Here is a 288358-nt window from a genome sequence, read left to right as displayed (position 1 = left end):
CGACAGACACTTTGTCATGGTCCTCCCTGGAGAAGCAGCGTGTTGGCTTGTTTGCTAGAAACCAGAGAGGGACTGGTTTATAATGAATGCTGCTACTGAAAATACCAGCCCTTTAGAAGAAAAAAAATAATAAAGTTGATTTGGGGTCGAATTAACTTCTTCCATTGAGTTAAAGAAATAAAAATAACTAGCTTTCCTCCTTCAGTGTCACTGCTGTTCCATATCAAAGCACCAACGGTAGAGGACTTTGGTGAATTTCTGATTTTCTGTATTGTGACTTCCATTTAAACTTCTCGTATCAATATAATGACCCAAATGCAGATCAATTTAAGTTGTGATGATCTGAAAATAGTGTATGTGGCTGCTTGGTAGATTGAAAGCTCCTCTCAAGTCTGACTTTGGCTGTGTAACTGTAAATTATCACTGCTTTTAGGGGCTGGTATGTATAAGGGTTGGTAATTACTCCAGCATACACTTCTGTGTGTAATGCTATGGTGCTCTGCTGCTATATGCTACCTGAATTTTTGGCCCTGTTGATACCGATCCAAACCTGATCTGAGCTACAATGCTGCTATTCTGTGATCTTCACAAAGTTGCATACTATACCTCATAGAGTTTTATTATAGTTTTATTTTGTGCAATTGCTTTGCTAAGTACCAGCAGGGCATAGATCACGGCACAGGCTCCAATTTGCTGGAAGAACTTGAATCCAAGGAGGGAAAGTGAGCTAAATGGGGAGCTTGCAAATGTTACCCAGACATCAAAGTTGGGAATAAGTCAAAGCATCAAAAAATCTGGACAGCTCATATAAGAGAAATTCCTGGAGGCCTGAACAGTGCTGCTTTCTGCAACAATTCAAATTACTTTTGCTGGCGTGTTTGCTGCTTAATGCCACTTGCACTCAATTAATAGTGCCTATGTGCATAATATAAGCAAAACTGCAGTAGGCAAGAACATAATAATGAGTCTGCTTGCTTTCTCCACTCCCAGCAAAGGAATAGCGCAAGCCATTTCTCCTTGATGATTTGAAAGCCCAAATAGCACATTTTTACACTGTGTGCATGTTTGTGTGCACTAAATTATAAAATTTGCATTAGGTGGATGTTTATGAAATTATATTTTAAAGATTCCTGACTAACTGCCTTTATTTTATTTTGTTTTTATATTTTCCAAAATCTCTGTAGCCTTGATTATTTTCTTTTTGAATATAGGAAGACTTGTTTAGGGATTAGATTCAGCATCACAGCCTGGGGAATTTTTCTTAATGTGCTTGCTGGCTCATATTTCAGAGCTCTGATATTTTTTTTTTGGGGGGGGGGGGGGGGTTTAAGGGATGGAGGAGGGAAGGCGGGGGAGAGATTTAAAGCAAATGCAACTGCCACCAGACTTCTGAGTGTCAATAAATGAGTTCAATGCAGTTGTTTTCTGTCATTAATTTCAATCAGGAATATTTTTACCAAGACATCTCTTCTCTGCTCTCTAAATTGCAATTATTCTCCTGACTGAGAATACATGTTGCCTACCGATATTCTTCTGTATGGTTTTATGTAGACTTAACGTATTGATCTCATCTCGCTCCAGGCTAGAAGCAGAGCTTCTCACATGTTCTCACATTTGAAAATTAGTTCTGCCAGATTCCTGTGATTAATTTTTCAAGAGAATTTAACTTTCAGAAATAGGGGAACTATCAGAGGGTTAGTTTTAATGAAGCTGTTTCCATTTTGCTCCTCGATGACTGATAGGTTTTATCTTAAACAGTTAAACTAAAACCCTGTGATGAAAAGGAACTCTAGAGAGAAATAATCTCTGAAGTTATGCTGAGTACCAGAATTAGCTCTCTTCTCTAGAAGGCTGACTATGTGAATATGCACATATACTATTTTTTCAGAGGTTATTTTTTTGGTCTTATCACAATGTTTTGCACAGAACATTTTAACTGTCATTTAATCGGATTGATATACTTGCTGAGGAAGATTAATAGATTCACAAAGTTCCTAAGAGGATTACTAATCACAAAGCTGGGAGAGTGGCACTAGTTAGTTTTTAAAACCCCAATTTAACAATCTAATGAGACTGCAAGCATAGCTCTGAAGAGTTTTCTCTTCTGTGTGTGCGTGGGAGGAGAGAAAGAAAATATTTTCTGCCAAAATCTCTGTGATAATGCTGCTCACTCTGTACAGGGTACATGGGTTGCATCTAGGATGCTAAGTACAATGTCTGACCCTACAGTCTTTTTAATGGATGCGTGCAGTGAACTCGACACCAGTGATGGGCAGTTCACAGCGAGAGCTGGTAGCGTGTTACAGAATGTTTTCTAATCTTTTTGATCAACTCCGGAAGAAAAGAAAAAAAAAATAGAATCCATTAGCATTATGAAATAAAAGAGCTGTACAACTAAATTACAAAAAATGCCACTCACTTCTGCTGGTTCTTTGATTGCTCTGACGCATCCAGCAAGGTTGGAGCCCAGCATCAGTGGGCTCTTCTGCCAGCACCCACCTCAAAGGCAGGCAGGCTCACAGGGAAGGAAAGAGAAGAGAGGGAATTTTTAGGATTACAGCTGGAGGCAGTCTAAAGCCAATGACTTAAAAAGACATGGAATCTGCTACAGAAAGTGAAATATTTATCAAACTCCAAAAAGCTTTTGCATTCACATACTCTGATCTTCCAGCTAGTATCAGCCCTGGGGCTTCCTTAATTCCAATTTGAAGTCAAGCACGTTTTTTAGGAGGAAATAATTATTTATTACTATTATTATTATTATTATTTAAGAATTGAGGGGTAGAGAAGCCACCAGAAAACCTGACAGCTTATTCTATTATCTCACAGCATATACAATTAAAGATTTGCACCTTTCTATTTTTATTTTGTATTTGTCTACCTGTAGGTTCCTGCCTCCTGTTATACAGAATGGCTCTATATCTCTAGTCTTGTTCCATATGGCTGGTACTTATAGATAAATATACATTATATAGATATGTAGCAAGCTGGGATTTGATCAAGGTACAGAACTCCTGATATTGGTGTTCAAAGTTTATTTTCTATTCCTTCAGTAGTTCTTAGGGCTCTCCTCACATATTGTCTTGTCTGTTAACCTCTGTTAACCTCTTTCCACAACTGTGGCCGCTAGAACGATTTGGGGTTCTCTAATAGCACTCACATCCCATAAAAAACACAGAGGCAAAATAGCATCTCTTTTGCTGCCCTCTTCTCCTCTATTGCTCAGCATAAGATCTCTTTCAGATGGTTGCATAGGAGACCTGGCTCAGCCCATGGTCCATGGTGGTGCCCAGTTTCTCACCAGAGATGCTCTTTACTGGAAGAGGGGCTCTTGGCCTCTGAGTCTGGCCCACAGCCTTTGTTTCTAGATGTCTGATTGCACTTTGTTTGCTCCTTTATGTTCAGTTTTGTCAGTATCTCTAGTGTTGAGCCCTGAGAGCCTCTCCTCCCAACTGTTCCCATTCTCTGCTCTTCACATTAATTGCATGCTTAGACCCATATCAGTTTTTACACCTCCATTTCACTCATCAAAATATTGCAGAATGAATACCTGTGAGAACCTGTTAGAAACCCACCTGTTCAGTTATGATGTCTTGCTTACACAACCTGTGATTTTAATTTTGAATCTGGTGTTGATTCTTCTTTCCCCTGTTTTTTTACCACGTTGAATGCCCCATATGTATACCTAAATTTATTATATCAGTACTGTTACTTTAACAACCAAACCTGCAATGTCACAAAAAGATCATTACATTCATTGGGCAAAATTGATTTTCTGTAAATCCATGTTAACTAGCATCAGTTATTCCATCTACTTTTTAATTGTATTAATTGTCTCTCCTCTTAGCTATTCAATTATATTGACTAGGATTGTTGCCCAGCTAATGGTCTGATATTTATTTATTTTAACTTCTTTTAAAAAGGCTTGGCACGATATTAGATCTCTTCCCAACCTTTGGATTTTCTCTAATAGTCAATAACTTTTTGATAAATGACATAGTCTGATCTGTAGAACTCCTTGACTAACACTTTTTGGTGCAACTTTTAATGATTAGATTTTTTAAAAAACGTTTTTATGTTGTTTGGATTTAACTACTCATCATCCTTCTCAATTACAGGTCAAATAAAAAGCTTCTTAGCAGCCTCTGATTTAACTATACCATCTGGCTTTTTTTTTGCAAATTGAAACTTAGCAGGGAACTTTTGAACAATAACTTCCAATAAAAATATGAAGATATATTCTAAAGCCAAGTTCAAAAACAGAGCTGTAATCAAATAAAGTTTTTTAATTAGAAGACATAAACAGAATATTTGGATAACCCCACAGAGGGACAATGAATCTCCAGAAGTCCTGTACTGCCAAACTCATCTGGTTGAAATCTGCTCATATGTCCTTGAAGAAACTTAAATGCGGCCTGAAGTATATTTCAGAGATCTCTTCAGTGGGTTAGTGGTAATATTAAACACACAACTTGCTTAATGAGTGATGTGGTTCAAAGTGGAAAGACCCCTTGCCTGGGAGAGCATTTCCAACGTGAGAGGGAGAGACGTACCAGCAGAAGGGAAGGGGCAAGGGGCTGCGCTTTGATTTTAAAAGCTGCGCAATGGACGGGCATGGGAGGTGTTCAGGACATGCTCCAACCCCATGGCTGACTGCCCACCGAGAATCGGGTGACGTGAACAACCAAGGCTTGCAAGAAAAGGGGACTGACAGTATGGTGAGCACAGAGAAGCCCTCAGGGTGCTTTGAAGCCTGCAACTCTTGGGATCAGCAGGGTGGGAACTGCCGCTATTGCCACACAGCCCTGATTGTAAATGAGCATATCTAGAGATTAAATCACCTGGCAAATGGGGGCAGATGTCTCCACAGATAGGGAACCCACTGGCATAGTTTTAGTGAGTCATTCTCCACCTCCATCCTTGGTATGGAGAATAGCCCTGTGGATACTCTTCTCCAGGGCAGGGGTTTCTTTTCTGAGCTCTCCACCTCTACATGCCCAGGGTGGATTTATGCACTTTGGTACCTGCAGGAGCAGAGGTGCCTGCCTGGGACCGCTCTGCCCACCTGGCACCCTGTTTTGGCAGCCCCACAGTGGTGCTGGGAGGTGGATTGCTGAAATGGTCTGACGCTGAAGAAGTCCTTGGGCTTTTTCACTTACGCCTTTCAAGTGTGGGGAGGCTTCTTAAGAGGAAATGTGAGGCCCTCATAAGCAAATGTCTCCCCTCTGAAGAAATCTTAACAGGTTATAAACTTTCCTCCTTTACTGCTGGGATTCACTTTACCAGTAATGCTGCATTTCTGTAAGCTGAGCAGCTGTACAGCTACTTACAGTAAACAAAATCAGCTGGTTAGCTGCAGGTGATGCCTGTGGAGGGCAGGACGCCCCGGGAAGGAGCACTCCCACCACCACGGCCAGGCTTCCTGCTGCCACCACCAGCCACCACGGCCCCAGAGGGGTCATGGCACGGGGCTGCTCCCTTCCAGGCATGTGCTCGGAGGGGATGTATGTCACACTGCATGTCTCCTTCCCAAGCCCTCTGATGAGCTTCTCTCCTCCAAATGACCTGCAGGTCGGGAGTATAGCATAGAGGGATAAATTAGCGGTGAGGCAGGGAGACAGAGCATCTTCTATGTCTCTCTCTCGTCTGTATGGCATTTCCTCTGCTTCCTCACCTAGATCAGGCAATAAAGGAGAAAACTTACTAACAGCTTTGTTTTCCAGCATGGTTTTGTGTTTTCTGCCTAGTAACACCACACTAGTGGAACAGAACCTCCGTGGCCTAAGGTAAATTTGCTTTTGTAATAAAAATGATTTTATGAAGACATTCAGAAATCAGGAAAGTAGACTCCTATCAATCATCCCTTTCCTCCTCTTACCCTTGATAACGTTTGAACATATTGACCAATTCTACCCATGCTTGACAGAAAGATATTGGATGTTAAGCTCTTACTGACTTTGTCAAAAGAGATGCTGTGAAGCAGTGAGGATCCATGCCAGGTTTGATGGAGAGTTTGATGGAGACCGCAGCATGTACTCAACCCTTGTTAGCCATCAGAGAGTCCACATTGATGCTTACCTTCAGAACACGAACCTCAAGTCATCAAGTTTCCACGAACTGCTGTCTCTCACTTTGTTTATTCCCCACCACTGTAATTCTTAATAAAAACATTCACAATGGAACAATTTCCTGTTCATAGCACTGACTATAGTATCACCTGGACCCGAAAACAAACCTGCATTGATCCCTTTTCAGTAAAGCAGAACTTATTCTCGACTTCCTGGAATTGTGTAGCTCAGTTTGTCTGTAAATGTTCCGGCTCTTGTTGATGTTTATACTATAGGACTCTGCCCTGAAATGCTCTTGGTGAAAAGGGGGCTTCAGTCCTGATCATATTGATGGCAGCACCTTTGCTCTTCTGCTCCATCAAGGACCCTTTTCGGGGAAGAAGCTGGGGGTTGGTTTCACTGGTCAAAAGCTAATCTACAGTCTGCAAGAGCTCAGAAGAAATGTTGTTCTGCAGTATTACAAATCTGGAACAGTGTCTTTTTAGGACCATTTGCATCCCCAAAAAAAAGACAAAAAGAAGGTCTTCAAATCATGTGCGTTGTAGTCCCAAACACCCTCATGAGGACAAGCTGAATCTTTTTTTTTTTTTTTTTTTTCAGGAAAAGGGTATTTATCTATGTTTATTTTTACAATTAGAATGAAACCCTGATTTGTAAGACATCTCAATGGCGCAGTTATAAAATCCCTGTGAGCAAATACAAGCCACCCTTTGTCCAGGCACACTGTTAAAATGACAGCAGGGTAGCGTGAACACCTTTTTAAAGGCAGCAAGTTGGTGTGAATTTCCTATATTGTGTGAAGACCTTCTCTCTCCAGCTGTGGCAATGAAAGGAGAAAAGCAGGGCAGAGGGGGCCCCATTAAAAAAATAAGCAAGAGTCCCATTAAAAGTATTTTCTCACTGTCTGTATAACTTATTTAAATGAAAGTGACATTTCTTTTTATTTTGATGTAACAGATTCACTCAAACCCTCAGGTACATTGCTCCCAATTTACTAAAACTTGTGTGTATGCCTAATGTAGTCTTTCAAGGATAACTTTTTCAAAGTGTGGAAGACAGCTTAGTTGCCATCAAAGCAGTAAAATCCAGCTTTTCAATTTTCCTGTTAAGTTTTTATTAAGCCATTAAGTGTGCCGGTGCCAGCAGGGCATCCTTGCAAACTTAAAGAACAAAGGCAGTTATTTTGTAATACGCACATTCCAGGACATTTAAATTATTGACCAAGTATGTAAATAATTGATAGCTCACAAACGTATCAGTGTAAGAGCCCTGGAAAGCGTCACATACATTTGCCAGGGAGATGGTGAGGTCAGGCCTTCTGTAGAGAATAACGATTCATTCTTTCCTTCCTGACTTGAATGCCATTATCCTGCTCAGCTGCATGAACACATTTAGGCTCAGACCAGGTAACAAACCCTTGACACACAGGCTAGGTACGAGGAACATTGTATAAAGGTGCCTTTTAGCAAGAAACACGTGAGTCTGTTGTCATTTCTGCCCCGACTCTCAGCTCAAACGGCCTTGGAATTGGCACTTTTTAATTCACTTCAAATCATCAAGCTTCGAGGCTGATGCTTTGCCTCACCTGGCTCTTGCCACAGGCTGGCTGACCATTTTTTGATATACCATGTCTAGCCCAATGCCCAAGTCTTCAAAAGGGGGCATGGAAACATGAGAGGCAAGCATGGTGAGAGGTGACTTGAGCTCACTCTGGGCACTGGGGTGCCCCAGTAAAGAGGGTGAGAGGAGCGAGGAAAGGCCATTGGGAAGTCCAGAAGAAGAAACATCAAATGCGGCTAGAAAACCTTCGTTAGGAGGAAGATACTGTGTGTCCTTTCTCACCAAATGAGAAAAAAAGAACATTTTAAAGGTCAGGAATGGTATGGGAATGTGAAGTGTAAAGAAAGTGTAAAGAAAGAGCCTGAGACCCATCATGCTACTTACATGCATACATCAGTAAGTTGGGGCCCATTTTAACATCCTCCAATCCTCCTACCCCATGGACTTTTTACCAGTCAGATGGTCCTCATTTTGTACTTGATTTTTTTCTTTTGCAGTGTAGCATTGGCATTTGCCTTTATTGAATTTCTTCATAATGATTTCATACCTTCAAGCTAACATAGATCACTTTTAATTTTAACCCTGTCCTCCAAAACATTTACAGCTTAGAGTTTGGTGTCATCCAGTCTGTGTACTTTTCCCCCATCGTTTAGTTGTTAATGGAAATATCGAGCGAAGAAGAGCAGATACCACCAGGACTCCTCTTGAGAGTCTCTCTCCCCATCTGACGGTGACTCATCAATAAACCACTGTGCTAAAAGCAGTTTTTCAACTCCTTGTGCTGATACCTAAGGCTGGTTACAGATAGACTGTATTTCTAAAGCTTGTTTATGAGAATGTAATGTGAAATGATTGTAAGCTATGTATATATCTTCCCCCTTAGTCCACAAGGCTAATTACTGTGCCAGAAAAGGATATTACATAAATTATTATTAATAAATCACATAAATTATTGACAAAATCAAACCATTTTGGCTCTTTGTTGTATCCCTTTGTTATCTTTTAGGTACATTCAAATTGGCTGTTCACATTTTTCTGGGACATCAGTTAATCTGTTCTGTAATTCCCACATCTTTCTTCATAATGAATTTGTCTTCTACAAACCTCTCCCACCTTCCACGCAATATTGAAAATAATTGGTAGCAGTTTGAAGGTTACATTGGCGTGGCATTACTATAATGACATACACCCATGCACACCCGCCTGACCTGGAGAACATCATGTGCCATGTCTCAGTCAGAATATCGTGAGAGACTCAACGACTGCCAAATCTTCCCCAACTCTGGAGAGGTCAGTGATTGCTCAGAGCAAGTAACCCAGTTATAAGTGAGGAATCACATCAGGCACATAGATGTGAGAAATGGGGAGGAGAGAATTAGGCTTCTTAATGACAGCACTTTTTAATTAGCTGATTATAGCATGGTATATAAGTAAACAGTTGAACTGTTTTTGTGAGATTTTTTTTTCCTAAGAGCTATTTGCAGGCACAAAAAGAGATGTATGATTTTAACCTTCCTTTCCAGAGGTTCTTAGTTCTGGAGGCTGCTGTTCTCCAGAGGGTTGCTCTTCAGTGGGTCATTTTTTTTCTCAGTCCTGGTTGTAGATGATGTCCAGAAATTCCTCAAAGTCAGGGAAAGTGATGACTTTTGTGTTCCCCCTGGGGCTCTGATTCAGCTGGGTGCAGACATCACTACAAGTGTACCAGGAGGGAAGATAATAATTTACTTAACATATTTAAAGAGACAGAATAATAAACAAATTTGAAGCCAGCTAGCTGTCTTATGCCTCTGAAGACCTTTTCTTAACCTGAAGTGCTGTAATATGTATACAATACATATTTTCAGAAAAAAAAGAGGCAAACAGTTGTCACCAAATATGTGTCTGAACTTTAGCACACTAAGTCTAAGCTAGTCACCTTAAGCTTTATTTACATCACTGGAGAGAAACAGGCCCAGTTAGGATGAATTAGGAGGTAATTCATCAGGCCTACTCTAGTTACATCTCTTTATATTTATCTCTTTCATTCTGTCAAGGTACCTGTTGCTCTCTATTCAGTATAAGCGAAGCCCAGGAGGACTTGGATATCTTCAGGATGTCTGTGTTATATCAGACAACTGTTCATCAAGCATGTCTGAACTTGTTTTCAGAAAGAGAGTTTTGGGGCTACTTCAGTCCTTGCTTTTAAAGAAATACAGTACCAGCACTTATAGAGGAGCCATAGAAAGCGAGTTAATAGGCTTGAGCTGGAGGCCATTGAGCCCAGGAGGATTCAGGAATATTCAAATTTCATTCTTCTGAAAGGCAAACTAATTACCATCATCAATTTTAATGTTACAAAGCTTCAAGCAAATGCAAAAGCATTCAAAGACCAGTCATTTGTGCTTTGCGTTCAGTACAGAAGTAGCTGAACATTTGTTTTCCTAATCTTTTATGCCTACTTTATTGTCATATGTTGTTTGACATTCAGGAAATAACACACTCTTTTAATCAACAGTGGAGGATTGCATTAAAACTTGATGGCCCATGGCTTAATGGCAAAACTGACTAATTAAAGCTGTGACGTAATATTTGGAGTCAAGTTCTGGTAAGATCACATCTGCAAAGAAGGGAACTTCCAGGACTTACCTACCCAGGTCCAGCAACACAGAGGTGGAGGACCCACTTGTGTTGTTTTATTCTGTGCGTGGCTGTGTGGAGAGCCCACCAGTAACTAGGCCTCCTCATGAGTCATGCAGTACAGTGCTCTTCTAGGGGTGGATGTTGTCATGGTTTGGACTGGGAGGGAGTTGATTTCTTCGTAAAGGCTCACACAGTGCTGTGCTTTGGATTTGTGATGAAAATAGGGGTGATACCAGAGGGATGTTCCAGTCACTGCAGAGCAGTGCTCGCACAGAGCCAAGGCCTCTCCTGCTCCTGGTGCTGCCCGGCCAGCGAGGAGGTGGGGGTGCCCCAGGAGCTGGGAGGGGACACGGCCAGGACAGCTGGCCCAGGCTGCCCAAAGGGATGTCCCACACCCTGTGGTGCCGTGCTCAGCGACAGCAGCTGGGGGAAAGGAGGAGGCAGGGGGGACGTTGGGGTGATGGCGTTTGTCTTCCCAAGGAGCCGTGCCGCGTGGTGAGCCCTGCTCTCCTGGAGGTGGCTGAACCCCTGCCTGCCGATGGGAAGCAGCGAATGGATTCCTTGTTCTGCTGCGCGTGTGTGTGGCTTTTTCTTTGCCTAGCGAGCTGTCTTGGTCTCAGCCCATAAGGTCTTGACTTTTACCTCTCCAATTCTCTCCCCCATCCCACCTGGGGGCAGTGAGTGAGTGACTGTGTGGGGCTGAGCTGCCTGATGGGGTTAAACCACAACAATCCTTTCTGACACCCAGCGTGGGACCAGGAGGGTTTGCAATGATGACAGATTTAATTGTGGCATGGAGTGTGCTACACCAAATTTATAGATGCTATAGCTGTTTAACTGCTAATTGGCAGGCTCCTGTGCTTGTCATGGGGCTTGCTTGCCTTACTGTATGTTAGAGTCCAGTGCTCGTTCATAGCTGCTTTTTCTTCTGTTGTTTTTTCTACTGCTTATCATCTTGCTTTGCTGTGCCTGGGAACATTTTGATAACAGCTATGGCCATCCACCTGGGCTGGCAGATGCCCAGCTGCTGTTCCTGTGCTGCTGTACTGGACAGTAACCACAACACCGAGGTACAGCCCATGGTGATGATAGCAGGGAGAGTGTTGACTAGCTTTCCAGGCACAATACCTCTTTGGCCAATAGTCCTGTAATTGGAATAAACAACACTGAGAATACCATTACCACTAAATATTGAAGCTGCTTCTGGTGCAAGCCAAAGAGGAAAGCTCTGCACTGACCAGACCCACAGCAGACTGATGGGTATCTTGTGTCTCTGACAATTTAATAGGAGGATTTTGATTACAGCTGAGAAGAAAACCCATGCTGAAACAGCATAGTGTGAGATAGGTTTCCTATTGTGTCCCAGAGCCCTCTTCCTTCTCTCTCACTGTCACAGGTCACCTAATCCATCAGGGATGAAAGAAGTCTTAAACTTTGGTTTTGCTGTCATATCTGATATAAAGAATGTTTTAAAACTTGTGCATAGGGTGTCTATTTTGTATCTTCCTTTATTCTGCCAACTTATAGAATAAAGTAAAAACAGTCCAGGTACCTCACCAGAAGATTACCTTCCTGGAAGTGTTTGCAATCCACACAGTACAGTATGTACGCTGCTCTTGGGTTTGCCTATTGGCACATAGTACTTAGGAAAGGGAGTCTCTTGGGAAGGAAAAGGGTCACACTATTTCAATTTTTCAATATTTCTATTTGCCAGCTCTGCTTTTTATAATTCTATCATCTAATAGGTTTGGAAATTAAAAGCTTGAACAAATGGCCATGTGGCAAACTCCTTTGAATGAATCAGGATGGAAAATGATGTACACATCACTCTCTGAGGAGAGCATGTCACAGAGCCATGAAACTTGCCTGGATCTTAAGAAGAACACATAGAAGTGAGACATAGACTGACATAGACTTCCTGACATAGACTGAATTGTTGTGTTTTTGTTTTGTTTTGTTTTGCTTGTTTGTTTGTTTTTTAAAGGAATAATGTGATTGCACTCACAGTATTATGGTAGGTAAAAGGATACATACAATCCATACCTCCTTTGTTGTTCAGCACAGAATGATTAGGTGCAGAGAGGCAAGCACTTACCACTGTACCCAAACCTCACCCTGCAGTACCTGTTTTGGGAATTAGAAAAAGTTCCTTCAAGTCTTCTCTAAAATATTATGCATGGTCTAGGGACAAATTAAGTAAATGTATGTCTTTCATGGTACTTCTCAGCTGTCTTGTAAAAATAGTATTTTTCTATGTTGGAGCATAATAACTATTCTAAGTAGTAATAATAATACGGGCCCCTTCTTTCCACTTCTTTTCTTTGTGGGATGTAGTTTTGTCCTCTGCCTATCTGGCTTTTTCTGCTGGTTAATAAATAGGGAAGGAAGAATCACATCTCTGATCTTTATGACCTTTCTCTGAGAGATTCAGCTCTTTTCAGAGGTCCTAGTATCCCTCAGAACAGGAAGCTTAATATGCACTAGAGATACTCTGTAATCTGTCTTCAATGTCTGTATTTCATGTCAGAGAGACAGGAGAGACCAGGTGGTGTGATAAAGTAATTATGCACTGGAATCTTAAGCACACTTCACCTCATCACTCTGTAGCAGCAGAGATGAAAAGAAGCCATGATAATGCCAACACTTACCTGAATGAAAAGATTGCTCTGGCTGTAATAGCATTCATTTGTTCATTCATATTGCTCCTTGCACAGAAAGTTCAGCCAGGAAAGAGAAAAACTGATTTAGAATACGAAAAATAAGTGCATTTACCTAGCAACTAACTGGATATATTCCAGTACTTGCTGAACCCCCTGTAGAGCAATTCTTATTGATTTATCATGGAACCTATCAAAAGACTTATTCCTACTGTAGATGTGCTGTCCGTGAGACTGAAACTGGTGAACCATATCGTGCTCTGTTCCTGGAAACCTTTCTGCCTCTGAGATCAAAAGAAAAATTAAAGTGTCTTATTCTTCTCCTGTCCTTTTTGTATGCTGGTATCTCTTAGCTCAAACAATTTAGATGCTTCTCAAATGAAGTTGGCAAAGGCTTCAGAGTGGGAGAAGTTTACTTGTGTGTGCAGGTTTGTTACCAGGCAGTATTCCAAAAAATAACCACGCTAACTATGTTTTGAGATAAGGTCTGCATAGTATGGCTTAAGTTAATCATAAACTGGCTTCTTCTGGGTTGATTTCTGCCTTTCACCATACCGTTTAATAAAAGCCAAATAGAAAATGCTTTTGTGGCTCAGACCAAAGTTTCAACAGGAAAGGATTACAGGTCCTTGTACTGAGAGTGGCCGCACAACCGACCACCTCTGTGAATGCAGAACTGTGGCCAGGCTTTGCCTAATGATCTCAGGAGCCTATCTTGTAATGGCCCGATAGCATCAGATTTTGCTCTGAGACCATTTAGACGCCCATGCTGATAAGTAAGCAGATTCCAGGAAAGGCAGCTTCCTCCCCTCCCCCATGGTAGTATTTGGAGAGTTATTCAACCAAGAATGGAAAAAACACACAGAGAGCACTGCTAGAAGAATATTGAATGATCTAATTGAGAGAGAGAGAGTGAGCGGTAAAGCTGATGTAACAGAAATGATGGGAATAGACATGTCTGAAAATACTTGAAATTTATGGTGTTATCACATCTTTTTTTATACTCTAGAGCATCACAATTTACATTCAAACAGTCTGGTAGGTTTAAATTTTAAATGAAGCTGGCTTAGAATTATGAATAAGGCCATTAAGTATTGCCTTAATAACCTTTTATTGCATAGAACAACTTTTATAATTGCAGAGGGGAAAAGAACTTCAAGCATTTGCATTTGAGTAATTGATGGGCAATTTACAATGTTTGTTTTCTATTTTCCAGGGAGAAATGAAAGGGTTCTAATTCTGTTGTTGACATTTGCTTTTCTCTAATGGGATTTTCAGAATCCAGTCCTATTGATCTGGAGCAGCGTGCAGAGCTTATAGAAGCAGCTAGCCAGTTTGAACCTTGAAAGGGGGAGATCACATAAATTCAGGGGATGAGAAGTGTGGGTCTAGTTTGGGCCAACTAGTCTGTGCATGCTTTCTGCAGCTCTTTAGGGATGCCAGCTTCACTGGTCTTACTATAATTGCACATTGACCTTCAGTCTAAGGCTGCAACAACATCCATAAACCCAGAATACAAGATATTCTCAGGGATTAGGAAATGAGAAGTAGGTCTGAGAGAGAGTTCTTTAGAAAAAAAGTGCTGCAATGTCTGTCTTTTACATGGGAAAATACATGGTCCCACTAATGTGAGTGACTGCTGAATCAGAGCAAGTACTTACACAGAATAGGAGGTTCAGATTGATTGGCATGATCTTGGCATTGCAAAGCGGGATTCAAATGCAGCAATGAAGATTAAAAGATTGCAGCGAAACAGAAACTGTTGGCTTGACTTATGTGAGAAGTTTGACTTGATCCTTACAGCGTTCCCTGCTGGCTTTAAAAATCTCTTGATGGATTTCACTTTACACTCCAGGTTCCTTCAGGTCAAGGCTAAATTGTGCTTTACCGGTGCTGCCCATGCAGTCTTTGTTTTTGCACAAATATTATGAGTGTTCTTAGCCTGGCAGTTTTCACTAGCACTAAATGGTTCTTAATGTTTTAATTGACTTTGGCCAACAAATAAGGAAAGCAGAAAAGGAACTAGAAGCATGTGGCAGAACAAGACAGAAATATCAGTGCTCAGGTACATCCAATGCAGATGGATTTCTTAGAAAAAATACTTGGGTTGAATAGGAGCTTGCAAGAGTCCAATGTGGAAGTGGCAGAAGGTGAAGAACACCTAATGAAAGTTATCTGCACTGATAGAAATGATATTTTGTAAGGCACAAAGCAAAAACTTCAAATTCCTCTGAAATGTCCAAGTGTCAGGGGCTTGGAAGCTTACTTTTATCAATAACTCATCATGTTTCCTAAAGAAATTAATGGCTTCTTGTTTATAACCTCATTGGTGTGTGAATAATGGAAGGGTATTATTATGACACCAGTTTTTGAATGTATTTGAGGAGACCTCGTAATCTATGGATAAATACATCTGCTGCGTCTGTACCAAACAAATCACTAGGAACTGCACTAAGGAAAAGTTGGTATCTGCATGGGTAAATATGATATACAGGAGAAGTGCAAACACTGCAAATGCTTGTTCCTTATTAATGCATCATAGTTTTGTTTTATTTTATTTTATTTTATTTTATTTTATTTTATTTTATTTTATTTTATTTTATTTTATTTTATTTTATTTTATTTTATTTTATTTTATTTTTTATTTATTCTGAAGAGGTCAGCAGGGACATTAATACAGGAGATCCAGCAGACAAAGCCTGCTTCAGCTACCAGAAGGCATGCAACAAGGATCTTAAAGAAACTAGGCTGCTATGGATATTCATCCTCACAAATATGTAACTAGCTGAATGACGAGCGAAAAGTATTTAAGAGTCATGGAGAGTTCTCCCAGTGGAAGAATATCAGCCTACAGAGCCTAATATTACTTCGTGCTGGGGAGGACTGGGGTTCAATGCCACCAAAGAGGTTGAACAGGCAGACAGTGAACAAACTGGTGGTAAGATATTCAGGATAACAAAGGTAGAGAACAAGATGTGAAGAATCTGCTAATACTGGGTTATAAACAGCAGGTGAAATTCCACGTAGATAAATGTAAAATGAGGGCAAAATACAATTCTAATTTTACCATATTGGATTGTAAGCTGCTCCCCTTTTCATGCAGAAATGAGACATTGGGGTTACGTAGACATTGCTAGGAAACTTGGCAAAGGAGAACTAAACAGATTTTTGTTGTTGGTGTTATTATGTTGTTGCATACTACTCTGTTGCTTCAGCATCATGAAACCTGTCCTAGCTCTCTGAAAAGGTATAACAGAACTGGAAAAGGCAGAGAAGAGGGAGTGAAAACCTGAAACCAAATGAGAAATGACTAAATAGATGTGGCCCTTTCAGCCTGGAAATTAGACATCTGAGGGAGGGTCTGAAAGCTGTCTATAATATTGGAGAGGGTATGAGGAGGAAGGTTAATGAAAAATTGCTTATTGTATCTTACAACACAAAAGGTAGGAGTCCTCCAAAGAAACCAGCAAGCAACATATTCCAAACAAACAAAACAAATCATTTTTAGGAAACACACAAATGAGGTGTGAAACTTCTGACACAGGATATAACGGAAGTCAGAAATTTGTTCAAAATGCAGCTGGATAAACTCTAGGAAAAAAAAAAAAAAAAAGACAGACTCCAGGGGCCCTTGAATGGGAGACCTGGGCATGCTGAAGATAAGAATATACAGCATGTAATGTAAATCCAGGTGATAAATAGCTTCCAGAAAAGTGTACAAGAAGGTAAGACGTGAAGTTGAATAAGGCAAGATTTTAAGATGGCAATTGTTTTTCCTCTTACAAGTCTGTGGTGAGTTGCCTTTTTGTATCTTCAGGTGTGGAAGAACAAAATATTCAGTAGTCTTCTAAAAAGTTAACCTCAGACCTGTGTTTTACATTGAACCAATTTGGAGATATAGCAAGCAATACTTAAGTCTATAAGCTAGACTAAAGTGCCATCATATGACATGTCTGAGTGCTTCCTGTGGAGCAGCCTGCTACAGCCAAGGTAAATTTTTTGAAGGTTCAGTCCTAAATATGAATTTTCTTTTCACCAGATTCTATCTGAATGCAACAACATGAAGTTCTGCCTTCACTGACTTTGGCTTGTGCTTGCCAGTGATTCACTATACACACATGCTACACCAAGCTGAACTCTACACCGAATTGTACACCTGGTTCAGTACCTAGAAGCACTAATTTAAAGCTTCCTTGGAAATATCTGTTTCTTGGAAGCCTTAAAGATGGGTGTAAACTCAACTGAAAAAAAAATGCCACTGGAAATGAAAGACATAACCTGGTGAAAAACCACTGTTTTTCTCCATTGGCGTCTCCATATACAGGCAAAGTTTTCTCTAGGAACGTCTGCACAACTTTCAGCGATCCAGAAAGATTGCAGAAAACAACTGATAATGGGGGTTTTGAAGCTTGATGCAGAGCTGTTATCTGCAAATAACAGTCAGAGCCTGTGCTGGAAAATCAGCTTGTGTTACAGATACCATTTGAGACATAATTTTGTCTATTTTCCTGTGCTTATTCAGTGGTTTATATTAGATCATTGCTGAAACTCTCTCCTGAGGTGCTTGCAAAGATCCTATGTAGATCTCTCATTTTATTTATTAAATCATATAAGAGGAGGTTTGTGGGTTGTTTGGTTGGGCAGGTGTTTGTTTCTTTATTTGTTTGTTCATTTTTCTGCAAAAAGAAGCTCTGGCACAAAGGTTGAAGGTCTTGCTCACAGTAAGAAATAGGAATGGGTCCAGATTTGCTTGTTTCCCTGTACCTTGGCATCTTATCTGCTGACTTGCATTCTCTCTTACATAATAAACAGCATAGCCAATGCCAAATTTAGCTCTCCACATCAGGGTTTACCATGAAGTGCTGTGCTCATCATAGCCACCAGTCACTTCATTCCGAGCTCTTACCCACCTGTCATTTCCTAGAGGTCAGTTCTTGTGTTTGCCACAGAAAGGCGGACATATTCCCTTTGATATTTAATATCACAGCTGCATATTTATGGCTTTGACAACTTATTCCAGTCACTTTCTGGATACCTGTTCAGGTGGCGTGAAGGAGTCTTCTTCATTGTCATTGCCATCATCAGGACCACCAAAGACATCAGGTGAGGACTGAGTGGGAGATACCGTAGGACAGTGCCTTTCTGTTTTTCCTTGATGATACAGAAACACTGATATTTTTTTCTCTGTGTTGAAAAATTTCTATCAACCCATCTCTTTGGAGTAAAAGTAAAAGCTCTCTCAGAGAGTATGACCCATGTTGAGGTTGGTCAGGAGGATAGCTTCATGTGCACACATGTACATGACTGTGAAAATCTCTTCTGCCACCTCCCCTGCTCTTACCCCCCTGGTAATCTTAGTATAAATAAGTCACAAACCGAGCAGAGAAATATTCTGCTGCCATTTAACTCCCCTCTGTTCAAAAAAATGCTACTCTATACGCCTTACTCTATGCTCTCCCATGACTGCGGAAGGCTTTTTTCAATAAAATATTCTCAAGCTAACAATAAAAGTCAATACATCACGTCTTAAAAAAATATTAGTAACATTAATGGAAGCAAATTGCTTCCACCACTTACCATCACTTCCTACATTCTAAATCACATCTTATGAACACGCCATTGATGCTGCTCATTTTTCAGTTCAGCATTGGCATACGCCGCTGGAATAAATGTCTTGACAGGCAGTTTTCATAACTTTTTTCCTACTTCTTTATATAGTAACTCAATACAGAATTGTCAGTTTTCCCACACACTGTGTTATATGTTTAAAATGCATTATGTATTAAATTACTTTGAAATAGTTGGTGCAAACTAGCTGGCATCTCTCTGATAACTCCTGAGAAAGCTAAACATAATATGATTGCACTTCTAAATTATCTATAAGCAGTTCTGTTCCGTCTTCAAGGGTGAATGCTCATCTGTATTTCACTTCCAGTGCATTTTTGTTTAAAGCTTGCACTTAAATGGGAATGCAGTAGTACATGGAAAAAAAAAAAAAAGAAAAAAAAAAAGAAACTAAGGTATGTTGTTAAAATTTCCACAAATTTGAATAGTTTTAGTTTTTATACTTCAAGAGAATACAGCATAGAGCATAATTAAAATAACAACAACAAAATCATAAGGAATTGTAAATTGGAATCTAAAGTTTAAAGGCTGTATTCTCTTGAAAGTGAATGTGATTTCCAATTTATAATGACATTTTGCCATTTTGCCTCTCAGCATTGCTTTTTCTCTATCAACACCCAAAAGTCTTTTGTAAGAAAGAAGAAATGGAGAAACTGTCTCTGCAGTCAGATGTCTGCTTTCTAATCATGAATTGCCCCTGGGTCCATGAATTGTATTAATAAAAGTTGATAAGACTTTCTTGGATTTGAAAATGACGCTACGTACCAAATTGTTTTCTTATTAAAATGAAACTTTAAAAAGAACTAGCTGAATAGCTATGATAAAACTAACAGTAAAGTTGGGGAAATAATTTCACATGAAATGAAGTTCATAACATGACTGCCAAGCCTGTTGAAAGCTGGTTGCATGGGGGTTTAGTGGAAGACATCTTTTTAGATGGCAGTATTAACTTGGAAATTTCTTTGCCAAGTGATGAGACAAAGAAACCCTGCTAAAATCTAGGGAAATCTGTAGTCAGGACTTGCCTTCAAAATTATAATCAATATGTTGTAAATAAACATTCGTGAAACTTTGTCTTGGAGAAAGAAATAACCTGCTATGTCAGGACTTGATCTGAATCAAATTGTTTGGTAATATGAATAGACCTGAATATCGCAATTCCATTTCCATCATACATACAATAAAATAGGAAAATGATTGCTAATGGGTCTTGGGCATATGTGGTAAAATCCTGGTGCCTTTGAATAACTAGTGTAACACCATAGTGTACTAAGTCCTAACTCTAAAGACAGCTCACAGTCTATATAACATGGTAGATAATCTGGAGAATGATCCACAGCAACTCTGTCTGAGGACTACTTTCCATTCATTGCTCAGGCTACATTTGTAGAAGGAAAACATGATTTTCCTCCACAGCCCAAACCTTTGACAACTGTTTGTATTCAGGCCTTTTTCCTCTCCTTGCTTCCACTTTGCCATTCACTGGCCCATAGAGGAAGTGCCCCAGCCTCCTTTCTCACCTATCACTGATTGCTGCCCAACAGCTCTAGGAGGGCTTGGTGTCCTTGAGAGTAACCCAAACTCTAGGAGGAAATATAAACACACACACACACCCTTTTTGTACTTGTTTATTTGCCCCTACAATGTGTGCACCTCTATTTTTAGTTTAAATTTTGTAGACAAGCACTTTTATTTGCTTTTAGTTTAATCTTGTTTACCTTGGAGTGATTTTAAAGTAATTACCTGAACTCTTATATTCCCTATGGCAATCTTAAAAAAAAAATGCTGGCTGGTTTTCAGGTTGACAAGCTCTGTACTATATTCTACACGTTGTCTGAAGTCAAAGAGGCTGTGTCTCCACCTGTCTACAGAGGATAGTTTGAGGTTAGATTATAGAGGAGTTGGAAAAAGAATGTCTCCTACTTATCATTATCAGCCAGGCAAAATCTCTTGCATGTAGCAAACAAGGAGAAGCACACCTCATCTCCAAGGGTACTTTAAACTTCTTATTAATAGATCGATTTTTCCTCTGCAGGGAACATCATGTGTGCTTTTAATATAGGACAACAGTTCCTCAATAAATATTGGCTGTGATTTAAAAGTGCATGGACAGTTCCCTTCTTTTAGTTCATCTTTTCTTCATTTAATCCATTTAAACCAGGAAAAAGAGATGAGAAGACTGTGATAGGAAGGCAGAAATTAGATAAATATAGCTTTAGGCTAGCTAATTGGGCCTAGCAGATAGTATAACTGTGGCTGCACAGTATTGAATTAAGAGCATTTGTTCCTGGTCTAAGGAGGGTTTGCAGCCTATGCTGTGCTCAGTACTACTTCAGGTACTTTGTATGTAGCACCTGAGCCAGCCAGCCTGATCACATCTAGTAAAGCTGCAATGTAACAACTCATACAGTCTTAGCACTCATTTAATGGGTAGTGTTTTGAAATATTCATATGGAGCTAATTCTGCTTCCTGGAAAATAAATGGAGTGTGACTCTCAGGTCCAACGATGGACAACTACTTCCCTCCCTTCCCCTCTTTCAATATTCAGTAAGCTAGCATGGCTTGGAGTATCATGTATGACAATTTTAATATCATAGTTGATATGTATGGATTTTTAACTGACAGTTAAGGAAGAAAAAAGCTATGGCAGTGCACCAAAAACTACGTGAAAATACAGTTGGTTCACTTAATTATCATTAAGAGAGAAACTAAATGTATTTGGTAATATGAATTGAAATATCGCTACTTTACATAAATATATCACTGTGAATCAACCTCCTTCTTCGCCCATAGCAGATGAATGGGCACCAAGTTTATACTTAGAAACCAATCACTCTTACAGCTGCCTATCCCTTAATCAGACACTGTGAAAGAAGGGGAGGTCAGTGCTCTGGCCATACACATTTTGAATCTCATTGTCTAACTAACCATGGCTGGGAAACAATGAGCATTAGAAAAATGTATCTCCCTTTCTAAGTATCAGCTAAGAAGCCCTGATCCTAGTGTTGCACATCATAGAATCACAGAATGGTTTGAGTTGGAAAGGGCCTTAAGACCATCTGTTTCCAACCCCTTTCCACAGTGAAGGACACCTCCCACCAGACCAGGTTGCCCAAAGCCCCATCCAGCCTGGCCTCAAACACTTCCAGGGGTGGGGCATCCACAGCTTCTCTAGGCAACCTGTGCCAGTGCCTCACCACCCTCTGAGTGAAGAATTTCTTCCTTATATCTAATCTAAATCTCCCCTCTTTTAGTTTAAAGCCATTACCCCTTGTCCTATCACTGCACTCCCTGACAAAGAGTCCCGCCCCAGCTTTCCTGCAGGCCTCCTTTAGGTACTGGACAGCCACAATGAGGTCTCCCCAGAGCCTTGTCTTCTTCAGGATGAACAACCCCAGCTGTCTTCATGTATTGAATACAAGATGGCTCTTTCCAGCATTAAGTGTAATATGTAAGAAGTATGTATTACATACAGCAGGTGACTAAACCCTAGTAAAATGTAGAGGAGCATTTTTACAATTCACAGAAGCTAGACTATTTGCTTTGAAGCATTCCCCACTGGTGACTTTATGAAATGTAGCCACTCCAGGTGGTGGAATCTTCAAGTAACCTTCCTCTGGTTCTTGTACGGTGGACGGAAAGGATCCCAGGCCAGATGCTCATATGTTCATATGCTACAAACTGTCACTGCTTTGCTGATTCTCAGCTTCTCTAAGCCAGTCTTTGCTACCTGATCAGCAGACCTAAACTGATTTTGTAATTATCACAACTATGTAATTAGAGTGGATTCTCCTGTATCATAGATGGATTTAATTCTGAAATGGAGATAATAAAAAACTGTTCCTTGCAATTGATAAAAGAAATCCTATGTTATGTCATGCCCTTGAAAGTCCTTTTTCATGAGGCTATAAATCATGATGCCATAAAAGCAGTATGTATGGAAATTTGCTGATTATTCAAGATCCCGATCTTGCAGGTTAGTAAGCAAGTTTAAAATATTTATCTACTAAATGTAGATGTCTACATCTGAGCTGCTCACCTTCAGCTGTCTTTATAGCTGACAGAGATAGAGTTGTAGATGAATAAAATTCATGATGTGTAAGATTCATGTTATCTTAGATTAGATTTCTAAATTTAACTTAAAGGAACTGTTCCTTCAAACCACCCATTTTCCTCCATCAGATGTAAAGGAATCCCAGAATGTCTAGACATCTGCAGTATAATTATCTACATCAGAACTAAAGTGAAATGTCTCCCATTATCAGTGACTTCACACTGCCTAAAAGTTACTACGACTGAAAGAACCTGTGATGCTGTCCTTATTTGCACTGCAAAACCAAGAGAAGCAAAACCAGTTTATGAAACCCTGCAACTCCCCTTTTCCCTCAAACACTAAGACTGCTCTAGTAGGGAGCTGTGTTGAGTTTTGTTTGCTTGGACATAACTTCTGCTCCCATACCACCCCCCCGAGAAATCTAAGTTATTTTTCAGATGCCTCATTTTGGATGTGTCTTTTGCGAGACATCTTTGGTTATATTAACACTAGTATTAAGTTTGAGGTTTTTAGATATGAAGTACCGAATGCTCAACTTTATTGCTTATCCAGCAAAAATCACTGACCTGTGGCTGGAGGTGATGCTGAGACAGACTCACAAATTTATTCTTAGTTTTGGTGCAGGTGAGAATCTGCTGGCTCACATAATCTAGATCATAGTGTCTTCATACTCCAAGGATGCCATCATCCTATAACTCTGAACATCTGAGACAGTATAGTCTGCTTCTACCACGAGACTCTGCAAGGCCTGCAAGTGAGGCACTTATGGCTGTTTCCAGGAGGCAACAAATATTAAAATACTCTTCTGAAGACTCTAGCAGTCACTGAACTTTATTTAGTACCAGGGCTGGAAATGAGAACAACATTCAGGTTTGGAAGATGAATGCTGAAGAGTTAATTTTATGACTGGGTCTTGCCAGATACTCATGTTTAGACATGAGGTATGGTGCCTGAAGAGACAGGTTAATAATGTAGAGTGCTCCGTGGAGTAAGGTTCACTTGGGATGTAGTTAAGGATACTCTTTGGCTTCATTTACTGTTCAAATCAGTCAGAGGAACAAATGCTAGATGTTTCCAGATGGCCAAACAGGCTTTTGGAGGGAGGCTAGTGTGGGGCTCCAATGACAGTTGCAGAGGTTATAGCTAAGTTTGGGAACAAAGTATGGCTTCACCTTAAGGCGATGGACAGCTGCAACAGTTAGGCATTTAGCTGTAGTAGAGATATCACTGTGGTCTGGGTTACAGGCTGGTTTCGTAAGGCAAGCAGATTTTCTGCCTTTCTGTGGCCTACAGCTAAGGTGGGGGCAACGATTAGCAGGGCCTGATGAGAAGTAGGTGTCTATACAGCAGTTTAGGGTTGGAACTGGTAGACATAAGGGAAAAGCTCATTCCTTCTAGTTGTGATAGTATCTCAGGACTCCTAACTGTGGCCAGACATCAGGTTAGTGTAACAGAAGGCAGGGCCAGAAGAGTGGCATTTAAACGTACCATACAGAAGGCACTGTGGACTAAGACACAGGCTTGTGCCAGAAGGCAAGAATACTCTGTGCTTCTCCACAGCCTGCAAAAGAGTTTCAAAGATACAATCAACTTAGGGTTTGGGAACAGCAGAGCCTGAAATACTGGTTTTACTATTTGAGTCCTTAAAGGTGCTATGGTCTAGAGGTCAGGCAGGTATAGATTTTGTAGATTCACAATCCAGTCTATAACTATACCAAGTGAAGTTTGGAGGTTTGAGTACCAGACCCCAATGAGCTTGGCTTATTACAAGTTCATGCAGACTCAAAGTCTAAGATGAAGGGCTGTGCAAGAAGTGGAGCATGGTCTTCATATTATTTCAGCCTCCTCCTGTGCATACACACATAAATTATGCACATGCATGTATACATGTGTACTTTATTTATTTTCTATATTTGGTTAAAGGAATAATAATCCTCTTCGTGCTAGGGCTGGTAGAGTTATTAACAGCAGGACCTGAAGAAATATATTAATTTCTACAGACTTCAAGGCTTGATCACTTATAATGAAGATCATTGCTAGAAGGGAAGAATAACTTACAGTTTGCTTTTTCTCCAGCTTGTTCTCTCTGTGTTAAGACTGGCTTCTAATTCATGGCTGGGAATAAAGTTGAAGTTTTAGTATGGAATTTTAGTAGGAATTTTAGTATGGAGTTTTAGTAGGAATATATAGATTTAGTATATAGGACTAGCCTAAGCCAAAGTCTTGTCAACTTATCTTCTAAAACACTCTAATCTAGAATGAACGGCAGAGGAATTGTTTCCCCACCCCTGTTGTCCAGTAGCCACATGCTGCCCACACCCCTAATGCCAATCATACCAAGAAACATCTCCCAGAAGCAGATGCATTCATAAGGAGTTTGCTTCCTTTTGGCACCAGACTTCATCCTAATCCATTAGACTTGCCAAGACCAAGTATAAACTGAGTCCTTCAGTCTCTATAACCCAACCCTAACTGTAACCATAACCTCAACCCTAGCCACAGGCTTAATAATAATAAACAGCTTATCCAAACAAGAAGAAAGGATATGCTTTCCTATTGGTAGCATTCCAGTCCACAGGCATTTCAGGATCTGTAAATCAAACTAACTCTTCAGTTGAATCTTGACTTAGTTATATAGCCCAGAACTGCCTCTTCCCTTTACTTCTCCCTCAAATTTAGATTAACAAAGAAACCATTCTCTCACATCTCATCCTCTGTCATTGAACCCTACACCACTGAGTTAGATCTTCAGTCCCTTTTCCATAACCCTCATTCCCTCTCCAGTCTTATTCTTAGGTGTAAAAATTGTCCAAGAAATGTAAAAATCAGTCTATCTTCCAGAATGGACTTGCCATTTTTAAACTTAAACCAGTTTCTTTTTTTCAACATAAATCTCTATCCCACCCCTCTGCAAATGACAGATCCATGAAAAAGCTGTTCCTGCTTTCAATAATTGTAACCCTAACCACTACACTAAACTTTCTTCACTAGCATTCCAGAAACTACGTCTGAGTAGGACCTAGCAAATATCCTAGGAATTTGTTCTTTCCAGTCCAGAGCCTCAGATCTGAGCCCATCCTGAAGCTAGGTTTACCTGCAGCTGGAGAGATCCCTATCACAGCAAGAACAATTTAATTTCAGCATTGACCCTTGTTCCAGTTCAGAGGGCCTTGCATTTTACTTTGACCTTCAGCTGCCTGCTCTTTGCAACCCTATCTCCAGCACCAGTTCTAACCATGGAACTAAATATATCCCAGAAATATCTACCTGCACAAGCAAAAAACATATACGTTTTTCCTTCCTTCTCCTGACCACATTTGCTTTCCACATCAGTGAACCATGCAGAAATGAGCCTCGCCTCCACTGCTGCAAATGTTCATGCCATACCTCTGTTCTGGCTCATTTTCTTCCTGCCCTACAAGTGACACCAAGGTTGCTGTTCCACCTTTGAGTCTGGTCTTTGGCCAAAGACATTGTGTGGGAGAGCGGTAGGCTTAATCCTATAAATACAGCATCTGATCCAGGAAAACACCCCTGATGAATGGTTTCCAGACTTTCTGGATATTGCTTTTGCTTCAGGAAGAAGACATGGATAGTGAGTTCCCAGGAGTCTTTGTGGCCATGGCTGCTTTTCTGCTGGCCAGATGGACAATCTGGGCCCAGCAGAGGAGCTTGGACTAGTGGAATCCCATTGTCCTAGAGACATAGTATGATCAGCAAGGGGTGCAAAACTTCTGCAAAGGCCACAGGCAAGGCTTCTTGCTGGTGTTACAATTGCACATTTGCTGGATAGAATCTTGGTAGCTGTGTCTATCCTGCAGAGTTGCTATTTCCCTGTGAAATCTCATAGCCACTGACTCTTACAGTGAGTGTCTGTTGAACCAGCAGGGGTAGGCAAATCCACTCTTGACAAAGTTGTGGTAAAAGTCTCTGAAGCTATACCCCAGATTCTCTACCTCTGGGTAGTGAGAGTGGGAAATGAATACAAACTCATCAAAGCATTTCTTTCCTTGAGTTGTCAGGAGGTACTGGTGCTTTTCACAAGATCCAGTCCCACCCACTGTCTGGCCTGGGGTAGGTGGAGCACCAGCCTGCACGAATGCTGCAGCCTCCACGGCTCACCATCTGGGCCAGCCATCCAAGGGAAGAGTTGCCAGGTATGTGGGGAAGTGACAAGCATCCCTGCAGTGGAGGAGTAACTGTCGTGGTCTACCATCACACGACAAAGTGCAAATGCAGTGCCACACAGTCACTGGTCAGCTAAGGTGTAACTTCTTTATCAACAACTATGCGATGTATTAGATTAACTTTGTGTCTACTACAAATAAGCAAAACTGTAGTTAAATGAGACTTTATAAGATTTTACACGTCACCATAGAGCATCCCATATTCTTGTGTGGTTTCTCAGGTCCTGGCAATGCTCCTTGATTTTTTTGGTCCTGATCTTCTCTCTTTAGTTTTCTTCTCCACTGAGCTCTCCCTATCAATCACTCTTTACGTGCTCCTATGTGCTATACTAAACTGCTTTTTTGCATCCTGTCACAGGTTTTATCACATCTACTCCAGATATTTGACTCTCGCTTGGCATTTCTTTTTACTTGTTACAGTCTCCAAACCGCCTGGATCCAGTTTAAGTTCTTGCAGAGCTAGGTTAAGCACAAGCAAGACTTTTTCTGTTACAAGGTCAGCTTTTTCTCAGGTCCTTGCATAACAGTTTATCTGGCCAGGTTGTTTTGAGACCCATAATACTATCTGAATAACAATGCCTCCCTTTGCAGCTTGCTATGGACTGCAAAATCTTCTTTAGGAACCTCGAGGTACAGACTGTCCTGCAGATTTTGGTGCATTGGCCAGACAGGGTAACAGACCCACATGTCCCCACGAAGTGTGGGAGGACACCTGATGTACACTGGCAGGGGATTTTTCACATTTGTTTTGTCTGAAAGGAGTCTATTTACATGCACCAAAGCTGTGTGCAGAGGATTAACTTTCAGAGCATGTAAGGGCTCTGATTGAAAAAGTAGACTCTCACAGTAATATCCTTAGACCTACTCCAATAACCCCCACCTGGACCAACACAAATGTAAGCCATTCTCCACCCTGATAATGCTGCTATATTAGGCCAGCAGGCAATACACCTAGCTCCTCCACCTTCCATGCTCTACATTTGAACCTTCCCTGATTTATTAGCACGAGGGGAGCAGCAGCATCCCGCCTGTGAACAATAAGTTTTCTCCTTGTCCTAGCTGTCCATGTCCCTGTTGTCCAGCCCCTCTTACCTCTTGCTACCCTGACAGGCAAATAAGCTCTACTCACACCTGAGCTAAGCTGTAGCCCTCACACACCGGTCTTACTTTAGTCTTTGAGTTTTCCAGGATTTGGCTGTAAACTTTGGACTCTACTGTTGGTAACTCTAATCCTTGTTCAGCCTAAAAGCTGAAGTTAAACCTCCCATCCATAGACTATTCAAATCACTTTCTCCTTAACATAAACCAAACTCTTCACTCCCTGCTTTCCTAAATGCTAACTCTAAACTTAGCCCTAATCCCAGTGCAATCAGTCATCCTATTACCCCAGCCTGATCTGGTGCTGGCTTTATGCCAAATGACAGTGAATGTTTTTGGAGCCTGGTGCCTAATTTATTTAAAAAAATTTTTTTTTTAAAAATACACTGTAGCTCATTGTATTCAGTGCCATTTCTTTTCTCATTTGTTGCCAGTTCTCTTGTTGATACTAATGAGAAAATAAGAATCACACATGATCTGGGCTAACAGTCAAGTTATGGTTGTGAAGGAACTAAGGTTTGGGGTGCGTTATACTTCAAAGCCGACGGAACCAGAATTTAGAGGCACAGTTAGGTGTCAAAGGTAGGGCTTCCACTACCTGGTGTCCAGAACCCATCCCATTTTGGAAGACAGTTAACCTGGTTGATGTCCTGGAAGATAGCCCTTCCTCCTTTCCCAACTCCTTATTTCCTTCTGGAGAGGCCCCAGCAGCTTGGTGATGCTACACCATTGCTGAAGGAATGGGATGTCTGCGTATTGAACCACTCACTGAGAAGTGCCAAGGTGTGACCAGAACTGTGGACCAGATGAGTGGATGTATCTTGTTCCTTGTCACAGCCACGGCATGGTCACCACTGCAGCCCACTACAAATCCCACTGTGCGGTATTTTTATTGCAGAATCTTGTCTAAGAGCATATGAGGTGAACACTCCCTCAAGAGACACAGTAGCCATAATTTTAATTTGCAGATTAATAATCTTTATTCCATGGTAGTGTCACAAGCGAAACATGGGCCTGAACAGTCTTCTTTCCACGAGGCTGCAGAAAGTTAAGGTACAAGGGTCTCCTTCATACTCCCTGTTAATTCAGCTGAGCACCTGAATCATGCATACCATGGGGCAGACATGAGCCAGCATAATGGGTGCTATTTAGCATTGCTGTGGCATATTGTTTAGCCTAAAAGAAAAACAGAACCTGAAATTTTCCTGATGTGGCAAGAGGCTTATTTTGCTGAGCCCAAAGGCAAATAGGTAGGGGTCCTGTGACAAAGAGAAACTGGCATCTGCAGTAACGGAAGTCCTTAAAAACAGTCCCTGTCTCTGCTGGGAACCGTGTACAAAAAATTTATACAAACATATTAACATGATACCTTTTAAAACTGAATGCAAGCCTGTTGAAACATGTCATGTTGGCAAGGCTAGAGAATGAATTCACAAGTTATGTACAGCTAGCAGTAATTTATTTACCACAGCTTACAATGCAAGCCTGTGTGAAGGCTGAATTCGTCGTGGTGGGCTTAAAGGGAGCCTGCACACACCTCAGGAGCAGTTTGGTTTTTCTGAGTGATGACGAAACCAAGGATTTAAAAGGCAACTTCCATTCACGTTTTTATTTTTTCATATTTGCATTTCAGAATCCCTCCACTGTTGATGGAGAGGGGGCAGAAGGCCGTGCTGTGAGGCTGGGTTTCAGCCGTGTGCGGGGTGTGTGGCTGTGTCTCAGCCTGAGACATTACATACAGTGTCTAATCCCGTAAACCATAAAAATCTCACGTGAATAGTGCCATTGATGAAGCTTGCAGGTAAGGGGCTGCTTGTGTGAATGGCTGCTTGAAGGGCAGAGTCCTCTAATTTCGCTCTATAGGAAACTTTCCTAGCTGTGTTTTGTGTAAAAACACCTAAAAATCAGATCCTAATAACATTCCTGGCAGACTTGCACTGTGGCATAGGAGGTCTTGCTGATATATAGCTTATCATGAAAAACGATGAAGTGATAAAGGTCCTGGCCAGGCTCCTGTCAGAGCCGATTGGTTGCTCCTGGAGCAGAAGCCGCTCCTAAATTTTGCTGGGGATGGACCCTGGGACTAGAAATAGGAGGTAGAGACCATGCCTGAAAACACTGTGAGACACAGCAAAGCACACCTTCCAGTCCTAGTATTGTGCCCAAGGGAAAAGAAGGTGGGAGGGGGGCGAAGGGGAAAGACTGTTGTTAATGAGGTTGTCTGTTAATGACGTGAGTCATTCCTCCGGTGTCTGCAAAGAAGCACTTAATTCATCTGCCAAGAATAAATTAACACTGTAACTGCTTTGCCACTCTAATTACCTTGCGAGCTGAAAGGAAATGAGGGTTTGTTGTTCCTTAATAACCTTTTCTTCAATGAACTGCTTCAAACATTTTGCACCAAAATTAGCAGGGCTGTGGAGGTGTGCGTGGAGCAAGATCCGTGTTTTGCTGTGAGTAGCAAGGTTCGTTCATTCTTACAGAAAGTGGAGGAAGGAAAGTTTAATTCTCTAAACTAAACAGGTACATTGGATCTACATTGCAAACAAGTGTCTCAGGATAAGATACTGGGAGAAAATAATTTTCCTTGGCAAGACTGCTTTGTTCCATACAAGGAAGATTTTGTTTTCTTAAATATTTTAAATGAATATGAAATACTGATCATTCAAGACCAAAGATATAGATGATCTTTTATTACTATTATTATTATTATTAGTAGTAGTAGTAATAGTAGCATTCATTAACTTCTTTTGTGCAAGGCACAAGTACAGAGGTAATTCATGTAATCATTTGGACTCATGTTCTAATATAGCACTAAAGTTTTTGTCATTGAAAACTTTCTAGTGGCCTAAAGAAGGGAATACAAAAAACAATATATTCTTAGGAAAGTGAATTTGAAGTTGAATTTCAATTGAAATTGAAAACTCAAATTCTGTGTCTATTTGCTCATCTCAGGAAGTTTCAAATGATGCCACAAGTGTGGTTGTGAACACTAACTATGGAATAAGTCCCATAGTCTTGTCTGTCTGGCCATAGCATATGCAACCGGTTTTGAGGAAAGTCGAGAGGCAGTTGTTATACAATAACCTTATTCCTATAGGCTTCTCAGGGCAGAATCAAGCTCTTTATTATGGTTATAAAGACCTACGAATGCTCTACAGGTGAGTATTTGTGGGATTTCTTTTTCTAGGCTGAAAATGTCACAGAACTAAAATGCTACAGCGTACATAAAGGAGAGATGAGCTTATCTGGAGACAATAGTTGAAGAAGAAAGAATCAAGAAATGCCCTTTGGGAATATTTGTACCTGCAACTCCCCACTCAAAACTAGTATTTACTGTGAACAGGCTTTCAGAGACTGCCTAATGTGACAGTTGGTTGGATTAAGTACCAATTATTCATTACTTAGTCACCAAAATGTCTGACAGTACATCAGTTTCTTAGCAATTGTACAGCTGGTTAGGAAAAAAAATCAATATAACACCTACTCAACAGAATTTATTGACTTTTGTCAAAATTAAAATGTTATGTGGAGATGCTTCTGATTCAGTGGAAGCTGCAAACAGATATTCTCTCCCAGGACCACTGTGCTTGATGAAAAGGGCTGTTGCAGCTCCTCTGCCATGTGCTGCCTCCCAGCTGAGCTCCTGGCCAAGTGCTCCCTGATACCCTTCCTGCAAAATCTGTCCTGGCAAATTAAAAGTGTGGATGGGGATAATGAGTTTGATTGCTTAAATATGCTTTAAATGAATGAGAAAGCACTTGGGGAAGAAAATGCTAGGAAACAGTGGCCTCTTCCACATCTATGGCTGGGTTTGGTGAGGACTCCCAGAGGCATGAACGTGCCCGTGGTGCTTGGGTCCCCACAAAACAGATTTCCTCTCAATCCTCTTCTGACTCCAGACAGCTTGTTCTCCTGGTTCATCTGGCAGGTACCCAGGGCTTGGAAGTTTCCAAACTGCACAGCTCTGGGGCACCTGACCAACAGAGGCTCTTTGGTGCTATTTGGTAGATATTAAATATTTTGTTACTAAAAGAGAGTTTTAAATTCTGCTGGGGATGAAACTGTTTTGAAAGGCTGAAGTTTTCTTCACAGAGGAGTTTCATATTTTAAGATGTCTTTGTTTCAAATGTTACTTTTGGACTGAAAGTATAGGAGAAGACAGGCTAAAAAGTGCTGAAGGCTGAGATATAAATTTGGTTCCCATGCAAAATGGGCAATTCCATTAGTTGACACAGGACTGCAGGAAACTGAAAGGATGGAGATTGGAAACTCTCTTCAGGGACATATCATCTCAGTGGGCTTTTGAAAAACCTATAGGCATTTAGAGTAGTCTCTATCACCAACCTTCTTTCCTTGTTATGTCTCCAGAGTAGGAATAGTAGGGTAGAAGAAGGTTCAGAATGCAGCAGTCTTCATAAACCCTAGATGAAGAATTTACGTGAGGTGAAGAGTTGGGTGGAAGCAACATAACCTAGCTGGTATCAGAATGGCTGGAAACATAGTTGTGTTACTTCTCTGAACAGCCCTTTTGCTGAAAAGCCTGTTTGAAATATGAGGCTTTCTTGTATTATGACAGTAAGGTAATGAGTCTTCTGCCCTGGGGTCATATAGAGTGGGGATGTTGCTCAGGAAAACTGCTCAGTGTCTTGTCTTTCCCTCTTGTGTGAGGTTTCTATACAAAGACAGCGGTATATCACATGTAAGGTGTTTTGTAGACCTTAGCGTTCTATCAGAAAAACAATAAGGCCAAGAAAATATCATTCTATCTTAAAACCTTTTATTCTTGACACTAATTTAGAAGGTTAGATACATAAATTTTGTAATTCAGATTAAACTGATTTGAAGTCCTGAATTGCAGGGTAAAATTACTGGAATCTTTTAAACAAAATATAAAGAAAGAGCTATGTAACTGAGTATTTATTTAAGACTGTGCTTTCAATATGTGTTTAAAAACATTAAATGTTGTCACCCAAGAAAACGTGTTAGTTTCATAATTGTATATTTTGAGTAAAATAGTGGTCTTGTTTAATATGTTTTGCTTTTGTTAATTCTCTTTCCAATTATTGATTCATGTTCCTATTTAATAGGTTTTTACATACTTTCTAAAAAATTGTTTCTTGATTTCAAGACAGCGGACTGGAAGAGAGTAAAGTATCACAGGAAAAGTAAGGTTTTTTTGATGGAGAAAAAATATTTTTGCTGTATTTTCTATAAGGGAGCCCCAAAAGTGAGGAAGGGATGAAAACTTTTCTTTGTAGTTAGAATTTCAATGACAATGTTCTTATGCATTGGTTTTATTTCCTGGCAAATTGTACATTGGTCAGATATGAACTAAATTATCTCCTGTTGATACTGAATATGCTGGAGATTTTTAGTCATCCTTTCATTTTGAGGTGGGGAGAAGAAGGTAAAGTGCAAGAGAATTAAATTATAGTTGAGTATGATTGATTATGTCTGTATTTTTTTCCTTATTTATAATGTATTTTTCTCTTAGAATAGTTTGTCTTACGTACTAAGATGTCAGGAAGATATTTGTATAGTAGTTATAAATCTTATTTTAAGCCTAGAGAAGGAGATGAATAAGTAATACCAAATCTGTCTTAACTTTTTATATATCCCCTCAGTTACTGAGGACTTCCATAAAAGATTAGATCTTCATATGCCTCAAGGATAAGTTGGTGTGTTATACTTTTAACCTTGTTACACATCTTTAGTTCGGGGGTAGATGCTCAGTAGTGCAACTCATGAAGAAGCATTTCGAAGATTGCTCTGCAAGTGTCAGACCATTCTACTCACCTGTGGAGCTGCTGTTTGTATATGTTCAGGACCTCATTTCTCAGAAGACAGGAACAGTCACCAGCTCTAGAGCATAAGGGAAGAACCACTGAACCGACTGCTTAGTGTCACTGAAATCCAGGGTTTCTTGGTCAAATGTTTTACTTTTGCAGAATAAGCAGGAATAAAGGTGTGTGTGTGTATTTATTTATTTTTTAATGACCGGCATGTGAAGAGCTCTGGATAGATATGCTGGATTTATAAGGTGATACATTTATGAGCGGAATAGTTAAATTTTGGATGCTGGAGCAAATTATTTCCTCAGCTGCAGATTCATATTAGCTAAAATGAATATATAGGCTTAAATGAGGGCAGAGACTGACATGTAGGTCTCTCATTAGCTATGATGTAGAATTAAAACAAACAAACAAACAAACAAACAGGGTGAGCTTCTGTGATTCCTTTGCAATGAGCCCTAAAAGGCCGTCACTGTTGCCCGCAGGCAGAGCTCTCTCACCAACATTTGCCACTAAACCAGGGCCAGGCAGCTCCAGAAAACCTCAGCTGCATTTCATGCTGGAAGACAACTCCTTGCCCTCTTGGAAGAGGAGGTTGTCTTCTAGTCCACAACAAGGGATGTCCACGGGTCCTCTGCAGCAGCTCCCTTTTGTCAGGAACCACCTTTGTATCCATTCTAACACAAGGGCAAAGATGTGCATCAACTGATCAGTGTTCCTGGGAGAACAGAGGGAGTGAAACAAGAATTGAATGAACCAGAAAGAAAACATCAGTGAAGTTAGTCAAAACTTGGTAATTCATTACTACTCTCTACAATATTGGTGGTATTGCACCTGGCACACTGGTTATAGCAAGTGTGTTGTCCAGAACACCTCATTACCTCATGGAGAGAAATTTTCTTATAATACAGAGTCCTTCAGCTTAGAAGGTGGTCGTAGGAAAGTCTAGTGCTGAAACTAGAAGAATTATACCAGAAATAAAATGTGTAGGGCTATTGAAAATGCTTACATAAGCATGAGTGGTTATTCAGTTATAAAAAGTCTTTAATTTAGTAAAATACCTGCTGTTTAGGAAGGGCTGGAATTCATATAAAGGTTGCTCTGGGACTTAAACTCTATTAAAAAGACTTGTGAATAATTACTTGCAGTAAATGTTACTGACCTCAACTCATAAGGCCTGAGGTACATTGGCTAAATGATCCTAATAACAGGTCTTATAAATCCAGATAGTTCTACTTTCAAATGTCCATAAAATCCTGAGAAATTAAGTTTTAGATTAAAACTTTGTTGGATTAAGATAATCCAATACAGGCTTTAGAATCTGCATGATTCTTATAATAAAAGGCCAAGTTCTTTTCTTTTTCTTTTCTTTCTTTTTCTTTTCTTTCTTTTTCTTTTCTTTCTCTTTCTTTTCTTTCTCTTTCTTTTCTTTCTCTTTCTTTTCTTTCTCTTTCTTTTCTTTCTCTTTCTTTTCTTTCTCTTTCTTTTCTTTCTCTTTCTTTTCTTTCTCTTTCTTTTCTTTCTCTTTCTTTTCTTTCTCTTTCTTTTCTTTCTCTTTCTTTTCTTTCTCTTTCTTTTCTTTCTCTTTCTTTTCTTTCTCTTTCTTTTCTTTCTCTTTCTTTTCTTTCTCTTTCTTTTCTTTCTCTTTCTTTTCTTTCTCTTTCTTTTCTTTCTCTTTCTTTCTTCTCTTTCTTTTCTTTCTTTTCTTTCTTTTCTTTCTTTTCTTTCTTTTCTTTCTTTTCTTTCTTTTCTTTCTTTTCTTTCTTTTCTTTCTTTTCTTTCTTTTCTTTCTTTTCTTTCTTTTCTTTCTTTTCTTTCTTTTCTTTCTTTTCTTTCTTTTCTTTCTTTTCTTTCTTTTCTTTCTTTCTTTCCAGAAATCACTCCAGAAAACTCATTAAAAATTTTGAAATTAACGCTGTGTTTTGGAAGACAGAAATAATCTGTTGTCTTGCTTTTCTATGACCTCTAAAAAATGGATTGGTTTGTCTTCTTTGGGCTTTTCCTTTCTTCTTGTAGCATCATCCCCTCTTTGTTCACAGATACGATATTGTTGTGCAGAGATGAGTGTGGGGTATTTGTTTTAATTCCTGTGTCTTTAGTGCAGTGTATAGACAGCAGTTGTTGCAGGGCATGGAGACAGCAGAGCAGGACAACCTGGCTGGAAGGGCTCAGACAGAGACAAGACTGCCACTGCCAGACACGTTTCATGAGTATGTGGTGCTTTCTCTGTCACAGAGAGAGAGAGCATGAAAGACAAACCTTGTAGAAAAAGATATTGTGCTAACTGCCAATGTGATTTTCCTGCACAAGGAACAGTGCAGTAAACAGAGGTCCTCAGCACAGTGAGCACCGGGCAGGCCCCCCACATGTAGATGACAGGTGAGAGATAGACAGGCAAGCTGTATTTACACCTCGTAGGCAAGTGGATTGATCAGCCCTCTTACATGCAGCTGAACAAAAGTCAGAGCTGAGTGGAGGGAGGGCTTGCAGAATCTGCTAGCTCTTATCTGTGCCAGTGCTTCCCCACTACATACTGGGAGTGCGTGACCAGCCCCTGCTTATTTTCAGGGGCATTCCTTCTCCATTTGTGTGTGATGTAAGTGGTAGTGGGCCAGTTCCAACCGTGAGACTCCAGGTAAAGCATGCTCTATTTACTGGTTAAGGATCTATCTTCAGTGTGAACTGTCTTCTCTGAAGACACTTGTCATCGGCATGAGGAGACAGTTTTTGGATAAAAACAAGAAAAATCTGTCTTCTACAGAAAAAGCTACTAAATCATGACTGAGGATGTCAGACTTTACCCGTTAAATATTATATTATGCTATGCATCAGGTGTTGTACCTGTGCTCCCAGTAAAGAAATCTACTAGGAGGAAAACTTCTGAAAAGTTATATTAATTACTATGTAAATGGCAAACATAATATGCTTTATTGCAAAAGTCAGTTCAGTATTTCATGAAGGGTGTTGCACTAGAGTGTGATAGCATGCCAGTTCTCTGGCATGACATGGAAACTTCTGTGCAGAAGTCATAACACGGCTCTCTGGAAATGTTCATTTCGCAGCCTATAAATAGCAGAGGCCTCCAGCCCATAAGGAGTTACTGTGTTGCTGGCACTTTCTGAGCTCCAAGGGAAGTTGTAAAATGAGAGTTTAACAATTTAGTCATGGAACTGGAAAGAGAAAAACATTACTCTCAGAGCTCAGGAGAAGAAAGGAGCAAGAGTTCAGAAAAGACGCGAGGGACAGGACACCTTCAGAAGACCTGGAGTAGAGGCTCCCTGGACGCTGTCCAAAGGCTTGTGTTTGAGCATGGAAGATCTGGATGGGCAAAGGTGAAAGTCTGGAAAAGATAGATAGGGTTTTACTGCTCTGGAAAAGTTTTCTTTCTGTCAGACAGTGCCAGAAGGCCAGGTACCCCTCCTTGTTGTGACACAAAGTTCCTTGAGACAGACCTTACTGTTCTCTACAACTACCTCAAAAGAGGTTGTCACTACAACTGGGTGGGGGGTCAGACTTTTCTCCCAAGCAACAAGCGATAGAACAAGAAGGAATGGCCTCAAGTTGCACCAGGGGAGGTTTAGATTGGATATTAGGAAAGATTTCTTAGCTAAAATTGTTGTGAGGCATTCAAACAGGCTGCCCAGGGAAATGGCTGAGTCACCATCCCTGAAGGTCTTCAAAAGACATGTAGATGTGGCGCTTAGGGACATGTTTTAGTGGTAGACTTGGCAGTGCTAGGTTAATGGCTGGACCTGATCTTAGAGGTCTTTTCCAACCTAAATGGTTCTTGATTCTACAATTCTATGAAAAGGATCTGAAACTTCATTGATCTCACACCAAAGTATGTTTTAAATTGAATAGCCTATGTAAAAGACTAGAACCTGTGATTATGTTTAAATGCTTGAACTTCCAGGATCTGTGGGTGACTTTAATCCTATCTCTCAAGATATATTGATCAAGTAGAGTACTTCCATAGAGTGCAGGCTGATTGTGAAATAACACCATTTTGAAAAATCAGTGATATGTCATTGGTTTCACTAGTCCCTGTGGGTCATGCCCACGACTACCACAGTAACATTTCCCAGAATATGTCCATTCATGTCTGTGTGGGAAGAGATGCTCTGCATTGCATGATACTATCCACTCTTCCTGAGCAGAGAAATTACTTTGCAGTTCATGTGCATGGACATAAGGCTTATCAGCACATATAGAAAACACTTCTTTGTGGCTGTTGGGGTCTTGTCAGATGTAAAAACACGGGAAAATGGAATAGATCAGAAAAAAAAAAATAATTTTAATAGCTCCTACAAGCAAAATTCAATAGGTTTTTAGAGAGAACAACAAAAAGAAGCACGGTAAAAGCAACAAACAATAGTACTCTGCAGCCATTCATATAAATCTCTTGATTGTGACAGCAAATTCAATAACATTTTCTACCCATTTCTGAAGCAGACTAGCTTTTCAGAGTGAGAGCTTCATTTACTGTGAATAAGATGATCTTCTTTCAATTTAGAAAACAATTAAATGTTTTGACTGCTGATGCCTCAAAACCCTGGAAATATTCAAATGTTTGAAATGTTTATTGTTGGGTAGGTAGAAAAGAATAATCTGCTCTGTAATTGAGTGTTTTCAAGACCTCAATGAAACAGCATTATGAATGTCTAAAAATTAAAAAATGTGATACAAACAAACTATATGGATTTTACTGATGTACTATTGCTTGCAGTTGCTACAGCTAATGTCTTATTTTGAAAACACCCTTTTCTCTATAAATTAGTGGTCAATAAGAAGCAATACTTTCTTCCAGCTAATTTTCTAGATCATAGGCAGCATAAATCATGGGGCAAACTTACTCCTGAAATTGATATAGCAAAACCATTTTGATTGCTTTTCTGGAGATCCTCAGAACAAAATTTCAGAATCATTCTGTCAGCCCTCAATGCATGGAAACATTGAGGTACACCCTACTAAGATGTTTATCTCTCTAACCTGTAATAAACAGGATCTTAAAATATTTTACAGAACCTGTAAGTTATTTCTGCACATTAAGTAAGGCTACAATAATTAAAGTTTGTTTATTAAGGATGATGAAGAGCCTCTTTCACTGATTGCATAATGCTTCTCTTTAACAGCACACCAAATGTTTTACGATAGCCTTAAAATTAAAATAATTGCATCTTGACTGTGATATGTTAGAACTTCTATAAATGCATTAGATCATTAAAGAACTGATGACAAATATTTTGAATATGTGTACCCATACAAAAACACATCATTGCCCAGTAAGATACAAACACATTTTATGTGATAGTCTACGCTACCTCTGAAATATCTGACTTACTTTCAATTTTAAGAAAGCGCTGTCTTAGTTTAATTCAACCACTTTCTCTGGAAAAACTGTGTAGAGTTCAGGCAATTCTGCTGGTCACTAATGCATACAAACTTGACAGAAGTTTGGGTACTGCGTTTGTGTGATGAGTACGACATGCTGAGAGACTGGGGAGTTTGTGTTTACATGCTGTGGGAGTATTGATGTAGGAAATACAATAATTTCTTATCTGTTAAGCCTCATTTTCTTGGTTACTTAATAAAGTCTATAAAGACTACATTTGTATCTACTCCTGACCTGGTAGTTAAAAGAATATTTCCCCTGGGTAAACTAATTTGGACATAACCTGATAAATAATGATCGTACTGAGGCTAACTTTGAACTAATTTCTATTGCATGTATATGGAATAGATTTTTAAAAAATCTAAAATGGATAACTGTTACTTTAAGTAATACATATTTGTATTTGAGAGCATAAAACACACACTTGCCAGAAAACTACCAGATCTGTTGAGACACATTTTCCTAAAATCCCTCTTAAATAGAACTTTGTCAATGAGAAAGACTTTTGCAAAGGGAAATGAATGTTTTATTCTGTCTGGGGGAGATATGACAAGAAATACTTCTCAGATTACTGCAAGGTTAGGCAATGGGAAAAGCTTTTCAATGGTAAAACTCGTGAAGTAGTGGAGCAGATTACCTGAGAGGTCTGTCAAAGTTTCTAGACTTCCAACTGTATAGAACAGATTAGACAAGTAGCAGGAATTAAATACATAAACTGGGTTTAACTCTGGAGGAGAACTGTAAATTATTTCCTGGGATCCTCTTAGCTTTCTTTTTTTCTTTTTTTTTTTTTTTTCCTTCTCACCCCTCATGTGGTTGGTCTTTACTCCTTTTCAGAAAAGACTGTCATCCTATACCACTTGCTTTTTACAGAAAACCCTGTGAAAACCCTGTGGCACTTTGGTTATAGCCTTGAGGTTTCCGCATCACTAGCAATGAGTCAACTATTTAACCATGAGCTAAAGCACCTCATAGAGCTGTACTTGTTGTGGCCCTTATTCACAGACATGCTTTCCTCGTGCTCGAAGACTGAGTGTGGAAATCCCCAAATGGGGGGTTTCCTCCACAGTCTTACTGCAGAGTCAAAACAGCTCTAAATGGGGCTTTTACCCTTTGGAGTAAGTAAACTGGGCAGCTACTAGTAGTTAATTCCCAGGTAGTGCAGGTTCATAAAAACAGCCTTTATGGGCTATCTGGACTACAGATGGGTCCGAATAACCAGGATGAATTTAGCTGCCTCTTAAATACCAATATGTAATATATGAAATATGTATGTCACAGAGCTATGTGGAGTCTCGTGTGCTCTTCTTAAAGCAACTTGTCTTCATGTGATTGTAATTTCAAGTGGAGAAGGGCTCATGGCTGAAAATGAATGTCTTGTGTTGAGAATTTCACTGTTTTTGGCAATATATCATTTTTAGAGTCATGGCCTCCTATCTCAGGATCAGATTTTAATCCGTTTGTTTCTCTCTTTCAAAGCCCACCCCATTTGGGGTAAATGGGGCAAGCACAGTAGTTTAAAAATATGTTCTAAATAATTTTTGTTATTCATCGTAAGAAGCCCTGTTCTTTGCTTCACCAGGTGGCATATAGCTTTAGTGATGTTAACTTCTAGTTAGTTTGTGATTTGCTTTGACACTTCAAATTTTGAAATTATGTGGAGTGACCTATAACTTTCTCAGGTCATACCTGTCAGCCTTCTTTAGCGATCAGGTAATTCACTTGCTTTCTGTGTGTTTTCTGAAGATTTTGAGACTGCTCTGTGCTTATCTAAACAGTGATATCTAGATGTTCCTCAGACTTTGTTTTAGTGCTTTGTGCTTGTTGCTGTTGCTGTTGTTGATGCTGTTGTTGCTGTTGTTGCTTTTTATGTGGCATTTAACTAGTAGTGAATGCAAGCTTGTCTTTGCTCCATTATACTGTAAGTTAAGTCCCCATTACACTAGTACATTTGCACAGACAGAAAAAGGACAATCTCTTTGAAAAGACCAGAATAAGTGAGAATGAATGGAAGTTTACCAATTGATTTATAAGTGGGGAATTTATAGTTATTTTGTAAGGGCTTACTTAATTTCTAACTGAATGTAGTCAGTAACTTTCTAATAACAGCAAATATGTGTGTTAATATAAAAGTTAAAAAATATAGTGCAGATGTTTAGGGATTTGTTGGTTAACCAGTATATTTTTTCATTTTAGGCTCAAAACAAATAACAAAATAAATGTTTTACAAAATGGCACTACTGTAGGACTATTGATGATGGCAGCAGAGTGCTTAAAGAGATCAAGGAAGAAGATGGTTTTGCCTTCAGACTGGCTGCAGTCTGTGGTGTGGGTAATGCAAGGACTTTGGCAACTACTGCCAATGCGGTCTTAATGGGAGACTATACTGGAGCAGAAATTCAATTCAGTTTGAATGTATATTGTATTTTCTCTCCCTCCTGAATATCCATACAGGAATCTGGCAATGTGTCTGAGAGGACAGACTCTGAAGGACTCGAGATACATATTAGGGATCAATCAGATAAAATATAGGATGCAGATATAATTCACTGAAAATTAGTTATTTGAACTGCAGCCATGTCAAGCCTTTCCCCTTCTTATAGGCAACCATAAATCTATAAAAATTAAACTATCCTTCCTTTCTCAAGTTTTGCCAAGAACTTTGCCAAGAAATTACACTAAACTTCCTGATCAGCATTTTTCTTGATGCTTTTCGCAAGTCTTGGTGTTATAAGTCATCTTTATGTAAGCCTGGAACAGTGCCAGAAGTGGGACTGAAGAATTGTACCTCGGCCATTTCGGGAGCCTGGCTGGCCTTCAGAAGCAGATGGCAAAGCCTGGCTTCTCCTGCTCCTCTCCTCTACTACCTCCTGCAGGTGTACCTGGATCCTTTGGTATCCTTAAAGTTAAAGGGAGCTTCTGAAGATTTTGCATAGGGCTTTCCACAGTCATCTTCAATGATTCTTGCAGGTCATCATAGTTAAGATTGATAACTGGGTTTTCCCTGGTTTCATCTATTTTGATCAATGTAATTGCATCAGAAACTTCTGGTGCAGGAGGTGTGTAGCTGGGGGCAGTACCATGCCAAGCTTATAACCCTGAGCTGTGTGAAAAAATACAGCAGCACTGTGTGTTTGGGGTACAAAAACCCATAGAAAAAAAGGCTAATAGTGTTGAAAAGGATCTAATTGTTGAGATGTGCAAGCCAAACAGCTCCACAGCTTTTTGGAGGTTATGTTTTCAAGCCCTTATATTTTATGAGTGATGCTTAGGCACGGTAGAAGTGGCCAGGATGTGAAAAGAACAAACAGTTCAATGTCAAAAGCAAATCATGTGGCTGCAAGTCAGCCTGCTCACTCGCTGCAGTAAAAGCGCAGCCAGCTTACAGCTGGAAATTCCCACTTGGGACATTAAATTGGAAACTGTTTTGTGCTGAAAACAGTGAGGCAGCAGGGGTACAGCCATCCATTACAGCAGGGGAACTCTCATGTTCTTGAGAGGGCTTTGAGAAGACAAAAAGCCGGGTTTGGGGATGAAGTTGAAGCAGCGCAGGCACCTTGAGGCTTCGCTGCAGTCCACTGAAAACCCTGAGCCTGAGCCAGCCATTGACTGCGTGGCTGCACCGTGCGGCCTGTGCCAGGCCATCCAGGCACCTCCAGGCAGCTGCTGGCACACCAGGGATGGTCACCACGGGCCCTGGTCGTGCAAATTTAGTCGGGACTGGCTGCAGAGGCCTGGCTTACATGGGCTCATGCAGGCAGAAGAAAGCCACAAAGGCCCTGAGGGGGTTGGGGCTGGGGTTGGTGTAGATGTGCCCTCACCCTTCTTGCTTGTTTTTGGCAGAGGTGTCCCCTACGCTCTCTTTAGCAAAGGATTGATGACGTGTAGCAATCCCCTAGCAATCCCCTTCTGACGTTACGCCGTTCTCAGGGCAGCGGGACTCGTTTCTGCTTTCTCTCCCTCTTTAACAGTTAATGATCTGGAAAGAGAAACGAGGGGTAAGGTGACATTGGCAGCACCACAGCTCCTGGGGCAGACAGGCTCTCTGCAGGAGCTCGCACCCGGTCTGGACATGGGGGGCTGCTCGGGAGCCCCATCAGGAGCATCTTGTGGCGAGGAAGGGGCCAGCACCCCAGGGCACAGGATGCCTAACAGGCTGGGAGCTCTGTGGGCCTTTATTAGGCACAGCAGATTAATGAAGGCCTGGGCTACAGATCAGATCTTGCTGTTATTGTAATGCCACATACAGCATGATTTAATGTCGATACTCCTTTGGCGAAATCCTTAATGTAAACACAGCTGTTCTAGCACAATGTTGTATATCAGTAGGGCTTGGCCTGATGTGCCAAGGCATCCACAGCAGCACTTTCCAGCAGAAGTAGTCTTCAGTGCAGCCCCACCAGAGGAAGCTTCAGCCCACAGAGGGCTCAGTCTCTGTGTTTTTGCCATCAGAAGAAATGATGGTAGCGGCAGTGTAGAGGCAAGGCAGCTGCTCCCATAGATGTGACCTCTTTTTGCTGTCCATGCAGTGGCAAATGTGGCAATGGGTAGAGGGGAGACTGGAAGCAAGCAGCAAAATGGCGACTGCTGAACTTGCTGTGGTAGCAAATAGCTATCAATGACATGCTGATTCTCATGAAATTAAGATACACTGGACACAGCTGCTTGATAAAGTTTCTATCCACTTTATGGAGACTCAGAGCTGCTTCAGCACTTGCAGGAAGAGCTGCCAAAAGCATGCTGTTTTTTGCAGTGAAAGACACCTCAGGATAGGTCTTGGGGTGTGAGAGGAAAGTCTCATGGTGAAGCACCAAATCTCAACACAGCATCTCTCTTGTCCAAAACAAATGCCAAAACTTTCAAACTCCAGAGGTCCAAATGTTCTGGCATGTAAAATGGAATTTGAATTTTAAGATCATGTTGGGTAGTCAATAACTCCTAATGAGTGTATTTAATTACTCCTGCCTCACTTTTATGCATCTATAGCTATCACTTTAAAGCAGCTGCTGGTGTTTCCAAAAAACCAGACAGTTCCCATTGCATTTTTTATCCCTGAGACTGGGATGGGAAAGCAATACTAGGAATTGTAGAGTATCCACTTTGAAAACTATTACTGGACCAGGCTTGATTTTTTTGGCCATCCTGGACTTTCAGACGATCCATTTTCAGAGAAAAAAACTACATATGTTTATGAGATATAAACAGCCAGCTGTTGTTTTAAAATTGTCAACACATCACAGCTGCTCAGGTATCAAGAATGTCAGCAATACAGCAGGATGATAGGAGCAAGGCACTCCATCTCTTGCCTTGGACAGAAACACCACATGGATAATCATACTTGTAATATTCTGATCCTTCAGTTTGTAGCTGAGAGCAGAATTGGAGGTGGCAAGGAAACATATTTCAGTTTTACGCTCTCAAATATATTTCCAGTGTATTTCTATTTTTGAGTTGGGTGAATTGCTGGAAGATTAAAGGCTTTCTTTCTTCCCTGAATCCAAGTAAATGTTCAGTGTTAAGTCAAGATTAATATGATTAATAAGGATTCATCCCTTTAGTCATTGTCACTTTAAAACTCACAGTGACAGTGCTGCTTGGAGAAGTGAACTAAGTATTTTACTGGCTTTTAAGTTGTGCAGCAGAGAAGATGAAGCTCCTCCTGCTCATATTCTTGATGGTGCATTGCAAAGTGATATGATAATTACATCACACCAAATGCACGTTCACAAAGTCAGCAGCTCAGTTTTGCTTAGCTTGCAGCCTGCTGTGGGCATTTAGGGATGCTTCTCTATTTGCAGGTGGGACAGGATGTTCTGCTTTGGGACTTTAGTCGGGAGATAACCAGAAGATAGCTGCATGGCATTTTCAGTTAGATCTCTCTCTACTCCTTCAGCCATATCATACATGTATGCTCTCAATGCTAATAATTTTGTTTTGGTGCCAGTCGTTTTTGTTCTCAGCTTGTTTCTCTGAAAAACAGTTCTACTGCATTTTTTCAGAGGGATGATCAAAAAATGCGGGTCCCCAGGTTCCAGAAGAGTAAAAATGTTGTTGGTTCAGGAGCTTCACTTCAGAAAGGTGAAACCATAGCAATTCAGGCTTCTCGTTTTTCCTGTGTCCCATCATGTGAGACACCTTGGGTCATGTTATTTGATCTGGAAGGGCAAAATGCTTGCACAACTGATCACGTGCAGGAGAACACAGTGAGGACTGCCTGGGCACAAGGACACATGGACGGGTATGCTGGCTCTCTGCAGCCCTGGGAAAGGGCCTGGGGCTCAGCAGCTCTTTCAAAACCATCAAAAGCTTCAGGAAATAAATCACCCTGTCTGTGGGCTGGCCATGGAAGAGGCAGGCAGTAACTTTTGATTAAAATGCAGCTCTGAAATGTAGGAACCTGCTGTAGTTTCACCTTTCGTGCTCCTTAGGACATGCCTACAATGTACAACTTATTCTGTTATGGCATGTCATGGCAGATAAAATGGTACAAGGTCAGTGTGGGTAAAATAACACTAAAGCAAGCTTTGCAAAGAAAAGTAACAATTCTTGTTATAGCAACTGGTGCACTGGAGAAAACAGACAAGATTTCAAGCACTTTGTTTGTTTGTTTGTTTTGTTTTGTTTTGTTTTTATGACAGACCAGTTTACACATGGCAAGTACACCTGGGTCCTTGGTGGCAAGCAGGATCTGAATGGTGCTTCAAGGCTTCTGGCTGCCGTGACACCAGGTTGGGGTGGGCTGGAAAGTCCAAGCAGTCTTGCTGAAAACTGATGAGTTTCTGCACAGTAGTAAAGAATTCATTCATACATTTGCTACCCTGATGGCTCTCCAAATGCTTCTTGTATATTTTGTGTTGTGTCTAGGTTTTGTGCTTTCAGAAATGTTCACGTTACCAGTTCATTCATGTGCCACAGAAGTTGTGAAGGATGAACCTGGAGGGTTTTGACCATTGACCAAAAAGCAACTGGCATGTAGAGAGTAATAAAATTATCTCAATGATTTTAGTGTCATGACCAGTGATGAGACAGATGGAAACCTCGTTATTCAAATGGTTGTCCACAGTTATGAGACCAAGCAGTCCATTGAAATGCGTGAGGCAGTTCATGCTTTCGGAACACCATCGATTCAGCCACTCTGCCAACTTTGGGAATTAGCACTGTAGCGATTTGCACTTGTTTCATGTTTCCATAGCCATAGATCTGGAGACTTAGATCCAAAAGCATAAAGAAGCCCTTAAGTATTGGAGGATTTGGGAATCCTGAGCTCCATGGAGTACTGATGAAAGAGTATAAAGACCTGGATCTCATTCAGACACGCTTGTTAGTGCAGCCTGTACCTTTGTTCTTGGTGGCTATTTTCTAGTACTTTTTGTTTTGCCTTTTTTTTCCCCCCCCTTTTTCTTTCTTCCAGCAGACTCGCAAGGAGATCTTTGAGACCTGCAATACCCTTGTGGCAGTATTGGCTTTGAATTAAATCAAATTTCTTGAGGCATTTGAAATAATAAGGAGGTCATTAAATGTGAGTTTGTATCGGGCTAAGCAAGCTGAGTAAGAAGTGGTTACAGAGAATGCAATAAACATCTCCTAAGTAAGAAAATGCTTCAGATGTGGAAGGAAAAAGAAGTTTCAGCTTTTAAAGTGACTGTATAGACAATGGTTGCTTTAGGACACTCATCTGAAAAGTTGCTTTTTTGATCTCCCAAGATGATGTAAGATCTCTCAACACAAAATGCTGAGCCATTAGAAGATTTGGATTAGGAAGGAATCATTTCTCCTCTGAGAGTAAGAGAATACTGCAGCTGAGATTTTTATTCTGCGAAGACATATAAAGGGCTAGAAGTAGAACATTGTGCTACTGTATTGGCAGGACGACAAGACTTCAAAGTGGCAAACATTAAATAAATAGGTGGAAGTGCAATTACTTCGAATAAATTGCTTTTTCTCTCTTTTTCTTTCACCATTTTTCTCACTTTCTTTTATTATTGCTGTTAAGTACTAATTACACTACGATTTGTATTACAGTCTGCAAGAATAATTGGTCCTGTTTTAAAGCATATCCTGTAAAAGAACCATTTTACAAGGCATTGACAGAAGATTGCAAAAGCTGTTCTCGTTCAATGTCCAATACATCTCAGACCAGATGAGGTACTGATTCCAAGAAGCATGGGCTTCTGCAGCTTTGACTAATTGTGCAGGACAACCATCCTGATAAAATTTTGTATAATACTAAAAATCAAGGGACAAAACCACACTCATTAAAGACTGAATTTATGCGCAATAAAACAATTTTATCCTTTAACTGGCCTCCAGTATTTCTAGTGACACTTTTCCTATAAAACAATGAAAACTAAGAGAAGCAGCCAGGATATGGAAACATACAAAGAATGATCTTTGCTTCAGAGGCTCATTCCTGTCTACTCTCCTCTGAGGTGCAAAACTACTCATGTGGCAGTGTGATTTATTTATTTATTTATTTATTATTTTTAAGAGGGGAGGAGGAGGCAAAGCATCACATTGTCAAGTATTAACCAGAGTAACAACAGAAACCACTTGTGCATGCCTAAGAAAGCCTGCAGGCACAAATTCATACCAGGCAGAAAGGAGCAGCTATAAAATGGCTTCAGAGAGAGAATTTTTCAAGCAGTACCAGCATGAACCCTGGGTGTAGTATTAGAGTTGTTTTTAATGTCTCCTGGCTTTGTTTGAGGAAGAGAACGGAGGCTGCTCTTCTCTTCTCTGAGGTTTCTGAATGAGCAGGCAGACCCTGAGTGGGCTGGGGGAGAATCTGCTCCTCATTCCTTCTTGGGGAAGGGACCCATGGCTGCCAGCGTGGGATCTCTGACAGCTCCAGCATTTGTAAAAAGTAAAAAGGGGAAACAAATGAGAACCCCCTTAGCCCCTAAACCGTGCTCTGGTGAATAACACCAACCCAAATGCCCAAGGACATGATGAGGAGAAATTATTTAGCTGTTAAACTAATGTGAGGAGCCTAGATAATAAACAGAGGAACTGGAATTGCTCATTTATGAGCATAAATTCAATAGAGATGGCATTGCTGAAACTTGATGGGAATTTTTTTGTGACTGAAATCTCTAAATCACCAGTTATAACCTCTTTAGAAAGGTTTAGTGGGCAGAAGGAGATGAGAAATGGCATCCTGTAACAGAAAAGAGAAGAAGCATGATTTATTTACTAGTGACAAATGACAAAGAAATGATCTCATGGATTGATTTCCCACCATGAAAAACACAAAATGGAGTATTAGTTGCTGTCTGTGAGAGAACAGCAGTTTTTATGGAGGAACAGACGACTGGCTCCTTGAACTACCATCTATAATGTATAGTAGGAAAAGGAAACATGCATCTTCGTGGGAGATGTTAATCCAAATGATATACGCTGGCAGTCTCATGTGGCCAGGACTGAAGCATCTTCAGAATCACTAAATAGCACTCTTAATTTTTCTTGTTAAAAAAGTATTGCACCAGAGACCAGTGAAACTCTAGGCTAGACTTTCGACTTAGCAGAGGGAATGAATCACAGTAAAAAATAATGGTATGAAAAGCAAAAATGTTCATAATTTGATTACATCTGTTGAAGGCAAACACAATGCAAATAAGTAGCTTCAGTTGATGTAATTTCACAACACTGAAAACAATTCTGGGCTAAGTCAGCTGGGAAGGAAGAAAAATGTAAATGGTACTTAGAAAATGTCAGAATATTTTACAGGTTGCCTAATAAGCTGTAATTGAGGGGAAAAACAGGGTATGCTAGTTTCAACAAAAACAACATCCTGGCTGAGAGGGAGCTGTTAAAACAATACTCCTCCTCTCTGTGAATGCATAATAAATACAAGAACAGGAAAGCTGATACTGAAAAATATAAAACAGAAACTTCTAACTGAAAAAGCTAATCCAGGTCTTTCCATAAGATAAGATACAAAACATCTGAGATAAGGTACAGCATTAAATACTTGAACCCTAAGCTTTCTTAAGAACAGAAATCAACCTTCCCTTCTCAGCCTAGCTGAGCTCCTGGTTGCTTACCGGTGCCGTTGGCAAAGTGGAAGTCAGTAACAGCAGGGGAAGGACTTAAACGTACTTACAAATACAAAACAAGGATGCTATAAACTTGTCACATGACTGTGCAGTATCTTCTCTTCCTGTAATAATTTGGGAGAACACTAAATAAGAGATAATCATTTAAAAATGTGCAGCTTCCAGAAAACAGAGAGGCTTTTGTGAGTGTTAGTGTGGTCACTGGGGAAGTTGCAAGGAAGGAAGGAAGGAAGGAAAGAAGGGAAGGAGGGAGGGAGCTAACATGTTATTTAGACACAGTCAGTCATAACCCTGTTGGGTCTTAGTCCCAGGAAAAATAGTAGAAAGTATGATGTGGGGACTGGATGGATATAATGCTTTAAAAATATTTAAAATTAGAAAAATACTTCCCATCAAAGTAATCTGAGACCTTTGTGATCTCATTATAAAAGGTGGGTAGTAAAAATAATGCTGCCATAATATATTTAGACATGTACAGGGATTTTTTTTTCTTGGATGGTATTTGACATGCACTAAAGTAAACATGGCTAGCTGGCCTGCTTCAGCAGGATGGTAAGAAAAATTATTTATCATGAAGTGATGCTGGTGTGGCTTCTGGGTGCTGCCCTTGTCTTCATAACATTTTCATCAGGCTCCTGGAAGGCAAGCTGAAGTCTGACAGCTGACCAAGCTTTCAGAAGGGTGCAGAGAGGAGGACAACTGCTGATAGAAAGCAATTTGGATGACTTGGGAAAGTTGCAAACAAGCAGATGCTTTTGTTTGCCGTTCGCTTTAATCTGAATAAACACGGGTAGAAATGCAGTGGGAGGAAACCTGGTTTCCATAGGCGGAGGAGGAGGCGGCACTGGCAAAGCATCTGCTGGATACGCTGTGCTGTGAGTGTTAGAGGCACCGTGTGTCCCCGGGCAGGTGAACAGGGCGAGATGGGGGTGGCCGTGCGAGGCTGTCACTGATTCCCTCTGTGGTGGCTTGGCACAAGAAGGGCTTGGATGTATGGAAGATCCTCCAGAGCCAAGCTATGAGAGTGGCTGCAAAAGAAGAACACACTTGCTGTGTTAAGGCAGATTTTGTAACAAGTCTACGAGGTGACTTGATCATTTTATGCAAGGAACAGGGCTAAAAGCTGTGGCTGAACAATGGATCCCACAGGTGTGGAGGTGAGGTTGCTTTAGGGTACAAGATCAGGTTTGTATCAGAACTGCTATAATAGGAAATCGGGGCTCAGGTAGGGTCTCAGTTGCCATCTGTAAACTCAGGAATGAACTACCATATCTCTTTGAGCAAAGCACTGAAATGGGAGCCCCGCTGAGAAATGTCACGGTCTCATAGGTGAGACGATGCTGGGCAGTCTTAGGACTTCTGGCCTTCTAAAACCCAGCCACCGAGAAAAACAGAAATAAGTACAAGATATTAATGTCCTTGCATGCCTGCAGTTGTTGCAGTTCAAAATGCATGTTTGTCAGTGAATGAACAATTGATTGGAAGGGGGCAGAACAGTCCTTTGCAGGGTAGGTTATTGGATATGACAGTAAATTGCTCTCTTCCCCTGAGAAAGGACTGAAAAAGTAATGAATAGAGACGATCTCCCAATTTGGGACACTAGATTCAGTGCTTGGCTCTGCCACAAGCTGTGCAATTAATTGGAGTAAATCACATACCCACTCTTAAAACTCCTGCCCTAAGTACAGAGCTAAGTCACTTCTGAAAAAGATCACTTTGAAAATGGTATCTTTAGTTTCTCTGTGCAGCTGCTCTTCCTCTATAAAGCTGAGAAAAATTAGTGCCTCCCACCTATCCATATATTGAATAGAGGTATCCAGGTGTTATAAAAGTGGTATATAGGTAGGGACCTGACAGCGTTAGCCTTATTGAAATAGGTGGATATCTCCAAAGGCTATTCATGAATAATTAAACTCATTTTCAGATTTCATTTTTATGTCCTGAGAGTTTATAATTTTTCAATATTATTTAATGCCAGTGCTCCTTAATGGTAATTATAGATAAAGGTTACAGCTTGCAGCGGGTTTTAGAAAAAAAATTAGAAATGGAATAGATCAAAAGAGTAATAAAGCAGTATTTAGTTTTCCTGTTCCCCACCCATTCACTGGGCTGAATCTTAATATACTTAAGATACTTAAGGCAGCAATTTCTGATTGTGAGAAACGGAGTCTGAGATGGGTTAAATTCTTATATCTTAAATAATATGGAAATACATTCTAAAATGGCTCCAAAGTGGTGTTAATTCATTAGCGCATTTACATTAGTAATACTAGGTAGTGTAGAAATATGATGTTCATTGACTGAGTTTGGTCATGAAAGCCAGAAGTGATGGTTTAGGGAATGTCTGTGCTTTCTGTGCTTTCAGGGAGAATGGCAGGAGGAGATTTTTGGACACCTGTGTTAGGCGAGCACATACATTACTATGGTTACTGACTGAGAGACGTTTTGTCTTGTCAACAGCACATCCAGTTTATTGACAGTAAGTAGAACAAGTTTTCTTCTCACTTCTTCTCCACCATCTTGTCCGTCAATGAAATCCATGTTTATTGGCCAAATTCATTAGGAAATCTTATTTTTAAAAGGAATACACTTATTGGCAGTGAAGTGTCAGAGTGGAAGAGCAGTACTGAGAGATGGTCTACTTGTAAAGTGCAGCTGTCACCCAGAGCAAAACAATAGTTCCATGAAGATCATTGATGCTGTAATTTGTCAGGGTTTCACTTTTAAAGAAGAGGAAATAATTTAATCTGTAATATTGACTTTATTTTCAGTTAGGGTGCTAGTTCAGCGCAGGTTCAGCTCAGCTTGCTGTAAGCAGTTCATCTTAGCAGCAAGACTTCATTTTGTCTATAGGAGGTTTGGTTTTAGTCTTTCAGCATTTCCATTGTTCACAGCTGAGAGTACATCATTCAGGCTCTTATGTTTCCAGTGCTGTGGATACAAAGCAAACAGGCAGCTCTTGTTCAGAATAGTTTATTATCCTGGGTGTTTTATTGCTGTTGTTGTTATGGGTGGAGTGGGAGAAGGAGGGGTTGGACAGATGCACAATAGATGGAAGATCTTTCAAAAGGCAGGTTCTCAATATTCTTGGACAATGTTTATCACAGAGGGGCTCTGTTTGCTTGTAGCCTTCAAAGCAAGTCATAATGAAGTGGAGAGGGGACCAAAACTCAAGTTTTTGTTAAGGATGATTGGAGGTCCTCAGCCTAAAGCTAGCTGTTACCAATAGGCAGTGCATTGTCCCAGTCCATCAGGGCACAGGTGACACTTACAGAGGAGAAATTGAATTCCATTCTCCTCTGAGTCCATCGGCAACAATGGTTTGGAAAGTTATTGCAATGAGGTTAAGTTTACGGTGATAAGTAAAAGTGATTTGATGGACACGTTCTTTGTTTCTGATGACATGAAGCTGGGAGTTACTGTCAAAACAGTGGAGAGTTGGACTCTACAGGAAAAACTGGACAATGCTGTTAATATGAGCAGCATTAAGGAGAAAGAGTGCGGGGTCGTGAACCTAGAGGTTTAATAATGAGCTTTCAGCTCATACCAGAAATGCTTATCCACTGAAAGTTGTGGAGACAAGAGAAAGCCCTGAGTGCGCTGGTTAATCATGAACTTGTTTTAGGCTACTGGTCTACAGTCTCCCCAGTTTTCTGGGGAGGAACTTTTCAAGAGAGATGAAGAAATATTAAGGCCGTTGTGCTTGTAAAACTGCACCTGGAATCGTCTTTACAGTACTAGTCACCCATGTCAGAAACAGATGAATTCAGCTGGAGCAGGTGCAGTGAGCGGCTATGGGGATTAGCAGGGGGCAGTCTAATACACAGGAGTAAACTGGAAGAGCTTGACTTATTTGTCCTAGCAGAATAAAGGCTAAGGAAGAATGCTACTGCGTTCTATAAATACAATAGTGAATTAAACACAAGGAGTGAGAAGGCATATTTAAACAAAAGAACAATATTGCCTTGAGCAAACAGGTGTGTGTGGCTTGGCTGCAATCAAAGTTTTTAACAGAAGGTTCTGGAAGGGAGAAATAAACCAGAATACTCATTAGATTAGACAAATTTTGATGAATTTATGGAGATGACTGCAGGAAATAGTTACCTATAAAGGGAAATTTGGTCCACAGGTCCTTTTGCAGTGTCTTCCTAGGCTTTCTACTGTTGGCAATGTTTTCATTTTGATTTCTGTTAAGCAGATATTATGTATACCTTTCTCAAGACAGTAGCACACCCTTTTGGACTAAACACTTGCAAAGCAAGTCCTAAATGCTCTGTTCTTGGAGTAAATCAAGCAGACTGTAGTTCAGAGAGGTACAATTCAAAAACGTACCCACCTTCAAAGGTTTCAACTTCAAAACATGAAGCCAGGGAACCTCCTTCACCAGAACACTTCTGCTTCCTCATCCACACGTTCTTCATCTCAATCTTCCTGTCCTAGGTCTCCAGCTTTGTCCCCTATTCAACGTGTTTTCTATTTCCCCGTGTTTCACAGTGTGCCTAGACAACTTTCTGTGTCTCTCGGTCTCCTCCTGAGCTGAAATGTCACATTTTGGGTGGCACAATGAAGTGCCTAACACTTTTTACTCAAGCTCATGTCCCTGTTGGGATTAGCATTGACCAGTAGCAGTCACAACCCATCAGCTGTTGCAGCCACAACACAGGACAGGAGATGCCAGCAGGTACTCGCCACCTTCCCGCCACTGCTCCTGCTCCTCACTGCTGCACCTTCTGCTGCGGAGCGGTGCGGCGAGGCAGGACACACCAATCCCACCACCAACCAACACGTTGAGGTACAAGGACAGCCCTCCTGGCTAAACAGCCTCTGTTCCCAGAGCTTTGAAGGCCATTTCATCACATACTATGCCACATTCGCTTGCAACTCTCGACAGTCATACTGTAGACAGAGCTGTAAAACCACACGCAGGATAAGTCAAAGCCCCCTGGCTGGGTTCCTGCTTGCTCCTCTGAGTGCCCTGCGTGGCTGAGCTGAAAAATCTTTTTACCACTGTTCAGCAGGAAGCATGGGAGGATGCCCATGCTGGGTGGGGAAAAAAAACACCTTGTTTCAAAAAAAAAAAAAAAAAGTTAGCTTGGAATCCCTTAATTGCATCTGGACATTAATCAGCTAAAGGTGTGGTAAGCTAATTAAGATGATTATGAGTGTTTTTCATTTCCTGCCTCTTTCTAACATTCATGTAATTGGATCCCTTCCTCTTTATTTGAGAGACTTAATGAAAAATAACAAATGTAGATTACCTTTTTTGCTCCTCTGACTTTTTCGCTTCTTTTTCCTACGCTCTCTGGTAGCATTCTGGTCACTAGTTTAAAAGGAAGTATGACTGTCATATAACCCTATCAGGGTCTCATATTTTTAGACATGCTGTGCACACCTCTTCATCCTTTTTCAGTGGCCCATATCCTGTACGAATCCAGTGTTATTGTTCTCAAAGGGAATAGTATTCTGGGGGGCCAGAGCTGAAGGGGGAGCCCCTGGGATGCCCCAGGCATTGGTGCCGGCAGGCTACAAAGCCCATTTCTCATTGTAGTTTTCCAGACCACGTGAGTTCTTAGGTGAACAGTAAAAGTGGAAAAATGATTAACAGTATGTAAGGGGAAGCAACAATGAAGTTGCAGTAACTATTAAGTGACCTACTTCTCAAAACTGAGAAATGTAGTAATAGGGAAACAGCTGCAATCATAAACTTGTTTTGAATTTGCCCTTACTGTGAGCCTATTAAGCAGAGTGAGGAGAAAAACAGGTATATGGAAATTGCATGAACTGCAACACCAGATTGCAGTTGTATTTAAAAACACCTTACAGGGAAAGGTCTTAATTTTCTTCTCAAAATAACTTCTCCACTATATAATGCCCTTATGTTTTCCCATTGCCTGGAGGAAAAAAAAATTAAAAAAATTCATACTCCAAACATTTGAGCAGACTGCTTGTTTGTTAAAGCTCTAGCTTTTGTTTCCTTCAGGAAGCACTGGAATTATCCTCTAACTACAAATCCTTCACAGTGCTCCCTGTGTGATAGGGTTACACCTAGCCACCTGCTGTGGCTGCGCTACAATGTCATAAAAGTTTCAACTCTATTATTTCAGCAAATTGTTTTTCAAGACAGCTGTACAAAATGTTCACATAGGCCTAGTTTTTCTCCCCAGACCTTCCTGTGTTCTAAAATTCCTCTATTTCTGTAACAAGGATTTTTGAGCTTTTAATAACCCATCATAGAAACTTCACTGTTTATAATTCTGAAGCCATGGCTTGGAACTGGTAGCAGCTGCAGGAAGATCTGCTTAGAGATACTGCTCACAACCATTGCGTCATCTAGAGGTAAGTCAGGGTGTTAAGCTACTTCAGGAAATGCTGAGGGGCACAGAATCAGCTCCTTAGAGATGGTTTTCTAACACAAAGACAGCAAAAGGCTCTTAGACACCATGCAAAACTTGAGGTACTCATGCTTACATCCTGAAGCTCCTCAACCATGCTGGTTCCTGAGCTCTCACCTTTGGCTTGGTGAAATCCCAGTATTCAAGAGGGGAGTGCAGAAAAAGCATCTGGTATGTGGTCCCCCAAACGACAAAACAGCAGGGAGTGGGAGGAGGACAGAAGCCTCGATGAGGCTGCCTTGAAATGAAAAGCCCAGAAATGTACCAATCTAACCAGGAGTTCTGTTTCCAAGTCTTTACAATGTCTAATTCAAAGAGATGGGTCTCAACCACTAACAAAGTTATACGTGCCATGCTATTCAGGGTTGTAGGATGGATGTCTGTCTGATTCGTACTCTGCTGCATACTTCTCTGTATAGTTTCTGTATAGAAGAGTTTCCCTTCACCTACCCCTCCTCTAGCTGCCTGGCACACATAGGGTGAGGATTTTTGCCTTGATCCAGTTTTTCCATCAGATTTAACTTCAGGAGGAGCTTAAAGAGAAAATTGTCTAGTATAAAAAAGCACTTTCCACTGCACCAGAAATCAGTCTGGAATTAGTTTCTCAGGGAGATCACAATTTCTTCTTTGCATGTTCTTTTCCATGACACTCCACGGCTCCTTGTGTCCCTCCAGGAATACCCTCCACAATCAGGATTTTATCTCAATCTCTCAGCAAAAGACACTGATCCTTGCTTTAGGAAACAGTAAGTAGGTGGGAGATCTGGGTTTGGGGCCTGACTGCAAATCAAAGAGCAGGGATTCCAACTTGGATAGTGGATAATCTCACTGAAAGATCCGGCTCTTAGGCTGCTAGAGGATAAGACATGTACAGTGACAGAACAATTAAAACACACCTAAATTATTAAATAAGACAGTGGTTAAAGTAGTCTTTCGGGACTACCATTTATCATCACCCACTGAGGAAAAGCAATTTCCCTGAAGACTGTTCTATGGCAAGAAGAAAGATAGCACCAGACTAAAACCAAAGCGTACCTTTTTTAATAATGTTTAGTATATACATATAAATTATTAATCATGTGGGAATTTTTTAATCGTGCAGTGCTTAATTGTGTGGGAAAGGTATTGGCATAGCTGATGTTGGGGCTTGGAAAATACACCATCATTTGTGATTTTTAGAAACGGAATAATGTTTTTTCTAGCTGTGACAGTATGGTATAAGGCCAGAGGTAATTCAGGAAGATTCTTTATGTTAGCATATTACAATTATTTTCCCCTCAATCTCCACTTTGTGAAAGCTGTAAACTATGACTGAAAACAAATCTGATGCAAAACCAAATCTACAAGTGTAACCCTCCATACTTTTTCCAACTTCGGAAAAATGGAAACTACAGCATTGACAACTTACTAGTTTAGTAGGTCTGCCAGTATACTAATATTATGGTTTGGAAATCTATTTCAGACTACTATTGTGTTGAATAAACATCCATGAAGGAATAGCTGGTATTACCCTTATGGAGAATTACACACCAGAAAATAAATATTAAGTAAAAAATTAAGTGCTGATTACAGAGAACAGTGGTGAAGAAGAAAATAGCTAGTCAAGGATTAGCTGGCATGTTTCCCCAAAAGAAATCTGGAATTCATCCCTCTTATGATGGAAGTAACCAGAGTCATCTGCAAGATCCCTATACCTGGAGGTGACTTCCTCTCCTGCTAAGAGTTTGCTAGAAGAAAGGTGGGGTTGTTTTATATTTTTATTTTTAAATGAATCATCTACATGTGATTCTCACAATTCTGTTGGCAAACGGACCCTTGATAACTTTGTTCCATTACAGCTTGTCTGGTTGTTTCCATTACAAAAGCCCACGTTCCAGAGGGAAGCCAAGCCCTTTGGCAACCATGCAATTTTCACACGAAAGTTCAGGTTAGTTCTTTAATGAGCCAGATACCTTACATGCCCTCTGGGGATGGAAAAAAGCAGCTCCACAGACATAAGACAAATAATTTCAATCTGATGTTTTTAATATCAGGTAGAAATGGCTTTTAGTAACACAGACGTGTACTTAATGATTCACTTTGCCTTAATTACACAGAAACAAGCTCTCATGATTCCATCCTGCATATGGTCTTCTCAAACTGAGTTGTTATTTCTGCAGAAGACAGTTACCTGCAGAAGTACATTTTTAGACCATCCCTACAGCTTTCTTGCTTTAGCTGACCAGCAAGCCTCACGTTATGAAAAAGAAGCAGATTTCTGATACTGAAAGACACCATGGTCATGCCCCTTTCACTTCTTCTAGCTGGATCATTGGGAATTTTACTTGTTTTTCAAACCACTTGGCTACAGTGAGAAGCTGCTTCTCCTGGAATGAACGCCCAATGAACTGGAGCCCAACTGGCAAGCCTCTCTCTGAAAGAGCTGTAGGAACATTTATGGCTGGCAATCCTGAAACAAAAGAAGTTATGCATACAAAGATTTACTATTAAAAAAATCCAGTTAGAGTCATTTTTGTAGCAATTATGAGAGAACAAGAACAAAAGTTATGCAGAAGAAAGACTAAAGATCATTTGAGTAAATTAACTATGGATACTGTCAGGTGGTCACAAAAATGAATTAGATCAACTGAAGGAGTCAGCATCCTCCCAAAGGAGAGCCAGCTTTCCACAACACAAGATTTTGGTCTCTGGTACCTGAATGAATTCACCTCGTCTGTGACCCCTTCTGGGCAGCATTTTATAATCTAGCCTTACGTTTTAAAGCACTTTATAAATAAACTATACCTACCTGGTTATCCTTGGAAGATAATAAAAGAAAGGGATGAGATATCTTAATTCTATAGAAGAGGTTAAAAGCTGAAGGGAATAGACATTAAAACTGACTAGGCAGGAGGAAACAGCTGAATTCCTGTCCCTACTCACCAGCCATATTTGCAGCCTGTGTTAGGATGTCGTCTTGCGTGCTGCGGGTTCTGTTGTCTTCTTTGATGAATTCCATATACGGGACTGCATCGTTCAGAGTGGTAGGAGTGAGTAAAATATCAACACCGCTTCCAAAAACCTTCACAAAGTCATTGGCAATGAGACGTCTGACTTTCTGTGCCTTGACAAAGTAATTCTCATAGTTCCTAGAAAAAAAAAAACAGATGTGAGAGCAGGATGATTTAATTCTGAAAATACTGAACATTTTCTCAGTTACCATAGAAAAGACAAGCTCACTATTCTGCCTGGTTAAAAGACTAACATTGATACTTGAGTTTTTGATATACCACTGTGCTAGTCATCAAATTAAGTTTAGTGTTTATGCTCTCATAGCCATGAAGCAGTCAGGGAAGGAAGAGACATGGAAATTCTATTGAAAAAAGGTGAAGGGAAAACAAAACTCTAGTTTTAAATGCTCAACTAAGAATCAGGATAATACTTGCATGGCCTTTCTGAAACCAAACCGCACATTGAATTTCACAGCAGAACAGCACAACAAAGCCTAGAAATAATACAGAAATAAAGCGGGCTTTCAAAATAGGCATTAGTCATTTACGATTCAATCCAGCTAGAGCATTTGAAAGAGTCCCATCATCTATGGAGGTCTCTGAATGGACTGAGAACCAGGTATGTATTCCTAGCATACTTCTTCACAGACCATTATAAAGACCTTATCTTTCCCTGATTTTTTTCCTCATGTAAATATGTGGTTTATGGCTTTCTAAACTGTCCTTATACAATTCTGAAACAGAAACAAACTAGTTAGCTTTTATGTTTTCTTGGCCTTTAAATTTCACATGCAAAACTGGTAAACGTGCAATGGAATCCTTAAATTCAGAGAAGTTTGGTTTCAAAAGCAATCACCATCTACACCAACAGATACTCTTAAAGAAAAAAGTGTGGGGGGAAGGGATATTAAAGACTGTAACCTAAGAAAGTAGAAAAGTCAATACATACCAAAATGTGTGTAGATAGAATAAATGAAAATGACCAAAAGCTTATTTCTCAGCGTAATCTAAAGATTTAACTTTCTGAAATACTGTAATGAAAATGGTTGCAATGAATAAGAGTCAGCAGATTCTAGTTAAGAAGTTAAGTATTGAAATTAGCCATCCTTCTAGAGTAATTTCTGAGGTCATCCTAGCTGTTAACTTTAGGAAACAGTAAAAGGAAGAAAAAGGGCCTCAAATAATACCTTAACAACATCGGAAATACTATTTCGGAAGTTTGAAATAAGTGAAAAAATACCAATAAATCAAACACAGTCTGTTAATTCTGATGCAATGTTTAGAAACAATGATTATTTCATGAACAGCCACCTAGTTATTTTATAGATTCCAAAAGCAAAACAAAAATAATCTGTAAAATGCAACATTTGCAGGAGACACAGATGTTTGTGCTTTACTATTTATACCAAGAATGCTTTCTGAACCCTGGATTACTTCAAAAGTAATTTACTGTCAACAGGAACAGGACTCTCTTGTTCAATCCTGATGGAAGCCAATCTTACGTTCCTTCACAAAGAAAAGTGAGCTGCCTTAGGAAAAGCTGCTTTAGGAAAAGCAGCCTTAGGAAAGTTGATCTGGACAGTTGTGACTAGAAGGAACACACTTGGCAAGAATATCAGCATTCCACAGAAGCTGGTTGTTACATACTGACTGACAACATTCCTGTCTCTGAGAGCAACCAGAAGTCAACTTTTGATGAATACTGTTGCTGACAGAGTTCTTTCTGTGGTGCATTTGTTTTGAGACCAATTACATGACCAGTTTTTCTGTTAGTACCTAAACAAATTAAGTATGACTCCTATTTTCTCTCGTAAATTAGGACTGTTAAATGAGGGGTGAAAACTGAGAAAAAAAAAATCAGAGTGATCAGATTCTCTACATGAGCTGGATAAAAACATTATCTATAAAAACAATAGTTCAGTACCTCTGCCAGTGCCTTTGCTTCCTTGCGTACTAATGCAGAAAGCTATAGTTAATTTAATTGCCATATCATCTGGCTTACTCTAGAAAATCTCAGTAGAATGTATCAGCAGTTTTTCTGTGCAGCTTTAACGAGATTAACACCTACAGAACTTTTAACTCTACAACAGGGATGGCTGCACTATGATTTCAATGTCATACTATGGGATAGGTTTTTCCTTAGTTTAACTAACAGGTCACAATCTGTTGGGGAATAAAATTGCAAAGCTGTTGTACTGAATTCAGAAGGGTCACACCAGTATAACTAAGGGAAAGCATTTTCAGTCACTATTAACAGTTCACTGGGTATTACATAGGTAAAGCAATAATTATATTAGAAGTAGCCACTACTGTGAGGACATTAATTTGTTAAGGAAATGGTGATGGATTGCTCATCAAGACATGAAAAAGTAACTTAATAGATTTGATTTTCAAGATGTATTCCACCTACTGTTTCAACAGGAAGTAGTTTCCTGATAGAATTCTTCCTCTTACAACATCATTAAAGCCTTCTCGTCGCGTTGCGGCATACATACTTTCTGTAGACTTGTTCACATCTGAACGATGTCCTGAAAAGAAAAAGCAATTTAGAAATTAAGATTTGTGATCCTTAATATTTAGCAACATAAAATAGTGATACACTTAATAATACAATAAGCCACTGTTTGCTGCAGTCTGATATGCTACTGTTCTGGAAAACCATCAAAGCATCTTCCTATTTTATTATGGAGATATTAAAAAGATTTTAACCCCAAATACTCACGTGTCTACAAATGAAATATAATAAAATATTTATGTATTTACTCCAGCTTTTATTTGCATTGGGTTTTTATTCTATTCCAACCCAAAGAAACATCACCAAACATTCAACCATGAAATGTGTATCTATCAAAGCTATACTTTTAAATGCCATTCAGCAAGGTTTTTATTGTCTGAGAACAACAACAAAAAATTCGAAGGCCTTACCATATTCCAGTCCATCAAACCTGGCCATATTTGATGCGACTTCTGCTGTGCACAGCACATGATAGCAGACAATTGAGTAACGAGTGTGTGGTAAACTCACTTCAATTACTTTAGCACCTGCATTCTTAAAGAGGTCAGCAGCTTTGGACCAAACAGACAGAATTTCACTAGAAAGCCCTGGTGCGTTGTACTCCTTAGAGAGAAACAAGAATTAAGGAGAGCGATTTTATATACCAGTTTACTTTTACTGACAACCAACACAAAATATTATTTTTGCTAAATATTTTTGCTAAAAATACTTTTAAACTATTCACTCAGCACTATATGCTTTTTAATACTTATTATAGACTTTTGTATAAACTATTCCATAATAAAATAGCAGGAGTTCTTTTCTGGAGGAGATTGCCCGGTTATCCACTTGTTCATCTATTAATAGAGACCATTCTGTACTGCCCTGCAGTTCATGGGTACAAACGCTTTGGGTTTAAACCCTAATACGAGGGCCATTGTAAGCAGGGAAGATAATATAACTAATTTTCCTATGTTGTGCCTGCAGCATATCAGTTACAATGAGCACACCTCAGTTAAAGAAAAAACGACCCACCAAAGAACTACAGTCACAAGATTGAGATAAGACTTTGATAACATACGCTCCTGTTTTAAGAGCTAAGTTAAAGACATGAAAATTCTCTATGTTTGAAGATACTTGCTTTAGTTCTAACTCTCAATATGTGGGTCAAAGTACTGTCTGATCTCTGAATAGCTACAACTCTTGTTAAAATATGCATGTACCTATTTAGGATAATCTGTAGCAACAGAAGACAACTGTCCATGAGATATGAATAATTTATCCATGCCACTATTTTAGATTTGCCAAAATCAAAACAGTATGCAGCTAACTAGTTTTCTAAAGATATGCTGTTTGCCTTTCAGAGATTCTGATTAATTAACTGGTCAGTGGGCATATTTTTACCATATTAAGTCTTTTGGTTTGATAAAAACATTAATGGCTACGATAAAGTTCTCCTTCAACACCTCTTAGAGCTCTGTGAATCATGGCTCTTTGTGCCATTTACATGCCTTTAAAATTATGTTTTAACACAGCGCCATGTAGACAAGGATTCAAAACACTACACAAACCAGTACTAACCTCATCATATAAGAAGTCACCAAGAGCAACTTGTGGGAGGCTATAGAAGTGACTGAAGAAACTGCCAGAGAGAGAAGCAAGAACTGAAGTTCCCTATTTCCCCTGGAACTTCCTGACAGTGTTTCCCACAACAATGACAAAACATTTTAGATGAAGCATTAGCATATGCTCACTCTGATTTACCTACACAGGCAACAGAGCACATACTGCTCTTTTCCTGGAATTTCTCATACTATCTTCACTATTTTAAATCGCGAGATGCTGTGAGGTGATGGTCAAGACACACAGATTTTGTTTTAGAAGTAGTGCTATTTGCTGTTCCAGTCCAAAATTGTTGACAGGATTTAAATGTTACCTTAGGAATCCCTATACAGAGCTTGCTGACATCAGGCAAACTGGGCAGCTCAAATGGCTGAAAGACATCCTGAATTGTGGTAGAGTCTTTAGGATCATGTCCAGCAAGTGAACCTGAAATATGACATGACATATGAAAAACAGGAAAACATACATTGTCTCAAAGCAAACTGTATTCTGACTACACAATCTTTTGAACAAAGACACGTAGTACACAAAGACATAGGTAGCAGTAATACCTAATACAACTGCAGCGTCATCCACACATCTGGTTAAGATTCCTGGCACATCCATGGAGTTCACTAGAGGAATGAGACCATGGCGAGATATCAGTCCATATGTTGGCTTTAAACCTACTACACCACAGTGAGCAGCAGGGTTTCTGGTAGATCCTCCTGTGTCTGACCCTAAAGCTCTATGGTTTCAAAAGGATTACCATTAGTAAAATGATTCAGAACATTTCCAAAAAAATAATATTAATGTCTTTAAGATGCATAGATATAAAAACGTGTGAGCTCTTCCCAGATTAAAAGTCATAACCAGACAAACCATATTTTAAGTCAGCTCCATTTGTCCACTATTTTCCATCAGTATTTTTCTTAGGTCCTCTGAATTAGCCATCAGGAAAACTCAGTCCTCTCCACAAACAGAGGTAAACATGGGGAAATTTAGGCACTCTGAATAAGGCCCTAAATACCTACTTCCTGCTTCTCTGTTGGTCTCTTCCAATTCTGTGGTCTCTGAAAGATGCATCTCATGACGTAGCGTACCATTTCCAGATATTCATGTTCACTTATTCAGTAATCTACACGCTATGAAGTAGCACATTCCAGCATACAAGGAAACAGTGACAGAGTAACCTTTTTACCCCTAATAACAAGACATGCTTTCCAAGGTCTAGGATGCTTTTCCTGTTTCCAAGCCTACAAAACATAGCATCAGAACTCCCAGTTTAGAGCAGCTCAAGTGCAGTTTTAGAACACAGCATTTTCTTTCTTTTGTTTTTCTTAAGTTGGCTTCTTTTATTGCTCTTTCACAGGTGAAACCTTGTCCTAAACTGAATTTTTTATTTCAAAAATTGCAATGGAATTGGAAAGTCACACTGAAATGAAAACTATTCTTTTGTTTTTAATGACTGTAAACTCAAACACCATTTTAAAAATAAACCTGCTTTTATCAAAGTCTTTGACGAATCATCAAAATCTTAGCCAAAATAAAAGTCAGGAAGGAGATATAATTTTTACTAAGGTTGGTATGAAACTTTTCCCACAGGCATCCATTTCTGAAATGGCTGAACCAATTCCATTGACTTTGATGAAGTGGATTTTTTTCAAAGCTTTTATACTGATACAAAAAAAAATATCCTTGTTTTTGTAGCATTTCTGTATATCCAAATCTAAAACTGAAAAGAGAAAGACTGGCAGCATTTCTGCTGCTTGAAAGAGATCAATAGAGTGGATATACAATAGGTTTTAGGCAATAAAATAGCTGGACAAAGAATTGCCTTGATCTGACAAAATGCTGAGCAGTGCAAAATGGAAGTTTTGTTGCATGCCCAGCAACATACGGGAAGATGCTAGGCCACCTCAGGACCAGGCCATTCTGGCTCACAACAAGGACCAGCAGTCCTCAGGGATGGCTGCCCTGAGTTCAGTTTAAACAACATTAAAACTTCAAGCAGACTGCATCCCAGTGAAGGGCAGTGAGATGTAAAGAGGTATCGTGGAGAAAAAAAAAAGGGGCAAAAAATCAGGTTTTGTATGTAAAAAATGCTGTAATCAACATGAGCAAAAATCTTTTCATAAGATGCATACATACCTGTGATATAATATACATCGGTAAATGAGGACATAGTAACTAAAGAGCATTTTAAATACCTTCCAGTTAAATTCACAGAAATGAAATCATCTTTTATAAAACACACCCTACTACGTAGCTCTCAAAACTGCATAAAATGAAACGTGTAAAGTTTTAAGAAACAGATTTCTTTTAACAGCAGGATGGGGAAGACGGCACAAACAACTGATTTGTTAAAGTGTTCTGCTCTTCCATGTAGATAATTGCTGTAAAAAAGTACAGCTTGTTTATATATTATTTTAAATAAACTAAAACTCCACTCACTTTCTTAAAAGCTGACAAGTTTCTTAGTATCCTTGTAGTTGGCTTCCTTTTGTTAAGTCAGAGATTTGAAAGCTTTTAGATGCCAAATCTCAGGTATCTGTATTATTACATACTCTGCTATAAAAACTAAGGTGGGGAGGGGAGGAAAGACTACTATACTGTTACAAGTTGAGGGATCTCATCATTTGCTCAATTAAGTTTTCAGTGTGTGTTTGTGTAATGCGCTTAATGAGGTACAGGATGTCTCAAGCCCCATGTTATTTTTAAGAAAGTACGTGGGAATAACAATGAAATCGTCATTCCTTTACTGCCATTATCATTTTACTTCATGAAGCGCAAAGTGGTCATATCAGCATGCTGAACAACACTTAAAATGAGTAAGCCTCAATTTGCCTACAGGGAATTATGCTGGCTTCGTGCTATGCCATGAATAAACTAGGGATGTTGAAATAAATTCCCGCCTGCCAGTACAAATAACACTTGCATTTCAAACAAGATCAACATCTTTTTGAAAACCTGATCTATACGCTACATTATTAGAAAATTATAAAATGAAGGCTTTGCAACATATTTCAAGACATTTAATTAAAAACAAATCTAAAAAACCTCTTACGCAAAACACGTGAAAGATGATACAGCAGCCGCACTGCCTCCCGAGCTCCCTCCTGTTATTACCCATTTAAACTCTTCACGCTCAGAATCAGATTTTGGTACAGATTTTTCCTTGTACTGTCTTGAATAACTCCATGGATTTCTGACTGGTCCAAATACCCCATCCGTACTCCCAGATCTGAAACAGTCAGATGGGACAAACAGACAGAAGTGACAGATGGCACATTGCATTCACCAAGCTTTTCTTTATACAGTTCTTCATCCTTCACCCTAATAAATCTGATCTCAACACAAAAAGACTGGTGTATGTACATCCTCGTGCAGTCAACTTCCACAATGTTATAAACTGTAAAAAGGGATCTTCATCCTCTTCTGCCACAGAACCTCAGTTGTTCTTCTTTCTAACCTCTGCTAATGCTGCTGGAAAGAATGTGATCACTAAAATATAAAACTGAATTACAGTACAAAACAGTAAATCTGCAGGTCTGCTACAAAACACAGGCCTTCTGGTTTCCCAGGCCTGCATCTGGAAAAGGCAAAAGATGACAACAGTGACGTGGGAAACCACCCCGTTAGAGGTGAGGGGAAAAGCTCCACAATGGCAGAAACAAGCACTCCTCTGTAAATAACATACTATTGCTTTATAGCCTTCTCCTGAGACCACAGTCCGTTGGTTGGGAGTGCTAGCCTGGCTCCTCAGAATCTGGTTTCAGCCAGCCCGCGGTGTGGGCTAAGTGCGGGCTGCCACCAGAAGGAGGGAGGGACTTTCCACCTTCCTCACAACTGCCACCTCATGTTCCCTGACTCCACAGCGTCAGTGTTATTAGCCAAATCACCAGAGCTGGCAGTTTACACAGTTGAAAATTAACCTAATTGAGACATTACTTCTAAGCTGGATCAGCTCCCTGATCAAGCTTCATGGCACAGCCACGTTGGTGCTAGCACAAAAGAACAAGCAAACACACAGTCCAGAGATGAGAGGCCTGGGGTGAGAAAATATTTAGCAGAATCCGGTGCTTTAATGAGCTTAGACTACTTGTAATACTGCATGATGAGTTTTCTTCCTGTGTTTTTTCCCCGCCCTTCCTCTGAGGCATGTCTCTGACTTTACCCAGAATGATCCAAGCAAAGTATTTTCACCCAATCAAATATATCTCTTTGGCTTTAGCATAGACAAATTAAAGTGTTGCTCTAAATTATCCTGTTCACGGCAAATCAGAGAGTACTCATACAATACTACTCCAGCAGATGACTGGTCCAGCCAGTAACTGCCATCATGGGCACACTGATGATTAGCTAAGGACAGAAACCACCAGTAAAGAATGAGAAAAAGGCAACAAATAGCTGGTGTAGTAACCAATTCTAACAACACACTAGTGGATCTGGAAGTCCACTTGTCTGTGGCCTTCTGCTAAGGCTGTGCCACTTCCTTCCTCTCAAACACAGCCACAACTGAACATTACATTCATAAAAATCGACATTTATATCATTTACACAACAGTATAAAAGTTCGTGAAACATTTGAGAAATCCATGGAACTCTAAACACTTTTTGCAGATAAGCATTCAGCATTTTCTAACCTGATATAAAGAAGAGTTTAAGGACTACAGATGGATCAGAAAAGATGATGTGAAACCACATGTTGAAAATAATAAACATCACTCACCCCATTGCAAATTCGTCTAGGTTTGTTTTTCCTAAAAGCACAGCTCCCTGATCCTGTAGTTTCTGAACGACTGTAGCATTGTAAGGAGGAATATAACCTGAAAACAATCAGAACAGTTAAGGGAGAGATTGGTGATATATGGTTGATTTTTAAAAATAGCTACTCCTCTGAATACTTCAACCTTGCCATTATTAGTGTATAAGAATTGTCAACAGTCCCAAATTTTGCTTCAAGACAATATCAGTAATTCTCAAAATTTAGCCAAAATAAACCATCTACTGTTTTGTCTCCAGTGTCTTTATTCTTCCACAATTTATCATCCAGTAATTCTGGATTATACATTTCTACATTGTTGAGCTTAGACTTCACACAAATGAGTTACCACAAGGTTAGCTGAATTACTGCATTCAGGCAATTTGCAGGAGCTGTCTAAAAGGAGGAGAAATGAGAAATAGCTCTTTACAGATGAGTGTTAATCTATCTTGAATTATTCCCATTATCATGAGATATAGATGCATATGGTTAACCACAAGCTGAAATACTGACTATCCTGTGAACAAATGTGTACCCTTAAGCACTTTGACCTTATATAAACTACTATGAGAATTGTGTCACTTACATGAAATCCTGGGTAGCAACCAATTCCTTTTGCGAATAGTGACAGGGATTTTTCCACCCCACACTCAAATGGAACAAGGACATCACCACTCCTGATACTCTCAGCCACGACACTACAATCAGCCACAAAGGGTCTGAGAATATGCTTAAGGAAAAGCATCTCAGGTAATATAACACTATTTAAATGGCAATGTCATATTTTGTTTCTTCTGCTTAAAAAAAAAAAAGTAACAGACTTTTGATTTACTTGAGCTAATCCTATCTTCCTCAAAACTTGCCAGTTTTACTATGTGCAGAATAAAGCTGATATAAGAAATGTTTTCTACTTTTCTTTTTACTATGGAAACATTAGAGTACCTTCAAAATTTTCATGGGTGCTAAACCTAACAACAAGCTTAGGAAATTTCAAAAAATTGAAGTCTTACAGAACACGTTTATAAGTCAGGAATGTAGAGAAAAAAATGTTACTATCTACTGTTCCTTCAGCAACATGAAAACACTATGTAAGTCAACAATTATAAATAGAACAAAAAAATTGTCTGCATTTCGCTAGACACAGTAGCAGCAAAAAGTACTGACTGCTCTTCTGTAAATCTAAAAGCAACACGAAGCAAAGTGTGAGCTATAGAATAATTCCATTTTAATATATGGCCTAGAATAAACATTGCATTGTTAATAGCAATGGAACGATATGAAAGGAGATAATACACAAGAAAAAAGATATGTCTAATACTAGATTATCTTGGCAGAAGAAATCAGATAAACACATTTTCTGAAATCAATTCTGCCTTTTTTTTTTTTTTTAAATATTTATATCTCTGGAAGACTCTATTAAACCTGTAAGGAGAAGAGCTAGAGCTCTGAAATGAGATCCAATTCTACTTTAAAAGCTCTACTGTACCTTTTAGCATGTTTGATGCACATGTTGTCTCAATGCCAGCGGTATTAAAGTTGTCCTTTACTGCAACAGGAATTCCATCTAAAACACCAAGTGGCTGACCTGCATTAGGAATTAATGCAAAGAAAACAGAGATTAAATCACTGTGCTACATGCATAGTTGTCTCATCACTTACAATTTATTTTACGTGTCACTCCTGGTGTTTTTTGGAAGAATGATATCCACTTAGCATTTGATGGTTGTCTATTACATTTTCAAGACCCATCATCTAAAACTACTATTAAGAATTATGCCTGCCCAGACTAGACCTGTCCCTGCAGAACACAGCTCTGCAAATGTTTCTATGCCTGCAGGCAGCTGCTTTTGGATAGGTTAGCTAACTCAAAGGAATGTTTAAATGTTTACTTCTTCAAAAGTGACCACACAATGCTTATTCCAGCCTTAGGTGCCCTCTAAATCTACTCCATCCCTAGGCAGGGAGCCAAAAGTTCTGCCTACCTGACATACACAGTAGATTTAACAAAAAATAAATAAATCCTGAAGCAGAGAAAGTTTTCCCTAAGTGATTAATTATCCACCATGCAGGAAAAAAAAAATACTAGGAAGCTAAACTTCCTGGCTGGCAATTTTCTTAAGCTGTCAGGGGATAACAAGTGTCAGTCAGGAAAAAAAAAAAAAAAGTACCCTATCAGGTGAAAAGTTCCCTTTTCTATCTTTCAGGAAAGGCAAAGGAAAATGAGGATGGTCAGCGTGGCACGTCTGCCTCTAAATGCTGTGGATAACAGGATTTAATGCTGTTCTGTTTACTGACAACAACTTATAACTTCTGTTTACTTACAACAACTGACATTAAAGCTGCTTTCCTTTCATTTGCTTTTTTAATTTAAAATCTGCCAGGCTTAGGTGGATGTTTGTCTACCTCGGTCCTACAAAAGGACTACACCAGGCCTACAGAAGACCACTGCACGTGCCTGCTCATAGTAATCACTGGCTACCAATCTAAACCAAACTTCTGAAAGGAAAGGCAACCAGTGGCAGTGCTGCCTGATAACTACAGAGCATATTTAACCTGCAACACCTGCCTTTGAGCTAACCTGCCTGCTTTGGAGCAGGTCTCACCTTTGGTTTTTGAACTGAACGTGCTACTGGGTGCCAAGCATACACCCCTACAAACACCCACAGAAACCTCAGCTGCAACCCGTCCCCTAACAGTCAAACAAGCTGCATAAACACCTGCGTTGGAAAGAAAAATCACTTTATCTACCACGGTGAGCTCCCCCACAAGACCTTTTTAAAGAGTTGTACCAGCTGTAAACAAGCCAACGTACCTCTTCGGTATCTTTTCTCCGACTCTTCAGCCTGCTTCAGGGCGGTTTCTTCTGCTACAGTTATGTAGGCATTAAGCAGCTTGGTGCTTTTGATGAGAGAGAGGCACCTCTGGCAAAGCTCCGTCGGAGTGACCTGTCCTTCCTTCAGCGCTGCCGAAACCTGAAAGGATATTCGCCCTTTTCAGCTGCGCGCTGCCCGACCCGGGCTCGGCGTGCCGGGTTGCTAAAACACCTCCCAACCACCATCGTCGTTATCGTTATTATTATCACCACGACCTCCCCGGGCCGCTCACCTGGCGGAGGGAAGCTCGCAGCATATCGGCCCCACTCCCCGCGACCACCCCTCCTCCAGCTCAGCGCCGCGGCCGCCGCCGCCTGGGCGCCGCCATCTTGTGGCAGCCCGCAGCGGCGCCATTGGCGGGGCCAGCGAGGCGCCGGCCGCGCATTGGGCGCGGGCGCTGCCGGGGCGAGGGAGGAGGGCGGCGGGGCCGGCTCCCGGGCGGGGACCGGGACGGGGTCGGGGGTAGGGAGCGGGACCGGGACCGGGACCGGGACCGAGACCCCGGGGAGGATGGGGCGGCTCCCGGCCATGCTGGCGCGGGGGGCACTGCGGGGAACGGGCGGGCGGGCGCCGGTGCGCGGCTTCGGCTGCTCTCCGCGGTCGCGGTCCGCCATGCCCTCCTGGGTCATCGACCGCTACGGCCGCAACGAGGTGCTGCGCTTCACCAGGGAGATGGCCTTCCCCGCCATCCAGTTCCCCAACGAAGTCGTTGTTCAGGTGCACGCCGCCAGCCTGAACCCCATAGACCTTAGCATGAGAAGTAAGTGACGGGGACGGGGCCCCGGGGGCCCTGCCCGCGCTGCTGCGGTGCAGCTTCGGCGGGGCCGTGAGGTAAAATGCCCTCGCGTGTCGCCGAAATGAAGCTCCCCAGGCAGCGCCCTCTGCTTCCCAGGGGCATCGTCACGGTGCGACTGGTTTCCTGGCCTTCTCCCCCGCCACCGGGGCGTTAGCAGGCGGTGGCCTCTCCGTGGAGGCACAGGGCCTCCTCTGGGAGGCTCCCAGTTTCCCCTCTCTTTGGGATCAGCGAGGCTGAAGGTCAAAAGCACCTCAGTGTGGGTGAGCTAACCCAAACCACGTTGCCTCTTCCCGTCATCCTCAGTTGGCATCTGAGTACCCACCGTGAACGTATCCAGGAAGCCCGTAGTTGTGGGTGAATTTGTACTTGACACGTTTCGTCAGATTTTTCCTTAGTTTCAGGCTTCAAATTACAGGAAGGTTGCAGTGCAGAAGACCTTGTGCTTCCTGCTGAGAAGGGATCCTGCGGATTAAATTAGACTCGGCAGCACGTGCAGAGATGCCTGCAGGAAGCCCCTTGATAGAGCTGTAATGTGTGTTTTGGGTCTTTAAGAAATGAATTTTAAGAAATCCTATATAATTGTAGTTTTCATTATGTGATGTTTGCTATCTGAGGATTCCAGTTGTGACCCACGTGAGCTACTGGGATGCAACTGGTATTTTGAGTTCAATTTAAATTATTTGGAAGAGACTACATTTTCATCCTGCTTCACAGGTGTCAGCTTTTGAACCCGTTTCTTTTCATTTCAGTATTAAAACACTTTCTAGCACAATAGGTCACGTAGGCAGACTTTTCCAAATAACTTGAAAGGACATACATGCCCAAATGCAGATTTTTTTCATTTTTATTTGTTTAAGGCTGAGAAGAGTTACTGGATGCGTAGTTTCTGGACACCACAGCATTTAGCTATTGCATACTCAGCAGAAGTGAAGATTACTCATCTTAGTATATGTTCCTTAAATTTTACAGTGGTGTTTATGTTGCTTTGTTTACAGTACTCTACTTGAAAAGGTGAATTGAAAGTTTGGAGTTCTTTTGGATTCCAAGCTACATGATGTTGTTGGAAAATGGAGCATGTCCAGCAGAATTTTTAGAATTTCTGACTGTTACTGCATATTAAATATTTTTATAACAGAAAGCCATTTTGTTTGCAGTGATTAAATCATGACAACAGTTTATTAAATTGTTATATGGTGATTTGTGTTCTAGCATGTACTGTGTGCTCTTCATGGGGGGAGAGCAAATAGGCCATAATTGAGGTTTGCTCTTTATTAGTAAAATCTGTAAAAATACTGAATATTTTGTACATGCTTAAATCATAAAAGAGTGTACTGAAAATGAGGCATATTATGTACAGGCAATGCCTTCTAAACTGAATTGTCCAGTTACTGAATTAATTTCATGTTTTTTAGGTGGTTATGGTGCAACTGCATTAAATATGAAGCGGGATCCCCTGAAAATCAAAAGCACAGAAACTGAATTTCCACTAACACTTGGTCGAGATGTCTCTGGTGTTGTCATGGAATGTGGACTAAGTGTGTCTTATTTCAAACCTGGAGATGAGGTGATGTTTACTACAAGCATATAGTTAAAATATACCATGAGCTGTTTAGCTTTCATTTCCCTCTTATGAAAATTATTTTCTTATGTTGTTGCACTCTGAATGAGGGTTGTCTTGCAATAAATTTTTAGAATGCTTTCTTCCTAAATTCCTTCTCTCAAAAACATCACTTTTCCCTGACTTGCTTCTGCAAGCTAATTTCCCTTCTGATTTTTAATTTTTGGTCGGTTTCAGTGGAAGAAAGAGAGGAATTTAAATATTTCTAGGTGCACTCAAGGTGTGGCTTCAATTTTTTTTTTTTTTTAACTGAAGTTGGAATTCTAAGAGGAAGGAGTCTTTTTTTTTTTTCTTTTTTTTTTCTTGATTAATTTAATTAGTAAAGATAGGAACTCTGAAGAACCACTTCCTTAGTTCCCACACAAATACTGGTATTACTTGCTTTCACCTCTACCAGTTGTTCACCTTTCACCAGTTTTATTATAGCAAATTCTGCATTCCACCCCCCCCCCCCCCCCCCCCCCACGCTTTTCTGCCATGGAAGTAGTTCATGTGTTTGTTTTTTTTTGAAAAAGTGTATTTTATACACAGTATAGTTTACTTACATAACTCAGCAATCCTTTCTTGACTTGCTCTTTTGATGTTTTTTGTTTAAAGAGTAAGCTAAACTGGCATCTGATAAGCAACAGTGAAGACATTCTGCAAATTGGAGAAAAAAAAAAGATTTCTTTAATGAATAAAACTTTTCGATATAGGTATAATCTTTTGCTAAGTCTCAAAAGTTGATTGTTCTTTTTCTGTTTGTTTTTAGGTATGGGCAGCAATTCCACCGTGGAAACAAGGCACTCTCTCAGAGTTTGTGGTAGCTAGTGCAAATGAGGTAAACCTCCAAAAATGTGGCTAACAGACAAAAAGCCCAAACTGTGAACACCGGTGTTCTTTTCTTTTTTTTCCTTTGCTGCATAAGTAACTGTTTCTTAATGCTTGGATTGATCTTGATTCCTGCTAGTTTTGAATCTTCAAGATAGTTGAAAACGTGGAATACATGATCTGCAATTCAGTAAAGCTTGTTTAAATATTTCAGTGTCACACAGGATCTACTGGGTGACTTAGATAAGGTTGATTTTATTTCAGGTGTCTTTTAAGCCAAAATGTCTCAGTCACACAGAAGCTGCCTCCTTACCATATGTAGGTCTTACAGCATGGTCGGCCATTAACAAAGTCGGAGGACTGAACCAAAGTAATTGTAGTGGGAAGAGGTAAGTAACTGGTTCCGGTGCTAAAACTTAATGTTTCGTTTTTATACTGATTAGCAGCTCGTAAGACGTGTCTGGCAGTGATGAACACTGTTATGCCGTGACATCCACAAAGATCAGATGGCCTGAAGATGCTAGGGTCAGTCTGCGCAAATGCTAGGGAAGGGGCTACTGTAGAGGGAGATTCGGATGTGGAGCCTAAGTGAATTTTATTAGTCATTTGGTGGTGCAGCCTCGCTTCCCCTGTGTAGTGACTTTGTACAAGTAGCCTAATGTACATGAACTGTTTATGACTATACAGAGAATTTAAGGATGGTATCTTTAGGAATGTACCAGGACTTTGCCTTTCTGCTTGCTAGGACAGCTATCCCAAAATAATGCAAAAGGCCTTCTCAGTCGCAGTGCGGTTCACTCAGTTGCTCAGTTCCTACACGCAAGAACCGTTTGGGGCAGACTTTTTTCAGATTTTTAGAAAAAAGCAGGTGACTGGGTCTCATTTGACCTGTGGGACAGAACTTTAAATGAGGTCAAGAAGGTAGAAGAGGGGGGGAAACAGGCAAGGCTAGCAGCCGAGTAGAAGAAATTGGCTTTGTTTATCAGCCTGTTAATCTGACAATGGCAGATGAAGGAGCAGAAGAAAAATGCGTTGAAAAATTGGAGCAGGTACCATTTTTCTCCTGATAAGGGAAGTTTGCTGCTATCTTGGCCTTCAGACGTTTGTGTAAATAGATAGCAAAATGTTCTGAACGGAAAGAAGGGCAAAAGTAAAAGTACTGAAACTGAAAAATAATCATTAAAACAGCCATGCTGCATCAAAAAATTAAGTCATAAAAGAGTAATTGGGCAGTAGGAGTCTAGTTACCTGACCTTTTATCTTGGGTGTTACTATTGTAATGCAACACAAGGATACTAGACTTACTGAAATTCTTCACCCACCTCTTTGGAAAGTAATGGAGGGAGGGGATGTTCATATATCACAGTAAATTTCATCGTGAAAATATAAAATGATCGTTTGGTCTACAGATAAGCAATGTTTTGAGAAAATAAATGGCAAAATTTGAAACAATTTCAGAGACATCACTGAAATTAACTTGAGCTAGTGATAAAATTCTGAATGTACCATCTCCCTTTTTATTTCTTAAGTATTTAGATTATTTTATCTTTCATATGTAAATAGAGTTAACGTTGGTAGGCTAACCTTGTTTAAAGTATCTTTCCAATCTTCAGATAAGCATTTTGATTGTTCAAAGTGAAATGCAAACTTCATTTACATCACGTCTTTACCCTTAACATTTACTTTTATGTTCCCGGTATTTAAACATTCTGTCAGCAAAAACATTTTTATGTACTTATAAAATTATGGTGTTTCTCATCTAGAATTTTTGAGTTGTGAAAGCAGCAGAGAATGACTTACATGACGTTTTTTTTTCCCTGAAAAGTTTCTTGTAGGAAAATACATATAATGCAGTAAAGCAGCTATGCAGAAATGTATTTCATGAACTTTATATTAATTAATCTTGCAAGAGAGTAATCTTAGAAGGCAAGAATTTACATCATGTTTCTTAATTTCTCAAAATAATTGAACATATTAGTAAGAAGTTACCTACATAAGTAATTTTATGTTGGTCTTTTTGTCTCCTGTAGGTGTATGTAAATAGCTATGTAGAAGGGTGTTTATGCACACAAGAGTGTGTCTTATATTGAAAGAGCAGCTGTATTCCTTGATGAAAGCTCCTTCACTGATACTTTATTGCAGTGTTAAGACATCTTAAAACCAGCAAGTTTTTCTATTGGTGTGTATTGTTTTCTTTGCCTCTTTAAGGTGGAAGGGTGGGCTAGCTAGAAATACTTGTTATCAGTTCAACACTGATTGTATTTTGGTCTGTCAGGATTACCTTCTGCATCTGCACATGCTTTCACAAACTCTTACAGGTTTTTACAAATTACCTGAAGTGTGCTCACGTTGTTCGTTATGTCTCCTGCTTCACTGCAGCTATAGTCATTTCTCTATAACTTTTATCTTAAATCGCTGTGATATATGTAAATATTCTTGCACAAGGTAAAAGTGCATGTGCTTGTTACCCAAAATGTTCAGAATGACTCTGTTGTTTTGAAGTTCTCTGTGGATAACAACCTGGAGAGCTTCTCATGTGTGTGAGAGCCCTGTTTCAGTAGAAAGGAGATACACTTGTCAGCAATAGCTGCTAAATCTTGTGTGCAGAAAGCATGATAAAAACAAACCTGACAATTTGAGAAGTCCTGGAAAACTTTGTTTTGATATGAAACACGAGTCTTTATCTAAAATACAGAGTCAACATTTCATACGTGTGAGTATGGTGGGAAGAGATACATTAGGATTCTGCTTCTCTAAACTATTAAAGTTACACTCCCAGTTTATATTTTTACAGTGAAAAAATGAATAATATAATACTCCAAGAAAATGTGGTTTTTTTTTTTCAAAGGCTTTTTGTTATTTCATCATTTTATCTGTTGAGAAGTACCAAGTGAGTGTAGGTTGTAATATTTCTTGATAGGGTAAATGCTTCTTAATACAAGATTAACTGTTAGGGAGATTTTGTTGGCCTAACCGAATGGAACTTGATTTTACATTGTAACAGCTCCTGCACCTTCAAACACTTCCACACGTCCTTAAGTTATGCCAAACAGAATGCCTTGTCCCCAGCACTGTAAAAACATTCAGCTGTTGAGCTGTGGCACACGAACTCCTGTTTTTACAAGGGCTTTTGAACTGAAAAAATCCCTGCATGCAGATGTGTGACAGCCACAGCAGCGCACGCGCAGCCCAGGGCAAGTGCTGTGGAGTGTGCTGACGGTCTCCTGCAGGTGACCTGTGAGCAGTGTGGGTGGCAGTCACTTGCCACTTGGCCTGGGGGGTGCTAGATTGCTCTGTGGGGTGTAGGCACAGTTGGTCTCAGAAGTAAAGAGCTTTCTTAAAGTCACTATGTTTGAGGGAGTTTTAATAATTAGAAATTTTGGTAGGAAATAGCCCATGTAACGTAGGAAAAAAACAAATCTGGACCAGATTTCTACCTCAGGAATCTCAAGCGTGTGTATTGAAGTTGTAGCCAAGCAGCTCCACACAACTGTAACTATTCTTGCTATGTAAATCCTTGAGCAGAGTGTATGTTTTGAAATTAGAGCTTTGGAAACACAGTTTAACAAGTTTTGTTTGTTTTGTTTGTAAGAAGTTAACTGTGACTGTCCTGTGTAGCATCCCTAGGTCTTTTCAAGGATAATCTGAACATAAATGTTGCTTCAGACATCTGTTGTTAGAAGCATGGTTCTGAGCATAAGTACATTCTGACAGATTTTAAAGTGGTAGGCATTGTGGTTTCAAATTCGTAATCTGAATTTTGCAGTTTGGATCAGTGAACTAGAGAACAGAATCTGATGAGTTACAAAAGAGTATCCCTTTTAGAGTGGGTATTGTTACCAAAGCCAAGTCTCTTAGGTTACTTCAAAGAATTTTTGTAAACTGAAACTCCAGATTGTATAGCGCAATTTTGACTGTAAAAGCAATTTCCCTCAACATCCAGCACAGTGAGATTTAAAACAGGAACATCACCAGCTTTTGAAGGTACTGAAATTTTTCTGGCAAACTGAAGTTCTGAGCAACATGATGCTTCGCAGTCCTATGCCAAGACTGCATCTTGGATGTTTCTTTTGTTCTGGAATTAGCAAATGGGTCCAAAGTTGAAGCACTGTAGCGTCATCCGCGAGGCTTCCTTACTAATTCTCTTTCTGAAGTTTAGTTTATAAATTAAAATGTTAATGAAATTTTTGAGCAGTGATTAGACTGCTAACAGTAAGTTTCTCACACCCCTAAAGTTACATTCTTATTTATGAAATTTTGGATAGTATGTTCGGTTAAAAGGAACTCTAGCTGGATAATACCTTGGTAATAAATGCTTTATTTTCTTGCTTGTGTACCTATTAAAACAAATAGGCATTTTACAGTGTCGTGTTGAGGTGTACTGAACTAGAAAAATTCTACTGCCTTTATCTGAAGAAAAAGACAGACAATTTAATAGAACTTGTTTATGGAGCTTCTTCACTATATTTTGTCTTTCTTCTAGATAAATATTCAGTGATACTGGAAAATTATTTTCCATATATTCTGAAGTCCCCAGTCCCTCTAAATAATAGGATACTAAACCAGTTTTTCTGTTAGATAACATCAATTTATGTAAAATGTTAGCAAATCTTTTTTTTTTTCTTATTTAGGAAATATGTCAGTGGAGTCTGGCAGATGGAAACATTCTTACTGACTTTGTTCTAAGCTAAGGAATTATTTTTGGGAAAGTGTGGATGGGGACAGGGTTTTATGGTGATAAATGTTACTGCTGACAGCTCCACTGCCTGAATTGAGTGGAAAGCATATATGAGGAGGTCTCTTTGGCTGGGCTGAGGTAATGCTGATGGCACAGGAAACAAGATCAGAGACGTTAAGTCACACTACTAGGTATCTGAAGAGTTCACTGTGAAATAATACTGAATGAAAAATACCATCTTTTTGAATGAAAAATATATTCTTTTCCTTAGAGTAATCTTGGAGGTGAATAGGAAGCATTAGAATATGTAGTTACTATGCCAAATATTTGAACTATGTAATAAATTTTAATTTTCTCTTACAGAGTGTTGATATTAGGAGCTTCAGGAGGAGTCGGTACATTTGCTGTACAGGTAATAGAGCACAGGATGCACAGGGTGCATCTTCAAACTATTCAATACAAACAAAATCTAACAGAAGGGAATTGAGGGAAGGAAAAATGAAATACCAAGCTACCGACTGATCTGTCAGATCTCCAAAAGTGAAATATCTTGAAATTTATTCCTTTCCCTTTGTTATATTGTATTAGTTTAAAATAGGAAGCAGGGAGTTTCAAAGAAAGGCGTTGTGAGTGTAGGCAGTGAAAGATTGCACTTCACAGTTCAGGAAAAGGAAATCTCTTGATTTGTGAAACTTGAACTATGTAGCCTGTTTTCATTATCTTTCAGTCAGCTCTGCTCCATAAATATGAAAGAAACTTGATGTATGAGGAGAAAAACGATGGAGAATGTAGATGATTGCAGTTGTGATTTTCCGTAATATCTTAGTATGTGTAGCTGTTGTGGGTGGTCAGACGATGTAAGGGGCATGAGGCTTTTATGTGCACTGTACATAATGGCTTAGATTAGTGTTCCCTTGCTCTTTGCCCTCCTGCCTTTTTGCGTTCCTTCATTCCAGTAGTCCTGAACTTTGGAGAGCCAACATAGTGTTGTATTGATCCATTAACTGTGGGACATCCTCTTTTCATGCTCATTTAACTGGGGGGTTTTGATTCTGAGTGGTGTCATCACGTGCAAACATCTTCCTCTTGAGAATATGGAAAAAGTGTGGGTTGTGTGATTGCATCACTGTGTTCTGTGTTACTGGACCATAAGCAAAATGGTTTGAAGAGGCTCATAAGAGAATTTTTAGCAGTATGCTATTTGCCTGATCCATGATGAAGCAAGTGGCAGTAGAAAAAGGCCAACCAACCACTGACTACTTGTGATTTGTACCTGATTAATGCTGGTTAAACTATGTAATTAATCCAGAGTAAATAAAAAAAAAATGATTACTGTGAACGAAAATGAGAATTACAGAAGAGATAAATGCCTAGCAAAAGTCCTTACTCTGCTTTAACTTCGTGAGTAGGAGATAACCTGACATCCTCCCTGTGGTAAATCAGAGATGACTATTTCTTACTATTAAAATTTTATTTATTTACAGTGAGATAGAGGTATGGAATACTTAATGAGCAGGTACAAAGATGAAATGTTTTAATCCCTACAGTGGTTGATCTGCTGACAGTGTTATAGATTGTTAGCTATATAACTGTATACTAAGAGTTATTGACTGAGTTATCAGATTCAAAATGCAAACTGAGTATTTTATTTGAAGTCTTACTTATTCTGAGACCTAGTATTTTCAAGTGAAATAAAAAACCCCACCCTCCTCGCCCACACCAGCTCCTCACTCCTTAAAAGTGCCTTAAATATCGATAAATTCTAACCACGTGAGAAGTCACCCCGTGTCGGAACAGTCCCCCCACTCCCTATTAAAACTACTCACTTACTATACAAATATAATGAGATTTTGTCTTTGTAAGTTGTTTCATTGTTTCACTAAATTCTATACTTTTCACTCTTTTTTTCCTTCTTGTTTTTAGCTAGTGAAGGCCTGGGGTGCTCACGTGACAGCGGTTTGTTCTCACGATGCTAGCACACTGATGAAAAAGCTTGGAGCAGATGATGTGATTGATTACAAATCTGGAAATTTGGAAGAGCAACTTAAAACATTGCCCTTGTACGTGTTTGCATTGCTTAATACTGAGATGAAGGAACTGGCGGTTAGTCTTTCTGCCTTTTGATTTCTTGGCTCCAGTCTATCAGGACTCCCTCTTTTCTATTTTTTTTTCTCTGTTTCTAAAGCCTTACTTTCTAAAGCAAATTTATCCCAGGCCTTTTCAAATGTAATTTGCCAAGTGGGTATTGCAGGCACAGATTTCATTGTAAGATTAAGCCAGTTAATTGGGATTGTGGAGGCAAGCTCACACTTTCGCATGCTTCTCTTCAAAGACTGTGATTTGAACAGTTCTGTCAGTTTCCATTCTAGGATCTTGGAGCACTTAAAACGCTTGAATAAATTAAAACAAGTCTCAGGAATCCTGTGTGATGTTAGTAAATAGCAAAATTGATCTTGTACAGGGAAGAACTGTGTCATAAAGCAGTTAAGTGACTTGCCTGAAGTCCTCTAGCCACTGCGCTACATAACTGGGAGTAAATTTCTCCCTTGTAACGTTGAGTACAGCTGCCTCTGATGAATAATCGCATTTATCTTGTCACAACAGTTAAGTTTAAAGTAGCTGGGGGGTTTCTCTAGAACTGAAGCTTTTTTTTTTGCTTTCGTAATCTTTACATCTGTTTAAACGTAGTCTGCTGTGGATTTTATTCGAACACGGTACTTGCGTTGCTGTTTTTAGCTAGATGGAATTAATTTGGGAGGAGAAATAGAAGTTGTTCAATCTATGAAAGAATCTCAGTAATAACTGTGCTGAGAAGGCCTGTGCCCTTTATCTACAGTGTGATTGTTGGCAGGCCTGAGATCAATCGTGGGGATATTGGCACTGTCTGTTCGGGCAGAACATGCAAAAATGAACTTAGCAGTTTGCAAGCAGTGCTAAATTGTGCTAGTCAACATCTTAAATGCTGAACACCCAATCTAGCAACCGCTTTTAGGAGCTATGAACAGCACTTTATCAGGGTGCAGTTTTACAGTACAGCCAAGGCCATCGGTCACGTGTACTGTCGGGGATGGGCCTACAACCTTTCAGTTGTACTGACTCTTCAGGCTCCATGGCAAGCTGCTTTTTTTCTGGGGCATTAGTTTTCCCTGGTTTAATTGCTCTTTTGTGGACAGCTGTCAGGTTGACTGAACAATAACATGAAATCACACCCCTGGAAGACAGGCAGGAATCTTTCCAGAGATAAGAACTTTTCCATTTATTTGCATAAAGGATTTTTCCTCATGTTTGTGGGTTAGTTAAACGAGATATATGTGTACACACGATGTGTTTCTAGTCCAACCTGGAGGTTGCTGGGCATTTACGGATGAGAATGAGCTGTGCACCTAACAGAATAGGTGCATAGTTCCCAGTCGCCGTATTCAGCCTTTACAGGTTCGCGTGCTGGGATAGATGAGAATGAATGTTAAAACTGTGGCTTGTTGCCAGAGGCTGCGTATACCTGTTCTGTTAAGAGAAGGTTTGTTAGGTTTGCATTGTTAGGTTCCACTTCAAACAGGTAGATGCAGAGAAGAGAGCTGTTAGTGGAGACAAAATGTCAGTTGATTAATTTTTTTATGTAACTTTGGCCACCGCAACTGACTTCCATGTGAAGGCAGCACGAACAGGAGATGTTCCCGGTCAGGGCAGGAGTCCAGACAAGTGTTTAGATGCACACAGCGTATCACTGAATGGTAGGACCAGACCTCAAGCCTGTTCCAGTGGTCTCAGCGGGAGGGATGAAGGGAGAAAAAGCTCTAGAGGGCTTTAGAAGGAGGGCATCTGTGCATCTAAAAGTCTGCTTTTTGGAGTTGAAGGGCAGTTTAATTATCTAAATAGCCTGTATCTGCTGTGCAGTGAATGGGCAATAACCTGCAATTTTAACTCCCTTTCTACAGTAAAACTGGCATTTAGTTGAAGTCTTGAGACTTTCTTGCTACTGTCTTGTGGGCAGATTGTTTTAATGTATTGCAATGACAAGTAGAAATGTAACATCCAATTTCTGATATGCCTTATTTTAATCATGATTATTTTCCCCATATCATGATTTTAAGCCTGTTCTTTACGTGTCTACAGATTCGATTTCATCCTAGATAATGTCGGTGGATCCACTGAGAAGTGGGCTCTCGATCTCCTGAAGAAATGGTCGGGAGCAACATATGTTACCTTAGTGACACCTTTCTTGATCAACATGGACAAACTTGGAGTAGCTGATGGCATGTTGCAAACAGGAGCCACGATTGGTTCCAAAACTGTAAAGGTATTTGACAAACTCCTACGTACTTGAATGTTTTGTTGTGTCCTCACGGCTTCCTTTGTGGCTTGGATTCTAGTGAGGTGGTTCATCTGGAGGCATCTACCTTATTTTCCTCATATATCTTTAAACTACAGGTGCATTTTTATTCTTTCCTTCTTTCTTGCACCAAAAAAAAATATTTGGGATGGTACTGATTGGTATATGTGGTAGTTTGGGGTGCTTTGAAGTTCTGACTCCTTGTTGTGCTTTTCATTGTAGCCTTTTCCATATGGCCTCCCAGTGAGTCCCGCTGACAGCCAGTGTTTTATAGTAAACAGAACAAATCCCTGCCTCATTGAAGTGAGGGAGGGATTTTGCTACTTGCTTTAGGCTGGTCAGGGTTTCTCTCAAACATTGTTCCATGACTGATTCTCTTCATCCTATTCCAGCACCAGCCAGTAATAAAAGTGGTTGAGGGTGGCTAAAAAGTCTTTCATCTCTTTCATGTTCATGTGTCTGGATGGTGATATTGATTTTTCTAGTTTAAAACATTCTCCCAGTGGCCAGTTCAGCGAGGCTTTTTAGAACTTTTCCCTTTCTTCTCTCAACATGTGTACTTGCTCTCCAAATGAATGCTTTTCAAGCTGTTGCCATGGTTTTCCTGTGATGGAACGGTTGAATGAGATTCTAGGTCCAGAACCAATATTTTCAAAGGAAAGCTCAAAAATAAAATGAAAAGCCTGGAAAGAAATCCTACAATATAATTTATCATTTTGCATGTTTCCATGACGGAGGAGCATTGTATGCCATTTATTAAAAATCAACTCTCTTTGGTAGCTGAAGACTCTTACACGTGTAACAACTTTCTCAGAGGAAGTGCTCTTGACTTGGGCTCGTGTGATCTTCCTAAAATGCTTTTCACGTGAGCTGCCATCTGTCGTCAGATGGTGGTGGCTTTGGCAGATGTGATGGAGGAACATTTAATCACTGGCACTGAGGTGGTATTGGAGGGTTTATTTCAACCACTTTCTGAATGTGCATGAACATAGAGCACCGTTTCTCTGTTACGTAAGAAATAATGCTATTTCTAGCTGTGGAGACAAGGTCGTTGTTTTTCTCAACTAGCTGACTTGTGCAATTGGAAACAAAATTCACCCTGATCCTATTGTGGTAATACAACATCTCTGTCTGTACATTTAATCCATATGCTTAGGTAACATGTTTTTTTTCAGACACTAGCAAATAATTTGTGTGTTTTTTCTTTTTTTTTCCTTAGGTTGTTTCTGTAGTGCTGCTGTCCTTACTTCTAGTTCCCACTTCTGTTTCTTCTCATGATTTTTAAAATGTCTTTGTGATTTTTCTTGCAGCACCTCCTTAAAGGAGTCCATTATCGGTGGGCATTTTTTATGCCAAGTGGCCCGAGTTTGGATGAAATAGCAGAACTAGTTGATTCAGGAAAGGTATGTCAGTTATTTGTGGTTTTGTGCTGAGAGAGGTACTGCTTTGACTCAAAAATGGTGTAATTCACAGTTGAGGAATAAAATGTTGTGAGTCACAGTGAAGAAAACTAGTTAACAATTGATTTGTTCCAGTTTCTAATTTCTGCCTTCAGCAATGAATTTAGATATTTATAATCCCTAAGGGTGTTCTGCCTTCTCCTCCATCTTATCCTTTTTAAAAACACAGGAAGTTACAAGGAAAGAATGTCCAATGATTGGGTTTAGTGCCAATGGGAGTCATTTAGCATGAACTGTTGAAAATTAAACTCTCTTAGAGGCCTCATTTGGTCCTTTTGGTCAGGATGAGCATGACTGTGCATATATCTGCATATGCAAAGTTCCCTAGGCTGGATGATCAGGAGCCTTGCGCTTGATGTGTGCAGAATGAGAATATTTAGGGTATTTCAGGTCATAGCTGTGTTGGCAAAGTGGTGTTGAAATATCCCAGTGATTCAGAGTATAATGTTTGTGGTGATTCAGCACCTGAAACCTTGGGAGTGTTGGTAAGGTTTGGGGGCATCTCAGAGTAGTGGACTTGGGGGAGAGGCATGAAGTGGCAGACAGATTAGTGCTTTTCTGATCTTTTCAGGTTTATGAGCTTTGTACAAACTGTGTGTGTGTGAGCACTTTATCACCTGTTCCTTGGAACGTGTGGTGGTGTCGGTCCTGGCAGCGTTCTCTTCTGGAGGATTTCATGTTGGCAAAATCTCTAGAGCAGAGAATATGGGCAATTGCTGGTAATCTTTTTATGTGGTGCCTAAGTAGAGGAGGAAGTGGAGTCTGCCCTGACAGCTAGGAATTCCAGTATGTGAACTGCCAGGCCAGCTTGTGCTCAAGGGCTGTGCGTATTTAGAAAAATCTAGCACTCTTGAAGACACTTTGAGTTTTGATTTCCCTTTTCTCTATGCATTATGTTCCCAAATTTCATACAACAGCAAATACATTTCTGTCATACTTTTATGACCTGTTTGCTTCTATTTCCCTCCCAGCACTGCTGGTCAGAGTGAAAATCCTGAATTCAGCCACTCCTATCCCTCTGTTGTGACTGGGGTGCTGCTGATACTGCCAGAGGAGAGTCTGTGTTTCATAAAAAGTTGCCTGCTCATAAACAGAGGCTATAGCAGCAAATAAGCTGTGGTGAAGTTGATTGTGGTTAGTTTTACACAATTCTCCATTGCGCTTTGAGCAGTGCCTAAGGCCTTATTCCATAGTCTAGAAAGAAGCCCTGAAAGATGCTTCTCATCCTATGATCTCACCCAAACACACACTAAATTATAATTGACTAAGAAACAGAAATGTCCTTGTCTTCGTTCTTACCACTTGTCCTGATTCTTAGCCAGTCACAACTTGTTTTGTGTTCAGCTCCTAGCTTGTATGCAAAACAGAAATGCAGAATATGCCCGTGAAAGCCTCTTGGAAAACACCTGTTTATGCAATAGAGATAGGGCTTAATCAGTGTTCGTCTGCCTAATAATCTGGACAGGTGAATTGTAATGCCTTTTAAAATGTACGTCATACATACATGAATGTCCTGATGTACTTTTTGTTGTAAGATGATCATGAGGATAAAGATGTTTGCTTGTGTTTTTTTTTTTTAATTATTATTCTGGGTCTGCTAGAACAGGTCATAATGTCAGGCTGTTTATCTGCATAGTCATTGCTCTGCCAGTATTTTCCTCAATTTTGTAAAATATTGTAAACACCCGTGTTGTCAACAGTCTCGTATCTCCCAGATGTGTTCCATTTACACACATGTTAGCAAGACCGAGTTTTATTGTCAAGACACAAGAGTTTTCTTAAATGGACAGATCATCCCTCCAGAAGAGCAGGTATTTGGAAAAAGGAGAGGTGAGAGATGTTGGAAGGAGCATACCATAATTTCCTGTAACTACGTGATGAATAAATCTTTGTGTTTGAATTGGAGTAAAATAAATGAGGATTTTAGGGGGAAAAAAAATAAATAAACTGTTAGAATGTAGCAAGAAGACTTGGGAAAGCCAACAAAGTGAGCTCATGTAGTGGGACCTAGTTTTGAGTGAGTACAGACTTGAGTATTGCAGATTTGGTTATGTTGAAATTTCAGTGAATTTTCCTTTCTTCTGTTACAAATATCTTAATTTTGGGATTGTGTGATGTCTGAATAGGAGAGCTTCTGAAAGAGAGGCATTTTTCAGGACAGCATAAATCATGAGGGAGGATTTAAATGAAGGAAATTGCAAAGAGCTGATGGTGTAGAGAGATGATGTTATAGTACGTGAGGCTTTGAAGAGCATACCCCTGAAGCAGCTGCAGTTATCTGTCACATTCTCTTTCTTTAGTCCTCTTGCACCAACGCAGATTTTTAGTTCTGATGTGTTCCATCATCTTCCTTTGTGAAAGCAAAAGGAATCCGTGTCCTTCAGAATAGGCACAAAGGCTGAAGAACAGGCACAAAGGGGGTATTCTGTTTGAAGGTACTTGGGTTTCACACAGGTGATTTTTGCAATAAGGAGCAAGAGATTTGCAAAATGCCAGCTATGAGGAAGAGTTCTTTGAGCAGCCTTTTTTAAATGGGGAGCAGAAGGAAAGAATTTGATGAGCTGGTAGGGCAAAGAAGAAGCATCATTTTCTTTTTTGTAATTTACCTGCACATCAGCTCAGTTCTGAGGATGGTAAAACCATTTTCAGCTTATGAGCTGTTTTCTCTGCCTTGCAGCATAACATCTTGCCAAGAGACTGTTGTGAGACTGATGGGCCAGGAAGCTGTTGCAATGGCAGCGGGCGCGCAGAAAATCAAATATTTTCTCGTCAATTTTAGAGATACTGGCTACTTTTATATCTGTTGAGATGTCTCTTCTGTGGGTTAAACTCAGCCAGTTAATTACAAGCCAGTAAGGATTCGCTTAACATGGGGTCCACCAAATCAATTGATGAAATGAATGTCAGGAGCTGGGGATCTCTTCCCATGGCAGAGCATTCCTTACAAATTGCGAGGTTCTCAGCTCAAGACAGCTGAAATCAATAGAGTCTTTGGTTCAGGACGTAGATTTGCTGGCATGCCATCCGCTGAAGCATTGTCACTGGTCTCTGCTGGCAGCGTTGTCACTGAAAGGCTTGTTAGGGATTAGTTTGATGCATTTGTGATTAGTGTTGTGGGTTTGACATTGACAGTCTCGATTTTTGCTGCTTAACTTCTTGCTCCTTTCTGAAGTTGTGCCATTTAGTCCCTGGTGAAGATATATCAACCTCATCTAACTACAGAAATTGGTAGAAAACCTGTAACTTTTAATTGAGCGCTTACTTTGCCTTTTGTAAAGCTTGGTGGAGGAAGGCAGGCTCAAGAGACTCATGAGTGTAGTAAGGGGAAAGTAGGTTGTTAAGTCCTTGCTGGACCATGGCAGAGTGTGGGTTAGTCTGATTTCAAAGAAGGAAGGCTAAAGGAAGAAGTCTCAGATCAAGAGAGGATCACCCTCTGTATTGTTGCCTTTCCAAATCAATGTTACAGCACAGGCACACATAAGGAAAGCAATTGCTTGTAACTTGTGTAACATGGGTGTGATACTGTGTATACTTTTTGCTACAGAGGCTAGATGTGTGACTTAGCGGCCTGCTTTTGTGGATTGAAGGACAGGACGCTTGCTGGTCTTTGGCCCTGCTGTGCCTCTTCCAGTGCAGTGCTGTACACGCTCATTCCACTGAGCATCCTTCTCCATGCTGAATTGCAAAGCTTGTAGCTTTTTCTTTAATTTTGTGTTTTCTTGTTGCAGTGCTTTTGCTTGCCAGGGTGGGTTGTTGGCTAGAGCCCAGAGTTGATAACCAAGGAGGGGTTGCCAAAGGCTCTGTTCAGTCCTGTCTCTTCAGAAAGCAGCCTCTATCTGCATTTAATTATGGCCAACAAAAAACAGTGATTTTTATTAAACCGCATCTGCTTCTCTGCCTACAAATGATGTGGCTTGCTCGTACTCTTTTTGAAGGTGGAGTGTGATTATGTCACAAAATGTCTGTGAGGAAGACTAATGGAAATCTTGCAAACTGGAGAAACAGCATTTGAGTATGTGAGCTCACATAAACCATGAGGAGGTCTGGAAAAAATTCAGCTGATACCTGGTATTTAATCAAATGTGCTGTCTGAGCCTGATGTAATTGTATATTTTGTAGAAAGTGAGTACCGGTGTTCTGGGCTCTCATCTCCTAGCACAGAAGGGAGCTGTGCCCAGCAAAACAGTGAAATACAGGGTCAAGAAGACAGCTCGTGTCTGTTGTGAGTTTAATTTGCTGAGGCTAATGAGATTCATAAGGGAATATTTTTATAAAATCTGTAAAATACATAAAATGGCTTTCTATATTTCATACAACTGCACTAAAATCTGTACTGTCTCATTCATATGGTGGTGTTGCCCCAGATCAGTTTAATTATCAGCATAATTAGCAGGACACCTACTATGAATGTGTGTGCTTGGGGTTTCCAGAAGAGAGTTAATTTTTCCTTTAGTTAATGGTTTTTCAGCACAGCTCAGTAGTAACTAGACCTAGAATTGTCTTCCTCGCTTCTGCTGATTTAAACTTGGACTAAGCCGGCAAGCACCGCCCTCCTGGGCTTGTTCCAGGTTCTTACTGCTCTTTATTGCATTCTGGAGAAGCTGTTGCCAGGGCCAGGTAAGGGACTAGAGGTTTTTAAACCTCTTCTACACTCTGAACCATAGCCTGCTTAACTAGGATTTATCTTCTGGTATTTTAATACTTGTAGTTGGTACTCAGAGTTACTCTGGGCTACTGTTAAATGTTTGATATTAAAGAACCTTGGCTTGAAAAACTAACAAAGTTTGGTAATACAGTTGTTGGTAAGATGGCTGTGGGAGTAGACCCCAGGGCACCAGCCTTCCACTTTTGTCTCTGCACCACCTCACCACCATTCTCTTTATGGGTGCCTGTGACAACTGTGTTGGCTCGTTTTTACTTCCGTTAAGCATTTGTGCAAATATGCCCAGTGTCCTTAATGTGCTCATGGGTGCAGGTGGGTGTTCTCTACAGTGCAGTGTAGTCAAACCCAGCACTGGCTCCATGTAAAACTGCTCCTAAAACTTGTGACCAGAGTCAGCTGGTCCGGAAGATAGGAACCTCCTTTGATCTTTGTCATCAGCGAGTGTTGACCCTAAAACCTAATGAAGGCAAGCGGTATGGAGCTCAGCATACGCGCTGTGTACCATTTTAGTGGGAGGGAAGGCTGAAGCAAGGGGTAGGGCTGACACCCAGAGAGCATGGACTGAAAGTACGCTAGGGAAGGACGTGCTCAGCTAAGGGAAGAAAGGCCAGGAACAGCAGTTTCTGTCAGAAGCAGAGCTCAGCATTTTTTTCCATGAGATGGCAATGAAGTATTGCACAGGTAACTAAATGTTTAGTTACAGGACAGGGGCTGCTCTTTGTGACGATTCAGGTCTCTCATTGACATTGAAGGGAGACTCCGTGAAGGCCAAAGCAGGTTATCAGCCTTTGCGTTCATGCCTTGGCTCATGTACCACGTTTGGGCAAGGTAATTTCTTTACCTTCCTGCTCAGTTAAGTCAAAACGTCAGGCTGGCCTTTTCCGTTAAGGGACGCCCTGGAGGATGTTGAGGTCCAGTGGAGCGCATCGCCCAGGCCGTGACCGGAGCCATGCCAAGGCACAGCTCGTGTGCTGGGGGACAGCAGCTGGAGGGAGGCACACTGCTGAGCAAGGCTGCCCTTCACAAACCTGGGGAAGAGCCAATGCTCCGTCATTGCCCTTGGAGTCAGAGGACTTCTGTCTTTTTGTTTCTGAGCTAACCTTGCTCTGTGGGTCTCTGGGGGTTGTTTTTTCTCTCCTCTAAGTTCAAGGCTCTAGGTCTCCCTCCAGCGGCAGGAAGCAGCTCCAAACTGACGAGCAACTTTGTTAATAACGAGGGTCAAAGCCTTGGTCATTCCCTTCATGCTTTGTTGCTTTTCCCCTCCTAATTAATTCCAACTGGGGCCTTGCTAGCACAGAAATGGAGACCTCCAAGGGTGGGCTTGACTTTGCCATTAGGTGCAGCGTTTCTGCTGACCAGTCGGCTCCTGCAAGGGCTGCTCGCAGCCTGCTGTGTTCACAGGGGGATTGGGTATGATACCACATTGGTTGTCTATGTAGGATAGCCTTAATCAGCATCAGCAATTACTCTGTTTTTCGAAGCACGTGAGTTTGTTTCAAGAGACCTAAGGTTTATTCCTATAGTATGTTCTACATCAGAGAGAATGAAGAGGAAGAAAACACCTTTCAGTCCCAATCTGTTTTCAGATAAACATTTCAATGCGCGTGTGTGTAATCCTTTCTCTCCCAGACTTTAGTTTAATCCCTTTTCCCTGACCAAATAGGTGTCCTCTGGCAAGGAACTGATGTGTGGCTGTAAATAGGCAGTGTTTTTATTATCCATTTAATCTCCATTTTTTATCGCACATTCAACAAACAGCAGACGCTTCCCTACTTGTTTGTCTGCTCACAGGAAGAAATTTTATCTTAGTCAGGGGATTATGGTAAAGGCTGAGTGAATCACTGTACTGCAACACGGTCAGCCCTTTCAGGGTTATTCAAACAATGGGACCGAGCAGCCAGCCAGATAAAATGTTTAATGCTCTAGATTGTCGGGATCATCAATTCAGTATTCATGTCTCTCTATAGCATTGCCTACAGCCAGCGGTTAAATGGCACTAGGGGTTACATCAACGTAGCAGATGGGCTGTCAGGGTTTGGTGGCTGCAGTGCACACGGTGTTTTGAACTGCTGGGCTGAATTCGGGGTGCCTCTGAATCCCTGTGTCACCACTTTTCAGATGTGGTGCTCTGACCTCTGCCTAGCACGCAGAGTGCTCTCTGGGTTATAAGCTGCAGCCCACAGTAAATGACTGCAGGTAGCAGAACACTGAAGTTGAATGGTCGTGTCTTTTTCCTCAGTTCCTGAACGTGTCTGAAACCAAGCCTCCCCCCCTGCAAGGGCCGTCTGCGTGCATGCCCCAGTAGGCTGAGGTCCTGGATTCTTTTTCTGAAGTGAAGCGCGGCTTTGTTAGCTGCCAGTGACAATAACTGCTTGTACAGGCACTGCACTCGTGCACGGCTCCACAAGGTTATGAAGGGAAGGGTCGGTCTTCTTCCGAACAGTCCCTGCCGAGCAGCACGTGCCTCCTGCTGATTGTCACGGCAGCGGCAGCTGCCGTTCACTCAGATGCTCAGCTTACCCAAAGACATTATCTCATCCAAGTGTTTTTGCTGCCAGGGGGCCCTGTCCCTGACTCTGCTGAGGCGTAGATGACATACTCTGTGCTGTACGCTGCCTGAACGGGATTTTGTCTTGAACTTAACCCCCCCCCCCCCATTTATTCTCCAGTTGAGCAACAGCAAGCGTTAAACAGCATCTTTCTGGCTCCTCTGCTGCTTGTTCCTGTGCACTTTGTTAACGGGCTGGCTGTGGAGAGTGGTGTGGCTGAACAAGGGGAAGAAACTTCCCAGCCTCGTGCCCTGCAGCATGGCAGATTTGAGGCACTAGGTGAATAGACTTGCACAGTTGCATCCTTCAGGAATCAGGTGCTAATTCTGACTTTTTCTTTGGAGGGCTTCACTCCTTCCTACTGTTCTGTCATGTGAAGTTGGACATTACTGCTATGCATGTGTTGATGGAATAAAAAGGAAAATCCTAGAAATCAAATTAGGAGGCATTGCAGTATCACAGGTTGATTGTTGTTGTGGAATACCGTTATATAACCAAAAATAGCAGCTGTTCTAGTGCAGTAAGTGGACTTCAAGGAAAATGACCAGACAGGAGGCACTATGAGCATAGATAACTACTAGATTGCATTTGTTGCACAGCCAGGGGAGTGCTGGGTGCTCAGAAGAGCTAGCTGCACACCCATCTAGCATTAATGTGTTCCTCTGGTAAGAGGATTAGGATCAGCGGATCGAAGCAAGAGCATGCGCTGGGCTGATCTTAGGGGGTCCGAGGTAAGAGACCCAGCTGTGGGTAGGGGCTGTGGGAGGATGTACGGGAGGCAGTTCTGTATACAGGGCTTACGTTGCCTCTGGAAGGATGACTCAGAACGTGATGACAGTCTCTTCTCTTGGACTGGCAGTGACAAATATTCTTCAGCAGCAGCTGGGATTTCTTCTCCCTCTGCGGGCGTACTGTGGTATCTAAAGAAAATGCTGGTAGGGTTTTCTGGCTCCTTAGTCAACGCTGGGCACAGCGAATATGGTAGTTTCACCTTCATTATTAGAGATTGTGCTAAAACAATCCAGAAAGCTACTCTACAAAATTAATGCCAAAATAGCAATTGATGCAAGCTGGGCTTAATGATCTATGCCCACTGGAGTACACAGTGGCTGAGTTTTCAAGTGTATCTGAATGATTCAGCAATAAACATTGGTGTACTTTTTTTTTGTACTTAATTTGTGGCCAGGTCTTTTGAAGATACCAAGGCACGTACTGATGCAGATGGGCACTAGCTTCACAGGTGTCTTTAAAACATCTGACCCTTTGAAAATTCTTGGGTTTAACAAGAAAACCATTACAGAAATACGAGTTTAAAGCCTTGCATGGTGACTTCAGAGTCCCAGGGTGGGGCTCTGATCTGTGCTACTAAAGATGTTTCAAAACTTTGGCAGAGAGGGGGGCATGGGAAATAAGTTAAAAGCTACTGACTACATCAAACAACTTCTGCCCTAGATACTATAGAGAAACCTTCCCCTTTCTTTATACAGTTTTGAAGTGTGAATGTGCTACAGGTATGTTATTTTATTCCTAATGGAGTGACACTTTATTCTGCAGATTCAACCAGTTATCGATCAAGTCTTCCCTTTTTCTGAAGTTCCCAAGGCCTTTCTGAAATTGGAGGAAGGACATGCACGTGGAAAAACGGTGATCAATGTTGTTAGTAAAAAATAAAATATCTCTAATCATTGCACTGCCTTCAGTCATACTTAACTGGTAAATGACACTTGAACATGAAGTGGTTTGTAGCAACTGTTTTTTCTTACAAAGCTCAAAGGATGCATCATTTTTAAAAAAAATCACCTCATTTTAGAAAAGCCTCTGCTTCCTTCATACTTTGTTACTAACTGTTAATACACAGACCAGAAATAACTGCCTCTTCAGGTGTTTCTACATGAAAAACATGTTGCAAATGTAGTTGTGACTGTTGCAGGACATTCCTCACTCTTGGGACATGAGGAGCACAGCAGCACTTTCAAGTTGTAGGTCGTTGGAGCTTTTGTTTTCTAGGTGTTTTCAGCTAAATACTGAAATGGTGAGACTTTCGTTTGATTGTCCGTATGAAACTTGTGTTGTCTTTTTTTCCCCCAATTTCCTCAGTTCCGTTCACCTTTATTAATATATATTACTATATATATGAACAATCTGTCCCATTCATCCATATAAGCTCCCGTATGAAGTAGCCTTGTTGCTGTCTCAGGACTGTACTTCAGGCTTGATGTACTTGGACCAAACCTCTCATGACTTAATTAATCTGAGTAGAAGCATGGAACAAAATCAGTCTGTAACCGATAACTATTCTCGTGGTCTGCCTCACGGTACAGATTCGGCTGACTAGAGTGTTCACAGGGGTATGGTAGACATGATTTTGTCAGTAGTCAGACCCCGTTCCTTCCGTGCCCCCTATCACTGCTGGTAGAGCTGAAGCGTTTGAGGGGTATGTGGTCACCGGTCTGTTTCTAAACTTACCTTCTTGTCAGAGATGGGAGTTACTTCCGTGCAGCTGTGCAGGCAGATCAAGGGGAAGCGGTAACCTCTTAGCTGGGACCTGCACATTTCATGTGGTGCAGCGATGACGGTGGAAAAACCACGTCACGCAGTGCTTCTACCGGGGGACAGAAGCAGCAGCCATGCGATCTGCAGCCCCATCTGCAAGTGCACTGAGCACCTGTTTGTGTAAGAGAGGCAGCCCTTCCTTCCTCAGAGCCCGCAGCTATTCCCCACCGTGTATTCATGCCTCGGTAGGCAGCTGCAGCAGAATGATTACAGCCAGAGAAAAGCAAGAGCCAGAAGCAAAACTGTTGAATATTAGTTTTTTAACTTAAAAATAATTTCAATGAAGTATTACCTAACTTTTATTTATTTATGAAATGCTATACTATATATATAGCCAGAGCACATCCGTATGACAAAGTGCCACTGCTTGGAACCAATAACACATTTTCTATGAAGAACTAAAAGCAACACACAAGAAGGAACAAAACTTCTGTACAAAAGAAAGAGAATTGGTGAAGCTCTTCCTCTGTGGTGGTAACAATGAAAGCACCAGTATCCTTTGAGGCAACACAACAGTCACGAAAGCGTTACTTTCAAACAGACTTATGCTAGACAAAGGCCTGATGCTCCTAGGAGCAGCATGTAGTAACTCTGGTCCAAGCCAGAACAAAACACAGCAGCGTGTACAAAAGTTTCTTCGTATTTTACTTTTCTGTCAACATTACTAAGGAAAACTAACAAACACAGGTTCAGCGCAGGGCAACAGAAGAACGTCCAGGAGCCACTGAGTATCTCTCACTTGCCACAAGTTCTTTACTACACCTGCAATGCTTAACTTTGAGCAGGCGCTGCCCCTGTACCCATGACAAGTATCCAAGCTCGGCGGTCTGAGGGTTCCTGCCCAGCAGAGACTGGGAGCCAGCAGCACACCGCAGGCACTCTCCAACACCACCCGGCACAGCAGGGAGTCTGGCATTCTCCACAGTAAGCCAGAGCACAGGCCAAAAGGTGGTGGCTAAGAAGCGTAATAACCACTGTGCTTAGATGCTTTTGCAGTCATGTTTAATGACAGTTTCCTTAAGAACTCTTTTTTTTTTTTTCCCTATACGGTAAATGATTCTAGAGTTCACGAAGACTGCATTTACTGGAGCTGTTTTAAAAGGTAAAAATTTGACTTGGCAAAGAAGTAAAATACTTGTAACAAAAAATCAGGCAGCCTAGAAAGCGGGCAGGCAAGTTCTTCACATTCTTATAAATTATTTTGTCAGCCCTGTATTTTTCTAAAAAACATCTACTCATTTATATCTTCTCTCTACATGAGAAAATTTTTTTTTCTTAATTTAGGACTTACTATTTTAGCATACTATTAGCAAAGATTTGAAGGCACATGTTAAAAATTCTTTGGATTTGCTGTGTGCTAGAAGTCTTTAAGCTTTCAGTAAACATAAGTTTGTTCCAGTGAAACAAATATATTAATTTTCAGTAGTGAATATTCCTCTATACTACAGCCCATAGGCCTAAGTTGCTATACCCACATACACATTGCACTCCTGTCCTTTATAAAATAAGCTTTAATTATTTTTTTTTTTAGCCCTTCTCAGTTAAAAAAAGAAACTTTAAAAATAATTTAAAATTACACTTATTGACTATTCTGGATTAACTGCTCCCTGACATGATTGTAATTGTGGGGTCTCTCCCACCTTTAGTTCTTCCACACTCGCCTGAGGCACGCCACCATTCTCCATCTCACTTTGCATTGTGATGATTAAAAAAAAGGTTGAGAGATACTCAAGCTTTCGTGGGGTTAATAATCTTAGCTAGAGAGGTGTGAAGTCATTCTGTTGCTTGTTCTTTTTAACTGCAAAGAAAAGACAGAGCTCTCGTTGTTGATCCTGCATCCTTCAAGGATGGCAGTGCCGATTCTAGTGTCCAGAATAGCGCCCGATCCGCACGTCATCGCTGCTCATTTGGAGTTACACAATGAGTGGTTCCCAGCACTGCGTTAACCTTTCTTCGTTGACTGTGTTGACAACAACATGATCGCGATCGTATTGTGTGCCCCCTGCAAAGGAAAATTCAAAGAGCGTAGTCTGTCTTTGGAATAAGAGGCAGATCGTACTCTTGGTTTCAGGGCTGTTCTAAGTGCTGATGCAGACAGTTTCTCCCTCTCCTCGAGGCACTATAAAAACAAACTAATTTTCATCACCGCCTGCTTTTGGCATTTCTTTTGAAACAGGGAGGCCTGCCTGCTCCTCTCCACCCCCCCTTTAGAAAGTCAGCACTTCAGCCTCTTCAGCCTGAACAAGAAGGGAAGAAACCACTAATACTGTCAGGTCTAACTCTGTTAAGACTGCCACTTCCCAAAAGTCAGAGTTCGGTTTCCCCACAACAGTTGTCGCTTTGCTCTAAAGATGATGTTTGCACCATGAAAGAAGTCCTGCTGTTAACAGGCAGTATGAGCAAAACCATACAAAAAAATAAATACAGAATAAGCCGAGGGATGAGGCCTGGTACTCATTTAAGGGTAACCACTGTAACCGTGCATTGTGACCAGCTGCATCACAAGTTGCTGTACACAGACCATCACCCAATGTCCAGCTGTTTCCACTGGTAGCTGAGCATACCTGAACTCAAAATACATACATTTCTTTGATGGTCTTAATTTACTCATTTTATGCAATGCCAAACATGTTCCCGTAGGAGAGCGCTGTTAGTATTCTGACTTCAACTCAGAAGCAAAGGAATGTTAAACTAGAACTGAAAGTCAGAGGTGACCTTTTTTGATCTAGTACGTACTGCATGAGGTGCATACATCTTGCACGTAGTGCGGCACACCTGCAGTAGCAGACACTGTTGTCACTGCAGCAGCCGTCTACACAGAACACCAGGACACTGCCACAGACACCCTCCTTCCTTCTGCACCTTCTCTCCCGTGCCTCCCTATAGCCTGACCTTCCCAGAATGAGCAAAGGATGTGCCCGGCAGCTGAAAGCCTGCTCTGAGCATCACAAATACAGATTACAGCAGATTCCAGAGACGTATCCTAAGTACTGAGAGTCCTACTTGGTCAAGCACATTTAATAGCAGCTCTTCTGTGTGAAGGAAATGCCACCTCGGGCACCTTAGCTGATCTCCCCTTTAGGGATCTGGGGGAGGATTCCAAAAACATCACCATCCCAAATCACGAAGGGTCTCTGAGAAGGTTAACACCAACATGATTTGCCTCCTTCCCATCACCAACAAATTATTAAACAGCAGTAGAGATACACGGCAGAAATATTTGAAAGCTCTTCAGGAACAGGAAAACACTTTAACCAGCAGCTATAAAAAATGTTAGTTATGTAGCTCAGTTATCACTGCGAGGGCAAACAGCCCGTTGTAAGCAGTATCTGGTAGACTATAAACAGGTAATAAAGGGAAAAGATAAGATTCCTTTCAGTGGAGCGCCAGGTTCCTTTGATGGAGCCGTGCTCTGGGCAAGCCACTGCACGATGCCGAGTATCCACAAGGTGGCATTGGTAACGCACGGTCGAACACATTCATTTGGTGAAGAATTCATCAAAGCTCAGTTTGCGGTCAAGAATGGATCAGCAAAATTGGCAGAAACAGATAAAGTTCCTACTACACTTTCACACATAAAAGCTAAATGGAATGATTAGCAAAATTATGATCCTACATAAAATTAGGTTCCTACGTAACTCTGCTGAATGCATCCGTACTTTCATCATCAGACCTACCCATTGCGAAGTCCTTCAATTAGTGCGGAATGTGTAACGTGCTTTTAACGTGATTAACCGAAGACAAGTCGGTGCAGCACTACTCCTGCTTTTTGGTGCAACTCAGAACTGACTTTAAAAAAAAATTCATGCAGAATCACTGTGAATCCAGACTCTCCTTTGAACTGGAGTCTTTCTGATAAATTTAAAATTAATCGTCACTAGCTTTATATGGCAGTAAAGAGAATTCATAAGTATTAGTGTCAGTGTTGTATCACAGTCAGACATCATACAGCCCTTGTCTCACAGTTCTGCCAGTCCTGTCCCTGTTAGTCCCAAAGTGCTGACTGTTGACTCTGGTAATTTTCTGTTGTGTTTTGTTCCTGTTGTTTGTTTGTTTCTTTTGTAATTGTTATAGCTAATGTCACAGCATCAATCCAAAATTAATATTAAAATTGCTAAAAAATTAACAGCTATAGGAAATGATTACTCTCCCCAAAAAGCAGAGTTAGGTAGGAACATCTCATCATAATTCTGCTAATCGTTCCATTGGCTGCTTTATCAGACCTATGAAATTATGAAAGCCAACGCAGTTCAGAAGCAATATCTACATGAAGCAAATTGCTGTGACAACAGCTACAGCAGAACACACATCAAGTGCACACAGACACTAGGCTGCTACGACAGAATCTGATGTTGACAATAAAGGTATAGCCATTAATGAACAAACAAAAAAACTTTTTGCATCTAATCACATCAGCGTACAAGCCTGCCTTTGCTTTCCTAATATCCCTTGGCTATTGCATCTGCAACTACTATATACGAAAATTTGCTCTACACAAATTAAAGTTAATGAAAAGCTGGGTAAGAGAAACCTAGCTTCAGCATTTTTCAATAATTTAATTATATTCACATCACCCAGTGCCAAGTAAAATTAACTGAGGATATCTACACTGAGTGGACACCAGGAATACAAGATAAGCAAGTACTGTGAGTTACTAAACTCTGTGTAGGAAAAATGAGAGGAAGTCCTAGGGCCTGTATAATTCAGGAGGTCAGACTAGCTAATCGAGTCTTTTCTGATCCTAGATTAAAGTAGCTCTAACACCATCCTTAATTTATAGGCACGTTTAGTGCCTATCCCACTGTAAATACCATGTAATTAAGACACAATGCAATGAGATAACACATTTGCTTACCTTTGATATCTAAAACCAGCTTAGGCTTCATCTTGCTGTAAATCCTGCCATCAGGACTAATATGCCAATATTGTTTGTCTTCATTCCGCTCAAATGACAGACCAAGTTTAGAGCCAGGAGTTATAAGATTTCCAACAATTGTCAAGCAGCAATCTTCTGCCATCTATATAATCAGAAAGGCAACAGCAATTACTCAAGAGCCCTTACTTCTAATATCCACTGGTTTTTAACCAGATAGGAGGGAGGGATGTAAGCAGGCGAGAACAGAATCTAAGAACTACTTTCCCCTAAAGGAATGTATTTTTCCCCTAAACTCCAGACTATTTATTTTTCCTTTTGTTCCTGTTTCTGCTGACACTCTCCACTACATAAGAATATTCAAATAACCATGTTGTATCAGATCAAAAGGTGCAATTAGCACCTGCCTCTAGCAGTGGCCAATAACAGATGCTATGGAAGATTACATTCACTCTGTTCTTGTATGTTATGTATTCCTGCTATACTCTCCCTGTCTGCAGCAATTTCTAGCCCAGAGACTTTTCCGTGCAGAGCCGGTATCTTTAATACCTGGACGTTTTCTGTCCCATGTACGAGTCATTCACTACTCACCGAGATCAATGTAACCCTTTTACACATACGCTCTTCTGTATCATAACTTTTCTGTAGCAAATAGTTCTACATCTTTGCTACTGCTATAAAAAAAAAAATCATTTCTTTGATACACAGCTACGGGCTTTATTTGATGGTCTCCTTGCTGCACCGCCCCTTATTTTAAGGGATGGCTTGTCCACACTCCTTGCAGTCATAGGTACTTAGTCTCTTCCTCGCATGGAGGCAATCCGTCTCCTTTGATCTTTTTGTTGTTGTTGTCGTTTTTCTTTAATCTTTTCTAGTTCTGCAATAACCTTTTGAGGTAGAGAAAGGACAAAACTGGGCACTGTGTAAACTGTCTCAATTTCAGAGAACATCACAGTGGTATTTCATTCTTTGTTCTGTGATTCTTTTCCGAGGCATCTGTGCTACTGGATGTCAGAACTCTGCAGATTTCTTTATTGGCTAAAAAAATACTGGCAAAAATCAAGCTTACTTGACAAGAATGTTAAGGCTGTATTAGTAGTAAATTGTAGTGAATTATTTTATGGGAACTGGGATCTTCAAGGCTTCTTTTAACTTCTGAATTGACTTTAGTGGCAGTTTTAAACATCCAAGTGCCATTGTCAGTATGGCCCTAAATTATTAAATACACAGTTTTGAGAGAGCAGAACTTCCTCCTGTCACAACCTAGAATTGAAATACAGCCATAAAGTAAGTCAATTTAGTTCTCATCTGTATCTAGAAATTTTCTCTACCTGGAGGACTCAAAGCTTGCACCTTACAAAGGTTCGTGAGCTGCCTACTTCATGCATCTCTAAGAAACTCATCATGAGTGAGGAGACCCGAATTCTTCCCCGCTATTCATATCTGATTCTAACAGATGAGATGAATGATTTTGATATCCTGCTTACTTGGTTATCCCACCTACCTAAAAACATCAGGCACACCTCAAGATACAGCGACCCCAAGTCAGTAAGATGATCTAACTTCCAGACACAAAGGCAGAAGTTCTTCCAATGATCTGTCTGCCTGTGTGCATGCACCTACCCTCCCATGAGCTTAATTTTTTCTGAAATGTGGTAAAAACCACCTGTTTGTGCAAAATATGAAGATTTTTCTGCCATTCAACAGAGAGATGGCGCAACTCTGTAAGAGTTCAGTGATTTAAGATCAACGTTGCCATCCTGCACTCCATGCTCAGCTAACAGGACTGCCATACAGCACAAGCCGCGTATTTTCTGTGCACAGCAAAACGACACTATGGACTACATCGACGGCGAAAAGAAACCAAAGAGCATTTACCCACAATCATATCATATCACACTGTTGCGATATGAATATACTATTTCCAACAAAATGTTTGAGAGAGACCATCACGACAGAAGTTTTTTTGTACGTGATATTAAAGCTTTTAGCTTACTGAGCACCATTTCACTGTCTGCATAAATCCCTTTCACCACTGCCTGTGTCCTGTAAACATGTCCAAACAATGCCTTAGCTTATTAACAGCAAGATTCTTCCCTCCAGCATAGATGACGTGGTTATAAACCTCTCCTTTGAAGTTATACAATCCTATAGAAAAAGTTCACATGATTCTTTGCAGTCAAGCTGTTTAACAGTATTAAAGTAACTTAATTTTCTTTGGCCTGCATCCCTACCTAAGACTGTTCACGCTTAAACATTATGAACTGCAAATACCTCTGCTCACCTCAATGACAATTCACACATGATTAGTTTTATGGACTGTGAGAAAAGTAGGACCTCATTTGGAAAGTTGCATGGAGGAATAGAAAAAGGGTATTATTTGGCAAATACGGAATTACGAGCAACGGAGGGGAAAAAGTAGGATTTGATCTTTAAGCTTACTGAATGCAGAAGAGGATATAACCTACAGCAGACTAATCTACCCACCACAAAGTACACCTACAGGTATGTGTAGTTCAAAAGATTATCAGGAAGGTTCTGCATTTTAAAATGTCTCCCTAGCTTTTATAACTTTTATAACTGGTATTTTCACCATGGAGAAAGTAGGAGCTTGTGAAAAGCACAACAATGATCTTCCAGTGTTGACTGTGTTTATAAAGCTACAGTTCTTTTCGGTAAAAGTAAATCAGAACTAAAGTCTCAAAATTTCTATTACATCAAACAAAGGTATCATACAACTAGTTTATGTCACCTGAAAAAGCCAGAGGTCAATGCAAATCAAAACAAAAAAAACATGCCAAACAAGAACAACCAAAAACTCCATTAAAAAAAAAAAAAAGAAAAAGTTCTACAGCTGTAATGGAATAAACCTAGAAAAATTAAGATAATACAATGATACAGTAACAACTGAATTCAATGAGTCCTTTTACTGAAGAGCAAAAGAGATAATTCACATTGAACTTGAACCCTACCCGGCATCTTATGAATCCATCCTGATAAACCCAGATTTGATCTTCTGAGTCTGTATCTTCTGCAACCTGTATTCTGAGAAGATTCAAGTTGTCTAAATTTCCATCCGTTGACACGAATTTCCCTGTTTCCTTGTTACGGAGCCTGAAGTACACACGTTTCTGCAGAGAAAATAAATAAATAAATAAACAAACAAAACCAGAACTCTAACCACAATCTCTTTATTGCAGAACACATCCTGCTCTGGTTAACTTCAGAGCAGTTGCTACTCAGTTCTAAGCCTGGTGATTTTCTTTCACACAGCTTAACTTTTCTGTTTGAAAATTTTATTATTACTTATTTTTTATTTATTTACTTTTATTACTTATTTATTTGAGAATTTTATCTATTATCCTTAACTGTCTAAGACAAGTCAAGCTTTGATAATCTCCCATTCTGCTCAGACACTTAGTTCTAAGCTTGCCTATACACTGGGATCAGCACACAGTGGAAAGCTAAGAAAGTTTTGAATTCAGAACAGCACTGACTTTACTGTGTTAAATTCCTGAGAAAGTCTGAGAGCATCTATCTATACAAAGGGTGCACTTGTGCAGTGCTGCTTATGTCACTGGCAGCAGGTATTACAGTGCACATTCATGCTGCGGCTTGTTTCATATTCACATTTCTGTTTAGACAAGCTCTCAGCCAGGGCAGTCAAAATACATTATTCCTAACTCTGCTTACGGCTATACAAAGACAACTCTGTGACAGTAAGCAAATGCCTTTGTTACCAGTGTAAATAATCTGTGAGTTATAAAAAGTTGTCTCCTCAACAAAATACAGCCCAGCAAGAACTTCAAATATTAAAGCTCAGAGGACTGCCACAGCATTTGGACCAAATCACTTGGTCTCTATTAGAGAGCAACACAAAAATAACAACACAAGAAGTTTTGCATTAGATTTGCAAATTGTTCTGCTACATAGTTAACACAGAAGGACTTTTCATCCCTTAAATCAACATTTTTTTGTCCCCTAAATCACTACTAATTGAAGTAATCCAGTATTATTGACCAATATTCTTGTTGCTCCAAAAATAACGTAGATAGTACAGAGAGTATGCCAGTGACCAGTTTGGGAGTTAATTATAAAACAACTTAAAATAATTTTTATGAAGTAGTTATATCCATTATTTGTTCGTTAGTTCAAATTATTTAGCCAATCCTTACATGCGGTCTTCAATATTTTGGTTTAAAGTATGCTTAATGAACAGTCTAAGCAGTAGAAATGCAAAACCATGTAGCATAATCAAGTAACTTTTACTAAAACAAAACTGTAGAGTGATTTCTTTATACAAGTGCCATTGCTGAAGCTTGTGACATGCATCGAGATTTTAATATTGCTTTCATCTGCATAATATCCCCTCCCCCCCATTACTAAATATAAATCAGTACTTCACAACTTCCCTTCAGAGCCTACTCACCTGCAGTAAAGGTCTCAGAGAACCTATCTGACGACAGCCACTCAGTTTATACCAATCTGGAATTTCATTTGGTGATAAAAACATCTGACGCCCCCTGTAATTACTATGCTCATAAATTATCCATCTATGAAGGGGGAAAAAACAGAAAAAGCAATGCTTTTGCTGCCAAATCCTGCTTTAGAATCAATAAATAGATGTAACAGAAACCTGTCCCAAAAGATAGTAGTTTTTAAGTATTTAAGCCAACGACCCATGGAATATTCCTTTTTAACAGGTCTTCAAAATAATAAAATCGCGTTCTGATTTAGATCAACAGCATTAAGATGGGTACACTGGATTTCACATTTTAAAGTCTTGTTATTTAAAAATTACAAGCTGAATGAAATAAAACATTTTCTTGTCTTAAAGGAAGAACACAGATTTGAAATTTCATCTGCTTTCAGGAACATGCTCACCTTAATTTTGGAGCTTTTTCATGGCCTACTACACATCTATCGCCATATATGAAATTAAGAGAATTACAAATGGATCTCTCTTCACTAAGAAGACCCTCTCAAAATGGGGAGAGACATTGGGAACAAGGGCACTCGAAAGCCAGATAAACTCCAGAGGTCCTTTCCAAACTAAACTAAACTATTCCGTGATTCTAACAGGAACTAGTCCAGCAGCTGACACTACTACAATGAAATCAAAATTTTCATATCATAATCTGTACCTTCACAGTGATCAAACAAAAAAGACTTATGTTGACTGGACAGGAAGCATGCCCAATCCACAACTCCATTACCTGGAACCATGGTAACCATGTTCTTGGCACAGAAACAACCTGATGTTTGACTTCATGTTATTTCCCCTTATGGAAAGTGAGAATCAACTACATTGTGGTTATGGTGAGAGATGCAAAAATCTCAAAAACATAAAATTAAAAAAAATATATAATCAAAAATATCGAGCATGCATCTTCTGCACAGCTTTTCTCAAGACCTTTACGTTTCAAACTTCAGTTCAGTGAGCTAAGGAAACCCTTGACCCATTTATCCAGATGGAGAAAATGGTTTGTGCTAAAGACCTGGTATGAACCACTTGAGGGCAGCATTACGCTATCCAACAGCATCTCTCTTGCACGTGTTTCAGAAATTTACCTCTTCAAAAGAACACATTTAAATGCGAAGCAACATGAACATAACATGAAAAAAAGAAGCATGATTCTTCAAGTTAGAAAAAACTTACAGTAAGTATCCTGGAGGTAAAGGTTTGCATCAGAAAAACACAAGAAAAGAAATTTAACAGACCTGCCGAGGTATTAAAAGAAGCTAGCAGAATAGTTTTCAAAATACTTCCAGACAGTTTTTAAACATCACAGATAGTTTTCTTAACTTGATTTTCTGCAGTAAATTTAGAGAACAAATCTGCTTTAACATTGCTTATGAGTTTAACTGATAAATATATAACCAAAAGTTTGACTCAATTCCATGAACTGAAAGGGATTATTACTAATGCCAAAAAGGGCAAGTCATGATCAGTGTCCATAACATCATAATGTAACATCTGTCAGTATCAGTGTCCATAACATCTAGGAAAAAGAATAAATACAAAGCTTATTAAAACATTTTGAACTTATGATGTAGGATACAGATCATGAACTGCATTATTTGGTGTGATAAAGACCTAAACCAAGAGCACAGAAGTTGTTTTTAAGGTTGCTACCTATACAAACTACCTTTTATAACATAGCAGGAGAGATAGGACCAGTTCCCTTGTGAGCTTTATTCTAATTCATTGCAGCTTCTTAGAAAAGCACAGGGCACTTTCTTGTGAGTACTAACATGTTGTAGAAACAGGAGGAGAGTAAGTTTCTGTAAGTATGATACGCATTAATGCACTGAGCACATTATCTTATTCCAATTTTATTTGTCTTAGTTTCTAACACCTGTTTTTTTCTATGGAGTAAGCACATAATTCTAAAGAATCAAGAAGAGTTTTTGAACTTACATGCCACCAAGGACTTGAACTGAAGCTATTCGAGGATTATATCCCAGGAACTGCAGATTTAAGATTTCTGTACTGAATTCGATTTTCTTTCCCTGGAAATGCACCTTTTCAAAAAGAGCTATGCATGGCTCAGACAGCTCCTGTAAAAAGAAGATGAGCATTTCTATACGATGTTAAAAGTCCAAATGGTGACTGTGAACATCATTTCTCCACGCAACCCTTTTATATTAGAGTTTTCTGCTCGATTGTTTCAGCTCAAAGACCCTAAAAAATACTTTTGCTCTTCAATAGATTACTTAAAGGAAACTAACAAAAATGTCACAAAAAGACCTTAAACAAAACACACAAGGAGTCTTCTTCCATTCAACATAAGACTTCGTTATGACGACACATACAAATGTCTCCATGATCAATTCTTGCATATCTTAATTATATTTTAAAACACATCTGAATTAATGCAGTATCCCTTTCCCACTGCACTAACTTCCATTCACTGTAGGAATTTTCAGCTTCAGCTCTGAAAACACAGTCAACTAATACTGATTTCTACACCTTCAAATGATGACAGCCTTGTCAACACTGCCTATTGCAGCTTTCATTTTTAACTTTTATAGTAGGCTATGCCATACAAATCTCTCGCTAGACAAAAGCTTTAAGATTCATACTTCTGAGGTGAAATTCATGACTCTGGCAAAAACTAACATCTGAATCTTCCCAATGGCTCAGGGGTGATGATTCTTCTCCCTCTCTGTCAACATGCTTCTGGTTTCAGAGGGGTCCTATCCACATGAAACTCCCCGTATCACTGAATGAATCCATTTTAAGTGCCTTCTGGATAACGAACCTGGGATTCTTTTCTGTGTGGCAAGTATCTGTAGTGGATTGGAAACAGACTCTCACAATTAAGGCCCTTACTTTGAAGTTGGGAGGTAAGGGTTTGAAATCCCTCAGGGGATTAATTAATTAATTAAGCTTGAGTGTCCTGGTGTCACAATTTACAGTCATAGATAGGGAGTGGCAGGGTCATTTCTTTCTCACAAGTCTTCCAGTCACAACTGAGTAAATCCAATGGCATAGCCAGAAGAGCTCCAAACTGCTGGCATGTTTTCGGCATGCTTGAAACACATCAACTGGATCAGGAACACCCAATGTGAAGCAAGGTCTCAGACTCACAACTGGCCTCAGGCATGGAAACAGGCCATGCAGAGGCAGGGATGGATCCATATGCACACAGCAGCGGATATGTCTTTACCAGGAAAAATCTCATGTCAACCAATTTCTAGACATTGCTTAAATTCCTCTTTAACCTTCCTTTAGACAGCTAAGGGCTCAGATGATAATGCTACATTAGCATCACCATTATCTCAGCAGCAGCCCAGGTTATCACATAGCAGCTGAGCTATGCTCCTGTTTGCGTGCATGTTATTAGCTTGTGGAAAATGCCAAAGAGGCCTTTTAGCTTACTCCAAAATCAGAGTAGACTAATCCCACCATCAAAGGTTAATGCAAGTTAGACTATTAAGCATCATCATGGGTAAAAAGCCCAACATGAACTATGATTATGTCCCACTGTCTCTGAACCCTCAGCACCTGCCTTCCGTGATAGAAAACTGGTCAGACAGCAACCCTTGAGCCATATTCAATAGTTCAGAAATAACCTACTTAAAAAGAAAGCACAGAGACAGAAAAGGAAATCCTCCAATTTTCAACCACACCTTCCACTCTGGGCATTTTTTAAGATTCAGCAGTAAGACTTATATAAAAGCATTCCCCACAGCAAGAAGTGCAAGGTCAGCTTAGAGTTTTCTAACATGCAGTTCTTCCCATGTTCTGTATTACACAGAGCTGGTTCTCATGTATATCTACATTTAGCTATTTCACAGAGCTGCTCATTAAAAAAGAGTATTTACAGCATGACTCCAAGTATAAGCCACACCCACAGTTGTTTTTGTAATATGTTCAGGGAAAAGAACACATAGCAAGTTCAAGAAGGAAAAACACTCTTCCATCTGCAACACAATTAGCTGGAGCATGCAAAGCAAGCATAATGAAGCAAAGATACTGAGCTTCTGAACAAAAAATGTGCATCTTGTATAGAAATGTCACAGAAAAGTCATGGGAAAAATTGTGGGACCAGCAAATGGTGTGGAGGAATTGAGAATGAGACTGCCAAAAAACAGCCACAAAATAAATATGACAGGTGACACTGGTATCTAGAATAATAAGTTCAAGCTTCTGTTAAATCATGAAAAACGGACAGTATAACATGACCATTTCCATCTAAATTCTTACTCTCTGTATTCTGGTTTGCTACTAAACCACTGAGCAAAGCAACCCATTTTCTTCTCCTCCTCAGGTTAAGAAGCCTCTGAAAAAGAAAGCACCAGCATATGACTTGCAGACAGACATCTCTGCACTACTATTGAAGTGTGATAAATTGTAGGGCTAGAACAAGTTTTAGAAACTTTAAGAACTTCAAGAAGCACAGAACTGACACATTTGGCTGTTTTACCACAACAGTCTCTGTCGCAAATAAATTTTCCTACAGAAAGCTGATCCTTCCAGCATGAAACAAGCATTTGAAACCCAAGAACTCGATAATGATATGTACAGAAGAGTCTGTTTTAATACATGGTGATCACCCACCAAGTTTGGCTAGAACCACTTCTATTATTTTTAATATGATCTGTCTACTGGACAGACAAAGAATTCAGAAGGCAGACATACTTGATGCAAATGTTTGTTTACAGTGTACATCAAAATGCTCCAGAGACTTGAAAGAGGATGACACATTTTAGTTCTCCTTCGTCAATTGCTACATCACTGACAGGTTACCAAAATTACAGTGGAGTGCAATACAGTTGCCAAATTCAAAGGAGAGAGTCAATAATGCAGTCCTCCATTTTTAAAATGAGTACCACCTCTTCACATAGTTGTACTAAGTTCCTGGATTCTTGACTACATTTTGCTAGTAATTACTTGCAGATTCCATAAGCGATCTATCATAATGATTGGTTAAAGGCTTGAACAGACCCGTTTCTGACCACTGACGAGTTACAAAATATGTAAATGTTGCTAGATTTGTATCCACGGCACATAACAACAGTGTGTCTGATTTTGCCAAATGGCATTTGGGCGTTGCTTTGCTTTATCTAGAAGGGTACATTATTTCATGAGGAACACAAATTGCATTTCCCTGATGATAGCAATAGCGTTTTATAATTACCTGCATTTCATGCAAAATTCCTAAGTTGAAGCCTGCTCTTTCTAACATGCACTTAAAAGCATGGACCATAGTATAGATATTACTTCACACTGTCCTACTGATATTTCTCAACCTATTCTAAGTGATCTCTCCTAATGGGAAATAAAACGTCTGACACATCCTTAATTTGTTTTACAGAAGTCCTTTTGTAAGGTGTTGTTAAGAGCAGCAATGGCAGGCAGCTGCTTCTATGAGGTCCTCTCCTTTGCAAAAAACAGTACAGGGGTCCAAAACCTGACTGCAGATAGGACATTTCACTGCTACTGCGTAGGAAAAAAAAAAGTACTGCTCTGTTGTCCACCCGTCCCTATCATTTTTATTGTCACAAAAAAAAAAAATAAAATGGGGAGGTCAGAGACATTGTACTGATCTGATTTACTTACAGTATTTATAATCCGTAAAGATTTTAGAACTGTTTGGGGTGAACAACCCATTGCCATCAGATCAGGATAGATTCCTTCTTCTAACACATACTGGTTACCAGAGAATTCCTCCTGGTCAAACACTATGCAGCTGCAGGAAGGAGAAGAAATTGTCTTTTAAGAAAACTATGCAAGTAAAATGATGTTTATGTTTCCCAGTCTTTGATAACAGATACTGACAGAAACATCATTTACAACGTTCTGTCCTGACAAGCTAAAGGTTGATGTATATACTGCAAAGCATTGTCCTTTGTAATTCCCCATAGATGAAACCATTTCAGATGTTAGAAAGCTGTTTGCTTTTTAAAATCTTTTCCCATTTTAGTGCTTTCACAATATTCATTTGATATAACTTACCTGCCACCTAAAACTTTTGAAGACTTCACTGCAAATGAATCAATACATCTTGTGTTTTTTCCAAATATTTGGCAGTTACCCTTGAATTCAGGCTCTGAAAATAACTGGACCTTTAAACAACCACAAACATTTAAAAACATTTTATTCTTTAACCTTCATTAGCATGTCTCTACCATTACTTCAATGACTAGGTTACAATATACTTAATACCCAGATTCTCTCAGCGACATATATTTTTTGTTACACCTTCAGTGTTGTTACCTTGGTATCTTGAACAAGGTTTGCAATACCAAAAGCTACCTCTGGATATTAAATCGTTTACTAAGATATAAAATAATTCCAAGAACAATAACAAAGGTATCTGCTTTGACTATCTTCTGGAGATTATTTTTAAATCCCCACAGAATGGCCAGAATAGGCACATCATTAGTAAAGGGTGATAAACTGTTCTGTTTTCGTTTCTTAATCCATTTAATCTCCAAAATGCATTCTCTTTTCACTAAATGAAAGATGTCTGTTTCTCAGAACATAAATGGTGCATAATCTTGGCAAAATACTCTGGAGCATGCCAACAGGTGTGGTATATATTCCCAGGACTGATGTGCCTGTTGTAACTACAGTTACAGTCATGTCAGTTCTTTCTTTCTGTATTCTGAGAATGAGAGGGTATGAAAGGATAAGTCACCCGGAGTCTTTTGTCCTTGTTGAAAAGAAGAAAAAAATTCTGAGCAGCAAACCTGCTAATTTGGTTAGAGGATAATTAACCCTGATCACACAGAAGTCATTCACATTATCACATGCCTACCAGCTTTATTCACTCTTAACAGAGATACAAGTGCAGGCATGCACAGCACTTTCCAAAGACGAACATGCTGACGAAGGATACAGTCTGTTGACTACAAGCCATTACTTCTTAGTTTCCTTAGGATAATGTCTTAATAGGAAACATAATATATAGATGTAAATATTTTTTCATGCATACAGCAGAAAATAAGCAGCCTTGAGATTTTTATTCCCCATAGTTTATACATCCCTATAAAGGACATTCCAGTGAGGCATGCTACTAATTAAGAATGCAAATTGAGACAGCCAAGACTTTTCTCCTTGGTTTTTAGTTCCATGACATTTTTCTCAATTTGACTGAAAATAAAAGTAACTTTGTACAGGGAAAAAGACAAAAAGGAAGGGAATTAAGAAAGAATGAAAAAAGCCCCCCATTACTCTCAGTCAAAAAAATGCATTAGTTCTTGCACATAGGAGAAAGTCTAACATAAAGATACATTAACTCACTGAAAAGACAAGTTCTCTGTCACTCCCTACACTTCGTTACGGACAAATACAACATCAACTTTTAAGCACACTCAGAAAGCAGTACTTGTGACTGAATGAGATTCACTTCAAGTATAACCACCACTAGCAGAACTGTTAACCAAAGAACTAGGTTCAAAACAAGTTCTCAGCTGTACCATGTACAACAATGTCCAACTTGCAGAGCCTTCACCTCTGTAACAGACTCCAGGTACCTTCAGCTGGACACTGAAGCGCTGCATAGATGGGTGCAGACTCCAGCTCCTCAGAACAACTGCTGATACCCCCTAACAGCTAACATGCAGACCCAAAACATTTCTTGTGCCCCTAAAAGATACTGGGGACAGCTAGCTATTAAATCCCAGCTTTCTTGGAATGTGCCTTAGTTATGAGGTTCAGAAAAGCAGCTTTCCTTCTTCACTTAGGAGTTCTCACTCTTTGTCTGACTAGTCAATTATCTGTGCAAAAACCTGGGTGATAAAGTATATAAAAAGCCTGGTGCAGTTTATTTATTTATACGTTACACAGTCACTACTACTTAGTACATTTCACGCACTTACAGAAGTATCTTACCTTGACTTTACCCCTTTCACTTCCAACAATATCCTACAAAAGTTTGGAGAACAAAAGAGAAAAAAATAAGAAAAACAATTAAGAAGCACTAAATTAACAAATATACAAAAGCTTGTTATTAATTACTGTTGAAAGAATATACATAAACTGGATTTGATAGAAAAGACTACCTAGAAATACTTCAGAGAAACTTGCAAAACAAGAATAAAATGAACTCCTTACCATAACAATGGGTTGAACTGAAGATATTTTGCAATTCTTCCCCCCCCATGCCTCAATGCTGGGATATAGCCCTTTATCCAGTATGTACTGCTCCCCTGTAAAGTCAGGATTCTCATATGCCACCCACCTAAGAGAAAGAGAAGAGAGCAATGAGTAAAAGTTATACTACTTTTTCCAAAAAAAACAAAGTATATATTCATTATTATCTTAATATAAGAACAAATAAATTTCTCCCCTCAAATGACAAACTGTGATGCTATTAAAACCCTAAATAAACAAACCCACACATCTGATACTCCAAAACTCCTGCAAATTTCACTTCGATTAGCCCCACCATGACAATATGAATCATAGTGAATATGAATCATAAGCTAAAGCAGACCACCAGTGCAATGCATCATCACCTAGATACCTTTAAAGCATACTCCAGGAAGAATATTCTGAGATGTTTCACAGTTCTATTATTTTATCTAGATTAAGTTCTTCTCTAGAAAAGCAGATAGATATCAGAATATAACTGTTTTGGATAAAATTAAATTTTGAAGTCATCTGTACAATAAGGATACGTACAGGCAACAGTAAAAAATGGTATTCCTAAACTTCAGTTGTTTTTAAGCAAATGCACAGAACAGAAAGTTAAGCTGCAGCAAAAGGTATATATGCTCATGAGGGCAGACTGTTCCCTGCTAGGGATCACAGACATCACCTGGAAGAACATCCTTGACAGTTAAACATTAAAGCCATCAAAAATTTAACCAGATTAACGTATATGAATTCAAAGCAATTATTATGACTGCTTAGACCTCATGCCTGACACAGGCCACAAACTCAAGATTTCTGCATCAAACCAATAACTTCCATCTCAGCCAGTATATGCTTTTCTCAAAGATATTCAGCTTTTGAGATAAACACTCTAGCTACTAGAAAATCAACCAAATCACTTAAATAAGTCTCTCCAACATTCAGTTGCCCCTGCAATGTTTTATTACTACTCTGAAGGACCCACTATCAGCTAGCCTTGCTACACATAGTCTGCTACATTTAAGAAACCTTCTCTTACAGCATGCTTCTAACCCAGGGTCCATACTATAAGTCCAGATAAAGTATTCCTGCATCAGTACTACCTTTGCTTTTGCCATAACCTACAGAAATTCTGTTGCCTTCCACTTCTAGACTTCCCAAATGTTCCAATAATTACGTTCTGTCTCTTTTGGAAACTTTTTTTTTTTTTTTTGAGGAGTGTACAGACATCAGAACTGGCCACAGTAACAGCTGAGCTTCATTCATTATATTTATGCAGGGATCAGGACATCTTCCTGGTTCTATGAGAACAGCTGGTTGACGACAAATAGAGTAATTTAGCTAATGCGTTACATAAGGAGTTATCCTAAGTTATGCCAAAACTCACTTTCAGCGGGATCTTTATACAGGATGTCAGAACTAACAAAAAAATTGACATCGTAAAGCAGTTGAACGATACTGAATTTAGAACGTGCAGTGTAGGCTACCTCTCACCATCTAAATTCACCACAAAAAGAATTACATGTGCTGAGCAACGAGATTCTATTAAGCTGCAGTTTTAGTCCAAGAACAAACGCTGGAGTCTCTGCAGATACAAAAAAATGGGATAACTTCAAACTGAAATAAAGCTGCATCACATGTACATACTGCAAGGATCAACTTCATATTTGTCCATGGCAAGCACTCATATAGTGATTCACATTTATCACTATCCACATCTCTTGGTTTGCCTCAGATATAATCAATTATTCCAAATTGTTATGCACTAATTACTTAAGGCATATTTCAAGGCACATTTCAAAATCTCCTCACAGTAATTCATTAAAGAGACACTGGTATGTACAATAAATTAAGCAGAAAGTTCAAATGTCTCAGGTGTGTTTAGACCTGTATGCCACACATACCAAAAACTGTGAGGTTTCCTTAATCAATTTCTTGAGCAGATGCTTATTAGATTTTTCAGTGCACAGACACCAAGGTATAACTACAAGGCATGGCAGTTTAACTTGATTAACGTCTATGAAAATAAGTGTTCCTGATTTTAAGCGAACGATAAAACATGCCAGATCCCTCCCCTAAGACTCTCTCAAAAGCAGGAATTTATTTTCCTCCTACCTAAAAAGAACCCTGAATACAGAAGTAATGAACGTATTTCACTTTAAGCACGTTTCTGCTGAAAACAATGGGATTTAAATTAATAAGCACTGCTCTCCCATGCAAGTCAGCCCATGTTGGAGGATTGCTAGAGCCATGGCTTACTGGTGAAATACTTGTGCTTCTCCACTTTGTTCAGAAGCCCATGCAAGCTGCCAAGAGTACTGGTAATGACGCCAGGGACAGGAAGCCGAATTCAGCAGCAGCTGAACCTGTCAGACCTCAAGACTATCCCCAGGATGAAGCGTTGCTTTAATCCAGCTTCTGGCTAACCGGGAGGCCTGGAGAGCAAGAGGCAGCCTCCGTATCTGAGAGAAAGAGTCGCACCCCAGCTGCCAAGTACCACAAGAGCTCAAGTTTTACGCTGCAGTGTGGCGGCAACCTCCCTACCCCACAGGGAGCGACTTCTCCCAACACAGTAATTTTGTAACCCCCAGCCCAACAAATTGCCATAGTCAGGCTTAGCAACAGCCTCAGCCCAAGTCAATGCCGGAACTGTGCGAAAGGCTTCACGCCTCTGCACCTCCCATGCCACTGGAACTTGAGATGTAGAGAAAACTGTCGGTTATATACTGTAAGTGACAGTACACAGAGTATCTTTACCCAAAGCCTCTGTACGTGATGTCTCCTAAGAGCGACTCCAAACAGTGCCTGAAAGAACAGCCAAGAAGAAAACCCTGAGACAGATACCTTGCTAAAAGACAGCTTTTCCCATGGTCAGCTCAGGATTTGTCTTACCTAACTCTGTCTTTTAAAACATTGGCTGTTTCTTAGCACATATGCTCTTCCTAACAGCTGAGAGGACTAATCCCACTTTTTCTGTTGCTCAGACTCGTCTTACAATAGGACAGACTACCTGCTGGAAGGACCTATCTCTCCCCCCCCGCTACAGAAGAAATGGCAACACCTTCATTAAACCAAATGGCATAGCTGTAAAAAGTTAAGCTTTCAAGCACAGAAGCACTCCTTTAGGTCAGAAATAGAATCCATAATATTTAAACCTTAAATACAACATGGAGACAACAGATTTAAATCAGCCTACGGTAATCATAGATCATGTGGGGCCAGGGAGAAAACTGGCACTTGCAGATTTTTAGCATGACTAACAGGGAGGAAGAGGTAATAAAATTCCGTTCGTAGGAAAGAAACAGGTTATTTACCGTACCCCTTTTTGCTTGTGATTTCTAGTACCCACGGACCTGTGAACTTCAATTTTGTGACTCCTTGAAAGGTTCTCTTCAGTGTTAGCTCAGCTCAGTTCAGATGTGGAGGGAAGAGGAAGCTTTGTTTGAGGTGTTCTCCTGCAGGGTACCTAAGGGCTCTCAACCTTTTCAAGCTTCTCAGTGGAGATTTGTTCTTGTACATAGCGTCTCTTTAGCTTCCCTCACATTACCCCCCCGTGTGTATCTAGATTCAATACATTACATTCTGGCTCCTGAATAAGAACTAACTCATCACCTAATGATTTCCTCAATATCACTACACATATATGCACTAGAAGCAGACAAATCTGCACTATGGACTAATTACTTGAAAATTGGAAGGAAACCAGTAAGAATTACAGGACCACAGCAAAACAAACACATATCTGAAAAGTTCTTCCACTAAGTTAAAAAAAACATTAAAAGACAGGGGCTTTTTCAGTATTTTTGGCAAAAGCTTTCTGTGTTTACAGATAAAGAAAAGGCACATTTCAAAGCACGCAATTCCTGTGATTTTGATCACTATTAAATATAAGCTATAAGCTTGAAGAATTATTAAGCAAAGAGAAAAGTCAAAATTGTACAACACAGTTGCTTTTTGTACTTGCTTAAACTTGTAAAGGGTGTTACCTGTTGCTACTAAATACTTTCATTTTCCACCAACAGTTTGCCAACCTTGGAGTAAAGATCAAATCCTACTTAAGAAAGGCCTCTCCTATTTTCAAGCAGTCTGAATTCCATTCTCCCGCCCCAAATGGTAGAAGAATAAAATACCCTGGGTTTTGTGCTCGTCCAGTTTCTGAAGAATGCTCAAGAGCAAATCATTTATCGATTTAAAAGGAGTCACTCACCATCTCTGGATACATTTTTCAATGTGTCTTCACAATAGATTAAGCAAAGGCATTAAAATATTGCTTGGAAACATTCCTCATAAACTATAGCTGAAAATTGTAACGCAGCTAGGTTTCCATTACCCCAAAATGGAATATTCATTCCCCAAATGCAGAGCTAGGCTGTCTTCAGCATACAGTTTAGAGATGCAGTTTACCTCAGAACTTGTTCAGTAATATCTGTGTTCTGCACTGTAAGCTTTTCTTTTCTTTGATATACCCTTTAAAATACAGAGCAATCAAATTAATTATGTGGGAAATACAGATCATGGGTTATCTGTTACTGCTGTAACTGCTTACTACAGATACCTGTAGTTAAAAAAAGTGTTATGGAAGGTTCAGTGCTTCTTGCAGTTTAACTTTTTTTTTTTTTATGAAGTATTTTCAATATGATACCAGGAAGGCTGCTTAGGACAACCTTTTATTGAACCTGTAACAGTTCGCTATGACATCATATATGTTCTAGTCTAAATAGCTCTGGGAATTGCTCAATGGATTATTCATCACTGTATGACTGATAGGAAGGGAAGATATAAAATTCTTCTACCTGAACAGTTACTTATCACTTAAAATAAAATATTTTATTACCAAGCATGACTTAACATGATTCACTTAACTACCTGACACACTAGCATTTACTAAGACCACCACCACAAAACTCTAAAACGCTCACAACCTCTTTGGAAACAAAAGGGTCGCACAAGACTGTAAAAGCTGAGTGGCGGTCACCGGTTATGAACAATACACCTAAATAAAAAATATGTTTAATGCTACAAATTATACCTTTAAGAGACTAGAAGGTGAGATTACGGGAGCAATTGCAGAGTCTGTGGGACAAAGATTTTGTTTGTAATAACTTCTAGCCACTTTTACCATCAAAGTATGGGAGTCACACTTAATTACTAGAATACTCATACTAAAGTACGATTCCTATCTCAGCTGCAACAGTCACATTTACTAGAACAACTACACTAAGGGTGTGATAGGTGACCCACAATTTGTTTCCCAACCTTCGGAGGTGACTCTTTCCCATGAATCTCCCTTGCATATTACAGAAGACAAAAGGGCACAGTGGCTTCAAAGGTCACCGTGCAGAAAAAACTGCTGTCACACCATATTGTACACAAATCAAATGCATTCCTTTGGAATGCACCGAGCTTGATTCTGCAGTCTCTACCCAGGCAAAATTTGCAGAGATATCACACAGATAACACATGGAAAGATTTAGGGTGTGGCTGGGTAAGGCAGATCTTTCAGCAAGTCACCTGCAGTCCAGACAAGGAAAGAGACTGTATATCGCATACTCTTTAAGAGTTTGTGTATTGGGAGACTTGATTGCTAATATTTGTTTATATTTCCAAAATACTTTGATGCAGTCTATAAGGCTGTGGAACTTAACCTGCAATTGATGTGCCCAACAAATCAAACATTAAGATTTACCAACTTATCAATTGCATGTGACAACGCAAGAGGCACCAGGAATAGGAGTAGTCTTAATAAAAAGATTTAGGAACCTCAATGTAAAAAAATATATGTGTGTGTATATATATATATATATATATATAAAAATAAAAGGTTGTAGTAAAAAACTATTAACCTATGGGATTCACTGCAAAAGCAATGTTACTTTTCAGAAGAACTCCATTTTACAAACAACTCTGAGAAAAAGCAAGGAATTTGCCTCAGGTCAAACACGCCAAGCCTAGAATTAGTTCCATAACAATTTTGCTGTTATGGAAATGCTTTTAGAAACACAGCCACAAGAACAAACTATTTTTACCTCTCTGATGAGATCTTATCTCATATACTATCTATACTTTGCAAGTCAGCAAGCCAACATTTCCATGTTGTAGCCAACATGCTGCAGTCAAGGGCAGAAAATTTAATCTAAAGTTTCCAGAGACATTAGATGTCTGAGTACAGAAAAACATCTTCAAACACAGAAATTCTAAAAAGTATACAAGAATATTTAAAATTAAACAACAGTTAAAAATATCACTTACACGCCACTTAGCACATTTATAGATTGCGTTCTCAGCCCATATCCAGTGTCTTTCAAATTGGAAATAATTCCTAACACATTAATATTGGAACCCTTTGATCCAAAGTCTTTTTCACTGTACATTATCATATGGGAGCTTGTGAAGTCCTGTTAAAAAAAAAAAGAGAGAAGCACCATAAGGAAAATGCAGTTTCAATGCACTCAGGAGATCTCTACTACATGTTCTTGGAACTTACGCCAACAACGGGTCGCAGTGACTGCAACTCTTCATCGTAGCCACCCCAGTCCGTCCAATCCCGATACGCTCCTTCTTCCAGCAAATACTGATGGCCTTCAAACCCAGGCTTCTCATAAGCAACCCAGCTAAACAACAACAACAACAGAGTCTGTGTGTGAAAATGGACAATTGCCACTATGTCTTTTCAGGGAACAGAAAGATCTGTGAAATTTGTTCTTTTCTTTTCCTCTCTTCCTTTACATATATAGGAGTCTCCTAAATACTTTTTCCATTGACATTAATATAATTACATAATCCTTTCAAACAGGAAAAAAAGTCCAATAAAAACACTTGCTAGACTTCCCAGAGGTAAAACAAAAAAGTGAAGAGTGACATTATGTTGACCACTCTGGTAGAGAGACAAAGCACAAAAAAAAAAAACCACACCACACCTTTCCTGGCTTGTTATGATAAAGAACTTCAAGTTAATTTGAGAAACCTTATATCCTTTGCCAACCAAAGCCAAATGAAATTCTGTAACTAATCCACACCTGAGGTTTAAAACAGTTAATCATGGAAACGGCACTACAACAGGAGTGAGGGAAGTTAGCTGACTTAGGCTGCTCTGTCAGCTTGGCAGCCTTTCTACCCCTTCTCTCACAACCGTGAAATCAGGGTGACAAAGTATAGTCCAGTATGCAGCCACTGTTGTGAATATTTGCAAATTTAACCCAGACCCCTCCCTAAAAAAATAATAGGAAGACAAAAAAGTAAACAGGTACTGAATTTATCCACTGCAAAATCCAATCTACGGAGTTACCACTTCAGCTGAAGGAGAAATATTGCTGGTGGTTTCCCACACTTACATTCCTCCCAGTACTTTCATGGATCCCACTGATGTAAGCGGAAGACTTGTCTTTTCTTCTGATTCCTTGTCATTGAGCATAAAGATCTCTGATTCTACTTCCACATGTCTTCCTTCAAAGAAAGGCTTCTCATAAATGACTACCTGTCACAGAAAGGAAGTAAAAGAAAAGCTGCAGAGCATGATAAATTCTGACAACAGTCAGTTTCTTTTAGTATGGGTGCCTAGAGGAAGAAGGCAAGATGATGAAACTAAGTAATGGGGTCTCTTTTTAAGACATCTTCCCTTAGACACGCAACATCGGGGATTAAATGTTCACTACTTGTCAGCATTATCCAGACAGCTGTTAATACTGTCATGTACATGTGATAGATGCAAAAATTTGACAGAAATTACAGTTTCATGGTGTGGTCACATGCAGCATGACCAGCCGCTAAGACCTCAGTAGTCAGTACACAATCAAGACAGATTTATCCACCCACATGTAGTTCATGTGTATGTGGATAATATACCTTTTCAACAATCAAATGAATACTGATTTTTACCTTTGGCTCTCCAGCACTTTCAACTTTGCGACCACCCTGTTGGCAAGGGAAGAAAAAAAGAGAGAAAAATAAGTAGTCACCTATACCAAGTTGTCATCAACTCTTCACAAGAAGCTGGAATTAGGATGAAATCTTTTTTGTAGGCCACAAATGGAGAACAAGAAGATTAAAAGCAGAAATAGATGCAATCAGATGTTAAAAGTTCAAGAATTTTAATAGGCTGAAGTGTTTGTTTTTTAAAGACTTACATTTCTGTGAGTCTTGAGAAATTTAGTCATCTTAACACAATATTTCTAACACACAAAAGGTGATGTAGCTTGCAAGTAATAACAACATTTTACCATTTTCAAGGGCCTCATGGACCTAATATAGGCTTCTTTCTTCTCCCAGAAAGCCAAATTAGCATATTCACCAGGCTCCAGCATTAAAGGGACTCCCTGGAAACCAGGTTCTTCATAAATTAGCCATCTAAAGTAGGGGAGGAGTGGAAAGGAAAAATTAAAATAAAATAAAAACATTTCTGAACAGTAAAGAACAAGATGAACTGTTTACTTCAGAAAAAATATCATTGTACCCCTAAAAAAAACTTTGTTTCTTAGTCTTTACCACCAAAATTCCCAACTACAAGCTGATCTACTGGCAAACTTCTGTTTGTGTCTGTGCAGGAACCACTGACAATGCATGTTTCGTTTGAACAGGCTAAAAAAAAAAAAATACAATGAACAGGCAGTTAAGAATTTGACTCTGTCTTATCTAGGAGCAACATCAGTTTTAGACTGAAGTTTCAAAATTTAAAAGTTACTGTGTATTATTTTTACAATAGCTTTAAAATACTCGGAATAAATTTTCTAGAAGTTGAAAGATCTCTGCTACCCTAGACTTGGATTTATTGCAAAATCTGCTCGATACATAACTCTAAACTTTTGTTACTAATTAATATGTAAAAAAAAAAAACACAAAACAAAACACCGACTTCTTAGAAATCTGCTTCCTTATGGTTTGTACCCACTTTTAAGTCTGCTTTGAAAGAAATTTCCAAATTACTGAATGGGACAGCAACAGAAGTTTTTCACAGGTTTTTTAACCAGTAATCACTTAAGGCATGTTCTAAGCTGATGTTAACTGGCATCAGTTAGCATAGTTTCATTGCAGACATATGGTTCCAAGCAACAAAGAACTTTAATTTTATTTGTATCTATAGCCAAATACTAGATGCATTATGTGCTTCACAGTTGCCCCCTGCTCAGTAAGCCCTCAGCTTCACTGCAAGAATTTAAACACATGGGAGACCAAGGAGAGAGTACAATCAGAAGATAATGGCACATTGCCTCATTTTTGTTGGCAGCTTTTAATAAACAATAATTAAGCACGCACACTGGGAAACCTTAAGATACAACCACACCCACATGGCAAAATGACTCAGAATCAAAGCCTGCCTCAACTGCCAGTGCAGTGAACTATGTCATGCTTGTAAAGTAAAGGAAAGAAAGCTTGCTGCTGCTTTTCTGTGTTTTGCAATTTACTGAATTTCTCATGCAAGCAATTGGCAGAAATGACATTTTGCTACACTGGACTAATGGGCTAGTACCTGAGAGATCATTTTCCAACTATTTCGTTTCCTGATTGAAATACTAGTCTTCTTTCCCTCAAGACAGCCAAATGCAACAGAGAGAAATTAAGACTTTAAGAGTTTACACAGATTCAGTGCAAAAAATACTCTCACACTGATATAAAAATCAGAAATAAACTTGAGAGATAGATGAAAGGCTGAGAGGTAGATGAAATCAGTTGATAACCAACCTCCAAATAACATATATGCCAAGAGCAATAAAATCAGATCGTAATTTGCTTGCAGTTCAACACAAACTTCTGCCAGAGAACCAATTATATGATCATCTTAAAGTTTCCCTACATACCTGAGTGCTTCTTTTTTTTCTCTTAAATCAAGATGTAAAAAATTAATTAGATAAATATATTTTATCTGATAACTAAAATGCCTCATCCATCATGGTGCGTATTTAAATACATCTCTGCAGCAATTTGTAATATTTGTCTTTAGTTAGACAATTTTCAATAGTTAAATAAAACATCTGCAGAAAGGCAAATGCTACCAGAGCCCAAACATGACACAGCCGACAAGTAGCAACCAATGTTTACACCTAGTAAATTACATTATAAATGCATTATGTATATATATATATTATTTATATATATATATATACACACACATACAAAATATATAAATTACATTATAAATTATAAATTACATTACATTACCAACGTAACACAACTAGTAAAATGCTCTGCAGGACCTAAGATTACTGAAAGTGGCTCCACTCTCTCACTTTTTCTGAAAGAAATCTACCTTTCCTGCATAGGTTTGCCCATGCCACTTTGATGGATATTTTCAGTACTGATTTACAGGTTTACTTACTAAGTTATCAAAATTGCCATTTCTGCTGTAGCTGGATTGTTTTTAGAGGTCTCTTTTTAACATAAAAGCTTGCTTAGTTCATGGTACACATTACACTCCTGATTTACATGGCTAGATGTTTTCAGGTGATATAACATGCATTCTTAATCATCACTATAAAAACACTAATTAAAATGCACCGTGAAATAAAAGGATGCTTTCTTGAGTCCACACTTGACACTATACCTTATAACATAACAGCTTAAATTCTTTTAGTACGAGTTCAAGTTTAGAGATGGAAGCAAGTAGAAAAGATGATTTTATCATTTCATTTCATCTCCCTCCTCTCATTTCTTATAAGTTTGCCTGAATGAGAAAGAGCAGCAGAGAAAAACTAATTCCTTTACTACAACTATTTTTTTTTACTCCATGCAAATAAAGGAAAAACTGTCTCTAACACAAAACATTTTCAGAGGTCAGCCTCTCCAAGAGCGAAGCATTACAATGATGTACTAACGTTACTGTCAACAAAAACTACCAAAATATATGACTGGAATAAATATAGCCTGCTTGAACATCTGATAGGTGTAACCTGTGGTTTAAAACCAATTCCTTTCATAGCAGTACACGTTCACACAGAACTATGCACTTACATGCCCCAGTGTACTTTGATAGAACAAGTCTTCTGCGTGGTGCCAAACACCCCTGTTTCTTCGGTGTCGTCAAAAAAGGAAGTCACAATTCCTAGCCCTTCAGGTTCTGTGTACAAATCAATTCGGCTGACCCTGTAATCCTGACAAAATGAAGAAGATCGCAATAATCACTTCATCTGTGCTGTGATTTCTGTAATTAATGTGGATAACTAAATCAGTTTTGTAACTCCTGTTTGTTTTAAATCGTTTCCCCTCTTGTCAATTACAGCTATTATCAGATACGTGTCATAAAAGGAAAACTAGGCCAGTTGCCTGTCTCTGTTTGGACAATGACAGCAGTCAGTCAACCTTTTAACCAACATGTACATTGTTTACCTTCTGCCATCTAGGCAGGAATGTACCTTCTTTCACCACTTAGTACCTCCTCTAGCAAATTGAAACCTAACATAACACCAAGCAAGGCATTCTTGAAAATAATTTAAACAAGAATTGTAATTACAAGCAATGCATATTCCTCCTTTTTTCTTTCCTAGTCAAATACCTTTATAGCTCATGCTTACTTTGGCGACCTGCAAACATACTTACTGGTAGGTTAAAAGTGCATGTAGGAAGGCTGCTCCACCATGTGTGAAACTCCCTGGTTAGTTTGTGCATATACGTGTATTTTTTGATATCAAAAAAGCTTTGTGGGTGTTTAACACTAAAGTTTTGTGTTGGGTGTAAGTTTGGTAAATACACTAAGAAAAACATGAGCAAAAATCCCTCACACATGCTTCTGAAATTAGAAGTCTGTGGAATTACTGATAGTTTTCTAAAAACCTTTTCCTACCAAGCTAAAAAGCATATACTGTATATTAAGTTTCTGTAGCATTTTGGAGACTGTTCTAATGAACAACACTGCTTTCTTCCCGATGTGTCCTTCTAGTTAGTTTTACCAGAATCTCTATTACTAAACAAACAAAACAACAACAACCACCACCCCCATCCACCCTCATTTATTTTGTGATTACACAAGAAATTCAACCTCGAAGACTGAATTTTTATATCAGTATAAAACTTCACCAAAAAAAACTTCTCTCTTTATATAAGATTTTCTTTAATTACATTACTTGCCTTAACAACATGTCTTATTGAACCAATCACCACAGGCTTTAGAGATTTGCATTCATTTTGCTCTTCAGAAGTACTCGCACCCCAGACATCTGAGAGTTCCAGCTCTCCTTCTTCCAGAGGAACAGAGGGGCCTTCAAAATTTGGTTTCTCATAGAGTATCCAGCTTAAAATAAAAAAAAAAAAAAATCTCATGTCATTTTACCAAGTGCGATTTCCAAAATCATGCTCCCATTTAAGAACTTTTTTTTTTCACAAGCAGTATTATTTCTAGACCCTCCATGCCACCCCAATACAGCTAAATGACCCAACACTGCTGATGCAAGTCACTTCTGGTCTCTGTGATATTTTTAAAAGCAATGATAAAAACAAAGATGCCTACTGCTGACTTTGTAATTTCATCAAAAACTCCTCCTCCACCCTCTTTAAACTGATGATCTGGGGCAGCAGGAGTGCTGTCTATGTATACTAGACTTTTGCATGAGATATTAATCAGAACCAATTTGTAGGTCAGAAAATGTTGACACTGCAGACTGCTGTGTCATGTATAAACAGACAAGATACTTGAATCCTGTGAACAGCAGCCTGGAGTTCTACACAGGCTGGTATAGATGTGCAGAAGGATGATAAGACTGTTCAGAAGACAAGTACAACTTCATTTTTAGCTGCAGGTTTCAATAGCTAATTAGATTTAAAAAAAAAACACTATATCCATCTGCAAATATAAAACACTCCCCTAGAGCTCTCAGTTGCAGGTGAGGAAAAAAGAAATAAAAACAGCTCCTTAGTGAAACTGAAAACCATGCTGGGCAAGAAGAGAGTCCTGGTTCACACAGACCAAAAGACTTTCGTTCAGAAATCAGCACGCTTCCTAGTAAGTATCTCCTACTGCAGCTGGCCCTTGTTTCTCCAGCTTTCTATTGGATCATTCCTTTTGAGAACCTGCTGTTTGACTGTATTATAGCCTGGTCACAACTTAACTTGCCATGCTATCATCCACGCCAGTAATGACTGTTCTTTAATGCTGCAGAGAAAGTAGGAGATGAACTTGTTTTGAATTACTCTCATACAAACTAGCTTTTAGAAAAAAATCCCTCTGGACTCACCAGAGAAATAGTCTGTTATCTTTACAGCATCATTTCGTACCTTTGCACAAGGAATTCATCTTCTGCATCCAGATTAACACAGCCCAATCCCATATCAAAACCTTTAAAATCCTTTGCTAGCCTTTTACACCAATTCAAATACTACCCAGGAACCCCTAAAGGAGAGAGGAGTCAAAGGGCAGCAAAGCTGAACAGGATCTGTCTTTTCATTCCACCAGGGTAAAATGTTGCACTCCTCCAGATGGTAACACTAGATCCAATTATCAGCACAGTTAGCTACCACAGAACTTCTTATTGCAGGAGGAAAAGTAAATACCACATTTACTTTTCAAATGTGTCTACGTTACGTTGCCGTCTGCAAAGTAGGCCTATTATTAATTACTACTTGAACTGTTCCAAATGATTTCTGGACAGATCAATGATAAAGAATTAAAATTTATCTCTTACCATCCTCTGACGACTTTAACTAAAATTGTTGGTGACAGAACCCAAGAACTGCAATCCACAACGTCATGGAAAACTTCAATACCATTCTCTTGATAGTCTGATTCACAGTATATCACCAACTGTGTTTGAAACAAAACAAAACCAATAACATAATTCTATCTTGGTATGCTTTTAAATAAAGAGAGGAACAGTGAAGATCATAAAATTGATCTTACCTTTCCAGGTCTGGGATTGATTTTAGTTTGTCCATTTCTTGAAAGTGCCTAACAGACAGCAAGGAGAGAAAAGTCACAAATACAAAACAAACCATAAACCTATTCAATAAAGATGCTCAGCTATTAAAATAACTTAGTGCAACAAAATAAAAATTATTCTGAACAGTAAAAACTTGATAACACTTCACCTACACCTACTTCCTGCTTCAATTCCTTCCTTCTGAAGAGCTATATATTACTATGAATTACACACTTCTTAATTTTTTTAAATAAACTCTGAATTATCATCTCACTGGAGACAAGTAATCTCAGATTTGAAATGTTTTAAAATCCTTTATATCAGTTTTCTATATATTCCGGAAGCTTCAGACAAGAGTTGCAAGGTAAGTATTCTTCAAGAAGTATGAGGCTCTATGCAATGTGATAGACTAAAAATGCTGAGAACAAATAAAACGCATTCAGGTATACAAAATCTAAAACAATAGTTGTTCATCGGTGGTGAACTATACGATACAGAATATAAGGAAAAAGTTGTGGTTGTATCATGTGATCTCAAAACAAATAAATAAAGGGTTCCAATTATGTGTCCAGTTTTCTAGCAAAGACTGGAATGCTCACTCTTGGACAGGGTCCTGCTCTGCTAGACAATATTCATACAAATGAAGAGAGAGGTCCTGCCCCCCAAAGAGCTTACAGCCTAAGATAACCAGCAACACGTGCAGGGAATTAACAAGAACATTTCAGCCACCATGCAGGGCAAGGCAGCGGTCCCAGGACAGAGCTCCTAACCGCCATCAGATTTTTGTAGGCATCATCAAGACAAGTTGAAGCACGACTGGTTTTTCAGCCTGTGCTTCAATTCCAGTTAGAACTCGCTCTGTGTTTTAAGGAACGCCAGAGTCATTGTTTTAGGCTGCCCTTACTTTTTTCCTTCACACTACCCTTTAGCCTCTTCATCACCATCATCTTAGTCAGTGGAAGATGTGCAGTAGGCACACATCATCCAAACATTTTCGACTCCTGTGTAAGTTGAGCAAGACACTTCAGAGTCAGCAACTGTGCTGCAGAAGTCCTGAAACCCTACAGAGCCTAATGGGTTTTTCCCAAGAGCAGTCCTATGTGTGGATACACACCCTTGCCACATCAGGCCTCCATATTCTAATGAAATATTGCAGCTCACTCTGGGACAACAATTTAAGTGACAAAATATCAGTATTAGTCATTTAGTTTCAAATTCAGGTTTTGAAATCCTAGCAGCACCATCCAGAGTAGGAACCCCTTTTTAACTGGCCACATAAGCCACTGCAAGTAACCCCCCTAACTTAAATCCCCACATTAACTAAAAACTTCTCGTGACAGAAAAACTACATCCTCAAAACTGTAAGGAAGTATGGCTGATTTCTATCTGCAAGGCAAAGAAGGAAGAATTTATTTCTACTTCCCCATGCATTTTAGTAGAACTGTAACAACAGATATTCATTTGCTTTAGGAAAGTATTTCTCAAGCTTATAATATGCTACTTCAATTCCACAAATCACATTAATATCACTATTAAACTTTGGAGAACATATTTCTTCCCATGGTTCCTCAATCTCCTCATCATACTTTTCCTCTTAGGCAACAGCAATGACCAACATCCGCAAAACCAGTGAATACTATAGCATGTTGATTCATAATTCTGAAGATAGAAACCAGTTATCCCACGTTAGGGTAAAGTTGCCTCTGAGGGAGAATGCAGGTCTGCCTCTACTCATGATGAACTGATGCTCAGAGTCAGACCAAGGGGCATCCCTCCATTGTAGCAGCACTTTCAACAAGCACTACTATTCAATTCTTAAATTACTCCTGTAGAATATATATCTTCTACCAAGTGTACGGGAATACTGGGAGCAGAAAGGATAGACTGAGAAAGTTTGCTCTATTACTCATTTAACGGTGCAATGACTGAACGTCTTACTGGAGGAACAGAGGAATTAGTGCCAAAAGAAGAAGTAGATAGACGTTTTCTGAAGTTTGCAGAAAGCATTCTAGCAATTTACGATAAAAAATAGACAATTTATACTTGTGAAGAGTCTCAGAATAAGGGCACCACAAAGAAACATAATTGTGTTAACAGATACTATCACATGCACCTCGTTCTCATGTGTAGCAAACATCAAATAAAACTGCTACTATACCCGTGCTCATTCTGTCTAGCTATAATCTATGCCTATCCCACTAAAAAGGGAAACAAAACAAAAACGACCTACAGACATTGTCTACAGAAAATATAAAAGGTGGTAACTTTACAGACAGACTTTAAATGACACGATACTTACATCCACATCTAATAAACCAGTGGGGACATTTGATTCATATCTGCTTGTCCCTAACCAGCTGGAAAAACTTTTCTCAGGGTTCCCATAGTTAGGCATTGGTAAGCTTAGTTCTTTTTTTGTGCTATCTGGTTGCATGTACTTCTCCACATAACTTGGAAACTTCATATCTGAAAGACACTGAATTGCAAAATCAAAATTAACAGCTATCCAGTGGCTAAACAGAATCTTACACGGGTGCATTTCATGAATGATCTTTATTACCTCCGATTTTTGAGGCATGCTGAAGGGCCCAGGAACATCCTGTTGTAAAGAAGGCACCCCTGAGGACTCAGCTGTAAAAGCTGTTGTGTTATTTACTGAAGTCACGGAAGGATTAAGGAACTTTTCTTTAGATGTAGATGACAGCAAGCTTGAGAAGAGTGAGCTTTTTTCAAGACGGGATCTCTTAACTTCACCATCTGTACCATCATTGATCTCTTTTCCATTTATTTCCTGAGTAAAGGCAGGTTCATCCCTATTACATGACTGCAGGGCTTTAAATATTATACTCTGCTCTGTCGATGCACGCTTGGGCCTCACTCTGGCTATCGTTTCCAAACTTTGCATTTTAATCTGTTGGGTTGGTAACAGATCCTGTGTTTTTTCCCTTCTCAGTCCCAACCCAAAGGTAAACACACTAGGATCAAATACTTTCTCTAAGTTGTCTTCATGAATTGGAGGCATTGCAAAGTGGGGTGCTGGGGACTTGGGAAGCTTCGACCTTTTCTTCTTCTGTGGTAAACAAACTGAGCTGTCTAAATTTTTTATTGTTTCAGCGAACTTCTTCATGTCAGTTGGGGAATCAAAAATACTATCATCTTCAGCAGAACCATTGTAAGTTTTGCCTGGACTCATTTGTGCATCGTTGTTGTGCTCTGACACCAATATATTACCTAGATTGCTGTCATCTTGCTGCAGTGCCTCAAAGCTCAAATCTCCGGGCTTTGCCTTTTTATCTCCATTTTCCATCTTCTGAGGTTCTGATTTAGAAACCTGAGGAGATTGTAGAGGACATTTATCATCACTGGTAGGTGATAAAACCTCTGTGTCTGACAGCACCTTTTCTTCATTTCTGGGGAATTCTGAGCTTGTGTTATTTCTCTGAGAGGAATTGTCTTGAGCGCTTTCACTTTTAACAGGTGAGAGCAAAGACAGTTTAAAAGGTGAACTTTCTTTTTTAGCTGTGGTTAATTCTGGATCAAGATGCTTCAGAGAGACACCGCTAGCATCAATTTTGCTACTTTGGTTAAAAAGGGATATTGCAGCCTTGACTTTAAGTTCTGTTGCCTTCCCAACATCCTCATGAGATGCAGAGACTTCTTCATTTTTGCCTTTTAATTCCACAGTGCTTTCTTTCTCTGATGTGCCATTCTCAAATATCTTCTGGCGACTGTTTTGCTTATTTAACGTTTTATCAGGCAATTCACTTTCCTTAGGTTGTTTTCCAAATTTCAGCTTTGCTCTGCCAACAAATGTGCTTGGTACGGTACTATTTTTTGAAGCAGAGATGTCAGGAGGCCTCTGGCTCTGGTTAGCGCATTTATTTTCAAACAAGGAGATTTTGTTGGCAATGCTGCTATTAGTTTTATTAACTGGTTTTTCAAGAGTATCCTGCTCACTTTCTAAACTGTCTTGATTTGTAGGCGCTTTAAAATTCAGTTCTACGTTCTTCGGCTTGGCTGGACTACAGGAAGCAAAGTGATATAGTTATATGTTTCAGTAATCTTGAAAAGACTTTTAACAGTTTTCAAAACAATAAAATGCAGCATTATAATGATTTTTTCCATAGTCACATTCAGTTTAAATTTCGGTATCTCAAAAGGAATTTAAAAAGGAGCAGCTACGTGAACAACAGCAAAAATAAATTAGACGCTAAATAAGCATACATTTCAAACATGCGCCTAATACTTTAATGCTCTGTAAAACAGAAACACAGCAGCCTACAGCATCTGCAAATGAGGCAGAGAACTACTTATGACTGACAGACATTAAAATTTAATAGTGAATAGGCAGAATAAATTATACACATGCAATTCCCTACAGAGCTTAGGAAACAAATCCCAATTCATTAAGGTGATAATGAGTTGGTTAACATTTGAATATACCTCTCCAACAAGTTTTGAAGACATCTGCTCAGATTCTTTGCAGTCCTTGTCCTGCAGAAGCAACCTTAAATCAAGTGAAAGACCTCTTCCGGATTCATTATTGCTGGCGGAAAAGATCATAGTCCCCGATCCACTGCAGGTGCTCAGCACTATTTGGCTAAGCCAACACCACATGTGAGGACTCTCCCATTTCCTTCAGGTAAAGTCAGCTAACAATTTAAATTGTGTAAACTAACCCTGCTGAATTTACAAGAATTGAATTGGGAAACACTTGTAGAGACTTCTCCACCAGAGTGGCTGGAAAATGAGGGCACAGCGCAAAGTACTTGCATGCTATGGCAGAAGGCTGCTGATGCACGGGTGACCGTTTTAAACCTCCTTCATCTGAATACCTAGATCCAGGAAAAAGCATTGCATTTGTCTGCGTCACCTGCTGCTGCAGGAACAATATGAGCAGCTGTGAAAAAGCAGGACATGTCTTCAAAATTTATCAGCCCGATACAAGGAGTGCCAAGCAGCCCACTGTCACCTCAAAGTCAGAGCTGCTCTCCAAAAAGGAAACTGGAGGCATTCAGCAGCAAGAGGATATGCAGAAACAAAACTAAAAACAGTCGGAGGTGATTAAAAATCAGCTTGCAGGGGCCTGATAAGCTCTATCAATGATTCTGGTATTCATGCGTTTTGTTCCTTTTTTCCAGGACAAACTGTTCATGGAGCTGCCAGACGGCTCTTTAGCCTAATGAAGTAGGGAGGTACGAGTGAATTAACACAAAAAATAAATAGTACCAGAAATACTCCTTTCTCCTCTTTTTTGAGAAACGCAGCCCAAGCAAGAAATAAACCCTACCATTGCTCAAGCTTCTTTTCTTGGGAAAAGCACAAGGAACAAACTTACCACCACACCAGGACAAACCCAAAACGAGCTGCCTAAGAAACTACACAGAAAGCAACTGTTACAATCTCCAGGTATTTTAGAAGACTTCCTGACAGTGCTCACTGTAGCTACCAGCCTGCTCCAGCTGGCAGGCTCCCATGAAGAACACGAGACCAATAAAACAGGAAAGAGCAAACTTACAAAGTGACTGACCTGCCATACCTCAAACAGAAGCTAATAAAAATCACTTGGAAAACTGAAGTCCTCCTTCTGAGAAGAGGAAGGTGGGGAAGAAGCTATCACACAAGATAAAATTTGAGATATTTAGACCCTAAGTTTCATTTCCAATACAACTGTTTTTCCCTAAACTTTTAAAAGTTAAAGTAATATATGGCGTTTTTTTCTTTTCTGAAAACGTGTACGAGAAAGGGACCTCTAGAGGTCATCTAGTCCAGCTTCCCGCTCCAAGCAGGGGCAGCTTCAAGGCTACCGATGGCTTTGTCTGACCAAGTTCTGAGTATCTCCCATGACGGGTACTTCCCAAACTCACTAGAGGAGCACTGCAGCAGGCCAGCCCCTCTGAACTATTTTTGCCTGGTATCCCACTGAAAGAGCATTGTTGCAACTTGCAACCACGGCCACTGTCCCTTCAGTGCATGCCAGAGAAGAAGCTGCTCTGCCTTCCTGATGCCTGTGGAGATAGGTAGAGATGACAGCAGAGTATGGTACCCATATCCTTCTCCCCACTGAACAAACCGAAATGCTCCAGCTTCTCCTCACATGGTATACCGCAGTGCCACCACCTTCCCAGCAGCCCGCCACCAGGATTGTTCCAGTTTGCCATCATCTCTCTTGTGCCTGGGGAACAGATTTGGAAGGGGAGAGAAGGCAGCGCTCCTCAACATGGCCCAGATTCAGCCGCACGAGCACCAAACCCCTTCTCCTTCGACCTCCTGGCTGTGCTCCTGCCAGACTACGCTTAAGCCTGCCAGTCCAGGCTTCACCTTCACCCGCCGAACAACACACTACACAACGGTGGTACTTCTCCTTTCCTTCTGCCTGTACTTCAAGGGGTGTCACTAACAGCCTGGGGATCTGAACAGCCTCATTCCCACACCATCCTTTTGTCAGCCCGTCACTTGCACCAATACACGTGTTTCAACGCAACAACACGCATCTTCCTAATGAAATCCTTCTTTCCTTGTACGCCTTGACACAAACAAGTGCAACGGTTAACACTGATAGTTATCAGCCGCACCTACAACTTCTGGAGACGAGCAGCTGACACCTCAAAGGTATACTTTCGAGCTTTGCAAATTTACACTAACAACCGCTTCGGCAGCCTGTACTTTACGCGTCAGTATTTCTGCACAGCAGCAGACAAACAGCTGAGCCCGAAGAGCAGTGGAAAGCTCAGCCTCGGAGCCCCATCCAGCAGGGCTGGCCTCGTGTGGCTAAGCCTTTCATTACACCTCTCCCCACGCTGAACAACGCTGATTTACAATACAGCTGAAGGATGCATCTCTCAACTTCCAAGCCTGTTTAGAAGGAGGGCAAGCTGACTGAGTAGCCTTTAAGTCACCCATCTAGTACGGGGGGAAAACACCGAGAGATGGATTCAAGTAATGGTACAAACACTTCTACACACTTCCTGGTGTGGCTGATCACTGCTACCCATTGCTGATCTGCAAACTGTTTGCTAGCCAGGAACAAGCAAGAACAAGAGAAATACCAATGTCCTTCTCTTAGGCTATATCTTGCAGTTTACCTGTGGAAGCAAGCAGTTAACCCTCTTCTAACACAGTCAGAAACGGAAGGTGACTCATATCTGAAGCTTTCTGTCCAAACGACCTTGTCAAGCATGTAACTGATGCCAGAACATCAGATTGAGGCAAGCAAAGAAAAATGGCATGTTAACAGAGCAGAATAATTCAGCAAGTGGGCATAGCCACAAAGGCAACTAAAAAAACATGTCTGAAAATCAAATATGACAACTAAAGCCAAGAATTTCGTGAAGCACATCAAAGTAACTACTCCCTGAGGTTTTATGTGCTGAATAACAGGTAACACAAACCTAAGTTTAATCTCAGGCCAGGTAAATTCTGCTTTCAAAAGCTAAAAGCAAAGCATCCTGTGACTTCCAAGTCCCACTTTACACAGACATAAAAGGAGAAAAGAGAAAATGCTATCACTGCTTGCAGAGAACCGGCAAAACCAACTTCTTTTGAGAATGTCCCTAAAGTATCTTGATGCCCAGAATTGGCACAATGTCATCAGTAACAGACATTATGTATTTTTATTTTAAGTGAAAACTACTTTGGTTATTCCATTTTATGGGAGTCAAATGAGTCTCTGAGTAAATCAGTGTTTTTCAAACTGAAAAGGTATGGAGGATCTCAGGGTAATTTTTAACCTTTAAAAATGGAAAGAGCAGCTGTTCTCTAGTTCAAAGCAGTGAGAACACAAACAAACCTTCTAGTAATGGCATCATTACACTTTTCCTTTCCCATTTTATAGCAGTTTAGTTCACATCCAGGTTTCTAGTTCACGTGTTCTCAGCAATGACCACAAATTACACCGGGTAATTGGGCCGTATCAATTCCTCTGGCTAAAGAAACTGCCAGGTACTGTGCAATAGTATCTATCAGGCGCATCAGGAACCTTGAAGCACCAGGGCAGTCCCCACCCTGGGCTAAAGTTCTTGTAGCAGCAGCTGAAGCAGGGCACCAAGCGCCACACAGCCCACAACACCAGGTGAAACACAACAGGCTGTTTGTTCATCAGAATGAAAGCTGTCAGAAGGGGTACTCGTCTAGTACCTTAAGAGCACAGCAGAAGATAATTCCCTGTACAGCAAGCCACGCAGATACCCAGAAAAACAAAATCCAGCTATGCGAGCACTGGTAACTTTATCAGCACTAATGACAGTGACACAAAGAGAAAAATATGCGGGCTACTTTCCTTCAAAGCTGTAAAGATACACAACTTCAGAGATTAAGATTTGTGGTCTCTGCTGCCAGATGGCAAAGCATCACCATGCACAAAAATACCACAATTAAACCATTAGAATGAGGTGGTTTTGATTCAGTTAAAAAAGAGCAAAATAGATGTAGGGTTTCATGAATTGTGCAAAGAACATGTTCCTATTTTTCCTAAAGTTTCTATACTTCGCAGATGCGAGAAGCACAACTGGAAGCCTGTGTGCTTCTTAAGCTCTAACATTGAACTCTCCTGACCCTCTAACACAAGAGGAAGACGATTCTGAACACTCAGTGTCCCTCAGGTGGACTCTGACAGGACCTACAAATCAATACAGCAGAGAGAGGACAGCAATCCTGCTATTACGTACCCATGAAAGTCAAACAACAGAAATAACAAATGCAGTAAGATGATTCACCGTAGAACCAAACTATAATGAACCCAGGAAATCAATAGCTGGAATCAGACTACTGATAACAGCACAAGCAACAAACACATCCGCCTTTCTGTAACACTAAGGAAAGCGCAGATCACATCTGCTTGACAGAGGACAACCTCTTTAAAACCAAGTTCTGCAAACTAACAGATGCATAATTCTGCAAATACCTGATGTTATGCCCATGCGTAAGAATTTACGTGCTTCAACCTGCACATCCATTTAGTCGCTGTCATAAGTATTCAAATTTCTGGAGTAGGATTTACCGTATCATTTGAAGTACCAAGTAAGTTCTACATTGCATCCTACGTTTCTTCTTAAAATAACAGCTGAGCAGACCTGCTGCTGCTTCAAAGCATAACCTGAACACATTCCTAATTCAGGGATTTTAATGTACAAAATCTTCAACCGGATCCTCAGTTGACTGGAAACAGCAAAACCACATTAAGGTCAATGAGAGCTGAGCTAATCCGAGCAACAAAAGGGGCAACAATGACGACAGAACAGCTTTTATGCTTATTACATTATTCCATATAACAAAACTGACATAAACTGCCTCTACATGAAAGAATTATTTTTCTAACACATGCATATTACAGTGTTTGTTAAGTGGTAACTGTAAATACAATCCAAAACAAACAAACAAACCCCAGTTTTTAATTAGTTGAAAATAACCTAGATAGCAAATACATAGCCAGTGCTCCTATGCAATCTTAAATACAAATATAGGCAAAATTACAGCTACAGTGAGAAGGTAAACTGTAGTTTATGTTACTTACAGGCTAATTTTTGTCGTGACTATTTTGGAAGCATCCAAACTCTTCAGCTTCAAGCTGTCTAAATCAGAACTTGTCTGTCTCTCAGCTGACATACATAGGTCTCCATTTTTAATCCCATCGGTACGCGAGAAAGCTCTTCCATCAGAATCATTACCATGCTTTCCTGTCTTGGTTTCATTTCTGCCTTCAGCAGATGCCAAGGCATTGTTTTCTGTCTTATCGGCCAAAGAAGCTTTAGGAGACTCCAAGCTGTCTTCCCCAAAAGCCCCAGGTGTAGTTCCCTTTTCCACTGAAGTTCTTTTTGTCATTGGGGTACTCTCCGTTGATGCTAAAGGTTGCCTTTTTGAGGAATAATCTTTTATCTGACTCTTCAAACCAGTAGGGGAAGTGGGAACAGCATCCAACTGGTTCTTTTTATATGATCTTCTTCTTGTGGGGGTCGTGGTTGAGATCTGCTGTTTACCTTTGTCAGTTTCGTTTTTGGATGTGCCTTTGTGAGAAGATACAACTTTTAGGTCCGGGTTATTACCTGGGGAAAAGGAATTCCTTTCAGGAGTCTGTTGAGGAGACTTCAGTTTTCTTTCCGAGTTTATAACCTTGTCTGAAAACACCTCAGAAGGGACATCATCCTCAAAAACAGAATCTTCTCTTGCAGTATTCTCGGTCTGGTTTCTCTCTCCATTTGGAATATCACTAGATGACTGAGATTTTCTTCTTTTTCCAGATCTTTTATTAGCAGATTTCTTATCCATTGTGTCTGAATCACCACAACTTTCTTCTGATATAACAGTCACAGGTTCATTAAGGAGTTCGTCTGTTTTTCTAAGATAGATATCAACTGTTAGCACTCTAGCAGAATGTGGGCGTTCACTTGCCACAGTTTCCAGCTTGTATGGCAAATCCTTTGGCGTTGCATGCCCAGGCTCCTCAGACACCCACGTGTTCACTAGCTGCTTGTGGCTTAAGATACTCTTTTCTAAATCTTCGCTAGACAAATTCCTCAAGCTTTTTATAAAATCTGGAGTTGTGGAATTATTTATATCTGTGACAGACTCCTTCTCTGGTTCCAACGCTTCCACATTCAGGCTACTCTCAAAGAAAGAGTTTTTAATGGTTTCACTGCTGCTGCTCCAATCTGGCGACCACTCGCTGTCAGAAGAGACTCCTCTACCACTCCATTCTGAAATCGTATCGTGATACGGAGATCCTACTTCCCCACCGAAATTATATTCCTGTGTCTCAGAGACGCCACTCCCGTTTCTCACTTGCTTCTGTACTGAAAGAGCTTCAGATCCTTCTTTTATATGTCTACAGTATATTGGCTGCACTTTGTGAGGCAAAACCAACCTCTCCCCTTTCCAATGTGATGTGTGATCTAACGAACTTTTGACATTTTTCCTTTTCCCTGTACCAAACAGATTTCCAAGTCTTTCCAAAACCGGTTTCTTTTTGTGCTCTTCTCTCGAACAATCTGGAAATTGTGAGGTGGACTATAAAAACAAACAAACAAAACATTTGGTTAATGCCAAACGCGTTTCTCTAATAAGTATGTTTGTGTTAATACCACCTTGAAATTAAAAGGATATGATAAATGGGAAAGCAAAACAAACAAGAAAAAATCCTAACTGCTTACTGAAAAATATGAGTTCTCAAAACAAACAAGACAACTCAAGGACAGTTAGAATCCCAAGATTCGGTAGGTTTTAGCCTGTGCTTGTTTACAGGTGTGCTCACCTTGCCTTACAACACCAGCGTTATATGTCCCAGATCTCAAACTAACGCACAATTTAATTAATAACATGCAAAGTAACAGAGGAAAGCATCTCTGAGTTTGCAGGATTTGGGACACAAAACGCTTGGTCAAAGTTCTACGTGTCAGAAAAAATGCGGGGAGCTTAACTTTTCTCTCCACGTTGGCTGTTAGATCTGAGGCTTCTGCTTACAGAGAGGAGTTTCAAAGGTGTAAGCCGTGTTACACTTTTTTCGTTTTTCCTTAATGAAGTCCTGTACGCATTTGGTTTGTGTTTTGGGTTAGAAAGCCGAAAACAATAAAAGTCACTGCATCACTCAACGCGCATTACTGGGTCAAACGCTGCCCTGCATTTCTCTCGGCGAAGTTTCCCCTTACAACTTCTAATTAACGCGGTAAACAGGAAACACGCAACAGCCGAGCCGAGCACACAGGGGCATTTGCATTTTAATACATTAGCACTTTTTAAACGCCGCCGCGACCAGCACCGCCTTTCGAGCCGCGCATCCCCAAGCAGGGATCTGGAGAACCCTTGCAGCAGGGGCCGGCCGTGCCTCCTGCCCCGTGCCCGGGCTGCCCCAGCACCTTCCAGCCGCCCCTCAGCGCCCTCCACACCCGGTGTTAGCAGGGAGGGCTCCCCCCCGGCTGCCGCCGCCCTTCCCCGCCCCGGCACGGAGCCTCGGGAGGCTTCACCCGCTCGCAGCTCTGCCCCGGCCGCCTCTCCCCTTCGTCGCCCGGCTCCGAGGCGGGCGCCTGGCCTCGTTGAGCCGAGCCCCGCCACTCACCGCCCGGCCCGGCGCTGCTGCCCCACGCCGCGCCGCTAGCCCGGCGCCGGCCGTCTGCCCGCTCCGCTCCGCCTCGCCTCGCCCCGGCCCGCCCCGGCCCGGCCCGCCCCTACGCCGCGGGCAGCGGCTCCACCTGGCCGAGCACGGCGCTCAGCCTTCGCGGCGGGGCGCTGCCGAGCGCCTGAGCCGAGCCGGGCCGGGGGAAGGGACACCTGAGGGCGGCCGAGCCCGGAGCGCCGGGGGCCGGGCTGCAGGGGGTGGTGGCGGGGGTGGCCCCGGCCCGGGCGGCGTGAGAGTGACTCCGCGGCCTCGTGGTGCCGGCGCTCTCCCCGGGCGCTCAATTAGTATTGAATGTTTAACGAGGGCTGAACTAGTCGTCTTCTAATTAAGGCTTAATGACTTCTGTGAAGTGGAACAGCCTCGACAGGAAGGACCACGTCGCTCTCACGCGGGCGCTTCTGAGGGCCCCGCGCGGGGGCGGCGGAGACAACAGGTCAACCGCCCACAGCGAGTCTGGGCCTCCGGCTACTGAAGAAACCGGGCGTTTTTTACGCTTCCTCCTCCGGGTGAAAAAGCAGCAGGTTATTTATTTTTGCATCATCAGCAGGCCAACGACTGGCCTCGAATAAAAACTCCTCCAAGCGGGAGTTATGAAACGTGGTCTCGGTTCCTGGGGAGCCCCGGTCTACTGGCGTAAGCGATGTGCAGCAACTAAGCTTGCCCAAGCACATGAAAAAATGCAGAAAACCTCAAACGAGGAAATTCATATGTATAGTTAGCATATCATACTGCAACCAAACAAAAATACCTGTGACCCTCTGTCTTTGCCCACCTTTCTTAAGCATTTTGCTCATACAACTGGTAAGCAAGTGTACCAGCAACAACGTCTTGAGTCTGCACGTCAAGGTCTTGTCGCCAGTGCCTGTCAAATAGCCAAGTCAATGACCATAACCCCGACTTCATGTTTGTTTCTCCTAATTTGTTTTTGTGTGTGTGTTTAGAGTTGATGAAATAATCTGCAAATGAGAAAATTTCGTGTCATTTGTCCCTTCATTAATTTCTTTAAACCAGTAGAACCAAAACACTCCAAGAGGAACGTCAAGGACTGCATAAACTTCATACAGCTCAGACAGTTAAAGTGCTTTTGTGATAACAAAAACAACTACAAATTTCCCTATATCTGATACAACTATCATGAGTAATGCAGCCCAATTACTATCTAATTTCTTGACTCTACGTATGTATTGCCAGTACTAGCTAATTATAGAGAAGGTATAAAGAGACAGTAATGAACATTGCTAGCTAAAAAACAGTAATAATGTGAAATTTGCACAAACACTTAACGCAAGCCAATAAGCAATGAGTAATACTGTCTGAAAATTCATAGTAATTGCAAGTGTGAGGAGGATGCACTACGTTAGTCATATTCAAAACTGCTAAAATACCAAAATAGGGGAAATTTAACTTTATTATGGTGTCAATCTGCATCTTAATATTTGACTGAATAATAGTTGCCAGTCCTCTAAATTAGTTGGGATTGCATTATCAACCTGACAGTCATTACACTTGCAGTCAACCTTTGGGTTTGCAAGATTACACTTGGAAAAAATTAGTTATTTGAACTGTGGATCTGGATTTCTTGCTTCCCAGCAGTTGATTTTCATAAAGTCCATGGGAACTTAATTATCTTTGAGACGTCTCCCCCTTTCAAACGTACTTTAAACTGTCCAACAAGTTCAAAAGGTGTTGGATGGAAGGGAGGAGGGACAGCCAGCCAGTCCAGTCACATAAGCCTTGTTTCCTCAGGGAACAAGGCTAGAAATTTTTGCTTGATCTTGAAATAGCTGCCCTATGTAAACTGTTTTGAAGTAATTTCTTCATACAAAGTACTTTAATTATATACAGCTCTTTCAAAACACATAAAAGGCCAGGCACTTGCCCTGAAGAGCTTGTATTTTAACTGAGATAAATGTAGATGAGCCAGTATTGCCAGTGCAAGAGGGCACAGAGACCAGAGTTCTCAAGATGCGAGAACATGGGGCCCAACCTGACAGCACAGAGCAAACAAATACTTGATTTTCAGAGGGCAAGAAGTATCCTTTCGCTGCTGAACAGGCTTCTTCAATGTGTTTCAGCTTAAGCATTCTTAACCTTGAGAAATTAGCCATTTCAGAAATCCCTGATCAAAGGCTTTGGCAGTGGCAACTTTTTAAAAAAGGAGAGAGAGAGAGAGAGAGAGAGAGAGAGAGAGAGAGGAGTTGCCTACTCTTTCCTTGGACAGAATGCAGGAAGGTGTTTCAAGCATACTGCATGAATCTTTAAAGCTCTGTTCTAATCTGAAAGCAAAATGCCTTCTTCTTAACCAAGAAATGTAAATCTTGTTTGTATTTATATTCATACCTGTTTATGTTAGCATCAAAATATTTCCTCTGTTTTGGGCTGGTTATTTTTTCTCATTAGCTAATGTAAGCTGCCACAACCAAACCCCTAATTTAACAAAGTAATTAAACATGTGCTTTGCTGGTCTCCAACGGATAGAAAGCATAAGCAACTTTGACTGATTTGTTGAATCAGAACTTCAGGCTGTGTCTTGAGGGATCAATTGGTTGTTAGTTTGTCAGATTAGTTCATCTGAGTCAATTGAATATGACTGAAAACACTTCTTAGAGCATGTGTTACTGAAAAAAAAAAGTATTTTTACTAGTCATTAGAAATTCTGTGGTAGCTAATAGGTGGAAATACGTAGTGTGAACAGTTCTGCAAATTAAACGTGCGTTTGCTAGCGTATGTTCACTTTCAATAGGAAAAAAAGCAACAAACAATATTTAGTGAAAAGTAGGTTTGACCTCTGTTGCTCACTAGAAGACCATACATAACTAGATTTCAATTAACGTGCAAACTTTAGATAGCCTTCTATATTGAACAATTCTAACAATGTACGAGCCTTCCAATTTCGTATTGGAATGCCAGGAATTTGGGATCTCTTCAAATCATAATGTCATAATTCTCACAATCATGAGAAACAGAAAGCCTGACTTCTAGCAGTCATGTGATACCCCAAGAAGTGCATTAGCCAAAAACATTTAAATAAATAAGCTATAACTCTTCAGGCTCTAGCATTCTGCACAGTGACTGAGACTCAAATATTCAATGCTTGCAGCGCCAGGCTTCGTTAGGCTGAAAATTCTGCTGGAGTATTGCTAGCACAATGTGCTATGAAAGTAGTAGGAGGAAAATTGGAAAGAAGTCTGTACAAATAAAAGCTAAGGGAGAAAAGTCTGAGCAGCACAAGATCCAGTCAATTCCCTGCTTCCAGTCCTACAGAGAGAAGATTTCATGCCACTCTCCCACTTCCCAGGTGAGTGCCCTAACTACTGAGAGAGGGAGCTGTAGACAGAAATAAAAGCTTGCTGTTTTTGCTTGTGTTCCTATATAAAACGCATGGGGAAAAAATAACAAAGCATTTGATCTGATTTTTTTTTTTAATTTACTGAGGGGAAAAAAAAGAAAGCAATTTATTTCAAGTTAACCTAAGTGATTTCTACTCTTAACCAGTTACCTTACCATCAGTAAACTAGATTTGAGTTACTTCAGTTCAGTAAAATATTTTTCCTGGTTTATGCTGACCCTTCACAACGCCACAGAAGAAAGCTTACTTTCTTTAAAAGTAAGACTATATTCCTCTAACCCACACATTGCCTTCCTCCAAGTAACAAAAGTTTGGCACACACACACTAAACATTTTTAGAATTTCTTTTAATGTATCAGATTTCAGGTTGACAGTTTCCTCCTCAGAGGCAGAGAAAGAAATGCACTGTAAATTTAACAAGTCCATCTGAGCATGGAATTTACTCCCTCCCTCTTCCAGCTCTTTGACTGGTATGCTTATATAGGATAGAAACAGCAATAGCTGGATTTTAAACAGTTTCACTTTTACCTGAGCTCTGTATAAAGGGAACGTAGTTAAATTGATTGGGGAACTTATCTGAAAAACCAAGGAGCGATAAATACAAGACTGTTGAGCAGAGTGAAGTGAAATGAACAGAATTTTTCCTAATAGTCATATTTTCCCACAAACTATTTATGTATCCTATTTTCCACTAAGGAAGTTTTAGCAAAGCAGTTCATGTAATCAAGAGAACAGGACCTATTTCCAATTTATTTTTTCAGTGTATAACTACATTTTTAGTTCAAACGTAAAAATTGACCATTTTGTAACAGCATACAGAATAATGAGAATACCGAGCCTATAGATTTAACTGATTTTTTGAAAGAAAATACTCAGCTCAGGAAGCATAAATATAAGTGTAAGTCCGGTATTATTTCTTAGGTGCCAAAAGGAGAGATTTAGAACAACAACAACAAACAGTAAGCCTGAAAGAAGCAAATCATGCAAAATCAAATAAATAGAAATACTTCTACAAAGCTCAGCAAAGGCAAAGAAACACAAATAAAAATTGAACAGATCCTTACATCAGTATTTAGGAAAGGAATTTGATAAAAAAAAAAAACAAAACAACAGACAGGCTTGTCAGAAAAGACATGCCTGTTCCCATCTCCTCTTCCCCAAAGCTAGTTATTTCCATACACAAAAATCCTTACCCCCTCCCCTTCTGTCAACAGCAGCATCTGTTATTTAAAGAGACACTCTATAAAAATATTGGAGATCAAATTGATTTCATGATTTTAAAAAATTAATCGTGTAGGAACCCAAAGATTTCTAGTGGGGTTTAAGGGAAAAAAGAAGAGTACCGTTCGCCTTACCATGATGGTGATAATTCTTTTTGCTGTTTACAGAAGAATAAACAAACTATGGTGTGTGAGATGCAGTCCTGTGTGTCATTAACCAAACCCTTTTTTTTTCTCAGCAATCCTCCCACGCTTTAACCCCTTCTTTCTTCTGGCAGCACTCAGTTAAAAACAAGCAAAAAAGGAAGTAGTGTCTGAAATGAGTCTTTCCAACTGATAAGTCATTTGGCAGACAAATTATAGCTATGAAAGGGACTCAATTAGAGGATAGTAAGAAGAGCTGCAGAGGGGTGGCAGCAAGTCCTTCAGCAAGCTCCTCAACAGACGCAGAGAACCTGTTGCGAAGAGCTCTGAAGTTAGTGTTGGGCAAAAGCCTCACATGCATTAATTAACATGCAATACTAGAACGTAGATATGCAACAGCAGGAAAAATATACCACACACGTTGGTTCTCACAAGCTTGATTCAAGTTTTCTCATCCACGTTTAAGATGGCTAAAGAAAAAGAAAATCACTTCTGCCTTTATACAGATTCAAGAGATTGATTTATACAGGCAACCCTGGTTCACCACCTTCCTGAGCTGGTATATTAATTTTGCATTTTTCTAGGGTATCAAGAAAAAATGAAACTAAGAAGGGATTTGAAAAAGCAGAAAACAAGCAGGACCAAAAGTACAAGCAGGAATCATTCAACATTAAAGAACTGAGAGAACATTTAAACTCTCCTGAACTTGGAAGGCATCCAGAAATAAAATTATATGCAAAAAAAATAGCATTAACATAAATTATAGTAGTAGTAATTCTCCGTGTTTGAATGTAGGAGAAGGTGAGAAAGCTTGATATTAGTTAACCTCACATCTTTGCTCTCAGCATTTCTAGCCTTGGTGCTGGGTCAGAGCTGTACCATTAGATAATCAGTCTAAAGACTCAGAAAGACATCACCTCTTTTGAGGTAAAGAGTGAAAATAAACCTATATTATCTGTGTTTCATTTTAAGATACAGGAACTTGAAAGTGCCTGTCTGTTAAGCAATAGAGGACAAATGGCGAAAGCATTTTGGAGGGGAAGAGACAGTGGCTTGGAAGTCTCTTTGGTCTCTGGAACCAGAAGACACAACTAATAAATACAACCCATTTCCTTTTGTTTCTTAATTCTGAATGTAGTTCAGAAAGATAATGAATCTGATGTGTAAATGTTTTTGCATTCACTGTAGGTCCCTTTCTCCTGTTTTGTGAGAAGGCACGGTATCTTGTCACTAACTCTAAATAGTTTGTTGGTAAGTATGGGTTTAACATAAACTGTCTAATTTAGACCGATAGCTCACCGTAACACTTCCCAATTCTTTATAGATTAACTATTTATGTGTAATTACTGGAGATAGGAAACGGGTTTCTTTTGCTCCACATCTAAGCGTGTCTGTGTGACAGACTAAGCTATGAATGTCTGGAAATCAGTTCTTTCTTAAGCACCATCAAATGCTGCTCTTGATCTCTTCCCTTTGCTTTCATGTAAAATTGTTGCTGTCAGTAGGAGCTTCACAGTTCTGAAAGTACATGGCATTTGAACAAGCTTTGCAACATTTCAGGGCATGTACAAGAATCTCATAAAAGTATCAGTAAATTCTATGGGCAACCAAAAGTCAGCTACTTTTTAAAAATGACAAAAAAAAACCCTGCAGTTTTCACTAGTGCCACCAAGCTTACAGTCGGTCAAAAACCCGCAAGTTAGGTCAGCTAAAAATGCACAAGTGACAACTCACTATGTTTTCCATTCTGTATCTTGCTAATCAAAGAAAAGGCATTTTAAGTAGCAGTCTGGATTTCTTTGCTAAGCACAGAGTAAAGTTGATGTGTATTCCCAGAAAGGGAGTCCTAGAAAGTTCCTGGAGACCTACAAAACTGGACGTGGTCTTGGGCAAGCGGCTCTGGGTGTCCCTGCTTGAGCAGGGGCTTGGAGCAGGTGGCCTCCAGAGGTCTCTTCCTACCTCGGCCATTCTGTGTATGTGTGTGATTCTGAAATCAGGCACACTGAAAACACTTTCTCAGGAGAGTTTATACATTTTTACATTAAATGATTATTGGGCAAAGAGGAAGTAATCCTAAGGAGCCACAGATATTATTAGCCTTTGCCAAACACTGCACTGATGTGGCCACCCTGCGCTGGCTAACTGAGCTGGCTCCTCCTGGGCTAGCATAGGCATCTCAATGCGATTCTGCATCTAATGCACTCCCATGCTCAACCTGCTGTTAGCTAGCCCTGAGTGCTCAACAGATGAAGGATTTAGGGTGGCTCACTCTCTGCTTGCACTATGTAGGAAAGCTAAATCCTTGCAGTTCTAATTCAGTCTAGGGAAAATACGCCTAGGAGTAGTTTAAGTAAAACACCCAAGTGTTTTAGTCCTTCACTGGCACTAGTCCTGAATACCTAAAGATAACTTGTGATGTCATTTGGAACTTGGAAAAATGGTGTTCCTTTCACTGTGTGAAATGGTCTGAAACAATACGTAGGAAACTGAAAGTCCTTTTGCTAGCATCACAAGGTTTTTCCCCAGCTCAGGCACTGTAGAAAACAGGCTGTCAGAGGCACACAGGGCAAGAGACAGAAAGCTGTCCTACTAAGCGCTGCTTTGTTATTGCAAGGCTGTAAAACTGCAAAAGAATAAAGACAAATTGGACTGCAAATTGGACTGCTAATCTGACCAAGCCCAAATTTCATAAAGCTAACAACAAAGAGAACCGCATGTTTGGCATGCTTGCTTTGGGAAGTAGATGTGACGGTCCTGAAATAGGAAAAAGTCACTGTGTGTATGTTTACGACTGAAAACGATCCAGGAGGATGAAAAATGACAATATTTAATCAAAGTGTATTTAAATGTGAAATTAATAGAATCTCTCTTCTCCACAGACAGTCTCATTAAATAGATAAAAATCATGCAACGTAACTTCCATTACAAATTATCCCAGGGTACCATTTGGGATATTTAAACAAACAGAACCTTTCAACTGAATTGTGTCTCAAGTCAACCCCCCAGTATGAAGGCAGCCAGCGTAGCAGGTGCTTTGGAAAATCTGGGCTTGATAGTCTATGTGCATCAAAGAGGCCTCTTCTAAAACGTAAGAAGTGTTTACATCCCTTGATAACTTCTTTGATGTACAGAGTTTTCATCTTGCACAGATGAAGAGTATTAACTACAGGGAACTATTATTACTAAAATACCTTATCCTGACTTTATAAAAGTGGCCGGACATCTCATTTTACATTTGAATTACAATGTTATAAATGTTATAATTTAGTGTTTATTCTAAATAACAGTGTTCACCTGAGGCTCCCAGAATTCCCTCAAACTAATTATTATAATAATTGTCACAGAGAATTGCCTTATTATTAATTACAGTAAACTTTATAAAACCAGTACAGAGAAGATAGGAGTGACTCAGGACCCACTGGTTCCCTGCAGTGGGCAAAAATTAAATCAAGTGGAATACTCTTGCAAACTCTTTGCTCTTAATCCCACGATTACATCAGTATCACTTAATATTTACCATTAAGCAACAGAAACTTCTAAGAGAACTTTATAATGAAATGCACTTATATTCTTAGGTATGTTTATATTAGGCTCCAAACAGATGTAATTATTATATAAAACATTAAAATAAACAATATGTACCTGTCCAGAAAACAGATATATTATTACTTCTGAAGAAAAAGGGAGATGCGTGTTTTCCTGCTATTAGGGATCTGTTATTACAGACATGCTGCATTAACCTACTGTGCACACAGACTACTAAATGTTAACTGCTAAAGAGATGTACCTACAGCTGCATTTGAATCTCACTGGTATTACCAGTGGATAATTGGATGAGTGTTCAAATTCCTACCTGGTATTCTTAAAAAGAGGAAAAAAAAATCAGGTGCATGTGTATTTTTTGATTAAGAATAATGTAATAGGGAATTGCATCAAGCTAATTTAAGCTCTGCAGGTCACAAATACCAACGTTTCCAGGAAATGTCAAGAAATACACAGGATTATTGATTCCACACTTCAATTTCTGCATAAAGATATTAGTTTGGACACTGGCCAATCCAGCACACTCTAGGACTGCATCGGTGCCTGTGGCTTAGAACAAAGAGGCATTACGAAGAGGCACTTTTTGAGTTAACCATTAAAAGCAGGAGGGTTAAGCAAATACAGTTTTAACTACCAGAGTTACTGTGTGCGGCCCAAACTGACTGAGAACCTTTCTAAATAACATCTGGTAAAAGCACTGCTCCCTTAGCAGCTCTGGGAGGACCACTTTGCACGAGCCCACTCCGCTGTTCCTCAGTGCCTGAGGCCACAGGAGGCACCTGGGACAGCCTGGTGAAAACCTGGGAGGCTGCAAGTGCTTCCTGTCCACAGAAACAAGGAGCGTGTGTGTTCTCTCCTGTTCCTACTCCACCACTCCCCTCCTACGCCTTCCTGGCAGCTGGCTGGGAAGGGGTGGGAAGAGAAATCTCTGCTACGCCGTGCAGCTTCCCCCAGCTACCTAACCTTTTTGTCTGCAAGTGACTCCAGCTTCTGTCTCTGCTGCAACTCGGGCTTTCCCAGCCAGCCACACGAGGAGCCTGATGAGTCTCTTCTGAACAGCAGCCAGCAACAGGCAGGGTGAGCTGCTCTGTCGCTGGGCAGCTGCTTAGAAAAAATAGGACACAAAAATGTATATACCTTTCTCATGTTTGGAAAGTTGGTTTTTTTTTTTGTTTCTTTCCTGTTTTTTTTTTTTTTTTTTTTTTTTCCAGCTCCAGGAGCTGTAAACTTATACGTTCAAAATTAAGTCCTACATGCCAACGAAAAAACCAGACCCTCAGCATTCCCAGAAGCAAAATAATCAAAACTCCTCTGGAGAAGAGGGGAGGTGCATATTCAGAACTACCACTGATAAGCCTTCTAAAAATCACAAGTTTCTCGAGAAGAAATACCAAAATGTAAACAGATCTGGATGTCCTTTTTATCTAAATACTGGTTTCTAAACATTTACCATGTAGTTTGTTCAGATTTTTCAAACTTCTCAACAGCTAGGCTCTTCAATCCCTATATTCCTCCTAGACAATACTCTTTTTCAGCAAATATACTTTAGAAATAAATAGGTAAAATGAGAAGAAAAAAATGGGGGGAGGTGAAGATGGGAAAAGGAAAGAGGTTGTACTTTTGCTTGCATGTCATAAGGTGTAATTTAGAGGAAATTACCTTGTCATGTCCCATTTTAAAAAGCAACGTTTGTAGAGTAAAACATTATATTCTATTTAAATTTTTAGATACTGTTTGCAACCACAACAAACTCAAAACTTATCTGTTGAAATGTAACCCACTCTGCTTTTGAAAATTATCTGAACAAAGCTAGTTTGTAGGAATGGAATTATTTTTAAATCTCTAATTCTCACTGAAACAGATTAGGCAATTCTTTATTAAAGTGGATCACTCTTTCCACTTGCAGATCTCGAGCTATGGCAGACTGAGTGCTTGTTTTAAAGGGATAAGTGAAGAAGCATTCCAGCATATTCACTGTAATTCGGTTCTCAGGACAATAAAACCAGAAAGATGAAGTTTTTCGTGACTGCCCTGTGCAAACCCATTATTATACTGCAGTTGGAACTGCAAAGCAGTAAATTACACATGTATCATTTATGTACATGCACACACTTTCCTAGTTGTCCCATACGCTATATAGAGTATAAAACAGCAAGAGCCTGGTCAGGAGGAGTGAACTCTTACTAAAAGCTTTGTGTTGCAATCTTTGCAGATCTGAGGGTGCACAGGTGTGCTGTGGATATGCTGAGCCACCTGATCACGTACCATGGCAAAATGGAAATGTGGTTACACCCTGAGAGAGAGCACAGCTGGCTGCCAAGGTCCCGAAAACCTTTCCAACACATTGCACAAGTGTGGAAGTGGTACAAGAAAAGCATGATGCAAAGCAGTCTGCAGCTCTCCGCACGGATCACTACACAATAGCCTCGCATGGAGGCCGGAGACAAACTCCCAGTGATACAAACAGCAACTTCACAGGACTGTACTTACTGAGGGAGAGAAAAGGGAGGAGTATGCCCTTTGGGAAGAAGGCGGAAAAGCGCCTGGTGTCATCCTAACAAAGACTTACATGGTAGCATGAGCAACACCAGTGGGATGTTGAAATGCTACCCAGCTGGGTGTTTGGCATGATGATACACGAAGGTGGGGTAGATAAACGGTGCCCACTGATAACACTGGACTGCCCAGCGTGTGCTCCCGCGTCACCATTACCAGGCTCATTACGCACGGTCCATTTTTGATCACTGACGACAGACCTCCTCACTGCTTTGCAAGGCATGAATGGCTCACTGCTTGGGGACAGGCTGCATATTATTCAGTGCTTCGGTTCTGAAGAACTCAGCACTATCAGACATTCTGGATGACTGCTCGTGTGGCTGCCTTTTAAGCAGTCACTAACCATCTCTAACACATTTTCACCCATTGCATCTCCTAAATTTCTTCACAGCATTACATGGAGCGTGTAATAACTAAAATGAAATTAAATTCCTAGCGTAGCTCAACACAAAGACTATGTGTGATGCAACTCTAACGTGAAGTTGGACATGGATTCTTTATAATTCTCTTGTTTCAAGGCAGATGTGTTTTAAGTGTTTGGAAGGAGAGTGCTCTCAGTGACATCTGTCTTAAGTTGCCAGCCAAGAGTAAATAAATGTATGTTGTCTGATACATGTTAATGTTTTTTTCTTTTAAACTGCATGTAAGATGTTTTCAAGGACTCTCTCAACCAGCTGCAAGAACTGGACATAACCTAGAGGTTATTTTTAGGAAATAAGAGAGCTGGTGTCTTAAGCCAGGTTGCAAATAGCAAAATCAAAACCTTTTAAAGTTAATACAGGAATGAATTTGTGGTTCAAATGGGGATAAAAGGTATAACAAGCTGGGAATATGGAAAAAAGTGGAATGACAAGGAAATTGCAATGATGCCATCCGTCTAGTCAGCAGAACGGTATTTTATTAAGCAGAGAAGTAATTGCGTTGAGCAATGCTCAGAGAGCTTCTGTCACAGATAGCTGAGAACCTCTCTTGTGCTCTAATTACCTCTAAATTTCAAGAGGTTTTGGAAGATAAAAGGATGAGCAAGTCTTCAGTGTGCTGTGTTACAAAGCCAATTCATAATAATCAGATAGTTTTGTAGCGCACCTGGTGTCCAAGCATTTTGATATCTGGAATTCTCAGAATTTTGGTCTCTCCCTACACAGTACATATGACTGAACACATTTAACTGACTGCTGGATTCCTCTGCCTTCACTATTAATAAATACACTTGAATAGAGGGCACCTAGTCATTTTTTCTGTGAAAGAACCATAGTTTTGTATCCAGGGCATCTCTGCTGCAGTGCTATCTATGCTTGCTGTGTCCTGGGAAATCTAGGCAGAATGATGTTTAACCAAAGGCACGTATTATTATGGATACACTTAACTCAGTAATTCTTAACTCTCTTGTATACCTCACATCAATCGTGCTTGAAGGAAAATTCTAGTATGCATGGCTTACATTTCTGGGGGTGCAATTACCACGGTAGTTCTTCTAACCAGAGACAAAATAAATCAGATCTGCATTAAGACCCCATTGGCAGAGTCCTAGAGAAGCGTAGCAGCTTACTGCATCTTCTGAACACTCCTGCTTTGGTTTTGGTTTTGATATCTTTCCTATCTGCTATGAATTTAATCTACAAACAAGTAATTACTGTTACTTTGGTTTGGGCGTTCTTTGGTTCCATCCTTTCTTTCTCTCCTCTCTGGTATCCCTCTTGTGCCCTCTCCCTCTCTTACTTAGGCCCTGACAAAGCACAGACACAGATAAAGCAATGAAGTGCAATCATCAGAAGCAAAAGTGCCTAATGTACACAGATTCATAATGTTTATCTTTTTTTTTCTTTATTGCAGACACAATATCTGAGTTCCGCCAGCCTGTGAAACATCGCCAGTGTTGACTTACAGCTGCAGGTGACTGTCCTGCTGTCCTACAGGTACACTGGTACCCATGCGCTATGAGAAGTGTACAGGGGCTTTGCTACTTCTCTAGTTTTTAGTGTGAATGCTAAGAAATATTTATATTAAAAGACAGTACCATAAGTTATTTAAGCTGAAAAAATTAACAAAAACGTAGTTCAGTCTTCCTCAGCTACTTAGCACTGTTCTTTAGGAAGACCTGGCCAACATCCTATTTAGGAAGAAAAGGACAACATGTGGGTTCTTGCTAGCAGGTGGTATTACATAATGGCTGTCGGTACATGCTGGGGCCAGTTTTGCCTTGTCTACATGACACTGAGCATCCTTTTCTGTCAGATATACTCATGTTAGTCAACACTGCTATTACATCTGTAGACCGTGCTCTTAAATATTCTCTTAATGGAAAGCCTACTGACAGAACCTATCTCCAAGTTACTCTCCCTGCAGTCCTTTGTTGATCTTAACACTTTACCAGATCATTTTGGGTTACTGGTTTATGACACTACTCACCAAATACTGTTGAAAAGTAATTTAAGATACAGTGGCTTCTCTGAGCACCGGTGTCTGTGGGAGACATCGGTGTGACTTAAGTGGTCACCTTTTAAATTCTGTCCCAGTTCTGTACGTTCTGGCTTCCATGATGACTTCAGTATTATTTACATTTTGTTCTTATTGGTTGTTGTGTTGTTGGTTTTTTAATTATGAATTGCATATTTATCAACTAAATCATTCTGAAAGAATATTTCAGTATTAATCATCTCGAACTATTGCAAAACATAGCATGACTCAGAGCTAAGCATCCTATAAAAACTTTAAAAGTTTAAACAACAGACAGAGCAAATTAAATATTTGCCAAGTGTAGTATAAATCCTTTGTCAACCATATAAGAAATGCTGGCAGGGCTAGGACAAAATGAGGCATTCTTTTTCCCTTCCCACATCTCTCCACCCTACTCAACTGGTTTGGTTTGAAAATTTGATTACTTTTTTTTTTTTTTTCCTCCATGAATTTCAAAGCAAAGACTTCAGTGCTCTTTCCCTATTAACATCACTTTCTTGCCCAAACAACAGTATGGTTGAAGCCTAAGAATAGGTACAAATTACATAGATAGGATAAAAGGAAAAAAAAAAAAAGCAACTCAGATGAACTATTATAACTTTCTCATGTTTTCCTAGACTTTTTGACCACAATAAGGAATTATGTGCTGGGCAGCCAGCACAATAACATCCTATTAAAATCCATATTATAAGCCACACAGACAATGAATAATGTAGCCATTCTAAATTTTGTCAAGAGAACTCTCATGTGATCCATGCTTCATCACATTTGATCTTTTTCCATTCTCTCTGTACACTGTTCGCTTCAATTCATATAAATACATCAGGAGGGTGATCCCAAATCCATGGCTCATGGAAAACTTCCCCCAAATTTTAATAAAGCCATACATACATGCAAATATATATAAATCCATCTATGTATATAAAAATATAAATAAAATTCTTATATCTACTCTAGCCTATAAAAATCTCTATTGCTGTATTTTTGGTTCACTTAAAGCACAGAAATTTATTTCTCCAGGTTTCCCATAAATTAGTGCCTTAGAGGCCCACTGCATGCAGGTGGCTGTCAGAGACAAATCTGGTTATTTACAGAGGTTAAAAGTTATGCTTTAAAATTTAAAACATGGGAGGCTACTCTCTTCTCTGCCGGAATGACATTGGGGAGCATCATGTTTAAAAAGTAGCCCTACTGGAGTAAGTACAAGCATGATTATTTGAAAAGGGAGTAAGTAAATGCCAGCTTTTTGTTGAAGAATATTATGTGGAGATTGTCATGGGATTTTGTACCTATCTTCCTAGTAACAGGGGTGGAAAAAAGAGGAATATGATTCAACTCGTTAAGCCTTGGAGATAGAAAGTGCCATTATTTCAAGGAAATAAGTCACACCCGTCAGGAGGAGGGTGACTGGAAGCATCATGTGGCAGCAATGAATTATCTGCACTGAACACACAGTACTAGTGAGGCGTGAAACCCAGATTTAGTGACCCTTGCTATATTGCCCACACTAGGAATGACAGGAGTTCAACAAGGTAGAGAACACAACGGTTATACTGAAGAAGAGGAAGGAGAAAACAAACAAACACGCACCAAAAAATACAATTAAAGTACATTACTTGACACAACAGTTGGACGTAAATGTAATTAAGCTGATAGAAACTCCAGCAAGAATTCTGACATCCAGCACAACACTGAGCAGAATATTTTCCCTGATGGTGTTTTTTTTTCTTTGTTTTGGTAATACAAACAAACTTTGTCCTGCTGCAACATTTACTCCGCTAGGAAGGTATAGCTTATTCCAAACAGTTGAGGACCTATCAAGATTTTAAAAGAGAACAAAACAAAACCAAGAGCAAGCCCACCCCCACCTTCCAATCTCCTCCTTAGTAACTGCCTTGCTGTACCTGCCCTTCAGCTCAAAGAGAGAAAATCCTAAAATGTCATGTAACTTCCCCTTCCCTTTTCCCAAGCGTTTGCACAAAGTAGGTTGTGTGCTTTCTTGATTTTTTTTTGTTCTCATCTAGAAAACATACAAAAGCAAATACTCTCGGCCCCTGCATGACTCACTGGTAGGACTTTGGCTATAGGATTTTGTTTAGCTTTTTGATTCCAGGCTGAAGAAGGATTCCTTTTCTTCTTTCTGTCTGAAATTTTGGGAGGAGATTGGTTAACCACTGAAAGGCCGTATCTGTTGAAAACTGTGGTGAACCTTAAGGCAAAGACTTGCTCTCCTCAGGGCAGGCTCCTCCCACCTATCCGCAGACTAATTCTGTTGTCCTACTCTTCACCTGCTTTCTCACTTACTTGGTACTGGACATTTATCAAGCGGCAGTATAAAATGCTTTGCTTGCACAATTTATAACTGGCAGTTTTGTTATTTCTTGAGAAAATAAAGCACTGTAAGGAGAAACACTATGAGGACCTGGACAGGATTGCTCACATTACTCTGAGCAAGGCAGAAATGAAATTGAAAAAGTAGATGAGGAATCCCAAACTGAAAATATCCTAGACCTTGACTAGCTTATCATCTTGTAAGACGAGTTAAAGAGCAGGAGGACTTTTGGATCTGTATATCTGCTGTCTCAGGAATATGGCAAAGGCAGTGATAGAATAAACTCATTTAATCCAGTAATTTGACACAGAATCAAAATGGGCTTCCATAGCCACACCTGGGTGTTAGAAGTACTCCACCCAGTTTTCTTAGTTAAATATTCATGTCATAGGACTGAATCTTTGTGTGAAAGGCAGTGGCTGTGTTCAGGTAGCAAGTAGGTGTGAGAACTCTTATCTAGATGGAGAATCCTGAGAAACCTTTACGCAGATACCTGGTTATAGGACTCAAAAAATGACTAATCGACATCTTGATGTAAGAGGAGAGCCAGTGTTAGAGCACACGTATGGGACTGTTAGAAAAAAACTGTTTAGACCTAAATATCCTGCAAGAAGTTTGAAAGTCTAGATTTTTTGTCATCATTGCTCCTAGTGAAGAGGAAATGTACAAATAATGAAGGAATAAAACATTATTTACATTCACTCATTTTACTATCAGCAGAAGGCGATCTAAATTTAAAATTGTTCTTTACAGAAGCAAATACATTTCCTATCAGGAACCTATCAGCTTAAAGCCTGTAAACTGTCTGTAAACTACATAATTTAAGGTCATTTGAGTTTGCCATATTGCAAGTAGGACTCCTCTATTTGTATTGGCATCCATTTTATCCCTATTGAAACTGTATGACTACAAAATACACATTTATCTGTGTTTTAGTCCTCAAATTGAATTATTATTTATTTGAAGAGAACCGAATGCAACAAACATTCAGGAAGTTGCTTCTTCATCCATAGTAAGAGCACTGACCACGTTGCTTTATGAATTTGAACAGCCTTAAAAATATATAAAAAACCTGTCATAAAATCATGGCCATAACTGTCTCCTTCACGTAGTATAGGCAATATGACAGCTCAAATAATCTTCAGTGTGGATCTGCACAGACACTCAAACATAAACAGGAATCTAATCAAGCTGTTTTCCTTCATTTACAGACAAACTCAAAGACATAAAATATTCCTCCTATATAGATCCTCTGAGCAAAACTTGATTGTGCAAACATAACCAAGTACAGAATGCATTACTTGGATAAATGAAAGGAGTAAGCTGTATTTTATAAATCTAGATAAAGAGTACTTTGCAGAACTAACATCTACAAATGTTTTGGCTGTTTTTGTTGTTGTTTCTGTTTTGCTTTTAAGTGTTTAAGTGTTAACAAACTTTTACTTGCCAAAATAACAAAAGACAAACTGCTAGACTTAATTTCTTTAAAACAAATGTTTTGCATATTAGAAAGCACTGGAAGAGTCAAGAAAATAAAATATATTTTTTATTTTTTATAATTTATTGATTTCTCATAGATCTAGTTGCCCCCAATAATTTAATGAATATATGGTATTTACATATTTAATAAGCGCACTGAAAAAAATGTTCTTGATTGTTATATAGCTGTTATTTTCAGTTGTTCAAATCAGAAGCTTACTATAAAACAATGTGATATATTCCAGACTGCCTTGCAAAGGGAAAAAACGGTGGAAATCTTTGTACAGAACTAGAAATTCATCTGAATCGGCATCAAAGGTATTTGATGAAAGAACAATATTGATATAGAATGACGTAGCTTTTTTTTTTGAAAAAGGATGTAGTGAGACAAAATATTTTATCCTTGCAATTTTGGCAATGCAACACTATCAAACAAGTGAATTTAAACATTTTTTAGTTTCTACTGCTTTACCACCACTATTTATGAAAGTTAAGTAAAAAGAGAGAGGAAGAAAGGTGCATTGTATATCAAGAAAAGTTGCTGTGAAGAACTAGAATGGGTAAGATGAAGATTTGTTAAACAACTCTGGAAGAAGATGAAAGGTGAAAAACAGGGTATATTATGATAGAAGTTTATTATACACTAGTTAATTGGGTGGAGAGAAGACTGTTTTTTGATCAAGCAAAGGAAGCATCCAAAAGGACAGAACCTGACAGCTTTAATTACTTCTTGGAATTAATTTTATTTTTTTTCTGCTGGAAAAGAAATACACAACAGAGACAGTCCAACAAGTTCTTGGAATATGCTGGGGACAGCTTTTTCTTCAGAAGGTGAAGAAAACTATTAAGGGAGTGGCTATTTTAGATCTTCTGCTGACTAGTAGGCATGAACTGGCTGAGCGGAAGGGAATTTAGGTGAAAGTGAACTTTGTCATTTAGCGATCACTACTACTAAAAGAAAAGGGAAAACAGCAATATATACATTTTTTTTTCTCAGAAAAAAAATAAAAGTAAACGAGCTCCAGAGACAGATAAGCAAGGTTTCTTAGGAAGACTGTTTAATTACTAAAAGAATGCAGGAGAGCTTGTCTGTTTAAGTCATTGCTAGAGTCAGGTCTTAATTATCTGAGGTAAAGGGAATAACTTAAATTAGGCAAAAACAGAGGATAATACAAATTAGGCTGTGTAAATTAGTCTGCAAGACTCTTTTTAGTACATTCACCTTTAAAAGGCTTATGAACAGATTTCTGTAGAGAGGAAAGCAACAAAGAGGAGTCTGGTGCAAACAGCTTATGCTCTGTGTCATGCAGTTTTCTACCACTCTCCCACAAGAAGTGCTGAGGGAAGACAGGGTTTCATTAAAGCCCAATCCCCATAATTCATCTGTCATCATCAGTGACTCTACATTATTATACACAATACCAGATTATCCCAATACAAAAGAACTGCTGAATTTTCTCTCTCTCTCTCTCTCGTTCTCCACCCTGATTCCTATGAAAAAGGAAATTAATTAATTAAAAGAAAATTAATTTCCTTGATTTTTTGTATTTAAACCCGACCTTTGTGAGAATTCCTTGCAAGGAGTTAATACACATGTCCATCAAAGACAGTGACACTGTGAACAGAAATTTGTTCTATTGGAAAGCTAAGTCCTCGGCTTCTACTGTAATAGAAATTTCATCCCATTTACAGTACGGCAGCATTTTGCAGTTACATAACTGTGAAGAACTGTGCTCTGTTCACGGGCGTGTTTCCACAGTATCAGTGGAAACAAGATGCTGAATGAGACCACAAGGGATGTTTGGGGTTTACATTACTTGTCTATTCAATTAAAGACCAATGAGCCTTTTCCAAAGGCTTCGTACACAAATTATTAGATGAGATTTCCAGGCTTGACCAGACTAGACAAGATATTTATTTGTTTTAAAGACAAAATATTTTAGGTTCTCATCATATATACTCAGATGAATATTAGTTCCACAACCAAGAAAAAAATCAGCTTTTACAATTACTGCACTTTTGTTGAAGTGGAAAAAAAAGTATTTCTCTCTCCATGGTAAGATTAAAATAAAGACAAGAATGGCATTGCACAACCTTGTCTGCAATCTGCAATGAAGTTCTCATATTAGAACAGAAGTAATTAGCATTTTCCCTAGCTTGCTTCCATGCAACAATACTGCTGCCAAGCAAATGAGTAACACTACATGAACTACATCAACACTAGAAAACTAATGCATAGCCATTTCTCCTTCTCTGGAATAAAACTTTACATGGGAAACAGTACAAGTTAAGTGAGAAACTATGAAAGCGTTAAGTGCTGTTCCTTTATTATTTGGCTTATATATATTTTATGAACAAAAGGAAAAAGGCATATGGTTTGTGAAAGCTTGTGGAAGATCTCCTCGAGCCATTTCCTTTGTTGGCTGTTCTTGCCAGCTATAGTCATTATGTACCTTCCTTATTTCCGTATATGATATTCATTTGAAAAATTTCCAGTACTTCAAACATAGGTCTTTCAAAGGAGGATTACAATTATACCTAGTGTTAAATTCTGTTTTCAGGTTAGTTGTCCTTTTTATTATATATATATATATATATGTATACACATGCTTTATGTAAACAGATCCTTAGTAGTCTCTTACCTTTCTAAGTGCTGCTGGTAATGAGGCAGTAGACATTGATATCGCTGGAATAACATAAGCATGTGGACAGATTACTGATGGTAGTTGGTTTTCTTGTACAGTATAGCGTCTGCCTGATATATCATAGTACCTGAAAGGAGAGTAAACATTGTCCGATTAATACATCCTACTGAAATAAAGTCTGAGCTAGTATCTATTGTATTTCTTGACAAAACACACTAAGCTGTTTTCTCCTGTTGTAGTAGTTTTGGGCCTCCAGTACTTCTGAAGTGTATAGCTTTTTTTTTTCTTTTTTTTTTTTTTTGGCCATACTACTCACTGGTTTTATTTAGATATTAATTCATCCCAGCTGCTTCAGCTATCTGAAACTCTAACTTGTCAGCTTTTTCCTGATACAAAACCAAATGAAACTGATTACAATATTCAGCAAGGTAACCACATCAGAGCCACAAGGCAGAAAAATTAGTCCTATTATCTTATGACACTCCACCTCTACAGACACAGCAGATTACAACATTTGGGGTTTATAGTTCCACATTACATCACACATTCTGCTGACCTTCCTTCTTGAAGCAGTCTCAATAAAGAATCAGTTGAATTGACGAAACAGAAGGTCATTTATTGGAAAGATACTGCCACAATGACAGTATCTTTTTTTGCTTTTTTTTTTTCAGTGTCAGTTTTGAAATTCGGAATGCAAAGAATGTAGAAAAGTTCATTTGGTCTCCTCATAAGTGAGAAATAAACAAGTAAAAACCAACCACTGACAACTTATCTTTTTAACTTGTCTTGCATTTCACCATCTGAAAAAAACAAAGCAGCAAGAATACAGAATTCTCTGAAGATACGGTTTCATTAAAAATTTTGATTTAAAATGGCATTTTATATATTTAGTCCTTTAGATGAGTCAACGGTTAGTTAAAATTCATCTTTTTTAATGGATGTATTTTGATATTTTTATTTCAAAATCAGACTGCATTTTTGCATGGATCATATGATAATTCAGGTTGGAAGGGCCCCCAAGAGGTTTCTTTCTGGTTCAACCTGCTGCCTGAAGCAGGGTCAGCTATGGGATCAAGCCAGGTTGCTCAGGGCTTTAAACAGTCTTGAAAGTTTACAAGAACAGAGACATCACAATCTCTTCGGGCAACAGTGAAAATGCTTTCCCTTATGTCCAGTCTGAATCTCTCTTTTCTCAATTTTTGCCTGATGTCTCTTATCCTCCCACCATGCACCACCGTGGAGAGTCTGTCTCCGTCTTCTTGGTGACCTCCCAGGTGTCATGGGGCCTCCAGGTTCCTCCTCACCTCCCCAAAGCTGCCTCTTCCCCCAGGCTGAATGAGCCTCAATCCTCCATCCTCTCCTCATAGGGCAAGTGTAACCTTACAGGCACACCCCGACTGTATCGGTGTCCTTCCACTGAACTCACCCCAGTTTGAAACACTGACAGATTTTTAGGTATAAAATAACCTCAGCAAATTGTCTTCAGACAAAAAAAAAAAAGTATCAAAATGTTTTTGTTTGTTTTGTCCATAAAATACATGTGTTTTTCGTTTCAGTTAGATCAAAACTCCCTTTCCCATAGGCTTTTCCTCCAGACTCATCAAAGTCCTAAATCCAGCTGTTTGTACAGCTCTAGTTGCAAATTTAGTTTTCTACCTGATTGTCATACTGTTTTCAAAGAGTAAATAAGGGAGCAGAGAAGCCTCAGGCTTATTTAGAGAGGTGTTCAGTTTATTGCATAATTGTGGTGAAAATGTTTTGACATTTTAACACATACCCCAATAAACATGTGCAATTATTTTGTTTATTTACCTATTTTTAAGGAAGAAACTGCACAGCTCACAGTGGCTGGTTACCTTCTCCAAGCCACAGCTGACTTTAAGCTGTCCATCTGGTTTTTCATTTTCTGCCTGTCGTCTATACAGCCTCTGCCAATGGAGGCTGCTTTGGGGTGGTTCCACATAAATTGTAGATGAGATAATTCAATTGTCACGTTAACCAGCTGCTCATCTAATACTGAAAGATTCTGTTACATCCTTCCTCATCAAATATGTATACCGGAAGCTTCTGTAGCAGTGCTCAAGGGAACAACAGCACACTGAGGACTATCAGCTTGGTGACCAAGTGATTTTCCCTAGCTTGCTTCCATGCAACAATACTGCTGCCAAGCAAATGAGCAACACTACATGAACTACATCAACACTAGAAAACTAATGCATAGCCATTTCTGCCTCTCTGGAATAAAACTTCACATAGGAAACAGTATAGGTTAAATGAGAAACTATGAAAGCGTTAAGTGCTGTTCCTTTATTATTTTGGCTTACATACACTTCATGAACAAATGTCATGGCCAGCAGGACCAGGGAGGTGATTGTCCCCCTGTACTCAGCTCTGGTGAGGCCACACCTCGAGTGCTGTGTTCAGCTCTGGGCCCCTCACTAAAAGAAGGACATCGAGGTCCTGGAGCATGTCCAGAGAAGGGCTACGAAGCTGGCGAGGGGCCTGGAACACAAGTCCTGTGAGGAGCGGCTGAGGGAACTGGGGGTGTTTAGTCTGGAGAAGAGGAGGCTGCTCAGGGGAGACCTCATTGCTCTCTACAACTACCTGAAAGAAAGGTGTGGGGAGCTGGGGGTAAGCCTCTTCTCACAGATAACTAGCGATAGGACTAGAGGGAATGGCCTCAAGTTGTGCCAGGGGAGGTTTAGGTTGGAAATTAGGAAACATTTCTTCTCAGAAAGAGCAGTCAGGCATTGGAACAGGTTGCCTGGGGAGGTGGTGGCGTCACCGTCCCTGGGGGTGTTCAAAGATAGGTTGGACTTGGTGCTTAGGGACATGGTTTAGTGGGTGACATTGGTAGTAGGGTGATGGTTGGACCAGATGATCTTGAAGGTCTCTTCCAACCTTAATGATTCTATGATTCTATGATTTTATCAGAGCAGTGGAACAAGTGACGCAGTATGGGCAGGAGGTTGGGAAGGTTCTTGGTTGAAGACTACCTAAGGAGGAGGAAAATGCAGGACAACATGGGAAGCAGGTGAAAGCGCAGCTAAGCGCTGAGGTGGCATGAAATGGCGGCAAGAGGCCGCCATTTGCTATGGTGCTGCTCAGCCAGTGTCAAGCTTCTGCACCCCAAGAGCTACATAACGTACATGTCAGAAAACAACATGCCTCCATCTTGCACATCAAAATGCCAAAAGGAGGGAGACAAGCTGTGGGAGAAAACACTTCCTGGGTAGGAACTAATGAGGTCTTTCGGAATCCCCCATGTCTGCTGTGGAAGGGGGCTGTGCCAGAAGTTTGGGAGGCTCCCGCTGGCTCACTTCCAGCATTGGAGGCTGGGCCACCCAAGAGGCCCCTCTGAAACCTCACCCCCATGGGCCTGCTCCTGGCCACCTGCTCCTGGCCACCTGCTCCTGGAGCCCAAGGGCCAGAGGATGGGCCATCAGGTCCTGAGACACCATTTGACCTCAGGGTACCACCAAGTGTATGGTGCAGTAGCCAGCATGTCACTGCTTTCAGAGCATGGTGGAGCAATACCATTTCTTTCAGATACCTTTCTTTTAAAGGATGCAATTTCAGGCTGAAAAACGGAGCTGACAAAAGCAGCACAAGAAGTTTCAACCCAAAGACAACGCGCTGTCAAACAGCCAACAGTGGCACGTCAGATTTCCAAACGGGATAGCAGATCTTTAAATTTCTACACGATTTCAGGTCTATCCTTGCAACAATCTACTGATAGCTGAGCTCACAAGAGCCTCTCAAAAGCTTTAATTTAGAGCAGAAGGCAATTTTCCAGGACAGCGCTGCAGTACGCTTCCTGCCTCAAGGCATGGGCACGCAAGCAAGCTGCCACGGGGCAAGCCGGCTGTGAAGTCTGCGGTAACTGCCCGTGTAAATTCTTGTGTTCCGGCCTAAATGCAAAGAAGCTCACCCCGATCTGCCGAGACACTCACCGTGGGGTGAGGGCAGGCTGGTGGACAGTTACCGTGGGGCAGCTGACGCACTGCAAATCCACACCCTTGCTTTCCTCACTCTTAACTTGTTTGTGTAACCATACCCACTCGTTCAAAGCCCGGCAGGCCTGGGGGTAAAGAGTGTTTGCAACACGCTAGGAATGTTATGAAACCCTCCCAGACATTTTGCAAGGCCCATCAGTCGTCTGAGGCACTTGGAGAGAGGTTGTCTGTGGAGGTAAGAATTTTTACATCAGGAGAAATGGTGGGTTGAATATTTATGATAGACTGAGTAGTTTATTGTTTGTTATATGTTTGGCTACTAAATGGTGCAACTAATTATGTCAAAAACACTCAGAATATGTTTCCACAGCAATGACTGTCTGGCGTGTTTTCACGTAGCTAATGAAAATAATAACTAATTCTACAGTGAAGCAAAAGGAAGAGCAGAGAGAAGGTCTTAGAAATTACCAAGCTTTTGAATAGAGAGTGAGGATGGAGAAGCTTTGTAGGTAGAAAAGTCTTCTCCTCACCAGTACAGAGATGCTCGCTCACAGCAGAACTACTGACTGGAAGAGTAATCATAAACCATTAAACTGGGAAGTGAACTTTTTATGATACAGACGACACACCATAGACTTATCACTCTTTCTTGTCCATGCCTAAGTCCGTCATAGTGACACAATGATATTCTATTAATTGTCTTAAAAATTAATCTTAAAATATTAAGACAAGTATTTTGAAGGGAATTAACCTGAAGACAAAAATGCACAAATAAACCATGTTAGAAACAATAAACAAAACTCACAAGCAAAAAGTAGAAAAGAGGAGATTGCCATATGTTTTAAATTAATCATGCTTACTAAACTGACAGCCTTATAATTTTACAGCCATGGCTTCCCTCATCATCCATCATATTCAGCCCAGATATCCATCTACAGTCTGCTGTTTTTTAGAGCAGTCTTCAGTCTGTACCCTGTAGATGATTCTTGAATATTAATTCTCATTTTCAATCAACACTTTTACACGGGATGAGATCATGCTTTAAAAAAGAGAATGCATGTATGAGCAAGAACAACTTGATTAAAACAGAAAGATATTCTGTTTGTTTATTCAGATCCTCTGCCCAGTCTCCCACCTCCCATGCCATATCAGCACTTAATTTTTTTCTTTGGGACCAGCAAATATCAATCTGATCAGTAAAACCTCTGTGCTAAAGATTTACTGCAAAACACAGAACAGCATTAAGAGCAGTAGGAGGCTTTCCCCCCGCTCACCCACCAATATATTTGCTCTTGACTACGATGGGTCTACCTACACTGCCAAGTAATTTACCTCCCTGGTTCACTCCCTGGTCCTGGTCCCCTTGTCAGCCATACTGCACATGCACCACTTTGTGCCTGGGCTCTCTGGAGGAAACCAAGTTCTTCCCTCCGAGGAGGAGCCCAAGCGCAGCTCTGAGGATGGACTGCCCGAGGGATGGCAGAGCAGGGATGGGGCTATGGCAGCTTTGGCTCCTCCTGCCCTACACCACCCCAGCTAGCCTCCTGCCCTCAGACACCCCCAGTGTGCCCCACACCACACCCCACACCATGCAGCATACCTTCGGCATAATGTTATAAAAACACCAGTCTTGCAGGCAGCAAAGCAGCCCTCACATTACCTCAGACACTTTGAACTGAAGCCACAAAAATATAATTATGGTCGCAGAGCCACAGGGGCATCAGGCCCAGGTCAAGTGTTATGCAGCACAAACACAGCCAGTTCACTCTAGAGGCGTGTAATCTGGAGAGGTGTGGATGCATATATAAGGATCGCTCCCTGCGGCAGATCCTTTAGCAGTGCAGACTATTTTAAACAAGTTTTTTTTATTGCACATTATTTGAGTTGCTGTAGTTACACTTTTAATATATTTTGAGCATCTCAAACAGCCTGCTCTGGGCTGAAGTTTTCCATACAAAGCTTGTTATTTCTTCTGTCATCTTTTCCACAAAACCTGTATGTGGACTTCCTCAACAGTCCGTAGCAAGCTCCTGTATTTACATCATCTCTTCCCACTGCCTCAGCATTCCCATTATTGTATCCCTGGTTATAGCTTCTTCTTTTCCCTCCACTACAGCACTGTTCAGACTCCAGCTGACTTCAGCTCCTGTATGAGGTGGTTTTGTCACGCTCGGGTAACGTAGCACCTCTTGCACCTCCCTGCTCACACACTCGCATCCTGACAGGACATGTGCATGGGACTCAGTGGTCCTATGAGTGATGGGCTATGTGGGTGTGATTTTTAAAGGAAAACTGAGCACCTCCAAATTCCAGCTGCTGGGACTGATTAGTGGCCCTGAGGTGTGACACTGACAGCAGATGGACAGGCACCCGTCCTCTCATACCTGAACCCTGCCATCTAATGGCCGGATCTCAGATTCACAGCTGAATCAAGCTTTACATTTCTGCCTCCACCTTTCTTGATGGTAGAGATACAAAGTCTGTTTCAATCACCTTAGGTCACATCTTGTCACGGCAGATGTATTCCTACTGGGTTACTTAGAAGCGTCTTGTCATACACCTTAATAATAGGGTTAATACCTCACCTAAAAGTACCCTTTGTTATAGTTACTCCATTCTGCCTTATTATGACAGCCTAAATAATTCATTTCTTTGTTTGGCAAATTCACACCATTTAAATATTTGCAGTCTTCAGCTATATCTCTCACTCAGTCATTATTTAGCATAATCTTCCCTTTTGTAAAGGAATTACTGTGTTCTCCTCTCTGTTTCCTTCTGACAACATCTCTCTGGCAAAGATGTGTCCAAAGCTGGACACAACATCCCGGTTCCAGCCATAGCAAAAATCCCAAACAGCAGGTCTGCTCTCTCTTTGCTTTGTTCCACGATACATTTGCACACACAAAGACTGCACAGAGACTTTTCTGAGCCACTGCAACACCACAAACTTGTCATACTTGTTGTCCACTGCCAGACCTATGTGTATTTGTTTTTTCAGCCCTACTGTTTTCCCAGTACAATATATTAATTTCAGGTTATTAAGTATATTTGTTTGCATTTGGCAGTTTGTTGAAGCTCTGAGCAACTCCACGAGATGAAATGGTTTCAAGCTTCTGGCTTTCTTGTGCTTCAAACAACATGCAATTGGGAATACTACATTCATTAGTCCTTCAAAACATGTTTTTCTGAGTCCTAATACAGATACACAGTGTAGCTCTGTAGCCAAATCTTTAATACACTGAATCCAAGCAGCTTTAGGTTTCTTATTCCAAGTGACTTTTTTCTGCTTTACAAGATCAAAAAGCCCAGCTGTCCCAGAAATTATTGCAGTTATTTATTATGCTTAAAGGTATCTATCTTCTTTCCCACCTCTATTGACTGAAAATAAACCCAATACAAACACTTGAGACTGAGAATAGCTTCATCTCAATTACAAAGTTATCTTCCAGATAATCTGAAAACTTAGAGAATACTTTTAGCCACACCAGAAACCCAGCCATTATATAGCTGTTTAAAATCTTCATGAATCCACATCAGCTCCATACCACATGCTCATCACTGTTTCACTCCTTTGTCTTCACACAATATCAACTAAGGAATTTCATCATTGTAATAGTTTTCATTTTATATCTTGCTGGTATCATAAATATCTTACAGCAACTCTACTTTTTCCCTTTTTACATCTACTCTCCAGAGTATCATTCTATATGAATGTCACTACAAGGAAATGCATCATAAATTTCAGTTTACACCTACCACAGACATTCACCTTTCTTTAGTTGTAATTCTAGCTCTTGTTTGCATAGGAAAAAAAAAAACTAACCAAAACAACACAAATAGCACCTTGGTTTGGTACAAAAGTACTTGAACATACTAACACAATTTCTAAAATGAGGTTTCAAAGACATATTTTGTCATTTGATTACTTGGAAATTATTTGAATTAACTGAAGCTCTTTTTTATTCTGTAATTTGACGGCCATTAAGCAAACTTTGTCAGTTACTCCTTTTCAAGAAACTGGAACCCCTGTTGTTTATGTGCCAACCATTAAGTGTAAAAAAAAAATCCAAACAAATTATTTAAAATATTATTGTAAGATGCTCTCCTTCATCATTTTTTTTTTTACTTAATTAGTCAGAAAAGCTCATTATTGCCATCTGGCCACTGGGTGGCACCTCTGCATGTATGCCAGATTTGCCCCAACAAATCCGTGTTGCCTGTGATAACCACTCCTCTCATTCCACAGCCAAGTCTTGACATTACACCAGCTCCACATATGTAGCCATGTTTGCAAGACTGATAAAGTTTATTATTAAAAACTGACTTTGCAAAATATTTCTGAAGTTTTCCATTGTATTTTTTCTACTCACCATTTTTGGGAATATGAAACTGTATAAAATAACCTCATGGCGAAAACTTGATTTCTTGAATATGTGTAAGCATTGGGAACTTTTGAATGTCTGACATTTAACTGACAGATATGATAAAAAAAAGCTACATAATGATCTTTTTTGCTGTGTATTAATATAACATAAATCATGTCTGGCATTGTGATAGCATCCAGAGACACCCCCCCCAGCAAAGTCAAACTTGGGTGGCAACGAACAAATACACAGTACTGACATCCTCAGCCCCAGACACTATTTGTAACCATGCTGCACTAGAGTGTTTCACTGAGCACAGAGCTAATCTTGATATTCATATTCTAGTCTAGCTTTAAAGCATTGTATAAACAATAATCATCACATCCACTTGCCAAACAAAGGTAGTATCTCATTTTATATAGTAAGAAGCTCAAAGAACCAGATGAAGCTGTTTGAGGAGATGGAAAGCCAGCATCACTCATGTCTTTAAACACATGATGCTTTTCTTTGTTCACATTGACTCACCATGACTTGATGAACAGAAATATCATGTTACCACGTAATTTTGCTGCTTTCCTGTAACTACATTGAGAGATACAGAGCAGTATTTACAATTTTAGGAATGTGAAAATACTTCTGAACATAGATTCATGCTTGCAACATTTTTTCCCTTGCTCTTTTATGCGATTATTAGCATTTGGTTCAAAGTGATAGTTGGAAAAAAAATTAACAAAGTCTTTGCTCTTGAAAGCTGTGTGCATCTAGTAACCTGCTTTAGACTAAAGTTCCACTTTGAAAAGTACAATTTATTTCTAACTGCACTGCCACTGCAACAGCAAATAGGGAAGTCTTTAATTCTTAAAAGAGAAATATTCTGTCCACGAGAAGGGATGAAACAGGGATGAGACACCAGAACAGGCCTCTCAAGTTCCCAGGGGCCAGCTGCAGGAAAGCCTGCGCAGGATGGGTACAGGGAAGCAGGGAGGCACAGCCTGGCAAGCACACACCGTAACACACCATCCTGCGGCACGGCCGCATCCTGCCACACAGAAGCGACCACAGCACTGGGCTGAGGGCTGCACCTTCCAGCAAGATTCCTGCATGAGGCCCCAGAGGATTACCCCACCATAGAGCAGCCCAGCTCTTTGCCTCAGCCCTGCTCTAGCTTCTCCTCCCCCCTCAGGCCCCAGATCCCAGCACCAGCTGTCCCACACGAGAGAGCAAGGATCAGGACAAAGCCAACAAGATGCATGCAGGACAAGTGAGATTTGGCTAGTGCTGCATAAACTCATCAATTTATCTATTCATCAAATTCTTCATAAACCACACCCTGCAATTACAGCAAAGGAACTCTCCTAAAACTCTCCTAAGCTGATTTCATGAACTGAAATTAGCCCACTGTCTAGAACAAAGGCAACCAACCAGTGTGGGACCAGCCCTTTTACATTCTCATCAATTATGCTAAGTCTAATTGAAACTCAGGCTTTTGGCAGCAAAGAGCTGAGCCACATTTTGCTCAGAAAATCACACAGGGGCTTACATTCAATGGGGATTTGTGATTACAAGTAGCCTTGATGTGAGAGTTTATTATGTCATTTCTGAATATCAGCAATCTAAACATGTAAGAAAACTAGAAAACAGTTCCTAACATATTACAGAATATATATATATATATAAAAGTATATATATATATTTAAAGTGTCACTATAAACAGAGGTGCCAGTTAAGAATGTAGACTTGGGGATTTAGCTTTGAAATTTGGTCATTAAAATTTTACTGAGCTTTAAGTAGAAAGGAAGAAAAATGGATGACCAACTGTCCTTTGATGCCAGGAGTGGAACACTGAACTAAAACGATATATTTGGAAATAACTAATATATATATAAAGTCATACTTGGGTAAGTCATCTCATGTAATGTGAGATGTTTTGCTGTTTCCATACTTAATAAGGGACTGTATAAGTTCAGGTTTCAAATAATGATAACTTCATTGCAAAAGATACTAATCTGGATTTTCTCACCTGCCTAAAAACAAGCACCTGCAGATATTTTAATATAAATCTGAACATTTAAAAATTTTGGTTTGAGAAACCACTGATTAGCCCCACTCAAATTCTCTGCATATTTCTATGCTGACAACTGAGTGAAGTTGGAATTGCAATTTAAGGTAATAGGATGATAATACTCAATCACAATTTATGAATGTGTTGAACAGGCTACATCTGTGACTCTCATGTCTTTGAGTAGACAGTCTAGAAGACGTGTGCTTACAGTTGTATTTATGGAAACAATTTTAAAATGCTTTAACACAGACATATTTTAAGATACAACTTTTTAAAATCTACTTTCATACCCTTTTAAGTTTACTTTAAAAGCTACTTTTACCAAAAGTAGTTTAGGGAAATCTCAGAAATTACTAAGCCTTTAGACAGGAGAACAATGGAGAAGGTGAAAAGCACAAGCAAGGCATATCAATCGTGGCCACAGATGCAGCATAAGAAGTGGTTTTGTCACAAACTTGAGCACAGCACCAAAATGAGATGCTATCCATTTCACAGTACATTCTGTAGCCTGACAGATGATCATCACTGCTCTTCATTTTTATTTTTAAGAGCAATGAGTGCATATATTTAAATTCTCAAAAGTTGCACATCAAAATAAATACATAGATGTGGATGGGCTCTCTTCATACCCCCACATGGAAGAGGCTTTCTGCCAGCTCAGATATCATACAGATTTACATTACCAAGTGCTTCTTTGAAGTTTTATTGGCTTTGTAGAAAGGACTAACTTATACAGCAAGAAGCAGCAGACTTCAGGATACAAGCTTGCTGCAAGGCAGCCTGCCTGCATCTCTGCATCCTAATGCTACAGTCAGAAGATCACAGATTTTGGTTTCAGACTTTGTTTTGCTTCATTTTTTGAGGAATGTCTAGTTCTCTCCTGACAGCGTTTTTGCCTCTTGTCAAACCTACTTATCACTCCCATCTTTCACTTCCTTCTCTTTTCCACAAAAGTTATCAAAAGTCACATCGCAGGCAATGAGGGAAGGTAAAAGAAGGATTGTAAAAAACAGAAGAGAGACAAATGAGAACAAGCAGATCCTGGGAAAGGAGGTGCAGACAATCTAGAGAGAATATTTTTTTAATCAGGACATTGACAGCCCAGTTAATGTTGTGCAAATCTTTGCTATTTAAAATTGTGAGCATTTTGTTACAATTCAGTACAGTTAATACTGCTTCATTAACAGCTCTCTCCTAGGTAACTAGATGATGACACCTTCAACTATTGGTTACAGACAGCTCATCCTCCAGCCTCATTGCTTGTTCATCCTAGGCTGCTTAAATACCTCCTGAGCAGGAAACACCTTCAAGTTAATTATATTAAATGTCTGGGATGGAGCCTGCCAAGCGGTCCTGACCACAGGAAAGCAGGCAGAGGCTCCTTGTACTCAATGACAACAATGTCTTCTTACAATGAGGTCACTATATCAAAGGAAAAATCCTATGAAAACCCTCAGTTTTTAACTTTGAGGAAGCAAAGACGATTTTTTTGTAATTTCTATCTCCTGCACTGATCTGTGGCTACAGCACCATAAAAGAAATGCCCATATCTCGTCTCTTAGTCAGAGCAGAGGTGGCTATCTCAACACATATGCATTTCTGAGTGAAAACAAGTCTGATTCGTCCACCGTAAGCATTAACTCTCAGCCACACCTACTCTTCTAATTCAGTCAAGTCTACTACTAATGAAAGCTCCCTCTCCACGTGACAAGCAAATTTAGATGTAGTCCTGCTTATCTTTGACTAAGGATGTCATCCATAAAATTATAACATTACTAAAATTGTGCTTGAAGCTGAATTAAGAAGAAAAACTTAAGGGAGTGAACTTGCTCTCTTACTAGCCTGCGGGTTATACCATCACGTATTCTTAACGTGTCTACCTGACCTGGTCTGTACCTAGCAGCAGTAACCTCCACGGCGTTTGCTGAAGGAAGTAATTTTCGTGTCTCAGTAAGTGTCATGCTTCAGTTCTCTGTCATCACAAAATAAATTATTTTGGCAGGGTGCTAGGTGACAAACTATATTGTTCAAGTGAGCCTGCATACTACCTCAGTGATTCTGATGCTTTATGTGCTTTCAGTGTGTGAGCTCCTGATGCTTGTAGTCTTGAAAAGATCACGTAGTCATTTAAAAACTAACAAACAAAAGCACCACACGACAATGTTTCTAGTATTCCTTTGGAAGAGAAGGACTTTATACCACCCTACTGTCTCGATAGGCTTATGTACCTCAGTTTGGATCTAGGTCTTATGCTGCCAAAGATGTCTAATTGACAGTTGAGTACAAAGAGTAATTAAGTAAACATCTGAAATCACGCCAAATAATTCTACGACAATTTCAATCACATTTTAATTTTAAAATAGTTCACACATTAAACTTTATCCTAAAGCATCACTTGGTACAAATGTATTATGAGTCTTGGACTTTATACATGAAATACAAGTCATCCTGGAGCCAGTTCAAAGACTGACTTAAATCATCTAGGATGTCCTATTTACAATAGCTTACTACAGAGTCATCTGCCAGCAACTCTGTAGTTACCTGCTAAAACCTTCTATTTTAATTTCTGTATTTGCCTACTTTCAACCCTCTAAGGTCTAGAACCAGTTTAACAAGGCATTTATCTTGTCATTTGTGACCCAGTTGGGGCAACATCTTCATAAGGGATAAAGAAATTACCATCTCCCACACATAAATCCTCTGGATTTGGGAGGAAAACATTTTTGGTACCGGGTTTTAGACTGCAGGGACAGTCCCAATGGACAGTCCTTTATTGGCTCCTGATGATTTTTCAAAGTGTAAGATAAATACTTCCTTTTGTAAACGTCCTTCTCACAACTGAAGGAGCCGTAGATTTCTTTTAACACCGTAGGTAATCCATCCTCCAAAAGAGAGCAACAGGAAACAACTGAAGTAATCAACGCGATTACTAGAATAGGTTATGCAAGGGCAAAAAAAAGCAAGTGGTCACGTTTTTATCATATTACACATGCAATGAAACAGATGACAATTTCACAGTCTTTGGGCTCAAGTTTCCAAACTCAGTCCTTCAAGCATTCTGAAAGTCTGCCCCAGGCTGCTCTGTATAGTAAACACACATTTGAAAACATAGTTAACCTGGCAGCAGACCTTTGGGGCTGCAAAGCTTCTCCCTGCAAAGATACAGGCTGTGAAATCTCTGTCAAGAGATATTCATTATCCATTATGCTGAACCGTATTTATTTCTGTCTTCATATAAGATAATACTTCAAAGAAGCCAAAGATCAGGAGGAGGAGGCAACTCAGGATGAGAAGCAATTACTAAATATTTGAAATTTATTTTCCAGATAAAGAGATCATTTTATTAGTTTACATGTTGTAAGTCACTAAATTATAAAATTACACGATTTTGCTGAAGTATCATAAAGAAATGACATTACTTAAAGACTTGATCTGTACTCTATTTTCATAAAAAGGCAGCATTGCATCCTGGTCTGTAAATCTGTTAATTACAAATCTTTCTCATAAAAAAAAGTTAATGAACCATCATTTGCTATTAATGCTTCCATTAATTAATGGGAAAAAACAGTAGCTACAGAAACAAGAGGACACTGGGGTGTTGGTTTCACTAATTAAAGCTAGTTCAACATCATTTTAGTAACTCAGTCTCACTAATTAACATGTGCAATGACATTTTTAGGAACTTCAGAACAGCAGTGGCTGGACCTGTAAATACGACCCTATCATTCCCAGGGAATGGTCTCTGGGGTAATGTCCAGCTGCACAAAATAACCTACACAAGCGTGCCTAATACCCTCCTCCCTTAAAGATGTGTCACAAGAGCTAATGAAAATGGAGGCAATAAACACTAATCAAATGTTATGAATTTCAACACAAAAATCTAGAACAACTTTCATTTTACATACCCATCTCACTATTGAACCAGCTCTTTCATGAAAAGTTTATTTACTTACCACATTGGCCCGAATAGTTTAAGTATTACCCCAAATATCTTTTATCCTCCCAGTACTGATATTTCATCAGCAGTCACGTAAGATGTTAAAATGCAATGTCAGACTCCTAAAATAAAAGGTATAGCCAACATATAGCCAAGGTATAGCCGAACACCTGTGTGTGTTAATTGGCAGAACACAAATCAATAAAAGCAGTTAGTGTCATTAATACAGAAGAAAAGATTGAAAACCTCAACTAATAGATAAATGCAGGAAGAAAAGGGGCAGAACAACCTGATTATGTTACTCTTGTGTTGTTTTAGCTTAATTCTATGTCCTTGGTCATTCCTTTTTAAGACTTTGCTATGCAAATATTCAAGAGCTGGCTCAAGAAGTAGTTTTGCCATAGACACCTTGGCAGGCACTTATAAAACTGCTTTGGCTAAAAGGCTCTGCTCGTCCCTCACAGAAAGCCACAGAGCTCTCATTAACGAGCAGCTTCAGTCCACCTCTGTTTTCGCAAGCTGTACACAGCGGTGTTTCTGCGCCTCACTCTGTACACAAGTCCAAGGACACAAACAAGCACCCTGCAAAGCCTGAACAGACTGAACCATAGACCACAATAACAGAAGATGCAAGATGACTGAAGGGTTTTGCTTTACAGCTAACTTTTGAAACCTCTCCTCCCCAGCCCTCACCTGCATTATTAAATTGTAATTTGGTCTAGATTAAAGGACAGTGGAGCGGCATAAAAGAAGAGGTGGACAGCTAACCAAAATAAGCACATTTGTAAAGAGACTTAGGGAGACGAGAAGATTATTAGCAGATGAAAATAACAAGACTGTTCCAGGCATATGAGACATACAGAAATCAGAGCGGAAGAAGTAAAACACTTCAGAAGGTATAAGAGATGAGAAACATACTTTAAGAAAGGAAAAATAAAAGAGGGTGAGAACTTTTTCAACAATGAATAGAAGGTCTCCTCGAACCATGTTTTAACCATGCATTTCTTACTCTTGGAGGAAGTGGAAAGTGGTTTCAGGAAAAATGAATTTGTATAAACATTACAAAAATCCTTGTACTGGTCAAGCTTTTGAGATTTGTTATTCTGTTGCATATGTGCTGTGCAGACACCATCTAAAAACTTTGACCCAAATATTAGTCAATACAATGTAATCCTGTCTTAAAGACCAAAAAAAGGATGTAGAAGGTAAGATCTATCATTATTTGCACTGCGGCTATGCTGAGAATCTTCAGAGTCTCAAAGTGGTAGGCCCTGTCCTAAAAGGCAGGTATATCCAATAAGCTGGAAGGGAGGTGACACAATTACGCTGAAACGTCTGCAATTATACTAACACTTTCAGAACAGCAACTGCGTTATCAGATTTATAACCACCAAGACCCAACGTCTGACAGGGAAGACTTGTGGCATCAATACCGGGTAACTGCAGGTGCAAACATCAAAGCCAACTGATAGGATGTGAGCAAGCTCCTGGGAGTCATCCAAGATATAACATAACATATGTACCTCTGTGGTCTTTTGGATGAAGATCAAAAAGACAGGAGTGACAGGCACCCAACCCTGATGGCATTTCCAGTAACCTCCACAGTAACAGATGTATCAATGATACCGCTCCATTACCGGAAAAGTAATGATGCAGGACAGCAGGCAATGTCACAAAATGTTCATAAAGTTCTTTGTTTGGACATGGAATTGCGTTCAAATTCATGTTTACATGCAATGCACTAGTAACCACAAACATATAAAGTCACCATAAAATCTTCAAAAAATAAAAAGTCTACACTCTCTGCAAGGAACAAAAGTAACAATTCCACAAGAAACAGTTAAAGAGATTGAAATAATACTAGGTGAGCAAAACTGCATTTCAATAAAGCATTATAAAGACCATATTTAATTTATTTTGTAAATAAAGTAGGGGAAAATCTCCTCTACATAATTACTCAACAGAGTAAATACTGGGCAAAAATAGTATTTCCTGTCTTTACTAGGCTATCTTATTAAGCCCTGAAGTCTAGGATTTATTTTTTCTTATTGTAAACTTACTAACTACAAATGTTCTAATCTGTAAAAATTATCCAGGACTTTTCTAAAACTAAGCTGCAGCATTTGACCTGATATGCACCCCAAGCAGTTCATTTCCAGAGCTCTCAAAAGAGAATGTCATGTATTCTTCCCTTAATAAAATAAAATAAAATAAAATAAAATAAAATAAAATAAAATAAATAAAATGCCTTATATTTCCTTGAATAATTTGGTGATTTTTTTCATTAAAGATTCTGTATGGGTTTAAACATGTATAAAACAACACTGTTTATCATATTGATAAAGAAGAGATTAATGTTTTCACCCTTCCTTTGATAACTTGGGTTATTTCACAGAGACCTTTCTGATCTTCAGGTTACAGCTATTCTATTTTTCTCAGTCTTATGAGCTACATATGTGCATAAATCTCATCATGCATCTAATCACTGGTGCTTCCACCAACCTTTCAGTCCAGTCATGACTTTAGTAAGACAATCCACAAACGGATATAATAAATAAGGATTTTTTTTTTGTAAGAGGACAAAAAATCACTAACTATGGATAAGCACCTAAGAGTGCGTCCTGATTGAGACAGAGCTAATTTTCTTTGCAGCACCATATGGTGCTGTGTTTTGGATTTGTGACAAAAGAAGTGTTGATAACGCACCATCATTTTAGCTGTTGCTGGAAAAAGCTTGCACAGCACCCAGGCTTCCTCTGCTTCTCGTGCTGTCCCCACAGCAAGTAGGATGGGGTGGGCAAGAGGCTGGGAGGGGACACGGGTGGGATGGTTGCTCCCACCTCACCAAAGGGATAATCAATGCCATGTAATGCCATGCTCAGCAATAAAAACTGTGTGTTTGTGGTGATGGGGGTGTCTTCCCAAAGCAATCCTTACTCAAAGACTGGCTGGGCATCTGTATGCTGGGAGGTGTTGCTGAGTGACTGATTATGCATTACTTGGTGTTGTTTTTTGTTTTCTTTTTCCTTTTCCTTTGCTTATTAAACTATTTTTATCTTGACCCAGAAGGTTTTTTCTCACTACTTCTTTTCCAATTTTCTCCCCCATCCTGCTGTGGGGATACTGAGAAAGCAGCTGGTGGATGCTTAATCGCTGGACACGGTCAACCCACCACAGAGTAAAATAATTTCTGTGGGGCTGGGATTAGGATTCCTTCACAGTAGTCTGTCCCCAGGAGAGTCCATGTGTTCAGAGGCCTATTTGTGAAATGTATAGTATTTTTTGGTCATCATGCATAAACTTACATTGATCCATTTATAATTTACTGTCCTATCGTGTTGCACTATTTCTTTCACTTAAAGCAAAAATGTTGTTTTAATTCCATCCCGTGTGACTCTTCTACACAGCAAAAAAGAAGCTACCTGAGCTAAATCAGTACTGGCCATAAGCATACTCCAATGCAAGTGCATGCACCATAAATACTGAGACTTGATGAGCTTGTTGTAGCAGTACCTATGTGCTTGATGTTCTCTGTATGTAGCTTAATGTTCTTTGCACCAATGTCATAAAGGTCAGAGCATGCCCAAAATTTCACTTTCCTCATGAGCATGCAAGCCCAAGTTGGGCTATCTGTAGAAAAAATGGTTGCAGAAGCTGCATATGGACAACTTATCTTCTGGAGAGCTACATAACACATGCTAAAAAAAATCATTTCCTTTATTTGTGATTGTCCACTGGCATACAAATGAATAATTACAAAGGAATAAACAGTCAACTCAGAGGTGGAAAGTAGAAGGGAGACTTAAAGGACTGTTTTGCTGAATATACCACCAGTTTTGGATGCCCTGAGAAGCCATGTAGTGTTTTATGACTGTGAAACTATAAAACTGTCCTTTGGAACTCTTAAATAAGATAAATACAGTTTCTAACCGTGCTGGAGGCACTACTTCCGGAGCTCTGGCAGCCTTGGTCAGTTTGACAAATCCATTATCCAGAGGTCATTTGTTCATTGGCAGACACCATTCCCAAGGCTGTTTGCTGAACTTCCAACAATACTGGCTGGCTCTCTGATGTGGTGATACGTTGCTACTCCATCATGTCTTAGACATTAGCTCTCTAAAATCTTGTCATTTGCAGAGCAGTCATCTACTGACAACCACTTCATCTTGAGAGGATGAGGTGGGAACAGGATTTCTAAGACCTGTGAACTCAAACCCTGTCTTACAAACATCTTCTTGCCCTGGGGACTGCTCCTGGGTGCATGTGGGGCTGAAGGTTCCCTCACTGCGCCACGCTGTCCACCACAAATGCCCTGCATCCCTACACTGTCTCAGAAACCATATTTTCCTTCCAGCACCCACTCACTTCAGCAAGGACAGAGAATATTTACAGTCAGAGTTGGAAATGAGAAGTCATAAAGCAGACTTCAACATTTTTCCAGAAATGAAGCTCTAACCCTTCAAAGAATTGCAGACTGGTTTGGGTTGGAAAGGGCCTTAAAGCCCGTCCAGTTCCAACCCCCTGCCATGGGCAGGGACACCTCCCACCAGACCAGGTTGCCCAAAGCCCCATCCAGCCTGGCCTTGAACACCTCCAGGGATGGGGCATCCACAGCTTCTCAGATGGGCCTCTAGTTCTTCTAGTGAAAAACTCCTTCCTTATATCTAATCTAAACCTACCCTTTTATTTTGCTAAGGCCATTCCCCCTTGTCCTGTCACCACACTCCCTGACCAAGAGTCCCTCCACATCTTTCCTGTAGGCCCCCTTTAGGTACCAGAAGGCCACTATAAAGTCCTGTAAAAGCCTTCTCTTCTCTAGGCTAAATAAACTGGACTTTCTCAGCCTTTCTTCACAGGAGAGGAGTTCCAGCCCTCCAGCAGGAAATCACAGAAGGTAGATTGCCATCCCCGTGGCTCTTCTGAGCCTGCTCTCCATTACTGACGGGAATGGTCTGATTCGATTTTACAAGGTCTACCTGCACTGCGTGAGAGACAAGGTACGATGGCTAATTATAAAAGCTTGGGGAAACAGGATGAGAAGCATCACATCCTCCTAGATTCCTACAAATGGTGAGGAGTCATAGAAAAAGGGAACACCCTTCCTTCGCAGTGATAGCCTTAATGCCAAAGTTAGCACGGACATCACGCGAACTGAATGCCCTGAATGAAACAGCAAAGCAGTTTCAGGTTCCTGGATCATTAGTCAGTGCTCCCAGATGCTCAGATGCCCTGAAGTATCTCGCATTCTCCATCAAATATACACAGGCACCTTGGGTTGTGCCAGCACTGGTACTGGTAACAAGGGCGTGATAACAAAATGCCACAGTGAGGGTCAGTGTCCAACCTGTTTCGTTATCATCTTTTGACTGTGGTCCAGCTCTGGGAGAGAAGCAGAAGGCGCTGGCAGTGCCACAGCACCTCTTCCTCACCCAGGTTCCTTGGAAGCAGGTCACTGACATCAGAAGCTGCGTGAGCACTACTGGAAAATATTCACAGTTATAGTTTTGGGAGGTGTCTGCTACTCCTCCAGATGCCCCTGATCACTACCTAAATTATTCATGCATCCTTCTTCAGCTGTGTAAAATCTGTCACAAGGGACCTAAACCAACGGGCCCAGGCTGATAGAAATCATTGAAAACTGAAGACAAAAGATCCCTGAGAATGAGAAGCTTGCACCAAGGCTGAGAAGTGACTGAAAGGAAGGATAAGAACTGCTGAATCAAATAAGCCTGTCTACCTTTCAGTATCCACTTAGTATTAAAGTTCATGACAGTCAATATGCTTTATTTCACAGCTCTTTTCCCTCACTCTCCTTACATTATAAAATAAAGTTTAGTGTTAAGAAGTAACTCGGTGTGGGATTTTTATTTTTTTAATAGGCATCCAGGCCATCACAGAAAGTGAATTTAAAGCAAAGGAATATACTAACACTACCAACAATACTACAACTTAATGTGAGAGATGAATATGCCCACAGAGAGATCAAAGGAGAGCTGAACATTGTACTGCCTCAGAAATATGGAAAACATGATTGAAGATGTATAGTTGCATGGTTTTGTTTGCTTGTTTGTTTTTTTCATATTTTATTATATATCTTCTTTATAGGAAGGGGTGTTCTTCCTATAAATTGGGTAAGATGCCACTTGGAAAAGGGTTCAAAACTCTTAAGGTAGGAATGACTCAAGCACTAGATGCAGTATTCCCCTGCCCTGTAAAAGCACCTAACAACACAATCTACCCTTGGAGAATCACACCCTGATTGCTTTTCACAGTAAAAAAGTAAGCATATGACTTCCACATACACCGTGACCTGCTGTTGCCAACACATGGCTGGTGACATCTGCTTCACTAGATGACATGGACATCTCATTTGTAATCAGCAGCCAAAATTATTTATAATCAAGTGTAAGGGACATCTTGCTAGTAAGAAAATACAGTCATTAAACCAAAATGCATACATTAGAATGAACATGAGTATTACACTTTTGCCTATAGTGTTGCATATAAAATTCATTTCCACTTTATAGATTTATATTCAGTAAATCTACCGTACACCTGTGCTACAATATAGACTATACATTGGTAAGTCTTCTGGAAGTAGACAAAAATATATTTCAAAATTATGAGAAATAGATCAGATGGTGGACAGCCTGGGAAACAATCCAGAAGAAGAACTGAAGGAGTTGTATGTTGGTAAAAATAAGTAGCATTACTGATGAAAGAGAAATCCATCTGTCTTAGTTACAAAGGTGCGCAATTGGAAAAAAAATGTTAAACAACTCTGTAATTTTTATGGAACAAAGCCAGAGCTGATACTTCTGAGTGTGGGAAGAAATGAATACATGATAATATTTTGTTGTTTTGGCAGCAGTCCCAGGGTAATGACTGGGGGATTCAATTTCAACTGGAAAAGCACATTCAATCCATTACTGGAAGAAAAGCAATTCCATGAACTGTAATAAGGAACAGTGGGAGTAGAGAATTTTTGGATTTTGATAAATCTTACAAACCACAAACCAAAGGATAATCAAAATATGGATTCTTCAGATTGTAAAGGACTTGCTTTAAGATGGATGCAAGGAAGGAACTACTTCTGCAGACAACAGCAACAACATGGTGGGGGGGGGAGACGTTGTTTAACACCATTACAGCACGGAAATATGCCAGAAGTTGGCAAGTAACTCTCATCTAACTGAAAAAAAGATTAGACATGTCCAAACAGCTATACAGAGGTTTCTTCTTCTTCTTTAAAAAACAAAAACAATAAAAACCCACTGTAGAATATAGCAAGTTAGTCACTTACAACTGTAGTGATATTAAGGAATCGCCATGATCATATTTCATAAAAAGATAAAAACTATTGCAAAGAAACAATTGTTGAAGAAACCTAGGAAGACAAAGTAGACAAACAGCAGCTGGCAGTGAGAGGTGATTTAGATATCTTTCCAACAGCAAAAAAAAGAACCCCTCGTGGACTAACTGTATTTCATACCTTTAAAAGAAATTTGCATAATGCTCAAACATGTATACCCATCACAAAACTAAACCAAAAAAAACGCTTTAATCAGGTGACACTACACTGTCATCAAATAAATACTGTTATGCTCAATATTTGAAATTGCTAGAACTCATTTAGATACAGAATTTGAGAATGTAAAGCTGCCGAATTTTTTTTGGAAACTTCCTGTTCAGTTCCTTCCCAGCAGTCACACCAAGCATCCGTGCAACGTGCAATCAGTGCTTGAATACCTGCGTGGAGCTATTATTAATCCCTCTAATGCTGCCCCACTGGTTTAGCAGCCAGTGGGACATTCCTCAGTGCGAGCACCCTGCCTGCTTCAGACAGTCTCATGCACAGCTTCTGAGCACAGTGTGACAAAGTGGGAAGAAAAAATAGATGTTCAATTTAAAGAAGATTAATTTAGGATGCAGAGGACTTCTAAAAATGCTCAGGGTGAAATTATTACACAATTTCACAAGCTAATACATTTTTACAATTGAGGTCACTCTGCTCATGTTTTCAAATTACAAGTCTTACTATCACATTGTATTGAGTATTTACAGGAAAAAAAAAATGAGATTTTTTGAATAACAGAAACGACAGTCACCTGACTAGATTTATTTTCACCAAGAAGTTACTTTATGAACTATGTGCTGATTTTCTACTTTTTTATGATTTATGAGACAGTCTTATCACACTGGCACACATGTAAAAGTTCTTTGGGATGACTCTTACTTGTTTTGAACCGAAGTTTATAAAAGTTAGACATTTTCTAAAGTATGCTTTGATCCAAACATAGTATGCTTGCACTAACAAATACTTCTTGAAAGTTGAGATGAGAAGTCCGGTATCTTGGCAGAAAAAAATGCATTTTGGCTTCAGATTTTTTCATTATGTTAACTGTAACAAGCCAGTAGAGAGTACTGTCTTATCTCTATCAATTTTTTTTTTTCATTTCTTAACTCAATATAGTGAAAACGTGAAATGTCTCCCTCAAAATTTGGCTTACTCATAATCTTACCTCGTAAAAATACTAAAAATTCAATATTAAAACTATTACCTCTACCTCACCTCAAAGGTTTTATAAATTTTTTTGTTTGTCCCAAATAAGAAAGATATCATCTAGATCGTATTAAAGAACTGGTTAGTTCAATTACCAGTCGCTCCAAGCCACAGATACATGGCGTAAGATAGTGCAAACAAGGAGGTAGACTCCCATGAATAATAGCACTACTGTGACTGCCTTTGGATTTCTGCTGTACCAACAGAGCAACACAGGAAAGCAACCTCCACGATGCAGATTTGTTAGTACTTCCTAGAGACATGCATTTTCCTGACAACATCAGCAGGTTTGATCCCAAATACAGGTGGTAAGAGCCTCCCTGAAGTCCTGACTATTAGTTTCTGCCAAACGTGACAGGAATGGGGATCAAGCTATTCATTGGGAACCAGGCAGACAACCTCACAAGAACAGACTTATCATCCACAGGACTGTCACCTATACTGTGTTTCAGATACACCCCTGTGGAACTTTTATGGGCCTCTCAGCCTCTTTTTTATCTCTTCACCTCAAACACACCCTTTAAATTACACAAGGACTATAAAGCCCGATGCATTCCATTCTGAAATTTCAAATGATATGTATTCATTCAGAGCTTTTGAAAGGTGCCAACTGTTTTTTGGTCTTTTCTGCTGTTACTCACTATTTGCATATAGAAGCCATAGTCAAAATCTGACCCCATTATGCCAGACATTTGATAAACACACAACCCAAGCCTGGGAGAGATCAGACAGGAAACTAACAACACAGACAAAAGGTGTGAGAAAAAGATTTCTTAGTACATAAACTGAAGACAGACAAGGCTGCCTCCCATTGAATAACTTAAGGAGTCCAGCCTCAAATCACATGAATCCCATGAGGTTAACTAAGAAACCATGTCTGAGGTGGGGTCAGACAGACATGTCTTCAATACATCCAGGTTTAAGATAGCCAGGTGAAAAGCAGGTCTGGTTTGCAGGCCATGTCACTATGTTCGTAAGCGTGGTGCTGTGCCTGCACACTTGACCTTGGAGTCTGAATACATGGGCTTATTCTCAGTGCTGCAAAAAACAACCAAGCAGCCAACCGATCAATAAACAACCTGCCTCTTTACAGGATGTAATAGTGTAAGAACAGATCTATGTCATACAATTACAGATTATCCTGAGCTGGAAGAGACCCACAAGGATCATCAATTCCAGCTCCTGGCTCCACACAGGACCACGCGAAAACCAGCCCATGTGTCTGAGAGCGTTGTCCAAACGCTGCTTGAACTCCATCAGGCTCGGTGCCGTGACCACTGCCCTGGGGAGCCTGTCCCAGTGCCCGACCACCCTCTGGGTGCAGAACCTTTCCCTAACCCCCAGCCTGACCTCCCCTGTCCCAGCTCCATGCCGTTCCGTCGGGTCCTGTCGCTGTCCCCAGAGAGCAGAGCTCAGCGCCTGCCCCTCCGCTCCCCTCGTGAGGGAGCTGCAGGCCGCCATGAGGCCTCCCCTCGGCCTGCTCTGCTCGGGGCTGAACAAACCAAGGCACCTCAGCCGCTCCTCATAGGTCTTGAATCTGTGTTGCTTTCACAGAGGGCACTCCTAGGCCGCTTCTAACCCAGAAAGACTGCATATGCACAAATCCACACCTCCTTCTGCAACCTAGTCTGTGCAGGTAAGAATACTGAGGCTACAACAAAAGTAGCACAAGGGCTGCCATTTCAGCAGTTCCACTGAAGAATCTACACTGCTACGTTCAAACATAGCTGTAAAACACAAACTTCAACAATTTCTCTTTGCCAAGTACAGAAACATTCTGCAAACAGAAAAAGTATAACATTGGTAGGTAGGTTTCCTTTCATTTCCAGTTCTATTTGCTTCCCCATTTGCTTCAGCTTTTGGACATAGCTAAAGGAAGTCACAGAGATGCTTCAGCATCAACAGGTAAGTTTCAGCAAGTATCTACAGGTGTCTCCCCTACACCATGCAGTATGAATTATTTGTACTTTATCTGCAATCGGTAATAATGGGTGAATCATTAAAACACCCTCCTTAGAGACAAATGTGGCCCTATAATGGTATAGATTTTTCTTTATTATTATTCACACGGTTTGGTTTTATGCCAAACATGCTTTACTGTTCCGAAATTCTAAATATACATCCTGTCAGAAGAATTACAGGTTACTTTTTAAATGCTTTGTGAATGGCAAGATTCTCAGCCAAGGGTAGGAAAACATGTCAGCATTGCTCATCACAGAGTGCCTCCACGACTGCTGTGGAATGTCCACTGTGAAATTCCAGCTGATGGTTTCAAGGAATTACAATGATGGAAACCAAAACAAACAAACAAGCAGATCTGTAAACTCTTCTGGGAGTCAAAGAATAAGAAACTAGACACTCCCTCTTCAAAATCCTCAGGTTTACAATGACACTTGGAATTCTCTTGTACTTCTCAGTGCCAAGTATCTGCACGCCCATAGTTTTCACAATACTCTATTACCAGACATTATCCACAGTAGGCCCTTGTGACAATGCAGGCTACCTGCATATGTCCAGTACAAGAAAAGTGTTGACAAAATGCAGTGAATATAGAGAAGAATCACCAAGATGTTTAGATGCATGGGCAAAAGTTAAGACTGGCTACCTAATGGGAGGCAATTTCTCCTTGGAGGTGCACAGGGACAGACCGAGAGGAGATGGATATAAAGTACAACATGAAAAATTTTGATTAGAACTGAGGAAAAAATTTCACAGTCTTCACAGGGAAGTTATGGAGTCTCAGACCCTAGTCAACACTTGACTAGACAAAACCCTGAGCAACTCCCTCTAACTTCAGATCACAAGCTAACTTTGAAGCTGGCTCTACTTTCAGCAGAGTTGGACAAGATAAACTCCAGAGGTTTCTTTAACTGAAATCAATCTATTTTGTATTTATTATATAATGAGGAAAGTGTTCTGCTAGTTTCTTGCCAGGAAAGAACATCAAACTCCCTCACTTCCTGAAGAGCAGCCTCTCCTCATACGTAACACAAAAGCTTCCACTGGAGGTTCTCTCCACCTCTCTTAGCATTAATTAGAAGTCACCTTTGACTTTGCATGAGGCCTGAGAGCATGTGTTGTGGCACCTGCTCCTGGCCACAGCAGAAGGAACAAATTGAAAATGATGGTTTCCGCCAGGTCATGCGACTTAAAACTTTTTCTGCTTGGCTAATTCTGCTTGGCCTGATCAAGCTCTGTGAGCTGGGGCACAGATCCTCATAGATTTCCAAGGAATTGGGCAGCATTCCTGATGCACAGCCTTGTCTCAACAGCACTACTACAGCTGCGGCAACAACAGCAGTCCACTCGAGATAATATAACAGTAGCTTACAAACATGAAATGGCAACTATAAAAGGTCAGTTATAAGATGCACTATGGCCCCTCAGCCTTCCTTCAATTCTCAAAGTACTTACGGAGTTACTCTAATGGTAGAAGGAACTCTGTAATTAACATAAAGAATCACTATTGAGGAAAAACAGACTCTTGTCAAACTAGCAGTTGTGCTTCTGGTATTGGGCTTTACCTGAAACATGAGATTGATCAAACATGAGATTCATCAAACACATCTGTTTTACAGATTTGTATAGTTCAGGACATTCTTTTAAAAACTTAGTTTGGTCAACTTTACAACTGTAAAACCTAGATGACTAAAGGATTCACTTACCCAAAAGTTCTATCTTACTGAACAAATATTATTTCATTTTCATTTCAGAATTTCCAAGTACAGTTCCAAAGTGAGGCTAATGAAAAATGACAGGAATTTTGCACACTTGGGAATGAAGGATATATAGAAGATGATAGTTTCTTTTCTTTAAATTAAATACTTTTTTTTTTCAGATGGCACCAAAGGAAAAGAATATTCCCTTATGTTGATCAATCTTTACTCGTCTTTCCCTTCTTGTCTTGAGGTAGCATTGAATGATGAAATATTTGATGATAGATTGAGTTAGCTCACAGTACGTGGCTGCATGAACAAACATGCGTGAGAAAGAAAACTGTACAGTAGAAAGTCAGCAAGGTGTAAGAAGTGACTAAAATAAGAATAGTATGTACAAAGATACATTGTTATCTGCTACATGATATGTATTTTGCCATTGTATTTTTTATGTTTGCTTTGAAAGCTAAAGGGAAGGGATTTTTCATATGCATGGGAAGTTCTGATCATAGAACAGCTCCTCATGTTTTTATTTTATTTTAAAATGCAAGCTGCTAACAGAAGAGCTAACTACTGTTAACAGTTCCCAATCCTCCCCATTATGTTCTATTTCCAGCAGCCTTAACAGTTCCTAAACATTGCCATTTTGGCTAAAATTTTGCAAATCAGACCGTGGGTCAAGGAGTTTCCTCCTCCCTCTCTCTGCTTCCCCTGTTCTCTCCACAGTCATCTGTGAAAGGTTTGTTTCCACAACTTTCCCACGACTTGCCCAGCTTTACCTAGGAAACACAGCAGAAGCAGGGATCAACTGCGTTTCCTTAAAGACACTTGAAAACTCCTAGCCAGAATCAACTGAAAACACAGAAGTTATGTGGAAAAAGCATCTTCATCAGGAGATTGCTCGCAAGGAGAGAAGGTGCCTTAAGGTTGCACAGGAAAGATAAGAACATAGCTTTTGAAGCTCATGACTGACTCCACACTGTAACATCCTGCACGGAGCTATCAGTTTGTGGACTCCTCCTTACCAGGTAACACAGATGGCATTCAGCTGTCCAAATTCAGATGTTGGAGCCATGACCTTCAGGTGCGTTTTAAAGCCAATGAGGAAAACCTGGCATTTCTAAGCTGCAATTCATTTAGCCTGTTTCAGACGCTCACCCTAGGGTAAGATGAATTGCACACCAGACATGCCTATTTGTCCTCCCTGATTATAAAGGGAGTAACCAGTTCAGATGTAGATATCCGAAATTAGAGGATGTGGCTGCCATCTTGTATTTGTATATGAAGTAAGTCAAACTAATTATATTCACCGTTTCAATAACAGATATTAATTTTACTTACCCTTGGTATTTAGGATCACCAAAAATGATGGAAAACGTCATTATAAGAAAATCACAGCTCTTTCAAACAGATTTTCTTACATTCTGAATAAATTAGTTCCTTTTGTTGTTGTTGTTGTTCAAAGGCATTATTTAGCAGCATGTGAAATACTGCATTTTGATTTTTTTTCTTTCTAATGTGTTATTTCCATAAATTCAGCAAAAACAGCATGTTAAGAGAATAAAATAATCCATTTCTTCAGGTCTGCTCTTCTGTGCCAGAAAGCTTGTCTAATTTTTCTGATTATACCAGCTGATCTACAGATAACACTTCTATCTACAAATGTTGCCCAGCAAATGTCCTGAGGCCATCTCAAGTACAATAAACTATCACTCTTCCGAATGCTCAATGCAAGCTGGAAGCCACTGGAGAAAGAAGGCTGAATTGCTTGATGCAAATCTCAAGAGGTCAAAAAGGGAGGGATAGATGGGATGGACAGTTGTAGGAACAAGGGAACATGACAAAAAGAAAAGGAGACAATTCAGCAATATTAGGAAAGAGCAGAGCATGAAAACTGTTGGTGGTTTATACAAACGGTACTCACTGAATAGGAATGCACTCAATATTTAATACTGCTTTTAGCACTCCATGAATTATTATGTGCCAACTAGATGCATTCAATATGAACTTTTTTTTAGTGGATCTTCCTGGATGCTTTTCATAAACATTTGACATTTTCATAAACATTTCATAAACGTGTTTAATTTCCCAACAATTTCTCAAAACACCTTTATATTTTTATTTGTCTTCATTTCAAAGAGTGCATCTGACACACTAAAACCAAAGGTGTCACAACTGGCACCTGGTTTGAGAAAGCTAGAACCTGATTTTTCAGAACAGTCCTTGTTTTAATAGACATTTATTTCTTCAGGACAGAGCTCATATTGCCTCAGTGGTACTCGGCGCTACTATGGATCAGGTTCACCTGAATACAGAAGAGTACGCTGTCCCTCCAGAATATACATGCAGCAAACATAGAAGCACTCAAAAAATTAGGCATATTCTTTGCTTTGTGAATGGCAAGAGCCCATTGACTCATTTCACCTGAACAAAGAAAGTGAGCGATTCTTCTGAAACAGAAATCAGGAATGAGATCCCACTTTTCTCTACCAGGATGTAACCTTTCACTGCCACCCAAGCAGGATGACCAGGGAGCCACTAGCATTCTCACTGGTTCAGATTTTTTAGACTGGCATTTGGTTTTTAAAGTGACAAAATGAAAAGGAGAGCACTCTTCTTCACAATGGTGTTTTCACAGTCACCAAAACTGCAAAATCCATGGCACAGAAACAGCAGTCCATGTTACCTCATGCAGGAAAGTCAGCTTATTACTTCCTTGGCACAGATGTCATTCGGTACGGTTTCACAGAACACTATTTTTCACTTCTTGAGAATGCAAACAAAAGTGAGCATTTCAGCACGCCACCCCTCTTATCTTAGTACCTTTATAGAAATGTATTTGTTTAATAAGCAATGATATCTTCATTAGGTCACACTGTAGATAAAATTTTGAGCAAAAATATTCTACATTTAATTATTTGATCATGATAGTTTAGCAGAACTTCTTTCCTGAATAAAACAAGACTAATAAATCTTTATACCTAAGGCATTATGCTTACAGTACAGATTACCAAGAACTATACTGCAAACATAATTACCCTTTTTCATTTCCATCTCCCACAAAGTGCAACCAGCAACCCGTCTAGACATCCATATTCAATCCTGCAAAGAACAGAGGTGAACGATTGCATTTTTCTTTCAACCAGACAACTCATAAAAGTAAAGTTACACACATAGACAAAGTATATTGAATCAAAAGTTCATATTTTCTATTTAACGCAGCTGACTGCATGACAGTTTTCTACATTCTGCTTTTGTCAATCAATCAAGCTACTAATGTTCTGTGGTATTGCAAGCAGTTTTTAATTGAGTGAAACATTTGTTCGCAATCTTTCTGCAAAACATCATGTTACATATGGGCTGTGAAGCATGATTTCCTCAGTTCTTCTAACACAGAAGTCAATGAAGGTTATGGTTCCACCACCACTTTCTCCTCCTGCAACACAACATTTCTTCATCCTTCTCCTGAACATGTGTGTTCCTCCCTGAGATAGCATCTAATTATTCCACAGTCTAACTATCCTTGGATGTAGCCTAATGCCAAGTTTCCCTTTGCTTATTTTTATGCTATTAGTGAACCCTAATTCATTATTGTCTCCCTGCCAAATCATTGTAGAATAACGGTCATAGAGGTTTTTTTGCCTTCACATCTTAGCATTAGACATATTTAGTCCTAGCATTCTCAATACCAAGGCTGACAACTACCAGTGATTCTTCAAACTGAGGAAGTAATAAGTCGCAAAAATGTTTTGACATTGACATATTTTTGGCAAGAATCTAGCTTTATGTGATTTGTGTATTAGCCAACCCAACACTGGACTGAAGTAACATGTCTGGTCTCGACCATCAAATACCAAAAGCTCCAGATTCTTAGTGTAGCATACGTCGTGAGAAAGGCTGCTAAACAATCACACCCCAAAGATAGACAATTTTCTTTGTCCTCCTGTATCCAACTTCCTCCTTCAAAGTTCAAATCTAAGTCATTGTCTTCATTTTTATAGCTGCTCTTTGGTGAAGATCATTCAAGGTCCATGACACAACAGCTCTGTAACCTGATGTTTGGAAATCACAGACTTTATGACTTCCAGGGGACCAAGCAAAATCAGGTTTCTTTATATGCTGCAGTTTTTCAAGGCATGGTAACAACTGTCATTCTTTCCCATTCTTCTCTTTCACCACTGCTTCTTCTGTTTAGAGGCTCCAGTTCGTAACTATTATCTCTGGGAAAGAGACTCTACCAGCTTTTGCTGCAAAGAGACCTGGGGATTTCATCTGCAGACACCCATGAACAAAAGCAGTATACCACAAGATTCACTGAGGTATAAGAATGCACACTTGTAGCCTCAAGTTGAAAGGAGTTGAGCTGCTTGCTTATTGTTTTATGGTAAGACATTTTTATGCCATACTGGCTACTGTTCTTCAAGATAAGTAATCTAACAGCAAGGAAAAGTATTGGCTACCTCAAAAAAACAGCATGAGAGCTCATCGGATAGTTCTTGAACTGGAGTACCATTTAGATAGGTGTCTTCAAACAGCCGGCTTTCATGCTAGTTACTTGCCAATCTATGTCTCCCTCCTACCAGAAGGTGGCCATTAAGCACCTCAATTTTTCAAAATCTTCACTGTTAAAAGTCTACTTTTATTTGTTCTATATAGCATTCTTCCAACCATGCATTACACCCTACCATTCACATAATAAAAAAATAAAATACTTCAAACAAAGTCATTTCAGAAATGTCACTATAATCTTCATTATGAAGAAAAAAAATGCATTGAGCATTTTTGGCTGTGTATTTTTGGCTGGTTAGGCTTTGTTTATTCCATTTAAAAAAAAAAAAAAAAGACGATGGTAAAAAGCTACATAAACAAGAGAAGCTTGTACTCCCTGAAGATGACCAACTGCAGGTAGTGATGTTAAGATAAACATGTATTTCCATGTGCTGAAGTGCAAGCCCAACCTGTTACCAATAATGGAAGGATTGGTTCCCTGTCCAAAAAGCAGGAAAACAGTTATTTCATAATGAGAGTTACAAACCCATCATTTCAGAAGCCTTGCAGTTAATAGATTTCACTCGTGTTTTTAGCACAGAAATTGATAATAATATTATGCAGCAAAAACACCTTCCAGTTTTTTCAGGTGTAACAACTGAATCCCAAAGTCTGTACAGCATTTCTGGTTTGGTTTGGCACTACAGAGCTAGCAAGACATCCGGAAGGACGAGGAACTGGCACCTAGATGAAGGACTTTTTCCCTTTTTCTCACCATGCATTTGACCACATCTAGATAGTCTGTTCAACTTTGGGCCCCCTCAGCACAAAACAGATGTTGATAAACTGGGATGAGTTCAACATTGGGCCCCAAGATGCAGGGGGCCCGGATGGAGCACTTATGGTGAGAGAAGAGGCTGGGGGAGCGAGGCTGGTTCAGCCTCAGGAGAGGTGACCTCGGAGGGGACCCAGCAGCTGCCTGCCAGTACCATGAGGGGTCACCAAGAAGAGCCATGAGGCTCTGCAGTGGTGCCCGGCAGCAGGAGAGGCCATAAACTGCGCGAAGAGACGTTCCATCCTTGTACCAGGAGAAACCTTCTCACATGTAGGCAGCGACACGGCTCGTGCAGAGCGGCTGCCCACCCTCCCTGTGCTCCAGGACGATTTCAGAACCCCACTGGACATGGTCCTGAGCAAACTGGGTCTGAACTCAGAGCCGACCCTGCTCGGGGTTCCCTTCAGCCTGAGTTACACTGCGATCCTCTGATGATAACAGATTACTCTGCTTTCTGTCTTATCCAGCTTTTGGAAGGCAGAAGAGGGGTCTGTTCCTGGTTGAGGCCACCTGCAGCACCACCCTGAGCCTGGCCACTCAATGGCATTGTGAGATACATCCTTTCCCGGCTGAAAAGCAGACTTCACATTATTTTTCTATACATATGTGAACATAAACTCACTTTTTTTTTTTTCCATCATAAAAGATGCTGGTGTTTACAATTCTCAAGAGCACATTTCTATACCAAATGCAAGCATCATTAGACTGTACTTTAGTCTGCCCATCTATGTGAAGTCCATTTTAGGCAAATACCGTAATTTTCTGTAGAACTACTATATAAATATAAACAATAACAAAAGCCCACACAGAACTTCAGCAATTTAGAGGCTTCCCAGTCTGAACCAAACACCAGAGAGACCAATAACTTAACAGTGTGCTTTTCCAAAGTCCGGATGGCACTGACACCTTCTCATTGCCCGGGTCTCGCCGCTCAAATCCGAGGGGCACCAGCCAAGTCAAGTCCTTGAGGCAAAAGCCCGAGTCGCCCGTGCCCAGCTGGGAGCTGCCTTCCCCAAAAGCCAGGCAGTGCTGCCCGGCCCCCCCCCGGCCCCAGCGCGGCGCCGCAGGCTGCAGGCACCCGGGGGAACACCTGCATCCTCACGGTCATCGCCCGGGGGACACGCCGGTGCGGGTGCTGCTACTGCCGAAAAGCGGCGCCGAGCCCTTTCCTCCCTCCTTCCCCACAGCCCCAAAAAAGCGAGGGCAGGGCAGGTCCACCGCTGCGGGAAGCCAGGAGGGCACTCCGGCTGCGCTCTGCGAGGCTGCTCGGGGCTGGGAAGCCTCCTTGCCTCCTCCCTCCCTCCCTCCCTCCCTCCCCGCCGCGCTCGGGGCGCAGGGTGCCTGTTACATCCCTGCTCTTCGTCCCCCCCCGGGGGTCAGGGTTCCCCCCCCCCTTACCGCGGCGGCTCCGGCGGCGGCTCCTTCCTCCTCCTCCTCCTCGGGCGCCACGGGGGGAACGCGGGGCGCCGCTCGGCCACGGCGGCGGCCGCCCCCTCGGGCTGGGGCTGGGGCTGGGGCTGGGGCTCGGGCTCGTCCTGCTGGCCCCGGCCGAAGAGGCGCTGCAAGCGGCCGCGCCGTGCCATGCCGGGCTGGGCGTCCCGGGGGGGGGGGCCCGGCCGCCGGCACCGAGGGCAGAGCGGGGCGGGGGGGGGAGGAGGAAGAGGAGGAGGAGGGGGAGGAGGAAGCGGCGGGCTCTCCGCGGGCATGGACGGACGGTGGCTCCCGCCCGGCTCCGGGTATGCGGGTAATAAGGCGATCGCCGCCCGGTCCCTCCCCGCCGCCGAGCCCGCAGGAAGGGGGCGGCCCTGCCCGCCTGCCGGCCGTGCCCGGGGGGCGCCGGGGGGGGCATCGTCCCGCGGCCAGCCACCTCCAGCTTCGCTTTGGAGGCTTCCCTCTGCACGCCCTACGCCCCGATAGTCTGCCCTACACCCTAAAAGACGTGCCCGCCTATGCCTGCAGAGCAGAGGGGCGCTAAAACAGCGAGGGGGGGTTCGTTCGTTCCCGTTTCGCTTCCAGCTGCTGGGACGCTCAGGTCATAGCCGTCTGCCCCGAGCTGCTGGAAATGTAAAGAGTCCGTGTGCTGGGAAAGCTTTGCGGTCACAGTGAAGAAACGGCCGTAATCGGGTGATAACTGACCCACAGTAGGTACGCCGAGGTGGCCGTCCCCTAATGCTGAGATCTTCACAGCAGGAGGAGAAGGCTTGGACAAGCCTTGAACAAGGCTTGGAAAACAAAATACAGGAAAAGTTTGGGTGAGCAGCCCACGTAGACCACTGTTTTAGGCAAATAAATACACTTGTTTTGGGGGTAAAATCAGTTATTTTCCTGAATTGCATATAATTGACTCGGCTAGTGGTTAACTAAACAGACTAATATATGAAGAAAGTGTTTTTTCCCCAAATTAAAATAAGTTGATGAATATTATATGATATGTGTCATAACAAAATTGGCAGAACCAGAAAGGTGGACTGTTGTGCCCTCAGGAAATACATAAGGGATCGAGAAAAATTGCCCATTTTAGCAAAGCAATTTGAGTACGCAGGGACATCACTGAACCACAGAATGGGTGGGGTGGGAAGGGACGTTGCCCAGCCCCCCTGCTCAAGCAAGGGCAGACCAGTTGCTCAGGACCACATCTAGCTGTGTATTAATTATCTCCAAGGATGGAGACAGGAGAGCTGGTGGCAGGTAATGTGCTGTCCTTGGTGGATGCCTAGGAACAAAGCAGGAGCTCTGGTTTGCTGAGCAAGGGTGAATACATCAGTGCTGGTGGGCCATTTCAGCTAAGCAGCGCTGGGGAGAAAGAAGCCTGGGTTTCAGCCCCGGTTTCTCCTCTCTCTGCCACTGCACCCGCTGGGAGAAGGAAGTCAGCAGGAGCTGCTCAGGCAGCCAGCCTGCAGATGGGCACGCTATGACCCACCAGGGTGGACACAGAGCACGCTGCATCCACCTTACGATGCTGGGCAGCAGCTGATGACCCTCAGTTCTTGGCACACCAGATGGCCGAGGGTATGTTCAGCAGACTTGTGCTGCTTCATTTCTCAACAAAAAGATGTATATGACCTGAAAACATACAGTTTAAATCACAGAGCAGAGAAAAAGAAGAGTGCAAAGCACACATCTTTTTAAATCCTTTCAGATCATCTCAGCAGCTTTAGGATCAACATTAGCACCACAGAGTATGTTTTTCCCACCCTACAGAGTTCAGCATCCCTCTGGAGTGACAAATGGAAGAGAGAAGCCTGCAACATCAACTTTGAGGTCTCCAGCATTTGTGCTACAGTGCTAACATAAACTGCAATATCCTAATACACAAAAGTAGATGAAGGGGATTTGGTTGATACTTGTTCAAAGTTTGGCCAAAATTAAGTCTGAGTGTTAGATGTGGCAGTATCAGAACACCTGATCTCAATCCAAAGAGATTTGTGGAGGGCCAGCACTTGTACTACTTGTTCCTAGACTCACGCAGAAGATACGGACTTCTTCTTTCAGGAAAGACGTTTTAAATACCATTAGTTAAGATAGAAATTCATTAGAATTAGCCTGCCATTTAGGAAACTTTAAATGATGATCATGTTTATGTCAGCAGTCTTGACATATGTAACAGAACAAGTCAGTCTAGTTTTTATCTGAACCCACTCAGTTTTGCAACAGTTCATAGTAATTCGTATCATAGAAAGATATTAAGCAACCGAGCCTTCTCCTGTTTGGTTTCATTCCAACATGGTGAAAAAGAAGATGATCGGATATCTAGATTAGACTTAACGTATTCAATATCCATCTAGCTTGACAGCACACAGCATGTGAGATTTACAAAAAACAACAACAACCAGAACGACAAGGATGGTAATTTTGTAATGAGAATCAGACAAATACAGACTCAAAATCTGCAAAGCTGTTACAGAGTTTAAATAGTGCCCAAGATAAGATAGTGCTATTTATTCAAATTATTGTTCTTCTTATTTTATTATTTCAAAGCAGAAACATTTTTCTAATATAAAGGTGATCCAATGTATGACACAATGTATTAAAAACAACAACAACAACAACAAAACAACCAAACCAATCTAAATCCCACAAGCAAATTATAGAAGAACACATTTTTGTTTGTAAAGTTTACATTTAAGTTATTGTATATGTATATACTAATAGGAAAGGACTGCCATCAACTTTGTCACCAAATATTTTACCTTCTCTTCCAGTACAACAGAGGTTTGAAAATTCCTCCAGAAACAGTACCTGCAAGCTAGCATTTGAGATTCAGATAACTCACTGTCAGAACATATGAAGAGTGTGTTTGACTTCCCACACTTTGGAGCTGCAGATAAAAGAGCAATAAAGCACCCAGGGTCCCACATAAAACACACAAGCCCCAAACTATGGTCCTGAAATCCCACATTCATTTGACACCTCACCCTAAGGGCACCTAAATTCCAGAAGTGCCTCCCTGTTTGTCTTGAAAGCGCCCCAGGTACTTAGGGACTCAGCTCTTCCCATGCCCAGAACTGCCTCAGACTTCACAAGACTGAGAGTTTGGTGGCTGGCTCTTGCCTAAGTCTGACAAGGAGCTAAAAACCAGGTATTGCTTGGCCTAAAGCTCCGCAGGAACTCCCTGTGGTTTGCAAATGTAGGTCTTGTGCACATAGTAACACCAGGCTTTGTACAAAATGTCATGCCAGCTTCCTTTTTTTTTTTTTGAGAGAGTTCACTGGCTGTCCAAGGTATGATGCAGAAATAGGGGCCCTAATTCAGGAATATCCTGCCTACAAGGTGGATGCCTCACAGTCATACCACGGTTCTACCTCACAGTCATGTTAGCACTGCTGTTTTTCTTTCTGGCCCAACATGACTAGAGGTTCCCTGGCTACACTTAAGAAGAGAAGGAGTGAGTCCCACTTCATAGCTTGAAAGAAAAGGCATAGTTACATATCCTCAGTAAATTATAAGGCACGGTGGGATGTGAGTGATCATTCCTGGTGGTTAAAGACAGCCTGGAACCAGAAATGGAAAATGCAACTAAATATTATGACCAGGGAAAGCCAAGGCTAGGAACTCAATTAGCTCAGGGGCAGCCCAGCCAGAACTGCAGCCACAGCAGTAGGTAGGAGGTCAGAGAAGCCGGGAGACCCTTAAAACAAACAGCAGGACAAAACCCATAAATGTCAGCAAGTCCATGTCACTGGGAAGGGCTCTGAAAAATAGTAGGCAGAGACCAAGGGACTGGGGAATCTGGAAGCAAGACCCAGTCATTTCAGCTTCAATCAAGAAGTAAGTTTAGGAGCTGAGAAGAGTTTTAGGCATTGCATTATGTGCCTGATAGGTGGGGCAAAACATCTGCCAGGCTCAAAGGGCAATATTCTGGTAGTAAACGTTACTGCTGTGCCAGCTGCCATGGTTTATCCTGCTCTGTCCGGTGGCCATATGGCTGGATTGCCATGGGGGCACATACAGGCTCTGGAGCTGAAGCAGGTGGAGACACCTCAAGCTCTGAGTGAAGTTTTGGAGTGGGGATGAATTTGCACAACCTCGTGCTTTGAATTTCTTCTTACTTGCATGAAGACTTCAGATAGCCCTTTAACTTTGTGTGTTGGGTGGTTTCGATCCCTTTTCAAGGTGTCTAGTTCCCCTCATGGCCCAAGTGGTGATGTTTGGCATTCAACTCCATCTGTGAGCTGGTGCCTTTGTCGAAAGCATGATGTGCCCTTTTCTTGGGTGCTAGTTATTAACTAGATCAAGGCCAAAACTCCTGTGGCCCTTAGACAGGTTCAAGATTTCACCCATTATGTTTATTCCTCTTGTAGCTTGGACTTAATTTGTAATCCAGGTATTCAATGATAGTTCTGCCAAACCCACTGGTACCCACCGATAAAGTAAGATTTTTATTCGTCAAACAATGTAGTCCACAACAGATAAAAGGATGTAGAATTTGCAATGAAAAATTAGCATAATCAATTATTCAATTTGATATTCATGTTTTCTTATTCTTATCAGTGCTGTAAAGTGCAAGCATTTATCTGAGCCTTTGATTTGCATATATTTTCACGAAGATGGAAGATGTCATATAGCCCAACCTGCTATCCACGCACCTCCTCACAGCTACTCAGACAAGAGTCCCTCAACCCATCTCTGGGCCTTTAAAGAGGATTTTGCATTAGAATCCTACAACCCAACGGAGGGAGACAAATTAAGTCAATATGTAGTTCACGGGGTTGGATAACTTCAGTGGTTACCCATTAGAACTGTCCTCCAACATGGCCAAGGTGTAGCCTGTCATCTTTAACTACAACATGAGGTTTTACAGTGCTATCCACAGCCATCCTGGTTTTTGGTTGTGGTGGGATTGTTTGTGCTTTTTTTTTTTTTTTTAATTTTATTGCAGAAGTTAACTACTACTGCATGAGTTACTACCTCCACATAATGCTCCCATCATGATCCTAACAGTGAGAGTACTCTGATTTTAATGCCAACTAGGTACAGCCCATGAGTCCAGGCAGATAGCCAAATAGATTTCAGTGATGAAATGTTCAGGAATTACCGGTGTAGGACATTAATTCTTACTAACACAAACATGGTAGTAGTTTTCATTCCTTCTCCAATCAGTTCACAGAAAAAAAATGTCCCACAGAAAACTTTTCTTTGAGTGGTTTTCTTCTGTTACTTTCTAAGTGCTTTACTGGCTCTGTTAATGATAATCCAGTGCTATTTTCTCTTAATGAAAACCACATTTCATTGAAGTGCTGTGTCAAGTATAACGCCAAGACAGCACATGTATCTCACTCCAGCCTTGCTCTAAGTATCCAATTATTGTGTGCTTCTGCTCCCCTGTAAGAGACTGATTTTTCCCCTGTATGTTTTTCAGCTCACATTTTATTCAAAGCTTTCAATCTCTAGACTTGCCAGTTTGCATAAAGAATTTACATAGAGATTCTGTGCCTTTTCTCTGGCTGAGCACTGAAATATGTAAAACACTGTATGTATGCTATGTTTTTCATACCTTCCGCTTTAATGTCAACATTGATTCACTATGGCATTTGTTTGGTATCTGAGGTTTTTCAATAAGTAGTCATTCCTTCCTGAAACTGTGACAGGCAAAGATAAAACAGCTATGAAAAAACAAACTCTGAAACTAGACTGAAACAAATGCTGTGGATGTTTTTCAGAGGAAAGAACACCCCATGTTGTGTCAAATTATATCTTTCTTTCTCATCTTAGAAACTGAATGGGCGGTGGGAGATGCTGCTTCACAAGAGGGCAGGGTGCCACTGATTGACAGTATTGTGCTGCTCAGTGCATCGGGGCCCCGGGCTCCCCTAGAGTTTGATTAAAAATAAATAAATAATAATAATAATCATTCTATCACTCTGCTTTCCTGTAATCATGTAATTTAAAGGTATACTACTAAGACTGTAAATCAATTCAATTACAAAATACCAAAATTAACATATTAGGGAGGCAGTAGGAATACAATACCAGCAAATTGTTGATTTACTGCATAATGTCAAGATGTGTCCATGTTTTCCTGAGTAGGCATAACTTTGCTGAAATGTATGTATTCCCAGGTTAATATTTTGTAGCTCTGTTTCTTTTTCTTTCTAGTTTTTCCCTAATTAGAGTACTGCTACATTATGTTGGTTGCTGAAAAGCAAGGCTAGATCGTGTGTTCTCATTTTGCATCCTTATATACATATTTTAATTATTCTCTAAGTTCAAAATAATTTGGAAACCTGTCACCCCAGAGAATATTTTTTATTTAAATTTGACTAAATCAGCAGTGCTATTCTATCATATCTTCTTCATTTTTTTCACAGAAATGTGTTAACCAGCATGGCTTAAGTTAGGATATGACCTTTCTGTTTTAGCTTTTAAGTGACGCAGAAGCTACCATGAAATTTAAAATGACTTATTTTATATAGATTCCATGTACGTTGCTTTCTTAGCATCCCTGGAAATTAAATACGTAATTACCAGTTATTTATTATTATTTGTAGTGACTAACAGATGAGCTGGGAAATGTGCAAGCATGCAGGAAGGTAGGTCCCTATCTTCAGTAATTTACAGTCTAAAACCAAAATGCTAAAGATTGAAGCGTAAGCATAGCTGATTAAATTGTTAAGGGAAATGAGTGTTGTGTGACAAATCCAAGAACTATCCAGTCTTCTGTAACCTAGTTAGGTGCTAAAGAATCTGCAATTAAATATTAAGCTGACCAATTGTAATTAAAAGCATAACTGTTCCTATATATCCACAGATAATACAGGAGAATTACTAGGAAATTGAAACTCTCTGTTCATAGTTATGTTTGCACAGTCACTTCTTCCTCCCGGTCCTTGTATGTTAAAAAACCCTTTCATTTGTATGGAGACCTTGTGAAATCATCAGCTGTCAGCTCTGTACTCTTCTCAGATCAGTCTAAATCTTGCACTGTTCCATTAAAGTTATCAAAAAGAGGATGTGTTGAAACAGCCTGATGAAGCACACCAGTTATCGGGAGTCCCAGGGAATAGAGGGGTGAAGTGGCAGAGCTGCTCATCAGCGTTTGTTTTTCCCATGATAATCAACTGTGATCCCAGAGAATATGGATGTAATATTTAAAACAAGTGCTGAGAGTGACTGTGAGAATGCAGGTCGGGGAAGTTCTGCCATTAATAAACAATAATTAGGGAGTTATCTACTAGCTGGTCTACAAAAAAGTAGATGAAGGAGAATGAGTAAGCTGAAATTTATTCAGACTTTGTAACTATGCCCTTCCCAGTAGGCTATCAATGAAACTATATAGTTACAGGTTGAGACAAAAAAAGAGCTGTCATAAACCGATAGGAAGTAAGAATAACCACTCAGTAATCAATAAGAACTCAAACAAACAATGGAGTTCCTCAAACATCTCCAATAAGATTGGCCTTTTTTAAAATATTTATTGATGTGCTACGATAAGTAGAAGCACAGTGAAATAATTTACACGGGATAGAAAGTTGTTGGGGAAGAGGTAAAAATAAAGAAGTTTATGGGGAATTCTAGGGGTATCCAACACAAATTGCAAACTGACTGTAACAGCCCCATAAGGGCAGAGCAATGGGTAACAGTGGCTGCGACTCCCTTCTTCAGGGCCCAAAGCACCCATTTGTAGGTCAGACCCACAGGGTGCCTGGGCCCAGATGTGGGACACTGGAGAAGGACTGATGAGGTCTTTGGATTAATATTAATTTCTCTTCACCCAGCTGGGCACAAGCATTGCTGCCACAAGAGACCTTGAGCAGATCAGCACTGACTGCTGTGCTTGAGGAGCTGCGGTAAAGCTGTGGGACGGCGGTGGTGGTCTTTTTGATCCAACCAGTCAAGGAGCTGGCCTCAGGAGGAGAGGATGTATCCTGCAGATCAAAGCCTGGGCATTTGCCTGGTGTCACAGGCAGGGCCTTTGGCATCTATGACCATGGACTGACTTGGGGAACGAGGACTCCTGGAGAGTGATGACACCTGTGTGAGAAAGAGAAGCAAGAGCATCTTTCCCAAAAGGCTTCCTAATCTACTGAGAAAAGCTTTTAAGTAAGTTCATCAGGATATGGGATCAAAGCCTAAGAAGAAGTGGAGAAACAGGTTGAATTTAAGATGCTAAGGGGAGTGAGGAAGGTACGCAGCAGATTAAAGACCTGGACTTCAGAAGAGTGGACTTCAGAGTGGTCAGGAAACAGGTAGGTAGGAATCCCTGGGGAGCCTGCCTTGAAAGAAAAAGGAGCCCACTAGAGCTGATCTGCAAATAAAACCTCTTTGAAGCCTGAGAATTGTCCATTATGATTGCACAATAAGATGTGAAGATATAGCAGGAGGACAGGCTGGCTGAAGAGGGAACTTTTAGCTGAGCTCAGACACAGGAAGGAAGTATACAGAAAGTAGAAGAAGGGACAGGGTACCCGGAAATCTAGCAGCATCACCTAGGCATGCAAGAGTCAAATTAGGAAAGCCACACAGAGCTGGGATTAAAAACAGAGAATGTGAAAGGCAACAAGAAGGGCTTCTACAGGTAAGCAGACTCAAAAGAAAGATGAAAGAAAATGTAAGGTCACTGCTAAATAGTGCAGGCAAGCTAGAGAAAAAGGACCTAGTCACAAACCCCTGGAAAAAGCTGAAGTACTTAATGCCTCCTTTGCCTTGCTTTTTACTGGCAATGCCAGGTCTCTGTGCCTAGTACCAAGTAGGGCAATGAGCTGCTACCCACTGTATAGGAGGATTAAGTTAGGGAGAATTTAAGTAATTTTGGACAGGTGAGCAGATGAGATACATCCACAGAAGCTGAGAAGGCTGATGTCTTTGCAAGGCTCCTCTTTATCATCTTTGAAAGACTGTGGCAACTGGGGGAAGTTCCCAGTTCCCAGTAAAAGGCAAACCATTACATCATTATTTTAAAAAGCCAAGAAGGAAGACCTGGGTTACTACAACCTGGTCAGCTCCTGGGAGACTTACGGAATGAATTCCCCCTGTTTCAGGCACATGAGACACAGAAGGATGACTGGAATCAGCCAACACAGACTTATCAAGGTCAAATCATCCTTATCGACCTGATCGCCTTCTATGATGAAATAGCTTATCTCTGTGGATGAAAGGAGAATTACAGATGTAGTTTATCTGAAGGAAGACTTTCAACTCAGCTTTTCATAGTATAGTAATAGCCAAACTGAGATGTGAAATGGATGAAAAACGGGCTGGACTGCTGAGCTCAGAATAGTTGTTAATGGTTCAAATTTTAACTGGAAGCTGGTTAACAGTGGTATTCCTCCAGCATCGATACTAGGGCCAGTGCCATTTAATATTCTCACCATCAACCTGGACAATGGACTGGAATGTAAAGTTGTTGCATTTTCAGAGGGTATAAACTGAAAGGGGTGGCAGGGTGGAGGGGGTTGATACGCTGGAGGGTTGGGCAGCTCTTCACAAGGATCCCAGCACATGAGAGGAATGAGCCAGCAGAAAACCCATGAAGTTTAACGGAGGCAAATATGAACTCCTACACCTAGGACAGAGTAACCCCACACATCCATACAGGGGTCTGGGTGTCAATAAGCTGCTTGTGGGTTACAAGTGCACCCAGGCACCCATGAAGGCCAAGCATGTACTGGGCTGCATTAGGCATGGCACAGCCAGTAAGTCAAGGGCAGTGGTTGTTCCTCTCCAGACAGCACTGGTGAGGCCACTGGTAATTACACTTGCTAAGGAATCCGACAGACTTCAGGTCATTTATTTTTCCCACATCAACACTAACACCATCCTCCTATTTTATATTCACTGTTTGCTTATGTTTTTCCTCAGAAATCAGAGTGATTTAACAGCTAGCTCATAAAGCAAATGTTTTGCCAATACAACAGAGAGAAAAAGAGAAGAATTCACAACCAATACTGATTTCGAATTCACTAAAAGTCTTTGTAAATATAAACAACCTTATTCATTTCATTAATGGAGAAACAAAGATATACGAGAGCTTCAGAACTGGAGTTTTCAAGACTTTATTACTATGAAATAATCAAAGTAAATTTGGAATCACTGAGAAAAATTCTTTCCCTGGGTAAAACCACTGATGATCACCCAGTCATACCATAAAAAAACAAATTTGTCTGGAATGGATAAATCCTGTATGAATGAGCAGTATTTTCTCTCAGAAAACTAAGAAAAAGCACTGTTCTAAACAGTTATAGTCAGATGTAATAGGCACACATCATTAGGTCCAGTGGGAATAGAAAATGAATTTTCTGAAGCTTCAGTGACTTGTATCAGCATGACGGCTGGCCTACTGTACCTATGCTACACTTAGCACTCTGTTATTCACGAACCCATATGATATTTGACACTTTATTGCAATAGCATGTCACTTCATAAATTAGCCAATAGATTAGATTGTAATGAATATCTGTGAATAACAGCATCTAACTCAGATGCTTCAAATTAAATAATGCAGCAGAGAAAAGGAATGAAATTCTTATTTGAAGGACTTCAATATAAAGCTATACAGTAGGTAGTTTTACCAAAGTATACGAGATTACCTGTTGATAAACAGCAGTTCTGGGAATTCTTGAGTCCTAAATGACTTGTGGGTGCTTAGTGGCTTTGTTGTACTTATGAGCAGATCACCTTTATCTTGGAAGCTGACATTCCAACAAAATTAACAGGTTTCCATTCAGATTAAAGGTGAAATATCTTCTTGCCACCCCCTCCAAAAACAAACAAACAAACAAACAAAAAACAAACAATAAAAGACAACCTAAAGACTGTTCAAGTAGCCAGACAGCACAGGATTATTATATTATTATATTATCCTCCAGAATTTTTGTTTTACTTCCTGGACATGCTATGATTCAGCACTAAGATAGTGGTGATCCTGGGTCATAAATGGCTGTATTTATGTATCAAACATAGATGGAGCCAATCCTGTCACATACTGAAATAGTACTGACAAAGCCACTAACTTCTATTTGTTTCAGTCTTCCCAGCAGAAAACAAGTGGGAATCACCAGAAACCATCGTTCTAGTACCTTTTGAATACAAAGAACTCCTCCTGATAAATGACAATACTTGACAGACTAGGTGCTACTTAGTTAAGCAGAAGGGTGAAAATCTAAGTGAACAAATGTCTGTTGGCATTATTTGTAGCTAAAAAAGAAAGCTTCTGATCTGATCTATGCTAATAAGGAATATCCATCCATACATACTGTACAAACTTTTAAAATTTTATTTTCCTGCTCCTCACTAAGACCAAGATGCCTTAACAGGGCTACTACAAAGCAGCAAACACAAGAAATTTTGTTCAAGGTGAATAAAAACCAGCAAACATAGAACTAGGAGTTTCTAATATCCAGTCACTTGTCTTAGCAATAACAGATTACTTTGATAGTCTGAAATACAATTTACGAATTTCAAGATAGAATTGAAACAGGAAATAATTGAATTAAAACAGAATTAACACTGTGAGGTAAAACTAAGAGAGCTGTCAGCACAGTTCAGTGATTTAGACAAGGAGTTTTAAAACAGTCTAGAATATTTCCAAAAATATTCATGTTATAGAAGGCAAACATTAGTAGGTGAAGAGGGCATGAAAGGAGAAATATATACAGGTAAGAGTGACTTTTTACTTCCACAAGCATATCAACTGAAATCATCTGGAAAACATTATGTGCCATTAGACATGGTACTTCTGTCTTGTAATATTTTCAGACAGGTCTTGGCTGAGTGAATCAGCTTCTCATGTAATTAATCAAATTAATTCTTCACTGTGACTAAGCAACAATGAACTATTTAGCTAGATATAAATAGCAGCATTATGAGTTTCATTTGACGCTTACTCACTGTTGCATGTTAAAAGGCACACATAATTATTCTCACAATCTGTTTTCATTCACATACTCAAAAGACAATAGCTAGGAGATGAAAACAAAGTATGTTTTGCTTGCTATTGAAAACTGTTAGAGAAACGAAGGAAAAAAATAACAGCAACTGCTGACCAGTTCCTAATAAAGCAACACTGCAATAAGTAAGAATTCACCTATCTTTGGGAGTTTTGACATTAATGGAGTCAGGATGTTACACAAAGAGGACACAGGCCTGAATAAAAGGAAATTTTGGTCAATCTGCCAGATTTCTTCGTTCTAGGTATGAATGATCATAGAACGATCGAGGTATGAGTGATCATAGAATATCCTGAGTTGGAAAGTACCCACAAGGATCATCGACTCCAACTCGATTCTTACTTTGTGTTTATGTAGGTGCCATAAAATATCAATTCTATAAAACCAACATTAAATTTGTTCCATTTGATCAAAGCAATGAATGTCAGTTATGCCACTTACAATGAAATATACATGGTAATACTTTTTCACCTTTTATTTCAGGTAACTTTTCATTAACCAAATGTTGGTGTTACTTGTCTTCCCCAGCATGATCTAACTTTGCAGCTAGCCCTGCTTCAAGAAAGGGTGTTGGTCTAGAGGTCAGGAGAGGACTCCACACATCCTTTCCAACCTAAATTACACGGTGATTCTGTTTACAGATATTCATCTCCACTACCATTACACAAAAACATAACTACCCACAAGTATGTATAGCATCTGTTCCATTTCTCTTATTTTTGTTAGAATTAATGCATCTTTAATTATCATCTTGCCCTTTACGAGCATCTTCACATTCCATACGTACTCGCTGACAGGTGTTTTGGTTCAGCTGCCATTAGGCAATGACTCACCATGTGTTGTCTGATGATGAAGTTTAAAATAGGGAAATACTGCTTGAGGATCTCTGGAATTGGAAATATGTTGAGCTCTGGGAATCTCTTCCCCCTCCAACTCAGGCTGGTCCATTCTGCTGAGTGATGATGCAATGTGAAGCGTTAGATAATAACCTGGGAAACAATATGACAAAGGAGGTGATTCCTTTTTTATTGTACCTCTTTTGACATTCCATCTTAGCTATTATTTTTAATGTTCATTATTTATAGTCATTATATTAAAGTTAGCATTCACTGAAGGTTTATTTTTTCAATAGTTACACTGTATCTCATGCATTTGTCTACAGCCAGGTTCATTTCCCCAGTAGCAAAGCAGCATTTGCCTATGAAACTGTTGCCTTTGTAATCTCATACAGATTTTACAGTGTCTCCTGCTGCATCTGTGTCTGGTAACTACAGCAGCAGTTTGCTAGGAAGGTTAAATAGCAAGATACTTTAAATAGCAAGTTATCACACTTTAGGACTTACTGCGTTTCATTCTCTACTTAATATCTTGTATGTAGATCCAGCAAAAGATTTGGGCACTTTGATGGTGTTCAGTTTTCAGCCTATAGAGTGGAATCCATATGCCTGAGTCAGGTGCCTACGTTCCATATATTCAACATGAGGGAATAATACAAAAGTAAATGTTTAATCTATTTGGTAATTGTCATTAGTAATCAACAGGATGCTGATTACACAGTCCAGCTGGCCAATGGTATGCTTCAAGAGCAGGTAGCAGTAGAGGTTAAGTATGGTGTCAGGAGATAAGTGCAAGGAACGGGCAGCACAGGCCACATGCTCAGGATGTGCTTGCCGTCAGTATTACTGCTAATAGCAGTACTGGCAGACTTCCTGCTCGTGAGAAAAAATGAGTGGGAGCTGTTGTGTCAGTGGATGTTTTGGGGCCATTTTATTTTCAGTTTCAGCTGGCATTAGCTTTAGTGATGATGCCACAGTGATCAGTCAAACCCTTTGGCCCTACCAAAAAATTCCTTTCATACAGAAGAACCCTGAGGAGCAAAGGGCAAAAAATAAACGTGGTTCTCCTTGATTTCCTGTAGGAAAATCCATATGTGTAAAATATTTTTATTACTCATAACCAGGGCAAGCTTTCTTTCTTTTGTTGGCATCTCACAGCAGCTCCAGTAGTCAACACACCCTCAGGAGACTGGTTTCAGTGGACCAGTACCAGCAGAGGGGAGGCCGTTGCAGAAATCTGTAGAAAAGCCCATAGCAATGACCGAGGCTTGGGGGACGCTTTTGTGACTGTGTGATCAGTTCTGGAGAGATCTTCGTGGAAGGAGCCTCCTGCATCCAGAAACTTCCACCATTCCAAGACAGCTGCTTCCACACCATCGATGCTAGCTGAACTGTTCTGAACGCATGAGGAATGCTGCCAGAGAAACTCCTGCCCTTCCATCCCCTCAGCGTGAGCAATGCCCTTCAGAGGTGCTGCCCATAGCCCATACCCAGGGCAAGTGAAACTTGTCTGTATTTAGGAGTGTAGGGGAGTCTCCATCACTGTTCTTGCTCCTGCTGCCAGGCAGCTCTGCGTGTGACTTCTCCCTTGAGAGCCTTTGCGACACGGCACAAACTATGTGCCATCTTTCCCTATGCTTTGGGGTAGACCATGCCAAACACAAAGTTTACTTCAGTTTTACTCCTTGGGTTTACCTGTTTTTTGAATTAATGTGTCCTAGGCCTGGATCTCATAAGAACCCTCATAGAACCACAGGTACAGAAAGTTTCACTGGGTATGTCCTGAACCACAGAAGTACCATGGCTAAACATTTTGCTTAGAGGCTGTTGACAAAGATGATGTTATTTCCTCCTCTGATAATTCGTAATAGGGCTCTGTAGTGGGTTTACGTGGCAAGGTTTTGATAGCGGGGGGCCATAGGGGTGGCTTTTTCGAGAAGAATCCAGCTGCTGCCCCATGTTAGGTAAGGGCCCCACCACTGGCAAGAGCTAAGCCAATAAGCAATGTTGTTTGCACCTCTGTGAGAGCAGACTGAAGAAAGGGGAAAAAAAAACTGCTGGGGAACAGCAGCTGAGAGAGAGAGAGGAGTGAGAACCAGCCCTGCAGCCCCCCAGGTCAGCGCAGCAGGAGGGCAGGAGGTGCTCCAGGCACACAGCAGCAGTTCCCCTGCGGCCTGTGGAGAGGCCCCTGGTGGAGCAGGCTGTCCCCCTGCAGCCCATGGGTCCCACACGGAGCAGATCTCCACGCTGCAGCCCGTGGAGGAGCCCCCGGTGGAGCAGGTGGATGTGGCCTGGAGGAGGCTGCGGCCCATGGAGAGCCCCCGCAGGAGCAGGCCCCGGGCCGGAGCTGCAGCCCGTGGAGAGGAGCCCACGCAGGAGCAGGGGTCTGGGGGGAGCTGCCGCCCGTGGCGGACCCGTGCTGGAGCAGTTTGCTCCTGGGGGATGGACCCGGAGGTACGGAGCCATATGGGAGCACTTCTTGAAGAGCTGCTGCCTCTGGCCAGCCCCTGCAGGCTCAGTTTGGGAAGGACGGCATCGCGTTGGAGGGACCCCACGTGGAGCAGGGGCAGGGAGTGACCGTGAAGGAGCGGTGGAGATGAAGTGTCAGGGACTGACCGCAGCCCCCATTCCCCTGTTCCCCTGCACTACTCAGGGGGAGGTGGTGCAAGAGGGTGGATATGGGGAAGGTGGTTTGTTTCTTTGCTTTGTTTCTCACTTCTCTAGCCTGTTAGTAATAGGCAATAAATTTTATTATCTCCCTATTCTGAATGTTTTGCCCATGACAATAATTGTTAAATGATCTCCCTATCCTTATCTCAACCCTTGAGCACTTTCCATCGTATTTTCTCCCCCTTATCCCTTTGAGGAAGGTGAGTGAGAGAGCAGCTGAGGTGTAACTTGGCTGCCCACCCGAGTGAAACCACTACGGGCTCATGTTCAGAATGTTATTTTTTATCAATAAAAAATATGAATCAGAATCAAACACACTCATAAAAACACCAGTCCTTGAGGAGAAAAAATGAGACACAGGGAACCAAAGCGCCTTATTTCCGCGGAACGCCTCCAACAGCAGCAGCCGCTGCCTGACACCTGCCGGCCATGAGGCAGCGCAGCACTCCCCGGCCCGCCCGCCGCCCGCCTCCCCCCTCAGCTTCAGCGGCCGCGCCGGGTTCCGGCCCGGAGCGTGGGGGCCGCCCAAAGCCGGGCGGAAGCGGCGCCGCGCCGGAGCCGCGCGGGCGGGAGGCGCATGCGCGGGTGGGCGGGGCCGCGCCTGGGTTCCTGCCTGGCGCCGCAGCTCCGGCGCGGGGCGGCCCGCAGGTAACGGCCGCGCCGCTCCTAACGGCCGCGGGGCTCGGGCGGGGCCTCCCGGGGGGGGGTGGGATGGCCGCCCTGAGGCGGCTCCGTGCCCCGCCGGGCGCGGAGCTGCTCGGCCCCCCGCTGTGGCTATGGGGCGGCGGAGGGAGAGGGCCTCCCCGTCAGGGCACGGCGCGGGGCAGGTGTGGGAGATGGGTGTTCGCTCCTCGGCGGGCCTTGGGGTGGCCCTGTGGGGAAACGGGGGTTGGACGCGGTGATCCTCGGGGGTCCCCTCCGACTGTTTGTATTCTGTGGTTTTCTACGCGAACACGCACATAATGTAGTGACACGAGAGCTCATACTTACAGGAGAACCTATAACGAGGTGTGTTTTGCTTGCAGCAGTGCTGACCTGTTTCTTTTGGGGGGGGGGATGGGGTTACAGTTCCAGCCGAAAAAACGAACTCGATCTACATGTGCTTCACTACTCCTTGGAAGAATGACAGATGACAAAGACGTGCTTCGAGATGTGTGGTTTGGCCGAATACCAACCTGCTTCACGCTGTATCAGGATGAGATAACCGAAAGGGAAGCTGAGCCTTACTATGTGAGTATAACAACGGCAGCGTGGATGCTCTGATCCCATACGTGTGTTTGTTTTGTTTAATCTCATCATGCGTGCTGCTAGATGTGTGGATTTTTATTTTCTTATTCCTGGTACCTTTTGGATGTACCTTATTGCCACGCTGTGTGAGTCACCTCTCTTCAGAGCAGGTTCAAAATTTTAAGTTTGTTTCACCAGTGAGTTTAGGTTACAACAGATAACTAAGGCTTAAAAACACTTACGAAAAAGTCAACAAATAAGCAAAAAGCAAAGGCTGTGTGTACACTCATGGTGAGTTTGTATCTTCTTAGAGATCCTTCAGAAGAAGGGATAGAGCTTGTATGTTGCCTGTCTACACTATAAAATTGTCGAGGCAAGTAGCATAAATACTGCAGCCAGTGTTCTTTATGAATTTCCTCTGCTTGTGGATGACTTCTACTCATTTTCTTCTCTGTAAATGCTAGCAGCTATGAGAAATGTAGTAGGAGAGGCAGCTCAGATGTCTTACCAATACAGCGCTTGGTAAGCTGATGATGCAGACAAGGGTGATGGGTGGATTTGAGCTGTAAATTGAAATGCTTTCTGTAATCACGTGGATGTTGATTTATAGCATGCTATGCAGTTTTCATCCTTTCTGCACTTTACAGACATTTGGTTAGTAGACAGTATTGGCTGTTTCAGAGAAACTTAAGTTTAAAAAGTACCAAGTATGTGAGAGGAAGAAACTTATGCTAAGAATTTAAGTGATTCTGAAATCCTTGAATCTTGTCATATTTTATGCTTTTTGGAAGATATTACTGGATAGAATAGTGTTGAATTAATAGCATCTTTGGTTTCTGATTTCCCTGTGTGCTTTGTGTGGTTTTTAGTAACTTAATAAAGCATTAATGCTTTTCGTTCAGTGATGATAGTGTTCAGCTCTCTATGCCTTAAATTCACCACTGGTGAAGCGGAAGTACTTTTATGTTGTGTGCTTGACCTATTGCCCAATGCTTCTGAACTGGCTAGAAGTCTCTGATCTAACTTCTATAAAATATATATATTTTAAAATACATATGTGCATAGTGTGTAAGAGTTACATAAAAGGCACAAGCCTGAGTTCAGAGACATGCAATCTTAATCTGTTTAACATCAGCATGAAAACCCTGAAGCCATGTTATCTTCACAGTGAGGCCAACTTTCGAAGCCTAGAAGATAGATTTAAGATGGTAGTGTTTCTTTTACTTGCTCCTCTTAAAGTGTGCACAGAAAATCTCAGGGCTTAATTCTCTCTTTTTGCAAAACCTGGTTATTCATAGGTCAGAATTCTTAAATGTTAGATTTTCCCTCTTGCAGGTCATGTTGGAGCTGATAGTTGAAGTTTTGCTGCTTGAAGGGACCAAAGATGAATAATAGTAAAAGGTTGAATAGCAATCAAGGTTTTATATCTGGATTAAGTTCTTGTAGTTTCAGTGTGCATCTGCATTAATGTTCTAGTTTGGATCTGGAGTGTGTTTGTAAGCAAGCCTTTGTTATTTCCACTTACTCTGCCAAGGTTTGTATCACGCATCTGTCTTGGAGCGCACAAGCTGAGTCTTTTTCCCGTGCTGCTGAAGCAGAAGATGTACTTTGGGCCTGCGATCAATGTGTTCCAGCTGCTAATGGGTGGTCAGTGTATGGAATCAAACTGGAGCTGAATTGAAATGGAAAACAAACAAAAAGCATATGTAGTGAACGTTCCCAGCCCTTGACACCAGTTGTTCTACTTCATACATCTCATCTTATCAGTATTTATTGAAGTAGATAAAACCGCTGTGTTCCGGATTGCTTTCCATGAACAGGGAGGAAATTCTGGCATCATGAAGTTAAGAGGAAGAAAACTTCTGTTCTGAGAAACTTGCTTTGTGAAAGCAAGGGAAGGCATAGGGAGAGAGGTTAGAAAAATAAACTAGAATCTGCGTGATCGATTTCAGTTTGAGTGGTGTGGTAGGAGACCCTTGGCTGCTAGATACATTAGAACAGCACAGGAATGAGACGTGCTTACAACACAGTATGGCATTGCGTAGGGATAGCAGAGCTCATTTAAAACGATCCATTTTGGAAAGTAATGACATCAAGACTAAGCAGCTCAAGTCAAACACTGCTGTTCCTGCCAGATAGGTATCTGCAGGGAGTTCTTTAAGTGTGCAAGAAATAAAGTACTCATTGGCTGAAATTGATCAGGTGTAAGGAACGAAATTACCACAGAAGGCAGTAAGGGTACTCTGCCCCAGGGACAGCCTCTGCTGGGTCACTCTTTACTCTTTCCAGTGGCAAAAGAATTGTTTTATTAAGAAGTCTGTAACAGCAATATGAAGCCATTCTGGGCTAGCATGCTTTGTTTCTTTTATCCTGCATGCATTGGTGATCAAACCAGTCCAGTTCCTGTTAAATTGGAGTTGTGATTTTACAGTGTTTTGCATGTAAAAAAGTGTTTCCTTCTGCAGCAAAACCCAGGAAGATAGTTGGGGAGGTACTGTTTTTACATGAAGAATATTTTCCAAGCATTTACTTAGGCATTAGAATTCCTTGCATGTTATTTAACTTCTGTGGACAATATTCCTGTTATTATGATTAAATGCTGTAGCAATACCTAGTGTGCAAAAGGAAGGTGTTGCAGCTTGTACAACTGGGGAGATAGCATGTAGTAAACTAGTGGGTTTCATTTTGTCTTGTCACGTTTTTGAAGATTTTTCTTTTCTTAAGATGATGAGTTCTCATCTTATTATTTCAGTTTGCTTTTTTTCCCCTCAACAGTTTTGCGTTTTTATTTGGAGTTAAGCTGGGTGTATATAAATTACGTGCATGTTTTTCACAACTCCTTTCCAAAATAAGGTTAGAAATCATAATCAAAAGCAACTGATTGTTGTTGTGTCTTGGTTGTAATCAAGATCTAGTAATTTATCGTTTATTTTAAAAGGCACTAAATAATTCTGTTGGTCAGGGCCACTGACTTTTGAATTAAGATACGAGTATGAATTTTAGGTTTTTTCATGTTCTCAAATGCTACATTTTAATTGTTGGCACGGAGTGATCTTTTTATTCAGTCTTCATTACTGTTACAATCCTCAGCCTGATCCTGACAGGTCATGAACATCAGCTCAGATTCACACCATGTACTGTACTTCAAAGGAGTTCACACCAGCTTTTTGTTTTTATACCAAGTAGGAGAAGACTTGCGAGGAGAGTAAGGCACCGAGCCTCACTTAACATTTTGGGAATCCTTACGCACGCTTAAGGAATTTACCCACTACTTTAGAATTCCCTTCAGGCTTCTTAAAAGTCGATCCCTTCTATAGGACAAGACATTTTTAGACCCTCTGAGCCACAAAGCTCAACTGGAAGCAGGGTTTTCCATTCATATGCGTTATACAGCACAGTGAGTGGCAAGTGTTATACCAGTCTGCTACTGATCAGCAGGCAGCGTGGCAGGGTCGATTGCTAGACGACTCGAATCAGAACAAGGATTCTCTTCTGTTTAATTCCCTATGTGTTATCATGCATTTTCCTATTAGATGTTTTCTATTGTGTGCTATTTATGTTGCTGTCTGTTGATTCTCTATGCTAAACCTACAGTCTATTCATTAGAAACTTTATTTTGATGCTACCTTGTCTGCATATTTGTCTATGCAGTACTGTACTTATGCAGTACTATACAGTACTATAAGGTCACTTAACTTGCTCTGAGCATCCTGTCTTTTAGCGTATTATGTAGTGATGTATCAGTCTCACACTCAAATTGCAGTTGTTACATTGCTTGCAATGTGATGTGAGTTGGATGTGTTTGGTTTTCATAGCTTTATTCTAGCCTTTAGCAGGAAGTCTGCTCATGCAAGGTTATTTGTCACACATATGCTAAAAAAGCAATTAAGCAAATCTGACCTAGTGGAGCGAGCTTAATTTGAGTTAACATCTCTTGTCATGAGATCACGTGTTGTTTTTAATGCATTAGGTTTTACAGCCCTATACTGAGATTTACCTTATCACTGAACCATGGCCATTCATGCCCAGCATCCAGAAATACTGCTGTAGCATAATCAAAGGGTGAAGGGGTGTGGGCTTGTTGACCTTCATGGACTGGCTTAGGAGTCCATGGGGGAGCAGCGAAAGAATTTGTGGAAGAGATGTCATTCTGGTGAACATGACTTTGCCTGAAAGGAAGGCTCCCGTCATGTGGCTAAAGTGTTGGAAAAGCTTACAATAATCTAGGAAGTAAACAGTTATGTAGAATTCCAGTTTCTATATAGAGGCCTCCGTAAAGGATTTAGCGTGATTTGGCTGTTGGAGAGATTGACTGACGCCCAGCGTGTTGTTACATATATGAAGTTTTTTTTCCTAAATATTTTTAGTATCTTTCCTCTGGAAATACTCAGTAAATGCCTTTAAAGATTACAGGATTTTGAAGAAAAATGTTTTGTGTCCACTGATGTCTTTTACCAAGTCCATACTGGTAAAAACTGCCACAATTAGTGGCAAAGGGATATTAAAAGGGGTAACAAAATGAAGATGTCTTTAAATTTATGGTTTTAAAGTTTTTTAAACTGATCTAATATGCTTTTAAATCTCTAGGATAATTAAAGCTAGAAAAATGTGAAAGAATCCAGTTCTATCGTCTTCTATGGAAGGGGAAGACTAAAGTAGAAGAGGTGGGAAGACCAAAAAAGCCCCCAAAAGAATACCGTTCTGAAGACTTAAGCTGCAAAGGGATATTTGTAGTTTGAGAACACTACGAAATCTCATGATGATTGGTACTAAAAATTGCTAGCTGTATTACTTTCAGTTGACATAAATTAGGCATGTGATTTAAAAAGATGGACAAAAATGTACTGTTGAGATAAAGTTGAAAGTATTTAAGTACTGATCTGAACATTATCAGTATACCCCTTTGGCAGGGGCACCGAGAGTTCAGAAGGTGCTGCAAATCATAGAGTCATAGAATGTCTTGGGTTGGAAGGGACCTTAAAGATCATCTAACTCCAACCCCCCTGCCATAGGCAGGGACACCACCTGCTAGATCAGGTTGGCCAAGGCCCCATCCAGCCTGGCCTTGAACACCTCCAGGGATGGGACATCCACACCTTGGCAAAAAATGCTCAGCATCTCTGAAAAACAAGTGGTCCCTTTTAATCCAATTAACTTGGGTTTTGTGCTTCAAGTAGGCACATCGGGAATGTTGGCAGCATTCTGTTAGATTCAATGAAATGCTGTTTAATTACTGTTTGTGATCTCTGATTATGTTGAAATAGAAACTAAGTTGTTCTTCCACGCTTCAGACTGGATTTAAATATTTTACAAAGGAAGTTGGGTATGCAGTTTGAAGGCTTATGTCAAATACTATTGCAATCACTAATGTTTTAATAATGTATTTATCCATTCCCGTATGGCTGTGCCACCCGCAGCATGCTGAAAACCTGGTTTTGTAGCAGTCCAAATGGGTCTGTCTCTCATCAGAATGTATCAGTATTAATTTAACTGCAAATATATCCCAGAAATAACATGGATTTATTACCAAAAATACTTGGTTTTGATCACAGTTGCCTGGATTATGTTGCCTCAGGAACTATCGCTGTAGATCTGTAGAATTAACTTAATAAAGTATAAGATTATTGTCATTCAGGTCTTTGAGGTACTGAACAATTCTCGTGTGTGTAAATGACTTCACTGTATTTATAAAGGTTGTTCACCTTTTAAAACTGAAGGCTGTGTTCTATTAATTTGCTGAATTAGATTGTTTTGAAAGAAAGTAAAAGCAATGTAATGATGGTAATACGAACAACAAACTGTTTGAAAAGGGAAAAATGCTGACTGAATTTTGGTTATGAAAATGAGTACTTGTTACAGACTTACTAATTTAGTAAATTTTATGTATACTTAAAGCATCTGTGTTTTTTTTCTTTCAGTTGCTTTTGCCAAGAATAAGCTACTTGACACTGGTAACAGACAAAGTGAAGAAACATTTTCAGAAAGTTATGAGACAAGAAGAAATTAATGAAATATGGTTTGAATATGAAGGTACACCACTGAAGTGGTGAGTTTAACTTTGTACCTTTACTCAATTTATTTTGTAAAGAGGTAACAAGTTTAGCACAGTGTCAGCACTTTCCCTGAGCTAACAACTTCAATGGGTTTCAAAGAAGGCAAAGGAGGAGAAAGGTAGGAAAAACGTTGTTCAACATTAAACTTTCTTCATTTTTTCCCCCAAACATACTTTTAATTATTCTGCTTGTACTTAACTGTATATATAAAGACAGAGGGGGTGCTGCACCCGTTGATTTTGGATTTTGTTCTGGTTGTTACCGTAACATGAAACAGCTGCATTTTTGGCTTTACTATTTCTTGCTGTAGAATCACCAAAGAAATCTTTGTTTAGCTTATTCTGCATTCTTAAGACACATGCTAACACAAAAGTATTATTTCTGGAGTCTGAATACAAATAGGATTTTCTGCTTACAGATAAAATGTGTAAGCTTCACTTTTCACTGGTGTGACGACTGCTTGTGCTTTAAAACAGATAAAAATCATGCTGATGCATAGGCTCTTGTCTGTTTAGCTTTATTGAAATAATTGCTGTTAATTCTATTTTTGTTCTGTTGTGTTGTCTATAAGAAATATGTCCCTTTCTGAAGGGCTAGAAAACCAGACTGCCGTTGTTTAATGTAATTATTTTTTATAACTACTGTACGTCAGATTTTTTTTTCCTATTTCTGCTACAAGTTCTGAAGAAAACATTCTGAGAGCTGCAGTGTTGGCTGGGCTCTGTACACACACTGTCAGTTCTCCAGCAAGTACTTAGTGTTTTGAATCTCTTTTCATTTCCTGTATCATAATAGGAAAGAGAACTAACAGTGACTGTTCTAGCTTCTTGAAATTGGGTAGAAAAGATTAAAACTGATTTATTTTTTTTTAATTTCTACATGAATTTAGTGTGAGTTATCTTGTGATTAGCAAGCGTTATTACATCGTTAGTGCGTTTAGACTTGGTGGTGCAGGAATTTCCTTCTAGTCTTTTGTTTCTTTGAAACTAAACTACTGTAAACCTTGAAAAAGTGTTGTTTTGTTGTTTTCTTCAGAAAAGCATAAAAACTAGCTTTTTTCATATTTTCGTAACTGGCTGGTAAAACCAGCTTTAGACATCTTTGTAAAATGTCTGGAATTTAACAATAATTGGTTTCTTTGGGTTCCATAAGTAATCTTGAGTTGTGATGGTTACTGTCTAACAGCAAGGTACCAAGTTGGTCCCGGCATGTTCATAACCTTAGGTAGGTAATGACAGGTAACCTTAAAAATTTTCACTGAAGCTGTCTGCAACAGGAAAGAAAGGCTTTTTATTTCAGCCAAAATTAGCTCTGTGTTTTCATGTTTTCAGGTACCAGGATAATTTAATTAAAAAATAATAATAATTGCAGTTATGGAATATAATTATAGAATAAGAATTGGTAATATAATTATATATATTATATAATTGGTAATATAATTATAGAATAAGAATTGGTAAATTTAGAATTAGGTAGAGTTAGTAAACTAAAGGAATGTTGAAGTGAAAATAATATAATTATTGTCTTCTATGCTGTGATCATTTAAAAATAAGCATATGCTGCCAGGAGCAGCTCCACTGATTCCTGTAGAGTTGCTTTCCTCAGGAAAATTTTATCTGCAACCCATTCTTTTAGAATGTGGTAATCCCATGAGTAGCTGAAGTTTATTCCATGGAAGACAGAAATATCAGAATGGAGAATTAGATTGAGTTAGTAGTTTGTAGAGAAAAAATAGCAGGTCATTAACGCTTGATTTCTTTAACTTCTGCATTCAGAATCCAACAAAACTTGATTGTAGGATTTCTTATTCTAATTACTTGGTTTACACCATATGGTCGTACTTCTTGCAATCTGTGCTGTTTCATACCTGGCTGGGATATAGCGCTTGTCTTTCTGGCTGCAGCTCTTCTGTTTTGCAGCGAGTCTGGAATAAGTCTGAAACAGTTTCAGCTTCATTCTCTGAAGCACTCAGAACAAACTTCTGGAAGAGAGTGCTGCTCTCCAGGCCCGGAGTTGCAGGAGGTGCCTGGGACCTTGCACCGAAGTTGTTAGGGGTAGGGGAAGATGGGTTCGTGTGTGCTGATGGAGGTCTCCCAAGATGGTAAAGAGCTAGACTCTGCTTGTCAAAAAGTTTCAGATAAGCCTCCCCAGACAGCAAGTAAGGTTGGCAGATGAAGGCGGGGCTCCATCCACTGTTGGAGGGAGTCTCTAAACACTATCACTGCTTCCTTTCATTGTGGATGTGATGTTCAGGTCACTCTGATCCTTCCTTCGGAGCTTCCGGCCCCTTGTCTGCAACAGCAGGTGGAGAAGGAGCCTGTGTTTTCTTGCAAGAGGAAAATCAGGCCTCTGATTTTCCCAACGTTGTTAGTCTCCATTCACCACTCCAATGACCCATCTTCTGTGCAGATGGGGGTATAGGCTCTTTTCTCTGCAAGGCCTTGGTGAAGATGCCATCAATCTTTCATCTTCCCAGTCCACTGGCCTCTTCTTGCAGCTCAGATGGGTGACAGCTCCTCCATCAACACATGCTTCCTGTGGGCAGGGACATCACCTTTGCTTGCCCCAGCCCTCAGGAGAGGTCCCAAGCACTCCTGGCAGCTTGAGACCTGGGGAGCTGCATCTTTCCCCAGGAGCTCAGCCTGAGTGGAGGCCTCTGATAGAGGTAGTTTCTTCAGTGGGTGCTGGGGGAGGGCATCCTGTACTTTGTTACCATCCTTGAGCACTTGCGCATGACTTCAGCAGAGTGTCTGTCACCCTTTCTGTGAATTGTGCTCTAGGCTTGGCAGTTGCATGGGTGTCTCTCTAGCACCAACTGAACGGGTGCTTGACCCTGCCTGGTCAGGAATTGCCTGAAGACAAAAGGCCAAAGCAATGTTTGATCAGGAATAGCTGGAATATTGCTTGAAAATGGTAGAGTTTGCATAGAAGTGTGTGTTTCTTACTGAGTGCTAAAGAACAAGGTGAGAATATTTATTTTTCTATGCAGGCATTGTTTCCCTCAATGACATACACGTTAGTTCACAGAAATACCCAAACACAAGATGGGGGGGCTCTCGATACATATAATACCCCAGTTCTGGAGCATAGGATATCTGGTTTTTGGTTTTGTCCTGGATTTTATCAGTTCGTGTGATGCAAATCTTACTGAATTACCACTAAAAATTATTCTGGTATGAAAACAACCTGCCAGCTCATGCTGTCATACTCTGTATTCCTGTAAATATTGTCCTGGGTCCAGAAGGAAGTTTTTAGAGTAGTCATTCATTGTCCTTACTACCCATCTATCACTTTCAAAAGGTTTTTATGTTCTTGAAGCTGTGTTTTCCAGGGCACCTCTCACACCTTGAAACCACCTTCTGTGGAATAACAAAAGCAGTAATAAATTGACAGTGGCTGGAAGTCAGTGCTGTTATACATTTATAGATTGAATACTTTGCAGAACCAATCATTATTCCATCAATTCTTTTCTTTAAACAAGACTTGTGGTCTCTTAGACGTTTTCTCTTTGTTATTTCCTCCATTTTACCTCTGAGAAAGTTACAGACAGTCTGCCTGGCTTCCACTTCAGTTAACACCAGTTTGATTTCAACAGTTTAGTTGGTTGGGTTGTTTGTTTTTCTAATATTACCTTTGTGGGCTGGATGTTTCCTTTAGCTGCTGTCCTGTTTATTTTCGGTTTTCTTTGGCAGAGGCAAGTCTTTAAAGGCCTGGGTTTGTGGATTATTATTTTTAAATTTTCTTGGTTACTGTAGGTTCTAGAAAGCACTTGCATGTTTCTTTAATTATAGTGAATATTTTTCAAATACAAGTTCAGAAACAGCATTGAAGCAGTACCACTGGAAGCAAGACGTAATGAGGGAATACTGGCCCTTGGCACAAGGTAGATGTTCTTAAGAACAGGGTGAGGGAATGTTACTCTTTTTCATCATATCTACAAATAGACATTTCCTCTTCTATTCCCAATTTTCCTCTTTGTGCTTCCCTTAATCCTCTATTCTGGTTAAGAAAACATTTTATGATGAAGGATATATATTAAAAAAAATAGTTTTGGTATTATATGGAGCGCTATTGTTTCCAGACTCTTAAAAAATGCTTGTAACTATATATCAAAAGTAAGTGAAATGCAGCATTATGTACTGTAAGGCATTACTTAAGGCTTCTCTTGGCTTCAGATTAAATGCCAGCGTGAACTGGAGTTCTGTACCAGGGGAAGTCTTACCTGTCAGGACTGCTTTACTCGTGCTGTGAACCTTACGCTTAATGGAAGGCTACACTTCCGAATAGAAAGTGATTTCTCTCCTGGTCTACTGTCATCATGAATCTCATGTGTTCAGCTGTGGCGCAAAGAGAATTTAGCACTTGCCTCATTCAAAATAAAAAGCATATCAGCTGTGCAAAACACAAGCATTTTAGTGAGGAAAGCTTGAGTACATTAACTTTATTTTGTAATCTGTGCTGGGTGGAAGATACAAATGTAGGCCAAAAACGGTTTGGTGTCTTTTTTGTAGCTATTTTGTTGTGTAAATTGAAAGTTATTTTTCATGTAAATCTAATTGTCAAAGAAAATCTGACTTTCGTTAAGTAGTTCACCTGGAAAACCACTCTAGCTGAAACCCTGCGGAAGAACTTAAGACAGGATTGACAGTTAGTAGTAAAATGTCCTTGAGCGCTAGCACTGAGTCTGGATAAATGTGGATACGCATTGTTTGTATTCTTTTGCCCATTGTAAGGGGAAGACAGTTATAGATCCTTTTTTGATATACTCTCCTATTCTCTTAAAAAGTTCTGAATGAATAAGTACGAGAATCATGCCGTTATTTTTTTTTTTAATTTTGCTGTTAAGTGTCTTTGTCGTAGTTTTTGATCTCACCAGTAGAGGGTATTAAAGCACTGTTTGTGTGAGGGTTTAGCGACTCAGGAAATCAGCTCAACACAGGTGCTTTCAGAGCAATACCCTCTCTGTTACTGTTTTTATGGATTTTTGAATCTTATATTCTTGCCTGGCTCTGCGTTCCATGTTCAGTCCTATTTAATTCAGTGGACCTACTGAGTTTATAGCTAAGTGTGTGCTTATCTCTTTGTAGGATCAAAAAACTAAAGGCTTTTTCAGTTTAAGACTTTTTGAAAGATAATGGAGCTTTTTAAGATGCCTTTGGAAGCTTTGTGTATGTAATATACATGACTTACATTGCTGGAGACTCTGTCCCCTTGAAATTCATTAGAAGATAAAAATTTACATTTGGAGGGAGCAGCTTCTTTGTATTTGTCCTTTAGTTCAGAACACCACTGAAATAGGAAAAAATAAAACCAAACAAACTGTAATTAATGTTTTTCATCTCCGTAATTTGATAGGTTAGTGAAGGTGAAGAGATCATCTTGATCAACCCACTTTTTAGCCCTTCTACACATGTCATTTTAAAATTCTAATGCTTATCCTCTGTGATGACATCAGGCAGGTGGGAGAGGGTAGAAATGTTAAAAGTCAGTATGGTATAAACTTCTCATGTCTTTACAGCGTCTGAACATGTCAACTTCTCTGTCAGACCAACTAGTCCTGCTCTTGTTGAGCATTATGATTGAAAATACTGTTTTGAAGGATTCTGCAGAGCAACTGTAGGCTGGTTATGCTGTTGCAAAGCTAGCAGTGTTTTGTGGGCACAGCTTAGAGATCACTGGTTTAGATACTTTGTGAATTCCAGGCTTGATTCTGCTGTAAACTGTAAGTCAGTTATACCTGCCTGTATAATTTTTCTGAGTAATAGTACATGTTAAGTCTAGGAGGAAAACAGCTAATTAAGTTATGTAAAAGCAGGCAAGCAAACTGTTATACGTAGAATAAATATAAAAGCTGTGCATTTAATTTAATACCTTTTCATTTTCTAGGCATTACCCGATTGGTTTGCTCTTTGATCTCCATGCATCAAATACAGCCCTTCCTTGGAACATCACAGTGCATTTCAAGGTAAAATTGAAATACACCTTAGGTTAAGATTAATTGAGCATAAGATTACATGAGAATTGAAAACTAGGAAAAAGTTTCATGATTATTCTTATTTTACAAGGCGGAAGATGGTAGGACTTTTTGAAGAGGAGAGTGTGCATTCTTTAGGAATCATCAAATTTTTTGTAAATCTCCACCTATTTTCCCTGAGACCGTATGTGCCTTCAAATTACCTTCTTTTGAAAATGATTCTATTATGATCTGAGAATCCAAAATAGTTTTTCAAGATAAGTTATGAGATTGTCGGTACAGTTGAGTTGATAAAAGGGGAGAACTTGCCATAACGTTTTTAATTCAATCATCTCAAGTTGACTCAAGATTCAGGAGATTGAGAAGTGCTCATCCCTTTAGGCACATTAGCGTAGATGTGAGATACTGCAGAAATCCTTGAAGTCAGTGAGTGCTATCATTCTTTGAAGTTGTACTTCATGTGTGTCCCCTTTAGAGAACTGAGTGAAATTTTTGGTCGTGTGACATTGCTTTGATTACACATTGTAAAACCATTAGGTATGACTTAATAGCACTACTGATCTTTGCTCAGAAGAGTACTTGTGCAGGGTTAGATCTGGTGCGGTATTCTTTCTCTGACATGCATTGAGAAGGTGATGTCAGGTATGTTTTGAAGTCAAAACCACAAGCAGAAATCACGGTATCTAACTGTGAAACGTTATTCTTTTTGTTGTACTATAGAGAAAATGCAATAGGAAAACTGATCCAAAAGAAAACACTAGGTTAACAAGCTTCACTGTGTGAGATTTGAGATGAAATGAAAAGCATACTGGGAAGCAGTTATGCTGAATGTTCTTGTTCAAACTGTTCCTCTATTGAAGGCGTTTCAGGATAAATCTTGCAAACAGGCGTAGTCTGATTCTTTTTGGAAGTATGTGTTCTTATAATATATGCTTCTATGTGTTGAAACTTAAAAATGAGTGAGTTAATGAATCTGAAGACGGGGATGTTTTTGGAACCATTATAATTGCTAGACTTCTGATACATGCCAAAGAGGTGAGATGAAGAAACTTTCAAACTGTTTTGAAGAAACTGCAGGGTGGCTAGTTTCACAGATTGTGATTTGATTGTTGCACGTTCTGGGAGCTCTGGAAGATAAACTGCGACAAGAAAATGTTGCCGTCCCAAAGCAGAGCCGTCTTGAGAAATAAATTGCACCACCACAGTGATTTTCAGTTTCATGTAGTAATGTAAACTGACCTTAAATGTCCCTATATTGCTGTTTGCCAAGACATCAGCTAATTTAAGTTTGTCTCAAAGGTGTATGTTAAAGATCAACAGAAATAGTGTACTGCTAAGGAAGTGTTATTTTAAAAGCTGATGTAATTTAGTTTTTAAAAATATATAACACCTTGCATTAAGCACCTGCTTAATCTCTCTTCCTGTTTTTGATGTAATTTGAAAGTTTATTTAAATTACCCCACCTTAATGCTTAAAACGAAAACAAAATTGAAATGTATCAAAGTATGTCAAAATGTTAAAGACATTTTCATGTGTTATAAATTCTTACAGTTTAAATAGTTTAGGTGTGGGATTGCTACCTGGATTATTCTTTTCATTTGTGTTTAGTTACTCTTCAAAGAGACATATATTTTATTTAACTTTATTAAATAGTATTAGATTTTTCTAGGCTTTAATTTTTGCTGTCATGGCTTTCTCCTTTCTTTTACAAAAGTATACAGTCAACAACAGATAGCTCAAGAACATCAGTAAAGAGTGTTTTTTAACTTTTTGCATTCCTATCAGTTTTATTTGTTTAAAGTTAAAGACATGACAAGAAAAGATGACAAACTTTTTTGTTCAGCAGAGTTTTGAAAGTTGACAGAAACATATGATTTTCCTCATGGGTATGATATGCAGTCCAAATAAAGAACGCAATTATTGTTTGTACTTAGGAAGCAATTTATTCATATCTACTTCTGGTATGCAATAAAACATTCATTTGTGCAAAACAGCATTCATTTATATCTCTAGTATGAAGTTGAAATGTAGTTGCCTTAAATAGTCATAGATGAATGAACTTGAGCAGAGTGCTAAGGTCCGTGAGAATCGTGAGAAGACGTAGTCTGGGAAGTTGCTTTTGTTACTGAGGTGTGGCTTTGTGGGAAAGAGGGAAACTTTATCCCTTCCTGTTAAGTTCATCTCATGGAACCCTGCAGCATGCTTAGCACTGTTCCTGTTCTCAGCAGGCTAGCCAGCTCTCCAGATTTTGGGCACTTGGCAGGAGGTGATGAACTTCTCTGGAGATGCTAGTGCTATAGGAGGAGGGAAATCAGATATGCCAGGTGAAAGGCTAAGATTTTTCCTCTGCTGAAACCCTTACCTGCTGACCCCTGCTTCTCCATGCGTGACCTGATGTAGAGGACAAGAGACTCCCATCTGGTTTTGTACAACATCAGCTGTCTTCCTTTCTTGGTTTTCTTAGTTCACAGTAGGGTCAGATGGAGTGAAAAGGAAGTAAGTGCTTTTCCATGTATTACATAAATAAATTGTGGAGCTGCTGGGAGACATTGTGAAAGCCAGAAGTATACGTTGTTTTTCTTTTAGAAAAGAAAAGGCTACTGAGGGGTAACTAAACACAAACACATGGATGCTTCCCCTGCTGCTGGATATGTTTCTTATGGTCTTTAATACCATATTATTGGTGTAATTTTCTGTAAAATTACCCTAATGCTTACTGTCACAGTATAAACAGGTGTTTCGTGAACTAGAACTGATACATAAGTTTGGGTGGAATGGAGTTATGAAACCAGACTGTTGAAATTACCTGCTATGTTTCTGGAACAGTTTTATGTGAGAAGTTACATAGTGCTCCTGTCTGTACAGATGATACTTTCTTCTTTATGACTAAATTTATGCTGTAAATGTCTACTGATACGTGAAGCAAAACCACTTCAGCTTTCTAAGAAAATCCCAGTCAACCCTTAATAACTTTTCTCTTAAAGATACTGAACATGGAGGGAGTAGGACATCAGTAATGAGAATACTTGAATTAAAGCTGCCTATGGGATCTGTTAAAACTTTTTGCAGATCTCATCCTTGCATAGCCAGGGGTGGCTACCAGCTTGCTTACAGTTGTCTCTTTCTTCAGGGAGCTGAGTCAAGTTGTTTACATTTCACTTCTATTTCCCAAATAGGCAAGTAGAATTCAAAAACAAACAAAAAAAAAAAGAGCATGTGTTATATATTTAAATACATTTTTTTTCCTCTGTGTCCTAATTCGTATCAGTGGGGATGCCATATTTTTTGTTGGTAGTCTCATGTGGGTGAAATAGTTTGCTGTCCCTAAATAGATGTAGCAGTGTTTTCTGAGTTGGAGTTTCTACGCTCAGTTTTTTCAGCTTCTACTCATAAAACTGAATAGAAATGTGCCAGTATTTTTCCTCTACAGGAAAGAGACAGCACTGAAATCATAAGAATGTTTTCTAGTCTTCTAGTGGGTTATCCTTTAGAAGCAGGGAAAACGAATGATCCTATACCTTTGTACTACTTTCCTCTAGCTTAGCTAGTTGTGATAAGTTTCAGGTATCTCCTTGCTATTCTGCAGACCACACTGTGTGTGTTCTCTGGAACACACTCCCAAGGAGTGACATTCTCTGTCATTTGAAATTTGTTGGAGGAAAGTCAGCATGTTGATAGAAAAACTCGTATATTTAAAAAATAAAACAAAAAAACAAAAACAAAAATAAACCTGCAGTTCAACACTTAGACGCGTGTAACAAAATAGTTCTTATATTTGTTGTTTTCTCAAAGTTGGCTAAACTTTAATTTTTAAACTGAAAGTCAGCTTCTAGGTTCCTGTATTACTTGGCTTTAGGTACATTCATTGTTTTATCTTTTTTTGAGGGATGCCAGTGTCTTGCTTTAAATTTTACCACGTAAAGAACTTGTTTGATCTTAAAGTGTACTATTTCTGACTGTTATTTTTTTTTTCTCTGGATTTGTTACCAGCATTTACTTTATTTGAGCAAGTTAGTTAAACTTCTAAAAGTATTTTACAGGCTTTTACAGATGTCAGCTGGCAACTAACAATCCCAGTAATGTGTTCCATTCATCTTGGAACCCAATATGCTTAAATACTCAGCTTTGTAGGAGAGAAAGGGAGTGAGCTCTGCTCTGGAAAGAGCTTTTCTTTCTTTTCTGTCCTCTTTAATGGCTTTATGTGTCATCCTCATATAAGAAACGAGCTTTATCTACATCCTTAGATTTCTAGTCAACTGTGTCCATTAGTCCTAGGTAACAATAGCACCCCTTTTGCAAGTCAGGCAGCAGCCTGTGTATACTTTCAAGGAAAAAGGTATTGGCAGTCTTTTTTTCCCATTACATTCCTGTTTTTGCACGATAATTCATCCTTTTGATTCCAGAGTCTGGGTTTGCTATCATAAAGAGAAGCCACTGTATGAAATGTTCAGCCTAGAGAAGAGAAGACTTGGGTGGGGAGGTAATCTTATCAATGCTTGTAAATACCTGATGGGACGATGCAAGGAGGATGGAGCCATGTTCTTGGCAATGGTGCCCTGTGCAACAGGCAACGGGCACAAACTGGAACACAAGGGGTTCTCTCTGAACATCAGGAAACAATTCTTTGTTGTGAGGGTGACTGAGCACTGGAACAGGTTGCCCAGAGAGGTTGTGGAGAGCTACAGAACTGGTCTTGGGCAAGCAGCTCTGGGTGTCCCTGCTTGAGCAGGGGGTTGGACCAGATGGCCTCCAGAGATCCCTTCCAATCTTATGATTATGTGATTATCTTGTGATTATGAAATTCCATTATTTAATTCCTAACTCTATTCAATAACCTAATGAAGGGGCAGCTATTGTTCTGGTCCTTCAGAATTCCCTTCAAGTAAGGCCATTCCCAACTCTTTCATATTGCCAGCTGTTAGTAGTTTTTAGATATTTTGAGTTCCCATAGTCTGAAGCAGTCTTTCTTTTTTTTCCTGATTTTTGTGGAGGAGGGAAGGTATGGGTTTCTCCAGCAATATATTGCTCCTATTGCGACTTGTTAACTGTGTTGTAAAAGCCTTTGAAAAATACCCCATTATATGTATTTTTAAAAAGGTTTTGATAGGCCTCAGAAAAACTTTTCTAAATAGCCAATTTGTACTGGGTTAAGAGAAAAGGTCCTCTTGTGCAATAACAGATGAGAAATAAAGTATAAAAGTATGTGGCAAGCCCATGTTACAAAGGGGAGTACTAATGATGCCACTCTGATTTGGTTCTGGGGGTTTGTGCTGTTTGGCACAGTCATAAGCAGCTATGAAAAGGGGATGAATAAGGAAGGGATAAAACAAGATGGGTTTTTAGACACTTGAAAACTAAAGACGGCGAATTTGTGATACTGAATGCCTGTATTATAGGATGGCAATTAATACTGTCAATAAAAGAAAAATCAGGGAAAGAACAACTCTACAGTATATCAACACCATGATATTAGTTAATATCCAAAGGGATCTGTTTTGTACCTGAACAAGATTTAGTACTATAGTTTCCTAATAAATGAATTAGGAAAGGTAGTTAGCATTTACTGAGAAAAAAGTTGCCTCAGGAATGCTAATTGAACATCTGCAATGTTGCCTGTAGTGCACCAATTGTAATTAAATAAAATGGATATGGAGTCACATCACATGATGTAGCAATAGACATATGTGTTGGGTAAAACTGGAGTTGACAAGGATTTCCAGCATCTTTGAGGAAAAATGTTTGTAAATGGCATATATGCTATAATTCTTGTATGTGCATGATGATAATTGGAGGAAATATTTTTCAAAGACCTACATAAAAATGTGCATTAAACTTTCAATGAGAGTTGATAGGAATTGCTAGAGAGTAGAATGTGCACTTGAAAGCATGTTAAAAACTCTTCATTTCCTGAATTTGGGAGGTAAGGGCCTAAATATACCCACTGATGTATTTAAACGTATTTATCGAGTTGAGGTTGAGTGATTTAGAGTAACTTCTGGTTTTATAGAAAATTGTTCAACTTTAATTTTTTTAGAACATTTTTCACTGCACAACATTTCTTTTCATCCATGAGAGAATGGATGTTATCTTTAATAAGTAGAAGATCCCAGTGTGCTTCTGTTGTATAAATATAAACCAGATTTAAGTAATCTTTTATTCCTCATCTTCTAAGGTCCATGATATATTTATTTCTCTTGATCTTTCTCTTTGTAGAATTTTCCAGAAAAGGATCTTCTACACTGCCATTCTAAGGATGTGATTGAAGCTCATTTTATGGCTTGCATAAAAGAAGCAGATGCTTTAAAGCACAAAAGTCAAGTCATCAATGAGATGCAAAAAAAGGATCATAAACAACTGTGGATGGGATTACAGAATGGTAATACACTGCATCAAATATTAATTATATTTAGGACTAGCATGCTAATAATTTTCGTCATGATACCAGTTTAAGTAATGTCATGGAAAAGAGCTCTTTTTTTTTAAACTAAAAAAAATAAATCAGTAATGTGATAATCCAAATGTAGCTTGAGATATTCAGTTTCCTTGAGTTGGGTCGTGACTCCGTTTTAACAAAACAAAAACAGCAATAAAACATAACACTGTTTATTGTACTTCTGTGCAACTAGTAGTCTCTATATGGTAGACACCTGGGGTGTAAGTGGTGTTCACTATGAACTATCTTAGACTCTAAAAGAAAAAAAGTTCATCTCCTGTAATTTGTTTAAGGATTGTCACTGGTAGACAATACACATAGACTTTCAAAATTTGCCTAGTAGATTAATAACTTTACTCCCTCCACCCACGCCAAATTTAATTTTTTATTCCTGGTATTACTGTTGCTTTTGCAACGATCTTGCATAGATCAGAATTGACTTGGAAAAATCAGCGATACAATTCAGAACAGAATGTTAAAATGTTCTTCCATTGAACAGAGGGCATTGTAATGCAAAACATAACCTTTTTTTGTTTTCCCTGTCTATTTGTACTTGTCATAGTTCTTAGCGGCATATAAGTTGAAAAGCTATGTAAATATTTCAGAAACTGCTAGCTGGAAAGGGTGGTAACATATGAAAATGTGGCTTCCTGATCTCCTGAGTTGTTGTACTGGTAGTTTTATCTTATGGAAGCTATAAGTGTGAAGATATTTAACTCTGTTAAGATACAAAACAGTTAAAATTAAACTCTTCCCATGTGTTTATAAGGAAAATTAAACAGAACAGGAGAAGCTCTGAATGCAAGAAGACTTGAGGCATATGTTTGCTTTAGACATGAAATGTCACATGAGTTTGGGTTTAGTGTGCTTAGTTAATGAATATGTGGGTTTTCTATTTCTTTTTTGTTGTTAAGCAGTGCTGCCTTTAATGGTAAAGTAATGAATTATTACTCCTGTAATAATTTTGAAGGCTGAGTGTTTATTAGAAACTCTGGTCTCTAATTGACTTAATTTAGGGAGAATTATAATTTGAGGGATTATCTTTATTTGATATTTGACTGGTAAGATTTAGAGGGATGCAGTAAATATGTACAAAATTTACTGGATACAAATTTGCATTTTATCTGGTTCAATTCAAAATACTTAGTTGGACTGCTTCAGGGATTGTTTTGTATAGATCATTAGTCAGCAAACTGATTGACAATACATCCACTCTTGTGAATTAACAGTAAATAATGGAGTTCTGGTCCACCAGGAGCCAGAATCCTTGTAAAGGGAGATGTTTCCCTAAAGCTTACATTGTTACAAATCAATTTAAACCGTGTTTTTAATAATTGTGCAAGAAAACTGTGTTCTGCTGTAATAGTATTAGTCTTGTAAGCAGTTTAGTTTGAGAGAAGCAAAATGCTGTGTCAGCATAATTTTGTTTTCTATATCGAAAATAATTAGCTTTATTGGGAAATGAAGCCCCGCGACTTAGTCCTGATATTCATGTTTCCAGGAGTGCACTACATGTGCTCTTTTTATTAATGTTTGTTACAATTAAAACTGCAAGACATCTAACGTGTGAGTGAATTATGTTAGCGGCAGAACAGATGACTACACAAAGAAATGGTATGAGTTCCGTTTTTTTTTTTTTACTTAAGCAGAAATTATAGAACCTCTAATGCATACCCTCAATATGTAAGGTAAGAGAACAGGTCTGTAATGTGTTCTTTCTGTACTCATCTGAGGCTCTATCTTTTAGCTGATTGTTTGTCTGTCTTCAGTTCTAGGCAAAAAGAATTTTTGGTTAAGAACAGAGGCTGCCTGGCATGGTTGATTTCAGGAAGGTTTCACTGTATTTAATGAGAAATCGCACCTGTGGAATCTGACACCTAAATGTGAAGTTTAAACAATCTTTTGAATACTTTCAAATGCTAATTTTAATTTCTCAGCTCTTCATAAAAGAGAAACAAGAAAAGCTTGTGAAACCAAGAAAATTCTTTTTAAGCATGGTGTATCTTTCAGTATGTTTTTATAGGCTTTCGTTTGAGATGTAATAATTTTAAAGCTCTTTGTGAAACAAGAATGAATGACCACAAAAAAGAAAAGAAAGTAGCATTTGCGATAACTGCCTTGGAAGTAATGATACATCTGCAGGCTTTTTTTTCCTCTCAAACTTCAAACAATTTTCTTCAGTTCTCAAATAAAGGAAGTGTTATTTCAGTTTAATGAATTATGGTAATACTTATGGGGTTGGAACTAGTTGATCCTTAAGGTCCCTTCCGATCCAAACCATTCGTTACTTTAGTATTAAACTCGCTTTGGGGAAAAATCATTCTTGCTTGTTTGGAGAAATGTAACTACTAATTACAAGTATAATTTGATAAAAATATCTCTGAGGAGAAGGAAGTACTTCAGCAGGTAGCATGAAAAGCTTTTCAGTTGCCTATAGATGCCTTATAGGGGAAGGGCTGTGACAAGGGAAAATCTTGTGCTGGTAACAGCTGATAAGTATTCATAAAACCCTTTATATCCCTCCTCCCACTGTTTCTGGTTTTGTATTGATCTTCTATGAAATCAGGCATATAAATACACTTTTCTGCCTATTGTTTGTGCTGTGGTTTTGCTTGTTCCTCAAACTTCAGTTCATAGAATCACAGAATGGTTTGGGCTGGAAGGGACCTTAAAGACCACCCAGCTCCAACCCCCATGCCATGGATAGGGACACCTCCCACTAGACCAGGTTGCTCTGGTGTTGTTAGTTGATTTTCGTCCATAATATCTATTTCATAACCAGACCACTTCTTTGGGATGGGTACATCGGTGCTGTCCTAATTTTGATCAGCATTGTGGATGCCTGAATGTGGTAGGGAAGCAATAAAGCAGGGTATGTAGCTATACTGTCCTCCGCTCCTTTGTCAGAATTGTTAATGTTCTTTGGTCAGAACTGATGGAAAATGTTACTACTGTTCTTGCTATAATAGTGTTATGGCTGTTTTTATCGTGGATAAAGAGGATTTTCAAGTGGGTGGTTTTTTCTTCTTGCCTTTTGTGGTGGAAAAATAAAGGCTCTCTGCTTTGAAACATTAAGACTAGGCCTAGCGATGACTCGGGATCAAACATGAAATTTCCTCTGTTTTTAGAGGGAGAGCTGTATTTTTTGCATGGTTCAAAGAATTAATGTCTATAACTTCAGCATATAATAGTTCTGATAAAGGAAGGAAAGTTTTTAGGTTCAGCACAGCTGCTTTTCATCAGATGTGGAGAGACAAGCAACTATACCCTGAAGTTTTCACAGGCGTCCTTTATATCTGGTGAAGACTAGATTTGGTATTTCAGATACATGAGTGGAGGAAATAAACAGTAAAAACTCATGACCACTTTTAAGGCTTCTTTATGTATTATAAAATATAATGAAGTCATTATTTTACTGCAAATATTATGGAAAAAGAATGTAATGCTTACTCATACTGTAGGGCTTACCAAAATTTAAATGGCCATATTGAACTGTTCTTATTAAAGGAGAAAAATCCTATAAACATTCAGAATATGCAATATTTAGTCTTTTAATTTGTGATCTTTTTTTCTCACCTTAGTGACAGAATAAGGCCTGTGTTTTCTTTCATTTCTTTCTCAATCTTGCATTTAAAACAGGCCTCTGTTTTTTAGGGGCAGAAATCATGTTTTTCTAGGTTATCACGTTCCTGTTTAGAACTGTTTTTCCAAGGAGTGATACTGTCATACATTATCAATATCTTTTTTGTTTTGCATAACCTGGTCAGGTTTGATATGCATGTTTATCCTCTTTGTAGGAAACTGGTAGTACTGATGCTGTTCTTAATACAAGATACGCGTGCATTGGTAGCAGAACAAATCTGTCATCGTAACTGGTCACTTGAAACTTAAATTAGGCAATATGTACTTAGAAAATCTTCAGGAATTTAACAAGAGAATGAATGAACAAGCCATCAGTTTTTAAATCACAAAGCCATCTTTTTTTCTTCTTCCCTTTATCTCTACCAAAACAGGAATATCTGTCCTTATGTTTGCAGAAATTTGTTTAACTGAAGAAAGATGAAACAACTCTGAGCTTTTAAAACGTGTGTATTAGTTAAGAGGATTTTTGAAAAAGTCATTACGTTCCTGGGCTGGTCATTAACACTTTCGTGGTGTGCATCTTTTTTTCTTAGAATTATGGTCAATACCTAGTTATTCTGGAGTTAAGGGTGCGTGACATACCCCAAATGGTGAAGGTGTTCATATTATGCAACCTGATAAAGCTGGGTTAAATATGTTCACAGAGCTCTGCACAAAATCTGCCCAAGTCTGTGTTGGTGCTGAGCTAGGGCTAATAAATCTGACTGGATTCAGACAGGTTGGACTGGCAGAATGAATCCAAGGCTTTCCCTGGGATTTTTGGGAGGAGGTGGTGTGTTTTTGCTTTTTCTGATAGTGGCTTGTCACAGACTTCAGTGTTAGTTCTGTAGTGTTTACTGGCTTGTTACCCTTTCAGCAGAAATGACTAACCCAACGATGCACGCAGATAAGGGTGCAGTATTGTGATTCTAACACACCCAAAACACCCATGAAAATGCTATTTTACTTGCCAGTGATGTAGAACTTTTTTTTAAAATGCCTCCTGCTTTCTTTGTAGCATCCCCCCCCTTAAAAGGATGCCATTTCCTGAGGTATGCTGAAGGACACACAAGGTATATCTAAATGTCTGAGCAGACCATCTCTAAAAAGCAGACTTCATTTTGGAAAATAATTGTCTTTAGTTGTTGAGGGTTTTTTGCTTTACAGTGTGAAATCATTCAAGTTACTTTCTGCCAGTAAAGTCATGGCTTTTTGTGACAGACACATTAATAAAAGGTTCACTAACAAGAAAAGCTGTATTTCAGGAAAAAAATACCGTAGGGGAAAACGAAGCAGTTTAGAGAGCTATACAGAGATACGCCACTCCATTTTCTTGTATATAATACCTTCTTTGCCCCTGAGTACCCTGTGTAAAGTATGCAGGCTGTCTGGATTTGGAGCAGAGGGCTAGAGATAGGTAAAATTGTCAGGATTCGTTTTCCATTTGACTAACCCAGGGAAGTCTAATAAGCCCTGCTGCTCGGTTTTTACCACAGTCTATGAGATGTGTTTCAAAAATGGGTAACAGTTTTTTTGTTTAATAATCATCAGTGCTTTCTTTTTAGCTTAAGTCACGATACCTACTGAGATCTCCTGCTTTTAGGCTGCACAGAAGGCTTAATTTAAGTAGAAAGTGTGCTTTTTCACACCTGAATAATGGAAAGAAAGTAGTCCCTCTTGGTTTTCTTCCCCTGAACTTTTTCCAGATAAATCGATGACCTAGAAATGAAGGGAGGTAGTGTTGAGGAAACAGTGCACTTAAAGTGAAACTTTTCTTAGGGAGGATGTTTAATAAGTGAAAAGAATGGTGGTAAGGTGTGGTTCCTTTGTGGAAAATAAAAGAAAAGGGGGAGGAAATGCCTTTTGGGGTCTGATAGATAACCTGAAGTATGAAATGCTGCTTTGTCATACAGCTTTCAGAAGTTAACCTGCAAAACTTAAGCAATGTGCTTTGAATCTTTGACTTTAGAACACTACTTTGCTTTGAAAACTCATGAAAAAATACAGCATGAGAGTACATGCATTAATTACACTGATCTCAGACCTAACTGTGTAATATTAGGGTAGAGATCCCCCCCCTTTTTTTCCTTGGATTTAATCCATATCTCGGTTTATAATGTGGCTTATAAATTTGCTATTTTTGTAACTAGAATTTACAGTTAACAGTGCATGGGGAAGTTTCTCCTGATTGTTCTGTGCTTGTAAACACTGGTGCTGTACTGCATGTAGGCTAGGTGGGGTGAATTAGTTTAATTAACGTACGTGATAACGTACAGACCCAGGTAGCCAAACCCGAATCTCATACTCCACAAATCTTGTACTCCACTGTACTTTACTATTACTGCTCCTTACTTTCAAATTTTACAATCTTTACTACTTTTCTGTGATGTTATATAGTAAAGTGCCAACTGAATGAGAATTTGGAGGATGCATAAGATTTCTGGGCAACTCATCCTATGGAGAAGCTTTCTCGAGTCATGACTGTTGTGCAGTTGTACAGCAAAATTATGACTACTGTAGATGTGTAAATTCATGTTCAGTGTTGTTACTTTACTTCTCTGATGTGAAGAATATTTTCACATTTCTGTAGCTAGCTTTCGTCACATTAAGCAGAGCAGTTAGTAACTTCCTCTCTCTCCGTATCTGATAGTTACTCTTGTCTGAAGACAGCCTGAAAAGACAAGTAAGCTTGTTTGCCCTCTTCAGTGGTGGATTGACATTATATGCCACGATCTGTCAAAATATGCAAGTAACCTAAAAGTCTAAAAGCAAGCGTATTTTTTAAACTGGATGGTGGCAATGTGTAAAATGGAAAACAAGAAAAACATCTTAAGTTTTAGGGATGCCATGCCAGTATTCCAAATTGTGTTCCTTTAGGGCCAGCGCTAAACTGTAGTTGTCAAGAAGAGTTTAATGTGTGTCTGGGTCTTCCTGAAGTCCTTGATGGTCTTGATTATCTGTTTTTATTGTATGAGTAAAAACAGTGAGTTTAGATGGCCAAAAATCATTTAATGAGAGGTCTTTAAATATCTGAGAAATTAGAATAACCAGCTGTACGTAATGTTTTTAGATAGTGCAGATGGTTTTGAAGCATTTAAAATATCAAAAAAGCTGCTTCATGGTTGAGGAATACTGCACAAAATTTAACTTTTTATAAAATTGGTTAAAATTGCTCATCAGTCAGCAGAATTACATATGTATGTGGAGTCTAGGCCTTTCTGGAAACCATACAGAAATTGAATTGATGCTACATTTTGAGAAGGCTCCTTTCTAGCTGTAGCAGTTAAACACAGTGTCTTTAAGAGCGCAAATCAGTAGAAAATACACTTAATCTGTAGCATGGTGTTGCAGAAATGAAGATTAAACAGTGAGCTGCTTTAGCCATCGTCCCCCTGCAGAATATAGCCAGAAGGTGAAGTAATTATTCCCCTTGGCTCAGCACTAGCAAAGATGCAGTGGGAATGCTGTGTCCACCTTGGGATCCATGGAGAAAAGAAATGCTGGCAAACAGAAGAGAGTCCAGAGATGCTGCTAGGGTGACTAGGGGCTGGAGAGTATTATATTAGATGAGACTCTGTTGTTTAGCCTGAAGAGGGGGCTGAAGATGGATCTAATAGCAGCTTTCCACTACCTAAAGGAAGGAATTTTAGAGGAGATGGAGTCTGACTCCTCTTAGACATGCCTCCATTGGCAGTGGAGTTGGACAAGTAGAAGAGAAGGTTTTGAGTTGCGACAGGAAAAATTCTGATGGGACGTAAGCAGGGGGAGTGAAAGTGGTAAAAATGTGAACCCATTGGCCAGAGAGCTTTCTAACCTTGGAGACAGTCAAAACTTGCCTGTATAAGGCCTTGAGCAAACTCACTCAACTTTGTTTAGGCAGCTTTATTTTAGACAGGAGCTTGTATTCCAAAGCTCAGTCTCCAAAAGCACTTCCAATCTAATTTTTCCTATGATTCCTATGATGTCCATCAGTTGGAATCTTTGTTAATATTATGGTTGGTTCTGCCCAAGTGCATCTAGCTGCACATCATTTCTGTGGTTCATATGGTTATTCCACAGTGGTGAACCACTGAGAATAGACAAGTGCTGGTTTTTGGTTTTTTTTTTTTGGACTCAAGAATTGGACACTTTTATGTAAGCTGTAAATTGGTATTGTTTGCATGGAATTAGAGCTACAGCTCAATTCTGAGCATTTTTTAAATTATACAACTAGGTGGCTTTAATAAGCAGCCCTGAATAGCACAGAAAAAATCATGCATATATGCTAACCTGAGGACTGCACCTACCTGTTCAATTTTTTGACTTTTTAAAAATGATATTGGAATAAAAAAGCCCAGAATTACTATTTCCTTTTTGAATTTAAAGAATAATTTTTCCCTCATTTCTGCATTTAATTCTTTTTGTTAGTTAAATAAACCTTCTCCACAACCTTTTTGAAAAATATCCAGTTCTGGAGTCAGTATCCTGATAACAGTTGCATTAGTATTGAATACAGACACAAATTAATTCCTAATTATTAATATTTTTTCTTCTGATAAATCTCAAAGGTTTGTTCTTTTGACTAATTTTCTGCAGTAGGAACTCGATTTTGACTGGCCATATACTATGACCACTGATTTATTGGAAGTTACTCTAGATATAATTTGTTGTTCTGTGTTAATTACCCACGTTCAAGTTGTCATTTGAAGCATGACAGTACTTGAGTTTAAGGAATGACTCTAAAATATTAACATTAATGAAGACTTTTCTCTGATTGTCTAAAGAACCTTGCACCCATGTCTCAGCCTGAGAAAGAAGCCCATCCTTGGAAATTTCAGTCTGGACTAGTCCTTACTTAAAGTTGCTTAATATTAACAGATTTAGCAGCTACTGTCTGTTAACAACAACAAAAGTATTTTAAGCTATGACTGGAGTTACAGACAGCTTTTTAATGCAACTGTTACATATTTAGATTAATTTCAATGACTTTTAAAGTATCTCCCATTTTGCTTAATGAAGGAAACTGCAAGTCTCAAAGTATTTTCCTGTAACTGTCTTAAACTATTTTAAAGAGAACTTTTAAAGGCATGAACAATTTCAGTGATAGATTTCTGAACACTAAATGTATATGTAGCTTGCTCTATTTGTAAATTTTTGAGTTCTATTTAAATTGTTACTAAGTGAATTTGTGTCCTGAGACTGTTGTTACGGATGACATTGTTCTTTCAGTTTTGTCACCTCTTATTTCTATATATGTAAATACATATTTTCAAAGCTTTTTGTAGATTCTGTACATTTCATTAGTACTGAAGACTAATATCTGGTGTTTAGATGTGTACTGACTGCTTTTCAAATAAATTAATATTTATAAATATCGGTGACAGCTGAGATTTTTCAACTGGATCTCTTTTCCATTATTTGGTTATTAACTTTCTGATTTTTCACATAAAACTCCAAGAGAAGTTTTTGTATATAACTTTAGGCAAAGGTATATAAAGCTCTTGTTTAAGAAATATGATTAGAGTCATCTAAAGCTTTTCGACTATCGCTAGTGCCATATTTCTGTTCAGATTTGATTGCCTTTAATTTAAATATTGTTTTTCAGATATGAACATCTGCCTTTTGGGAGTACTGTGTTTTTTGTTTTTTTTTTTGCTAATACGGAAACTCTGTAACATATTGGTCAAGCACTTTCTTGAAAACAGATCATGGAAAGCAAAAGTAATCAGACTTGACTATTGTGGGAGTGTAGATATCACATAGACTGCGCAACCTTTTCAGAAGGGAGGGAGATGAGTGTGCCAAGTGCTTTTGCTGATAGATACAGAACTCTTCCTTGTTCACGGACTTGAAAAATCAGTTTGGTTTTGATTGTTAAACTTCCGGCCAGTAACTTTCTGTCTTTAAGTCTTTCTTATCGCTTTAGTAGCGTTAAAAGCTTCCTTAAGTCTCTTTCCTGTAAATAGGAGGTACTGACACAAAAAAAATGGGAGAATGAATCCTTTCACTCATACTTTCAAGAGGATTTTGGAGGAGGTTTTTTAGTGTTTTTTTTTTGTTGTTGTTTGTTTGCTTTTAAGCTTTGAATCTTAAGTTTTCTGCCTAAGCATCTAATTTGGATTTTGAATCTTTAGAATTCTGGCATTTAGCTGATGAGCCTGATGCTAATAAAAGCTCTTGCTAGATACTATGTATCTGTATGCAAACTGGATAGCCTTTTCCTGATTTTTTTTTTAATTTTGTGATAATTTCTTACACCAACTCACCAACTCAGCTTCTGCATTAAAAATACTGCATATATAGAAGGATGTTTGGAGGACAGCAGTAGATGGTTATGAGGATAAATTATCTTGGATGTCTTCAGATAGTGCTATGCCCACAATGGAGAGATGTCTTAAGATGTCTGGCTCCATTGTATGTAGCTAACTTACTAAGGTTTTTCATTGTCCTGGATATCAGGTGCATTGGCAAAGCATACTTGATTATAAAACGCAACAAGTTCATCATTCAACTGCTATAGACTTGTTCCTCTTACATTTAGAAACTATAGAAGCTATTAGAAATTCAAACATTTTGATAAAATGAGCTTGTCTTGACCACTGCCCAAGTGTTCAGAGAAGAATATGATAATTGTAAATAGATAAATTGACTGCCTTAAATAAGATTATCAGCAACTGGCTGGGGGAATAGAGGGAGGAGGAAGTATTTGTGGATTCTGACACTTAACGCTTTTATGTTAAAGAAAGTAGGCAAAATATTAAATATTACATAACTTTCTGAATTATATGCAGACATTGTAGGAAAAAATACCAATGCATTAAATGCTAATGCAGGTTTGAAAGAGTAGACTGAAGAGGGAGAAGCTGAATCTTTGTTAAATAACAGAATCACAGAATGGTTGAAATTAGAAGGGACCTCTGGAGATCATCAGGTCCAACCCCCCTGCCCAGCAGGGCCACCTTGAGCACGTTGTGCAGGATAGCATCCGGCCAGGTTTTGAATATCTCCAGGGAAGGGGACTTCACAGACTCCCTCGGCAGCCTGTTCCAGTGCTCTTTTGCACAGCAAAGAAGTGTTTTCTCGTATTCAGCTGGAACTTCCTGGGTTTCAGTTTGTTGCCTCTTGTTCTGTTGCTGGGCAGATCTGAAAAAGAGTCTGGCCTCATCCTCTTGACATCCTTCCTTCAGATACTTTTACACATTGATAAGATCCCCTCTGTCTTCTCTTCTCTGAGCTAAACAGGCCCAACAGAGCTCTCAGTCTCTCCTTGTCTGTAGCTGCAGTGTTATTTTTTTTCCTCAAACTTGAATTGAGAAAGGATAGAGAACGTTTCTGGGATGATCTATTTAAATAGTGATGGCTGAAAACTGGTTCTTTTTGAAGAAAATCAGTAAGTAAAAAGTGAGAACCCCCATATTTATATACTGAACTTGAAGCACTATGATGCCTTTTAGGACTTTCTAACACCCCTATCTTCAGGTAGTTTCTTGTATTTATGCATCATCTCCTCTATGGTTTCCTCTGAGGTGAAGAGGCTGGAATGAAGAAGAGAAGTAGGCTGACTGTGTATGGCCTAAGGTCAATTTTTTGTCCTTTAAAGATGTGCTTGTTTGCAATATATACTACAAGGGACAATATTCTTAAGTTTTTACCATAATCCTGTTGCTTGCTCAGAATTTCTTGTTCTTCTGATCTTTAAGCTATGTTGATCATCTCTGTTGAATTTTGAAGATAAGCTGTTTATTCAACTTGACTAGTTACTGTGACATGAGTGTTGAACAAGTAAGTTAACATCTATTTTTGTTGAGGTAGGACTTCAAGTATTTAGTTTCGTTATTTAAGAGTCTGCTGAAGCTCGATAGCTTAAGTAGATCTCAATTGTTTTGTATATCAGCAAACGTATTTTTATGAACTGTATTTGTAAAGTATTGTCAGTAGTGGTAATTGTGGTGTAAATTGATTAATGCCTACCCTTGGATGTCTGTCCACACAATCTCTACTGACAGCTGTAAGCCACTCTCTGAGCACTGTCTCCAGCTCTGAGGGAAGTGTGCTAGATCTTACCTTCATACTGACAGAGCTCATGAGGAGAATACAGTTGTTTTTTGTGATAAACGCTTAATGAGTAAACGTCTGTCTCTGCATCCGGGGTTCCCAAATGCAGGTTTGCTTGGGTACGGCCAGCTCCAGGGCCATAGTTGTCACTGCCCCTGGCTGAGATCTGCAGCTGGTGAGCCCGAGGGTAGCACCCTGCATCCAGGCAGCTCCGTGTCCGGTGGGTGCCATGCAGTGGTGCTGTTCAGGTAAATACTTGTCCAGAGGTGCTTGCTGCTAATCAGGAAAAAAGGGTGTGGAAATACTTCGAGATAAACGTCAGGAAATGCTGCTGCAGAATACCTGGCAGAAGTTTGTTTACAGTTTTTGTGAAATTCCTGCTTTGTGTCATATTTGGTCAGGAAAAACAGCATCTTACAAGCTGCACTAAGTGTTAACCATGTCCTTTAGCACACTGACAGGCATCTGTGCTCTATGCTCAAGTGAAGCAAATCTGATTCTTTTTAATTTTCGGCAGTTGCATTATTATCTTTGTTCAGTGAACAGATTTCTCAACTTGACCTTGCTTCACAGTGACTGAATTCTGTAACAGTTACACCTCAGTTGTTCTGAGACTCACCTGAACATTGCTTTGAGGAGAGAGAATTGGAGACTGTGTGACTTCCTTCAACCATCCACTGTATTTTGTCTTGAAAGTCTATTTGTCATAGCTCTTCATGCTTCTTTGTCATTTTTTCTGTTGGTTGTTTTCTTGATTTGAATAATTGATTTGCTTCTGTAAAAGCATTTACTACTTTGGCCCTGTGTTGTCCTTAATAAATTTTAAGCACAATATCTATTCAGTTCTTGTATTGCCTGAACAGGATGAAATTGTGTGTTGTCTTGGGCTGTTTTACCAAACCTAGTTACTTGAATAACACAAAACTGTTTTTCAAACAAACTTTTATTTTCAGACTATGTCATGAAACTGGCAGTATACTTTCTGATTAGATCATACATCACTGCAGATTATTTTAAGATTTACACATCAAAATATAAACTCTCCAAGAACTTTTTCTGCTGCTTTCTAGTTCGTCTATGCTTTGCACCTATTATTCACCTAGAGTTAGGAATAGTTAGATGTTGTAGATGTTTTTAACAAGCTGTGAGGCAACGTGGACCAGTAGTAGCAGAGAGTGTACAAGAATGCACTGTTAATTGAGGTAATGCAATCCATAATTTACGGCCTGTTAATTCTTTAGCAGGGGGAGATGCGTTATGACTTCAAGTTGCTTTCTCTTTCAGTTCAGTAAGTCACCATATCACTGTTTTCGTAGGAGAACGCAGATGGCTTACTTCTGCCTTGAGGCTAAATAGGGAAGAGAAATGTGGGGAAAAGAAATTCATACAGGCTAAATTCTTGTAAGAAGTTTGCATTTGCATGTTGTTCTAATCATGCCTCACTTACCTCTTCTAGCTGAAGAATTATATATGTTATTAATAGTAACAAAGTCTGCTTTTACCTTCACAGATAAATTTGAGCAGTTTTGGGCTATAAATCGAAAACTCATGGAGTATCCTCCAGAAGATAATGGATTTCGATACATCCCATTTAGAATTTATCAGGTAGGACACAATGAAATAAAACCAATTTTACCAAACTGTTTTACTAAGGTGTCAAATATCATTATCTTGGCTTTTCAGAATTATACAATCCCTTTTCTAACATATGGTAAAAGTTTGTATGAATTAGTAAAGACAAGGTGGACTGTATTTATTCTAATAGGTAATTACTATTCATTGTGTCATAAGTGTGTAATACATGAAAATGTGGTAAAGCTGGTTAGAAAATATATAAAAAATGCAAATTCTGTCATTAAAAGCAACTGCTAAATATGGAGACTGCTTTGAATGCAAAATGTGCTTTGAAAAGTCTAACTCAGACGTTTGAAGAACAACACTTTTTCCCTTAACCACTGTGTAGGCTGCTTTTCTTGTTGGCATTACAAGGCAAAAGATATTGGAGTAGGTCTTGCATCTGATTCCTACCTTTGTCTTCTAACTGTATTCTTTAAAATATCAAACTAGCTTTGAATATTTTTTCCAATTTAATACACCAGTGCTGTTCTTCTTAGTAGTCTGTTTGGAGGCACATTCCTTGGAAACCTTAAAATGTTTTGATGTCCCTTTAGTTTTTATAGCATTATGGTCACGATGCGTTTTAGAACTAAGCATGTTTAGAAGCATGTGCAGAATATCAATTGAACAATTCTTCTCTGATCTGTCTTTGAAACATTTTCATCTATTTACACTTAAGTTTTGCAACTGTCACCATAAAAAAGTCTCCTATTCATAGCATTAAGTGTTGTGATACTGCTTTATAACAGGTTTAATGACTCATTAAAATATATAAAGCTATACAGTCTTACTGTGGGACTGAAATAATTTTTAATGTTAGATATAAGATATTTACTGTCATAGTGAAACTTTAGATTGAGAACGGAAGTCAGTTATTCTGTCAGAGATCATAGCAGATGGCAAGGTTAGTGCAAGTATCTAAAGATGTATCTGGAAAAGCAGTTCACTCACAGCATTTTGTTTGCTTGACAACTAAGTTGTTTATTCTCTGATAGATTTTTTTTTAAAGTCTGTTTATAAAAAACACATACATGGGCATGCAAAGTGGAATTTTGTTGTTTGAATAAGGTAGGAACTTCTAAGCCGTGGGGGAAATTTTCTGTGATATCACATGATTTCGTACTAATCAAGTTTACTTAAAAAATATTAAAAAACAGTAATATCCGTGCCTTTAGTCAGTAGTACTTATCTTTATTCATGTTGCCTTTTCAATTGGAAACCCTTACTTGCTGTAATTTAAACCCCAAATGCCTAATTAAGAACAGAAGCTCAAACATAGAGATGGTGCTGAGACAACCTTTGAGAAGGTTGGTGTATATTATTTTCAGCATTGCTGTTCTTAACATTTCTAAATATTTTCAGTGATGTTCCCTTTTTTAAAAGGTGGATGCAGGTGTTTCTAGCATTTCTTGTTTGCTTTGTTGCTAGCATTTGTTTGCTTTGTTGCTTTGTGCACTGGTTACTGCTTATCATAGAAGTCGGTGTTCAGAGAAAACTTCAGAAAGCTCTGAGAACAATGAGATTATGACTCCAAACAAGGAGCTAATTTCTATAGTTTTAACATAAATTTACAGTACTTAGTGAAAGACTTGCATGTGTGGAAATAACTGAATCAAAAGTACTCTTAAGATGTGTTTAACCCTTACCTCGACAGCATTTACATTCTTTTAATGGTGGCAAAAATCAGCTTTTCATTCTAATTGGTTGCTTGCATATTCGTATATAAATACCCAAAGATCGGGTTAGCCTGGGTTTGTAATAATTAGGCTTTCATTCCTTATGTATTTTCACATAACATTTCTGTAGATAAATAAACCTATGCACGTGGGTGGCAGGAATTTAGTAGTCGTTGCCTTCAATGGGGAGAGTTCCTCCTCTTATTCTCCACACCTTCTATTATCCCCAAAATATTAGAAGAAAAATCTGTGAAAGGAACTGCCTGCATTGTGTTTCTTGGCTGTATGAGGCAGATGAGTTTGTTTTCCTTCAAAGAAATGTGCTTAGATAATGGTATCTAAGAAAAACGAGTTTTTGCAGCAGTTAAAAAAGACATGCTGAAAACGCATGCAATAAAATGATCTGACATGCTTTTCAGTGAAGGCCTGATATTTTCAAAGCTCTTTCATTTGTAAAGCTTGTGTATTAAAATACATTTCTAAAGAATAATATGAATCATACCTCGTGTGGTATCCAAATCTGATGGTATGTGGGGGAGAAAGAGGTGGCAAAAATATGAACATAATACTTGAGTAAGTCAGAACTAAACTAACCACAGGTAATTTTAAGCCTATGTCCAGCACCTCTTTTTTTTTTTTTAAGAGCAGAAGCTAAGATTGGACTGGAATCCTTGCATCTACCGTAAAAGATGAAGAAAAAGACAGTGTCACCAATGATCAGTTCAAATGCAATTTTAACTTAGCTATGAGATTTTGGAGATTTTACCACCAGCTATCGTAGTCTAAAGGAACTTGCACCAGATGAAGCTTTGACATAGCTGGAAATTTTTTCTACCAGAGATGGCTTAAAAATAGTCATTTTTTGGTGACACTCTTACTTAAAGGTGTTTTAAAAAAAAAAGAGTGCCCCACATCATCGCTTCCGAGGTATAAGCTGCTGTCTTCAAATGAGTTTGCACAAAAGCTCTTCTCTGATAGTGCTATTGAATAAAGTGCCTTTTCTACTTGTTCTTTACTATTATTTCTCTCTTTTATTATACGTTATTCTTTTATAATATTTTCTCTTTTAATGTTTTCTGTATATTATGCATTTGAGTGCTGCTTTTCTTCTACAGTATTATAGGTAGTTTGACCTGAGGAGTTCTTCCCCGTGTTTAAGACTGGTTGGTTTTGCACTTTGTAATTGGACAACCGATGTGCTGGTAGGTGGCAGGAAGTTTTCATTGCCCTGCAGTTGGACCTCTGACTCCAGGCACTGGAGCATATTAGTCAGACACTGGAGAGGAGTCTCTACGTGCTGGTGGAGACTACTCTGGTAAACCACGGTGTGCTATCTAATGCTGCAGATGGGAGTGCTCTCGGTCTCGCTTGTTGTTGTGTGCCTGGTTTGTACTCATCCCTGAGTTGTGATCTCTCTGTCACGGCAGCCTGCCCGCGCTCTCCCTGAGTCGTGCTCACCCACTTGTTCCTGGTTGCTCTCTCCCTGTCACTTCTTGTCAATCTCTCTCCCTCTGGAGTCTGTCCTTCAAGTATATAGGATGTAAAGTTGAAATAGCATTTCATTCTTGAGAGTAAAATCACAGAAGTATGGAAGAAAATGAAATAACTATGACAAGTTCTTCTGAGCTTTTCTAAACTGTCACTTGGCTTAAGGCAGGCTAGTTACTGGCTGCTCGCCAGCCCAAGAGGAAATCTGGGATTGCCTGATTGTTCCTTTATTTGGGTACTGGAACATGGTATGATATTGAAATGACCTTTGCCTCTGTTTTCTAAGGATTTTGGTTAGGTTATTCTTTTTATTACCTAATTGAGCGGTAGGCTTAAACTTTGAACAGATTTTTCCTATCTTAAGTCCCGTAAGGTGTTGTGATTAAACTTTGCAGTGATGAATTGTTATGATATAAGTGCTTTAGTAATGTGCCTGACATTCACCATACTTAGTAATACACTGGTTAAATCAAACACTTTGCTCTTTGTGTCAAAATTGCAGCTCTGAGATGTCTAAATAGATTTAAATGTCTACCATGTCCTCTAAAAATAGCAAGATGTGAGGGGGGAATTAAATACTTAAAGACCTTATTAATATCTGGCTCTATAAATGAATTGGAAGCCCAAGCACAGCCCTTTCCAAACAAGGAAAAACTTTTTATTCCTATTTCCACATAAATTGCATAGCTCAAATGATCAGTTCAAAGCCATTAATTATACAAATCAGTATCACAGTTTGGCTTATGTAATGACAAGCACTCAAAAAATGATCAAAACCAGTATTTTGGAAGAATATTGGACCCACCTCTAAAGTTTTCAAGTGAAGTAATAATGAATCTGTCCTTCTATACTAATTATTTAATCTTTTTCTTCCTTTTGAGTGAAAAACCTCATTGCATTTCAAGGTTGAATTTCTCTGACTTCAACACCAGTTTCTAGATTTTGCTTTGCCTTCCAGCACTTTAAAGCCTTTCTAACCTCTATGTTCACTAACTTAGGAGCAATTCGAGTAGCTTCAGTTGCCTTTGATAAAGTGAATCAGTGGAGCTCTATAAGCCTGTCATCATGAAGCTTGCTTACCAGTGCTGAAGTTTTAGTCTTTTTAAACACTAGCTAATATTTTGATAATCCTCAAGATTGGTGTTGAAGTTAGGGCAAAATAGGGGCCGTAAGTGAAGTTTGTTTCTGCAGGACTTTAGATCAAAAAATACTTCAAGTGTTGGTAGGATAAAGTTAGTTGCTACTTGAAACTGCAAATCTGAAAAAAAAATTGTGACAGAAGGTGAAATCGCAATGTCTAGTCGAGCAGAAGAACTAGAAAGTGTAACTGCTGTCAACCTGAAGAGGGCAACACAACACAGCAGGTTTCAGCATCTTGTTGGCGAATACAAAAGTCTCTTGATTAGACTTCTGTGTAATACCTTACTGAGCTTTATATCTTAAAAGTAATCTTTTTGTAAAGAATCTGCTGAAAATAGATCGATCTATTTCTTCAAAAAATTTCTTTTACAAAGATGAAGTTTGAGTAAGCACGAAAATAACGTGAAACGATGGTTTATTTGTGTAACAAGACTGCTTGACAAAATTTCTGTGCTGAAAAGAAACAACACTGGTTCATCAACAGCTGAGTACACGGAGAGACTTATTTTAATAGCTGATGGTTCAGCACTGAAGAAACAATATCATATTTTCACCAGTTTTAAATTTCTTCAAAAGTCAAAGCTCTGTGAATGAGAAAGTTTTAAAGCTTTGATGGATCAGCCTTGTGTCTTTAAGAATCTGTGCAACATGGGGGCTGTCAATCAGAGTAAAAGAAAAATTTTGAGATTACAAACTGCATTTGTTTTCAGATATGTGCATAAAGTTTACGTAAATGTGCCTGAGTTGTCTGTAAAACTGTCAGTCTGATTACTTCAGAGCTATTGTAGAAGTTGTGTAGAACATAAGGAGGGAGATGCAGAAGAGAGGAGGCTGTAAAATCTCGATCTGGGCAGTTGCCCTGAGCCATGGCTCAACTGTTACCAAGCTGGATAGTTTTAAGCTAGCTCAGGCTTGTCAGGAGGAGCTACAGTAATACTTCTGAGTTGAATGTAGATTTAGTTTGTATACGAAGAATAAAGAAGCTTTGCTTGTGTGAAAAATAGCTTTTTGGGGTTCTGAATTAGATAAGTAATTTAAAAAATATTTAGGAATTAGGAATATATTCTTCATATTGGGGAAAAATGGACGGTATTTAAATCTCTTATCAGATACTCTATATTCTTAGGTTTTAGAGGAATCTAGAGATGTTGGAAATAAATAGCATCCCAACAGTAAATAAATTTAATTTGTTTAACTAATTATATAGATGTTTTTGTTAGTGGAATATAAATAAAATAACATTTTGAGTTGTAATGCAATAATTAACACTTTTGGTAGGGGAAAAAATGTGTATTTCTGATTTGAAAATGCCTTAATCTTTCCAAAATGTCTTATGCACTTCCTAATCTTAAATCGGTAGGTTACTTTTTTAACAAAGTGGTTTTGCATAAAACTCAATTTGTCATCTTTTCTCAGAGTTGGTTTATGATAATGAACTCATAAATAAAGAAGTTCATGTAAATGTTCGTGCTACTAATTTAAACTATGAGGTTTGAATTGTTGTGGCTCTATTTCCCTAAACTGTTTTATTAAAATAGTGCTTGTATATTTATGTATCATCCTAAATTTGTAATGAAAGTTAAACGATGCATGCAGTTAAAATAAAAAAAAGAAGTTGCACTTCACCTTAACTTTGAGTAATAATTCTTGAAAATAGAATATATTGAGAGGTTGCTATGAAGACAATAAGTGAAGCAGTAATGCAGTTGAATTAGGTCTGTTTAGAGTTACTATTGTATTAGCATTTAAATGCAATGCTTTTTAGTATATTACTGCTTTTTAATGATCATTAATTCTGATCATTTTACTTCTGTTTCACTTTTGTCAACACAAACTGATTTGCCATTTTCACTATATACTTAAAATTATGTGATCATGTTCTTATTTTATAACAAGAAGAAATTTTATCTCCTGAAATTTGCAATCTGTAGCCACATTCCTTTACGATTGTCACTTGTACTATGAAGTAATACCAGGGGAAAAAAAATCTGATGAACTGCTTTGCGTTCAGAAAATGGGAAAAGCATGTATGGTTCAGAGGGCTGAAGAACATAATCTTCAAGGAGTATTATTGTGGCTGTGCAGTGTATGCCGTACCTATTGCTTAGGAATAAAGCTAGGAGCCTAATGATGATGCAGAAAGTTAACTCTGCATTTGTCAATGTCAGTATGCCATCTTTTTTTTTTACCCTTTACTTTAAAGAAAGAAAAAAGTAAAATTTACTTTAAAAAAAAAAGGCAGGATAACTTTTGCACAGAATTAAGATCAGGAAATACAGAAAGTGTTCACTTTAAACTTCAGAAAGCACAGAGATTTCTATTTTTACTTTTCAAAATTCTGGAAGTAAGCTGTACACAGATAAGAGTGGAATGGAACAAACCCATAAAGAACTGGGATATGGCACCATACTCTAGGAATACATTATGAATTAACAAGCAGAAGTGTCTGAGAACTTGCTATGCTTGATGAAGAATTTCTTCTAGTTAATTGTTATTGTGGGAAATTGAGGAGAATTGCAGATTTTAATGCTGTAAGTAGATTGACAGTATTGTGTGAAGTATTGTACTATTCGGTGCTCTTAAGCAAACAATCTAACATTTGCTTTTGTGCATGTGAATCCATTTCCAGAGTTGTTTGCTTCATAGCTAGTCAATACTCAGTTGCTTACTTTATGTGAGGCTTAGCTCTGCATATGTGAAATCACAGTACTGCAACTGTGAAAAGCACTATCATTCAATTTTTGTCACTGATGCTACAGATATTTTGCTAATTGCAAATATGAGCCCTTTTCTGGGCAGGAGATTTAATACTTCAAGGCCATGCTTCCTTGTAGAGGTCTGTCTGCTCAGCACTCAACAAAACCGTATCTTGGAGCTGCTTCTACTGTTTCCTTTCTGTTGCTCTCTGACCTTATTGACTGTCGCCTGCTGGCTATTGTATGTGAAATCACCCTCTTGAGTCTTGACTTTCTCCTTCTAGGAACGGTGCAATTTACTTAAGGTTAAATACTACAAATTCATTTGTTTAGAGAATGTAGAGCTGCACAAACAAACTTTATGGATCGTTTGAAGGACCAAGCTGCAGACAGAATGGTATTCAACCATGATTGTTAGGCATCCTGACATGAATGTGAGTGGCACTTCTTGTAACTTATTGTATGGGGCTGGTAATGGAACTTCTGGTAATACGTATACTCTTGCTAAGAATGACCCACAAGGTGTAACAGGACGTATGCTTTGGATAGTGCTTGTCCTAAAAAAAACCCTATGATTTTTAGGACATTCTGCACCTTGATTTCAGTATCCCAAACTGCATCTCTCTTTCTTAAACCCTTTTTGTAAAGCAGCTGGATGAACATCATTTTTCAAACCTTTGCTCCCTTTTTCTTACAACACGTGCTGCACAGTTTTTGTAGCATTACAGATGTGCTCTTTCCCTGTCAGAAATATTGTAGTGAAGTTGACAATAAAGTGCCCATAAAACACAAAGCAGTTTGGGGTTTTAGACCACTGTGAAGCAAAGCTGCTGTCTCTAGGTAAGAGTATTTTGGACTATAGCATGTGCCCCTTTTAGTTCTAGAAGTTTTCATCCCCCTCTGGCAAGGTTCAATTAGTTGGATATATTTACTCTGCAGATGAGTTTTTCAGGGTTTTTCATCTACTTTGCTACTGATAGGTAGCTCTGAGATCTTGATCATTTCCCTTTGGTGAGAGATATGTTTCCTCTATGGAAGTCTGTGGAATAAATGAGTCTGTTCGTACGGTCTGTGTGAGGAAGGCCTTTTAGAACTTGTTTTTATCTACTATTAAAGTTCCAAGCAGTGCTTTAAACCAAAAAGACTGGACTATACAAGCTCTTACAGCCTGTCCTTTTTATGTTGCTGCCTGTAAGAATAAGACCAGGTTTTAGGCAATCCTAAATGCTTAGGGTTTTCTCAGGTCAGTACACAACATACTGCATTGTCAGAGTCTGGTTTGTAACTGAATGCATCCCAGATTGAATCTTTGCTGCATATTTTGTTTTATTGTGGTCTTTATCTTTTGACATTGATTGGAGAGGGTCCTTAGGGAGAGTTCTTCATCTGTTCAGCAGAAAAAAAACAAAGGGCTGGCCACTTCAGAACAGTGTTTTTAACAGCATAGTCGGTTACAAATCTTTTCTGAGTTGTTCAGGATACAAGTGAGTATTGATAAGGGCTGAGTCTCCTTCAGCCCTTGAATTATTAGGGGACATCTTGCAGACTTACAGGAGCTTCTTCACACTTGTTAATTACTGCTATGTTACTGAAGAAAGAATGAATTTTGTTCTTCCATTGGTGATTTGGCAGTTTGCAGAAAGATTTTTTTGTGGACATGAAACACATTTCAGAGAATTACTGTTAAATAATCCATATTTTCCATGTTAAATAATCCATATTTTCCAACAGCAATGGAATTTATCAACCAGCTGCAGACTTGCTCAGAAAGAACAGTTTTAAAGCAAAGTGGTTCTGTTAGGGCCTTTGCTAATTTACACAGTTTACAACCACTCTTACACTAAGTAGACTCAAGTGTATCCTGTGCGACTGAGGTTCTACGATGAGAACTTTTTAGAGAACACCTGCTTCAGCTGGAAGAGAATATAATCACTGAACATCTCGCACGATTCTCTGTTACTTTGCACGTAAAGGTTCCCCTAAATAACCTGTAAAGTCAAAGAATACAGGAAGTTCAGCAATGGGCTCTTGCAACAAAGAAGGCTACGTGGTATCCTGAGCAGCATTAGGAGGAGTGTTGCCAGCAGGCTGGGAGAGGTGATCCTTCCCTTCTGCTCTGGTGAGGCCACACGTGGAACAATGGGCTCTCCGGTGTAAGAGAAACATGGAGCTGCTGGAGAGTCCAACAAAGGGCCACTAGGGTGACTGAAGAAATGGAGCATCTCTTTTGCATAGTGAGATGGAGTGAACACAGAAACTATATGAACAAGATGATGCATCTTTAGAAAGTGTTATAGAAATGGAAACTAAGTCTTCTATCCTGAGATGTTAAAATTAAGCAAATCCGTTAAATTTTGTATCACCTGAGTTTGGTAAAAGGTATCTTCTAAGTAGTCATATCCTTTTCTGATTAGTAGAACATGTGAAAGGAGTTGAGCTTTCAAATGGTTTTCATGGTTGTAATAACTGATTTTGTTGCTATTACGTAAAGTTTTTTCTAAAGGATTTGTAAGGAAGCATGCTGCCAATTTAAATAATGTGGAAAAGAGAGGTATTTTAAATGATCCTTTCATCTTTTGGAATGATGAGCAAGTAAAGGACCTCAGCAATGTGTGTGGGGAAAATTAACCTAAATAGTTGCCATATTTCTCTGTAGGTTTGTAATAATGCTAAATTATTGTTAATTGTGTAGGAAGTAAGGATAGAACTGCGGTTGCTTCATGCCGTGCGCTTTGTTCAATGAAAGGCTTCAAGGAAGCTATGAATTGTTGCCCACATATTATTAGGAAAATAGTCCTTAACCTGTTCCTTGACCAAAACCTGTTCAATATTGTTTTCTAGACATAACTGTAATATGCCCTACGACGTAAAATTTTGACTTTATTTCAGGTGTGTTTATGATTCTACTTGTGGCTTTAATTTAACTACAGTCTCAGCTAAGATACTAGTCAATTTTGACATAATTATTAGTTGCAACAATTCCTGTCATAACATTTGCCACATAACAGACCATAACAAATTTAAACTTCCACCAAAGGAACACACTGTATAATTGCTCTTGCTTTTAAAACCATGATCATTAATATTCAAAAACTAAAGGTATTACACAAGTTGTAAATACATTAAGAGTGTTCTTAAGAATAATAAAATTTTCAAAAAGTTTATTGAGATTATTACAGGTTATAATTTTAACTGCAAGTTTATATTTTCTTGATCATTTGAATTATGCAAAGGTAAGAAAATCAATTTAGAGGTAATTTGGATACATGCTTTTAGAGGGGAAGAAATGTTGATCCACTTAGTAAGTTTGTATGTCCTGCATAGTATGTATTCTTTTAATAGTTTATATTATTTTCAAAATTTCACCTAGAGACTTAGGAATAAGAAGTTTTAAAGTTGTATCCAAATATGTCAGAACTGTATCAAAGTGTACATACAAGTATTCGTAGAATTATCTTTAGCTTTAGTCTAGTGATGAGTTTCTGCACTACTAATATCTATGACTGTGTGAATTGTATATACAAAGCGTATCCCAAATGTTTAATTTTTTGATTTTGTTGCATGCATCTTAAAACTTTTAGGGAGTTTAAAGTTCCTGTTCATCACCATAAAAATGTCATGAGGGAAACCAAAGCTTTCTTTTCACCATTTAACTGCTGAAATCCTAATACAAACTTGAGGGGGGGGGGAGGGGGGGGAAGAAATGATGTATTTTTCCTATAGATTGTAATCAGGAATATACTGTAATTTTTACAGCCACTGAAAATATGTAATTTGTTAAAAATGTATTAGGGACGGGACAAGTAATTTGATTTATTCTGTGTGTCAACTTTACAACTAGTCCTGCAACCCCTATCACATCCTGTCAGTGAGTCAGTTTTTCTGGTAATTCTAGATAGATGTATGTTGAGCACGTTTGCACTCCTTCCTTTCATCTTACGGTTTTTAGTTGCATTCTGGACATAGAAAACCATTACTTAGCTCTTGAATTCAAAGAATCTTAATTAGCTGTATTTTGTAATGTGATGTACGTTACACTTGCAACTGTGACGTGACATTGCAGGTTGGCAGTACAAAATCTTGAAATCTAACAAAGCAGATGAGCCTCATTCAAAGCAAAAATAATAAAACCAACGCCATAAATAGGAAGTGTATTAGTTGAAGTTTGCTTTTTGCAGAGACTACTTAAAGAAATACTAGAAATAGTTGTTTGTTTTTTTGGGGGTGTTGTTCCAGTCCTAATAACTTAGAGAGCAAGTGAAGTAGAAAAGTACGCAACAAAACAACAAGGTGTCTGGGAGAAGTCCTGTATAGCTTGGAAGATCTGAATTGTGGGACAGGGGAGGTATGATTGTAGTATAAAGATAAATCATGTTATCATGTTGTGTCATAATACAAGTTCAGAAAAAATGCTGATGAAATTTGAAATGTGACAAATTTCAAGCAGATAAAAACAATAGATCGTTTCCTTTTTCTTTTTTTTTTTTTTTTTCTGTGCATACTTTAGTTTGTTGAGCTGAAAACCAAGGGTCAGCTTGCTGCTTTAGGGGAGAAAGTAAATTTATGGGGTTTGATAGATGATTCAGGAAGAGCAAGTTCTTTGAGGCTGCTTGCAGTGTGTGTACATATGCATGTGCGTATAGGTATTTCTTACTGAGTTTAACTTTAGCCTGTTGTTCTTCATATAATCATTGACTGCTTATGGTAGGACTTGATTTTTTTTTATTTTTCGCTTTTATTTTGGAGGAAAATAGTTGTATCTTTCATTTAGTGTGTTTTACAGGGGCTCTGTGGATGCCTGTTGCAAGCTACCACTTGGATGTTGAGAATGAAGGCTAGCTGAGGCAAATGGAGGAGAGTAGTTACTCATTTGCAACTAAGATTGTGTAAATTCCTCAGCTGGTACAGGAACGGAAGGTTAAATCTTCCTGAAACTCAGTAATCAGTTTGTGGTGTCTATTTATTGTGAGAATGTCTTTAATCCAAACTGTACTAATATGCTTCCAATGCAAATGATACATTCATTTTGTCAAAGAAACTGGCAAAGATAAAATATATGTTCTAGCAACAGCATAACATTAAAGTTGTTTTTAATAAGTAACTAGAAGAGAGGTTTTTAATATGTTGCATTTTGATCCTGGTTGAGCATTGAGTTTCTTTGAAGGTAAGCTTATTTTGTCATCAGAAAGTAGCTCGTAGCATGAAATTCTATGCTCTGGAACGGCAGAGGCAACCGTTAAGCTGAAGTTGTAAATTAGACTTGAGTTTAGGAAAGTTGTTTTCCCATTTCTTGTAAGTGGGACAGGCTTGTAGAAATGTCTTGTTTCAGCACTCTTGTAGGATAAATGTTATCAGCATTTAAATTTCTTCCTTTTTGTGTATCTGTTGCCATCAGAGTAGTGATTTGCAAGCGTACTCTTAAAGGGTTAGTCTGGAGTGTCGCGTAGTCTTGAATGTTTTAAGCAAGTAGAAAACGGTTACTTTGGGGTCTTCTCACAGACAAAGCCAAAAAGAAAGCTACAAACTTGACTCCATGAAAGTCTTTTGGTTTTCACAGTAGAATTGGTTCATCTTAAGCCTTTGGAGGTAAGTGATAGAACAGCTTTGCTTGAAACAATTTGCATGCCTCCAGCTTAAGAGCTTATACAGAATCCCTGGAAGGAACAGAGATAAAAGTCAGTTAAAATGGTTTGTAACAGGATTACACTTACAGTGATTAAAACTTTCTTCCTTTGGAAATCTTTGTAATAACAGTTTGAAAAGTCTCCGTGTGACTGTTTCAGAGATCGATTTGTATCAGAATTTTCATATAAGTTATCTTGCATTTTGCTTCTGGCAGGTAACTTGCTTTGAGTTGCTTTAATAGATATATCTGAGGAAATTTAGTTTTCTGTATAAAAAAATCTGTAAAAATCTGAGTGTAACTCAGATTTTTAAAAGCCAAAGTTGTTGGTTTGGGTGATGAAAAAAAAAAAATGTATTGTTGTTTTGCCTGGAATAGTAATCATTTTTGGCTTTTGATCACTTGACTGTCATACAAGCTGTGAAGTGGCAAGAAACATATCCCTTCCATATTTATTTTTCTCCAAACTTTACAAACTTTTCCAAAAATCTAATGAGGATGTGAGAATCAAACAGGTATTTTTTGGTTTAGATGTCTCTAGTATCAAAGATTTTGTTTTTGTTTTTTTTCTTCTGCTGCTTCTCAGACAGCACCTGGAGTAATTGTAGATTGTTAAGAAAAGACTTCCGTCGTTTGTGTTGAAATTAATAAATGACCATTTATGGAATTCTTTGGGAACTGGACACAGCTTTAATATTATTTTTTAAGTAACAAGCATGGATTATCTTACATAATTTTAAAAAACTAAGTGTTTGCAGCTGCTTACTAGAATATACTGTTTGTACATAGCTATATTATACTATGATGTAGTAGTGAAAATGGACTTCATTGATGTGTTTTGCCATTTAATGAATTTCAAGTTATGCTGCAGCTTGAGTCTCTAGTCTTAATGAAGTATATTTCATAACATATTTTGAAAATAAAGCATTTCAGGGTTATGCTGATTGAAGCACAAAGTGATTGCTTATAAAATAGTTGAAGGAGTAAGAGTATAATCGGTTTTGAAAATAATTTTTGAAGCAATATTATGGAGACTCCAGCTGACACACAAATCTTTTATAATGTGTTTAATTAGAAGCATAAACTAGAAGGTACGTTGGCAAATAGCAGCAACTGTGAATTTGGAAATATTTTCAGGTTAAAAACATGAGTTGGTAATATCAGACCACAGGAGAACAAATCAATTTAATAAGTAATGCAGTGTCTCCTGTGTTTTTAGCTTGAAATTACAAATGAAACTGAAATGAAGAATTTGTAGTTTAACATAACAAGTTTGTGCCTAAGATAATCTTGGCTTCAACACGTTTGCCTAGCTCTTCTTGTAAGCTTTTATTAAGGGAATGATGAAATAAGAATCACACAAGTATCAGTTAAGCAATATTGATATTTTTAGTGACATGTTCCCTTTTACTCTGTTGTGGGAGCAATTAAAATGAGTATCACTAGATTATTATGACTCCCTAGTGTAAGTTTAAGATGCGATGGGGGATGAAACATAAATGATAAAATATTCATAATATTTAATACATTGCATGAACAAGAAATATACAGGAAACAGGGAAAAAAAGACTGCTATAGCTATTGACATGTTATTTATACAGAAATATTTTGCAGCATTTAATTTAACTTATAAGAGCGATTAGATCTGAGTTACACTGGTCATTGCAAAAGCAAATGGTTGGTTTTTAATATTTACTTTTATTTAGGAAGGAGCACGACTAGAGGTAGAAAGCATAGAGTAGCAGCACTGAAAGGTAGGGGTAAGAATTAGAGATCTAGGCACACAAGCAATTTTGCTTATAAAGCATCACTGTTTTCTGCTGTGATCACCAGCTTGTGTGGCCTACAGGCATCCCAGTAATGCAGAATAATAACCAGGAGTTGGGCTAAATCTACTGTGAGATTTGTTTATCATGTAGTCAGTCACCTGCTTGTGTTTTCTGGATGATCATAGTCAACATTTGCCTTGCTGTTCAAATGTTCTTCTCCTTCCTACCTCACTGATGCTGTTTGTTGCAGAGACTGACTTGCTGGCTTGTTTTGGCCACGAAACAATGGCTGTTTATGCATGTAAAAGCTCTCCGTTGTATATCTTTTTAAATTTATTTTATATTACTGTTTATTTCCTGAAGCCTGTCAAATGTTTTTATTGGCCTTATTCCACAGGTATCAGGATACATTAAATGAGTTTGAGTTAGGTAACATCTCTTAATCCGTGACTAGCTTCTGAATGAAAGTCAAAATATGTAGCAGTTGAAGCAACTATAGATAACATTATTAAAATCAGAAAACCTGGGAAAAGAGGCACAGCAAGTTCAGGAGCATCACCTTAGTCTAGGTCCTCAGGACTTGCATTTTTACACACACACAACTATTTCTTTCAGATTCTGACACATACTCTTTCTTACCTGAGCTTAAATGCCATTTCCATTTAATCTTTCAGTCTGATAACACGCCCGGTTAGTTTCCAGAAAGTAATTGTGGTTTTTTTCTGTTTGGTTGGGGTGGTTTTTTGTTTGTTTTAAATTAATACTCCTCATGCCTTTTCCACAACAAAGGGATCAATCATTTTATTCTTAACAGTAGAAAGCAAAAAAAAATCATTCTGAACTAGCACTTCTAGCAAAAAGGAGCCAAAATATAGACCCAGAAATACCAGCAGAAAAAAACGTTTTCAGCACCAGTGAAAGGGCAGTATTTAAGATGGGCCTTTGCAGTATCTTGCATTCAGACAGGCACTGTACGGGATAGCTCTGTGACTACAACAATTTATCATCTTTTAAATTAGCCACTTTTGCACTGTGTATTAAGATTTTTAATTGGAAACATTTCTACAAAACAGAAGACGTGTTAGAAAATTATATCTAAAACGTATTTTTGACTGAAAAATAAAATTTGTTAAAATTAATTTTATTTTCAGGGAGTAGTAAATGTTCCTGTACTTTTCCATTTACATAAAGTAATTTGAATCCCTGTACAAACTCTTATTGCTAATTTGAAAGTTTGGTAGACTTCAAATTGATTTAAACAAAATGATAAACTCTGTCAGATCTTTTTTAGTGGAAAGTGGTTCATTACAAAGCAGTACAGCCTATGAACTTGGCCAATTTCTGAAAATACAGAGTGTGTAAGAAAGTAAAGTTTTATGATTTTAGGCTGCCAACTTATGTGCATGTGGGAATTATAAGGAATTTTTTTATTGTGTGGGTTCAATATGTATGGTAGCTTTTATTTGTTTGAATACAATTAGAGTAGCGGCAGAATATTTAGTCAGAAAAACTGCATCTATTCCTTCAGTTGGAAATAGTGGTAACTCTGTGATTTTTCCAGATTAAAACCCAGCAGTTCACGAGTTATGTTTTTCATTTTAAGATGCATCCTGTATAAAATGTCTGACTAATTAAATTGTGGATTTCATGCAGTGTTTGATGTTCTGTTGATTCTGAAAAGGACCAGGCAAGCTGAATACTCTTTTTGGCAGGAAGATAGTGAAGAAAGTTATAATTGCTAACACAATATGTAACTAAATAGCTTGTCTCTGATCTTGTGGGGTTTTACACTGCCTTAAAGGTCCTCTTAATACTTTACTTCACCTATAACTCCTCAATGCGAGTATTCCCCCAAAAGTAGTTCTAATGTATTCTCACTGTGGTGTAATTTTGGTTTTCACTGCCACTTTTCTATCACTGTTACACTTTAATCTTTCTTTTTTTTAAAAAAAAAAGTCTTCGTTTCTGTAAAGCACAAGATTTGTGGGGCAGTGTAGGTAGTATAGAAGAATTATAGGTTTCGGATGCAGAAGTCCAGCTTCTTAGGAGGTGTGTTAAGAGTTGAATATTTGCTTTCATCAACAGTTGATTTGTTACTAAATTATGGATGTGATCAGTGTAAAATGCATTGCAAATTTTGGGCGAGGTGATTGTCTTAAAATGTTTACATACCTGAGGGCATTTCCCATGTAGATTTATCATTAACAATTACTGATTTACTCACCCTTCGAATGCATCCAGCATCTTTTGAACAGCTCACAGATAAATTGGGGCTGTAAAATACAAAAAGCACTGTATTCTGTTGAAGCTATAAAAATATAAAAATAATAATTGGAAAAAAAAACCAATGGATACTGTAGAAATAACACGCTTTAGACCTGGCATAGATTATGACAGTTACGCAGTGATGTCTCTGTGGGTTAGGTTACAGGCTGTTTTGCATGATTGATTAAGCAAATATTGTACAAAATATAACATTATGTAAGTGCTTACTCATGTTGGCTATGTTGTTGCAGTAAATACTAGAGTAGAAAGCTGTAGTCAGGTTGGGTTTGTATTACTAGCTACTACACTTCAAAAGGGGTGACAGTAAGATTTTTTTCTGAGATTGACTTATGCTGCTGTATGACTAAGGCACTTCGAGAAGTTCTCCTATAAACACCCTAGATTGTAGGATGGGACTTTTCTTTTGACTCTTTGAACGCATAAAGCATCCGCTATATGGGAGGGAAGAAATGTAAGCATGCTGGGGTAGTATTCTTCCTGTAGAATTATATGCGAACCACAGTCTTTGTATAAACAATTAACATGCAGTTACTTTTATCATTTTAACATTGATGGAGACCAGTGATTTTTATTTACATTACCACATCTGCATTGCTCAACACTTAAAATATAAAATTGAATTCATTTTCTATAATGTTTCAATATAACAGCTGAGGGGTATTACTTCGCAGCAGTCAGCAGCTATGTGGGAGATCCTTTAGAAAATACCTTTTGGACTTTTCCCTCTTGCTGTAGTATGGCATTAAATTATTATAACTAGGAAAAGTTCTAATTTATTAAAAAGCAAAACAAACAAAAGAGAAAATGGAATAAACACCTGGGAAATTCGTACCTTAAGCGTCTGCTGATGATAGCCACCTCTGCTTGCCGCCTTCTTCTCGTGCTTATTTCCACTTCTGTTACTTCAGATGGCAAGCACCTGGGAGCTGTGATTAGACTTGTGTGAAAAATTAATTCAGAAACGATAAAAACTCATGTGTGAGGTGAATCCTGCTGGCTGTGTGCCTGCCATCATTTCTCAAATGTTCGGATGGTTAGTGCTGTTTATGTCCATACTCTGCTACCCTGAGGATGGAGAATTGACTCCAGCAGCTAGGCAGCTCCGTCTGATCGGTCTTCATAAGGAAAAGTGGAAAAAAGATTATTTCTCCATTTATGGAGACTGCTGGCAAGAAGCAGCAAGTAGCTGTGTGTCACCCCTGCAATTACTTTGACTTAGTTTATCACTGCTACAAAAAGACTCCTTTCCTTGCTGTTTCAGAGAGGTGAATGACAATTAAGTTGTTATCATTAGTCTGCTATTTCTGGTTTTTCATGTAGATAAGTAACACAGACCATGTTGTAACTTCTATTGAAATCTTTTTTTTAATCTTCACATTTATTAATATGATTACTTTTTCCCCCAAAAGCTCCACCACAAGATAAAATACTTTTTAACGTTAATTTTGTATTTATTTATATTGTTGAATTACCACAGTAGGTCAGGAACAACTTTTGAGGGGTAGGAAATTACATTTGGAGGTGGGCCCTGACTTGCCTTGCTTTTTCCCTTTACGATGGTATGTGATGGAAGTACAGCTTACTGGAGGCCAGTCACCTGTGATGCCAGCAACATCAGCTGCTTTCTAGTATAAATTTGTCAGCAATAATTCTGGTTTTGTTTGAATATGGTGTTTTAAAATCCTATTTTCTAGCTGAGGTGCCAAGTTTGGGAGGAGAGATCAGGTTATCAGGAAATAACTTTTCCTATACTTTTAGTATCAGATCCTTGTGTACACAACTTTAGGGTCAACAGATACTCAGAGAAGAGACTACCCTAACATAACTGCAGTTCTTAATAACTGCATCTGTCAAAACACAACACAAACTTTTAAAATTTATGCTCTGTTTCTTGGGGCTGTAATAGCTTGAATTTTTCAACAAATCTGGAAAAAAATCACCTATTTCGAGCTGTAAAGGTACATGTTTGCCGTTCAAAGTGCTTAATGTATTTCTGAAATAAGACTGTTGGAGAAGGTATTGGATGTTTGTTACAGTATTGATTTGACTTGGGAAAATACTGACACATGCTGATCTCTGAAGTTTGTGTTCACTGCATATTTACTCAAATTAAGAATGTTTAAATGCTTTGCTCAAGCAGATTCTATTCCCATAACAGAAGTGTTTAATAAATAATTTGACACTTTTGCATCTCCAGGACACTGTTTATAAATGATTTTCACGGTTTACTGGAGTGTCGACTTCCTTGAAATTGTTAAAAAAAAAAAAAAAAAAAAAAGCCAGATGTTGCTTCTGCTGCAACCTCCTGTTCTGTCCTACATTATGCCTGTCTCAGATAATGATACTAGATATTTGCATGGTCTTTAAATTGTTGGTTTTGCTAATTTTGTTATTAAAACAGGCAACAACAGAGAGACCTTTTATACAGAAGCTGTTTCGACCAATTGCTTCAGGAGGACAATTGCATACTTTGGGAGATCTGCTAAAAGATGTGTGTCCTAGTGCTATCACCCCTGAAGGTACTGTAGAAACAACTTTTGTCCAATCATATATCTATATATATTTATTATTTATATATTATATATATAAATACGTAATATATATAAAATAAAAATAAATGTTATATATTATTTTGAAATATTTTTGGGGGAAGCAGAACTCTGTTTCAGTACCAGAGTTTCAGATTTCACTCCTTCTTGGCCCATTATAGTGCCAATTATATATCACCTGCAGTGAGGATAAAATTGAGTACTTAGGCACTCGTGAAAAATTAATCTGAGGAAATTTTACTTTAAAACGCATGTGTGCCATTGCCATCGTGCTATTCTTAATAAAAACATCCATATTTTGTCTTCTGTGATTTTAACAAATATTTTTAAAGCAAAGTCAACAGTTTTATTTTAAGTTTTGTTTGATTTTATATTGCATAAACTTTTCATAAGGCTAACTCTAAAATGAGTTTAAATGGAAGATATTTTCAAAACTTTTTTCCCGTTGAACTCTGACCTTTAAAAATTTACTAGAAAAGAGATTTATGTATGGTTACTGAGAAGTACTGTGTGCCAAGAAACAAATCATTTCATCATAGCATCATATCATTTCATAGAATAGCATTTGTTGATCGGCACTTATTCAGATAAATATTGCTATGAGGGTTTTATATTAGCCTCAAAGATTACAGCTATTGGAACACAGATTCATGTTTTTAGGTGGGATAAATTTGGAAGCAATGTACTCTGTAAACTGACATCTAAATTGTTTCATATGAAATATTTTCCATCTTGTTCTTGCTGTTGTGTCTTACCAGTCCCTATAAATGGGTGAATTTTCAGTCAGTAAATCACAATTAATTTTGAGAAATATGTGGTACTATAGAGAAGATTGTGGCACAGAATTTACTGCTGTAGTATCAGCACCTTTTCACAATGGAGCACTAAATTTGAAATCACTGTAAAAATCTGTGAAATCCTGTACGCAAGCATATTTCAAGGTCAAATAGTTGTCATGGATTTCTTTAAGAAATCTGGTGACCTCAGAAATCTATTAGAACATCGAAGTATTTTTAACTCCTGTTTAATACTTGTTAACATGTGGAAACAATTTCCAAAAATAACAAAAGGTAAGAAAAACGTAGAATGTTGCTAGCCATGTGTCCCTTTTTTCTGAAACAACAATTTTAGAGCATAATTTTAGGTAATACTTTCAACTAACCGTCCAAATGATAAAGCAAGATACAAGTAGATACTTGAATGTTGGCACAAGCAAGTTTAACCATCTTTAAGTACTCAAGTTTCAGGATCCTACAAACCCTAGTGAAAACATACAAGGTGAATTTAAATATATGGGTAAGAGACAATGCGTGTTGATTTGGAAGACAGTCAAGAACACAAATTAAATGAAAGAAACTCAATAAGCATGTGTACGGAAATTATTCCAGGTTATAGTGAATTGTTATTTTTATGTGGATTTGCTAAACCTGCAGGTGGGGAGTGTATAATTTACAGCATAGAAACGGCATCACTGAGTGCTAATTGCTGACCTCATTCAAAGAATAAGTGTAATGTGATTTTATAAGAGTACCAGTTACATGTTACACGCTTCCCATTTGTAGGCCTTTTTTGGAGAAGTTGACAAATGTGCCGACCTTCAATGTCAGGATAGAAATTTGCTATGTTTCATTTTTGTTACAGGATAAAATAAAAAAGTGTACTATTTACTCAGCGAGAGCAAAAACTGATGATTACTTGGTAGAAAAGGAACTAAAATAGGTACTATTCCTACACTTAAGAGGGAGGATTTGAAATTGGTATTGGAATGTACCTGTTTCTGTATAAATCTGCTTAGTTTTGCCTTACTTTGATCCTTAAGATTCTACTGTGCAACGTGCAAACTGAAGGGTTTAGTAACTTTTGATTCTTCACACAGGTGTGAGCTATCTGGGATTCAACAGAGCTTTTCCTGCGGCACAGCCTTGTGTTGTTGCATTTGATTGTTCCTCTTACACTCCGAGTGTTCCTGTCTAGGAGGTAGCAGAAGGAAAGTTGTCTGAGCTAAATGCAGAAAGTAACGTGAATACTTTAGATACAGAGGTAGACTGATACAAAGAGCCTGTGGAGGGAGAGGCAGACTGACTAAACAAGTAGTCTGGGAGAAAATGACAGATCTGGGAGTCATTAACTGTGGTGGGGAGAGCAGCTATAAACAATGTGGTAGGATGAAAGAGATTGGGGCAAAAGCCAGAACATGACATAACTGTGAACACCTGGACAGAGTAAGTGGGTTATGAGATAATAAAAGGATGAGGGAGAAAAAGAAGCACATTTCAAGTGGATTGTGTACTGAGATTGAATAAGGCATCTGTGAAAGAATGGGGCTGGAGGCCTTGCTGGTGACGTGATTCAGGTGGCCTAGAGACCTGTTTGGAGAACCAAGTTGAAATGAAGTTGAGAAGAGTGTCCCATGCTGGCTGGACGAGAAGATAAGGGTGCATAGGCAGTCAGATGTTGAACTATGGAACTGTGGCAAAATTGAAGAATGACAGAGAAAGGATCAGTTATGGAAAATTACCTGAAAAGTTGGATGCCTGTGACAACATAGTGATGGTGCATGTGATTCTTACTGCTGAGGAACATGCACAGGGAAGGTCAGTGCGCAAAAGAGGTGTGAAGAGCAGCACCGGTTTACGCTTGACTGCTTCAGTCCATCATACACTGCTCACTGGAGATTCAACTTAGCCAGTAAGTGAGGGAGAGGACCTAAGAGATAATCAGCAATCTGCTTACTTTAGCCCACTGAGAGAAGGTAGCTGATGAGGTCAGAAAGAAGGGAAAGAACAGAAAAGGCCGATTCATCTGGCTGATCTTTTCTGTCTAGTCAGCAGATTCCTTTTCCTACATGCACCTTGGTTCAGTCTGATCTGGCTCCTCTGACTTACGATAATCATCTCTACAACTTCCTTCAACTTTTACTGCGTTCCAGTAATACACGGTCTCCAATGACTCTCCCAATATGCCATTCATCCTCATTGATGTAAGTCTTTATGTATTCCTTTAAGGCTTTTTTAGCCTTGGCCTTACTCTTGCATCTTGCTGTTCTCTTACACCCTTTAGACTTAGCTCTGCACAGTTCTTTTAGTACATCCCATTCAGTCTGCTCATCTTAAAATTCATTCTGCTAAAAATATTCATAGTGCTTGCCTTCATGCAGTATCTTATCAGTTTCTAGGGATTCTCTCCTAATATGCCAGTCACCATTAGTGTCTTTCCATTCTCAGAGTATATGATCAAAGAGCTTTGATTATTCTTGTGGCTTAATCTACTCATCTCATTCACTATTCTTATGTGACATGTACCATATTAAATGGTCATGCTGTACCACAGCACTGAGCTGTTAAATAGAAAGAAAAAAGCACTCAAACCACTAACTCACCAGACTGCATAGTGTCACTTTTGCATTTTACCTGTAGAAATGTTAGTGCCCATAACATGGATGAAATTCTCCCGTTTCCAGCAGGTGGAATCGACTCCTGAGGCTGCTAAACCTCAGCATGTCTGTGCTGCTGCAGTCTCCATAAAACCCACTCAGTCAACTCATTTTCCCTCTGATACAGATACAGTGAGAGATTAACAGGCTACCTCTGTCGGTACATGCCCCATCAGCTCAAAATGCAGAGGAGATTGTAGGGCTGAGTGGCTTCTGACCACTTCATGGATATATGAGAATTTATTTTGCAAGCATTTTTGGAAACCGTGGGTGCTATGCATAAATGTTTTCCTTCAAATGTAGTTATATTCATTTGAAGTTGAATCCTTGAAATTTAGGAGTTGTCAAAATTGTGGACTGCCTGTCCAATCTTAATTTCTGCATACGTGCCCATTGATCATTATACAATTTGTAATTATTCTCTGTCACCTCTCACCTTTTTTTGTGAGAATTTTGTCTTCCTGAACAGGCTAGGCACATCTTATTGTCCAGGTTGTGTAGTGAAAAATAATTTTTCTGATTGTTGCAATGATGGATGGGGAATTCACAGATTCACAGATTCACAGATTTCTCTAGGTTGGAAGAGACCTCAAGATCATCGAGTCCAACCTCCGACCTAACACTAAGTACTCCACTAAACCATATCCCTAAGCTCTACATCTAAACGTCTTTTAAAGACCTCCAGGGATGGTGACTCCACCACCTCCCTGGGCAGCCCGTTCCAATGCTTAATAACCCTTTCGGTAAAGAAGTACTTCCTAACATCCAACCTAAAACTCCCCTGTCGCAACTTTAGCCCATTCCCCCTCGTCCTGTCACCAGGCACGTGGGAGAATAGACCAACCCCCACCTCTCTACAGCCTCCTTTCAGGTAACTGTAGAGAGCGATGAGGTCGCCCCTGAGCCTCCTCTTCTCCAGGCTGAACAAGCCCAGCTCCCTCAGCCGCTCCTCGTAAGACTCGTAAGAATTAATGTACTTCAAGAAGCATTATGATTAAGGCAGCTGAATACTGCCCTTGGGAGCTGGATTCAGTTCTCCCCTAATGAATTCATTCTTATGTGATGCTAGGCAAGCTGAGTTATGAAACCACCCATTTTACAGATGGGAGCACCAGAAAAATAGTGAATAACTTGAGTGCTCTACTGAACAGCTTGATCACTTGTACTTGGAATCAGTGAGAGCTCTGGGACTTTGACTGTACAAATGCCAGGCAATCTCTGCAGTCAAGTTTTAGGCTTCTCCTTACTTTTCTGCTCTTCCTCCAAAAAATGTATACTTCTGTCTGTAATGTCATTTTTACTTTAATATGTGATCTATAAAAAGATAATGCTATCTCTTGCCACAGGAAAATCTTGATGAAACAGTTTCTGAAAGAAAAATAGCCTGTGTTCACGATTGTTTAAATTTCACTAGTTAAACGTTGTCCTTCTTGGACTTTTTTTGATATTTTCTAATTATTGATCTTGTAAACATGTTTTGTCTTAATTTATAATTTAAATTTATTCCAGTTGAGGCATTACAGTAATGTGATAAAATAACATAACTGTCAAGTGTATGTTAAAAAACGATGGCAAACTTTTTTCCACATCTGTATCTTCAGAATTTACTCAGTATTATCAAAGTTCAGAATCTACCTGATTCTTGTGAACAAAGAAAATATAGTAATATCTAATAAATGATATTTTTGAAGACAGTAGGTATTGGTGGAGCAATTTTTCAATCTTTCTCACTCTTATTTTCAAAAAGTATTGGATAATTTTTGATACTTTTTTTAACCCCCCTTCTTTAGTAAATCAGTACATCAGTGACAGTAGCTGCATCTTCTTGTCACTGCAACACAGTCTCTGTGAGCTTTTTTCTTTCTTTCCATTTTCCTCCATCTGTTGTACTTTTTTTCTCCCTTTTTCCTCTATGGTTTTGTCTTTTCCAATGACTTTTCATTCAACTGGAAGCTTCATGGTAATTGTGGTGATGGCCTGTCTATGGTGACATCCGTAACTGAGCTTTGTGCCGTGGGAACACAGAGAATATATGATTTTCAGACTCAGCATTTGTAGCCATATATGTGAGCTGTTCCTGCTGCCAGATACTTAAGGACCACCACAAGAAGAGGAAAGGAATGGTTTCAAGAACCACCCATGGTGTCTATATGTCTTTGCTTTAGGAAACATGGATGTAATTAAGTCTCTCTTTCAACTGTGCTGAGAAAAAATATTTCAATGAAAATAACGTATTTATTTGTATGTGGATTTAATATACACATTGATTATCAACTGTTGAAAACATTATGTTTAGAACGCTGTCAGGAGTAAAACAGGTTGCATGGTGACATTAAAACACTTATAGTTAAAATGTTACTTGGAAAATACCGTGTCGGTATTGCTTTGGACTGTTACAGGCTGTGGGTAATTGTTTAAATACTGCATTTTATTTAAATTAGCTTACGAAACTATTTATTCAAGGCTTTTATTGTATGTTGAAGTTGTCTAAAAAATAAAAACTTGAGCAGTTATTATCCCCAACCCATACTTCCCTGTCTCTCCTCAAGCTGGTTCTTTATTCAATTATGTGTATATTATCCCACCTAATTAATGCTGTATGGTGCACACCTCTGGGTTGCTAAATAGCTTAATCTCTGTCATGGAGAGCACAGCAGTTTGTAACCCATTTGTCAAAACACTATCAAACAATTTACACATTACTAGTAATGATGAGAAAGTGGGAAGAAAAGCAGTACTTCAAATTAGAACAAGCACCAAGAAGCCAGTGCATTTCTTAAAACTTTTTAAAATGACCTTAAGTTGACTGTAGTTACCTGCAGTTTCTGTGAATATAATGAGGTTAGATATGCACATTTTTGAGGTCAATGACAAAATCCTATTCATTTTATCTCTGTCTCGTGGAGGACAGGTAAAATAGCTTGACCCTGCTGGTTTTTTTCTTTTTCTCATCTGAGCATACTGTTTCAAGTATAGATAGATTTGTTTCAATTCTCAACTTGAGACGCCAAAACTTATTTACATTTTCAAGCAGATTAATTATCTTTCCCCAGCCTTCAGTCATCCTTAATTTTTTTCTGGAGGTATAAAGAAGGATTGAAGTCCTTGTTGTCCTTGATTGAAGTCCTGGAGGTTGAAGTCACTTACTTCAGCCCGGATCTTGAGGCAAATATAATGCAATTTATTACACTGAAGATGACATGTTTTACATCAGCTGACTAATTTTCATAGAAGCTGTATAGGTAAGTTGAATAAGACAAAATTATATCGTGAGCAAGTAAGTCATATGGTATCCTAAAGATGAACAGTGTCCTAACAATATGGTGTGAAAACTTAAAATCTGGCAATTTAACGAGTATGAATATTTTCCACTCTGTTCAAAATAGAAAAATAAGTTTTTTCCTATGGCTTATGCTCATTTGTGAAAGCTGTCCAATTATTTCATAGCAGGCTGCATTCCACAGAGCTCTGCAGCTGAGAAGAGAACACTGAATAGCTAGGAAGCAGGGTGGGTGATGTTAGGAGACTGCTTTGAAGAATACCTCTTTCCTCTAGAAAAAGAACTACTACCTTTACTGGTAGCGAACGTCTTTAAAAATAATACAATGTGGAGAAGACCTTCAGAGAAGACACTTCCTTAACCTCACAGTACAATAGTAGGAGGACAGTCCTTTCTCCTGGAAAACTAGGTTAGAACTGATCTAGCAATGCTTTCTATTTTTCTGTCTAAATGAGTATTTAGACACCAAATATGTTAAATCAATTGTTTTCTTATTAGTTGAGTAGTCTTTCTTTTTCCTTGGTGCATATTTAGCTGGTTCACAGGCAGCAGTTGCGGTTGTGGGGCAACAGAAACCGTAAGACCAAGTCATCAGGTAGAAGAAAGTTTGGGACTGGCATCCTGTTCTTACACTGAGATTGACGTAGTGTCAGACCACACACTAACCCTCTTCCAGTAAGGTATTTTTTGAGAGCCACCTTCTATTCTGATCTAGTCAGCATTTGTATTAAGCGTGGGTTATCAGAATGGTTCATCAGTTCTCACTCATGCGTCTGTACAATAGTGTTAATGCCCTGTTGCTTCCGAAAACATCTTGCCTGAGGCCATCCCCAGATTTCAGTTTGAGTTTTTAATGGCCGTGTTCTTTGGTGGCTCTCTGACAGTTGGTGACTAAGGAAGGTGGGTCTCTTCTGCCAGCTGTTTAGCTCCTTGGTTATACAAAAATGTTGATTGATCACCTTGCCTTTAATATTGATGCATTCTATTTAGTTCAGATTTTTGTTTTTTCTTTGTCATTCTGATCGTCCTATGTTGACAACAAGTTTGGGAAGCAATGAAGTCCTACTTGTTGTGTTTAACAAATACTGACGTTAATATTCTCAACCGCCAAATTAATTAGCTAATCTCTTCTTCCTCCCCATTGCAGCCTACTGTAATATATCTAAGACGCTTCATTTTCTGTTTCTTAGTTATTGCAATAATAAGTTGTAATTTATCAGTTATGTTGCTGGTCATAAAAGAAAGACACTTCAGTCTGAAATTTTGCTATGTGTACTCTGCTCTATATTATTCCATTTGTTTGTTACTAAATTTCCATAAATATTGTTTACTTAAATTCATCTAAAGGCTCTGTTCAACTGAGATCAAACTTGGGAGGTCTGTGGTTGTCTAGGTAACGTTTAAAGGTGCTAAGTTGCTGTTCCTGCACTACTAATTACTGACTCCCTAGAACTTATTAGGAAACCTTACCAGAAGGTAAGCAATTTAACTTTGTCAAGTCTTTTGAGGTAAATATTCACAATTTCTGCAACTTGAGAATATTAAACTGTTTGTGTTTAGTTCTCAGTTGTGATAATCTCTTATTAGGGTGGAGGATGCTTTGTTTTTGGTTTTGCCTTTGTTTCTACCTAGTTGTTCATGTAATGAGAATAGATTTAGATACTTCAGTGAAGTAGTTAGTCATTGTTGGTTCTGCTTTATTCTGCTTTCTTTTTGCTTTCCATTCTTACATCCTGTGGTGTTCAATTATCTATACTTCTACTTCAGTTTCCTAGAGTTTTCCAACAATTTTTTTGTGCTATTGGATATGAAAACCTAAAACGTTTACCTGGGGACTGTCTCTCTCTATCAGAATTCTTCCATTTCCCAGTTTAGATTTCTTGTTTTTTTCAGCTTCTTCCAAGAAATCAAATGTCCTAACTACACAGGGTAGTCCAGAATGAAATACTCCAGTGCCCCCCTTTCTTCCACTATTTCATAATCCAAAAATTTCATGAAGACCCTTTCCAGACAGCAGTCAAAAACTTCCTAGTTTTACTTCTCGTGACTGTGTACCATGTCTTTCAGAATCTAAGCTCATAACAGATGTCTTTTCTAGTTCAGCTTGGTTTTTTATGAATACTTACTTGGAATGGGTATTCATGAAAACTCCAGGGTTAGAATCAGATTATTTTGATTAGTCATGCCACAGCTTGTAAATTTTTCTCATTTCTTTTGCTGTACTTCTGGATGCCACCTGCACAGACAAAAGTGGTTGTATTAATTGGACAGTCCTTGTGAAGTTAAGTGGAGCTGTCAGCAGCAATTTCAGTTCTAGAAAGGCAGGCTTTCTTTTTTCTTTTTTTTAATGTTACTGCTGTTCGTAACAAAATTTGGTATATTACGGAGGCTGAGATGAAGCTTGATATTGCCTGTGGTCTCTTAGACTGGTTAGTTGCAGTTTGTATGCAGGTAAGGAAGAGATGATAAAGACCATGTTGTTGCCTACAAATCCGGCATAAGATCACACAGTTGATATGGTAGAGCATTTTATTTATGGATATTCTAGTACAGCCAAATGACAAAATTAATTCTCTGTCTGAAGGGAGATTAAACCATGGCTATTTTTCTCTACTCTTTCCTTAATTTACTGCTGTCTTACTGAGATTAGGTAGATTAGACTACCATGTTTACGGTGTCAATGTCATTTATGTTGGATAAATATAATTGTTATCTATTTGTTATTTTCAGACATGATTATAGGTTTTACAGCTGCTGATTAAGGGACCTTTGTTTTCAGAAGTAGTGACACGAGTTCTGTACTACGGAGTTTATCAAATTGAGGAAAAAACAACAAAAAAAATATGTGAATAACTCATAGCAATCAAAAAAAAAATTGCATGTTTACAAGGTTCCTATAAAAGTATTCCCGAGGGTTCAGTTAAAAACTGTCTCATCTTGTTAGGGGAAGGGGATGTACAGGGTATGATCTTAACTGCAGAACAACTGCAAGAGGAGACAGTATTTAATTTAATAGAATGAGTATGCAAAGGGTTAAAATGATAGCAAACAGAATTAATCTGGGGGAGGGAAAGACTCTTTCCTCTTCCCCACCAGAAACTTTAGACATCGTACATGATGTGAAGATAAAAATTGTATAATGCAGAAGGAAACTGTTTTCTTCCATTACTATCATGTCTAAACAATTCTGGATACAATTTTAATTTGCCAGTGTTGTTGAAGTCTTCGTAAGAGTTGTTTTGATTTTTGTCTCATGCTTCCTTGAAGACCCAAATGGTAAACATTTGGACATAATGACGCAAACAGTAGGCTATCAATCAATCCCAGTTTTCACAGCATTGTTGTTCATTCAGAAAAGCTGTGTGAACTGACCTCTTTCTACAGCAGTGTCATTAGTTCTTTCAGAAATAAAACAAGGATCAAAAAGACTTCCAGGATTTTTCTCTTAAGACTTGCTGTACTGAATGATACTGTAAAATTAGTGATCGACTGTTTTCAATTAACTCTCGGCTTTTTTTAATGCATTTTGTATGAGAGACTACATATTAATTGTATTTGTTCTCCCCCCGTTTTCTAAGCACTGACTTCCAGTAAATTAGTCAAACAGAAAACTGAATTTCGATTAGATTTGCCGTGTAGGCTCTTAATTTTGAAGCAAGTGACAAACAGTGTAATAGAGGAGTTAAACATATGCAGTGTGAATGCCTTTCATTTGAAATGAAATAAGCGTCTGAGGTCAGAATTAGCAGGACCATGGGAGCAGCAAAGCAAGGAGAGCAGTACAGCAGCGTCCTGATCCTGGCTGCTTCTTGGGAGCTGACTTAGGAAGTTTTTGCTCCACATGTCTAGCTAATAAATAAGTCTGGGTGCTTTTGCTGTTTGCAGGCTGGTTTCTGCTCTTCAGTGCTATTGAGGTGGCATTGTTGAGGTACTTTTCCAGGCCACCTAAATATAGAACTATAGCTAGTCCTGCTCAGTCTTAGGCCTACTCTAATGGCCTACTCTCTTTCCCCACGTGTGTATAACAGTATTGTGAAGGCTTAGAGGCCTTGTAGTGTGCAGACATACTGAAAGGTGTTTAGAAGCTCTCAATCTTATTACTGCTAATCCATTTTTGTCTCACCATTAGCTTCCAGTCCGCTGTCTTTTCTACTGTGAGAGTCATTAGGTCAGAGCTGAACTTCAGACCGCTATTTAAACCATTCCACCTCCTTGTGTGGCACTCTCCGTGTTAGAGGAGGTCATCATGTCTGTCTCCTTGTTGGTGTGAATCACTTATTTGTTCCTGTTTTCTTTCCCCAGCCAGGCCATCAGTTTAGATTATTCATCTGTATCTGCCCTTCAACTGTCTGATTTCCTATTTTGTTTTGATTTTTAATTTTTTTTACCCCACTGCCTCACAACCTCCCCATACCTATCTGGCCTAGTTGTTTTTTTTAAAAGTTCAAGTGGGAAGATTTGTGGCTTTTTTTCTGTGTTAAAATTGCATACCTTTGATTTAGTAGGCCTTTTTGATTCAAAGGGGATGGAAGTCCTGAGGTTGGCTTGAGGTTATAGAACTAATAGCTATTACTCATGACTATGTATAAAGGTGCAAATAATCTAAGGGTTAGCACTGTGGCAGCTCTGCTGTTTATGTGGCTTCTTATATTTGGGGAGGGCTTCCCTGTCTGCAGGATGTTCTTGCCCTCAAAATAAAAGAGGGGGGGGGTCTGGCACTGGTTGTGGTCTTTTGTATGGAAGTTCTCAGGAAACAGTATAACTTTGTTTTAAGGTTTGATCCAACTTTACCTCAATCAACCATACATGGATTATCTGCTTGGTAACTTGCGTGTTCTCGGCCCCTTTCCTAGTCTTTCCTCTTCCATCTAGCAACTTTTATAATATCTCAAGAATAATATGCTTGTTGAATGTGACTTAGAAGTGGTTTCTGGGCATGCACTTGCATGCACATTCAAAAGAGTAGAATGCAGGAAGAGGTACAGCAAATAGGGAAATAATCCCGTTTCTCGGACAAGCCTCTGGAAATTTGTTAAGCTTCAGCTAAATTTATTCTGTCGGCCACCCAATAAGTTTTATTAGTATCAGACTCCAGACTATTCTCTTTAAATTTGTCAGAAAGCCAATGACTTTATTCAGGCACAACAAAGTTTTATAAGTCTATTATTAACAGTAGTAGTATGAAATGGGGAAAGTAAAATCCTCCACAGAGCAGAATTTTTTTTGTCAAAATTGAGTTCATTCTGTTTGGAAACTACAAGCCAGCACTGCTGGAATTCTCTGCAGAAGAGTGGTGGTACCATTGCAGAGCAGCCTGTTTTGTGGGCTGCATTAGAGCTACGTTTCCTGGAAGCTTGGAGGTCCTACCCCCAAATTCCTGTTGGAATGCTATGGATCTCAAAATCTAGGCAGTCGGACTGGGAAAATTACTAGAAAGTAGGCAAGTCTTTTGTCGGTAATCTGCCACACATATGGGTTTTAGTAGGAAATCTGATGGAATCAAAAATATCTTGACAAAATGTTTTGGTTGTCATGAATTTCCAGTTTTAAAAGGAATATTTTTTTTTGTTTTAGGAGGAGACCTCAGGTTCTTTATGCACTGTATGGACATTTCAGTGTGTTCCCACAGAATTTATCACTTAGACAAAAGATGAGTGAAGAGACAAAAAGGAAGGAGAAATTAGAGGCACAGAAAGGGGATGTGGCTTGCACCTGGTCACACTGAGGTCAGTAGCAGAGTTAAGAATTGGATTTTTTTGAACCCTAATCTAAATCAGTCTGTCTTGCCCGAAGGAGATCACAGTTCACATGGTATGAGAGACTAAGGCATCAAAAACTTCACAGAGGAAAATAAAGCTTTCTCATAGCTTCTCATATTTTCCTGCTTTCAGAAACAAGCATGTCAGCAACAACTAAAGTACACAAAGTATATAGACTTAGGAGTTTTTTTATTATTTTTATTACAGTAAACGTAATAGAAACTGTGAGAATGCTCAAAAATACTTTTTCAGTAGGGGCATCATCCTGGTAAAGTTGATTTGTTGTGTAATGCATGCTGCCTTTAGTGCACCACCAGTTACAACTGGTGAAGGCGTAACTGGAGATTCAATGAGTCTACCAGAGCTCTCAGAAGGTAGTAGTCAGCCTCTAAAGGTTTACAACATGAAGTTCTCAACCCAGGATACTACAGTGACAACAGGGTTTTGTCATTGGGGTGTCGAAATTTTATTTATACTAGTAAACAAAAGAGGGCTAGAACATGTGGTGTTTGTACTGTATGACTGTTAGCAGTTCTTTGGCATGATTGTGCTATAGGCCAATTAATGCTCTCCCAGAAAAAATTATCAGTGTTCATGGTTTAACAACCTGGCACCTACTCTTAGTAAGCTATATAGATAATAGAATGGTTTGGTTTGGAAGGGACCTTACAGACCATCTATTTCCAAAACCCCATACCTTGGGCAGGGACACCTCCCACCAGCCCAGGTTGCCCAAAGCCCCATCCAGCCTGGCCTTGAACACCTCCAGGGATGGGGCATCCACAGCTTCTCTGGGCAACCTGTGCCAGTGCCTCACCGCCCTCTGAGTGAAGAATTTCTTCTAATGTCTAATCTAAATCTGCCCTCTTTTAGCATAAAGCCATTCCCCCTTGTCCTATCACAACACTCCCTGTGTCCTTCCTGTTGTGGATAGGGAGATAATTTAGCTGATTAGGCATGAGCTGTTCTGTGAACACTTGGCCTAAGGTTGAGAGAATGTGTCCTGGTCCATTTCATGAGCTACATCTATACCTTTAAGTTAGATCTGTGTACTGTAGCCTTATGATGAGGGGCTGAATAAAATCATTCCTGTCTTCCTTGATTGCCTTTTGCGGTCTTTTTGTATTCTGCCTTTGTGTGTATACGTATGACCTGATTTTCACAGGAGATAAACATCTTAAGGGGCTGGAGAAAAGAGAACCTGCAAAACTAAAAGACCTACAAAAAACAAGGAGAGCAGTAGTAGCCTTACTAATAATGTAAAATGAGTAATCCACTAATAAACACTGTATTTACTCTGTCTTACTGTCCTCTATGAGGATTCAGCAGCACTTGTTAATAGTGGTTGCCCCCTTCTTGAATAGCTCTTCAGAGATGTCGGTAAGTTTACATTCAATGGATAAATTGTATTTTCTATCTTATTTGTGATTTGGAGAATATTTGTAAGAAAATAAAGGCCAAAGTTTTGTGCAGCGGCTTGGTATGTGGACAGAGGTGCCCTAATCATTGAAGATGTGAATGCCTCTTTTGCCCCTTGCCCTTTTTCCCCCGATGGGCATCATCACCGCACTTACCATGGCAAAATGCTGTGGGTGTCTACACTATGGGACGTGTCACTAAGTCCAGTATCTTAATGCGAACTGTTACTCACTGGCAATTAAAGCAAAGAAGCTACATGTGTACCAGATAAGAAAATAGATCCTATTCTGCCACTCTTGATGTTGGGGATCTTGATGTTGATGATGGAAGGGTGGCTGCAGAGCCAGCTCTCTTTAAAATCACAAACTAGTGCAGCAAAGTGAGCTGTAACTTATTTCCGAGTTGTGTGCTGCGGTGTTTTGTCCACATAGCTAATGATTCCTAGTAATATTACTAATGATATTAACTTAGTAAATTCTGTTTGCAAATACTGCATGTATGCGTTTTATGTTTTATGGAACTACTTTTTTGCTTTAAAATGGAAAAACTTCCTGGATTCTAGAGAAGAACACTTTTCAGGATTATAAAGAAAAGATTAGGTTACCGGACAAACTCTCTCTAAAAAGGAAGAGAATATGACAATCATCTGTGAAGCTAACATTTCTGGTATTTCGGTATGGAAAAATTAAAATCAACTGAATATTACAAATGAATTTTCATCAAAACTCTGAACAGGTAGCTATTTTGTGACTTTATTAAAAAAGTTACTGTTCAGTGTAAAGAGCCCTGCAGGTATTCCATTGCTATTTTATCAACTCTTCCTAAATTTTTTCAAGACTAAATTCTTTAATTGTATTGTGTTAAAGATCTCTAAATACTTTAATCTACTATCTGTTCAAAAGAACTTATAGTATGTGTACAGAAAAAGATATTTCATGTGTGCAAACTATATTGCCTGCTCATTAAAGAATTTATTTTTCAATGAGTAAGGGCCCGGAAGAAGCTAATGTAAGTATTTTAGCAAGGGTTTGTATTTCTCTGATAAACAGCACTCCCCTTCTGTTTGTGATCACAGGATGAAAGCTCTGTAAGCTTGTATATGTACATTTTTACTGCTACATCATGTAGTGTGCTCTTAAGATTGAGATCTCATTCCCCAGGAAGCATTTCTGTCTAAGATTAATTGCCCTTTTAAAATCAGTGTTTGATGTATTTCTTTGGCTATATCCTGACTCACTTTAACCCTCTTTGACCTGACCCCACTGACTATTACCGCCATGGCTGAAGCAGAAATCCTTCAGCTTGATGTATGCAGTACAGACTTGAGCCTGTGGTTTTTCACATCGATGGATTCAATTAGCTGGGTTTTTACTGATCAACTTAGCAGAGGTTGAAGAATTTGTCAGACATGGAACAAAATTGTCCGTACTTCTGGGTTAATTGGATGAAAGCTCATCTACATTTTCATTTTTACTTTGCCTGTGAAGTTTACTTTGTTAAACATCATCATAATATTGCTGGAAGTAGCATTAAAAAGGCAAAAACAATTTATTTTTCTCCAGTTAAATAGTGAAAGGTGCAAAACATAAAATAGCAACCATTAGATCTCTGATCTGTGTATATCTCCTATCACTTCTCAGGCAAATGTTTTTAAACTATAATTATGTCTGAACGTCCACTTCTGAGGTTGATTTATTAAACTGGGCAGATAAACTAACAATTATCATTATGGCTTGATGAAAACAAGTGAACTTACTGGACTTTTCTGTATTGACTTATTTTACAGCAACAGCAATCGTTTGCTTTGTCTTGCTAGGAATAGTTTATCATCTGAGTAGCCGAAAAGTTCATTATAAAAGATGGACGATCACTAGAATTGAAGAATATTTGCAGGCATGATGTGAATTATAGTAACTTGTAGCAACGTAGAGGTTGAAAGTTCAAGAATGCCATTAAAAAATTTAAAAGTATATGAATGTGCATATGCATAGGGAATATATAATATGATTGTATAGAGAATTTAATAGTTAATTGTTTGGGAAAACCATATTATTGAAAACAATGACATTATAAAAATCCTCATGAACTATTAGCAACAAGAAGTCTTTTTACAGCAAATTGATTTGTACCAATCTTTAAAGAAAAAAAAAATCTTTTTCAGCCATTTCCATTTTTCAAGAACCATCTTGGTTACATTTAGCTCCCCATCTGTATACGGAACTAGCTTTAATTTCTGAAGGTCAGCTGTAGAAAGTTTAGAGGGAAGGGAAACCTCAAACTCAATTAAGGGCATGGTACATGTAAGGGTTAACTCATAAGTCAATGTGTCTGCAGTTTAAAAAGCTGCACAACTCCTAAAAGTGGTTTGGCTTTCTCTCAACAATGGAAAACATTATGGATGAGTTGGGCTCGATTTGTCATGCATTCAAATGCTTGTCTCTTAATGCACACCTTGTTTGTTGCCTGTATATAGAAATGTTTTGTACGGTAAATGGACAGTAACACAACTTATGTTGAACTTTGCTTCTTTGTTCACATCTGCGTAGCCAAACTTAAGCATATTGCAGGAAAAAAAAAATCAAGTTTCAGTTGTGAACTCGAGTATATGAAGGCTGAGGTGTGGATGCTGAGGGTGGGATTCATTCTTAGGAAGAATATAAGATATAAGAATATTTTCCAGTGGTTCGCTTATAAAATATCTCCCCCTTCTTGGGGCTTAGGTGTTTGAGAAGCATCTCAGGCTCAGTCACTGTCAGGTCTTCTAAAACCTTTTAAATGCTAACATGTTAGTGGTTCAAGAAAACCATTTTTGGGTTGTCATAGATTAGCTTGGAATTACTTGCAACATCCCCTTTAAAAGCTTCTATTAAATACACAACGTTTTATAATTTTTTTTATTAAAGTTAAGCTTTCAATTCAGTACTCTAACTGCTTTTCTATTCCACTGCATGGACTTCTACAGAAGGAAAGATCCCCTTGACTGACTTACATAGTATTACTGTTACTGTTCTGGACTGCATGGAGAATAGTTTTTTTAAAAAAAAAATAGTCTGCTTGTGCAACCTGAACTTACTGGTGTTTGAGGATGAATTTATTCTCTAAGATCATTTTAATGGAATAGAAAAATGTTTTCTAGTTTGTTTGCATACTATGTGGCTGCTGTGATATTTGAAGCATAACTTGTGTTATGCTTCAAATAACTGCTTCTAAAGTTATGCTTCATAACTGCTCTAAAGTATAATAAACATTTGTGTGGGGTGACTAGCTTAATCTACATTGTTATGTTTCAGAAACGTGGCTATCTAACTTGGGGTTTGACTTGAGGTAGAAAATGGCAGGACGCTGAGAGGAAAAATTGCATAAAGAAAATGATTAATAGGGGTGATGCCAAATATTTGGTTTGTTCAGAGTATTTGATGATACTTAATGTAGATGGTAATGTTGTATATTCAACTAATTTCATTTTGCGGATGGAGAAAGCCAGGACTGCTAGAATATAATCCAGGGAATGTAATCATACAAATAACGGTGACAAGGAAACTGTTTCCTCTCCTTTAACTTACAAATGTCTAAACTCTAACAGGGGATGCTTATGCCACAAGATCGCGTAGAGATAAACCAACTAGCCTGTGTTGGAACTATGTAAAGAAATAACTGTTTAAAACATTTAAAGCTCTAAGTCAGTGAATGTGGACTTCATGGCAGCGTCACAGTGGAGGAATACTTGAGATGTTTTGCACAGTTACTCTTTTATAGTCAGGTACTATGCAAGAACAGCCTTCTTTGAAGTTAGTATGGGTCCAGTTCTGTCCTTTTGGACTAAGATGCCGTAGTTCTTATGGGGAGCTCTGGTAAGATCAAGGCATGAAGGACGAAATTGAGCCAGATGATGTGAATGACAAAACAATCCTTGATGGAGAGAGATTGATATTTTGAACTGTTTATTTTGGAGCAGAACAAAATAAAAATAATGAGTTAGAAATTGTCTGCATGAGGTTGTTCAGCAAGTCCATTAAAATTTAATGTTCTTTTAAAAAGAGATTTTTTTAAAAAATAAAATACAGTATTGGATTTTATTTACCATTAGCTGTCTTCGAGGCCAGGAACTTGGCATAGTTAAAAGCAGTCTGAGATACTTGTGTAAAATATCCAGAGCTGTGAACGTATTTAGAAAGACTGTGACCTTCAATTTGAGCAATTGTACTCATGTTACTACCAATGGTTAAAATGAGAGAGAGATTGCTGCTGGTTAACAAGATCTACCCAGCTGTTAATTTATACTTGTACTGGGCAGTTGGATTATGTCCAGGAACTGAAGTTCTTCTCCAAAATGCTTCTTGTGTTTGAAACAATGTTTATTCCAGATACAGAGTAATTTTGAGGAAGAGGGCTTGTTCTGACTAGTGTATTGAACGTGTGTTTTGTGTGTGAGTTCTTCACCTGAATCAGCATCAGTGGCTTTCCCCAGTGCTGGCAGGATTTGTTGGCAGGAATGACAAGTCAGTGCTGTGCCATCGTGTCACACATCAGCCTCTAAATTTTTGAGGTCAGAAGGAACCTTTTGTTGTGGCTAGGCTATTTTAGAGGTGGCTTCTCAGATTTTTTTGCGTTTTCTCATTCTTGGTCAGAGTCTACTGAAAAGCATATCTTGCCAGTTGTGACCCAACGTATCATCTGTATTTCTGTTTAAACTGATAATTACCCCCCAAAATTAGGAGATGGGAAGGGAGTAAGGGTTTTGTTAACTTATGCACGATTAAGGCAAAGTGGAAAGTATGTTGAGATTGCTGTGGGAATGAGTCACTTCTGGCAATGGTACCTACTACTGTGAATAGCAGGGTCCTTTCTGCATTAAAGTCATTTGCAGAGAGTAAGAAGAGCCTTTGATGTGATGGTTGAAATAGACTAGTGTGAAGCTCCTGAAAACTGATGCAAAGATTTTATTGGTTAAAAAAATATATATTCCTATTTAAACAGTTTTAAAAGTAAAAAGCCCTGCTCAATAGAATGTGTGTAGTGACTTTAGACCTTGAAGTTATCCTTGCTTAAATATTTTGTATCACTGAAGAAACCTTTAGGGTTCCCTGTTTCAAGTACTTGTGCTGAGCTCATTCGAAAGAGCACTGATCATTTGGCCCTGAGACCAACCTCAACTGTTTTTTTGTCTTCACCCCATAAAATTGCATAGGTGTTGGGTACCTGTTAGTTGCGAAGGTAAGATTTGTTTAAAACATTATCTTTTTTTGTAATTGAGATGTTTATGTTGAGCTCATTGCTGCTGTGCAGTCTGAACATCTTACCATATTTCTGTACTTTGGTTGGTATTACACATGCACTTGGTAGAAATTGATTGCAGAAATGTTCCAAAATGATTTGAGTTTATTTCAACTTTGTCCAATTATAATGTTTTAACTACTAATTTATTTTTAAAAGGCACTTAGGAAAAGCAAAGCATGAATATTTGATTTATAGACGGGTTGAATTCATTCCATATCTAGGTTTGCTGGCTGAGCAAAGAAATAGTCTGCTATAAAGGAAAAAAAGATACAATATCTGGCTAAAGTAAATGTTATAAAAATAATGTGAAAATATTAATAAATACTCAGATTATTTTTTAAGTTTACAGATTTTAATGAGCATATGTGATTTTTGTAGCACATGCAATGAAAACAATTACTTTGCTGTAAATGGTATCTAATCATTGGCACTTTAAATTTCAGATGTTGGAGTTATTTTCAGTTTGAACAGGTTATTGTTGAAGAGCTAAATGCTGTTCATTAGTTTCAGTGGTAATAGCTGAAAGATCCCTGTATCAAACTGAGCCCTTGCTGCCAGTATTGCAGTTTTGGGTGTGTTTTTTTTTGTTGTTTTTAAAGAGGTGCTACCTACTTAAAAGCACACAAAGTAAAGCACGCTTATCAAATGCTTGTTTATTTATATTCTACTTCTGGTTCACAAGTCACTGGAGTACTTCAGGTCTTTAGACCACAAGGCTTGTCTGGGGCTGCCTCTGTATATCCTAAAGTAACCATCCTGGCTCCCCTAGAGAGAGGAGGGGTGACTCCAACCACTCTCCAGTTCTTTCTTACCACCTGGGATTGCAGGTTAAAACATAGAAGCTTTGGATTTATTTGCTTGCTGAACAGTGTAGTCTTTTGGAAATCATTGTGCACAGTTTCATATGCACTCCTTTGTGCTAAACCAAACATCTAGTGGTCAGAAGGAAATTTTCACCTTTGCCTGCCAGGGACTTACCTTCAGTTTTGGCTTTAGGTTTTAAAAATAGAGTCAGTGATGGATTTAGTTGCCACTATGTGTGAAACAAACTACTGAAGGTTTTCTGTCTGTAAATAATTTCCTAAGAGATGCTAAAGAGATTAAAGTCTTTCCCCATTAAGATGTCAGTCTGTCTCTTCAGATTCAGAGATGTCTGAGACACCAGCTTCAAACTCATGGTCAAGGAGTGTTCTGGCTGCTCAAGATACCTGCACCTAAAGGTCTGTGCTGCTGCCTGGTGATCTGAGGAGCAGGAGAGGTGAAAAGGAAAGTGCCATAGCACAGCCACAAAAGGAGAACTCTGCTTCTTGTAACACAAACACATGATGAGTTTTTTTCTACTCTGTGATACAACCCATTGGCGGGAATACCATTAGTATCATGTAATCCAGAACCTATGATGTATTTTGAAGATAAGCAAGCAAATGTTTTTTGCCCATTTCACAGCTGAAAATGCTGGGAACTAATTCTGTTACATTATTCATAGGGCTGCTACTGCATGACATTTTCTTTGTTTATTCTTAGTCCCTATACTTTCCAGTATCCTTGTCCAATGTATTCCTGTGGCCAAGTATCATGCAAGAAGCACATTATTTGAATTTCTAGTTTGAAGTATGGGCTACTGTTTTCCCTTTTTGGGCTTCTAAAGCCAATTTAGAAAATGATGCAGCCCTGAATAAGAAGCTGGGGTTTCTGCATTGTCCATTTTGATGACTGCAAGCAGGTTCTGGGACTTGCTATGCAGAGGACTTGCACATGGAGGATTCGAACTGAAGTACTCTAGGGAAATTCTTGCTAAATCCAGAATATCTTGCAATGTCTATCAGTGAAAGAATTTAAGCTAGTTAAATTACCCTGACAGGTGCTTGCTAAGAGGCCACAAGTCTGAACAGAGGCGTTTCATGCCATTAAGGAATTTTAAGTGGTGCATCACAGTGATGTAGGTTTGCTAGAGAAGCTGATCTTGGGTAGGTGAAAGGGAGTTTCTAGCTGAAGCATTGGTGGGCATTATGGTGCTAATGTGGGTGAAAAAAAGGCTGAAATACACACCTTTGCCAGAAATTGTTCCTTCTCACCGTTTAGTTCCTGGGCACTTGAATTCATCTTGGAAGCAATCTTTTTTTTTCTTCCCTCCATCATCTTTATTTCTTCCTTTCTAAATAGAAAGATGATTCAGTAGAAAAAGTGTATTTAGATTGCATCAGGGGTATGTATAACAACCTGAATTGATGCTGAATAAGCTAATTCTCGTGTTCTAATTTTGAGTGTTTTAGTTTGCAAGTGATAATTTATGTGGTTAAAGGAAACAGAAAACCTTACCCTGTGTTTGTTACCATGACATTACACATCTTCCTACCTTCTCTGAAGATTGCATATTTTCTATTCTTCTTTGTCTACTTTCTTCCCTCCTTCCCTCTTCCCGTCGTTATTGAACCCTAAGAGTTTTTAGAGGAAGCTTGGGATCAGCAAAAGCAAATATTGCATTAGGGCTTTCTCCTTAAAGAAGGGAGAGGGGACTTAAAGCTTCCTCAGGATGGAGGAGCGCTTCGAGCCTCTCTCTCAAGGACTCTCTTGAAATGCAGCAGCCACCATCTCCTGTTTCCTTCCAGCAGATGCCTATCTGCAAGAGTCCTATACCAGTGCTTTCTTTGGCTGGATCAGGGTGGTTTCCTGATCAGGAGTGCTTAGGCAGACGTCTGCTTCTCTCCTTTGCATCTGAGCTGCCAGTTTCTCTCCGCTTTCCATACAGAGTTGGAAAACTTCTGACATGGCATGCTTTATTAGCCTTGGTCAGGTACCTAGTTTGTGTTGCAACACTTGAGTTAAGGCATCTAAATTAAGTGATCTGAAATGTCCCAAGAACCTGTTAGTACGCAACATGTAACCATAGTTATGTGCCTATGTGCCTTCTGCAGATGGAACGTGGTGAAGTTTTACCAACAAGCCTTATGATCTCTGCTTATCATTTGCCACTAGTGACTTTCAGGGGCTTATAGTGGCTTCTGAATTCGTGAATTTTCACAAGGAAAGCAAAGGAAAATCAGTTACTCCTTTGACAGTCGCTCTGATAGAATGTGACTTAATTTGTCTTGAAGCTTTTCTGTAAATGCTAAAACAATATTTATCCCATGTACATCAGTTCAGTAATCTAAAAAACATTCTGATCTAAAATTAAATAGTTACTGTGTACACACACTGTAAATTTTTCTATGAAATATTTATTGCCATGCTTTCATTTTTCCGATATTTTCACTTCATCTTCTTCCTTAATTTGCAACAAAATAAAAGAAACCATCTGTAGGTCATATGATACCTAACACATAACCCAGTTCTATCTTGACATAAAAAGAGAAAAGTCAGTGGGATGACTAGAAGATTTTAATTTACTGCTTTTAAGAATTTTTTTTTTCTATTACATTACTGCATATTGTAAAATGAGTACTGACAGTTATGATCCTACCAGGTCTGAATCCCATGCAGTACAGATGAGCGAAGCTATTAGCTCTAATTTTTATAGGCCTGGTCCGATGGCATGGCATTAATCTTCTATGTAATTAAGTCGTTTAAATCTTTTGCAACTCATTTAAATATATTTTGGGTTTAGCAACTTGTATATGGGGTAGGGAAGCAGAGGACAGTCCTTTGTACGTCAAGATGCATACAAAGCGATCTACAACTCCTAAAAGCCTACAAACAGTAACGGAAAGAAAAATATGATGCAGATCTGTTACATATATAAACCAGGTGGATGAAGCTTTCATGAGAAGCTAACAAGTCAACCAGAACCTAAATCAGACTGGTAATGGTCAGTGCTAATTAGGCAGGCGGCCGTTGAGAAAATGAGTATTTTTCAGCAGTTTTTAAAATGTATTTGCCATTGACAGTTTTTTGTTACACAAGATGGAGGAGCCATCTATGGGAGAGGCTCTCTGGGTGTGATTCAAAATGGGGAAGTTATTCACAACATGGAAGTTGAAGAAAGTTTGGGTAAATGCAACTTAAGTGAGAGTTTATGGTCCAAGGAGGGGAGAATACTGAAGTAAAAGCAATAGATTTTGTGGAAGAAGGCTACAGTAAATACAGAATTGGTGGTTAAGATCTCTTTAGTCAAGCCTCAAGGGGAAAAAAGAATTAAGGAGAAATGATGCTTTCTCAGAGGCAATACTAAGGCGCAAACAACACTAATGCAGAGATGTAGACTTTAATTACACCATAAATTCTTCATTGACCTCAGACTTTCTCAGTTTGCTGAGGAACAGAATAAAAGATTTGTATGAGAGAGGGACAGCTAGGTAGGGAAAGGGGAATGGAGACACCCAGATGATCTGCATTTCATTTTAAAGCAAGAGGCATCAAGTTAGTGCACACATGTACAAGCATGCAAAAATATTTTGTTACATAGTAAAAGAAGTCAAGGAAAGAGTTTATAAGTTTTTTGTACAGTAACAAGGAAATGATGGTCAAATACTAAAGTTTTAAGTCCATTTTGGTGCAAGTTTTTGCTAAAAACATTCAGGTACATGTAAGTGGCTAGCACAATCTGGACCAAGACTAAACTATTCATACACATCGAGTAGTTAACAAGGACATGTGTAATAGCCAATATGCGTTTGTCATGAACAGAATGGCTTCAAATTAATCTTTTGTTTTCTCTTAATCTTCTTTTAATTTGTAAAAATTCTGGCATTAGATTATAGTGTATCTTTGAAAGTAGTAAAGAAGCCATTTTTTGGTGAAACTTTAGAGGTACTAAACTGACCAGATAATGTCTATGTGCAGAGTGATTGCAAATGATTCACTGTTGAAAAGGAAGAAAACTGAGGACTCTGTCCTGACCATAGTCTTAATGTTTCCATCATTCAGCCCATTAATAAGAGCATTCTTACTAAATTTACAGATGAAAGAGTTGTGTGAATAATTACAAGTTGTATTTAAGGACAGGATTTGAATCTGAAGGAAGTGGAAAAATATAATTGTTTTTAAGGAAAGAATACGCAGAGTAACGTTTAAATTTTAATATATGGTATATGATCAAATTTTGCAGTAATGCATCCCTTATATTGGCACGTAACATGAAATTCTATGCTCTGTGATTATAGCTTAACTCTTGCTGAAGCTTTCTCCAGAGCTCAGCAGGTTTTCCCCCATTTTACAGTGGCAAAGTCACTGTAAATGAAATCTGGAAACTAATACCATTTTTAAAAAATTAGTTCTCTCTGGCAATTAACTAATATTATGAAATGCAAATACCTGTTATCAACTTTGTGGCCAATTTATGGAATCCCAAAATTTGATTTTATTTTGAAAGTGTTAAATATATATTTTTGGCAATTACTTTATATTGAAAATATTTGGATGTTGCCAGCTTCTCAGCATAAAAACTTGGTTGCTGAGATCTTTTCTTTTGGCTTTTAAACTCCTGAGTGGTAGTCTTTCAGCCCAATAAATATCTGGTTTGGTTGGAAATACCAGACATTTATTATACATGATGTGCTGTGATTTCTGTCCTGTCCACAATAAAACCAGAAACCAGCAATCGTTTATGCTTAATTTAGCATGATAACATATATAACTATGCCATCTAGAGAATCAAGCATTCTATATTTAATCAAGAACTTGTACAGAATATGATACTATATGTAGGTAACCTGTAACTAATGTTTAATGCTGTATTTTAGACACACAACTGTCAGCTTCTGCAGTGGAAGTTATTACTGGTGTAAAGTCAACAGCATATTCAGGGATGATTGTTCCTAGAATAATGTAGGCTGTGCTGGCATAGGTAGCCAGTTAAAATACAAATACTTTTTCAGGCAGCTGTCAAATCATTTTGGCTACCAAACACAAACAAGATTTTACCTCTCTTATAAAATAGGAATTACTTTATAACTGGAGGAGCTGAATGACAGAGCCAGTAATGGTACTTCTACTTTGTAGGTTCTGCTTTTCCATGCAACTCTTGGGCAGCACAGTGGTTTGTTCTGTACTGTAGATGGCAGGGGGATAAAAATGCCAGTTAGAGAAGGCAGGGATATTTCTGAGCACTGACTGTGGTAGGTCCGTGCGAGAATGCCAGAGTATGGTATAAAAACAGAAAAAGGTCACTGCTTTTCTTTTCTCCCCCAACCACCCATTATTTGGAGCATATTCTAAATGCTCTTCTCATATCATGACTCTGAAATAAATTTTATTTTTTTTTTAGTTCACATTTTGTGACAGTTGTGTCAGCTGCTTTAGCTGGTTCCCATCATTTGAACCAAAGGATCAAAGTACTTGCATCCTCCGGGACAAATATAAATAAAAAGAATTGAAATATTCTTAGAATATATTCTTGTCATACTGGGAATCATTTACCAACATAGCTTTTCCGAGAGATGAAACTAAGTGAGAAAAAGCTGGTGCCAACTCAGTCTTCTGAGTAACTCTAAGTACTGTCGCTAGAGACTTTAGTAAATTATTCTTAGCAAAACAAAATTACTTCAGGAATATTACATATGTGTATGACATAGTACATGTAGTCTGGCTTTTTCAGCAGAAAGCATGTAAAGTATTAAAAATACAAGTTCCCTGGTAAGTTTTAAGACGCCTAATATCTTAAGTACGGTCTGCGTAAAATGTGTATGGCTTATATCTGGGAGAGGTGGGTATGCCTGAACTGTGTTGACACCAAGCTGCAATCACTATAGGAAAAAACTTGCAAGTAATGAAGAAGAGAGGTGCTTTCGTTAAGTTTCATTTTTACCCAACTTTTTCTTGGAATTATTTAAACGCAAAGTTTCTGTTTTAGATTATACAAATCTCAGCTTTCTCCATACCAATATTTCCTGCTTTTCGTTCTGTTAGAGGTTGAACTCTGTAACACCAACTAAATCTACTGTAAATTAAGTATAAGTAAATGTTTAATATTTGTGGATTTTGAGTGGTATACTAGTGGTTTCTCTTTTCTTTGAATTAGATGGAGAGAAGAAGACACAAATCATGATTCATGGAATTGAGCCGATGCTGGAAACACCAATACAGTGGCTAAGCGAACACATGAGCTATCCAGATAATTTTCTTCACATTAGTATCATTCCCCGACCTACTGATTGAACCTTGCCTATATTGGTATGAGGATCATTCTCAAGCTGGAATTACAAGGACACATTAACTTCTTGCTTCAGTCAGTCTTGAGAGAGGCAGCCTGACCGGAAAAAAAAAGAAAAAGAAACAAAACAAGAAGTCCTCACTGCTGCAAGCCAAACAGGAAGAGAGATCCTATCATCAGATAAGGGCAATTGGGCTGATCTTATTTTGCATCACCGCTGCTTTTCTTCACCGCTGTAATTAAACTTCAGTTGCGATATGAAAGAATTTACAGGACCTCTGCAAGTCTGCTGTTTTCTTGTAAAATATAATGAAGCTGAAACTGTCAGCCGAAGAGCAAATGGAAATATGCCACTCGATTGTATTTCTGATTAACAAATAAACAGGGCTATTTCCTAAAGCGGTAGTGTTTCAACTTTGAGAGTGGAAACATTGGTTTAATTTTCTAGAAAGTTAGACACTGAGAGATTTAGTTACCAATAGCTTTTTGTAAAAGATCAAATTACTGTAAACCCATCTTTCCTTAATGAGAATTTCATGTTTACAGTATGTGTATTCGTATGCAAATGATCTTTTAACTTTGATAACAAGCAGTGAGAGATTTTAAAAGTAAACCCGTGGCATGTTTTGTCATTTAAAAACATGCACAACTTAATAATTTACAAATACTTTTGATTTGTATGCTGTCACTGAATACTCCAGTATGTTTATTATTCCAACCAGTTTTCATAGACTAGCAATGATGTGGGATAATTTGTCTCAGGATTTGTCATGGCATTTCTTTGTTTTCATCTAATTTTTTTCTGTGAGAATATTTTCTTACATTAGTTTAAAAAGTTTAAAAAAAAAAAGTAAACGGATGTTGCAAACTATTGTATCCTGCTGTTTATTCCCATAGAGCAGAAAACAGTTAAATCATAGAATGATGAACAGATGTATTACTTTTTAATAATTTTGAGTTTTGGAAAGCTGAGGCTTTTCCAAGCTAATACTTCCCTGCATCTGAGTTTAGTTTTCTACTGTGGTCCCTGGGCAATCAATCTGAAATTTGAAAGGTTAGAATCTCATTGCACAGATTTTTACTTATTTTAGTAGATGTATTTTTAGGTTACTGGGTTGCTTTGTTTTCTAAATGTTTCTTACCATTACAGCTGCTACTAGGACCCTACCATTTTTTGTGTTATGTTGAATTCATCAAACTGTGTGCAGTGTTGCTTTGTCTGCAGTTTCTGGTTGTTTGTGGCACGAGACTATGTTTATAGTAGACATATTATCAAGTATGTCAAATATTATCAAATATAAAGAAAGCATGAAATTTTTCTGTCAAAAAGAGTAGCTGTTGAAGTACCTACTTAAAATTTTGGCTTGCAAATGTCACGATAACTGCCACTGTTATTCTCATTCTACTTTCTTTCTGTTCTCCCTTTATGGGAGGATGCTTACCTGTTGCTGAAAAAAGAACAAAATGGAAATCAATCAAACAAACAAAAACTCTTTTAGAAGCATGGGGGAGGGATCTCTCTGTGTGAGGATAGAACTGAGGCTAGAAAAGCCCAAAGGGCAGAAAAATGTCAATAGAACAGATTAGATAGTGTTTTAAATGTAAATGAGGAAATGGCATTAAGGAAGGGGAAAAAAAAAGTAATAGGGAAATAAACATATGCTGTATTCTGCAGGTCATGAAGAATCTTTTAAAAGAAACGAAACATGCTGATCTGTGTTTATGCAGAATTGAAATATAATATTCTTATGGGGGGTGACGTGGTTGAATTATTCTAATTTCCAGTTCTGTTTGGAATTTCTGGTACGGTGCTGGATTGGCATTTATAAACTTTCATAGGCAGGCACATCTAAATATTCTGGAGAATTTCAAAGTCCTGCCAGTGGATAGAGCAAATATTTTGTAGTCTTCATATTGAGGAAAAGAAAGTCTTTTGTAGAATTAATTTTTCAATTAATCAGGATGATGTTATAAGAGGCAGTGCATTAAAAAGTGTAAAGATTGTTTCCTTCATTTGAAGGTAAACTGGGGTAAGTCGCTGGCTATTTTAATGCATGTTACACCAGCAGTTTGAGTAGAGAGTGCTCTTCTCGTGGCCCTTGTTTGCTAGTAAATCCAACTTTAAAGGCCTAGTGTGAAACAAACAAATAGCTTGGCTTTAAAACATACTCATTCCTATTAAATTATTTAAACTTTATTAAAAAAAAATAGAACAAAGTTTGAGTCTGTCCTTATTTCCAGCTAAATAAGGATTCTTGTCATGGGGTGACAAAGCATTTAATTAATACTTAAGAAGCAAAAGCTGCTTAAAGAGCTGGTTAGGTGATGTGCCTAAACAAAAGGACTACATCACAAAAATGAACTGAAGTCTTTGCTACCTGATTCTAATCACATTTCTATACTTTCTACTGCTTAGTGGGTGAATAACAATAGCAACAGGAGGTGCATTGTGGCTTAATTAAATACTTCACTTTGAAATGCTGCAACTTCAAGAACAAAACAAAAAAACAGATCTGGTCTAAATTGTTCAGAAACTGAAATAGTGCTCACTAAACTTATTTCAATGCTAATGAATAGCACCAGGTACACACACACACATACATTCCTCTACCTTGAGAATTTAAGCGCATCCAGTGAGCCAGTTAAAGCACAATTTTAGAGCAAGAAGCAGAGCTTGTTGTTCACTGTATTTCACGTTTGGCAATGGCTACTTCAGTTTTTGAATACTCGATGAAGAAAGAGTGAATTTTCCAGTGCTTTCTTTGATCTTTGATACCACCGACTGTCACTCAGCATGCTGTCAATCAGCACAGAAAGTCATGCCTTTTCATTAAAAGCTAGAAATTGGTTATTTTACTTTTATTTTCCATGAATTCTTTGGCAAAAAAAAAAAAGCACAGAAAATAAATTTGTACAGGTAAAAAGAAAAAATCAGAGGACCTTGCCACTACTGGGAAGAAATTGTACTTGGTATTTGAAGGATGGATAACTGCGAAAAATGAAGAATTAGGAAAGGTGCAAAATTGAATATACAGACAGCGCATAGGGACAAATAAGGATTTCTGCTGGAAAAGGCATAGCAAGAACTAGGTAATCATGTAATGTTGTGTTATGCTGCTAAAGCACACGTAATTCTGGTTTCACATTAAGCACAGAAAAATCAGAAAAGGGGGGAAAATTGTCTGCAGGGGCAGTAGTTCTCCAGTGGGATATTGTGTGCAGTTCTGAGCTCCCATGGGCAAGAAGGATAAATTCAGACTGGAATAGGGACAGTGCTGCTTTAGTGGCAGAAATGCAAATACTGCTGGGAATACATAGTGGTGTGATTAGGGAATCTTGCAGGAATGTGAAGAAATAATAAGTTTTAAGGACAAATAAAACAAAGGAACATGCACTAGGAATTAACCATTAATAAACTTACAGAAGGGAAAACTACTGAGCTACTTCCAGTTACTTCACCACCACGGGTTTTAGGAGCGGTGGAACAAGTCAATGTGAGGTTAATTACGAAAATGGCAAGAGACTCGGTGACTGAGAAAATCCTTTCAGTTCTGTTCGTGACAGCCAGATATCTATCAGCTGATGAAGACTCTTGATCATCGCTTCCAGTATTGTTTGTATGCTGCACAATTATGGCATTTTTTCATTTCCTTTCATGGTGAGTGACATCTGAGTGAAAATCCATGTCTGTGGCAGTGAAGGTAACTTGTGGTAGGGTTGTGTTTTTTTTTTATTTTGATGTTTTGGAAAATGCATGTCAGCTGCACAAGTGTGTTAGCACCCTCTTTGAAGACTTGTAGGGCTAAAAAGTCACCCTGTGCTTTAGGGAGTGTTTCGAGCAAATATCACAGCTTGCCAGTGGTAGTTTAGCAAATCAAGGGGCTTGATAAGAAGACAACAGATGAATCCCTTTTGTGGGTGCTTTTCAGATTGAATGTTATGTCTAATAATGATTTTAAACTCTTGAAACAATCTAGATGTTTGCCTGCAAATTCAGCAGTAGCATAGAGAATGCATTTACTCGTGGTACTCCATGCAATTATGCAACCAGTCTGAACATCTGCATCAACATAATACTAATATTGATGCAATCAAGTTGTGCTAGAGGGGGTGGTTGTGAGGGCTCCTGTGAGTGCCATTGTTCTGGTGTTGCACACAGATGGGGTGTGGAGTTTGAGTGCCTCTCTGGCTTGTGCTACTGCTTTTTCCAAACTTTGGCCTTCTAGCAAAACCGAAATTACTATGTAAGATGTTTACTGAGAAAATGACGTTATTCAGATCTGTTTTAGCAGTCCCTGCTTATTTGGATGGGAAGGAGATTCCCGAGGTGATTTGCACAGTGGCTTTTAC

General features: G+C 39.3%; 4 protein-coding genes and 2 long non-coding RNA genes across 16 annotated transcripts; 4 read left to right on the top strand and 2 right to left on the bottom strand.

Annotated features, from left to right (window-relative positions):
• Window positions 1-45704: 45704 nt before the first annotated feature.
• On the top strand, window positions 45705-70141 carry LOC310897046. Of its 3 annotated transcripts, none has more exons than XR_014582016.1 (3): window positions 45705-50268; window positions 51477-51590; window positions 56179-56233. It is a non-coding gene; the product is annotated as an uncharacterized lncRNA (long non-coding RNA). The 3 variants fall into 3 exon arrangements; XR_014582014.1 differs by lacking the exon at window positions 56179-56233 and adding an exon at window positions 69559-70141 and having other exon boundaries at window positions 45706-50268; XR_014582015.1 differs by lacking the exon at window positions 56179-56233 and adding an exon at window positions 56966-57281 and having other exon boundaries at window positions 45712-50268.
• Window positions 57428-71501, bottom strand: QRSL1 (glutaminyl-tRNA amidotransferase subunit QRSL1). Of its 2 annotated transcripts, none has more exons than XM_083830167.1 (11): window positions 71346-71501; window positions 70167-70326; window positions 68841-68939; window positions 67322-67418; window positions 65657-65833; window positions 63162-63337; window positions 62924-63036; window positions 61419-61611; window positions 60904-61021; window positions 58426-58631; window positions 57428-57952 (listed from the first exon to the last, which is right to left on the bottom strand). In XM_083830167.1, exons 3-11 carry the CDS (start codon window positions 68848-68850, stop codon window positions 57783-57785), a joined length of 1260 nt encoding a protein of 419 aa, XP_083686293.1. In that variant the 5' UTR covers window positions 68851-68939; window positions 70167-70326; window positions 71346-71501; the 3' UTR covers window positions 57428-57782. The 2 variants fall into 2 exon arrangements, with proteins under 2 accessions (XP_083686293.1, XP_083686292.1); XM_083830166.1 differs by lacking the exon at window positions 71346-71501 and adding an exon at window positions 70460-70617.
• On the top strand, window positions 70722-92818 carry RTN4IP1 (reticulon 4 interacting protein 1). Of its 2 annotated transcripts, none has more exons than XM_083830168.1 (9): window positions 70722-70987; window positions 72436-72587; window positions 73393-73461; window positions 73716-73840; window positions 78493-78541; window positions 80053-80189; window positions 82243-82426; window positions 83770-83862; window positions 92686-92818. In XM_083830168.1, the coding sequence occupies exons 1-9, from the start codon at window positions 70738-70740 to the stop codon at window positions 92800-92802; spliced, it is 1176 nt and encodes a 391-aa protein (XP_083686294.1). In that variant the 5' UTR covers window positions 70722-70737; the 3' UTR covers window positions 92803-92818. The 2 variants fall into 2 exon arrangements, with proteins under 2 accessions (XP_083686294.1, XP_083686295.1); XM_083830169.1 differs by lacking the exon at window positions 70722-70987 and adding an exon at window positions 71356-71373.
• A 1147-nt stretch (window positions 92819-93965) lies between these two features.
• CRYBG1 (crystallin beta-gamma domain containing 1) lies at window positions 93966-190397 on the bottom strand. 3 transcript variants are annotated; one of them, XM_083830163.1, is made up of 23 exons: window positions 190075-190397; window positions 156813-156942; window positions 134496-135985; window positions 127545-129006; window positions 127284-127460; window positions 124966-125013; window positions 124751-124869; window positions 123201-123363; window positions 122088-122227; window positions 119363-119489; window positions 119022-119057; window positions 118478-118620; window positions 117631-117757; window positions 117396-117541; window positions 111126-111252; window positions 110904-110936; window positions 109023-109132; window positions 108627-108756; window positions 104979-105118; window positions 102987-103110; window positions 101530-101688; window positions 98540-98702; window positions 93966-95686 (listed from the first exon to the last, which is right to left on the bottom strand). In XM_083830163.1, exons 1-23 carry the CDS (start codon window positions 190380-190382, stop codon window positions 95598-95600), a joined length of 5691 nt encoding a protein of 1896 aa, XP_083686289.1. In that variant the 5' UTR covers window positions 190383-190397; the 3' UTR covers window positions 93966-95597. The 3 variants fall into 3 exon arrangements, with proteins under 3 accessions (XP_083686289.1, XP_083686290.1, XP_083686291.1); XM_083830164.1 differs by lacking the exons at window positions 156813-156942; window positions 190075-190397 and adding an exon at window positions 141795-141932; XM_083830165.1 differs by lacking the exons at window positions 156813-156942; window positions 190075-190397 and adding an exon at window positions 137031-137164.
• LOC310897047 lies at window positions 137170-156805 on the top strand. The gene is made up of 3 exons (XR_014582017.1): window positions 137170-140388; window positions 142992-143054; window positions 145759-156805. It is a non-coding gene; the product is annotated as an uncharacterized lncRNA (long non-coding RNA).
• A 15673-nt stretch (window positions 190398-206070) lies between the features above and the next one.
• On the top strand, window positions 206071-284879 carry ATG5 (autophagy related 5). Of its 5 annotated transcripts, XR_014582013.1 has the most exons (9): window positions 206071-206215; window positions 206636-206797; window positions 212713-212840; window positions 218734-218812; window positions 225035-225197; window positions 238420-238514; window positions 257606-257723; window positions 270041-270192; window positions 283877-284879. XR_014582013.1 is itself a non-coding variant. In XM_083830160.1 (8 exons), the coding sequence occupies exons 2-8, from the start codon at window positions 206690-206692 to the stop codon at window positions 259725-259727; spliced, it is 789 nt and encodes a 262-aa protein (XP_083686286.1). In that variant the 5' UTR covers window positions 206071-206215; window positions 206636-206689; the 3' UTR covers window positions 259728-259876. The 5 variants fall into 5 exon arrangements, 4 of the variants coding, with proteins under 4 accessions (XP_083686286.1, XP_083686285.1, XP_083686287.1 ...); XM_083830160.1 differs by lacking the exons at window positions 270041-270192; window positions 283877-284879 and adding an exon at window positions 259630-259876; XM_083830159.1 differs by lacking the exon at window positions 270041-270192 and having other exon boundaries at window positions 206072-206215.
• Window positions 284880-288358: the final 3479 nt, after the last annotated feature.

This window comes from Anser anser (genome assembly GCF_964211835.1).
Source record: "Anser anser genome assembly, chromosome: 3".
NCBI classification, from domain to species: domain Eukaryota; kingdom Metazoa; phylum Chordata; class Aves; order Anseriformes; family Anatidae; genus Anser; species Anser anser.
The sequence above is the reverse complement of the archived record's forward strand: the minus strand, read 5'-3'. Positions and strand labels throughout refer to the sequence as shown.

Excerpts from the sequence above, each read along its gene's own strand:
- QRSL1 (XM_083830166.1), bottom strand. The coding sequence starts at position 70,483 with ATGCTGCGAGCTTCCCTCCGCCAG. Across the intron at positions 65,834-67,321 it reads CTAGACGAATTTGCAATGGG|ATCTGGGAGTACGGATGGGG; the intron begins GTGAGTGATGTT and ends TGACTGTTTCAG. Across the intron at positions 61,612-62,923 it reads TCTGTATAGGGATTCCTAAG|GAGTACAACGCACCAGGGCT; the intron begins GTAACATTTAAA and ends TTTCTCTCTAAG.
- RTN4IP1 (XM_083830168.1), top strand. The coding sequence starts at position 70,738 with ATGGGGCGGCTCCCGGCCATGCTGGCGCGGGGGGCACTGCGGGGAACG. Across the intron at positions 72,588-73,392 it reads ATTTCAAACCTGGAGATGAG|GTATGGGCAGCAATTCCACC; the intron begins GTGATGTTTACT and ends GTTTGTTTTTAG. Across the intron at positions 83,863-92,685 it reads AACTAGTTGATTCAGGAAAG|ATTCAACCAGTTATCGATCA; the intron begins GTATGTCAGTTA and ends TTTATTCTGCAG.
- CRYBG1 (XM_083830163.1), bottom strand. The coding sequence starts at position 190,382 with ATGCCCGCGGAGAGCCCGCCGCTTCCTCCTCCCCCTCCTCCTCCTCTT. Across the intron at positions 124,870-124,965 it reads TCAATCCCAGACCTGGAAAG|TTGGTGATATACTGTGAATC; the intron begins GTAAGATCAATT and ends TTTCAAACACAG. Across the intron at positions 111,253-117,395 it reads ATAAATGTGCTAAGTGGCGT|GTGGGTGGCATATGAGAATC; the intron begins GTAAGTGATATT and ends TCTTTCTCTTAG.
- ATG5 (XM_083830161.1), top strand. The coding sequence starts at position 206,344 with ATGGGGCGGCGGAGGGAGAGGGCCTCCCCGTCAGGGCACGGCGCGGGG. Across the intron at positions 212,841-218,733 it reads GAAGGTACACCACTGAAGTG|GCATTACCCGATTGGTTTGC; the intron begins GTGAGTTTAACT and ends TTCATTTTCTAG. Across the intron at positions 257,724-283,876 it reads TAGTGCTATCACCCCTGAAG|ATGGAGAGAAGAAGACACAA; the intron begins GTACTGTAGAAA and ends TCTTTGAATTAG.